Source organism: Myotis nattereri (genome assembly GCF_964212035.1).
Source record: "Myotis nattereri genome assembly, chromosome: 2".
Lineage (NCBI taxonomy): Eukaryota > Metazoa > Chordata > Mammalia > Chiroptera > Vespertilionidae > Myotis > Myotis nattereri.
In genome coordinates this window covers 210,501,040-210,748,102 of record NC_138076.1, presented here as the reverse complement: position 1 = coordinate 210,748,102, position 247,063 = coordinate 210,501,040, and the positions used below count along the sequence as shown (strand labels likewise).

The 247,063-nt window shown below is 41.4% G+C and overlaps 2 protein-coding genes across 2 annotated transcripts; both read right to left on the bottom strand.

Annotated features, from left to right (window-relative positions):
- Nucleotides 1-7,007: 7,007 nt before the first annotated feature.
- On the bottom strand, nt 7,008-18,712 carry LOC308513294 (phosphatidylglycerophosphatase and protein-tyrosine phosphatase 1-like). Its single transcript, XM_081083203.1, has one exon. It carries the CDS (start codon nt 8,012-8,014, stop codon nt 7,394-7,396), a length of 621 nt encoding a protein of 206 aa, XP_080939329.1. The 5' UTR covers nt 8,015-18,712; the 3' UTR covers nt 7,008-7,393.
- A 2,486-nt stretch (nt 18,713-21,198) lies between these two features.
- Nucleotides 21,199-239,339, bottom strand: TNRC6B (trinucleotide repeat containing adaptor 6B). Its single transcript, XM_081083202.1, has 27 exons — nt 238,963-239,339; nt 238,669-238,753; nt 189,049-189,122; nt 182,572-182,662; nt 176,819-176,886; nt 90,029-90,116; nt 82,269-82,290; nt 76,017-76,358; nt 71,463-73,802; nt 69,076-69,234; nt 65,509-65,684; nt 64,014-64,088; nt 63,156-63,201; nt 61,454-61,602; nt 60,227-60,397; nt 55,347-55,472; nt 44,544-44,675; nt 44,262-44,360; nt 43,907-44,084; nt 36,860-36,997; nt 34,011-34,187; nt 32,403-32,549; nt 32,111-32,206; nt 27,998-28,222; nt 27,474-27,544; nt 23,035-23,174; nt 21,199-22,108 (listed from the first exon to the last, which is right to left on the bottom strand). Exons 1-27 carry the CDS (start codon nt 239,031-239,033, stop codon nt 21,721-21,723), a joined length of 5,874 nt encoding a protein of 1,957 aa, XP_080939328.1. The 5' UTR covers nt 239,034-239,339; the 3' UTR covers nt 21,199-21,720.
- Nucleotides 239,340-247,063: the final 7,724 nt, after the last annotated feature.

Here is a 247,063-nt window from a genome sequence, read left to right as displayed (position 1 = left end):
TTGGCACTCCAAAGGTACCAAGCTGCTTTACAATGACCTGTTTCTGGCCCTGAGTGGGATAGCTCAGTTGGATGAGGTGGCATAAGGGTTACGAGGTCAATCTCTGGTCAGAGCACATTCTGGAGGCAGCCAGTGGGTGGAACAGCAAGTTGAAGTTTCTCTTTCTCTCCCCACCAACCCCCCTCCGGCCCTTCCCCTCTTTCAAAAATCAATCAATAAGCAAACATTTTAAATTGCCTTCTGAGCCCTTCACTAAAGGTAAGACCTCCCAGCTTGTTTGGTGAGGTGAACTCCCCCTTCCCAGTAACGGTATTTCGAGGATATTAAACATTGCTGATTAGATCTCAAGTAAAGATCTTGTTTTTACCAATATCTTTCCTGCCATCTTTCCATTTCTGTTTCATTTATTTCAGATTCACTCAAAAACCTATAGATCACTCCTGTAGTGTCCTCCCTGCCCACCTCCAGAATACCTTGAATCAGAAAAACCCATCCGTCACCTGGGCTCATCATTTAGGTCTTCTTCCATCTCCCCTCTTGAGCTGCAGAGGATTCATTTTGGGGGTGAGGGCAGACAGTTCTGGAAAGATGAATTTACTTCCTTCAATTTTTCACTCTCTGCAGTGTTTCATAGCTTTGATGTGCCATGGAGTTTACTGTTCTCACTTGCCACTGTGACTATTGCAAATGCAACGGTCTCCTCAGCCTTCCAGCCCTTTCTCCTGCCTCTGCTTCACTTTGCTGTTGCTTTTCCTCCGCAAAATAGAGGAGTTTCTGCCTCCAGCCTTCTATCTCTTCCTTCAGGAAACTATCTTGCTTTTAATTATTTTATCATGGATTTTTCATCTCTCCAGTTCTGTCTCCCTTCTCCTCTGATTTAAAAATAGATGCTGACTCCCTAACTCAGTGTCCAGGACTCCTGTATTCAACAAATTCATCCCTCTCCCTGACTTATTCCTTAGCACCGCACTATAACTCCTTGCCTTCTCTCATTTCCTCCAAACCACATTCTCATTGATTACTGACAACTTCTCTAATAAGCAAAAGGTCCTTCTCCACAATATATGTTTGCATAAAGAATATGATAAAGTCTAAGTGTTGGGGGTGGGGGAGGGGCACATGCAGGGAATGAGATGGGCAGGGAACAAACTAGGAGCAAAATTCCCACTGCATGTCTTACATAATTTTGATTTTTGAGCCAAATAGTCCCCCCCCCCTTTATTAAATCATCCTTCCTGTGTGATTGCAGTATTTAGCATTTTTTGACAACCTCTTCCTCTTACTTTGAAACTAAACTGTCTTGCCCTGGCCGGGTAGCTCAGTAGGTTAGATCATCATCCCAATATGCCAAGGTTTCGGGTTCAATCTCTGGCCAGGGTACACACAAGAAGAAACCAATAAGCCTGGCCAGCATTGCTCAGTGGTTGAGCGTTGACCTAGGAGGTCACGGTTTAATTCTCGATCAGGGCACATGCCCAGGTTGTGGGCAAGATCCCCAGTGGAGCTGTGCAGGAGGCAGCTGATCGAAGATTCTCTCATCATTGATGTTTCTATCTCTCCCTCTCTGAAATCAATAAAAAAAAATATTTTAAAAAAAGCAACCAATGAATGCATAAATAAGTGGAAAAACAAATAGATGTTTCTCTCTCTCCCTTCCTTCCTTTCTCTCTCTCAAAATCAATAAAAAACAAACAAAAACCTCCACAAACCCTAAACTGTATTATTCTCCTCTCTGACTACTCTTTCTTTGATGACCCTTCCTTCTCTCACTCCTGGAAAGTAGTGGGAGTTTCCTCAAGGTTTAACCCACTTTTCCTACCCTTGGAGACAGCTTGCATATTGCCAGGCTTACCTTCTGAGTCTGCAGGCTCTCCAGAGTTTTGTTCTTGAACTCCAAAGTTCACCTAGACACTCCCGGCTGGTTGTCACTGTTACCAAGAGCAACATCTCTAAATTTACTTTTGCATCTCTTGTGCCCTCAATAACAGATCTTATTTTTTTCTCTTTTATATCTATCCTTGTTTTTCAGGCTTTACAAATACCTAATTTCTTAAACAAATTCTTAATGTAGCATCCAGTTACCCATTAGGATCATTCATTCCACGATAGTGCATACTGTGTGCCAGGCATTGTACGAGGCAGTGGGATACAACGCTCAGCTGATGAGGTTGGAGAGGACAAAGGTGGGAAGAGAGGGAGGGAGGTAAATTTGGAGCAGATGGTAGCCAGACCATGAGAAACTTGGAAATAAGGATATTTGGTGGTTGTATTCTAAGCAATGGAAAGCCACTAAAAAGCCGTAGGCTGGAGGATGACTTCAGCAGATTTGCTTTGAAAAATATCGTCCCAGCTATTATATATAGAATGGAGTGTGGGAAGGGGAACTGGCATGAACGCCAAGTGAGAAGTCAGTTGGGCTAATGCAGTAGACTAGATAAGAAAGACCCAGGGGTGTAGGCGATCTAGCTTGCACAAAGGAACTGGCAGAGGAAATTAAGAACAGAGATTAAAGAGGTACCATCAGTCCAGCTTGATGATGAGTTAGTTATGGAGAGTGAGGGGGTGGAATCAAGGATGCTCCTTGGTTTCTAGGTTTTATCATTGAATAGATGGTAATGCCATTTGCCATGGGGTGGGAGGAGGGGCAAACGGGCAGGATGGACTTGAGTTTGCAGTGCCATTAAGATATCCAGTTGTTCTGTATTATTGCTAATACTTGGTAATCTATATTTATACTGATCTGACTATGTGATTTCTTGAATTGTACCTAGAATATACTTAATCCATATTTATGATAAGCATATTAGTTTGTTTACTAAGAGACCAGAAAGAGGCTATTGTTGTGAGGATGAAAATATCCACACATTTCGTCAGGTTCTGAACCCAAAGACTTTTGATCATTATGTAAGAAGCATACCTGTGGTTCTAGGCTGTTGGAAAAAAATAAAAGAGAAAAGCAAAAAAACAAAACAAAAAAAAAGATATCCAGTTGTTTTTGCCCGGCCACAGTGGCTCAGTGGTTGAGCATTCACCCATGAAACAAGAGATCAGGGTTCAGTTCCCAGACAGGGCACATGCCCGGGTTGTGGACTTGATCCCCAATAGGGGGAGTGCAGGAGGCAGCTGATGGATGATTCTCTCTCATCTCTTTCTCCCTCTCTCTGAAATGAATAAAAACATATTTAAAAAATAAAATGAGCCGGAACCGGTTTGGCTCAGTGGATAGAGCGTCGGCCTGCGGACTGGGGGGTCCCGGGTTCGATTCCGGTCAAGGGCATGTGCCTGGGTTGCGGGCACATCCCCAGTGGGAGATGTGCAGGAGGCAGCTGATCGATGTTTCTCTCTCATCGATGTTTCTAGCTCTCTATCTCTCTCCCTTCTTCTCTGTAAGAAATCAATAAAATATATTTTAAAAAAAATAAATAAAAAATAAAAAAAAAATAAAAAATAAAATGAATAGAACCCAAGGTATCCTTGTGGCAGTGGCAGGAGGAAAAACAAACAAGCAAAAAAATTATTCAGATGTTTTGAAATGTTGAGTAGACAATTATGTATACAGGTGTGGAGCTCAATGGTAAGGGTTGGAAATACAAATTTAGCAGTCATTAGCATATAGATAAGGGTTTTAGGTTTTAGAGCTGGTGAGCAACACAGAAGAGAATTGTCTTTTTTGGTCCTGACATTCCAGTGAGTAAGATAATAAAGAATAAGCAAGCCCGGCTGGTGTGGCTCAGTGGTTGAGTGTCGACCTATGAACCAAGAGGTCATGGTTCTATTCCTGGTCAGGGCACATGCCCAGGTTGCAGTCTCGATCCCCAGTGGGGGTCATGCAGGAGGCAGCCAATCCATGATTCTCTCTCATCATTGATGTTTCTATTTCTCTCTCCCTCTCCTTTCCTCTCTGAAATAGATAAAAAATATATATATATTTAAAAATAAGCAAGATAATTTTAGAAAGTGGTAAGTTCTATGAAGAAAATATACAAGTATGGAGTTTCCTCAAAAAACTACAAATGGAACTCCCATTTGACCCTGTGATCCCACTTCTAGGAATATATCCCAGGAAACCAGAAACACCAATCAGAAAGGATATATGCACCCCTATGTTCATAGCAGCACAATTCACCATAGCTAAGATCTGGAAACAGCCTAAGTGCCCATCTGTAGATGAATGGATTAGAAAACAGTGGTACATCTACACGATGGAATACTATGCTGCTATAAAAAAGAAGGAACTCTTACCGTTTGCAACAGCATGGATGGAACTGGAGAGCATTATGCTAAGTGAAATAAGCCAGTCAATGAAGGAAAAATACCACTTGATGTCACTCATTTCTGGATAATAAAGACCATTATAAACTTATGAACAAAAATAGATACAGAGGCAGAGCTGCCTCGAACAGACTGTCAAACTACAGCGGGAAGGCCGGGGAGGGTGGGAGGGCAGGAGGGGGGTGGCTAAGAGATCAACCAAAGGACTTGTATGCATGCATATAAGCATAACCAATGGACATAAGACACTGGGGGTAGGGGAGGCCAGGGGATTGTCAAGGGCGGGGGGAAAAAAAAAAGGAGACATATGTAATACTTTTTGTAATACTTTAAGCAAAAAAAAAAACATAATAAAAAAAAATAAAATGAATCACCAGCAAAAAGAAGAAAATATACAGGCTAAGAGCATGGAATAGTTTAGGGTATGGATGGGGGAGGTGACAACCATTTTTGATAGGATATTCAAGTAAGACCTCACATTTCACCAGTGACTAGACAAAGATGCAGAGGAAAGAGCATTCCAAGCAATGAGAAAATAAATATAATGGCTTGAGGTAGACATGAGCTTGGTGGGATTAAGAAAAAGAAGGCTAATCGAGCTACTGTAAGACTGAGATCAGGAGTCAGAGAGGATGAGAGCACATGTGGGATTTGTGAGGAGTTTATGGAGTTTATGGACCATGGTATGGAGTTTGGATTTTAATTGTAAAGAGAAACCATTGGAGGATAGTGACAAGAACAGAGAATAGTCTGGGGTGGGGTTAAGGGGAAGGTGGTAGACCGCTAGGAAGCTACTGCAGTGGTCCAGGGGAGCGTATAGGGTGATTGGACCCACACGTTGGTTGTGGTGAGGTGTGAGATGTGGACATAAGTTCAGTACGGAACTGACAGGACTTTGTGATGGACTAAATCAGCGATGTGAAGAAGCTATGGATTTGGACAAATGGGTGAACAGGTGTCACTTACTAAGATGGAAAAGATTGGGGAAGTAGATTTGACAGGGAAAGTGGAGGGACTTTCCCATTAGACTTAGAAGTAGATAAGCAATTAGTTAGGTAGACAGGAGATCAGAAAGGCCAGGGTTGGAGATATAATTTAGGCAGGAAGGAGACGTGTTATATTTAAAAACACCGGGCTGACTGAACTCATCTGGAGAAGAGGGGGCACAACGTGAACAGAAAACAGAATTCAGGCCTGAGCCCAGGGATACTTCAAAATTTAGAGCTCAGAGGAAAAGGAGCAAGAAAGCAGGCCAGTGAGGTGGATGACACTGCCTAGTACAGTGATGGTGAACCTTTTGAGCTCGGCGTGTCAGCATTTTGAAAAACCCTAACTTAACTCTGGTGCCGTGTCACATATAGAAATTTTTTGATATTTGCAACCATAGTAAAACAAAGACTTATACTTTTGATATTTATTTTATATATTTAAATGCCATTTAACCAAGAAAAATCAACCAAAAAAATGAGTTCGTGTGTAACCTCTGACATGCGTGTCATAGGTTCGCCATCACTGGCCTAGGATTTTAGCATCAACAAAGGAAGGCCTGGGTGTGAACACTGATGAAACCCAGTATTTCATGACCAGATAGAAGCGTATGTAAGGGATGCAGGAAATAAAGGAACATGTTAGAGAATGAAAGGAAATCCAGGAGTTGTGATATCAAGAGGCAAATGGTCATGTCCACTGGACTGGGGAGGTTGTCAGGACCTCAGAGACAGCTCTTCTAGGGGGATGACAGGCAGAAAACAGATTGGGAAGAGACTCAGGAGGGAGGGGAGAACATTTTTCCAGGGGGAAAATGGGGCAGTAGCTGGTGAGGCAGGAGTTAGAACACGAGCCCAAAGGAGAGGTTTTACCAGGGGATGGACTTGAGCATGTTGACAGGCAAGAACCCCGGCTGAACAGAAGAGAGAATGGATAATGGCAAGTTAAAAGTACTCAGGAGGCAGGAAGGAAAAGGATCCCAAGCATTGGAGGAAGCAGCACTGGGAGGGGAAGCACTGCTCTCTGCTCCCGGTTGGGAAGCAGAATCTGGGTCAATTTTTCTGATCCCTGCAATACTCTCCTTGTATTAGTGGACTCAGGGCGCTTGCCGGGCATTGTCAAGGTCTCGCTGCTGGTTACAGTACATTTATAGGAGCCTTATTTGCCCAGTGACTTTTTTTCTGCCAGCAATGCTGCTTTTGGGTGCTAGTGGAACATCGAAAATAGAAAATAGGGTTTTTCCAAAGTGGGGATTTTATCACATAGGTGTCAATTAAACGGGAGGGGGTGGGGGGGGCAGCAAGGGAATTTATAGGTATTAGCAACCATGTTATTAAAATGATGGGTTATAAAATTTAAATCGGATTAGCAATAAAGTGAGAAAAAGGAGAAGGCTGATGGGTTGGAAGAAAGGAAACAGGTCAGCGTCCTGGTGTGGCTGATGAGGTCACAACACAGCCAAAGAGAAGGGGGAACCAGTTGGCTGGGAGGACAGAAGGTCAAGGTCAAGAATGCTGCAATTAGTGATTCTGGAGAGAAGCGATTTTGGGTGAGTATGGGAGTGTGTGGCTGGGGAGGACGGAAGGCGTGTAGAAGCCTGCTGCTAGCATGATTTTCCAGGTATACCCCGAGGTCACCTAAGGTGAGGACGGCAGGGCACACCAGTGAGGAAGGCGGAGTAAGATGCTAAAGTCTTAACAACCACCTTTAATTCTACAACACATCCCCCGTTAGCCATTGATGCCTTTTTAAAATATATATATTTTATTGATTTTTTACAGAGAGGAAGGGAGAGGGATAGAGAGTTAGAAACATCGATGAGCTGCCTCTTGCACACCCCCTACTGGGGATGTGCCTGCAACCAAGGTACATGCCCTTACCAGAATCGAACCTGGGACCCTTCAGTTCGCAGGCCAACACTCTATCCACTGAGCCAAACCAGTTAGGGCCACTGATGCATTTTTTTTTTTTTTCTAGCCATACAACAGTGTTATTTCAGGAAACCGAAACCATGACAAAGGGAGAAAAATGACCCCCTACTTAGCACACTTCCGTTATGTTGCCTGGGCTTAAGCCCCATTGGTCCTGTTAAGCGTTTGCATTCTATTGCCAGCAGGGTTGTCTGGAGTTCTTTCTAATCCACATGCTTCACGTCTGTGACGGGTGATACAGCTTCCTTCTTTGCTGCCTCTGCAGTCATCTCCTTGTGGAACTCCTTGAGGATTTCAAACTGGCCAGGTCTGACACGGATGTGTGGCCGGATCTTGGCGATGGCCCGTACAGCCTCCTCAGGGCTCCAGTTGTACACCTGGATCAGGTACGCGGCCACCATGGTGGCGCTCCGGGAGCGCCCAGCCTTACAATGCACGTAGACACTCTGGCCCAGGGACTGGTACTTGAGAGCAAACTGAACTCCTTTCTGGAGGTTAGTCAAGGTTGGGACTCCAGTCATGTCTACTGTGCTGAGTCGCAGCTGCTCAACTCCTCCTTGCCTCCACTCCTGGGCGGAGTTGCACAGGAATCTGGTCTCATACTCCTCGTTCATGGTGATCACCCCGCGCACGTTCTCGTCCTCCACCAGCCGGCGCGTCAGGCTCCGCAGCGGCAGCGCGCCCAGCAGCACCGTGCGGTCGATGCGGTTGTACCAGTCGCGGCGCGCCCGGCCCGGCACGGTCCCGCGGACCACCGTGTACAGCAGCGTCGGGTAGAAGAGCACCCGGGCCAGGCCGGCCTCCAGCAACGAGCCGGCCGCCATCCCGCCCCACGCGGCCTGGCGCAGCGGCGGCCCGTCCACCGCCGGGTTCACGGGCGGCGGCCGCGAGGAGAGCCAGGAGGGGGGACGCGGCGGGCGCGGGGCCCCTCGGGCGCTGAACCGTCCGGCTTGGCCCCCGCGAGGTCTCCGCGATGGACACCGGGGATCCGTAGACCCGCTGTCTGGAGCTGGAGGAGGGGCTGCTGGCCTCGGGGGAGGGACTATGGCTCCCGGGGCGGGGACAGCAGGGCCCCGCCGAGGGAGGGCGCGGCCGGGGCCAGAGGCCTGGGACTGTGCGGGGAGTCAAACTGCGGCCCATGCTGGCGGCCGCGACCCTCCTCCCGCGCGGGAAGGGGAGGGGGGGGCGGTCGATGCATATTTTTTGTTTGTTTTTACTGATTTGTTTAAAGGAAGAGGATGGGAGAGGGAGAATGAGAGAGAGAAACATCCATGAGAGAGAATCATGGATCGGCTGCCTCCTGCACACCCCCTGCTGGTGATCGAGCCCAGGACCCTTGAGTCCACAGGTCGATCTCAACCACTAAGCCACGCCAGCCGGGCCACTGATGCCTTTTTAAAATATCCAAAGTCTTTGTTGATAAGGTTCTTCGTAGTGTTTGCAACGATTTTTTTTCTTAAAAAAAAAAAAAAACTTACTTGTAACAGACCGGCCTTCAAGATGTTTTTGAAGCGCTCACCTCTTCTCACTTCGGATTTCCCAGTGTTTACTTATTTTATGATAAAAGAACTGGGTGGTATATGGCCTACCACTGTGTACAACAGGCTTGTTTTAAGACCATTTCCTCAGAAGCCCAGGAGCTTTGCAGCACAGGCAGTTTGGTAACTTTTGAATCCTATTTGGGTTCCTCGTATGGGTTCAGCAGTGACTGTGAGAAGTGTCAATTAAATGAATAGACACAGTGTGCTTCGTGCAGTGCCCAGCTGATAGTAAGCAATCAACCAATGCTACCTATGATCAGCTAATTAAATTATTCTGAGCCAGTTTCCTCATGAAATGTGGTTTGCTGACCATTCACACAGGATTCTGAGAATTAAGTCAAAGAGCTAGTATTCGCTTCCCTACCTTCCTCCCCTTGGCCATTCTAGAGGTGTTTCATAATCCCATGTCTCAACAAGTCTCTATTTTAGCAGCTAATGGTAAATAAGAAAACCTCGCCTTTATGGGCAGGGAGCAGCGGGAGTGTTTCCTGGAAAGCTGGTTGGTTCTCTTCCATGGGAGCAGCAGAGGGGGGATGCAGCCAGCCCCGGGCAGGAGTCTTCTCTCTCCTCTACTCTAGTGCTCTCACTCCAAATGCAAATAAGGATTAAAGGGGACAACATTAATTTCTGTTAGAGAATTTGAAACCTGCACTGCGGCAGGCAGCAAGAGCAAGGAGCAGAAACCCACCACCAACCGGCCAACCCCAACAACAAAAACATACCAAGGCAAGGCAGACAAAGCTGAGGCCCAATTCAGATGCTGAAGTTTGGATAGCTTTCAGCTGTGGGGCAGGGAGAGCGCGGAGTAGCAGAATACAAATATTCAACAAACGAGCAAATTAAATTGGCAGAATAAAACAGGAAACCTCAATAAATGCTTAGCAGCCAAACACATTTATTAGTCTTTTTTCTTTTTTTTTTCCAGGAACCCAAAAATATTTTGTAGTTATAATGTAAGCAACTGAGTTGCACATAATACAATCATATCTTTCCAAAATAAAATAAAATACTAAACAAAAACAAAAATAAGCTGTTTAAAAGCCCAAAAAAACCCTTCAGAAAACTCTTATATATGCATTACATCATCTCTCAGCTTTAATGAAATGACGAAGACTTAATTCCTTATTATTCAACCTGTCACAATCCAATAAAACACCACCCTTTAGTTTTTTGTTTTTGATTTTTTTTTTTTTTGTTTTTGAAATCCAGCATGAGAAATACAGTACCTGCTATGGCAAAAAATACACATAAAATGCAACTTTTCAGCTTATTTGTACATTAGTAGAGTTTAACATTTTATTGTTTTTTAAGTGAACCAGTGATTTTAAGTACCACTATACTAAAGAAGTAAAATAAAATGTAGAAAAGGGGGGCCCAGCCTGCCATGCAAGTGCACCTCTAAAGTGCCTAGTTTCTGTGTCCATGTAAAACCAGTAATATGAGGAGCAATTTCAACATATGGGAGTTTGATTAAACCTCTATGTTTAAGGAGAAAAAAAAAAAAAAGAATGCCATATCCTTCCTTTTCTCCCCTCAAACTTCCTTAAGTCCCATCATCCACTTTCTCCATTGCCCACTGGAAGAGAGGAAAGAAAGCCACCAAAATAATATTGTAAAAGCTATTTCAAGTATAAGAAAAACAAAACACTTCTAGGTAACCTGCAGAGAGAGCATCAATGTTGTGCAGCTATTCAGTCATGTTACAGGTTGTTTCTGCCGACAGTTCCAGATGAGAGGATTTTTACTGTACCTTCCCGTTACCTGTTTGTGTGCAAAGTCGGAAAGCTGCCTCTTAAAAGTCTAGCCTCTGTCTGATGCCCTTCTCTGCACCTTCTGTTCAAAGGGGCAAGGAGAGCAGTGAAGGGAGGAGAACGGAGGAAGGGAGCACTATGTCACAAGTCATTGAAATGGGACTTCTCCGTCTGTCCTCTGCACCCCCCAGCCCCTCGATTCTCTTGTTCACCATCAGGGACCTAACTCTCACTGCAGAGGTTCCATTATTCAGTTTCCTGATTTGGTAGGATGTATTTTACTCTGTAAACATAGCCCCCTTAAGATTATGGAACCCAAAGCAGCATTTATATCTCCATCTACATGGAGAAAGACAAAATAGTCCAGAAATCTCTCCTCAGGTTGCTTTTGTCTGTTTTTGGTTACTCAGAACAAGCATGGGAGTAGGGTGGGCACAGAATTTGAAGTTGTAAGCACATAGTGAGAGTCAGGAGTAGGCACAGCTGAGCTCGTGTGTCTGCCTCCCCCACCTCCCCCCACCTCCCAGATGGGTGTTTTATTTTAAAACCTGTTAAAAACGTTCCTGCACCGTAAGTCATACTGAGGTTAAGGCCAAGGGTGCAGGATCCTTGTGCACGTGTCTCTGTGAGCACATTCGTGGTGCAGGCACCATGTTTGATGTCTTCTGTGAGATCACTGGACACACTTTGGTCACGGGTGTGTGTGCAAAGGTGGTGGTAGGGGAGTGAGTGCCCCAGGGAAGAAGTGCAGAGATCAGCAAAGCCCTTTGGGAGGATTGTAGAGGGATACGGGCAGGAAGAACTCTTGAGGGGTCAGAGGAAGGCGACTGATGGAAAAGAGGTCTCCAAACAAACAGAAATCAAATCCCAAGGTCAACAGAGCCAAAATCAGAAGGCGAGTGGTGAGCATACATGCATCTATAATCAAGCTTCTTCCTCTCAAAGGAAGTCGTCACTATACAAGTTAAAACTAAAAAGGGCTTCTTGACAGATACAGGGTTTGTCTCTAAGATGGAGGTAAGGGGGTGTTTGTGAAGAAGCTGTTCCGACCCTGCCTTGGAAGTGGCCAAATCTAAGAGCACAGTAGCTGACGGACCCCTACAAGCAGCATTTGTTAAACTTATGTCCCTCTACCTAATGCCAGCAAAGCCTCATGGAGGGGGCAGTGTCTGAGGGTGCACAAGCCTTTCAGGGCAGGGTGGCTGTCTACACACCTCAGATGAGCTGTGTAAGTAACAAATCAAAACATGTCCGGTGTATCCCAAGATGACAAGGCTATAAATTCTACAGCGCCAAACCAAAATGCCAGGGACTAATTCCCTTCCTGAACTACAGAATGCTACTCAGTTACTGTGTGTGTGTGTGTGTGTGTGTGTGTGTGTGTGTGTGTGTGTGTGAATCAAAAAGGTCGAGAGCTCAAGGTCTCCCACGGAACACATTCTGCTTCCAGAAGAGAGAAGTTCAGGCTCTCCGCACCTGGAGAGAGAAGGCTGGAATAGATGGCATCTATTCAAAACAGGCTTCAGACACTGGCCTGCTGTCACTGAATGGGGGGCAATGGAGGGAACACCAGCCCACAAATGCAAGTCCACACCCTGACCGGTTCTGCTTTCTCTTCTTAAATATGAAGAATAAGATCCAAAACGTCTGGTGACTTAAAAAAGAAAAGTATCATATTTTAGGGGTACTTTCACAGCAAAAAAAATTATAAAAGTTATCCTGCTATTTACATGTTCATATTTTCAGAAGGATGACCCACTGCTGTCAGAAAAGGAGGGGAGTCAAGGCCTACACTGCAGGGGAAATGTACCTCGAGGTATTATTTTGTGTTAAACAGTTGAAACGTCAGGATTTTAATTTTTTTGTTGGTTTTGTTTTTGTGTGTTTGTCTGAAGGCAATCTTAACAGATTGGAACCCTGATAAGATCGTGCCCGTGCAGCCTCGCCTGGGCACCAGGAGACCGTGGTCAAGTCTGTGACTCGTTACAGTACTGTGGACAAGAGCTGCTGCGTGGAACACTGAACACGGGCGAAACAATCTCCTGTGTACGACACTGTGTGTTGCAAATAATGCCTAGACCAGAGCAATGCAGGTGCCACGATTCACCACAGGCAAGATCCACAAAAGAATTCTGTTAGGACAGAGAAGGCTGCTGGCTTTCCCATGGCAAACACCTTGCTGCTCGCTAGCTATGCGCAGCTTACTGCATGCCAGGGAAGCAGAGAGATCCCGTTTGGCTGAGGGGTAGTGGATGGGGCAGAGAATCCTTTTTGCCTGCCAAGCAACCATCCTCGTTCCCTTAGAGCAAGACAGTTTCCTTATAATTAAGTTCACTTAAACATGATTAAGAAGAAGAACAAAAAATTAAAAAGGCGCGAGGAGGAGGAGAAGGAGGTTTTTGAAGTTGACACAAGATGAACTTTAAAGTCAGCACGAGTGAGACGTGGTTTCCTGAGCTTGAAAGGGTTCTGAATTCAGAGAAGGATGAGTACTTTTTTCCAGAGAACACCGGAGCCTCCGGGACCCCACGGTGGCCCTGGGTTAACACTGCACGGCTAGGACGGAGAATCCTGTACCATACTGGTTTTGCTGGCCGCCAGGCCTGCCAGCGCCCACAGGACCCAGAGGTCTCTGCGCTTCGCTGTGCAGACCTTTACCGCTTCTTGCTCTCACTCCCCTTCCCCGCCAGGACGTGGGATACCATGGACACAGAAACCATAGAATAAGATGCAAAGCTACTTCCTTCCCCTTCCTGCCCTCTCCTCCCCCCTTTTGCAGAATGCATAGTTACAATTCACGTTACAAAATAAAGAAGCAATGATGACCAGTACGGGACTTTTTTTTTTTTTTGAAAAAAGAAAAAAACCAACAACCTCTTCTTAAATTCAGTATCAAAATTCACATTTGCATAATAATACATTTCAAGGCCATTAGAGAGGAATGAGAGTGAAGCACAGAGCGCGGCAGCGTCTCTCCTCCCTCTGTCTTCCTGAATGAAGCTGAAGGAAGCGGAAGGAATCTGGCGGGAGGGATTGGTTTCCTCTTTGGGGAGTTCTGAGGAATTATGGAAATGGCCCTTAGTTTCCACTTGATATTTCTTTAGAAGATCGGGAGTAGGGAGAAGAGGTGGAATCGTTTAAAACAAATAAAAACAAATGAAGACACGCTGCAGGTTTCTATGTTTTAGCTATAATAGTTCTGAAGAAATAAAAAATGATTTCAGATTTTGCTCTTTTCTTTCTCAAACACTTCAATCTTACTCTTTCCAAAGCCTTTTCCTTGTGTGTAATACCCTGTTCGCAGAAACAGCAACATGAAGTGACTTCCATTTGGGAAAAGAATCGCCTTCTCAGGACACAGACTCAGAGGGTGGGACTGCGCTGCCTGCTCTGCATGCAGACGCTGGGAAAACGCCTTCTTGACATGCATGAATGTGTCACAAACATCACCATATTTCAGCTCTCCAGTGCTTACAGAAAAACAAAAAGTAAAACAACCAGACGTGCACACACACACACATACACGAAGAAAACTAGGTAATGCAGATAATAAATTCAACCTGCACTCCTGGACTAACCGGGGTCTCTGTCACCTGTGCACCATCACCTCACTGCCCCTCTCCCAGGTCCCAGAGCCTCTCCCACACCCTACGCTGTGCAACACAGATGCTAATGAACACTCCAACAGCTGCCCTGGAGACTGCCAGGAGAAATGCTGACTTCCCTACAGACTAGGCTGACCACGTTTCCGTTTTATCCCAATGGTCGCTGGACTCACAAAGGCACATTCAGAAATACTACACATAAGTAATTAATTCTTTGGACAAAATTTAAAAAAAAAGGGGGGGGGGTAGAGGTGGTGTTTTAAACACATTTATTCTAACTTACCCCGAAATTAAGTGTATGCTGAAGGCATCACTTAGTGAGAAACTATACTACCTTTAAAAGGTATGCAACTTAATGGTTCCGAAGGTTTTTTTCCTTGGTCTCGTATAAATACCTCCCCTTTTCATTTTTGGCGAACACATGTAGGACACCCATCTTGCTCTCCGTAAAGCTCTGCTGTCAGGCTGGTCCTGCAGGAAGGCTGCTCCACCTCACTCTGGCTGCCTCTTCCAACCCCACCCTCTGAGGAGTGTGCACGCCTTTCAGCAGCCCAAGGAGGACTGCCACCTCCGCATGCGGTCCAAGAGAGCAGGCGAGGAGGAGGGAAAGGAGCGCCCTTCACAACGCCGCCACAATATTGCTAGCTACCCTCACCGACCGTCTTTTGCTGCTATTAGTTGTAAAAAGGAATTTTACTTTTTTAAAACACAGTCCCAACTTCTTAATATTGCCTCAAAATGGGTCAACTGGGATTTTATTTCCAAAGCAATGATTTACTAGGGAAACACTTTTTAAAATTTAAAACAGAACATTTCTTGCTTTTATCTGACCTTTCCCTTCCCATGATCAAAACAAGTGTTGGCAGAATGAAGACCCAGCCGACTGAGTTGCAGAGGCCCCTTGATCAGGGCAGTACCATTTTTTCTGGTGTGCAATTTCTTGTTAAAAACAAATTCAGGTGTATAGCTAACTGGAAAGGGAACGATTGAAATTCTGTGAGGCAAACACTGGAAGTTCGGTCACTTTTGCTATTTTTGGTGGTGGTAGCAGGTTACTACATGAGATTGACAGTTTAAAAATCACTCAAATGTTAGAACACTGGGTAATTACTCCAGATCTAGTCAGAGTGACCACCCGCAGGACAGCATGGATGCCGGTGGGGAGTAGCTCTTTCCTGATCAGTGTCCCCTTCACCATCCTGTAGGTGCTCATGGCCTCTTTGCTTTGGCGGTGTGAGTAGGAGGAGGCGTTGTGGGTGGGGTAGGGAGGGCCAACGTTCAATTTTTAAGTTATTACAATGTTCACAGATTTGGAAGTTGATAATTATTTCAAATCTAAAGAATGTGATGCCAGCACCTCCTTTGCCAAATTTAAGGTCAAGAAAACAACACTATTGTTGACAAGTAGGAACCACCTCTGAAAATACACACACCTTTGGCACTGGCCATGAACCTACTGACCATACTACAGGGTATGGTCTAACTGTGAAACTATATATATTTTGTTTTTAACAGGTTGAGAATATCCTTGACAACATTAGGTATATGTGTCTGTTTCTAGACTGTGTGGACACCCTGTACTTGCAGAGAAGAAAGCAGAGGGGGTGGAACATGGGGTGCAGCAGAGGGTAAGGGCAAGGGCACCCTATTTTTTGAATGATGCCGAGGTCAAAGATTGACTATACACACGGGCTAGACTATGTTCATTTGCACTATCGCATGCGGCCTGGTTGTTGTACACTCATAGAAAGAAAACAAGAAGATTCCTTTTTGCAATAACACTAAGAAGTGTAGTTAATGCATAGACAGGAAGTGTTGACAAAAACTTGGCAAAAATACTGGAGAAGGAAAAGTTTGATAATTTTTTAACAGTTAAAAATATATCTCTACTCCTAGCTAAAGATCTTATAGATAATTAAAACAAAAGAAAAACCCCTCCAAAACAACAACCTACAAAGTGTCATATGTTGAATCTGAATGCTGAGGACGGGGGAGAAGGGGACCTTTTTTACATAAAGACTCAATTGTTCCCTAATCTTAGAGATGGCTGTTACAGCCAAGTCTGCTGAAAACATCCTGTTTGCTCTGCAAAAAAAACAGGCTTGGCTGAAACATTTTGCTCAGCACACAGACATATTCATTCTGTTTAAAGAGTCAAGATGCCAGAATATAAAAAAATAAAATTAAAAAGTACACAGCATCTGAGGTCGATATGGAATCTGGCTGTTAACTCTACAAAAACTGTCCCCTCTCTCTCCCAAAAAGTGGTGAAAGTGAGAGTGAATATTTGCAACAAGTTAATAGCCTGTGAAATTTTAGTTTCTGCTAGATGTATTAGTAAAAGCTCTTCCAAATTCTTAGGCAGGAATTTATTTTCCGTTCTTTTTTGTTGCATATCTTATACACCACAGTCAACCCACAGGAACTTGGAAGAACCAACTGCTAATTTGTGCTACATTCATGTCAGAAGAGGTGGGAGAGTTCTTAGAACAGGAGCCATAATAATAGAAAATCAAACTGCTATAAATAAAACAAATTGAATGGCTATGGGTAATGCTGATTTACTGGAGGGCACTGATGAGAGAATTCTGTTTGGGGCTTTAACTGCGGCACTGCTGGTTAACTCCTGTGACTGTTGTAAATGAAAAATACCAAGGGCTAGGGCCTGAGGGATCAGAGATGCCACATCCACTTTTTCACAGTGTCTTGGAGATAAGAACTTTGCTATTTTTTTAAAAAAACAACACCACCTAAAATTAGATAATGGCACTGGATCTTAATTGCCAGCAGAGGTCCCCAGTCGGATGAAGACATCCCTTTCCCTACTAGTGCTTCTTTCGTTTTGGCTACTCATACGGTAGACAGAAACCAAGTTTGTGATGTTTGAGAGATGGACACCTCTAGCCACTAGTAATAAGCGTTTAAAGAAATAAAGGGCAACTAGTAAAAAATTGGAAAGCTCAAATTTACATGATCACAATATTTATAAAGCAAATTGATGTAATGAGAGGTGACTAGCGAGCCTCTGCACACATGCCAGAATGTAGTGGAGGAGAAGACACTCCCACTGAATTTTCTAAAGTGTTTTGAAGCCACATATTCTCTCAGCAGACATGGCTCTTGCCAAAGAATACCATGGAAAGCAGAGTCTTCCTCTTCCATTACATCTCACCACATCCTGTTCTTAAGACACTGCCAACCAATAAAAAGCAAAACTTCCAGCAAGTGGATAAAAAAAAAAAAAGGAAAAGAAAAAGGGCAGAGAAAGGGAGGAGAGGAAGGACAAGAATAGAACAATACGAACCCCTTTCTACTGGCCTGACACAGAGACTTCCCAAATCATTCTCTCTGTCACACTAACACACCTGGAGAAGCCAATGCCCAGTAACCGAGGGCATCAACACAAGGAAGGGCCTTGGCATTCCACATTTTCCAGACATAAAGCATATTTAACTTCCTTGATTTCTGTTTATTTATTTACTTTAAATTTAGCCCATTGCCTTTGGGGCCTGTCCAGAACCACTCCAATGTCCTTATTGGGCAAGCGTCTTAACGTCCGTGGAGTGTCTGGACCACAAGCACATACACACGGGTTCCCCTGCTTAGGATGCCTGGGTGTATGTACGAAGGCACTAACGCGGTTTTAGAGAAATTGCAGGCAGCAACCCCACCCACTCCCTGTACCTGTCGAGTGGGAGTTCCTTTCCCACTGGGAAGCTTAGATGTTTAAAAGAAGCTGTGGTCATGCTTGGGAATTCCGACCCCGGGCCCCAGGAGGGAATACAAAAGGAGAATTCAACTTCACCCAAAACTGAAAGGAAACACTCCACATCTCTGGCTGAGGGACGGGGATAGTTAAGCAGCAGATCTTTAAAACAGCATTTAAAATGAGCACAACAGTGGCTGGGAGCAAAAAAATGTAAAATCACTTGTTCCTTATTAGATTCTATTATTTTCTCCTCCTGCCATAACAAATGGAGGTAAGACAGACATTCTTCATTAATAGAACAGTCCATAGATATTTTTCCTCTAGTAATGCCTATATTTAAAATTTGTTCCAAAAGTTACTAACCTATATTTCCTAACTCTTTACATAGATTCTCAGCAATCCAACGGTACTATTTTACAGATTAGAGTTACTTTTATTTAAGCTGTTGTTGTTTTTTTCTTTCTTCCTTTCTTTTGTTGGTAGGGCTGGGGGAAGGGAGAAGGGTTCCTTTAACAAAAATAAAAATTAGTAGGGGAGATTCCAGTTCAGTCTTAAATGGAAAGGAACAAAGTGATGGAATTTCCATTTATATATACCAAACACTCTCCCATTAAATTACACACAATATCAAATAAGTCCGTGATAGAGCCCTTATAAAGCTCAATCCTTCTCCCATATTTTTAAAGATAATGAATTTACCTGTTGCTGCTAAATTGATCATTTTAAAAAATATTTATTTCTACATGTTTTAAAAGGTATGATTCCCCAGTATGACAATAACGTTTGGAGACTTTTCTTTTTACATTTTTTTACGTAAAAATTTTTTAAACTTTTTGAAGTTTCAGGAACTTGTAAAAGTTTATTAACAGGAAAGAAACAGCTGTCTATCTAGGATAAGATACGGTTAAATAAACCCATCTTCAAAAAACTGGCTTCCTACCCTAGAATTCCTGAGAATGCTTGCAAATTTTAAAGCAGGAAAATAAATGTTAAAAACGAAAACAAAAAAAAACACTGTTAAATGCTCCCAGAGTTAGTCTTCATCTAAAATATATATTTATATGTATATATATATATGTATATATATATATACGCACTTTTTGGTCTTTTTTAAAAGTTTTAAATTTTTTCCCTTTAAGCTTATGATGGAAGAACATTTTAGCTTCTCATGCTAATTTTACATATTTCAAATCCCTCAGTATGTCTTGTAAACAAGAGGGGCTCTAGCACCCGGCTTTCACCGTAGTATCGTAAGGAACTCAACTAACCCATAGTGCAGGTCAAGGAACCAACAGGCTGGAAGGGTGGAGGGTGGGGCAGGACACGGCAGGAAAGCAGAACGGCAGGAGAGCCAGCTCTGCCACTGGCTCTCCGGAGCCTGGACGCGCTCCTCGCCTAGGGGGCCTAGGGCCGCTGAGAGTTAGCCTTCTGGAGATGTCTGAGCACAGCTGCTCTTCACCGGGAGCTCGCCACCTGGCAGGGTTTTGCTCCTCACACAGAGCAGTCAGTGGGGCTGGGAGGAGACACTGTGTACGTGGGCAGAGGTGGAAGGGGCATGGTGGTGATGAAAACCGAGAGCAGGAGGAGGGCACGGTTAGTTTCTACAAGGCATCCAATGGGACCAAACCAACGCTGGCGACTCAAGTTTGACCACCTACCCACGAAGGGTGCATAAAGACCTGTATGAGCGAATGCTCACTTGAATTATGCATGTCAATCTCTTTAGAGGCTAGGTTTATAATCAACAGGGTAAGCCGAGAGGACTACAGAATTCCCATTGTCTCACAAAACCACTTGAATGAGTTTTTGCCTTTTCCTATACATACCCACCCACCCACCTACACAAATACACAAGCTAAAAGTCAAATACATTAGGCATTGTTATATCCTTCACTGAAGATGCTAAAGAAAGAAAAACTCCTTTGTCCTCACTAGCAGCAAGTTATGGAGGACAGTAGAGGTCTGCTCCCACCAAGGGTTGGAATGGGCAGGTATTTGCTGGTACAGAATGTCGGCACTTTATGTTAAACAGTATAATGCAGATTGGGATGTCCACACAAGTGCTAGCACATTACCGGCATACGACTCCCCTCCCCCCCCCCCACCCGCCACCTGCTTTGTATAAAGGGGTACCCCCTCAGGGCTGCTATAACTTCACAAAAAGCAGTTTGATACATTTTGATTCCAACATAAGTACATACATGTTGGTGATAACTGTGGATTAAAAGATGCCTCCTATTCGGCCCAGAGTACTACTACATTGATGCTTAAAAAAAAAAAAGTCTTTAAATACCAAAATAAAAAAGCAACATTATAAGGAAAAAAAAGAGGTCAAAACCAAAAAAAAGGTGCAATACTTAAAAGTCTTTGCTAAGTTATACCTGCCTAAGCAAAACCACATACACAGGAAATACACAACACAGAGAAACAAAAGGAAACGCTTGAAGTACACACTGGTTTAAGAACATTCGTTAAGTAAACGTTTCTGTCAGTGATGGCCTGGTGCTGTAACACGCCACGGCCTGGCACAGGTAACGCTCAGCAAGAAAGGAGCAGAGAGGGAGGAGCTGCGGATGCTTTCAGGAGGCTGCTCACAACTTACTTTTTTCTGTTTCCATAAAATGAAAAAGAGAATAGAAATGTTGAATTCAGCATTACCTTTCTGATGAAATTCTCATACCTGATTACACAAGAAAGGAGGGGAACACAGTTTTTCTGCTTTCCAGACATCACATAATTAAAAACTAACTTATCATCTGTTCCCATTCAAAGTCACGAAAAGGCCTGCGTAAAACTTAACAGAGATTCAGATGTGCCCAGTGGCCACTTGTTTTAAAAAACAGAAATAAATAAACACACAGCTGCTCCCAGAGGTACCTCCTGCTCTCCTAATTTTTTGGACTTGGCAGTGCTCCGCTCTACTGCTAGGTCAAAAGAAAAGCTAGAGAAAACTCACACTCAGGCTAATTTGCAGATGTAAAGGAGCTCTCTGCTTTCATCATTAAAAAGCACTCTGTTCATTGTAATGCAGACCAAAGGAGTTGCTTTAGTAGCAGTGGCTCTCCGTGCTTGTGTGTTCTCATAGTTAAAAAATAATAATAAAAGTAAAAAGCAGATGGCCGGCCAGCCAGCCTACGGACTGTCAGCAACGCAGCTTTCTGAGAAATCAGGGTCAGGAAGGAGGAGGCAGAAGAGGACACAGGCACACACACACACACACACACACACACACACACACAGACAGAGAGAAGGATGCACGCGAATGTACATGAACACACGTGCACACACATACCAGAACGAGCATGCCTGGGCAGTTACATGTGCCAGAACACACTGGTATTTATCAACCAGCCAATCACAAATTTTTCCTTTTTTTTTTTTAGGTTTTTTGTTTTTGTTTTTAAAGTGAGGCTCCGTCAAGTCTTCCCTCCCCCCACCCCAACAATTCTTTTGAATTCCCCTCCCTCCCAAACATGGTAGACCTAAGGACGGAAACACACCCAGTGCAAACAAAGTTAAAAAGCTATTTTTCAGTATATATGTTTCTTAGCAACAACTTCCATATAACATGAAAAAAGTGAAAAACTAGAAACTAATTTTTTTAATTTTTTTGTGTTTAAATTTAAATGGTATGTGTACTTGCTTCACATTGTCTTTCTAGGTTGGCGTTCATGATTCAAGTATTTCAAGAGTGATATGTTCTCTTTTTGGATTCATATTCCAAACGAAAAAACTGAAGTTATAAGGGAGGCAACTATGTGCTCAGACAGTCTGTCAATGACCCACCTTTTTTTTTCTCTCTCCGTTTTCTTTTTTCCTTTTAAAAATGTATTTATTGCAAGTTGAAAAAAAAAACGAAAAGGTCAAGTTAGTGCTGCTGCTGTTCCAAAAAAGGTCACGAGGTCAGAGTTGAAAGTTCAAAGTTCAGATTGAATCCGACCCTCCTCCCAGAAGGTCACCAGGTAGTAAAGGAGCAGGGCTGCCCATCCTATGGGGATCTTCCACAGTTGGGACTCCCCACAAGCTAGAAGAATAGTTTGGGGGCCCCCACAACGAAGCGCCAGCAAGATCGGCCCCACTGCTGCCGCCAGCACTGCTGCTCCATTGCCCGAGCCCTGTGGACCCACCGAAAAGATTCAGAGCAGGTCCGACGGGATCTGACTGGGTCTGGCTGGTCTCCAGCGACTGCCAACCTGCTGCGGGTGCGCTTGGGGTTGCTGCAGGTGTAGGGGGCTGAGCTTGTGCCAGAAAGCGGCTAACTTCATCATCGGTGGCAAACTCAGCCAGGATGGTAGTGTTTCCCAACACACACCTGCAGAAAAAGGAAGAGAAGAACTATGGGTTTGAGGAAAATCCTAAAGCACAGGGACTGAGCATTTTGAGTCCTTGTTATTCAAAGTGCAGTCCTTTCACTAGAAGCATCCACATCTCCTGGATGCTTTTTAACATGCAGAATCAGTGTCAGAAATTGCATTTTTACCAGGCCACCAGGTACTGATTTAAAGCAATAAAATATCACAAAGTCTCAAGATATCCAGACTACTGGAAGATACTCTATATCGATATCCTTTGATGTGTGAAATTTATATGTCAAGAATGATGTCACCTCTCCCCCACCCCCATGGGAGGTAAAAGATCACACACCAAGCAAGCATCAGGGTGACCCAGCTTCAGACACTTGGAAATGCTGCTCCACCTCAGCGGGAGCCTCACCATGACTGGCTTGTTCAGTGTGTAGCTGCTGGTTGTAGCATATGCAGCCACAGGGAGCCAGCTCTTTCTTGTCTATCAGTTTGAGAGTGGCAGGGAGGGGGATGCTCAAAGTCTGATCCAGTCCCACCTACTTGATGCAAAACCCCTGCTATTCACCAAGACCACAATATTCTATCACCCACAAAGAAGCCAAAGTAAGCAGTTAGATAGGATTTTAAAAAGAAACAGTAATTATGGTTCACATTTTTATAGCTATTGATCTTTGTTTTATGGTACTTAAAATTTATTTACTACTTCACTTATTTTTCACTTATGGAATTATCATGATCATCCTATGATGTACACAGGACAATCCACACTTAGGCAGGTAAAGAACAGCCACCTCAGTACGAAACAATTGCTAGGCAATGGTGTCATTTTGAGCGTGTTCTCGAGCATCTCTGTTTAATTAAGCAGGTGCCAGAATATTAATGTGTGCATCTTCCTGCGTGTTGGTCTCTGGGAGCATATAGGATGGGTACTCACATGTGCAGTGCAGTTTGGGCCTTGGCCGCCTCCTGTTTGGTGCTGTATCGGATCAGGGCGGTGCCCTGGGTTAGGTTCAGATGGAATGTCAGCAGTGGGCCATGCTGCATGCAGATGGTTCTCAAGGTTGACCCATCAATCTAAGGAGTAAGACATTTGTGAGATAAAAACTGAAGGTGGGTGTGAAAGGAAGTCAAGTGACCTTTCTTATACATAAGAATGAGAAGGGCTTCTGGCTCGTAAAGAGTATTAGTACTAAATGAGTCTCAGAGGGACGAATGAAGAACTCAAAATAAAAGAGTGCATCGAATACAAAGGTCTTAAAGAAACATTTTAAGATACGCAAAGCACTGGGCAAAGATCTAATGTGCCCATTTTGCAAATTAAAAAATTTGTACACGTGCAGCTCAAAACAAAAGCATATGATTCAACCTGTGGTCTATATTCTTTAAGATGTGAACATGTGCTAATTTGTAAAGCTTTAAAAAGCATAAATAAGATGCTACCCAAAGAAGAGTTTAGGAAAACACAAAATTCTCAGCATCATTACTAATGTAGTATTCTTCCACCTTCCCAGTTAACAACCTCACAAAGAGCTAGAGATAAAGCCACTAACAAAAAAAGCACTGCTAACCATCTAATGATTTAAAGTACTGACAGCCGCCCCAGCTCAGACTATTCTAATGTCCTCTTACCCCTACTTTGGCCATCTCAAGGTGAAACTATTTCTACCTACTGCTCTGTCCTCTGCTGCCCACTGCCAATGGGACCAAAGGTTGTAGTTGCTCACCTTAGCCAGGATCTTCCCACTAAGATGTTCAGTGATTGGAGATAATTGCCCTCACCTATGACTCAAATGAATAGATCTATTTATTCACTCTGATTAATTTATTTGTATTGAGATCTCAACTATGTTTATTTAAGCTGCTCAGTCCAACATTTCAGTTCATTTCCTTGGAAGTGAAACAGATTACTATTGGAAAAGCCTTCAAAAGTTGCGCTACTGGTGACAGCAGTGGGAAACATTCTGTGGTTTTACCATGGAAACCCTGTAGGATGAAACTGGCAGTTTCCCCACAGTTCTTTATAGAAAACTAGTGGCCCAGTGCACAGATTCATGCACATTGAAAGGAACTTAATTAGAAGAAATATTTTAATATCCCTATTTGCCCTTTCTCTATAATAGAAGTGTCAACTAAATTCACGATCAACAATGACAGATGGAAACATACGCATGCGATTGGACATATTGAGAGCTTTATATATATGAACTTCCTTAATTAGACCTGCTTTCTGATTTAGCTAAACTTTTTCCAGCCCAGTGAAGCACCCCAACTTCTCTTTCAGGTAATTGTGAGCAACACAGCAGTAAATATCAACGTGAAAGACAGTATTATTGTAGATCACGCAGGGAGAACAAAGGGTGAAATATTTAACTGTAGCAGTGTTTGACTATATTCTGAGCAGTGAGAAAACCTGAAGTCATTTTCAAGGTCCACCATTTCTTACTTCTTTTCAGTTGGGTTACTTTCTAAATCTCCATTGGCTAATGAAAAGAAAATAGGATTCCACCGAGTCTCCTATCTACCTACTCCAGGACTTCTGTGAGGATCAAATGAGATGAGGCATGGGAAAATGCTTCACAGACATTTGGTTAAAGTGTAAAATGTTTGCACCTGACTATAAAGCAAGTCATGTTCCTGGACTGAAGAAACTCCAAGGTGGCTAGTTGTGAGGGAGAAGAAGCTGGGCGTTGCTATGTAACGTCATTACCTGGCACCCACAGCAACCGTTTCCAGGCTGGGCTGGGCTATGGTCTGCATTTTGCGCCACTGGGTCTCGGCAGTGTCAGCTGTGACTTGGTGGGTTGTCACTCCTGGGTGGTGGTGGGGCCTGTGTCCCACTTGGGGGAAGCCGAGTGCTGCTTTGTGGGTGCCAGGTCCGCGGTGCCATTTCTTTGTAAATGGCCAATGTGCGTCAGGGAAGCTCCTGTGTGAAGCATCTGCCCCCTGGTGGTCAGTGCATGTCATAGGGACTCGTTGGACACTTAGCATATTAGCCTTATATATATATATAGATTATATATATAGACTTGAGGCCCTATGCATGACATTTGTGCAAGGAGCTTGGCCCTCGCAGCTGCGGTGGCTTGCCTCAGCCCTCGCAGCCCCAGCTTCATCAGGAAGGTCATCCAGGAGGACGTCCGGCAATCTGGTCTAATTAGCATATTACACTTTTATTATTATAGATGATTGGAGAAACAGCTCTTAGCATTGTTTTTAAAGTGACAACTGACTACAGAAGCATATCAGCATATGCCACTAGTGACTTTTCAGGATAGATGTCTTCCAAAAATATGTTAGGTAAAAAAAAGTAAATTTATCCAGGAACCAAAGATTTGACCTTATAACCTTCTTTTAAACTATAACCCAGATTAGTCTGCTAACCAGCAAGTGTTGATTTTTAAAATTATTGAATTCTTTCTAATACAAACACAGCCAATCCCTATATTCCTTTTACACACATATATACATACTATTTTTCATATTATAAAACGGGAGTGAAAACTGAAATAAAATGGGAGTGAACAGCTGGTTGGCTTGCCCAGTCTCATTTCAATACAGTGTATCCCTTCTCTCATCCTAACCACACTACACCCACCACACTGTGTGACTACTTAGAAATAATGAGGCAGATACAGTTTTGAGGATGGTTATAAAAAATCTTCATGCTTTAGTCAACTATTAGCTAAATAACCTGGGGCTTTTAGCTGAGTTATTAGATACAGGGATTAAGAGCCAATCCAGACTCTTCCTCATGTCAATTGTATTTAGGAAACTGCCTTTCTCAGCATGTACCATGAAATACAAGCCCTGGGTTTACACGCAAATTTATGTGTATTTGGTGACAAAAGTGACCTATCTAACCTTAGATAAGTTTGCTGGCAAAACAATTTAGGAGAAGCTCTATTTCCCCACAGTGGATCATAACATATGTTAGCATATTAAAGGAACTAAAGTCTCATAGTGAAGAAACCTGCTTAATTTTGTTTAATCAAGTATACATTCCCAACATATTAGGCCAGACACCTACTAATATCCCATGGGAACCACTCTGGAAGTGCTAGCTTAGCAAAGTGTACACAAATTCATTTATGAATTCAATGCCGGACAAATCATTCTGTGTGTTGGAAGGCAGGGAGGCCTAATTTGATCTCTCCTTTTTAAAATTATTTTTTTATTGATTTTAGAGAGGAAGGGAGAGGGAGAGAGAGACAGAAACATTAATGATGAGAAAATCATCGATCGGCTGCCTCCTGCACACCCCACACTGGGGATTGAACCCGCAACCCGGGCATGTGCCCTGACTGGGAATCGAACCGTGACATAGGTTGCTGCTCAACCACTGAGCCTTGCCAGCCAGGCACCTAATTGATCTCCCCTTTTTAAAAAATAAATCTTTTTTTTTTTTTTCAGAGAGGAAGGGAGAAGGAGAGAGAGATAGAAACATCGATGAGAGAGAATCATTGATTGGCTGCCTCCTGCACGCCCCCTTCTGGGGAATCGAGCCCGAAACCCAGGCATGTGCCCTTGATCGGAATCTAACCTGGGACCCTTCAGTCTGCAGGCTGACACTCTATCTACTGAGCCAAACCGGCTTGGGCTAATTGATCTCTTTTAACAAGATGCTGTAAAGGTTATGCTGGCAAGTCCAAATGAAGGGTATGGGCTCGTTTTGATGGGTTCATTTAACCTCATTTGAATGCTTATTAACATAATGCTGCTGCAAATATGTCAGTCATCAAAGCAACCAATGTGAAGGGAGGGTGCTCTGGGACAAATGAAGTCCCACCACACTACAAACAACCCAGAGGGCATGTTCTGATGATGGGAAGGAATACTGCCATCTACACAGAAGAGGGTAACAGAGAGAAAATCAGAAGTACCCAGGAGGCATTTAAGCCTCATGAAATAGACACATTCCTTCTGCAGAGATAGATGGTTAATTATTTATGAAGCAGAAAAACAGTTAATATCAAGTCTCAAGTCTTCAGTAACTAAAGCAAAAACAGGTAAGTTTTTGCATGTGGTTAAAATACTTAAATTGCTATCTTGCACTTAGTTCTAGATTCTGTCAGGCAAATCTATACAGCAAGTTATCTCTGCTAAACAGAATTCACCAGGTAATAATGCCCGCTGTCACCATTTTATAAACTACACGTGTTAACATCACCATGAAGGCAGGCGTGAAGCTGAGTGGTCAACATCCCCCATTCAGCAGTAGGCTTTGAGCCTTGGGTGCGGAGACACACCCTTGCAGGCTAGACCTCTCTGCAGTGACAGGAAATAAATTAGTTTTTGTATCTGCCCACATCTCTGAGGTTCTCTCACTTAACACAATTAAGTTCTATCTAGAAAATCACAAGAAAGCATGATTACCTGTGGAGTGAGATTATGAAGAACCAGCCAGTAACTAGGACGAACTGAACCACCATCACTCCAGGTAGAGGCTGTAAGCAATCAGAAAATAAGATCAGAAAAAAACATCAAGAAATGTAAAAAGGCATGAGCGATAAACATTTTCATATAGCCCTTTCACATGCTGCTTCTCTCGTATAAATCAGTGTCTCTTTTCCACCTCACTCTGATCTTTATCTTGCACTGAATAGCCAGCTCCCTTCTCCGAGACCTGGATCCCTATGCATTCTTATGCCTTCTCTACAAGACATTTTCCTCCTAGTGCTCTCACTCTGCCATCCGTCATCTTTACTCCATCAGCACCTTGGGAGTTCTTGGGTCCCTTTGCCTTACACTGACTGCAATTTTCCACTCAAGAGACACTTTTGCCTCTACCAGCCAACCTGCATTTCCTCTCTTGTGAAGACTTCACATCTTCACCATTTGTGTTAACATAAGACCTTTGTGTTTGAACAAGGATGCTCCTTTATGCAGATCCTTCTCACCCGAGGCAAGCCGTGAGTCCTGTGTCCCCCACCCCCTGACTGATCGTGGTGCTGTGCTGCTCCAGGGAGATGATGGTTTGGGGTTGGTCAGACCAGGCGGTGGGCGGGGCAGCGGTGTAGTGTTCCTTGAGGAAATATGGTTTTTCCACATCTTGTTGGAGAGATGAGTGGGGTTGTGTCCTATGGGATCTGGGGACCATGTTGATTTGTAATCAGGGAACTTTGCTGTAAGAAAATTGAGGAAGGAGTAAGGTTACTTTTGTCACCCAGTACACGTAACTTTTGTGCACACCTACACACATATTTAAATTCTAAAAACAGTAAGTGCACATTTATTTTCATTTTATTTCTTATTTTTTAAAATGTATTTTATTGATTTTCTACAGAGAGGAAGGGAGAGAAATAGAGAGTTAGAAACATCAATGAGTGAGAAACATCAATCAGCTGCCTCCTGCACACCCCCTACTGGGGATGTGCCTGAAACCAAGGTACATGCCCTTGACCGGAATCGAACCTGGGACCCTTCAGTCCGCAGGCCGACGCTCTATCCACTGAGCCAAACCAGTTAGGGCGTAAGTGCACATTTAAAAAGCAGCAATACAAAATAATAATTTTTGAGCTTATGAATATAAAATTTTCAATGACTATCACTCTGAATTGACAAATTAACAAATGGAGTAAAGCTTTAATAAGTTATCTAATTCCCTACAGCTTTCTTAACTAAACACAGCCCGAAAGGGAAGATAAATTCAAGGACAGTATTCCTGAACCCATCAGACTTCTAGATATAGAATATGAAACCTAGCAGAACTAAAACATTCTACAAATACTTATTGACTTAATGGAAATTACATTAGAAAATTACATTTTTCTTGATATCCAGAATATTAGATATCAACATTCAAACAGGTTTTAAAAAATACAATCAACAAATATTCTCTAAGGGCTTACTATGCTTTACGACGCTAAATTAGTGTGTGGGTAATATAAACAGTTATTCTCAAGAACTTCAAAGGTCAGATGGGAAGACAAAACAGGTGAACAACAAAATTGGTAACCCCAGGCAACATCATATATGCTCAATACACAGAGAAGAAAGACAAGACTGGACTGTCAGCAAAGGCTTTGCAAAGACAGGTCTTGAAGGATTTACATAAATAGATGGGCTCAGAGAGACTGAAAAACATAAACCAAGGTTCAATTTACACCCATCCTGTACCAAATATGCTTTCCTCCAATTCTGGCTGAACAACATTCCACAGGGGCAGAGAGGTAAAGGAGGCTGTGAAGGCAGGCTGGGGACTGATTGAGCTATCAGGAGGAGATTTTGCAGTAGATTCTGTATGTAGTGTTTAAAGTAGGATCTAAAACCTGGGTGACAGCACACAGAATGGAACAGAGACATGGATAGGAGAGGTACGACGGTAGACTAAACCACTTGGGGACATCATCACTGCCTGGATCCAGGGAACAAGGGAGAAATGAAAGAGCAAAACAATACTGACATATTGTGACTTAGTGATACATGGGAGCATCACTAAGAAAAATACAGAGTTTAGTTAAAAAGGAAGATAACTTTGGAGGTGGGATTGAGCCTTGAGTGGGGAGACATATCTGGGCTAATTATTGGGCCATCTCTCAGGTGAATGTCCAATTATAGACAAAAGATAAATCAGATAAACCTGAGATATGGGCAGTTATAGGAATAAAAGAGTTAAGTGAAAATGAGTTTTTACATGTAAGGGAGAAGTCCTACAAAAGTATAATGTAGGGTAGTGGTTAAAACATGAAATACTGAGTTGGCTCCTTTATACACTCACTCAGACCTGAGGCAAATTACATTATCTCTTTGAACCTCAGTTTCTTCATCTATAAAATGGGGACAGCACCAGAACCTCCTTACTTCTGGTGAAAGTAAGATAAAAATTCATGCTGAGCCCTGGCTGGTATGGTTCAGTTGGTTGGTTGGGTGTGGTCCTGTGTACTGAAAGGTTGCAGGTTTGATCCCCAGTAGGGGGCGGGCATGCAGGAGGCAGCTGATCAATGTTTTGTATTACATCAATGTTTCTTTCCCTCCCCCTTTCCCTTCCTCTTATATATAAAAAAAAAAAAAGAAGAAGAGAAAAAAGCCCTAGCTCAGTGGTTCTCAACCTTCCTAATGCCGCGACCCTTTAATACAGTTTCTCATATTGTGGTGACCGCCAACCATACAATTATTTTCGTTGCTACTTCATAACTGTAATTTTGCTACTGTTATGAATCATAATGTAAATATCTGATATGCAGGATGTATTTAGGTGACCCCCGTGAAAGGGTCGTTCGACTCCAAAGGGGTCGCGACCCACAGGTTGAGAACCACTGCTTGCTGGTTTGGCTCAATGGATAGAGCGTCGGCCTGCAGACTAAAGGGTCCCAGATTTGATTCCAGTCAAGGGCACATGCCCAGGTTGCAGGCTCGATCTCCAGTAGGGGGCATGCAGGAGGCAGCCAATCAATGATTCTCTCTCATCATTGATGTTTCTCTATCTCCCCTCTCGCTTCCTCTCTGAAATCATTAAAAAAAATATATTTTTAAAAAAATCAATAAAAAAGGATCTTAAAAAGAAAAAAATAGAATTTATGCTAACAACAGTGTAGTGATAGCTGGGGGGTAGGTGGAGGTGGGCAAGGGGGTAAAATGGGGACGAAAGAGACTTTACGTGGGGCGATAAGCACATGATGCAGCATGCAGATAATGTTTTCTTGAATTGTACACTTAAAACCTATATGGTTTTGTGAACATATGTCACCCTAATAAATTCAATTAAAAAAAGAAGAAGCCTGAGATAAAATACTGTGATGAGGCAGCACATGCAGTGAGAGAAGGCACACTGGGGAGTTGGACAGCTGACATCTGAGGGAAACATTCCAGCTCAGCTCCGCTGCCATCGATTGCAATTTCATGGGACACCCCAGCTGACCGTAATCGCAGCAGAAAAACTGGCCAACTAAGGCCCTGCCCAGACTTCAAACCCACTGAGTCATTAGAAAGAAATGTCACTGCTTTTTTTTTTTTTTTTTTTAAAGGACTTCATGCTGAAGGCTTAGCATGCTGCCTGGTTTACAGGAGCACTCAATAAAATGATAGATCATTGTTGCACTGTTGATAATGACAGAGGTAAAAAGGAAAAAATAGAAAATAATTTGTAAGGTCATTAACCTGCAGAGTCTTAGTAGGTAGTTAAGGATTTGTTTTATTTACTTTTGCCTAGACAAAGAACAGAAGCCTTAATGAGTTGAATGGCTTAAGGTCTAACTTTTCCAAGACCAAAGTGCCAATTACTCATGATTTCTCTCCCAATCTGTAAGGCATTGTGTTGAGTGCCTTCAAAGGCTCTGTTATATCCATTATATAGCCATTAACTTTTCCATTCCCTAGTATTCCCCAAAAAACAAAAAAGGAACTCAGCAAAGGTTGTTGGTAGAATTAATCAAGGTCCTCTTGTTTTCCCTTAGCCATCTGTCCTTAGCCTTTAAAAATTTATTTATTTATTTTAGAGAGAGAAAGGAAAGGGGGGGGGGGGGAGAGGAGAAGGGGGGAGGGAGAGATTTGTTGTCCTACTTATTTATGCATTCATTGGTTGATACTTGTATGTGCCCTGACTGGGGATCAAACCTGCAACCTTGGCGTATCGGGACAATGCTCTAACCAACTGAGCTACCCAGCCTGGGCTGCCCATAGACTTTGTCTGAAAGTGAAAGGATTTTTAGAGAAAAGCCAGCTACAATTGGCTGCTTTAGGAATAAAACCTGGCCTTACCTAGTTCTTCCCATGGCCCTTGATTCTCTTAGGAGATTGGTTAAAAGAAAAGCACTCGTGCCATCAGGATATAACCTCTGACCTCTTTCACACTGACAGCTCTCTGTGATTATGTCACCGTTTGCTTTGTCCTAAAGCTGTACATCTCATCCTGCCCCTCTGACACTGGAAGGTCCTCCAGAACATGGTCAATACAAGAGTTGTGCCTCCATCTATGCTGACATATTGCTGCTATTCAACTACTATAAAAGTATTCGTTAAGACATACATGCCAATTTCCTGTGTAAAAGGAAACAAACAGGTCACGCTCATACCTGAAGTGCTATGAACGTTGGTAAAGGAGTTGTCAGAGGCACTGTAGGGCCAGGCACCAGGTGAAGGCAGCGAGGTGTTGAGGGAAGAATTAGACCCTTTGAGTGACAGATGAAAAATAAGATAAAAATATTGCAGATAAATGTCAGTATAACAAATGAAACTTGGAAAAGCTTTATGTTCTTATGTTTTCTGGTTATTAGATAGTAGCAAGTATAAATGAAGCCACAGTTTGACACATCTGAAAATATTGGGCGTTGAATCATCAACACAAGGGATGCTTGACTTATTTACCTGTGGTGTTATCCCGCAGAAGTTGGTGGTCAGTATCTACAATGGGAGATGTGGCTGTACCTCCCAGCACACTTCCTGGGGTGACATAGGGATCAGATTCAGGGTCAATGTTTTGGATACCTTTCCATGGCACTCCTGGTTGGAATTCTGAGAGAAGAAGAACAAGTATTAGAGGTTTTTGTTTTTAAATATATTTTTATTAATTTCAGAAAGAGAAAGATAGAAACATTAATAAGAGAGTATCATTGATCAGTTACCTCCTGCACGCCCCCCACTGGGGATTAAGCCCACAATCCAGGCATGTGCCCTGACCAGGAATCGAACAGTGACCTCCTGGTTCCTGGGGCAATGCTCAACCACTGAGCCACGCCGCCAGGCAAGAGGTAGAAGGTTGTTCAAAAAATGGTACAATAAAGTTATTTTTTGATATAAGAAACAGATCTGTATTTTATTTCAGATTTTCATGACAGAATTTTTAAAAATGTCATCCTGAAAATATACTCTGGCAGCAACCTTGGTGTTATCACAACACGTCAGACTCTGTCTCTCTATGGCTGTGAACTTAATGCCAGAGCTCATCAGTGCCTAGTCCTGCTCCCTGCTCTTCCTGCTCCCAGGAAAGTTCAGGCTTGGGGCAGAGAGGCAGGATTAAGGCCTAGTGCTCATGAGAACTATTCAGGCATCTAGGACAAGAACTGAGAGAATATCTAGGTTGGGAATCAGTGGCTTCTCCCATTTATCTCACTACAAATTGGCTTAGATGCACAGAAGAAAATACAATACAAATGACCACTACTACACAAAATGTGCAGGGACAACTGGCAGGAATAATCAGGCTTATCATGAAAAATCCTGGAATATTTATAAATAGTGTTTACAATTTTCATTGGTTAATTTCAATCATACTTAAAGTTATGTGATGTGTTAATAAACTTTTATTTTTCTAATCACGATGAAGGAAAGCAATATGCATTATAAATGAGCAACAGGCATTATACAAGCCTACTTTAATAAACTGAAACTCAGCATACTCATATCACAAATATAACTATATGGAGAGGTTTAGAAGGACATATACCAAATGTTCTTTTTATTTGTGCTTTACTACATTAAAATTTTTTTCTACAATGAATAGGTTATTTGCATCAGAGAGAGAGAGAGAGAGAGAGAGAAGCAACATATATTCTCATTCACTCACTGCTGTGAACCTGACAATAAATACGTGCTTAAAAAATAAATCAATTCAATGGCTATTTCAGAAGAATCCAGGTTACAAAGCATCCGATGACAAATGCATGCCAAGCCCTGGCTCCAAATCACCTTCTTTTATCTCCGGATTCCCCTCCCCTGACTTCCTTCAGTGCATCCAAGTCCACAAAGTATTTACCACTCAGTAGCTTACCTTGTAGGCGATCAGTGTCAACACCTTATTTTCCTGACTGAACGCTACAGAGCAGAGACCGTATCTAATGAAAATTTTCTATCTTCCCACAGCATATCACATACTTTGCTTTTATCAGGCAATAATTACTAAATGAAGCAAATGAGAGTAGATGCCTTAGTAAAGTGGGTGGCAAAAACAATTTGTTCAGAATTCCTGGACAATACCTGGAGGCCAACTGGCATTGCTGGATTTACTTCCGATTTTATTTGTTGGTGGAGATTTGGCAGGTAACCAGCTATCACCAGCAGGACCCGTATGGCCACCCAGTGTGTCACCTGGGATGATATCAAACTGGTTGTATGGTGACCCTCCTCGGGTCTTACCAGGGGCCACTATAGCGCCTGACAAAAGAGAGAGAGGAAATTAATTCACATTTGGAAAGGACTCCTGTGAATAGAACTTATCAATCTTTTATTTAGAGAAACTCAAACAAATACAGTATTCTGAAGCTTATGTAGTGTAGTAGAAAGAGTACTAGGATGAGGGGTCACACTTGAGATCCAGCATATAATTAATAAGAGGGATGATCGTGAACAATTCATTTCACTTTTCTGAGCCTTTCAGTTTCTCACTCATGCACAAAGCACTATTTTCATTCTTGAGTGTTCCTTTCAGTTTTAAAATTCCATGTTCTTATGAAGTTAACTAAACTTTCATAAACTACAAATCACACCACTATCCCCACAGTTTCTATACTAATGACTCAAGAGAAATAATAAGAACATTAAACAACTTGCAGCACATAAGAAGGCTTTTTAACTACATTTGTATCGACATTACCGACCCACCCAAGTTCTTCAGTGCTGATCAGGCCTAGTTTTGCTGGCAGAAGCAATATAAACGTTAAGGAAGTCCACTGGAGAGAAAAGCATCTGCAATTGCTTTAAATTCCAAAGCTATGAGATGGAATTCCTGCCTAGGGTCTTTGCCAGCACAAGACCAGCAGTGAACTCTGCAGCTCTGAGATCCATGGCCCCACACATGAAGAACAGCAAATCCTTTGTAAGTACTTTCCTGAGAGCATTTCAGCGGTTTTGTCAGTGCCCGCTTCATACATTTTATATGCCACGAGGCAGGAAAAAAATCAAATGCTTAAAATTCCCTTCAACTAACAAAAAAAATGAGCTTTACTTTAAATAACATTTTTAGCCTCCATGAGATACCAATTCTACCGATTTCTCAAACAAATTTTACATGTTGTATTGTGTCACTTGATCTATTCTTAGGGTCCTATTTATGAACTGATAAAATTAGTTCCAAGGCTATGTATTAAAATATCTATATATAAATACTGGTTAAAAGAATCTCTTTGGTTTGACCTAGCAGGAGTATCAACAAAACTATCTCCATGCTCATCTAAGAAGTCACTGACTTTCTGGAGCCTCTGAAATAAATCTGATCCGAGGGCACAGTCCAGGGTAGCCGTAGAGCAAAAAATGCTCGAGTCCCTTGGAGATTGCTAAGGAAATGGGGAAAATATTATTTGTTAGCTCTAAAAAGGCAAGCGGCTGTTCTACCTTCGCAATAGCCTCTCACCGGCCATTTTGTACCTATTGTCCTGCACCTATCAAGTCTTTGGGGAAGGAAGCAATGTAAGTGCCTGAAGCTATAGATGATGGGCTTGGATTATTGAGTTCAGAAACAGATCTTAGTTTCTACAAATCTTTCTTCATTTTGTGGCACAAAATCAAATGACACGATTTGGGATAACAGGCAGAGAGCTCCAAGTGGCCACTTGAGCAGCCGCTGGGTGGGCATGTTTTTAAGAGTGGCTTATACAGGCCCTGGCAGGCTGCAGAATGATGGGGCGAGACCTGCCAGGGAGCTGCAGCAGCAGTCCCACTCCTATTTATACTTGGTTTTCATAGACAGAGTGGAGTCCAAGCCAATTACTATCTATTGAAACTAACATTGAAACAAAGGGTAAAAGACCATAGCTAAGATCTGGAAACAGCCTAAGTGCCCATCAGTAGATGAATGGATTAGAAAACTGTGGTACATCTACACGATGGAATACTATGCTGCTCTAAAAAGGAAGGAACTCTTACCATTTGCAACGTCATGGATGGAACTGGAGAGCATTATGCTAAGTGAAATAAGCCAGTCAATGAAGGAAAAATACCACATGATCTCACTCATTCATGGATAATAGAGACCACTATAAACTTTTGAACAATAATAGATACAGAGGCAGAGCTGCCTCAAACAGATTGTCAAACTGCAGCGGGAAGGCCGGGGAGGGTTGGGGGGCAGGAGGTAGGGGGGTAAGAGATCAACTAAAGGACTTGTATGCATGCATATAAGCATAACCAATGGACATAAGACACTGGGGGATAGGGGAGGCTAAGGGACTGTCTAGGGCGGGGGGATAAAATGGACACATATGTAATACCCTTTGTAATACTTTAAGCAATAAAAAAAAAAAAAAAAGAAAGAAACAAAGGGTGAAGGAAGACTCCAAGACCTTCTATCTGTCTTACAGGGAAATGGAGAAGCTCTTACAGAGAACTTTGGAGATGAAGGGCTGACCCACATTTACAACCAAAGCCTAGAATGCCCTCAATTGCTGTAATCCATAAAGAGCAAGAAAGCTTTGTGGAAAGTTCAAATCTCATGTATTCATCTATTAGAGGTTGAAAGGTTCAAAAATCAATATATTTGTTGTGATCTCAAGCACCTAAAAATAACCTGTTTTTGTTCTCTCAGCCAATTCATTAGGGTTTTATCCTAAATGGGTGCTTAAATTCACTTCTACTATACTCAATCCCATCCCACCACAGGTGGGAAGTTTGGCTCTCTTTAATTAGAACTAGCATTCTTATAATTTGAAATGCACACACAATCTTCCTTCATAGGCAACCATAAGATTTTTTGGGGAGAAAGTAAGAGGCTTGCTTAAAAAAAAACAAAAAAACCCACTAAAAATCCATGCTTTAAAATAATTTTACAGGACACTTCAAGGCCTGCTGAGGGTCAGAAGAGCTCCGACTCATAATGCTTTTCTTGCTCTTACCATTTTTGTGCATATTGGCTTCCTGTGTGGCTACAGAGGGCAGTCCTTCCATCATGGAGGTCCACTGTTTAAAGCGAGACTCTGTTCCAGCCTCTTTCCCGCCAACCATGCCATAGTCCATGCCGCCAGAGCTGAAGCCTAAAACAGACAACCACATTTTATGTCTTTCTATAAATTTCTAGTATCAGTAACAAGAGTTCTGAGGCAGAACCCACGAATGGATTCATTTGTAACTTAAAGACTAATTCTCAAGGAGTTTCATTCAGAAACAGGCATTTTAATTCAAAATACTGATCTTGGTCTTGCTTGCTAAAAACATAACGACTCCTCTGTTAAGGTAAGAAAATGTGCATGACTGCCATATAATTAAGACCATCTCACTCACCTATTAATTTAGCTGACATTTGTGCCAAATAGAATGTTGCGGCCAGTGATTCTCCAACTGAGGTGGAGGTGTCCACACATTAAACTAATACAGAATAAGAGCAGCAATGAGGTTGTGGTAAGGGCACTGGGGGAGGAAAGGCTTTGCAGAAGAAGGGAAATTTGACTTCAGGCCTAGGTAAGTATGTGAGGAAATCAAGGAAACCAAGTACAAAGCTCTAACTCATGACAATATTTAAGGAATGAGAGTATAGTGTAATTCCAATGTTTGGCTGGCTAACTATGGACGAAGTGAGGCAGAATGGTAGGAGATCGGGGAGAAATGAAGAGTCATGTTGCCGAAACCGGTTTGGCTCAGTGGATAGAGCGTCGGCCTGCGGACTGAGAGGTCCCGGGTTCGGTTTCGGTCAAGGGCATGTACCTGGGTTGCGGGCATATCCCCAGTGGGAGATGTGCAGGAGGCAGCTGATCGATGATTCTCTCTCATTGATGTTTCTAACTCTCTCTCTCCCTTCCTCTCTGTAAAAAATCAATAAAATATATATTTAAAAAAAAGAAAAAAAGAAAAAAAGAGTCATGTCATGCAGGGTCTTTATATATCAGGTAAAGGAGTTTGGACCTTTTTCCCTCTAAGACAGGAGATAAAGAAAATTTTAAGCAAGTGAGAGAGCAGTAGCTAGGTTGTATTTTAGAAAGAGAACTGGCAAGGTGAGAATGGGTAGTTGAAGGCCAGGATAGAATCTGAGAGATCAATTTGAAAAAGTTTTTATGCAGTGATGCAGATCCCAAAGCTCGAATAGGTTATTAGTAAGAGGTTCAGAGCTGACTTTGCCATGAGCCCCCACGTAAGCCTCAGGTGTCAGACTTTCTGTAAGAGTTTTGGTGGGAAATGCTTTCCCACTGCAGAGGGCTGGACAGGAGAAAGCCAAAGTGACAGACTCGTTGATGGAGTTTCACAAGGTCCACCATCCATTTTGGATCAGAATGTACTTAATATTTTTTAAACCCACTGTCATAAAAGTAAAATAAAGGACTAAAATAAAGCAATGAAACAGAGAAGGGGAAGAACAATGAATAACCAGAGAGATGATTAAGAGCTATAGTAAGTGTAGCAACCCAGAGAGGTGATCAAGGTTCCCCATGCCGAAGCTCAGGTGGCTTACAAGAGCCAAAGCCAATCTATTCTTACTCTAGAATGTGCAGCTCTGGCCATGCAAGACTCCATGCTGCATCCATTTTACTCTCCTACCATCTGCTGGTGTCTTATTGGTCCCTAAATACCATTTATCCATATCCCACTGAGGGTCCAGGATATGTTTTTTCCCCTGTGCTTCTTCTAGTTGTCAGATATAGTTTTACAAATGCATAATAAATCAAGTTCAAGTCCATTTCTAACACCCTTTTGACATGTTCAAAATGTTGCTATAAATATACAGGACTCTGTTCTTTCACACTGTAACTGACTTCACTAGTCTAACTGAAGGGTGGAGAGTAGAAATCCTTGGTATGAGCTGAAATTATTTCAAATTAAACAATTTTTTAAAAATAGGGTTTAAGATATTTTCATCTTTTGTCCTATGTTGCTGAGTTGAAATAAGACTGGAGGGCAGGGAAGTTGAACGGAACAAGGGCTTTCTCTGACATAAGCTTTAATGGCCTAAGTGTGTTGCTCCTTGGGCAAATTACACCTCTACCTTTGACAGAGAAAACCAGCCCAAGGTGCTTGGATTCCAGGCCATCTGAAAGCTGGTTCCAGTCATTGAGAAAGAGCTTTTGAAAATAACTCAGGATTCTGGTGAAGATTAAAAACAAGAATGTAGGGATTAGTAAGAGGATAAGGAACCATTCCTTACACATTAATTTTCTTTAACGTTGCTCTAAAATTTCTCTAAAACTCAAAGGGAATTAAAGGTATTAAATTTCAGCTGTTTAGAGTTCTTTTGTGACACATGAAGTGTAGAAAATTAGTAAGAGTTATAAATCATAGGAGAGGGGAGAGTTTCAGGAGTCCATCTGAACCTTAAGCAAAGTGGGCATCATTCTCATTAGAAACTTGGGGATCAAATGCCACCAAAATATATCTGCACCATAACTAAATAACAAGGTTTGGTAAGGAAAACAATTAAAGGGGTGACAGGAAGGACAGAAGATGAAACTGCCTTGAAGGGTTTACCCTACAAACCCAAAACCATTGAGAGGGAAAAAAAAATCAGTGCAAGGTTGTACATGACTCGTTCTTTCTCGATGTCATACAGTGTTGGCATGACATCAGGACACAGAATGCACTCAGCAACTCTGGAGGGAGGGGTTCTGGGGCGCTGTGCTCTGTGGCTGCATTCACAGGAAGCAGAGCAGCACACCATTGGGATCTCTGGGCTACCCATGAGCTATCATGCTGCTAAACCCAGGAAAACTCTGACTTTATTTATCACACTTGCTGTTTCATTAAAACCAAGCTGCCCACCAAGTGGCCTCCCTGCAATTCTCCGGTTCACCAACACTTCAACTCAAATCAGACAGTTCAGCTGATGAATATTTCCGGAGAGCCTCATTTGTGCCAGGTTCTATGTTAGCAACGGGTACAGAGAGATAAGACACGCCCCTTGCCTTCCCAGGGACTCCTTTCACCAGGATGTCCCTGTTAGTTATCTTATCATTCTTTCAAACAACGCTTTGTGTATCTTATCTGTCCTTTCTCCATCGGTTCTTCACTTCTTCACTACCACCTGGCTCAGTGCTTAGCATCTAAAGGAAACTCTCTCAAATGAACTTGCCCCTCATTGTTCCCCCTTCACTCCCTTTGTCTGTAGTTTTCTATTTTCTGCTACTCCTTTTATTGTAGATTAAAAAACAAACTACTGCTTTTGTAATAATTATAATGAACACATTACAAGAGAAACAAACCACCCACAGTTGCCCATTTAACACAACAGTTCTAATCCATGTCCACATGTACATGATATTGCCACATTCATAGATACAAATTACTCTATTTTAAAAACCTGTAATATTCATAACTTTACTTTCCACTAGGTATGCACACATAAATATTATAAATTTTGATACATTTTTTTTAAATTTTGATACATTTTAAACAAAAAGTAAGATTTTATTGGAAATGCATTTTCTATTAAGATGAGTCACTGTTTTACCGATTAGTTCAGCTACTAATGACTATGGCTTATTACTAAAATGAGATCAAATTCATGCTACTTTATGTCTATTTTACAAATTTTTATAGATATAAAGTACTAATAAATTTTATATGAATAAGCAAATTGGAAAAGCAGGAGTCTTGGTATAACATCACTTCTTTTTAAATTTTTTAAGAAATAACATCACTTATTTTTTGAATTCTTTCTAAAGTACCACCCCCCCCCCCCCGGGTTTGATAACATAGATACTAAAACATAACTTTTAGATAGGTCATTATCATCTGACAATTTATTTTTTCAATTTTGCTACAAGCAGAGAATTAAAAAAAATCCATTTTACAGAAACAATCAATTAAGAATTAGTTAAGCAGTTAAAAGTCATTTAACTTTTTGAGAAAATATAACAAAAGAGACTTTATCAAGACTTAAGATAATTTGAATTATTCCTGCTACTTTAACCCATGGATATCTTTTTTAAATTGATACACTCAGCATTGGAAAGATTAAAATACTATTCATTTTGTTACATCTTTGCCATATAATCTTTTTTGAAAAAAAATTTAATCTGTATAGGCTTGAAATATATTTTCATCAAAATTTATAGCTACAGATTTATTCAAAACAGGCAGCCAAATCAGACTTACTTTGAGTCCCAAAATATATATATATATATATATATTTTTTTTTAAAAATATATTTTATTGATTTTTTACAGAGAGGAAGGGAGAGAGATAGAGAGTTAGAAACATCGATGAGAGAGAAACATCGATCAGCTGCCTCCTGCACATCTCCTACTGGGGATATGCCCGCAACCCAGGTACATGCCCTTGACCGGAATCGAACCAGGGACCTTTCAGTCCGCAGGCCGACGCTCTATCCACTGAGCCAAACCGGTTTCGGCTATATTTTTCAATTTAAATAAAGTAATATACATTAAGAAAAATTATACAAAATGTATCTTGTAAGGAAGATTAAAACTGGTCAGATTACAATTAATATGACAAAGTCCTAATAAAATTAACTTAGCTACTGTTTAATAAGTTATTAAACGTAAACAGGTTAATAAGTCAATATGTTCTTTCTCCTTGCTTCAATAGGATTTCAATACATAGCTAAATGTAAAAGTTACTTGTGAAACAGGAATATTATGCAACAGGAAAATGATATAAAATTTTTTTTTTCATAAATGCGTATGTGTGTGTATCCTGAACTCTGATCCTTTAGCCATTAGGAATAGTTAAGACAAAAACAATAATCACAAATAATACCATTAATCTAACAAGGCATCATGATAAAATTTTTCTATATTCTTAATAAATAAGAAAGGTACATGTGCTAAAAACAGATTCACAGTCAAGGTATAATTTTACTTTTTAATAGGAGCAGAAAATATTAAAGCTGTTCTAAAGACTGATTGTCACTGAGATATATACATCATGACTTTAGGTCTTACTAATATATGCCCAGATTAAGAAAATCACGTAATAAAGTTTATCCACAGGCTTTACCTGATGCATTGTGAAAACGTGTTTTGTTTTGTTTTTTAATTATTTTTACTGATTTTTAGAGAGAGAGGGAGAGGGAGAGAGAAGAGAGAGAGAGAAACATTGATGTGTGAGAGAAATACTGCTTGGCTGCACCCTCAACCTAGAGTCGAGCCTGCAACCTGGGCATGTGCCCTGACCCGGAATCAAATCAGAAACCTGGTGATGATGCACAAGACAATGCCCAACCCATTAAACCACAAAGGCCAGGGCCGAAAACGTGTCTTAAGAGTACTGTCAGTAACCTGTATGTTCAAGCTGTTTGAAGGAGCCTTTCTTTCCACCTGAGACATGCTCTAGGGATGAGTACTGAGAAGAGCTGAAAAGAACCATGTGCACTTAAATACGTGGAAAGCTACTTGCAACTTTGCAAAAGCTCTCTTTGCTTTGAACTGCCTGGACTCTACTTTGAGAACTACATATTCTTTGACAAAAAGAAATGGAAGAAGCAAAGTTGTCCTGCTTTATTACAACATATGGCAGGGGTGGGGAATGTCCAGCCTGCGGAATCATTTGGTCTGGCTCTGCCAAGGCATTAGGGGTGAGTTAATTAAACGTTTGACCAAATGCAGCAGGCTAATTTTTAAGTTGATAATTTTGTATGACCTGTGAATGATGTTATAAATATCCAAATGGTCCTTGGCAGAAAAAAGGTTCCCTACCCCTGGCATATGGTGTCTAAATTCAGAACAACTCAACACATACCAAAACACCCAGGTTCTTATGTCAAGCTTCATCCTTAACAGAAACATGATGAACAAGCAGACTGGAAACCCAGGAGATAATGACACCTTCATTAGTTATTATGGGAGGCTTCCTCCTTGCTTGGTACCCTGGTGTTCGATACACAGATGAGCATGCCCTAACAAGATATGGGATAGTGGGGAGTCAGCCCTTCTGTGTCAAGTGGTAGAAGGGATATACTGAATTTAAGTCAGTTCTCAGGTCATTTTTAAGAAAGAGTATAACTGAGCCTGGCCAGTGTTGCTAGTAGTTGAGCGTCAACCCATGAACCAGGAAGTCACAGTTCAATTCCTGGTCAGGGCACACACCTAGGCTGGAGGCAGCCAATAGATGATTCTCTCTCATCACTGATGTTTCTATCTCTCTTTCCCTCTCCCTTCCTCTCTCTGAAAGAAATAAAAACATATATAAGTAGGTGCCTCACAGAACTAGAGCACAGAGAGCAAGGTCATTGTCCAGGGTCACTCTGCCACCTGGGAGCATGGATTTTAGGTTTTCTTGCTTTGAGTTTGCACAGTAGAGGTACCTTCTTTACCAAAATAAAATCTAAATGTGAATCTGAGAAGAAACCTGCTGTGGTGTGGTACGTTTTTAATTTTTAAAATTTATTTTTAAATAACTATTGCCTCACTGATTGGATTCTGCTTACAGCATGTTCCTCAGTTCTGAAAGAGCTATGATTTGCCTGCCAAGAAATTCTTTATGAATGTCAAAGGTGTAACCTTACTTGTGCTAATTCTATTTAAATCAGATGAAATACAAATATCAGAAGAATTTTATCAGTTTGCCTTATAAATTTAATTTTAGTTCTCCATTTTTTCAAGAGAAGGTAATTTTATCAGTCAAGTTAAACATCTCAACTTGTATATATTTTAGTATGTTATAACCTCAGGTACCTGTAGCACTCACAGCATATACAAACATTTAAACCAGTTTTTAAAAATTCCTACTTCTTGGGAAGCAGACTGCCATTCATCCATATAAAAAGACTGCTTTTTGATCAGAAGTTGGAGCCCTGTCTTTGCTATTTACTCATTGTATGGTAAGCTCCTGAAACCTATAGACACTCCCAGAGGTTAATAACTCAGATACCTCTCATCTGTAAGTCAGGGATAAGACTATATACACTTTGTATGGCTGTTAGGAAAACAGAGGGTAATGTAGGTTCAGTCCTTACCATAGGCTTAAAAAAAGGTTAATTCTCATTACTAACAACTCACCGGAACCATATCCAGGGATTGGCCCTTTGGTTTGAAGGTCTGGGAGCCCCACATTCAGAGTGTTGGGTACCATGTTGTCCAGATGTGGCTTGGGCCCGACAGGATGAGACGGTGAATGCTTCATGCTCGGCTGCCTCTGCTGCTGCTGCTGCTGCAGTGCACTCACCATTCGAGCCAGCTGGAGGCGGGCAGTCCAGAGCAAGGAGGCCCAAGGGAAAACAGACACACGGTAAGGCAACATCCCGAACTTCACACGAAAAGATTGCATATGGTTTGTTTTTGCTATCAAAGAGGTTTCGTAGAAATGCACTCCTTACAAAGAGCACCAGAGAGGGACCCTTGCAATCCCATGTACCTGCTGCTCTTGCTGCTGGCGCACAGCTTGAGAAATCTTTCTCTGGTTCTGTAACAACTGCTGCTGTTGTTGCTGCTGCTGCAGGAGAAGCTGACATGCCTACAGGGAAGAAAGAGAGAGGCCCTAAGCTTCCTGCGTCAAGAGTCCACGAGGAAAGTGCCACCAAGTTCTTGGTCTATGGGTCATTTTTACCCCCAGGTGAGCGCACATAAAATGAAGCAAATCAAGTTAAAGAAAAAGTACATAACCATTTTAGTTACGGGAGGAAAATCTGCTACTTACCAACTGAAACTGGGGAATCTGTGGAAGCTGGCTCAGCATGGCAATTTGTTGAGGAGATAACTGGGGCCCCACATTGAAAAGACCTGGATTCAGGCCACTGTTGGGAAACTGCTTGAGCACTGAGGCAGAAACCTAGCCAGAAAAATAAAAACAAAATAAAAAGAACAAAAAAGATGAACTGCCAGAATTTATAAAAATAAATTATTCATGTGTGGAAATAATCTTAATAGATCTAAAACAAGAGTCAATTTTTTTTCCTTGAAAAACATTACATGATTGGGAAAATTACATCAAAGAATTAATAATAATAAGTTATCTCTGAGTGGTGATAGTGTATGAGCTTTTAAATTCTTTTATTAGATTTTCTAATTTTTTTACAACAAAAATGATGAACTTTACAATCAGGAAAACATTGGCAAGATCAGGAAATTTTAACGACAATATGACAATTGTCTGAGAAATTATTACTCAAAATGTGCCATAAAACAAAATATATCAAGCCATATAAAGCTACTAAATAAATGCTTAAAAGAAAGAAAGTATTTGTTAAAAAATAAGAGACACTGGCTCAGCTGGTTCCTTCTCCATGGTTGTCAGGAGTGACCTAGGCTAGGCTGCAGGAAGCTCCAGGGGCAGACGCAGGACTCCCTTCTGTATTCCGACTGCTCATTTAAGATGTTTTATCTGACCTGAGCTGAGTGTCTCTGCATGTTCTTTCACTGAATCCACTGAATCAGCTGGTGCCAAGGACAACAAACTTAATCCCTCTTCCAGGAGTGGCAAGAAGCACACTGGTCAAGAGTTTATTTAGTTCTGGAGGCAGACTGCACAGGTCTGCCATTTCTTAGGCGTGTGACTCAGGGAAAGCTACTTATTTAACCTTTCTGAGCTTCATTTTCCTTACCTCCCAAATTGGAATAATAATGTTAACTTCAGTGATTGCTTGAGAATTATATGAGTTAATCCATGTCAAATGCTTAAAAATGCACCCCATAAATGCTCTTATTTCTCAGAATGGTTTTTCAATGTCTGGAGACAATGATTACAGTTTTCTTGTGTCTCATCTTTAGGCTAAATATGTTTTGTTTGTTTTTTATCCACCTGAATCTCATTCAGTTTCTCAATGCAGAGCCCAGAACAGAAAGCCATTTCCTAGAATAGTCTAGTACTGAGTAGACCTGGCCACCACTAACCCTTCTGTTAAAAGCCATGCTTTTGTTATTGATGCCTAAGGTCTCAGTTTCTCTGATGATTGCATCAGAACTCCCAATTCAGATACTAAGCTTATTGTCAATTAAAATCTCAATATTTAAAAATAAAAATAAAACTTACAATATTTTAAAATGCTTTGCTCCCCTATATAATATTTAAGCAGCTAGGTTTTAAAATTTTATTAATTTATGCTTTGATCTTAGGACCTTACATTTATCTTTATGTGCATGGCACATAGTAGATGCTTGATAAATACCTATTAAGAGAACACTATAGTTTAACTTATTAACAGCCACTCCATCAAATTCTTTTCTGCCTTATTATTCTGCTTATCCCCAGTTTTTGTTTCTCCATATGATCATCGATGAGAATGTTGAACTTGACAGAACTTAGGATAATCTAGTAATAAAAACTGCCACTAAAAACTCCTTTCCGACCTGAAACTGATCAGCTTGGGAATAGTGTCAGTCAGTCATTTACTAATCCACACAACTGTTTCAGCATTTAGCCTACATTTTCCCACCTTGTCTGAAAGAAAGAGATAGCTTGTCAACTGGCTTGTCAAAACAGAGATACAACTGTATCGTTCTTATAATCCAAGATTTTTTTTTTAACCAATCAAAGAAGGAAATGAGTTAAATCAAAACTTGTTAGCAAGCTATGATTCTTTTTTTAAACAAATGTTTTTATTGATTTTGGAAAGAGGGGTAGGGAGAGAGAGGTGGGGGTGGTGGTGAGAGAGAAACATTGACGTTGGAGAGAAACATCAATTGGTTGATTCCCAAATGCACTCCAACCAGGGTTTGAACCCACAATGTAGGAGGTATGTGCTCTGACTGGGACCCGCAACCATTTTGGTATATGGGATGGGTGTCAACCAACTGAGCCACTTGGCCGGGGCTCTTTTCATCTTTTTAAATGTGGCTACTAAAAACTTCACATTACATTATGTGGCTCATTTATATTTCTATTGGACAGTGCTATTCTAGACCACTGTTTCTAACTTCTTTTCCAATGCTTTTTTTTATGATTCATGGGAAATCCCCTCCACTTGTTTCCCAATCTACTGGCCTCCAAAATAAAAAGCCATTGTCTGAACTTTCATTTCTCCCCACTCCTTCATTCAGTTTTAAAAGCTCTACTGATCAAATCAAGCTAGTCTCCTGATAAACGCATTTCTCTTGAGAATGTATGCCTTCCCTTGCCCGGAGTCTATTATTTCCTCCCCTTACTATTCCTAATACTCAAAATTAGCAAAAGAAACTACCATTCCAAATAAAACATGCCCATGTTACATAGCAGTAACCTAGAGAAATTCATCCTAGGAGAGAAATGTAAGAATATCCATAACAGCACTACCCACAATAGCAAAAATCTGGAAACAGCCCAAATATCTACTGGTAGTAGAATTGGTAAATATGTGATGGTGTATTCATGCAATGAAATACTATATGAACTGCAACTGCCCAAATCAACATGGGAAAATCTCAGAAACATTGCGAAGTAAAAATATTCAGAGAAAGCTATATACTGTATGGTTTCATTACATAAAGTGCAAAAAAGGCAAAATGAAACAATAGATTGTTTAAGGGTGAACATGCAAAAAGACTACAAAGTAAAGAAACACTAACACAAGATCATTTTATAATTTAATTTAAATGCCAGCATCTCATAGGTTTCACAAGTTGACAGTTACAAGGACTATAACAGTTACACTTTGAGGACTTCCTATCTAGCTTTGCTCAACCTTTCCCTTCTTCAGACTGCACATGTATAGTCCTTCTCTGATGATACAGAAGGACCAGAGAGAAGCACAACTAGCTCCTGGCAAATGGCTATTTGTACCTGGGTTGCAGAGTAATTAAAGTGCAGGTTTGCACATTCCCATAGCAGGGAGTTAATTACTCTGGCTTAAAAGCCATCAATTTCCAGCTGGGTTGGAGAAAGTGAAGATCTAGTTGGAGCCAATATGGCAGTTAACGAAGCACTGCAGGTGTAAAATGACAGCAATTTAAAAGCAAGACAAAAGCTTGCTAGAATATGTTACTTTCTGAATATTTGAGTAAGGTAGAAAAACCCAAGGCCAGGAACATTTGTAGTAACAAATCTTAAAGATTAGTTTCAATGTCTTCTTTCTATGTGTACATTAAATACTGACCTCCCCTATGTTAATCACATTTTGCTAAGTAAACAAATTTCAAAAATGTAGGAGAACACAGGTATTTTTATTTTCCAAGTAGAATAGATACTTTGGTCGTAACGAAATTTGCAGCCTTATCTAAGTCTCTTAGATGAATTTAACTGTGCTTTCCTAACAATTCCATTTTCTAAATCATTTAGAAATGCATCTTCCCATGATTTGACATAAATATACTAAGCTCAAAATCCATGCTCAGAGAAGGGAGAGGACCAGTGGGTGGTGGTGTACTGTACACAGCCTCTCTGATAAGGGGGCATTGAAGCGTAGATCCAAAGGAAATAAAGATGAAGTCATGTGGCAATCTGGGAGATCGATCCAGGAACATGCTCAGTGTGCTGGGGCTTGTTGGCAGGAGAGGCCTGAACAAATGGGAGAGTGGCAGGTAGAGGTGGGGATATCACCAAGAGCCTCAAAGACCCCAGTTAAGAGTTGGCTTTGTGTTCTCAGTGAGAGAGAGTGATAAGAGGACTGATACCCAGTAAAGTAGTAACTTGATTTACCTTAACTTTCTACATGGATATAAATGTTTTTTTTTTTTTAAATTTTTTAATTAAATCTTTATTGTTCAGATTATTACATTTGTTCCTCTTTTTTCCCCCCATAACTCCCCTCCTCCCAGTTCCCGCCCCACCCTCCGCCCTCACTCCCCACCCACTGTCCTCATCCATAGGTGCACGATTTTTGTCCAGTCTCTTCCCGCATCTCCCACACCCCTTTCCCCCCCAAGAATAGTCAGTCCATTCCCTTTCTATGTCCCTGATTCTATTATAATCACCAGTTCATTCTGTTCATCAGATTATTTATTCACTTGATTCTTAGATTCACTTGTTGATAGATGCATATTTGTTGTTCATAATTTGTATCTTTACCTTTTTCTTCCTCTTCCTCTTCTTAAAGGATACCTTTCAGCATTTCATATAATCCTGGTTTGGTAGTGATGAACTCCTTTAGCTTTTCCTTATCTGTGAAGCTCTTTATCTGACCTTCAATTCTGAATGATAGCTTTGCTGGATAAAGTAATCTTGGTTGTAGGTTCTTGGTATTCATCACTTTGAATATTTCTTGCCACTCCCTTCTGGCCTGCAAAGTTTCTGTTGAGAAATCAGCTGACAGTCGTATGGGTATTCCCTTGTAGGTAACTGAGTTTCTTTCTCTTGCTGTTTTTAAGATTCTCTCTTTATCTTTTGGTCTTGGCATTTTAATGATGATGTGTCTTGGTGTGGTCCTCTTTGGATTCCTTTTGTTTGGGGTTCTCCGCGCTTCTTGGACCTGTAAGTCCATTTCTTTCACCAGGTGAGGGAAGTTTTCTGTCATTATTTCTTCAAATAGGTTTTCAATATCTTGCTCTCTCTCATCTTCTGGCACCCCTATAATTCTGATGTTGGTACGCCTGAAGCTGTCCCAGAGGCTCCTTACACTATCCTCGCATTTTTGGATTCTTTTTTCATTTTGCTTTTCCGGTTGGGTGTTTTTTGCTTCCTCGCATTTCAAATCATTGACTTGATTCTTGCGATCATCTAGTCTGCTGTTGGGAGTCTGTATAATATTCTTTATTTCAGTCAGTGTATGCTTAATTTCTAGTTGGTTCCCCAATATAACATCGAGGGTCTCATTAGTTTTCTTGTAGATCTCATTAAGTTTATCGGCGGCTTCTAAACAGTTCTTGAGAGACCTTAAAAGTGTGGTTCTGAACTCTAGATCTTCCATTGACAATTTTGTCCTGTTTCTTTGTCTCCGCATTTTGTTATGCTTCCTTGGTGCACCCCCTAGTGGTCTTTGTTTGTGGTCTTATAGTTAAATCTTGATTGTTGTAGCTAATTCCAGGGAGGGTTTGACCTCCAGGCCAAGTGGCTATGAGAATCAGCTGTGTCTGCAGTGAGAGAACTTCTGTCCTCTAGGGAGGTGCTAATCTGGCGTTTGCCTGAGGCTATCCGGCAAATGCCTGTGTGCAGGGCTTGGGCGGGGCGGGTCGCACAGGATCAACAGGGTGGGCCTGAGAGAGCAGTTATGGCAGCTCTCAGTCCTGTCCCCAGGGGCTCTGCCTCTCTGAGTCCCAGCACCCGCTGCAAAGCTCGGAGAGAAAGCTGCACTCGCTCTGACGGAAGCCAGACAGACCCGCTTCTCCCGTTTGAGTCTGGGTCCCTAAAGACTCGCCTGGATCTGGAGCTCAGAGTCTGCGACTCCCTCCCGACTGAAAACGCCAACCGCGCCCTCCGCCGCCAGCCCACTCCGCGCACTCCGCACCTCAGAATTTGGCTTCAGCACTGCGCCTCCTCTGAGTGTCCGTATGCGTTTCTCTTTCCTCCTAGTTGTAGGACTTCCATTCAGCCAGCGTTCCAGTGGTTTTGGGTGATGTCCGTTCTGTCTTTTAGTTTCACTTTTGAAGTAGTTGTTCAAAGCAGCAAACTCCGGAGTTAACCTATGCCGCCATCTTGGTTCTCCTCTAAATGTTTTTATCTGTACTGTTCATATACTAGTTGTGGCTATTTAAATTAATTAAAATTAAAAATTTAGTTCTTGCATTTAGTCACATTTCAAGTGCGCAGGTGGCTAATGGCTGCATCACATAGCGCAGTTTTAGAAGTCAGGAGGCCATTTCTAGGAAAGAAATGGCGGTGGCTTGGCCATGGGTCATATTAGAGGAAGTGGTAAGAAATGGTCAGATTCTGGATATAGATGTGAAGGAATGATTTGCTGACAGACTGGATATGGACTGTGAGAAGATGCACAATTAGGTCTCAGGTCTGTGACCTGCACACCTGCAGAATGTGAGTACCATTTACTTGGAGGAAGAGTATGTTTTTGAGGGAGTGTAGGATGAAGGCAGCTCTGTTTTGGACATATTAATCTGAGATGCCAAAGGCATCCTAGTAGAGATCCCCAGAAGTCTGTGGAGTTAAGAAGAGCGATCTAGGCTGAAGACACAATTTTGGAATTCTAAATATTTCAAGCCATTCCACTGGGTGAGATCACCTAGAAGTCACTGTAGATGGGGAAAGGAGGTTTGAAGTTTGAGAAAGGGGCACTCTGATATTTAAAGGTTAAAGAGTTAGAAGAAACTTATAAAGGAGATGGAGAAGAGGTAGCTGGAGAACCAATATAGAAGGAGTCTGAAAGCCAAAGAATTAAGTGTTTCAAAAAAGGAAGGAGTGCTCTGAGTTCCAGCGCTGGGGCAGCAACTTGGAAGGCACCAGGAATATACGGGGAGGAAATGAAGTGTCTGGCATTGGGAGAGGGCTGGTGAGGCAGCTTTCTCCCAGACATAAATGCTGGCAGAGGCCACTGTTCTCTTTCCAAGCCCTTCCCCCAAAGAGCCAGTAGGTAGGTGCCATATCTGAGCCTCCTTCAACCTGGCTATCACTGTTTGCTCTGCCCTGGTGATTCTCTGAGATGCCACCCCACCAATTTGTTGGGCCCATCCAAGCTATTTCCAGTGGCTTTTGCATTTGAATGGCCTGTCTTGGCTCATGCTTCAGACTTTCCTAAAATCTCTCAAACAAGCAGCATCTCATTTTAGCATGCCCCATTCCTCTAAGTGGCCCCAAGCCTGGCACTAGGGCAGCAAGCCTTCATTTGCAGCTTGGTCTATACTGGGTACCTTCAAGTCCAGCACAGGTGGCAGCCATCTGCAGATCACTTTGTAGCTCATGCCAGGTAGCCCTGGCAGAATATAGGTGGTGGATAACCTTGGCTTATACCTTCTGGGAGGCCCCAGATCCAGAGTATCTGGGGAAAAGCTTCAGAACATGATGAAGCACCCAAACACCTCCACAGCGACACTCAAGGGGTGAACTCAGAAGGCACCAGGGCCCTGCTGAAGTAAGTCCTGCTCTGTGGGGTGGGCTCTTGCACAGATGATCCCATTGATGTGCCAACAGCAATCAAGGCTCAACTACAATAGGAGGGTGTACAAAGCCCACACGGTGGGGGGTCGGGGGAAGAACTTGGGAGTGCTCAGCTCAGATGACAGGGAGGTTGTGCTACTGGACCCTAAGGACACCTACTACATTAGGCCACTTTAGCAAGCCCAGGAAGTGTAGCAACTCTACTGAATACATAGAAACAAACACAGGGAAGCTGCCAGAATGAGGAGACAAAGAAACATGTCCCAAAAGAAAAAACAGAACAAAACTCCAGAAAAAGAACTAAATAAAAATGGAGACAAGCAATGTATTAGATGCAGAGTTCAAAACACTGGTTATAAGGATGCTCAATAAACTTAGTAAATGAACTTAGAGAGAACGAGATGAACCCAAAGAGGCCCACACCAAGACACATAATAAGTAAAATACATAGGTTAAAGACAAAGAGAGAATCTTAAAAGCAGCAAGAGAAAAGCAGTTAGTTACCTACAAGGGAGCTCCCATTAGACTGTCAGTTGATTTTTCAATAGAAACTTTGCAGGACAGAAGGGATTGGCAACTCCCCCCACCCCCAAAAACAAAACAAAACAGCTAAAGAAGTTCATTACCACCAAACCAATAGTACATGAAATGTTAAAGGGTCTTCTGTAGGAAGAAGAAAAAAGATAAAGGTATAAACAATACAATGGCAATAAGTACATATCTATCAACAATCGAATCTAAAAAACAAACGAACAAGCAGAGCAGAAACAGACTTATAGATACAGAAAACGATTTGGGGGAGGAAAGGGAATTGGGTGTAAAGGGTGAAAGGAATAAGCGATACAAATTGGAAGTAACAGAACAGTCATGGGAATATAAAGTACAGCATAGGGAATATCTATAATAATAAAAGCATAATATGCTAATTAACCTGACGACCTTCTGGACAAAGCTGTGGCGGCAGCAAAGGCAGAGGCAGCTGCCGCAGAGGGTGGGGACCAAAGCAGCCATCATGGCGGCGGGGCCAAGCACCTTGCACGAATTTTGTACATCGGGTCTCTAGTAGTCAGTAATATTCTAATAACTATGTATGGTGTCAGATGGGTACAAGATCTATTGGGATGATCACAGTAAGTTATATAATGTCTAATCACTGGGGTGTACACCTAAAACTAATATAATATTGTATGTCAACTGTAATTGAAAAATAAAAAATGTTTTAAAATATAAATAAAAATGGCTTCCTAAGTTAAGCCCTTTTTTGCTAGAATACATACTTGGTTGAGTCCCTAGTACAAAGTGCTATGCCCTTCTTAATAACACTGAATATTCCACAGAGAAAAGTATCTCTGGCTATTGCTACCTACTTATTTCATGCCTGATGTCAGGTGAGGTACATCAAGACATTGTATTAAATTTAGAACACAGAATATTATTTCTGTTAAAGAGTAAGCAAAGACGGTAATGAGAAATAAAGGCAATTTTTATTGTGACTGGACAGAGAGTAAATGTTTACTTGCCATTTATTACTTTGGAAAATAAGAGATAAATAAGAAATTATAATAAAAATAAACAATTTAACAGTTTTTTTTTTTTAAAAAAAGAGGGAGTGACCAACAGTGTCAAATGCTGCTGATACACTGAGTAAGAAGAAGCGAGAGAATAGACCATTGTATTCCACAACACAAAGATCCTTGGTGACCTTCACAAGAAGGTCTGAATTCCCACTGCCATTGAACTCCTGGACTAGCATCGTGACTGATCTCCTTTGCTCTAATAATTCTGCTATTCAAGCATGTCCTCTATGTTACTGTCAGTGTTATCTTTCTAAAACATAAATTCTCCTACACTGTCACTCAGCTAAAAAAATCTTGCCCTATAGTATATGATCTATAGCAGTAGCAGCCTTAGGGTACACATCAAAATCACCTGGAGGTAAATAGGCTCCAATAGCCAAGATTCTGTCTCAGTATCCTGGGGGAGACCTAGGAACTCAAATATTTTTTAAGTAATAGCCCAAATAATGGTTATAAACCATGCAGACCAAAGGACAAAGTCCAAATTCTAACTTAGCAAAGCAAAGTTTTTCCAAATTTGGTCCCAAACTTCCTGACTAGCTTCTTCCTATTCTACTCTAGACAGCAACTATATGCTTCTACAAGCTCAAACTAATCACTCAAATTAAATGCATTTCCCTGAACGTGCCATTTTCTTCCAGATATTACTGTCTTTTACACAAGCTGCTTTTGCTGCCTAGAAGGCTCCACTAATCTGGCTGTGCCCAGCAAACTGTGACTCATGCTTCAAGAACCAGTTTAAATGTCACTGCTAGTGTGAGGCCTTGTCCAGCTCCCCAAACTCTGTTAAGCATTTCTATACAACATTTATCACACTTTCTGCCTACTCTTCAACTCCAGGAGGCAGAGATGTGCACTGTCAACACACTACCTAGCACACTGCAGATATTCAATAACCATGAATGACTGCTGATCCGACACTAAGGCATGCTAATAGAAAGTGCTCCAAGGATTAAGACACTGCCACTGCAAGTACTGGGGAAGTCAGGAACAGATCTGTCTGGAGGACACACCACTATATGCGACATGAAGTATGACTGGAACTTAGAGAGCACAAAGGGAATGAGAGACACTCACTTCTTCTTCTACTAAGACAGATATGGACTTAATGTCAAAAACAGGGTTTGAAATCTATAGATATGGTTTCAAATAAACATCTTAAGCTTTTGTCTTAAAAGACGTTTCAAAAAACTAAACAAAATCCGACCTTTTACAACCAGTTTGCTGGATCTAGTAATTGCCTCACCCCCTTTTGCAGGATGGGACTCAAAGCTCTTGTTCTAACTTAGTTCATTAAAGTAACATTCTAGGGAGACTAAGGTCACACACTGAACCCTTACACAAGCTTATCAGCTTTTACTTACTCCTGACAGGTATGAGTGACAGTATGTGGTAGATTGGCACAAATCTCTCACCTGTACCCCCTCAAAACTTATTCCATATCTCCTATTAAGAAATAGATCTAAAAAGTTCCCACAGTTCCCAGAGACTGTCTTACAGAGCTGCTCCATGAACAAGTCTCTGCGACTTCTTTAGTTCTAAAACTACTCCCAGAGTACCTAGTCTGTATCTTAGCAGATAGCTCCTCAAAACTTCTTAGAAAAATCAGAATCTGGCAATTTTCTGGTTCATCTGTGGGTAAATCTTTGAGGGCAACTAATTTCTGAATACTGACACAACAGAATTTATAAAGCAGTTTTAATCAAATACAATTTAAAAACCAATACAGTATTAGAAAAATATATGATGTAAAAGGAATATAACCATAATGCTTTTCATGCAAAAACATCTACTTTGTATGCACAATACAATAAAAAAGTAAGATTTGATATTTTGTTTTAAAAATCTTGATCTTTGGTATTTGGATTTTTCAAATTTAAGACTACTATTATTCCCTTTATGCCCACAAAACCAGTCAACCACCTGAATGGGATTTACTTTTGAATTGTGGAAACACACAATTGCTTACCTGGGGGGAAATAAACTGGGGAGGCACTTGCGCCCGGAGACTAGGAGAAGAATTTAGTGGCTGCACTGGTGTGTGCATACCTCTCGATTGTGCTGTGCTATTTCCAAACAAACCATGATTGCCACCCTGCAAACATAATGCAACAGTAAGGCTTTTTGTTAACATAAGAAAATGCAAATAAGAAACAGTCCAGATTTTCCATCCCTCAGAAGAATTGCATCTTATTTTCCATTGACTCACAGAATTTTATACCTAAAAAGTCCTGATCTTGGAATGCTCAGGAATATTATTCTAATTCAATCATGGCCATATTATTACCACCCCTGTAATCTGATTAACTCTATAAACCAAAAGGGTTAAATTTAGTCAAATGTTAGAAAAGGCACTCATTTTATTTATTTATTTATTTATTTATTTATTTATTTATTTATTTATTTATTTTTGTATTGAAAGGCACAGGCCATGTAAGATTTATTTCAACTTTCCTTAAGATTGGGTTTACCATATTTATTCTCAAGCCTTATTAACTGAGATCCATCTTGAAAGGCAACTGAGTAAAAATGCAGGCTTATGAATAATATTACTGTGAAACAACACATGATATTAGTTCCCTGGTTAGTTCAATCATAAAGTCAGGGCCAAACAGTTATGAGCCCAGCTCCATGAGAACCCTACTCCAGATCTGAATACCCTTCCCTGTCTTGGGTCTGCTTGGTCCCTTCTTTGCTAGATGAGGAGATCTGAATCAATCACAGTGAGATGAAAAGAATGGGGAAAAGAGAAAAATCTTTACAGGGACACCAAAACGAACATTACTCACCTGTAACTTCCCAGTCAAATGTACGACAATTAGTCTAGTTAATAAACAAACTTAACTGCCTGGTTTCTGGAGGACCAACTCACTGGAGCAGTTTTAGACTATTCCAAAAAGCTACAGAAAGGGGGGCTGTATGGCCCTTTCGTCTTGAGAAAAGTCCTTCAGCAAAGACACCACACACCATACCTGATACTGTGTTCCCGCTGACTGAGGCAGTTTCCTGCACCACCTTCACTTGGCCTCTTCAAGGCCTAGCTCAGGAGTTGTCCTCACTAAGGAAGTTTTTCCTCAAAACCTTCCTCACTCACATTCAAATGAACTAAGCCCACCTCTGTGTTCTCACAACACTTTAAAACTCTCTGATAATGTCCATCATCAAATTACATTTTAGTTATTTTCCATTTGGTCTTCCCACACATGTCCTTCTTTGTATTCCCAAAGCTCAATAAAGCCCTGGTCTGTAGGATGAGCACATCATTTGCAAACATCCATGACCCACCAATTTCGTCTACTTGAAGACGGCCCTCTGAGCACTGTCAGTGAAGACAGCTATACCATTGCTTATATCAAGCATGTGTACAATGAACCAAAGGAACCACCATCATCTTATCCCTGGAATCAGGGGGATAAGGTATTTTACAAAATTTCGTAATGGCACTAAGTTCTAGAATACTAAAGACATTTTAATGGCTTAATGATTTAAAAAAGATTAAGGGAATGCTGCAGGGAAATTAATAAACTTGAAAGCACTGAAAATAAAAATGATTATGAACATAAAGTAGAAATGGCAATAAAAAAATCTGTCTACCTAAAAAGAAAATCAAAGATTCACCATAAAATTTAAATCTCCCAAAGAATTGTTTAAACAAGAAAATACTAATTCTAAAAACTTGAATAGTATCTCTTTTTCTCCTGTCTTACTAATCAAAGTGTCACCCTAAGGTGAAATGACTCAGCTCTTAACTTTTCTGTGGCCATGATAGTAGTCAACAGCTTAGCTAATAATCATTCCTAAAAAACAGGAAGCATTTATTTTGCTAAGAATATTCTGCAAGGTCAGGATGGCTGAGTGATCTAAGGTGCCGAGTGGACTAGCAGCGGTCGCCAACTGATGGTCCGCGGGCCACTGGTGGTCTGTGAGGTCCGAAAGGTTGGCGACCGCTGGTCTAAGGAATATTTTGCTAAGACTGTTCTCACTGACACTTTACTATCAAACTAATAATCTTGTATTACATGTTAATTATTTTTTTAAAAAAATATATTTTATTGATTTTTTGCAGAGAGGAAGGGAGAGAGATAGAGAGTCAGAAACATCGATGAGAGAGAAACATCGATCAGCCGCCTCCTGCACATCTCCCACTGGGGATGTGCCCGCAACCCAGGTACATGCCCTTGACCGGAATCGAACCTGGGACCCTTCAGTCCACAGGCCGACGCTCTATCCACTGAGCCAAACCGGTTTCGGCTACATGTTAATTATTCATATGGACTGGTCCTTGAATGGTGGGGTCTGGTAGCTAAAGTCCTTGCCATATTCCATGTTTAAACAAGTCCAAAGCTGCTTTGTGAGGATCATTTTTAATTTTAATCTCTTTTGGTAAGAAGTATTAAAAGGAACTTGCTGGTTTGGCTCAGTGGATAGAGTGTCGACCTGCGGACTGAATGGTTCCGGGTTCGATTCCAGTCAACAGCATATGCACAGGTTGCAGGCTCGATCCCCAGTAGGGGGTGTGTAGGAGGCAGCCGATCAATGATTCTTTCTTATCATTGATGTTTCTATCTCTCCCTCTCTGAAATCAATAAAAATACATTAAAAATAAAGGAACTTGCTATTTTTTTAAAAATATATTTTATTGATTTTTTTATAGAGGGGAAGGGAGATAGTTAGAAACATCAATGAGAGAGAAACATCGATCAGTTGCCTCCTGCACATCTCCCACTGGGGATGTGCCCGCAACCAAGGTACATGCCCTTGACCGGAATCAAACCTGGGACCTTTCAGTCCGCAGGCTGACGCTCTATCCACTGAGCCAAACCGGTTTCGGCGGAACTTGCTATTTTTAGCTTTTGTAAAATCAAGCCCTCCTTTCCTAGGCCTAGTAGACAGATTCTACCCCACTTCCACCAAAGATTTTAGGTTTTCATTATCAAGTGTCTCTAAAGCCATGCCAAGCAGTTTGATATATCTGATGTGGTCACTATTATAGAGAAGTCAACAGTATTCTATAAAAAAAAATACCTTCTCTATTTTTTTCTTCTGTATTTTTTATATGAAATGTTGGCTTTACAAGCTAGTCATTTTCTTGGCTCAGAAGTAGCTATTGTGCACAGCAATGTATTTAGTGGCAATCATACAGGTCAAGTCTTTTAGAAATTAGGAAAATGGTCACCAAAATGTACACATTAATGATAATTTATCTGGCTCTCTAAAACTTTACTGTGATATGTAAGGCTTTTATGATGACCTAAGTCCTCATAAGTATTGGTGAAATTTGCCACAACTACAGTGTTTAACATACAAAGGTACATACATTAAAAAGAGTTACCAAGCTCATTGAAATCTTATATGATTTGAAAAAAAAAACACACAAAAAAACCCTTACATTTTAAGTCTGTATTTAAAAAACACCATGAAAAAACCATGACCACATTTGGATAGCGTGCGTGTATCGACCTGGCTCACGATGGACTTTGCAGCATTCCACAGATCAACAGGACAACGAGGAATGACCTTTTCACAGAGTCCAGGGCACAGCTGGGTTGGCTGGCCTGTTACACTAATGTTTATGTATAACAGCATTTGATTATCATGTGACCCTGGAAGCATGTTCATAATTATAATTAACAAAGAGTGTTTTGACTACTTTATATTTTCTATACCTCGACTGGAGACAAAAGGGCCCCCCTCCAAAAAACACTGGTATAATTGTTCTTCTATGTTAATATTAGTAATACATATCCTTATCCTCTGTGGAAACATAAGAGAAACAGTGAAATATAAAGGAAAAAAATTACCTGTAACTCCCAATCTAGAGATAACCAATCTGAACACATGGATATAGTATAATCCATTAAAAATGTGCTATAACCAATATGAACACATGGATATACTATCCATTTTTTAAAATATGCTAAGGCAATAACTAAAGAGCATATGAAAGAACTATATGCATTGTGAGGATTATGGTATAAGAGATGCTTTATAGCATTCTTTATATGTGAAAAGTCATGTGGAAATAAAATGAATGCAACTAAAAATTCAATGTCCTTTCCTGACATCCTGAGGTGAAAATCACAGAACTATGACTAGGAAAATATCATCATAGAGTCACTATCATAAAGGAATTGTCTCCAAATTCCTGGTTTTCTCAACAAAAACTGCAACAGAGATCCTGCGGGGTGACAGACAAAGGCCTGCTGCGTCCCCTCAGTCCTGCGAAAGCAAGTGGGCATCACCATGCCAGCCTTGCCCGTCTTGTTTCTATGGCATGCCCTTCCCCAGAGACTCACAGAACAGACCCTAGGAAAGGGGCTGCTCCAGGCTGAAGAAAACACTGCCAAGCCTGAGCAGCATCATCTTATCAAAGCTTAGTTATCTAATAAAGTTAACTTTCTCTGGGTAATTACTATATTTCACACTTTAAAGATACTAGATTTTAAGATGTGATAGCCCTCAATTAGCAGTTTTATTAAATTGAAAATACCTTCAAAGTATTAGTACTTGACATTTAATCTAATGTTGAAAATGGCAAATATGTTGCTAAATTAGATGATGTAAGTTACCTATGTAGCCTCTTTAACATTTTCCTTAGGCAGTTATTAGTTGACTAGAGAGCAAGGGATGAGAAGACAAAAGAAACAGATTTAAAATAAAATCCATGTTGAGAAACATGAAGAGAGATGGGTTCTATGGGCTGAAAGATCTAAAGCCTATACTTATTATCATTCTGTGCATTCAGTAATCAACAAATTTCCCAAGACAGACAAATGATGCAATAAACTTCAGACCAGGGCCAAGGCGAGGCCACAGTCAAGCAGTTATAAATTTGAGAGGCCTCCTTACTTGTCTAGCAGCGAAGTTTTGGGGGTTGAGCCCTGTGCCGATTGCTCCAAGGCTGACGTTGGGTAGTGTGGAACCAGAGGGAGACAGCTTGTAGCTGGGAGAAGGGGAGAAGGGAGAGCAGGGAGCCTCATCCCCAAGGCACCCATCTTGATTGGAGAAAGGCAAAGTCAGCTGAAAAGTAGTAGTTAGCCAATCACCAGGGTTGGTTAGTGAAGCAACAGAATGCAAGAAGGGAAAAGAGAAAAAACACTAGGAATAAACAATGTTAGAGTGTATTAGCAATAAACAAGGACAGAATTTGGATCTGATAATAATCATCACACTTTGCCCAACAGACACCATCTGTCATCTTCTTGGATATAAATTTTTCTTATCCTCTAAGTTAGTAACACATTCTGTCCATTGCACTAAGACAGAAATTGCCAGACACTTTATTTTTATGCATCTAATATTGATTAGTCTTTGCAGCAGCAGAAATAGAAGCCAGAGTAAACCTTCTTGTGAATATTGTGGTGTCTGGGCCAGGATCAATGGTGTCAAAAATGTGCCAGATCTAAAAATGTTGGTTTTAACTGCTTTCTGAAGACCATGAACACTGCAAGCCGGTATTCTGAATTCAGGAATAAACTCCTCCATTAGAAATGTTAAAAATCAAAGCAAATAGGTATTCATGATTTGTTTAAATCAGGTAGTTAAGAATTTGAAATTACACCACTGTAACTAACTAGATCACTAAAGAAATGAACAAAGATCAGCAAAGAACACTTAGAAATAGCAAAGGAGAAAGTTTTGGGTTATCGTGACAGCTAGAAGGCAAGGCTTTCAGAGACACATAGTATTTGCATAAGATATTGAAATTTAATTTCAACTGCACAAAAAGTAGCAGAAAAAATAACTCAGAAACGTCTCTAAAATTTCTTCTACATGTTTTCATTTCCCCCATTATGTATAATTAGACAATTTCTCTTCTCCAAACTTCATACACTTTTTAAAACTTAGACCTTCTTCACAATGCTCATATCGATACCCAAAGACTGATGGTTCTAGCTCCTGCATAATCACCAGTTAACATCAACTGTTTTCATGTCACCATTTAAATCAGATGATGTTTATGTTTTATTCATTAATTTAGTTCAGTAATTCTATGCTTCCTCCTGGAATTATCAAAGGACAAATAGAAACCAAAGTGGTTCTCATAAATTATCTTAAATAAAGGATTCAACTCACCTTCTCAAAATAAGGCCCACTATCTGTGGTTCCCATGTCTTTGGAATTAGGTGGACGGAACCCAGATCGATCCTTCCTCATGATATCATTAAAATCCCCGAGATTCATTGCTCGCTTGTCCACATCAAATTTTTTATCTGTAAGGCTCCCTGAAAGGTACCACAGAAAGAGTAAAAAATTCAAGAATCAATGCCTCCCTCATGACCAAGAGTGACCTGCACCATTTTCCTCCCTGGGGTGCTGGGTATAAGACCAAAAGAGCTCTCAATTGTTCCGGCTGCTGGTGATCCTCCCTGGAACACATGGGTCCTTTTTGTTTAATTAAAAGAACAACACCACCACAAACAAACAAACCCAAAATGTATCAGTTGTAGTTTGTTTTCTATGGAAGACTGAAAGACAACCTTAGGGCTAAGTCAGATTTTTCTTGGTAAAAATCTGACTTAAAAAAATTTATTCTGGCTATTGATATGTTTGATGAATATCTTGCTCATACATTCAAATGTCCTCAGTGACAGAATTTGTTTCTTGCTGCTATTATAGCATCTGTTAGAGACAAATGATTGGAGTTGTGAAACACAGTTACCTATAACAATAAAAGCGTAATAAGCTAATTAGACCGGACATTCTTTGGACAAAACTGGTGGCTAGAGGGAAGCCCAGGTCCTGGGTCCTGGGTGCCTGTTGGTGGCCACAGGGAAGCCCAGGTCCCAGGTGCCAGAGGGAAGCTGGTGCCGGCAGCTGGGAAAGGAAGGCCTACTCTTGCACGAATTTTGTGCATCAGGCCTCTAGTTAGGAATAAAAAGATCAAAGAGGCATAACTGTTGCTTCTGAAATTTAGAACTTGAACACAGGAGATGGTGTGCCACATTACTTGTGCCGTGTAACTTCCCAGGTGCAATGATTATTTCCACTTTCTTTCACAGCTTTATAAATTTGCTATTATACACTGACATGATCAGTGCCCCAGAAGCTTATTCCTAGTTATTCTCATATTTAAAATATACAGATCAAAGACTATGTCCCTATTATCCAGGTCTGTTTTGCTTTCTTCTTGGCTTGATTCTTTTTAAGTTTCTCAGGGTGAGCAGCAGCACCTTTCTGAAGATCCCACAGACAAAGGGCTGACCCTGCATCAGCTCCACTTGTAAGGGGAGAGTCAGTCAACGATGAAACATCCCAGGGCAGACAGGACTGGCAACCTGAGAGCTGAGTCTGGCAGGGCCACAGACATATTTTGTTTGGCCACACACAGCATTTTTAAAAACTGGAATTAGCTTCCAATATTTAAAAATCAGGATATCAATATACATCTGAATTTATTCTGGCCTCTCTTCAAAAACCAGAAGATCTGGCAAAAGTATTATTGTCTGAGTCTGAGCTCCTCCATGGCAACAACTGCTAAGAGCCGAGCAAGGCTGATTCCTTTAGGTGGTACATCCACTCTCCACAGCTAACCAGTAGCCTCCAAGTCCTGATTTCTTATACTTGGCACACACCACTCATTTACATTACTTTCTTGGCTCTTGCAGTCATTTGAATTTTTAAGCCCTACCTAGTGTCTGGCACAGTACCTTCCAGAGAGTAAGTGTTCAATACGTGTCTACTGAACTGCATCCATCCCAACTCAAACTGAGCAGGGGATCCCAACAGGATGTCGTTAAGAAAAATATTCCATTCATATTAGTGGAGTGATACACACCTACAGACAAATCCATTTTGCTGCTTGGATTATCTTCAGTTTGATTCTGAAAAGTACAGAACAAGAGGGAAAAATTAAAGGTTTGAATTAAATGTTTGAATCAGAGAAGAAATGGTATTATTCATGTAAGAGTCCCATTTTACTACTGGCACTACACAAGGACAATAACACTTAGAATAAAGACAAAAATACTTTTGATTGCTGCTGGTGCCTATATTCCTAAATTCAATTTTCACATAGAATTAGCTTCAGTTAATCTATGGACAGAGCAATAGCTAAACAGCTGCTTGTAGAAATAAACCCCTGTCCTCAAGTTCAAGTCAGCTCAGGATCAAATTTCATAAGTGGCAGCCAAATGATGACAACTTCTTCTCGTGACTTGTCAAGTCATCAAATCTGGAAATGTGCAGCCAAGTCAAAGTCATTTATTTGTCTTTTGGCAACCAGAGCCAGGGTGTCCCCATAATGTTCCCAAGAGATAAAAGAAATTAGAAATTCTACAAGAATTCCCTACATAATTAATCACAAATAATCTCTCTAGTTATTTTGCTATTGTTGTCTTTTAAAACTGATACGGTAGTTGGGAAAACTATATCAATTTCAAGTGCCAGTCTCTTTTTTCCCTACCTGCAAAAAGAAAAAAAATTACAAGGACTACAACTTAAAAACATACACATAACCTTTAAATAGTGGAGCATTTCATTAAGAATAAGAGAACAGAAAACAAATCTACTCCAAACCAGGAACACTGACCAGTTTCAAAATCTGTAATTTTGTACTATATGTGGCAATGGTCTTAAAATTTGTACTAAAATTAAAAGTTGGGATACATTACACATAGGAAAAAATAAAACTTACCAGCAATCCCATATTTGAAAACTGTTTGGCAATAGGATTCATCCATGAATCATTGTTTCCTCCTTTCAGTGCGCACTACAGAAATGAAATATGTAACCTCAAAATCAAATAATTTATTTTTTCAACTTCATATCTGAATTACATAAGTACAGACTGAAAGTACAGAACCACGAGTTTACCTTTTTGAACCCTAATTATTCCTCTTTAATTATGTTTGTTTTCATATTTCATATATTAGTCTAAAAGAGTAATAAGGCTTAGATATATCTGTTTTCATTGTTATTTTATTTCTGTCACACTGAATTAAAAGTAACTGGAAAAATATACAGTCAATATCAGATTTTATAAATTATAAATTATAATGTTTGCATGCGTGTACCTTCCCTTTTAGTATCTCCTTGTAATCCAAGCCAGTTGGTATCAGAAAAAAAATGTTTGATGCTAGTGCATGAAGCCATATTAAACTGGTCATTATTCTCTATGTGGATACAATGAAAAATTTATCCATGTAGTACGTTCATCTGTTTGCTCATGGTATAAAAGACATGGGTCCCCAATGGGAAAGAAGTCTAGCAGAAGACACCATCACCGCCTTATTGCAAAATAAGGCAGACTTGAGTTTTTGTTTGTTTCTTAATGGGTCAAATTAGTTTCTCCCCTGAACAAGACATTAATCACCAGCTCCACTTTTACTTCTATGGAGAAAGCAGGTGGAACTATGATACGGACTTGCTGGGGGTAGGGGTGATGTGATGGGGGTTTGTGCACTTGTACATTCTACAATTAAAAAATTGTGTTCTGATATTTGTCTTATCAATTTATTATTCTTGAAAGTAATAAGGTACTTAAGTTCAGGTACATGTTTAAAGGTAAAAAAAAAAAAAAAAAAAAAAAAAAAACACCCCTCAATGGCGGGAGGGGAGAATCGGTCCTTACTGTTTAATGGGTATAGAGAGTTTGTTCTGCAAGATAAAGAGAGTTTTGTGGATAGGTGGTGATGGCAGCACAACAATGTAATGTATTTAATGCCACTGTTGGAGAAGGGTTCTGGGCCTTGGAATTTCCTGAATTAGATAAAAACCAGCTATGCTGATTGCCACTGCAGAAGCTATCTTACTTTGGTTTCTATACATATTCATGAGGATTTACTCTAAGGACTTCCTTGGCTTTAAAACGCAATAGCATAAAGCACTTATAGAATATGCCTTGAAAGCTTCCGAAGAATAATTACAATATAGAAACTAAAAGTAAAAACAATCTATCTTTGAAAATTCCATTTTACCAATAGCAACAGTTCTGTGGTCCGTGGTTTCAAAGTCGTGGGGAAGGAACATGAGGGGTAAAGAGGAAGCAGTTATTTGTTCCCAAGAAAATATTTTTCTCTCTTACTTAGGACCTCAGGGACTCCAGCTGCCCTATTTCTTCTACTAAAAAATTCTCAGCTCTGCCTTCTAAGAATGAATAAGCAAGCTCAAGTATTCCTAAAGCAGACTACCTTCATTTGTTTCTTTCCTCCTTGTCCCCAGCTCGCTGAGTTGTGGGAGGAAGCGCTTCCCTGAGAGCCGGCAGTGTTCCAGACTCCTCCATCCTCCTCCTCTTCCCAGCTGGAATGGCGAGTTCCTGTCACTGGCCCGTCACTCTCCCCCCAGCCGTCTTGCATAGATTTGGAATCTTTAATAAAAGAAGGAATCAACTGTATGTGATAGCTATATGAAATGACACAATAATCATTCCTTGTAAATATAGCATTCCTTGTAAATACAGCATATATGTAACAAAAACCACAAAAATCATTCATTGTTAATACATACTGTAATTTTATCTACTATATCTATATGACAAGAAAAACATGGTTCATATTTTAGAGAGCAGAAAATGGAAACCCATAAAGGTTTAATGATACAAAGTTAATAAACCACAAAATTAAGATCTCCTGGCTTCTGGTCTAATGATGTTCCCTTATACAAAGTTTTAGAAAATTCAAGCTTGAAAAGAATCCATCACTACTTACAAGAAACTTCACATCTCTATTTCCCTTAATGAGCACAGTTTACTGTAGTTTTACCTCCTAAAAATACCTTGTGTGACTGATAATGGACATTTCAAGTATGAGGTATGATAAAGAACACCTGTCTACCTTGTTTGGGGTGAAGTTAAGAAAAGAACATGAAAAGGGGAAGAAAAAAGACTTTGAATATCAATATTATGGTGAAAGAGAAATTCACAGAGAACCATAAAAATTTGTAATTTATTAATATATATACTTGAAATGTGTTAGACACTAATAAAGATTCTAGGCAAAGACAATGTGCAAGCAATGGCTTTTAAAAGACAAGTGGAGAAAATTGGAAGATAGAGAATGGGGAAGTAGGAGGGAAGGAAGGAAGGAAAAGAGGAAGGATGGGAGGGCGGGTGAGAGGGAGGGAAGAAAAGGAAAGGAGGAGGGAAGGAGGGAAGGAGGGAGGGAGGGAGGGAAGGAGGGAAGGGAGGAAGGGAGGGAGGGAGGGAGGGAAGGGAGGGAAGGGAGGGAGGGAAGGTACGGAGGAAAATCAGTGATGAGGGCTCTAATGTTAGAAGAAGTAGAATGTCAGTATCCATGATATACTCAACCAACATCCCCTTCTAAATAAATATCTTTAATTTGGAGATTGGGATAAATCCTTTACTTCCCTCTAAAAATACTGTATGGAACTGAAGGATACATTTTGTGGTAATGAGTCTCTATAAATTGATGGAAGAAGGGAAAATTCACTATCTTGCCTACAAACCTCCATCCATACCTTCACTTTACCAATGACAGAACATTTATGGAAGGCGCAGTTATTTGATTTAGATAGCTGCATATGAAGAGTCTAAAGCCAAAAAAGTGGCTCACTCCTTGAATGACTGTTGCCATCCCCTAGGACCAGGCCTGTGACAGTCATGAAGGCACCATGATGTACACAGGGCACAAGGAGGTTGGTTTCTTCTAACTGTAGCACCCCCACCCCCACATGGGCTGAGTGAACCTGATGGACCCTCCATGGGGTTCTCCAGCCTTACATGAAGGGCTTTCTGACTGGACAGTGGAGGCAGGGACTGGGGGCTATATTACCTGCTACTGAAAATGCCATTGAAAATCAGGATGGTTTCTTCTGCAGGAGATATTTCATTATTATGTAAGCACTAGAGGCCCAGTGCATGAAATTCATGCATTCGAGGGAGGAGGGGTGGTGTGGGGGATGGTGTGTGTGTGTGTGTGTGTGTGTGTGTGTGTTTTTCCTCAGCCTGGCCTGTGCCCTCTTGCAGTTCAGGACCCCTTGGGGGATGTCGGGGAGCGGTCCTAAGCTGGCAGTTGGACATCCTTAGCGCTGCTGCGGAGGCGGGAGAGGCTCCCACCACCGCTGCTGCGCTCGCCAGCTGTGAGCCCAGCTTCTGGCTGAGCAGCGCTTCCCCTGTGGGAGCACATTGACCACCCGGGGGCAGCTCCTGCATTGAACGTCTGTCTTCTGGTGGTCAGTGCACATCATAGTGACCAGTCATTCCGCTGTTCAGTCGATTTGCATATTAGCCTTTTATATATATATAGGATAGGCCTTATGCCATCCTCTGACAAGCAATAGGAATTAAAAGCCCAATACAATAACATACTGACCCCTTTATAAAAACAAAGACATCCATGCAACCCTTCTTACAGAGAAAGGAGCTGAACTTTCAACGAATGTCTTCTTATGAAAAAGATAAAAAAGAGAACTTATTTTCAGTCATATATATTTGTAGTCTAGAAACAATGATAACAGGTTAATGACCAGCATCAATTAATAGGCTGTGATGATCTAAGCTCCTTCCTCTGAGTAGTAATATTCAAATTACCCAGAGAAAGGGGAAGTATAACTATAGCTATAACTACAGATATTCCTAAAGAGTAGAAAACATTTTTTAAATCTGGAGAAAAGTGAGGGGTTTCTGATGAAAGAAAGGTGATTCTGAGGTTGGGGAAGACATAAAAATCCTGAAAGTGTTGTTTGTGCTAAGGGTCCCTTAATGTCTTTCAACAGCTTTTTTGATGTATTTCAAGTCTACAGAATGGTAACTTCCCTGACAATACAATCAGTTTACAATGAAAATGAAAGTCTTTATAAAGCTATTTTGATGAAGTGGAAGAGACTCCTAATTTTAAAAATGTAGTCAAATTACATATAGAATGTACCTAAAACCATAATCCTTCATGTAGCCCTATATGAGTCCTAAATATCATACAGTAAACCTGACAATGGAATTTTTTATTCTCATTCAAATTTTGAGCATTCAGGATGACCACACTTTTAAATCAAAAGACAATTCCTTAAGTCTGCAACATGGTAGAAAAGAGATGTTGGAATACTTTTTAGGAAAACTACAAAGAAATGAAAACGGGCATTTGAATTTTTCAGTTGAGGAACATCCACTGGGACATTCCAAAGCATCAGTTTACCAAGTTTTGCAAATTACTGTGACTACATATGCCAGCTGGACCAAGTATAGCTTAGATTTTCAAAGTATGACGTGCTTTGTTTAAAAAATTCAAATGAAGAAATCTTTGTTAGGTTTAAGAAACCTTAAATGTTTCTATGTGGGTGGATGTTATATGAGAGAAAAAGGGAAATAGGAACAGAAGAATGAAGTCACTGGGCAGCAGAGACTATATCCCACATTAAAAGCCAGGAATCTCTTTTTAAATTATACTAAAAAAAAAAGAGTAGAAATGCAAAATAGATGTGGAAAGCAGTATTTCAGTTACTGGGCAAGAAAAAAAGAAAGAAAGAAAGAAACAAGGAAAAGAAAAGGCACCACATCACCATTTCAATTCTGTCCAGATACTAAACCTAATGCAAAATCAACAAAATTAACTTGTGACTTTTAGTTCACTGTGCGCATTTTAACACATGCCAATTCAAGTCACCACTATTTGTTGCTAACCATTTAAAGATTCAAGGTTCTGAATCTCACTGCAACAACTGTTTAAACACTAAACAGCCCTCCCCAAAATGTCTGACCCCCCAAATTAACAGAGGATCCCTAAAAAATAACACTGTATACTTACTAGGTTTCATGGCATTTGGAGCGTTGGAAGGTGCATTCCCCCAGCCTGTGGTCGATGCTCCTGTGTCATCCATTTCGCCCCACACAGGACTGCTTTCATTTGGCTCACCCCAAGCTGAAGTACCATTATCTGGAGCAGGTGGTGTGCTTTTGCTCCAGACTGTAAAGACAGGAAATGTGGCTCTAAGAATGATGTGTTAAACAGTATACTATCCAGTGGATTGGTGGGGAACAGGCACTCTGAGAAACACAAGTGGGTTCCACGTTCATGGAGGGCATTTGGCACTATCACTTTTGGCGCAATAATTCCACTGTCGGAAAATTTTACCGTAGTTAAACTTATGAAAGTAGATGAAATTACATGTACAACAATGCCCACTGCATCACTGTCGGAAACCATTTAGAAGCAGCCCAAATATCTATCAAAAAGGCACTAGTTACACCAATCATGGGCCATCCATAAAATGAATACTATATACAAAGCAATTAGAAGACAAAAATGTATGTGGTAATATGGAAAGTTTTTAAGTATAATGATAAAAGCAAAGTGAAGAACAGTGTACATAATGCAATGCCTTCTGTGTATAATTATTAAAGGATTAGACATATTTTGCTATAGGTATGAACAAAATGTTTGAATGAGATACAAAATTCTAAGAGGTTACCTGTGGGAAGAGACCCTAGAGCAGTGGTTCTCAACCTTCCTAATGCCGCGACCCTTTAATACAGTTCCTCATGTTGTGGTGACCCCCAACCATAAAATTATTTTCGTCGCTACTTCATAACTGTAATTTTGCTACTGTTATGAATTGTAATGCAAATATCTGATATGCAGGATATCTTTTCATTGTTACAAAATGAACATAATTAAAGCACAGTGATTAATCACAAAAACAATTTATAATTATATATGTGTTTTCCAATGGTCTTAGGTGACCCCTGTGAAAGGGTCGTTCAACCCCAAAGGGGTCGCGACCCACAGGTTGAGAATCGCTGCCCTAGAGACTAAGATTCTTTTATTACCCTTTGCTTTTCTGTATAGTTTGAAGGTTTTTACTATAGTCATTCCTTGGTATCTGAGGAGGATGGTTCCAGAACCAAAATCCACAGATGCACTAGTCCTTTATGTAGAATGGAATAATATTTGCATGTAACCTACACACACTCTCCATCATTCTTTAAATCATCTCTGGATTTGTTTTAATACCTAATACAATGTAAATACTATGTAAATAGTTATACTGTATTGTTTAGGTGATAATGACAAGAAAAGAAGTTTGTACGTGTTCAGTACAGACACAACCATTGTAGGCCTACATAGTATACAACAACATAATGCTAGATCCCCGCCCCCCCCCCCCCCAATATTTCTGATCTGTGGTTGGATAAAATCTGTCAATGGGGGAACTGGTGGGTCCAGAGGGCCGACTATATGGATAAAGTTTTTGTTTGTTTTTTAATATATTAGCAGGTTTTATTCTAGACAAGGAATTAATGAACAATCTGCATTTCCTTTCTCATTCTTTTTCTGATTTTAAATAAAAAAGAACTAGTTAAAAGTAATCATCTTCTAAGTGGCCATAATTAAATTCACTGAACACTTTGGGGAGTGAGTGGAAAATGGAATACTGTGATTAATACTAACTAAGAAAACAAAAACAAACAAACAAAAAACAAATGTGGGAGGAAAAAAGCAGTTGAATAGTGCATCCCTCTAGTTTGTTGAACTATATGTTTTATGGGGGCATTCAAGTTGACAATGCCAAACTAAGAATGATATTACCAGCACTACTTTTCATATCCTAGGTATAGTATTTCCTATTCGAATAAGGTGGACATGTGATTATCATAACAACCTCTTATACAAAGTACTCTACTTTCAAAGGTGATCGTTAAAACCACCTGGAAAGTGACCAAACCCTCCGGATCCGAGCTTTGCTACAGCATAATCATGGCCTCTGCAAGAACAGCACACGACACTTCCCTTCAATGGGGAAAGAGAACACAGGATGTGGCCATGTGCAGAATCAGAATGGAAATCAGGTCTATTTCTGCTACTATTTTAATTCCTTATTTTTAAATCTAGAGCATAGTTTGTTTAGCAAGATAATATGTCTTTAGGATTCTGCAGACCAATACAATTGCAAAAGAATAATTTTGGGAGGCTAACCCAGGGATATCATCTTTTTCTTTTGCCAAGAAAGAACATTAAAATGTACTACTAGCATCTGTTATCACTATCATTTTATAAAAAAAAAAAAAGAGCTTCTGTTAATGTAGGAAAGATTCCCAGAACACAGCCAAATTGAATAAATGCAGCTTAATAAAAATGCCTTGGTTTAGGATTTATCTTCTTCATTAAAACCTGCAAGAAAAGCAGCTGCCTACCTGATGCTGATTTACCGGTCATTGGGGTAGGCAGATTTGGTTCTCGAGGTGCTGGGCCCCCTTGGGCATTCTTATCCCACAGATTCACATTCTTGTAGTTATAACTGTTGGGGTCTCCCCATGCTGAAGTGCCATCATCAATGTCCATTTTTCTACTAATTGACTGTGGGGATGGCTCTTCCCAACCACTGGGTTCCTCATCCTTAGGGGTTACTGGCTGTGGCCCGCTGCTCCAGTTGCAATTGGAGGGTCGTCCATTGCCTGGAGGTGGTGGGGGTGGGCCTCCCCAAGAACCAGAAGCCTCTGGTTGTGGTGGCGGTGGCTGCTGTGGCTGCTGTTGGTGCTGTTTGTTCCAGGAATTGGGCTGTCTGCCTGTCTCGGTCCATGCTGGAGATCTTTTGCAATCTTCCCACCCGCCTTTGGAAACTAGGCTTGCATTCCCACCATTCCCCCAAGTTCCAATTTCATTCTGCCCTCCTTCGCCCCACCCAGACACAGATTTACTTGCAGAACTTTCCCAATTGCTGTTTTTTGCTTGATCAATTTCCTCTCCCCAACCATTCTTTCCACAAGTCCATCCTTGATTGGGCTGGCGCCCACCTCCCCACCCCTGATCCTTGCTGGAATTCTCATTCCAAGAGGAAGATGCCTTTTCATCTGGTCGACATCCTCCCCAATTGGAAGAGTTGTTGTTCTTATAGTCATTCCAGCCTCCTGTGTTCTTGGGGTCTTTCCACTCTGTAGAGGCTGAGAGCTCCCCCCATCCAGACTTCATTTGATTGCTTTGGCTGGGTGCATCTCCCCAGCCCCCTGAGTTCTTGGTCTGTGTGGCAGCGCTCTCCCACCCCTCAGTTCCTTTGTCAGATTTCCCCTCAGGCCTTGGCACCTCTTCAATATCCCACACCGTGTCCTGCTTAATTTGAGTTTGGCCCCAGCCGGTGTTTGAGAGCACCCTGGGGTCCAAATCAGTTCGGCTCAAAAGAGTCTGCAAGACAGCCTGACAATCAGGATGTGTGGGCCTATATGAGCGACGGGCAGAATTATGACTGTCACTACTTCCTGCTTTGTGGTTGCTTCCAGTGCTTTGACCTCCAACTTCACTTCCTGTGGAGCTGGAAGATCTTCCCCAACAGGGAGCCTGGGCATTGCCTTGGTTTTCAGGGAGGGGGTGGCCCTTTTGATTGTCCCATGCTCCAGTGCTAGAATTTGGTTGGTTTGGACCACTCCATTCTCCAATTTTCAACTCATCAGACCCAGTCGGCTGTTTCCATTCTCCCTGAGAGACCCCAGATGTCATTTTGTTCCCTTCACCCCATTTGCTGTCATTAGAGTCCTGAGGGCCAAAGTTCCAGGACCCACCCGTAGACCTGTTATTGTCCCAAGAATCATTTTTTGACCCAGTTGACTTCTGAACAGAAGCTCCTTTCCAGGAGTCCTCTCTCTCTTTTCCATTGTTCCCATTGTTTCCAGAATTGCTTTGTCCAGAGGCTGTGTCAGTTCCAGAAGGCCCCCTAGCTGCACCCCAAGATCCAACACTCCCAGTCTTTCGATCTCCAGTGCTTTGTGAAGGGGCATCAGTGCTCCTGGAGGCGTTCCCCAAGCCCATTCCAAAGGGCATTCCCTTATTCTCCATGGGATTTGGTGAACTTAAGTTCAAGGAGTTAGTGTTTCCATTTTTTGGTCCATCAGTGTTATGAATTTGAGCCTGTTCTCTGCCAGAGACAACAAAATTAACACCCGCATTTTCCATCTTTGACTGCTGTTCCCTGGATGCCTGACCTACTGTGCTAACCTGTGCACTGGAATTACTAGTATCTGTTTCCAATGCCCCTTTCCTAGAATTTCCTTCTTGAACCAGTGCTGGCCAGGCAGATGGGTTGCTATTTGGGTTAAAGTTGCTGAAGCCAGAGCCAGGTCCAATTCTATCTTGACCACTCACATTCCTCCAATTTCCTAGTCCATTGTTGCTCTCTGCAATAGAGTTGGAAGATTGAATAGATTTAGACTTAGGGTCAGATTTCCAGACCCCAAGATTACATTCGTTCCCAGAACTTGCAGACTGGCACTGGCTCCCTTTTCCTTTGTTATTAGTGGTGCTTCCTGGCAGAGTGCTCTTCTCAGAGCCAGGGTTTGAGGCACTGTTGTTATCGGTGGTGTTTTCGGAAGAAGACTCAGTATCTTTGCTGGCAATACAAGGCCACTCTTCCATGTCAGACCCGTCTACAATCACCTTGTCCCAGATGTGAATTGGGTTGGGGGAGGTGCCGTTGTTGGAGGAGGCTCCCGGGCCCCAAGTGGAATTTGCATAATTTGAAGCAGCAGCACCTCCAAGGGTTGACTCTGGGGAAGAGATTGTCTAATCAATCACAGATACATATGCACGCTCTATTAACATCTCCAGCTCAAACCGTCCCCCAAGAGAACTTGCCACATTTCCCCACAATCTAACTTATCCACCCAGGTGCCTGTCTTAGTGAACTGTACCACCCCTATTTTAGTCATCTTCTCTTTCGTCTTACCTGGTTGGTGTACTTGCTAAGTCTAACTCCACACCATCTCTCAAAGCTATCCCTTTGCCATTCCTACTGACAGAGAAGGGCCTTCTTGTATTGAGACAATGCAACAACACCCTGCTTGCTCTGCATCTCCAACCTACTCTAAACACTCCTGGCTGGAGGGGCTTTTCTAAAGCACATCACTTTACTGCACAAGAATAAAGCTGAACTCTTTGGTCTGGAGTTTGATCAAGATACCCCATGACCTGGGACCAAGTGACTTTTCTACTCTCATCTTCCACTATTTCTATGTAGACATCTACATTCCGTACTACTTGACATTCCACAACTAGCATCAGCACTTACTGTTTTTTCCTCCTAAATTCATACACTGAAATTTGCTCATTTTTCTGGGCCTAGTTCAAGTGCCACATTTTTGACTGAAGTTTTTTATGAGCTCATCAACCAAAAATAGTCTTTTCCTGTCTAGAGCCATTTTGCTCAGTGCATAGGGGAGGGAAGACATTGTGTTCATGTCTTCCCTCCCCTATGTTAGTGCTTTTTAGGCAGAGACCCTATCTTGTCTCTTGCTAGACCCTATCTTGCTAACATTTGAATTCTACAGTGTCCAGTCCATTGCTGCTCAGTGAGCATTGTCTGAATAATAAATGTCACCCAGCTGGATGCCAAGGGCAGACAAGCATGAATCAGTGTGTATGCCCAAGGAACTTAATCTGATGAATTAGTCTGGTTTAGCACATATTTTGGTGGAATTTACCTTATCTGGTGGAGGGAAAATGATATGTTTTAAGCCTGATAATTTCTTCTAAACTTATTTAACTCCTTTAACCAAGCAGCTTAAAATCAATATGAAGTTGAAAAAAATATTACATAAAGCCATATAAAATCAGGAAGCACAGAATCTCAAATTCTTAAAATGTAGGGGCCTCCTTGGTTTTAAAAATATAAACAAGAGATTCTGGCTCACAGTGGACCCGTGTCCACATCAAGGCCTGGCTAGACCGGGCTGCAGAAATCAATGCCAGACACACTGCCCCTCACATACTTCCTTTTGTATTTGGTTATAAGGGGCCAAGACGGAAGGGCCAGGAGGCCTTCTAATGGCTTTGGGCCTGGCCTGATGGTCACCACAGGAAAGACCCATGCATAGGGCTTATCTATGCATGAAGCCTATGTCATCCTAGGTTTCTTTCCACCCTTACTCTGCACATGAGACAGTAAAAGAATTTTCTGGGCAATTCTATACTCAAACTTAGGTTAGAATAAAGTATCCTAATAACAACCACAATTCAGTGCCTTTGCCAATGCTTAATGGTGCTCAAGTTCTGAGTTTTAATACAACCGCAAAAAAAAAAAAAAATTTTTTTTAAGAGATAAGTTGAAATCTATTAACGAGCTAAAAATATGTATTTGAAAGTCCTTAGCTGTTAACTAATTTAGTATTCACACACTGGGGAGAAAAAAAAAAATCACAGAACTTCTAGTAGAGCCCTTTAGCTAAAGATCCTTGTATCTACATACAGTTTTTAATAATGTTCCAAATCAAGGGCCCCCTAAAGAAATACTGCTTTAAAAAAATCTAAAAATCCCCAAATTCTAGAGAGTAATCTAAGAGACCATTCTTTCTACCTGCCTAGCATTCTGGGAGCCTAAACATGAGCATCTTAAGCTTCTGAACACCCCCTTGCACTAGCCCACTTCCAATCATACTTGGAGCACATACTGTGGTGACAGATAGAACGATGGAAGCTTAAATTTGTAACGCTCTTGTCTGAGACGGGAAGAAAGGCTCCAGAGCGATGACGAAGAGCAGCTCTATTAACCTCTCCTGCCAAGAGCACGCACTCACTGGACACCAAAACCCAGTTTCAGCAGAGAAATGCTGACGTACATTTCACACTGGGATCCTTCCCCATCTTTTCAATAACTCCAATAGTCTTTATAATGAATGTTTTTTGTGGACTTCACATCAGGCAATAAAAGTGCTCTCCCTCTCTAAAGCTGCCATGAATTCAAGTTGGCGACACCGATTCCTCACCTGGTGCAGTCCCACTCTCACTCTGCAGCAGCGTTCCTGTCACTTGTGCGTTGTTTGGGTTTGCTCCAGGTGCTGTGGAGGGAGGAGGCCCTGCCCCACCCCCGAGGAGCATGCAGGATGGTGGAGGGGGCTGCCCACGTTTTAGTAACACTTTGTGGTCCTGCTGGCAACGGAATCGCGGAGGCACCTCCCGAGGCATGTAGCGGGCGGCGCTTGGCGGTTGTCCGTTCGGCACTGCCACCCTTTTGGCATTGTTGCCACCATTGACTGGTGGCGATGGAGAGCTGCCAATTGGGCTGGCGGCCGTTGGTTGGCTTAAACTTGGTTTCGTCACTTCGGGCACTGAAAGAGATTGGGAAACAACCTTTGAAATCAAATACATTTTTTTTACAGATTATTTTTAAGAGTGTTTATGTGGGACCAATTACAATAAGACAACCTAATAATCCTACTCCTTATGGACATGGCCTTTCCAAATTGCCAGCATCTTTAGTTTACTGAAGGTAGGGTGAAGGTGACAAGTATTCAAAGATACCAATATCACGGAATTCCATTCCACAGAGAGGGAGAGGGAAGCAATAGTGGAATTTCCCGAAGGGCTGCCCAGCAGCTCTGAGGGTACAGTACCTATGGTTCCCAGACAAAGTCTTTGGTAAAGGTTTAAGGCTTTTAGCCCAAGGGGCCCTTTCTGTCATCCACATTCTTAAAGACCTACCTCTGAGAAACTTTTCTCAAAGTCCCTGGACTAGGTAGGCTAAGCACCCTTCACTGTGCTCCTGGAACACGACGTCCATCTCTCTTTACCACTGAATTTTCCATATTATTTTGAAATTCTCCCTTTATAGACCCTTCTTCCTCATCAGATCTTAAGTCCCACAAAGCCAGAAATACATCTTTCATCCTTTTTTCTTAAGGTCTGCCACAGGGAACCTCAATCTAGAGCAGTGGTTCTCAACCTTCCTAATGCCGCAACCCTTTAATACAGTTCCTCATGTTGTGGTGACCCCCAACCATAAAATTATTTTCTTTCTTTTTTTTTTTTAAACAGTCAGTTTTTCTTTTTTAAAAATATATTTTATTGATTTTTCACAGAGAGGGAGAGAGATAGAAAGTTAGAAACATCGATGAGAGAGAAACATCGATCAGCTGCCTCCTGCACATCCCCCATTGGGGATGTGCCCGCAACCCAGGTACATGCCCTTGACCGGAATCGAACCTGGGACCTTTCAGTCCACAGGCCGACACTCTATCCACTGAGCCAAACCGGTTTCGGCCATAAAATTATTTTCATTGCTACTTCATAACTGTAATTTTGCTACTGTTATGAATCATAATGTAAATACCTGATATGCAGGATGTATTTTCATTGTTACAAATTGAACATAATTAAAGCATAGTGATTAATCACAATAACAATATGCAATTATATATGTGTTTTCCAATGATCTTAGGCGAACCCTGTGAAAGGGTCGTTTGACCCCCCCAAAGGGGTCGCGACCCACAGGTTGAGAACCACTGATCTAGAGGATCACAAAGTCAACTCGGACTCTTGCTTGTCACTGTGTGTAAATATTAGAAATGTCATAATCATTTTGCTTTTGCCCCACCTCCTCCCATTTTAAGTGTATCATGTATGTTTTTTCCAACTCTTTATTTAAAATAGAAATTTCAAAATGTAGATACTTTCCCTATTGACTTTAATAATTTAATGTTTTTGCTCACTTTAAAAAATGGCAAAAGGAAGTGTGGGGACGTGCTGGGTGACTGTCAAGCTATACTCTGCAGGACCCTCGGCTCAACCCTACGGGGGCTGTTCTTCTGGATCTGTACCTTCTTTGCTTCATCCTACCAAAAGACTGCCACCCTTTCCAAGCAAATTTACCTGGCAAATAGTGGCTGGCAGTAATATAGAAACAATCACTGAGCCTGATAATTCAGATGATTCTGAGGCCAAAATCCCTGACATCCAGAGTAACGTTAGGGCCAGCTCTGGTGGCAGTACTGTTCTGACTGCTGAAGTGATGCTGGGCCAGCATGTCACTCATTGAACTGGCTCCTTTATGAGGAGAGAGATACATCATCAGAAATCAGGGGGCTCAATCTATACCCACTGGACACTGGTGAGTCCTCTGAGTAATAAGAGAAAGGAGCAGATGCCTGAAGTAATGTCAAAGCAACCCTGGGGTCTAACCTGAGCCCATCAGGAGGCTATACTGGGCCTCCTAGTAAGGAAGGTAGGTCAGAATGAACATGGCGAGCAGAATAAACATATGACCTAAGAAAATAAACTGGTCATTGTCTAATATTTTTAACACAGCACCCTCTGCTATAATAGCCAATGGATAAATAACTGATAAACTGATGAATAAAGATGAATTATTTAATGATCCATTTTCTATCTGTGCCTGGAAGATTCGATACCACATGGCATTCTCAATCCCCGTTCCCCATCATGAGAATACACAAGAAGCTGGCAAAGGCTGGGGGGGAGGGGGGGTGATCTTCCCAAGTGGTTGTTAGGATGGAAGGAGCTAGGTTCCTATGAGGCTGCTCTTCTACAAAAGGGCTAGTCTTTAAGTTAGCGAGGTCTGTTACAGCCTTGACTCATTCCCCTAAGATAGAATAAGACACACTAAGACCAGCCTACTGCATTGAGGTCTGAACACCAGTTCAACTAACTTTACAATACGCACAGAACCACCAAAGAAATCTAGTGGGTATCACACATTGTGCAACATTCCCTGCTGAAGCACCTCAGGGCATTTCCCCACCATCACATCAGAGATAGAATGGATCATAAATTATTCATTTACTCTCCAAAAACATTTACTTACTCTAAGGACTGAATATTTTTCCCATTCCGTTGCCTTAATTATCTTATACCATTCTCATCTCAGTCTGAACTTCTAATTGCCTCTATTTCTGGAAAACTTCAGTAAGATGCTACTTTTTAAAAGATAAAAATATTAAGAATATTCTGAAAAAGGCAGAACCAATACAAATTACTATTTTCTTTAAATACCTTGAAAGGGATTTAAAACATGAAAAAAACCACCCACATAAAAAAACCTAAAAAAATGTTTAAAAGTAGTAAATACAAACAAGCCCTAGAAAAGACATTATTTTAGACTGAAAATTTCTTGTGAAGAATAATCAGTTAAATGTAGTACAAAAAAAAATCTCAAAGATTAATGACACTGTGAGTGGCCCATGCGCATTGAACAATTTTCAGTAACCTCTAAGCACTGTCTCCATGTCTTTACCTTCCACTCACTCCCCAAACTCAATGTACACTGGCTTTTGCCCTAACATCTCCCTAGGACAGTGATGGCGAACCTATGACACGCGTGTCAGAGGTGACACGCGTGTCAGAGCTGACACGCCAACTCATTTTTTTCGTTGATTTTTCTTTGTTAAATGGCATTTAAATATATAAAATAAATATCAAAAATGTAAGTCTTTGTTTTACTATGGTTGCAAATATCAAAAAATTCCTATATGTGACACCGCACCAGGGTTAAGTTAGGGTTTTTCAAAATGCTGACACGCCGAGCTCAAAAGGTTCGCCATCACTGCCCTAGGAGCTTCTCTCCTCATTAAATCACAGTGACCGTCATTGCTGTCTAATGCAGCGGCTGCCAACTGGAGGTCTGTGGACCACTGGTGGTCCATGAGGTTTGAAAGGTTGGCGCCCGCTGGTCTAATGGGCACTCACTGGACCTTTTCTTCAACTTGACATTACTAGCTATTCCCTTCCTCTTTGTTTTTGTAAGACTTACTCCAGCTCACTCTTCAGATTTTCTCTCTTCCTTTTTGCAGGTTTTTCATACTTTTTTTTTTTTTTTTAAGATTTTGTTTTTTAATTGGGCTTTAGACAGAGAGGAAAGGAGGAAGAGAGAAACATTAATGTGACAGTGGAACATCAATCTGCGGCCTCCTGCACGCCCCTATACTGGGGATCAAGCCCGAAAACTGGGCATGTGCCCCGACCAGGAATCGAACCAGCAACCTTTCAGTGCACAGGATGACACCCAAGCAATGAGGGCCACACTGGCCAGGGTGGTTTCTCATACTTTTGGTCAGGGGTCAGTAAATTTTTTCTGTAAAGGGCCAGAGAGCAAGTATTTTAGACTTTGCTAGCCATATGGTCTTTGTCCTGACGATTCATTTCTGTACTTTTAGGACAAAAGCAGCCACAAACAATGTATAAAATGAATAAGTGTGGCTGTGTTCCAATAAAACTTTATGACACTGAAATACAATTTTCATATCATTTTTATTGTTGTAAAATTGTTGCTTTTATTTCCTTCCCAACCATTTAAAAATGTACAAAACATTCCTAGCTCACGGGCTGTACATCAAGAGGCAGGCAGTGAGTCAGATTCGGCTCAAGGGTCACAGCTGGCAACTCCTGCTTTTGACTATACCCTTAAGAGTTGCAGGATGGCAGGTGAATTGGGTCATAAGTTTAAGAAAAATCTTAATGTGAAGGTTAGGCCTGCACCCTTCCCATATTTATTTGACCACAAACAATCCCAAGCTTAGGCTTTAACTACCACTATGTAAAAATCTTTCCCAAATTACTATCTCCAACTCAGAACTCTTCCACCCTTCCTGACACCCTCAAACTTGTTACCCTGCTCCCCTCCCATTATCGTCTGGTTCAAGCAATGGAGTCATTATCCAACCAGCTGCTCAAGTCAGAAACCTGGAAGGTGTCCATTATCTAATCACCATTATATTCTACTGAGCCAAAGCATCTTTCTATCACCACTGCTCCTAAACAGGTTCAAATCCTCATTACTTCTCATCTGGGCCACCTACCTGAGCCACATGTCTTATAATACCTCACATTCATTCACTCCCTAGAGAAAGCCAGTTCCATCCCTGAAGAAATAGCTCCTACCACAGTGTTAGAACACACAGGTATCTCTTCAAGGTGTGGATACTGCAAGTAATTCAGTTTGTAAATTACTTACTTGGGGAAAACCCCCACCTCAAATATCAATAAATTAGAGTAAACTCAAAATTATCCCAACCACCAACATGCACTCACTGTAATATGCCTTCTAGAATAGGCTCAAAAAACAGAGTTGTGACCAATGCACTGCAATGGTCCATCACCCCAGGTATACTAATGGAAAGATGCTGTCCTGCAGGTATGTCCCAAGAAGGTAAAGGTTATGAGTTACTGCTCTGGACAACAATATGTAAATTTTTTAAATTTATATTGAGCTGGAAGCTTTTCTGTGTTGCTTTCACTCATCATTGGTACTTTTGGAATAAGAGTGGGTCTAAATGAACAACACATCCAGCAGACATCTACCAAGGAACTGCAAAGTGTTAGGCACCAGAGGAGCCCTTAAATCCTTGAAGACAGTTACTGATCTTCCCCAGGTGGGAAGCCTTCCCTTGGGGGTTAAATATCCCTGGGTGTTTAACTTTCCTAGAGGTGACACAGGTTCAGATTTCTTAACCAATCTGGCCCAGATGCCACACCGTCCAGAAAGGTTTGTCTCTGTTCTTTCCATAGTGTGGTGCCTATTACAGGAACTGAACATCCCTTTCTAGATACCATATTTTTACTAATGCATCTAAGGTCAGGTTAGCTTTTATAAACTAATCATTTCATAGATAATGCCCATCAAGACAACCATCACCTGAATAGTTTTTTAACAAAGCTAAATTGCTATGTCTAAATCCCTCCATTAAGTAGTCTATCTTTTAATATCTAACCTTACCCTTCACCCCTGTTAAATCTACTGCATCAATCCCAGAAACTCAATTCTAAATATCCAAAAACGGGCGATATTAGCTTCTACCTGAAGTGCTTTTTATTATCTGTTACCTGGGTAGGAGGACCAACTCTAGTCCATGCCTTCATATAACTTGCAACAGAAATCCCTGTCCTGTTCTCTTAGAATTTTCACTTAAAAAAAAATGATGGAAGAAGAGTTTTGAAAAGGTTGAATTCAAAATCATGACCCATAAGCTTTCAAAACAAGTATCACTTTTTCTAAACTTCTTTACTTCCTGAAAAAATGTAAGGCTACTACAAAGGCCACTACAAACACCATGACAAGTACTTTTTATTTGTCACTACTGCTCTTCAGTGACTTCAAACAACCAACTTTAATTACTCTACACCCACTTTCACTTTTCAAGTGCACTGGAGGCTCAGTCAGCAAGGGTGTAAAATCTAAACATAAAAGATTCTAATGACTTAAAAAGGAAAAACAAAACCCAATTTACCTTTGGTTTTTTGTTCCGTGACCTGCAAAATAAATGAAGAGATATAAGTCAATGAGATTTGCTTTCTAATTTGATATTATAAGACAACTTTAATTCCAGTAACTCAAGTAATTCCAGCTCCCAGATACACAGACATAGTTAAAAATCCAGAAAAAGACGCTGCGAGTCAGTTCAGACATCCTTCTAAAAACAGTGGCCATAATAACTTACACGGCATCATTATGAAGGACACTCAAGTTAGAACAAAAAGCATCCCACTACCATTAAGTGATGAAGTCCTTGAACCAGGAATGCTGTTTGCCATTTTGGTTTTTAATAACTCGAGAAAAGCACATGGATGTGGCCCAGAAACTGAATTTGCAGAGGGCCAGAAAGACCCCCTGTGAGTATGGGCTCACACACTGGATCTCAAACCCAGAAAGCAAAAGTTCCGAGGCCATCACCGAAGGCAGCAGAGGTCATGCGTGGTAGGAGAACAGGATTCAGAATCAAGCTGTGCTACTTCCTGGCTGTTCGATCTGAGTTTTCTATTTATCTGATGACTGGAGATAATAACGGCAACTGCTTGCAAAAGGTTGTTGTAAAGATTAAACAGATATGCTATGCCAGCGTTCAATAAATGTTGGCTATTTTTATCAAAGTTTATGTAAATCAGTATGAAATACAGCAAGAGTGAAATATGTAAATTTTGAACAAACAAAGATTCCTTTGTTAAAAGTATTTTTTTATACAGTCACTGATATATCTTTGAAAGTGATTAACCTAAAAGGTTGGACAGGCTGAATATAATGATGGGCTATTAGAGAGTTTGGAAATTATGATTGGGAGGCATATGAAAAACTGTTTCTGCTAATAAGAGAGGAAAATAAAGAAGGGTGCCTAATTATACATGCCCTATAATACTAAAACAAAACCACAAAAGGGCATGCATAAAAAAACATCCAAAAGAAAATACTCAAAAAAAGTGCTCCAGAATTCCAATTGTGTTTATCTTACATTATTGAGATCATAGGTAATTTTGAACCCTTTTCCCAAGAGTCAATCTTCCAAAGCATTTTTATATTGTGTCTCTGACTTTTACAATAAAAATATTCATATAGAAAATAAGAGATTTGATTATTTGTGACTAGTAATCATACTAAATTACTGCCATAGGTGTTCATAAAAACATGCTCATCTTTGGAGGGTTATGTCCTGTAGCGAACCAGCCCATTTCACAATAGATTCCAGCACACCAGTGTCAGACATTGAATCTGAATTAAACAATCTACTTTTGTGACCTCCTGGAGTGTTTTTTACATTCTTGCATTAAAAGACAAGCTAATTCTATGGTACTGAATTTCTGGTAGACAGTGTTTCCCAGTACTAATTGTTACAGAGCTTAATTCAACTGTATGCTTTTTGTAAAACCCCATTTATCCAAGAATGAACAGATTTGTATCCACATACCAATTCCTTACAGCAATTTAAGGTTGATACTGTTGTAAATATTTCTCAGAATGCCATTATGAAGATCAGTTATACAGAAAGTCAATGTCTTCCCCAAGTGTAAATGACAAACCCAAATAATGTCGATGTGTCTTATGATGTGGGTCCTGTTAAAAGAGATGTCCCCCAGATGGTGAAAAGCTGGATGATCAAAGCATGTGTTCTGCCAACACTGAACAATGATCCTTTAGCAGCATCAGCCTAACGAATGTTAATGGAATCCTTCTTTGACACCTCTCTCATGAATGGAAATCTAACAGTTTACTCAGTGGTAGCTCTAGAAAGAACAAACTGCCACAAACATTGAACACAATGGGAAACGGTCATGTTTAATTTCTGTGTCAAAATAATTTAATTTAGGTTTAAAAGTCAATTCTTCAAGAAAATTATGTTGCCAGCACTCATTCCTGACTATTCATTTATCAAATATTTTTCTGAGTGACTCTTATGCATCAGGCACTCACTATCCTAGTTACAGGAAATGTAAATATGAATAAAATCTTGAGAAACTTATAGTCTAATGGGGAAGACAAAAGCAAAGAAGTGATTATAAAGCAATGGGCTAGGCAGCAAAATAGATGTGGAAGTGCTAAAAAAGAACCACAAATGTTTGCTGATTGACTGACTGAAGGACTACATAATAGAACCTCTGGCACGTTCTACACAATTCTTTGCATCACAGCACATTTTATGCCTCCCAGCTGAGGTGTCATCTCTATAATAAAGTTGAAAATTACTAAGACAATCACATGGTAAGCTTTTTGTTCTCTCCTTAAAACTGCTAAATCACCATTTCATTCTGAAATTTCACAATAGTTCAGTGTGATAAAATAATATCAAAGGCCATATGTTGGCCCAGATCCCATGTCAGCCAATCTAGAACATTTTTTGAACAAAATGACTCAATTTTTATTGTTCTGAATTAACCATTTGAAATTTTACTTATGGTGATTTTCCCAAAACTTAACCAATTTTTGATGCAGATGCAACACACAAGAGATAGACCATCCAGCTGAATAAACTACATTCTCTGCATAAATAATCCCAATTCACTCTTTAATTTTTTTTTTAAATTTACTGATTTGATAGATAGGTAGATAGAGAGATGGGGGGGGGGGGGGAGAGAAACACTGCTTTGCCTTTCCCCTTATTTATGCATTCACTGCTTGATCTTGTATGTGCCTTGACCAGGGGACTGAACCTGCAACCTAGGTGTATTGGGACAGTGCTCTAGCCAACTGAGCTACCAGGCCAGGGCCCCAATTCACTCTTGAATAAATCCAAACCATCTTTAATTCTGATCATTTTTCCATCAGTAGAATCCACAATGAAAGTTTACAGATGCATTCTGTATTGTTTCTAGATATTGACATTTTCAAGTTAAGAGAACACTATTGTCTACAGAAGGATGAGAATGAACTGCACATATCCTAGTCAGCTGCTCTAGTTGGCATCTTCTTGTTCACAGCCTTTGGTCAAGTTCCCTAATGTCCAGCCTATTAGCTATCCATTCCACAGCTGCAAAATACGATTTTTATACCAGGTTAGTAAATGAAATGCGAATGCGCTAAAGGAAAGGAGGCCTTCATTGAGGTTCACTCTCCCATCACGCCAGTTGGAGGGTCAGCATGTGTGGGGCATGGGGGCAATGCCCTTAACACTGTATGGCTGGCGGATGGAACTGCTTATTTGCAACCTCGATGTTGTGGAATGTGGCTGCACATTCAAAAGAAAGTATTTAAAAAGCATCCGGGTCATTATCTAACAATTTTAGTCAAATTCTTTACTACCAATTTAGACAATTCTAACAAGCTTAGGTTAGAAGGAACACATTAGAAGCAGGTACCCTAATAGCAGGAAGATGAGATGGTAAGCACAGCACTATAAATAGAAACAGAAACAATTAAAAGCAGACAAAATCTTAAAGAGCATAACAATCTATTACGGCACCAAACAATAAGCAATATTCCTTTTAATGAAGAAAAAATAAAATACGTTTCATAGGTTTAATATGGCAAGATCATAGGCATTCCAATTCAGAAAATATTTCCAATATTGTTTTTACTGCTGGCATTCATAAGTGAACTAATTTCAATAATTCAGAAAACTGAATTATGGGAAATGCTATATCCAACAATGCTGGGAAAACTTGCAGTGTCCCTTTTACCTTATATAGCATTGGCTGTGTTTGCCTTGAGTTTGTTCTAAATATACAGCTCCCTCTGAACCTTTTAACAGTTTTCACCTCCCTAAACTTACCTTCAATAACCTGGGACCACAGCAGGGACCCTTAAACCTGCCTTTCACGGGGAGCCCCTGCTTCCCAAGTGCTTCAGATAGTAGTAACAAGAACAGGAGGAAAATCAATTTTGCCTCCAAAAAAGAATAGAAGAAAGCAACCCTGCCAAGCCAAAGCCTCCCTCTCCTCTTGCCCCACTGCTGGGGTCCAACCCCAGCGGGTCCAGGGGTCCCCAAAGGTATGGACGGAGTCGGCGAAGAAGGAAGGACACGGAGAAAGCGTTCAGTTGATCAGCAGCCTAGCCAGGATCTCCAGCCAAGTTCTGGTCTCGATCTCCAGAGAGGTTCTGCTTAGGATCTCCAGCCAGGTTCTGTGTCCATGGTCTCTTGCTAGGTTCTCCAGGTTCTCCAGCCAGGTTCTGTAGCCAAGTTCCCTCGCTAGGTTCTCCAGCCAGGTTCTGTCCAGGTTCTCCAGCCAGGTTCAGTCACCAGGTTCTAGTCAGGTTCTTTTGCCAATTTCTGTAGTCAGGTTCAGTCCAGGATCTTTTGCCATGTTCTCTCCAGCCAAGTTCTTCTGTCTCTAGAGAACGTTCTGTGTAGGTTCTATGCCTAGGTTCTGTCTCTCTCGGTTCTGTCTTCTTACATTTGTATTTATACCAGTTGATTCCAATCCTATCAATCTCTATTTCAAAGGTTAGGGCGTTTCTTATCACCATTCCAGGGAGTAAAGATTATGTAGCTTAAGCATGATTGAACGTAGTTAAAGTGATTAATTTCCCACCTGGAACTTAGTTAAGAGGTTTTATTCCCTCCCTAACTTCAGGGGAAAATCCCTGCCTGGGGAAACAACCTTTCTCAGAGACCTTGGTTAAAACACATAGTGCCAAGAAGGTGAGCAAACATACTAAGAACAGTATGCCATATATGCCAGGTCCCTTGAAACAGCAAGCATGGACCGGCTCCCGGCAAGGTGATGCTTAAAGGAGTGGCAAGGTGAGGGAAATGAGCTCAGACAACGTCCAGGGCAGGGGGCCATGCTCAGCCACAAAGGGAGCCGGGCAAGGGGCTCAAACCATCTCTACTCCAACACTTCAACTAAGACTTTTCAGTTGACAGCTGTCTGCCCTTTTTTTCTTTTAGCATCTCCTTTCAAATCTCCCTAAGCAAATCTCAAAGCTATGCAATGCTCTCTTCCCCAAAACACTAAGCAGGCCCATCAGATCCTCTGGGAGGGAGGTTTCTTTATGCGATTATCAAAATGCAGGCTCCTATAAATGACAATGCTGGAGGTGGCCAGAAGAAGAGCAAACTGCAGTAACTTTGAAGTTATTCTATGGTATAAGCTTGCTTAAGAAAATAGAGATTAATTATGACAAAAATAAGGAAATATGAGAAGAATTTACGTGTTAGTAAATGTCTTGCCTTTCTCAATATAGTAAACCCTTGATTTTGTGGAACTTGATTTAATGAACAAAACTTCCAGTCCATAGGTGAAAATCAACACCTCTTAGTTACAAAATGTTTTTAACCAAGATTTGCTTATAATTAATAGGTGATTTGTTGTTATTAATTCACTGTTATTTTTAACAAATTGTAGTGAATAGGTCATATGTTGGAAAAAAATACCAGTAATTTTGCTGACATAAATATTACATATCTATAACTATCGTCTACATCAGTGATAGCAAACCTCTTGAGCTCGGCGTGTCAGCATTTTGAAAAATCCTAACTTAACTCTGGTGCCGCGTCACATATAGAAATTTTTTGATATTTGCAACCATAGTAAAACAAAGATTTACATTTTTGATATTTATTTTATATATTTAAATGCCATTTAACAAAGAAATATCAACCAAAAAAATGAGTTCGCGTGTCACCTCTGACACGCGTGTCATAGGTTCGCCATCACTGGTCCACATACTTAAATCAATGGTCACGACTTTTAAACAAAGCCTGGTGAATGATTAGCATGTGATCACACCACATCTTGAGCATGGTAACTGGTTTTATTGTCAATGGGTGTGACTTTCTGCAGCAGTTCTTTTTTAATAGTGTGAATGCCACTTTTATTAAAAAATATGTATGAATCCAGAATATACCAGTTTATTACATAATAAAAAATCCAGCATTCAATTCAATAGAGAGAACAATCTAATCTAATAAAAGAGAAACATGCAAATTGACCATACCTCTGCTATACCCACATGCCCACCAGCCAATCAGGAGCAAATATGCAAATTAACCCAACTAAGATGGCAGCGGCGACAGAGCTGGAGCGAGCAGGAGGTTTGGGTTGCCCCCGGCAATGGAGGAAACCAAACTTCCCGCCTGCCCAGCTGGCCCTGCCGGCCCTGAGCTCCGCTCAAGGCTACAAAGTTTCAATTATAGAAGATAAATAAATCCCAAATACCTGCTTCCAGCCTGCAGCCGTGGCCAGCCTGAAAATAACCCTCAGCCCCGCACCCAGGCTGGCCAGGCACCCCAGTAAGGCCCCCCCACCATGAAGGGGCTGTGGCCAGCCTCAAAAGAAGCCCTCAGCCCCTCACCCAGGCTGGCCAAATACCCATGTGGTGAGGGTCCCCGTTCAGTGCCTGGCCAGCCTGCAAACAGCCATCAGCCCCTCACCCAGGCTGGCCAGGCACCGCAGCAGGACCCCCTCCCTGATCCAGGACACTGTTCAGGGCAAACCAGCCAGCCCCCCCGCCCCCCGCCGTGCACCAGGCTTCTATATAATAAAAGGATAATATGCAAATTGACCCTAACAGCAGAACCACTGGGAATGACTGGTCACTATGACACACACTGACCACCAGGGGGCAGACGCTCAATGCAGGAGCTGCCCCCTGGTGGTCAGTGTGCTCCCACAGGGGGAGCTCTGTTCAGCCACAAGCCAGGCTGCCAGCTCCCAGCACAGTGGTGGTTGTGGGAGCCTCTCCCGCCTCCTCAGCAGCGCTAAGGATGTCTGACTGCAGCTTAGGCCTGCTCCCCGCTGGCAAGTGGACATCCCCCGAGGGCTTCCGGGCTGCCAGAGGGATGTCTGACTGCCATCTTAGGCCCAATCCCCCAGGAAGCAGGCCCAAGCCAGCAGGTGGACATCCCCCGAGGGATCCCAGACTGTGAGAGGTCACAGGCTGGGCTGAGAGACCCCCCCTTGCCCCGTGTGCACAAATTTTTGTGCACTGGGCCTCTAGTGTAATTATAAAAAAAATAACTTTAGGACATAGCTTCACTCTATAAACCAAATCTAGAGGAGGAGGAAGACTGAGTTTGGCATCACATAGGTGATGTTTTTGGAGCTCATCTGGTCTGTTTCAATTGTCAAATGGCTGTATTGATTAGTCAGATTACATAGCAGCTTATTAAAATGGCCAGAACTTTGAATTAGGCTTTGCAATTTCTTGGTTTGATTATCTCTTTAGCCAGTATCAAAGATTAACTACAAAAGAAAAGACCATGGGCCCTCACGGGACTGTGTGTCTAGTACCCCTAACTCTCTGTACCTCCCTTTGCTGCAGCTTCATTCAAGATGTGTTGTTCAGAGCTGCCTTATTCTAACTTGTTTCCTGGCACAGTTGGTTGGTCCAGGCTTAGGCATCTGAGATAAGCTGGCTTCCTCTGTAGCAGTTTAACTTGAGCCTGCTGATGTTCAGACCTGCACTAGGCCACACCCCAGCCGTGTGCATTTGTTTATTTGTGGTGACTAAAGAATGCATGCATTACTAGACCTATTCAGTAAAAATTTAAAATTACTATAATACATATAGAAAACTTTTCTGTGAAATTAAACTTTTCATGCATACTTAATTTTAATTACACAAATGTGTCTACATAAGTAAAAACATGTAAACTAACTTGTCAAATTTTTAACATATGCATTCAGAAAACCTATTTTATTAAATAACGGACTTTTGACTTTAGTGGACACACCCTTGTCCAAATTAGCCCATTATATTGACGGTTTACTGTATTGTTTACTGCTGTTTTGATAAAATCAGCTGCAGCATTATTTAATAGACTTAACTGAATAAACCCACCTTCTGAGTGGCTTCTTTTTTCTTTTTATCCTCTTTCTTCCTTTTCTTGTCTTCCATTAACTGTTCTTCCCTTTCTTGCTCCTTCTCTCTGTTAAAGTAATGTCAGACCAGAAAGTTAAATATCTGCTTGTAGATGGTATGTAATGCAACAATTCATCTCTGTGACTGAGTAGAACACTGTATTTTACTTAAACTGAGAGAATGCAAAAACCACATTTAGTTATCCCTAATTTTGATTTGTTGCCCCTTTTGCAAAACATGACATTAAGTTTGGCTTTAAAGAAGTCCATTAAAGTGAGTTTTTTTGAGATCTTCCTAAAAGAACACACACACACACACACACACACTTAATGTATTTCCACTCATCAAAGAATGTGATGTGAATATATGACAATATCCAATTGGCTTCTTCTGGCAATATTCTTCACAAATAACATAGACTATATTAATTCAATTATGGCACAAAGGTATTTATAATTTAGATGTTTCTCAAAACATTTTCAGAGTGATTAACATAATACTCTATGTCCTATATCTTGTGTTTTTAAGGCTGAGTATCCTATATATCAGGTACTTTTTATTGGGTGAGTTCACTGTTGCATCTTCCTGGCACACCTGAATCAGGACAATCAGGTTTTGCTCTCCTCTATTAAAATAAAAATGATACATAATAATAAACATCCCAGTCAAAGAAATGTGATGAATCTTAAGAAACTAAGATAATGTAATTTATAACCCAACATGTATTCTAATATATTTTATATATATACTAGAGGCTCAGTGCATGAAATGCATGCAAGGGGGTGGTGGTGGTGGTGGTGGTCCTTCAGCCCGGCCTGCATCCTCTTGCGATCCGGGACTGCTGGCTCCTAACTGTCTCTGCCTGCCAGCTTGATCTCCTCTAACCGCCCTCCCCTGCTGGCCTGATCACCCCTAACTGTTTTCCCCTGCTGGCCTGATCACCTCTAACTGCTCCCCTGCTGGCATGATAGCCCCTAACCGCCTCTGCCTCAGTCCCTGCCACCATGGCTTTGTCTAAAAGGAGGACTGGGTGACTGGAAGATGTTTGGTTCACCCAGTCTAATTAGCATATTACCCTATTATTAGTATATATATGCCAACTTTCACTGTTATGTGTCAACTGGGAAAAATGCAAGCAACCACTGTTGTAACTTCAAAGTTCAAGTCAGGAGACCCCAGGTGCTTGTTTATTGAATTTCAGAATTTGAAGGCAAGTTGGAGATATACTGGTAGTTCCCAGGTTCCTAAGTACCAAACAGTACTGGTGATTTTAGGGGATCAACACATCAAATCCATGGTTTCACAGATATTATCTAGGAAAAAGCTACAAGTCAGATAAATTAAAGAGAAACGTTAAGGTAAAAGTTTGCATATGCGGCAAAAATCACAAAGATGGTTCCTGAAGGACGCAAGTTTGGGGAGTGGGAATCACTTTACCTATACAGAAGGAACTGAGGACCAACCCCAAGTGAGCTCTCATGAATATGTAATTAATGATGTACTTACATAAATCAAACAACAACAGGAAAAAAATGTTTTACCTACATGTCAAGTTTGGTGGCTCTGCCCACATCCACATTTCTCCTTGTATAACATCTGAGCATAAATATACAAAAGCCTAATGTGCACAATTCACACTCTACAGGTAACTTCCATGAAAACTTTTCTTCTTAGGTTTAGAGCTGGATTTCTTTGGAGTCAGATTATGTGTACATCAGGCTCAGCGTGGAGCACTTGGTGAAGCCCACTTGCAGCCATGCTAAGAAAATGGATTTACGAAAACTGGCAAGATGGATGTTGACCACCTAAGGCAGTTTGACCACAGATCCTGTTATATTTGGTTCCTAGAGCCTCTTGCTTCCTCTAGATGCGAGTGGAAGAAGGTGGGGTTCCTCGTGACTCAGATACTGTAACTTGGTTTTCGTATTTTAAAGTGCAACTGATTACTGAGAAAAAGCAAACACAGCATGAATATCTCCTACTTAAATAAATGATGCTTTAAAAAGTACTAAGTTGCATTTTTCTAAATCTACTCTAAAACTGAAAGTTCATTTATAAAATGCAATGTAAAAGAAGCGGTAAGTCTTTAATGAGACACATTCTTACAAAACTAACCTTTTCAAGTATTTTTTCCTATAAACAGGTAATTTAGGGAAAGGAATTGAAATTCATGTTCACATGCAAGCAGATTTACTTCCAAAACAAATATTTTACAAAGCTTCCCAGGAGACAGGCTGTGCTTTCACTCTGATCTTTAATGTGTATACTGGTAGAATTGAGTCTTCTCTTTAAATTTCACTTCCTTCGGAAGAATTTATTTTCTAAAACCAAACCTGAATTAAAAACCTGCCATTCACTTAATAAAGGATCACATAGTGTGGGGTTCACTTTTTTCTGAGTTGTACTCGATTTAAGCTGCACATTAGCATTGTTTGGGGAGCTTTAAAATATCCCAATGCTGGGGCAGAGCCCAAGCAGAGTGAAGAAGGCATCCATGCAGGGAAGGCATCTAGGTGGTGGTGATGCAGGATTGGTTACACAAAGGGCGTCTGATCAATAAATAAATATAGTTGAAGGTACAGAGGGAATTAATGGTGAAGAGCAAAAAAATAAAATGTTCTCTGTAAAAAAAAAAAAAAAATAAGAAAAATTAAATAAATATATTAAGGATAGTGAAAGTTAGGTTTCTCACCATTGCAAAAGGAGTTACCAAAATGAAAAGAGAGAATGCACCCTGTGGAGTTGGGTCAGGATTAATTATTGGCATGAACTCCTGTTTATTTTTTTAATATACTCTGAGCTACCTGCATGTTAATAATCACTTAGTAGCTGCCTCAGTAATTAGATCGACTGTCATTGTAGCATAGTGCTTGGGTTCAAGTAACCCTTATTTTACTTAATAATTGCCCCATATCACAGGTTAGTGATGTTAGCTAAAGAGAAGCCGTAAAGTACATGGGTTAAGTAAAAAAGTGTATCTAGGAAAAGACATAGAATTTATAGGGTTTGGCACTCTCCATGGTTTCAGGAATTTTGGAACATATCCCTTGTGCGTAAGTGGGGAATATGTCTGCGCGCGCGCGCGCGCGCGCGCACACACACACACACACACACACACACACACACACCCTAGCTCTATTACTGAGAGGGCTTGAGGAACAAACATCCAAATACCAATGAACATACCTAGCATCCAGATTGTGGCTTCTAAATACCATTATTCACTAAAAAATAGAGTTCTCTGGAAAAGAGCTAATCTGGAGGTTAGGGCAAGGAAAGTACAAGATGAGCCTGGACTACTTGCTTGTCAAGAAGAAAATGTTCAAAAAATGATGAGACAGGTCAAATGTAATAGAAAGGCCAGTTGAAGGGGAATCCTATAAGCTAAACCTGGGAAATGTATTCAAAAGAAAAGCCTCAAAGCAAATAACTAAATCATTTAACAAACATACACCGAGTTACTACTGCATTTCAGGCACTGACCTAAGCATTGGGGAGGAAACATTGGGTGAGAGAGAGACAGTCCCTGCCCTCAGGAAGGTGACATTCTAGATAGGAGACAAAGAAAACAAGCAGTGCCAGGAAATCATTACAAATGCCATGAAGACTATGAAACTGAGAAAGGGACCAGAGAGTGACTAAAAGGGAAAGGATCGGAAGAGGTTGGGATACTTTACATAAGATGTTCACCAACGGCCTCTCTGAGGTGTTTATATCTGAGTAGACACCTAAATGGAGAAAACTATCTGGGAAATGAGTATCTGCCCAGGCAGGGGGAATGTAATCTAATAAAAGACAAACATGCAAATTGACTGTACCTTTGCTACACCTTAAGACACGCCCTCCAGCCAATCAGAGCGACTATATGCAAATTGGCCTAACCAAGATGGTGGCCGGCAGCCACAGAGCTGGAGCGAGCAGGAGGCTTGGTTGCTCCAGTGATGGAGGAAGCCAAGCTTCCTAGCCAGCTCTGAGCTCCACTGAAGGCAACAAAGTTTCAATTATAGAAGATAAATAAACCCCAGATACCTGCTTTCAGCTGGCCGTGGCCACGGAGCTGGAGCGAGCAGGAAGCCAAGCTTCCCGCCTGCCCCGGGGCTCTGAGCTCCACTGAAGGCAACAAAGTTTCAATTATATAAGGTAAATAAATCCCAGAATAAAAGAAAAAAGAAAAAAAGGAGAGGCTGGGAGCTTCTGTTGCCGGGGGGCTTGGTCAGCCTGACAACGGCCCTCAGCCCCTCAACCAGACTGGCCAGGCACCCCAGTGGGGACCCCAAACCCTAAAGGGGGTGTGGCCAGTCTGAAAACAGCCATCAGTCCCTCATCCAGGCTGGCCAAACCTCCATGGGGTGAGGGTCCCCACTGGGGGGGAGGGGTTGACCAGCCTGCAAATAGCCATTGCCCTTCACCCAGGCTGGCCAGGCACCCCAGTGGGGACTCCTACCCTGAAGGGGGTGTGATCAGCTGCAAACAGCCATCAGCCTCTCACCCAGGCTGGCCAGGCACCCCAGTGGGGACCCCCACCCTGAAGGGGGTGTGATCATCCTGCAAACAGCCATCAGCTCCTCACCCAGGCTGGCCAGGCACCGCAGTGGGACCCCCACCCTGATCTGGGACACCCTTCAAGGCAAACCAGCCGGCCCCCACCCATGCAGCAGGCTTCTATCCTATCTAATAAAAGAGAAATATGGTAATTAGCCGTACCTCCGCTACCCTTCCCATTGGCTAATCAGGGCGATATGCAAATTAACTGCCAGCCAAGATGGCGGCCGGCAGCCAGGCAGCTTGAAGCGAACATGAGGCTTGCTTGCTTCAGTGACGATGGAAGCTAACGTTTCCCGCCTGCTGCTGTTGGCCTCTGAGCTTGCAGTTTGAAACATTGTTACAAATATAGAAGCTAAACAAAACCCCAGAAACCTGCTTTCTGCCAGCCGGGATCTCAGAGCTGGAGTTGAAACAGTGTTTCGATTATAGAACCCAAAAAAACCAGATACCTGCTTTCAGCAGCCGAGGCCTCAGAGCTGGAGCCAAGCCTCAGAGCTAAAGTTCGCCCAGAATAAAAAAAGAAAACAAAGAAAAAAAGGAGCGGTTGGGAGCTTCAGTCACCCGCCAGCCTGAAAACAGCCCTCAGGCCCTCACCCAGGCTGGCCAGGCACCCAAGCAGGACCCCCACCCTGATCCAGGACACCCTTCAGGGCAAACCAGCTGACACCCACCCGTGCACCAGGCCTCTATCCTATATAGTAAAAGGGTAATATGCCTCCCAGCACTGAGATCAGCGGAGCCGCGAGGCCTCCCGGCACTGGGATCAGCATGACGGGGGCAGCGCCCAAAACCCCTGATCACCCTGCTGCTCTGTGTGTGACAGGGGGCAGGGCCACAACCTCCCTATCCACCCTGCTCTGTTCGTGACAGGGGAAGGCGCCCCAACCCCCTGATCAGCCCTGCTCTGTGCCTGATAGGGGGGAGCTCCCCAATCCCCTGATCGCCCTGCGGCTCTGTGTGTGACAGGGTGCGGCGCACCAACCCTCTGATCGGCCCTGCTCTGTGTGTGACAGGGTGCGGCGCCCCAACCTCTCCCCCCACCCCCCCACACACACAGGCCCTGCTCTGTGTGTGACGGGGTAGAGCCATAACCTTCCCATCGGCCCTGCCCTGAGTGTGACAGGGTGTGGTGCCCCAACCCCCTGATCCGTCCTGCTCTGTGTGTGACAGGGGGCAGTGCCCCAACTCCCCTATCGGCCCTACTCTGTGAGTGACAGGGGGGAGCTCCTCAACTCCCTGATCGACCCTGCTCTGTGCGTGACAGGGTACGGAGCCCCAACCCCCCTGATGGGCCCTGCTCTGTGAGTGACAGGGGGCAGCACCCCAGCCCCGATTGGCCCTGCTCTGTGCGTGACAGGGGGTGGCGCCGCAACCTCCCCATCGACCCTGCCTTGAGTGTGACAGGGGGCGGTGCCCCAAACCCCCAATCGGCCCTACCCTGAGCGTGACTGAGGGTGGCATCGCAACCTCCGATCCGCCCTGCTCTGTGCATGACATGGGCGGTGCCCCAACTCCCCAATCAGCCCTGCTCTGAGCCCGACCAGGAGTTGCACCTAGGGATTGGGCCTGCCCTATGCCACCCGGGAGCAGGCCTAAGCCAGCAGGTTGTTATCTCCCGCGGGGTCCCAGACTGGGAGAGGGCACAGGCTGGGCTGAGGGACATCTCCCCCGCCCCCCCCCCCGAGTGCACAAATTTTTGTGCACCGGCCTCTAGTCCTATATAATAAAAGGGTAATATGCAAATTGACCCTAACAGCAGAACCACTGGGAATGACTGGTCACTATGACACACACTGACCACCAGGGGGCAGACGCTCAATGCAGGAGCTGCCCCCTGGTGGTCAGTGCGCTCCCACAGGGGGAGCTCTTCTCAGCCACAAGCCAGGCTGACGGCTGCCAGCACAGCGGTGGTTGTGGGAGCCTCTCCCGCCTCCTCAGCAGTGCTAAGGATGTCCGACTGCAGCTTAGGCCTGCTCCCCGCTGGCAAGTGGACATCCCCCAAGGGCTCCCGGGCTGCCAGAGGGATGTCTGATTGCCAGCTTAGGTCCAATTCGCTGGGGAGCAGGCCTAAGCAAGCAGGTGGCCATCCCCCGAGGGGCCCATACTGCAAGAGGGCACAGGCCTCTAGTCTACACTAATAAAAGAGAAACATGCAAGTTGGTGTCACTCTGCTACACCCACCAGCCAATCAGGATAAGTATGCAAATTAACCCAACAAAGATGGCTTTTAATTTGCATATGTAGGCATGGAGCGAAGACTGAAGGCTCTGCCCAAGCGAAGACTGAAGACTGAAGACAACTGAAGACTGAAGAGGCTTGGCTTCTGGACTGCGGCCAGAGCGAAGGCCTGGGTCCTGGATGCCGGAGGAATACCGGTGCCTGCAGCCAGGGTAAGGAAGGCCTATTGCATGAATCTCTTCATGCAATGGGCCTCTAGTAGTAAGTATAAGGCTCTGGAATGTAAAGTGCTTGGTGTGAATTCAGAACTTTATTTTTTTCTGGGGGGGCAGGGTGCTATACTTCCCTCTTTCTCTCACCTCCCTCCACAGCAATAGCACCCCCTCTCCCTGACACACATACCCTTCAGAGTTTTCTGCACTTACTTAATAATAGTCCTCACTCATAACCAAAGAACTGGGCTTCATATTTCTTAAAAGGTTCCCTTCTCCCTCCTTCCCTCCTTCCTTCTCTCCCTCATTTCAGTGCCTACTTGATGTCAAGCACTCTGCTGGAGGCTGAGAATTCAGCAGCAAACAAGATGAAGTGCTGCTGACCTTCCTGAAACTCTTAGTTTAATTAATTAACTGATTGATTATAAAATGTTTTTATTGATTTTAGAGAAAGAGGAAGAGAGAGGGAGAGAGAGAAACATCGATAAGAGGGAAACATCAATCAGCTGCCCCCTACTGGGGACTGAGCCCACAACCAATATGCCCTGACCTGGAATCAAACCATGACCTCTTGGTGCATGGGACAATATTTAACCAACTGAGCCACACTGGCCAGGGCTTAGTTTAACTTCTTAAATGGCTGTATCTTGCTTCACAACCTGGACAACAGCTTCTGAGCAGGGACCTCTGTTCTTGCTCTGAAGACAGCTTGCTGTCCTCTGCTGTTTTCAAAGTACCAAATCTTGAATATATGAATTCATGGGTTGTGATAATCAAGGTAAGAAATCAACTTCTTTCCACAAACTAGAAAACCATGACCAATGATTCTTGAATTCATGTGCCTAAGCCCATCATGCCTTAAACATCAAGTAGAGGTAGGGCTGACAATTATTACTTGAAAGTGGTACTCACCAATATGCAGACTAGAGTGAAAAGATTATAAGAGCCTAAATTCAGCTAAACAACCAGGACTCATCTTGACAGGAAAATATCTTCAGCTATAAAGAGAACTTCCTTTTCTTTAAGGTGTGGGTAACTGGTTATCACAGCATCAAAACCCATCCTCATGCTCTATGGTCAGTAAGTGTGGCACCTTTGGTTCCAGTTTATAACCAACTCCACACAATTGAGGTAGATAGAACTGAACATATACAACCGATTCATCCAACACATGAAACATGCCAGAAGCAAATACTGTGAAAGAACAAACTATTAATACATCAACAACTTGGATGAATCTTAAGATAATTATGGTAAGTGGAAAAGCCAATCCCAAAGATTGCATACTGTATGATTCCAATTATATGACATTTCTGAAATGACAAGTGGGGTCATCAGGGGGTGATGTGGAGTGAGGCAGTGTGACTATTAAAAAAAAAAAAAAAGTCAACACTACTGATTCTTGAGGTGGTGGAATGATTGTGTCTTGATAGTGGTGGTGGATATATGAACCTACAAGTAATAAAATTGTACAGAACTAAACACACATACACAAATAAGTACAAGTAAAACTGAGGAAACATAAATAAGATCAGTGAGTTATTTTGACGTCAGTATCTAGCTTATGATGTTATACTGCAATTTTTCAAGAACTCATTGGTGGAAACTGGGTAAAAGGCACATGGAATCTCTGCTATTTCTCACAAGTACATGTGGATCTACAATTATCTCAATACAATTTTTTTAAATATATTTTTTATTGATTTTTACAGAGAGGAAGGGAGAGAGATAGAGAGTTAGAAACATCAATGAGAGAGAAGCATCAATCAGCTGCCTCCTGCACACCTCCTACTGGGGATGTGCCTGCAACCAAGGTACATGCCCTTGACCGGAATCGAACCTGGGACCTTTCAGTCTGCAGGCCGACGCTCTATCCACTGAGCCAAACCGGTTATGGCTCAATACAATTTTTAATTTTTAAAAAATCCTCCAACATTAACTCACTTTTTAAAATGTTTGTCAAGGACTTCTACTTTAAACAATTTTTAAATAGCTCTTTGTGAAAGTCACATAAAAGTCCAAAAGAATTTTAGAAATCGTTTATTCCTGACATTCACAGAAATGCATTTCCAAAAATATTCTAGAAATATTTTGGAAATATATGTACTTTACCCTAATATGTTCAAATTGCTACAGTTTTATCAATCATGGCTCCTTGTCTCAAGTACATTAGATGATAAATATGATACCACAGGGGTATTTAAAATGTCCCTCTACCACACAATTCACAATATAATTCTTTAATTGGTGATGTAATAGTAATAGAAGCTATCATTTACTTTTTGCAGGACATGTGCATCTGCTCAGTCAACTCCATTCCAAGTCCCTTCTGGTCCGTTTCCTGACTCCTTTGTAACTAGAGCTTGAGATGTGATTTATGTTCTACCAGTAAGTTGTACTTGTGTGTGACTTTAACAGGGAACTGACAGGGTACAGGACATTCATCCTCCCAGGGAGCATGGTAGAGATGACATGGTCCTAAAGCCGACACCCGTAACAGTGGTTTCCCCTGTCCATGGTCTGGTTCCCAAGGATCTATGAGATAGCATCACCATTTAATAGACCCGTGGCATAAGTGACAATGAATTCTTACTTTCTATATACTAAGAACTCTGTCTAACACAGATTCATATAAGGTTTCCAAAGCACATCTGATATATGTGACTTTTATGGATAGTTATTTTCTTAAAAGACAATCGTTAATCTTGCAACTTATAAAATAAGAAAATAACCAAGACACAAAATATTAACAATCGTAAGTATTAATGATAGCGCACACATACTTGGGGTGAGGAAAATTACAAAAGGAATATAATGAAAAGAGTTAAATAAAATGTTCAAAGTATCCATTTGGAGTATTTTTAATTAAAAATGCACACACAATAAAAGATAACATGTTGGAATATATCCATTCAGGCAGAGGAAATTACATAGTAGGGTACTCCAAATAAATGTGTTGTTTTTGTCCTTAACATTTTTTCATTTGCTGGATCTGAATGAGGGAATTTAATGGGATGCTAATGTAATTTGCACATGATATTAAATTAGTGGACAAGGTCAAACAGCACTGAGACATAAAAATCACTCTAAGCCCTAGCTGGTTTGGCTCAGTGGATAGAGCGCTGGCCTGCAGACTGAAGGGTCCAGGGTTCAATTCAGGTCAAGAGCAAATGCCTGGGTTGCGGGCTCAATCCCCAGTAGGGGGCATGCAGGAGTGGGCCGATCAATGATTCTCATCATTGATGTTTCTATCTCTCCCTCTCCCTTCCTCTCTGAAATCAATAAAAACTTATTTTAAAAAAATCATTCTAACACTGAGTGGCTTGCAGGAAGAAAAATTTAACATATCTCCTACATATGGGTTATCATCCTATAAGGAAAGCATTGTAGAAAACAATGCTTCTCAAACTCTAACGGGAACCTTGTTAAAATGCAGATTCTTATTAAGTAGGTGTGGGCTAGGACCTAGGACTCTTCAGTTCTAATAAGCTATTGATCCCTGGACCGTACCTTGAACTTCATAGGTATAATGCTCTTGGATTGTTTCTTTCCAAGAAAGTATGGAATTGTAGCCTCGTTAATATCAAGCTTATGCCTTGTTATTCTCATCTGTGCTTCAGTGCCAAATTTTAGTGTAATCTTTATAAAGATAGTATATTAAAAGGCAATTAACTGAGGTAGTACAAAATATGCATGGAATTCCATTGAATTAATAACATTAAGAATAGTTAGGACCAAATCTGTGCATGTAAAATAAAATCTGAATAATAGCAAATGTAAAGCATCAGTAGTTGAAGGGTGCCATCAACTGCATGCAGATGTCAGAGATATCAAGCATGTAAAAGAAGCGAGTTTCAGAATCAATGAAATATGGCAATAAGACTTTTGCACACACAGCTTGTGACTCTTTCCCACTTTCCATATTTTGAGGCACATGCAAGAAATAACCTTATTTGGAATTACTCAAACCAAATAAAGTAAGATAATATATTTAAAAGAACTTGTTTTCACTTTCAGAAATCCCATGTGGCAAAAGTTGTAACCAATAATTTGGAGGATTTTTCCCTGCAAAGAATTCAAGGTTACAATGTTGCCCGAGGAACACCTCATTTGAAACCACAATTCTTGTATCTTATATACTCTGGCCTGGCAGTCCAGCAATCTGTAACGAAGGAAACTCCCGACCTATTCAATCATAATGTGGCTGTGCAGGAAGTTCTTTATGCTGCCTTAGAAACTGTCTCCTTATAGCTTCCAATCACTGGTCCTAAGCCTTCCCTTTCAGTCAGCAAAGAACAAGTCTTCTAAATATTTGTAGTCATCCATCATGCATCTCTGAGGCATTCTCAGTTCCGTCAAACATTCCACATCCCCTAAACATGTTCCAGTTTGTCTACACTCATCCAGTTATTTGACAAAGCAGTACCACACAGAGCAGGCCTGCTACTTCCTTGTCCCAGATAGTAATATACCACTGCCCATACTGTCAAAGAACAAGTTTGCCTTCCTGGAAGTCATATCTTATTGAGTCAAAACCTCCCAATCCCAATGTTTTTCACAGTACTGCTAAGTCAGTTCATGACCAAGTGCAGGATCTTGCATATATCTTTATTAATGTTCTCTGTGATCACCACCTACTAAGGTTTTCCCTGCATTGCAGGGAAAGGTCTGGAACTGCATCTCCCAGAATTCCATTCTCCATTTGTTCTAGGTTAGCTGCTGCCAGTGAGAGGGACCCACCTTCTATTTGGAAGGCAGAGAAGAAGCCAATATTCTCTGAAAATAGTTGTAAGCAGATAAGATGGGCATCAGTACACAGGACTTTCCACTTTTACAGTAGCTGGCGCTGCAGGCAGCTGAGATCAATGCTTTCCTGGGAACCTAGCACTCTAATTTCATCAGTAATGACAGTTGCTTCCTTGAATTGCCCCCCTCCCCCCCGCCCCAGACCTTCTAATAGTTGTGTGAGCCTTTAATTCCATATATTAAAAATCTTTCTTTCTTGAAAAAAATACAATAGATTTTACCAAAAAATCTACCAGAATCACCAAGGTTGTAGGATACAAGATCATATATAAAACCAATTCTATGTACTAGCAACAATCAGAAATGGAAAATTCTTAAAAAATCTTACAGTAACATCAAAATTAGGAAATACTTAGCGATAAATCTGACAAAAAAATGTATAATCCCCACACATGGAAAACTATAAAATGTTGCTGACAGAAAAATTTAAAACCTAAGTAAGTAGAGCAGTGGTTCTCAACCTTCCTAATGCCGTGACCCTTTAATACAGTTCCTCATGTTGTGGTGACCCCCAACCATAAAATCATTTTCGTTGCTACTTCATAACTGTAATTTTGCTACTGTTATGAATCGTAATGTAAATATCTGATATGCAGGATGCATTTAGGCGACCCCTGTGAAAGGGTCATTCGACCCCCAAAGGGGTAGCGACCCACAGTTGAGAACCGCTGAAGTAGAGAGATAGACTGTACTTATGGATTGGAAGACTCAATATTGTTAAGATGTCAATTCTCCCAAAATTGATTTGTACATTCAAAACACTCCCTATCAAAATCCCGATATGACTTCGCGGTAGAATCTGACAAGCGCCTTTTCAAATTCATAAGGATCCAGAATAGCCAATAAGTTTTTTAAAAGAACAAATTTGACATACAATCTGACACCCAGATTTATTATAATGATGCAATCATTAAGATAGTCTGATATTGGCACCAAGATAGAGAAAAAGTTCAATGGGATAGAATACATTCCAGAGACTGACAGAATAGACAAATGATTCTCAAAAAGGACCGCCAAGGCAATTCAGTGGAGAAAAATAGTCTTTTTTCTTTTTCTTTTGTTTTCATTGATTTTAGGGAGAGAGGGTAAGGGATGAAAGCAGGAGAGAAAGAGAGAGAGAAAAACATAGATCAGTTGCCTTCTGTATTGGGATGATGCTCCAACCAACTGAGCTATTCCAGCCAGGGCAAAAAGATAATCTTTTCGACAAGTGTTGGAACACTTGGACAGCCAGCATATGTTAAAAAAAAAAAGAAAAAAGAAAAAAGAAAAGAAACCTCAATCTATATCTTGTACTTTATCCAAAAATTAATTCAAAATGAATCACAGACCTAAATAAAAACCCTAAAACTAGAAGAAGGAAAACACAAAACAAAACAGGAAAGATAACACATGTTTCTTATAGGAGAAAATCTTTATGATCTTGGGTCAGGCAAATTATATTTTAGATATGATACCAAAAAAGTGTAATTTATAAAAGAAAAAAAAATGACAAATTTGACTCATCAGAATTAAGAAATTTTGCTCTTCAAAAGATATTATGAGAATGAAAAGTGCTGTAGACTGAGAGAAAATATTTGCAAATTACTTATCTGATAAAAATTTGTGTCAAAGAATTACTGTACAAAGAACTCTCAAAACTCAGTAAGAAAACAACCCAATTTTTTAAGTGGTCAAAAGATTTGAACAGATACTTCAGCAAAGAAGACATACAGACAGAAAATAAGCACATATCAGTCGTTAAGGAGGAAATCGGATTACAGCCACTATGAGATGCTACCATACACATACTTACTGAAATGTACAAATATAAAAAAACTGACCATACCAAATTTTGGCAACTGAAACTCTCTCATGCTAAGAATGTAAAATGGTACAACCACTTTGGAAATGTTTGGCAGTTTTTTAAAGTTAAACATACACCTACCATATGACCCATCTATTCCAAGCCTAAGTACTTACCCTAGAGAAAAGAATATGTCCAATACAAAGACTTCAACATGATCATTAAAGCAGCTTATTTATAACTAGTGACTCATTAGCGTGAAATCATGCGAGACCTGGGACCTGTATCCCCTATCCCCCCATTCTCCCCCACCCCGCGCCATGGGACCTCCCTGAGTCCCGGAGTCCCACCCCGTGTGGCTGGCACACTGTAGGATGGCTGCGAGCCCTGGAGTGCCGCCCTGATGCCCTACCTCTGGGCTGTGTGCAGTGGCTGCGAGGCCCTGCCCCTGTGGCAAGCACGCGGGGCCACAGAAACCCCGGCAGAAATTGTGCGAAGTGGCAGCCGGCCCTGCCCCTGCTGTGCGTGCCGCCATCTTGTGACGGTGTTATGGCCTGAGGGTCAATTTGCATATTACCTCTTTATTATAAAGGACTAGAGGCCCGGTACACAAAAATTTGTGCACTCGGGGGGGGATCCCTCAGCCCGGCCTGTGCCCTCTCGTAGTCTGGGACCCCTCGGGAGATAACGACCTGCTGGCTTAGGCCTGCTCCTGGGTGGCAGAGGGCAGGCCCAATCCCTAGGTGCAGCCCCAGGTCGGGCTCAGAGCAGGGCCGATTGGGGAGTTGGGGCGCCGCCCCCTGTCATGCACAGAGCAGGGCGGATCGGGAGGTTGCGATGCCACCCTTAGTCACGCTCAGGGTAGGGCCGATTGGGGGGTTGGGGCACCGCCCCCTGTTACACTCAAAGCAGGGTCGATAGGGAGGTTGCGGCGCCACCCCGTCACGCACAGAGCAGGGCCAATGAGGGGGTTGGGGTGCTGCCCCCTGTCACTCACAGAGCAGGGCCAATCAAGGGGGTTGGGGCTCCGTACCCTGTCACGCACAGAGCAGGGTCGATCAGGGGGTTGGGGAGCTCCCCCCTGTCACGCACAGAGCAGGGCCAATCAGGGGGTTGAGGAGCTCCCCCCTGTCACTCACAGAGTAGGGCCGATAGGGGAATTGGGGCACCGCCCCGTCACACACAGAGCAGGGCGGATCAGGGGGTTGGGGCGCCGCCCTCTATCACCCACAGAGCAGTGCCAATCAGGGGGTTGGGGCACCGCCACTGTCACACTCAGGGCAGGGCTGATGGGGAGGTTATAGCTCTACCCCGTCACATATAGAGCAGGGCCCGTGGGGGTGGGGGTGGGGGTGGGGCGCCGCACCCTTTCACACACAGAGCAGGGCCGATCAGAGGGTTGGGGCGCCACACTCTGTCACACACAGAGCCGCAGGGCAATCAGGGGGATGGGGCGCCTTCCCCTGTCACGAACAGAGCAGGAGGATAGGGAGGTTGTGGCCCTGCCCCTTGTCACACACAGAGCCGCAGGGCGATCAGGGGGTTTGGGCGCTGCCGCCTGTCACGCTGATCCCGGTGCTGGGAGGCATATTACCCTTTTACTATATAGGATAGAGGCCTGGTGCATGGGTGGGGCTGGCTGGTTTGCCCTGAAGGGTGTCCTGGATCAGGGTGGGGTCCCCACTGGGGTGCCTGGCCAGCCTGGATGAGGGGATGATGGCTGTTTGCAGCTGGTCACACACCCTTCAGGGTGGGGGTCCCCACTGGGGTGCCTGGCCAGTCTGGGTGAGAGGCTGAGGGCTGAAGCTCCCAACTGCTCCTTTTTTTCTTTTTTTTTATTCTGGGCCAGCTTTAGCTCTGGCTCCAGCTCTGAGGCCTCACCTGCTGAAAGCAGGTATCTGGTTTGTTTTGGTTCTATAATCGAAACAATGTATAACTCTAGCTCTGAGATCCTGGCTCGCTGAAAGCAGGTTTCTGGGGTTTTGTTTAGCTTCTATATTTGTTACAATGTTTCAAACTGCAGGCTCAGAGGCCAACAAGGCAGGCGGGGAATGTTGGTTTCCTCCGTCACTGAAGCAAGGAAGCCTCATGTTAGTTTCAAGCTGCCTGGCTGCCGGCCGCCATCTTGGCTGGCAGTTAATTTGCATATCACCCTGATTAGCCAATGGGAAGGGTAGTGGTTGTACGCTAATTACCACGTTTCTCTTTTATTAGATAGGATAGCTGAAAACTAGAAACCACTCAAATGTGCACCTGTAGGTGAATGGATAAACAAAACACAACGAAATGCTGCTCAGCAATCAGGGGAATGAATTATTGATACACACAACATGGATAAACCTCAAAATAATTATGCTAAGTGAAAGAAGCCAGACAAAAGTACTGCACATTCTATTTGTATAAAATTCTAGGAAATGCAAAATATTCTATGGGGACATAAAGCCAGTCAGTGGTTACCTGAGGGTTGGGGAGAGACAGGAAAAGGTGGGAAGGAGGGCTGACCAAAGGATACAAACAGACTTTGGGGGATAAAGGATACACTCATTGACTTTTGTATATATAGTTCAAATTTTAGTGTCTACCGAACACTTTAAATATAAGCAGTTTATTACACCTCAAAAGGAGCTAGAATAAAAACAAAAAGGAGCCAAAACCGGTTTGGCTCGGTGGATAGAGCGTCGGCCTGCGGACTGAAAGGTCCCAGGTTCGATTCCGGTCAAGGGCATGTACCTGAGTTGCGGGCACATCCCCGGTGGGAGATGTGCTGGAGGCAGCTGATCGATGTTTCTCTCTCATTGATGTTTCTAACTCTCTATCTCTCTCCCTTCCTCTCTGTAAAAAGTCAATAAAAATATATTTTAAAAAAAAAAAAAACTACTTTAAAAAAACAAAAACAAAAAAAAAAACAACAAAAAGGAAAAGAAAGAGGAAGAAAAGACTCCCTACATGGAACACCTAGAATGACCTCTGTTTTCCTGACGGAGCCCTGACTGATACACCAGTACAAGGGAGATCTCTTTATCAGTTGAAATTTCACCCTGGGTGTGCACACTGTTCCCTGAGATGGCAAATCTTTAAATCGGAGCTTCTGCATGTATAATGTTCCTACAGTGTACCATTTCATTTTTAAATGCAACGAAGCCTCCAGCAAAAGAAAGCTTACTAAGTCAAACATCTGAATTTTTAGACCTTTCCTTTTCCCTTTCATTGCTCTAACACATTGGATCTCCATAACCATGGGCATCTTCACTGGATTTTCTCATGAAGTTTCTTTCAATTGGGAACACCTACAGGACGTTTTTGTGTTGTAACTCTAAATCAAATCTGCTAGTATTGCAACCATTCTTGTTGTTTTGCTTACCTTACACTAAGCTCCAGTAAGCTCAAAGGAACTCTTAGGTCTTACTGTGCTAAAATTTGGTGAATAAATCTTTGTTAACACCATCTCCCACCTTCCTTCTGAAAGTACTTTCTCATACACTACAATTAATATGCCAGGCTCCTAAAGACAGCCTGAAATTAGTAGTTTTATAAATATCCAAACAGGCCAAGGAAAAACATCATGATGAGGGCTATACCACATACTCTAATACTTCTATCCTGGAACCATTAAAAACTATTTTTAAACCTTAAGGGCCAGACAAACCCACAAAAGTACTCTTCCCTTAGCATACAACAGCAAAGAAAGTGAAAAGAAATAAGGTATAGAAGTCTAAGCCAGAGCTTTGGAAATCACTACAGAATAGTGATAAAATAAGGTTCCTCAGCAGAAAAGAAAATGTTTATCAATCAAAATCCACAGTTGTGAAGCACGTGTTATTTAGAAGAATTGACAACTTATTAACAGTAGATAGTGGGGCTGCTTTCATTTTTATGTAGCTTCTCCCCCTTCTTTGCCCGCTTCCACACATGGTATGACACAAATTTGATATTATAAGAATCCTATATAATAAAAGCCTAATATGCTAAGTGTCCAGTTGACTGTTCAACCAATCAATGTGTAATATGCTAATGATATGCTAAGGCCGCTCAACTGCTCGCTATGACGTGCACTGACCACCAGGGGGCAGACACTCTGACCGGTAGGTTAGCTTGCTACTGGGGTCTGATTGATCAGGACTGAGTGAGACGGGCCAGGCATGCTCTGGAGTCCTCCCGCAGTCCCTCCCTGGCCCCAATCATGCACTGGTGGGGTCCCTTGGCCTGGCCTGCGCCCTCTTGCAATCTGGGACCCCTCAGGGGATGTCAATGAGCCAGTTTCGGCCTGTTCCCACAGGCCAGGCCAAAGGACCCCACTGGTGCATGAATTCATGCACCGGACTTCTAGTAAGTAATAATAAGTGACATTTGAAATCTATTAAGATTGCTAGCAATTCAACCAAAATTACAGTAAGCTGAAACTCCATTAAAGGCAATAAAGCAACTGAAGCATGACATATCCAAGTGCACTGAGGAGTGACTCAGTGGCTAGGACATCAATATGTTCGAATTGCTTTAAACATGTCAAGCCACACCAAGGCCTCATCATTGAAGAGGCTGATTCGGAAGCCTTGGTCTGAGGTTCAGATCCCTGTGTGCACACTCCCAATGAGAAGTATGGAAGGTTCTGGGAGGTCTACTGCCCACCAACACAGGGGAAAGGAGTTGGGAAGTGTGTGTTCCCTCAATTGGGAGCTGTTACCCTCACTCTCTGGATCCTTTCTTTCACTGATTAAGCCACTTTCTCTCTCAGGGCTACACTTGTACACACAAGAAATGGGGCTATGTAATTAGATCACCTCTGCTCATTTGGCTCTCATCTGCCCATGCAGCTGAAGCATATGCCACGTTGACCAAGAGGCAGGTAAGGTCAGAAGGGTATTGTCAAAATGTGGCCCATCAAGGAAAAGTAATTTTTGCACACCTTTCTAGATCTGTGTCGTAAGAAAAAAACCCAGCATTTTATGTAAGAAATTAAATGGAAAAGATTTGGACTTTCAGAGGTCACATAGTACCTACTGCAGATAGTAAGACAGGTAGTGTGTAAGCTTCCTGATTTCACTGCACCACTACTATTTTATCAAGTTTGTGCCTGTTATTTTAATTCTGGAAACCCTCTGAGAAAGGGTGTTATTTGTGACACCTTGGTATTGAAAAAATTAGCAGAAAAGGAGATCAACTCTGAATTCAGAGTTCCACAGGTGACAGTCATACCCTACTTCTCAATGGTTTTAATTTGTGCTCTATTTTCACAATAGTAAAAGTGGGAAGTCGTGTTCTTGTGTGCCAGCAGTCAGCATTTAAATTTAGTAACCTCAATGATAATAACTGAATTACTTTGAGGAAAATGTGTATTTCTAAAAAATAAGCATGTTTAATGTTAATAAGTAACCAACTACAGAGTACAGCTAACTCATGAACTTACATGACTCAATTCTCCAACTAAAATTATACACCAGTGGGAATGTGACTTAAAAATTTTAAATATTATTTATATACAGCCTTCTGGTAAACAGCTAAGCCAACACATACCTGTGTTTAACTCTTGAGGATCAGATATAAGGTACCTACCTCCATTTAAGATGATATTCAAGTCAGTATATAATACAGTTTTGTACCTAAGTTCTACTTAAGTATCCTGAGGAAAATTTTTAGAGAATGCTCTATCATTATAATCTTTAATAAATAATCCCAGTAAGAGCTATGTGTAAATATATTTTTCTGAGAATACTTAAATTTCTCTTTTTTTAAATGTATTTTATTGATTCTTTACAGAGAGGAAGGGAGAGGGATAGAGAGTTAGAAACATCGATGAGTGAGAAACATCGATCAGCTGCCTCCTGCACACTCCCTACTGGGGATGTGCCCGCAACCAAGGTACATGCCCTTGACCGGAATCGAACCTGGGACCCTTCAGTCTGCAGGCTGACACTCTATCCACTGAGCCAAACCAGTTAGGGCTTAAATTTCTCTTAAACAAGGCATCAAGAAGATTTTTTCTCCCCACTTCTGGTAAGAATTATGCTTTCTATATATTATTTGCAGTATGTTTTTTAAAAGATTTTTACACTGATTTTTAGAGAGAGAGGAAGAGAGACGGAGAGAGGGAGAAAGAGAGAGAGAGAGAGAGAGAGAGAGAGAGAGAGAGAGAGAGAGAGAGAAAGAGAGAGAGAGAGAGAGAGAGAAACATAGATCAGTGCCTCCTGCACATCCCTACTGGGGATCAAGCCCCCAACCCGGGCATGGGCCCTGACCTTTGGCACACAGGACAACACTCAATCAACTAAGCCACACAGGCCAGGGTGAATGCCTGCTGTATTTATGTTATTTCTTTGTGTTACAGGACGCTCAGTTTCCAACATCTGCGAAATTCTTTTGGTTTTACTTCCCACAATCCCATATTCAAACATGGTCAATTACAACAAGCAGAGCCCTATACCCAGGTCACCAGATAAAGAGAAAACACCCAGGTTTTGAAGTTTGACTGTTCTAAGATCAAACTGTATTTATCTCAGGTCCAGACACTAATGCAGGGGTGGGCAAACTTTTTGACTCGAGGGCCACAATGGGTTCTTAAACTGGACTCAGAAGAAGGAGCTGCGGCCGTGTTTCTCGATGTTGCCATGTTAACACCGCTGCTGGTGAAGGAGCGGAGGGGAGAGCAAGAGAACCCTCCGCTCTTTCGGCTCCGCGGGCCGGATAGAACAGCCAAATGGGCCGGATCCGGCCCGCGGGCCGTAGTTTGCCCACGGCTGCACTAATGGTAGGAAGTTGGGCAAATTATTTGTCCTCTAAGTCAGTTTCTGTATCTACAAAATGGGGGTTATACTACTTATCTTAAAGAGTGGCTGTGTGGATTAACTGACTAGAGATAATTAGAGATAGAGATAATTGAAGACAACTGCTGCTGCGTAAAGTACCAGGGAAGGTGCTATGGGTAATACAAAGAGGTATGAGACACACACCATTCCTGAGAAGGCACTCAAGAAACTCCATGACTCTCTATATAAAAACTGAATCCATATAACATACAAGCAAATAAACTCCAGATGGAGGAAATATTTAAAGGTAAAGGAAGGAAGGAAACCATTAGAGCACTTGAAGAAACTGTGGCTAATTTTTCTTTCCATAATTGCAGAGTGAGCAAAGACTTTCTATGACAGAAACTCAGAACCCATAAACAAATGATTGTTATCCTATATATCCTATACTAGTGGCCCGGTGCACGAAATTCGTGCACAGGGCCAGGGGCGGGGGTAGGGAGGGAGTTCCCTCAGCCCAGCCTGCAACCCTCTCCAATCGGGGACCCCTTGGGGGATGTCCAACCACCGGCTTAGGCCCAAACCCACAGGCAGTTGGACATCCCTCTCGCAATCTGGGACTGCTGGCTCCTAACCGCTCATCTACCTGCCTGCCTGATCACCCCTAAATGCCTCTGCCTGCCTGCCTGATTGTCCCTAACCTCTCTGCCTGCCTGCTTGATCACCCCAACTGCCTCTGCCTACCTGCCTGATCGCCCCTAACTGCCTTCCCCTGCTGGCCTGATCTTGCCCCCAATTGCCCTCCCTGACGGCCTCATGTCGCCCCCAACTGCCTCTGCCTGCCTGCCTGTCTGATCGCCCCTAACCTCTCTGCCTGCCTGCCTAATCGCCCCTAACTGCCTCTGCCTGCCTGCCTGATCACCCCTAACTGTCCTCCCTTGCCAACTTGATCTCGCCCCCAACGGCCCTCCTTGCCGGCCTGATCTCGCCCCCAACTGCCCTCCCCTGGTGGCCTGATCTCGCCCCCAACGGCCCTCTCCTGCCACCCTGATCGTCCCTAACTGCCTCTGCCTCAGTCCCCACCACCATGGCTTTGTCTGGAAGGAAGTTGGACATCCGGAAGATAACGGTTGACCTGGTCTAATTAGCATATTGCCCTTTTATTAGTATAGATAATAAAAGGGTAATATGCAAACCGACCCTAACGGTAGAACAACCAGGAATGACTGGTCATTATGATGCGCACTGACCACCAGGGGGCAGATGCTCAATGCAGGAGCTAACCCCTGGTGGTCAGTCAATTCCCACAGGGGGAGCTCTGCTCAGCCACAAGCCAGGTTGACGGCTGTGAGTGCAGCGGTGGTGGCAGGAGCTTCTCCCGCCCCCTCAGCAGTGCTAAGGATGTCCGAAAGCCAGCTTAGGCCCGATCCCCCAGGAAGCAGGCCTAAGCCAGCAGATGGACATCCCCTGAGGGGTCCCAGAATGCAAGAGGGCGCAGGCCGGGCTGAGGGAGCCCCCCCAAGTGCATGAATTTTCATGCACAGGGCCTCTAGTATCTGTATAAAGTACAAACAGATAAGAACTTTAAAAGGTTATTATGATAAAACCCACCATGAACAAAAATCAGTATTTTCTGGGAAAAATATCTTAACAATTTATATCACAAAGTGCTAGGTTCCATAATACATATAAGAGCTCCTAGAAATCAATAAGGAAAAGACCAACAATCCAATAGGAAAGAAATGAACAGACAGTTCACAGAGAAGAAAACAAAGTTCTAAAACATATGAAAAGATGAGCTATTGCATTCCCTCTGAGGGATTACTATACTGAGACACCACCTTTCACTTACCAAATTGTTAAAGACAAAATCTGGTAAAACAAAACAAAACAAAACAGTGCTAATAAAGGTGTCAGGGAAAAGGCATTCACATATATTGCTGGTGAGAACATAAACTGGTACAATTTCTATAGAGCATAATTTGACAGTTAACTGTCAAAATTGAAGTGTTATGTATCCTTTGATCCAGCTATTTCACTTTTAGGAATAAATCACAGAAAAACAATTACACATGTGGGAAATTATGTATATAAAGTATATATTCATTGCAACATGTTTGCAATGGCAAAAGATTGGAAACAGTACATCAATTAGGAGACTGGTTAAATAAATTGTAGCTTATCAACACAAGGGAATGCTATGCAAAAGGAAGCTCTTTATGTACTAATTAAGATAGATCTTCAAGATATATTGTTAAATTTAGAAAGTAAAATCCAAAAAGTCTACTTTATGGTACCATAAGAAAAAGGGGGCTTAGATGTAATTCCTTATTTATTAATAGAGACTCTCTGGAAGGAAACATAAACTAGTAACACTACTGTGTCAGAGATGGAAAAGCTAGGTGGTTGTAAGACAAATGTGTACCCCTTTTTCCACATAAATTCAATTTTTAAAAAAATATATTTTATTGATTTTTCACAGAGAGGAAGGGAGAGAGATAGAGAGTTAGAAACATCGATGAGAGAGAAACATCGATCAGCTGCCTCTTGCACATCTCCCACTGGGGATGTGCCCGCAACCCAGGTACATGCCCTTGACCGGAATCGAACCTAGGACCTTTCAGTCCGCAGGCCGACGCTCTATCCACTGAGCCAAACCGGTTTCGGCAAATTCAATTTTTAAGAAGATAATACAGCAAGAGTTACCATTGGGGAAAACAGTAAAGGGTATACAAAATAATTTCTTACTACCTAATTTATTTTATTTGAGAGAGAGAGAGAGGAAGGGGGAAGAAAGAAACAGAGAGAGGGGGAGAGAGAGGGGAGAGAGAGAGAGAGAGAGAGAGAGAGAGAGAGAGAGAGAGAGAGAGAAACGTTAATGTGAGTAACATCAATTGGTTGCCTCCCATATGCACCCTGACAAGGGATCAAATTTGCAAACTGAGTATGTGCCCTGGCAGGGAATCTAACCCACAACCTTTTGGTTTTCAGGACAACACACCAACCAACTGAGCCATACTGGCCAAGGCCTACTTTATCTATCTATCTATCATCTATCTATCTATCTATCTATCTATCTATCTATCTATCTATCAATCTATCTATCTATCTTGTATGGTGTGTTATTTCTTACAGCTGCATATGAATCTACAATTATTTTAAAATAAAAATGGATCTAGAAGTCAAAAGCATGGTCAGAATCCAGAAGGAAATCTACTGGGCCTCACCACAGGAGCCCCGATTCCTCTGTGAGAACCCTCCATTCCCCAGACAAGCCCCATTCCTCTCTGCCTCTCTGCCCCAGGCATCCCTCACAACCAGATCCAAATTCCCCTCCTTTTGGTTCCATTCAAGGCTGTCAAATGGCAAAAAAAATTCCCCTTGGTCATCTCCCCACCCCCTTTAAGCCTCAGCATTTTGTACAGTGTTACACAGACAGAACTCATCGTCTCCCAACCATGAACATGCAGGCTGCCCCGATCATCCATGATAGAATGGATCACTCCTCAGCAAGAAGCTCAAAGGGACAACTAAAGGTTTCATGGAATCCCTACTTTTACCTCCATGAGGGAGCTATGAGATGGTGTGAAGACAGAACACCGCGTGAGTGAGATGGTCAGGGGAAACTCCAAAGAGTAAGAAGAACTTATGGTATCTCCACTACTCCCAGAGTGGAAAGTGCCCCCATTATTAGGTATGAGTCATCCTACCTCCTGGCTACATCTTAAAATGGAAAGAGATGGATAGGCCAGGACACATTAATTTCAGGACACTAGCCATTAAAATCTTTCCATTTAATCACCCCTTATATGGACTCCATGCTCACCAAACAACCATCCAATTAAAATACAAAGGGCACTGAGAATAAGAACAGGAGAGGGCAGAATGTCCAGTGGGAACCTGGAGCAAGGGGTAGCAGGAAGTAGACAGAAGTCAATAAAGGGACTCGGAAGGTAGCCAACAGTCTTCACCTAATTGTACTATCTCTAAGAGAAAGCAAACAGCTAAATAAATTTGCACTTATCTATTTCCTGAGTAGTCAATTGGTATAGGAACAGGACTCCTGAAACATTGCTTAGACACGGGAGACCAGTCTTAGGAATACAGGTAAGTACTACTGTCAAACAATTCATACACCTCAAAGAAGGAAACAATTGCCCTGATTAAAAGCAAACTATGCGCTACACCGCATCACCGGAATGGTGCAAGAACTGGAATCTTCCACATGCTGGTCTGGCCTGAGCATCTGGACACAATATAGGATAATGCTTTGGTATTAACAGAATTGGGGGTTGGGGGTTGGGGTCTGGGGGTGGAAAGGGGTGGGAAAGAAGTGGGAAGGACAGGAGATGGGATACCTTAGAATAGCGGTTCTCAACCTGTGGGTCGCGACCCCTTTGGGGGTCGAATGACCCTTTCACAGGGGTCGCCTAAGACCATCGGAAAACACATATATAATTACATATTGTTTTTGTGATTAATCACTATGCTTTAATTATGTTCAATTTGTAACACAACATGAGGAATTGTATTAAAGGGTCGCGGCATTAGGAAAGTTGAGAACCACTGCCTTAGAAGGATGCCACCATCTTCAGGAAACCTAGCTGCCCAGAAGTGGCCAAGCCTTTTCACTAAGCATATCTGGTGCAGCTTTGGGGTTAAAATTTACCGTTGTTTGCTTTCCCCTACATGCCTTGCTTTAGCTTTACCTTTTTACTCATTTTATTTGACATGCTCGGGGCCCTTACCAAATTAGACCAACGAGTCCAGTCTTGAAAAGCTAACAACTGCTCTCCAAACACACCAATTTCCTTTTCCCTAAAACAAAGGCTTTAAAAGGGAAAGGAAAGTGAAGAAAGCACATTCATAATGCCTGCCAATTCTTCTGGCCAACTTAGGGTTTCCACAGTTAAGCTTACCACAGTTATGCATGCAACTTTTGCTTTAAAAAAAAAAAAAAAAGATAAAAGGAGACAGGAAATGAAACACCGAGCACCAAAAACTAACCCGTAAAGTTGCTAATAGAAAAGTAAAATGAATTCCAAGAAGATAAAATAATTTAAGCAAACACTTGAACAATAGTGTGCACACATACATACAAAACTATCTGTCTCCAGCAATGTAGAGTCAAACAGTCCCTGCCTCCCTCTCTCCCTCTTCTACGTCACTCTAAGACTGACAATGACAAAGGCTCCTCAGTAGGTGGGGAGTAGAGAGGACTCAACCTCCACTCCTCTCAAAGGGAGAGGAAAATGCACCTGAGTATACCTACTGCCATGCCCTAACTCTAGCTCCTGGTCACACTCAGGATCCTGGCTTTGGCTCCAGGACCACTGTGCCCTGTCCATGGCTACTGAGTAGGGGATTTCCTACTACACATTCCACAACCCACAAGCAACCAGCATAGATTTAGAGTTCAAAAGGCAGAGCATTCAAGCTAGAACATACAAAAATTAATGCTCCCAGATAAAAGCTCCACCTTTCATCTACTACAGCAACAGTTCTCAATGAGATCAGTTATGAGCTGCATCATAAAGGCTCATTTGTTCCTAATAAAGTTCCTAAGTTTACTTATTTGTTTAAAACAAAGGGATCTCCCTCTGTAGTAAAATCTATTTCTCAGCATGCATTCACTCAGTGCCCCACACAGGCCATACCTTGTTCTTGGTACTCAGGATAGAGGAGAAAAAGAAAAGGTATTTTTCTAGTAAGGGAAAACAGGCATTAAACCAGCACACTGTATGATTTTAGTAGTGATCAGACTATGAAGAAAACAAGCTAGATGGGGTATTGGGGCAGAGTGTGAAAAGGGCAGAGAATGATTTCTTTGGATAAGGTAGGGAAGGCTTCTGAGCAGCTAACATCTGAGTGCTGAATGCTGAAAAAAAGCCACGTGTGGGAAGAATCATTCAGGCAGAGGAAAGGCCCAATCTGAAAGGCACAGGGCGGGAACCAAGTTGTTGAGTGTAAGCCAAAGTGCAGGGTAGATGACAGAAGAGTGGGTGCTGGCTGTGGGGAAAGGGGGTCCATGGAGAAAGCTTGAACAATACAAAAGGGGGACAGCACCTGCCATCGTGTCTAGGACTCTTCCTTTCCTTCCGCAGCAATAAAAGAACCAAGAACCTCTTGACTCCTATTGGACCTCCTCCTGTCCACATTCCCAAGCCTGGACCTTTGCTTAGATTATCGCCCTCCACCCCTTCTCCCCCTCCCACCGCCCCAGAAATTACTCCCTTGCTCCTTCTTATATATATATTGTTTCTATCCAGCTGAAGTTTCCCCACAGGAATCTCACCTCCTCCAGTGTTCAGTTAGAGCTGAAGGATTCCTGAAAGCCCAGAGCATGTATTCATTTTTTCTAAGTAAATGTTTATTGTCCACCTACCAAATTAAAGCGAGGTTATTATCCTAGTCCTGGGGATAGAGAGGTGAACAGACATAGGCCCCACTTTTCCAAGGCTGAGCTTAGTCTCCCAGGGAGAGGAAATAGTAAATAATCTCTGTACAATGGGGTAACTATAACAATAAAGGCTCATTTGACTTTTAATCAGATACCTGCATCTAATAGCAACTTAACTCTTTTGTATGTGTACATGATGGTATCTGCCCAGATTAGCCTAACAACTGAAGAGGCAGGTGAACCTTCTTCCCAGAATGTCTAGGAAGTCTGTTGCTCAAAAGGTAGTCCTGGTTTGGAAAAAGAATTCACATTACCCACCGTGAGCAAGCCTCCACTCCTGAACCTGGCTCTTCAAGTCCACCATTCATGTGGCATCAACTTATATCCCCATCTCCTCTACCATACCTCCATATACAAACCTTCACCTTCTGTTACCAGAACCCACTGTCACCTTGTGCCTTTTCTCTGGTCCCTCTGTGCTACCCAATCTTAGCCCAAGAAAGGCACTCAAAAATGCTTGTTAAAACAAAGAAATAAAGATGATGTCTGTCCAATTATACCAGCTTTCCTGGCAGCTTTCCCCTCCCTCCTCAGAATTCCTAGTCCTCATTATCACTTAATAATCAATAAGGTGCTATGTAACAGGATTAAAAAAATTATTTCTAGTTTTATTAAATTAGGTCATCTGCCCTAGTTGGTTTGACTCAATGGATAGAGCATCAGCCTGCGGCAGAAGGGTCCCGGGTTCAATTCTGGTCAAGGGCACATGCCGAGTTTGCGCACTCAATCCCCAGTAGGGGGAGTGCAGGAGGCAGCCAATCAATGATTCTTTCTCATCATTGATGTTTCCATCTCTCTCTCCCTCTCCCTTCCTCTCTGTAATCAATAAAAATACATTTTTAAAAAATTAGGTCATCATCTCTAAGACAATTATAAGCATGCTGGAAATAGTAGCCATAACACTATAAACTATATTATAAAGAAATAAGCCTTAGATTTTAACAATCAAACCAGGATTTACTGAGACAAGTAAGTTTTGTCCCTTTCAAAGCAGTTATGTTTAAGGATTATGTGTTTATTCCAGTCACATTTTCTTGGCTTACAGTCCGAAATCTCCTCTTTCAGAATGTACCAGTACGAGGGCCTTTTTTCAGTTTCTGCACAGTCTGCTTTTTAAAAGCAACACTAAAAGGATGTATCAGTTCTAGAGAACCAGCCTAGAAAGAAATTTACAGTCACACTGTGCATCGTTCCCTGACACCTCCTTACACAGTAGGTTTGTGGCCCTCACTTCACCGAACACACGAGCCAGGGCGTCTGGAGTCCTGGGGCAGGCCACTCCTCTGCCCTGGCTCACACATGTACAAGCGGGAATTAGGTTAGATGATGTCAGGTTCCTTTTAGCCCTAACATTCAATGGTGGCTTTATAAATTAGTAAAATCCAGTTTCAACAAAAGACTAATTTTGGAATTACCATGTGGGACATGTACCAAGTCTCTACATTTTTATTGTTAATTACAAAACAGCTGATGCCAATAATACAGTGATGGAAGACAAAAAGCTATGAAGGAAATGATTCCAAGGTTGGAATGAATTTTTGGAGTATGGTAATGGGCTTCAGGAGCATGTATGCAGGATACACCTAGCTTGGGCTTTGCCCATGTGACCCAGAATCTGAGAAGACTTAGAGGAGAGGAAGGCAAAGGCACAGTTGCATCAAACACAAGGCAATGAGTAAGAGTAAAAGTTCTAGAAGAAAAATATCCATACATTGTGGGTTGAGGTTATAGCAAAATATCCAATTTGAGACTATGGCCACTCAAAGACAAGAAAAGAAACTAGGATAACTTCTTATTTGACTTTTATTTAAGGAGGGGCTGGTTATACAGAAACTACTATAAGAATTAGGCTTCATCAGGGTACACAGGTTTTCATATTCTGTCTTTTCATCTAAATATTACAGAAGGCTAATGTAACATACTTTGACTTCCACTTTAATAAGTGAATTTTCCCCCTCATGGTTTGGTTCTTTGTCAGTATTTTTACTGAAGTAATTTAATGCATAGCAAGAGAGACTTTCTCAAAATTTTTAGCTTATAATAAGAATTGATATCATCAAGATATCACTCACTGGTCCCTTCCTACTGTTCAATCAACAGATATTTATTTAGCACATACCAGGCACTGAGGACAAAGAAAAGAAAAAGGAAAAACCCAAACACTGACTCAGTCCTGTCCTTATGAAGGTAACTGTATAGTTGGGGAAAGAGACATTCATTAGAGAAAAACTCATGTAAATGCCCACTAAGGCTGTGATGAGTGCTAAGGGGCACAAGGTACTGGGAATGAATGCGGTGGGATGTTCCAGAGGGCAGAAGGGTGTTCCAGAGAAGGTCACAATTAAATTGGGCCTAAAGGAAGAAAGAGCTAACTAGGAGTGGAGGTGGCAGAAGCAGTCCCAGTGGAGGAAACCCCATGGACAAAGGCTGTGCAGCAGGAAGAAACCTGACTATTGAGGAACTGAAATAAGAGCAGTGTGGCCGGATTACAGTGAACGGGGAAGTGAAGTAAAGAGATGAGACTGGGGTAGTAGATGGGGCCAGCCTACCCATGACCCTGCAGGACCCATGAAGAATTTTCTTTTATCCCTCAGAACATGGGCATCCATCCATAGGCTAAGTAGGAAGATACCAGATTTCTATTTCAAAAAAGTCACTGAGTACAGAGAACAGAGTGTGTGTGAGAGAAGCTCAGATGCAGTCCAGGCACATACTGCTGGCTCTGTGGACGTCACTGTTATCAGTCAAGGTCCACCCAGGAGACAGACCACGCTCATTTTTTAAAATAATATATATTTGCCGAGACCGGTTTGGCTCAGTGGATAGAGCGTCGGCCTGCGGACTGAAGGGTCCCGGGTTCGATTCTGGTCGGGGGCGTGTGCCTGGGTTGTGGGCACATCCCCGGTGGGGGGTGTGCAGGAGGCAGCTGATCGATGTTTCTCTCTCATCGATGTTTCTGGCTCTCTATCTCTCTCCCTTCCTCTCTGTAAAAAAATCAATAAAAAAATATATATTTTTATTGATTTTTTTACAGAGAGGAAGGGAGAGAGAAACATCAATGAGAGAGAAACATCAGTCAGCTGCCTCCTGCACACCCCCCACTGGGGATGTGCCCGCAACCAAGGTACATGACCTTGACCAGAATCGAACCCGGGACCTTTCAGTCCGCAGGCCGATGCTCTATCCCAGGGGTCCTCAAACTTTTTAAACAGGGGGCCAGTTCACTGTCCCTCAGACCGTTGGATGGCTGGACTATAGTTTTAAAAAAAACTATGAACAAATTCCTATGCACACTGCACATATCTTATTTTGAAGTAAAAAAACAAAACGGGAACAAATACAATATTTGTATTTGCATGTGGCCCGCGGGCCGTAGTTTGAGGACCCCTGCTCTATCCACTGAGCCAACCGGTTAGGGCACACTCATTATTTTAAGAGAGATTTTAATATAAAGAATTCTTAACTAGGCATAAAGTCACTGAAAAGGGGGGAGAGGGGGGAGAGGGGGGGAGAGAGAGAGAGAGTGAGAGAGAGAGAGAGAGAGAGAGAGAGAGAGAGAGAGAGAGAATGAACTAATGTATTGCAGAGATAGCAGCTGCCCTAGGGCTGGGGAACAAAGGGAAGAGGCTCCAAGGAGGGGCCATGGGCCTCTGAGCAGGGGGCTTGGTCAAGTGCCAATGCTTCAGGGGTGCAATGAAGCTGGTCCTGCAAATACTGGAAAAATTGGGAAATGGATTCAGCTGCTGCTATAGGAAGGAATTGCTGCTGCATCTGGGGCAAAGAAGTATTGCTCAAGTGACTTTCATAGGAAGAGGAAGCAGACAGGAAGAAGTTCCTTTGCCTTCCCTGGACCTGCAGTCACCGTCTCACACCTCCGTTGGCACTGCCCAACAACCAGCCAGGAGGCAAAGTATAGAATAGTGGGCTTGGAGCTAAATAACAAATACTTAATAACCAATAAATCTCTCTCTCTCTCTCTCTCTCTCTCTCTCTCTCTCTCTCTCTCACACACACACACACACACACACACACACACACACACACACACACTTTCACCAGCCACTGTTCATTTCCAACATGGCTGAATGACCCACTCACAAATCAAATGTATCAAATCTAGGGCACCAGTGATTGTACGACACCCTAATATTTTTAGGTGCCATTAAGAAAAATGGCAGCCAATGAAACTGACTCATAGCCAAGTCCCCATGAATTCTAAGATGCATCTTTTTAAAAAAATGTTTTTATTGATTTCAGAGAGAGGGAGGGGAGAGAGAAACATCAATGATAAGAGAGTCATTGATTGGCTGCCTCCTCCCCCTCTACTGGGGATCGAGTCTGCAAACTGGGGCATATGCCTTGACTGGGAATCAAACAGTGACCTCCTGGTTCATAGGTTGATGCTCAACCACTGAGCCACATTGGCCAGGTGATGCATACTTATTTTAAAGATGTTAAATTAAAGGTGAAGAGAAAAGTGTGTATCTCAGAATTGACAAAACAGCTAAATATTTTTTAGCAATGTGTCAAATTTAATCAAAACAAGTAATTTACTGTAGAAATTACTGAAGAAACATCCAGTTAAAAGGAAAATAATGAAAACCAGGCATTCCAAGGGAGACTTGCTTTATTCAATTTTTTCTTTTTAAAACTTTTTGAGATTACTGTACATGTGGTTATAAGAAACTAGAGGCCCAGTGCACAAAAGTTTGTGCACTCGGGGGGGGGGGGGTGTCTCTCAGCCCAGCCTGTGACCTCTCACATTCTGGGACTCCTCGGGGGATGTCTACCTGCTGGCTTAGACCTGCTCCCCAAGGGGATTGGGCCTAAGCTGACAGTCAGACATCCCTCTGGCATCACAGGAGCCCTTGGGGGATGTCCACTTGCCAGTGGGAAGCAGGCCTGAGCTGCAGTCGGACATCCTTAGTGCTGCTGAAGAGGCAGGAGAGGCTCCTGCCATCACCGCTGTGCTGTGACTGAGCAGAGCTCCCCCTGTGGGAGCACACTGGCCACCAGGGGGCAGCTCCTGCATTGAGCGTCTGTCCCCTGGTGGTCAGTGTGTGTCATAGTGACCAGTCATTCCCAGTCGTCCTGCTGTTAGGGTCAATTTGCATATTACCCTTTTATTATATAGGATAACACAGAGATGCCCTGTATTCTCTTCACTCAGTTTCCTCCAATGGTAAATCTTACATAACTACAGTATAACAACACACCCAGGAAATTGACAGTGATACAATCCACCAACCTTACTCTCATATTTCATCTGTTAAATGCACTGATTAATGTGCGTGTGTGTGTATTTGGTTCTATGCAACTTGTCATGTGTGAATTTGTACAAGATACAGAACAGTTCCATTACAAGGATCCCTTGTGCTACCCTTTTAGCCACAGCCATCTCTCTCATCCACCAATACCTATCAATGTTATTTGTAAAGAAAAGAGCTTATATATTATTCTATTATTATTTGAACGAGGTTCTTTTTTCCACATTAAAAGAGTAATTAAAGAAAATATCTCAGTTAGCTTTGTGTTAGCTATTGCTATACAGCAGTGTACTGCAAAATGGGTGAAGGCCTCTCCAAATAAGGAAATCTTATTTTTCAAATAAGAGACGGCATCTTTCCTAACCTCATCCTTGCATTCTCAGTTTCTCATCATCTCCTGAATCATGTTAGCTGACATTATTATTGGTGATTGTTATTAGTCTGATTATATCTCCCATGATCCAGTTTTGTCACCCTCTGCTATGTTTCCCATAAAGCAGCCAGAGTGAGCTTTATAAAAATAAAATCCAAACAGGTCATTTGCTTGTTTAAAATCCCTCCATTCTTTCCAAACCAAGCATCATTTTCTTAGCCTGACATTCGGGGCTCTTCATGGCACAGCACCTCCCACTTGCTCTCCAGCCTCTCTAGGTCCAGGTCAGGAAGCCACTCATCTCATTCTCCTGGGCTGCTGCTCACACCTTCCAGACTAAGGGTGCGGCCTCCTAAGAGAAAACCTCCCTGATGGCCTTTTCTCCCCCCCCCCCCCGCCTCTCTCTCTCTCTCTCTCTTCCTCTCTCTCTCTCTCTTTATTGTGGTAAAGTACACATGGCATGAAATTCACCATTTTAACTGTTTTTAAGTATATGGTTCAGTGGCATTAAGTACTTTATTCAACTTTAATACATTTGTTACTCTAGATGCAGCAGGTATTGAAGTACAGAACAGTTTTCCGTAAGAGAGGAAGAAGAATATCAAATGTTACAAATTAAAGATGTAAAGTCTCATTTACTAGGAAGGGTTATTATTAACAGTTAAGACCCAGACTGTCCAATATGGTGGCCACTAGTCACCTGTGGCAATTTAAGTAAAATTTAAAAATTAGTCCCTCAGTTATACCAGTCACATTTCAAATGTTCATTTGCCACATGTGGCTACTGTCCACCGTATTGGACAGCACAGATATAGACTATTTCTATAATCACAGAAAGTTCTACCGGATAACACTGCTTAGGACTATTTAAAAAAGAAGAAATACTCAGCTGGTGAGAGGAAAGGCATATGGTGGTAGGGAGCAAAGCTGAAGCTATAAGGGAAGCTGATGCATGCTGGAAACATGTAGAAACCCAGCACAGAGAAACCACAACCTTGGCCTGGATCCATCCCCAAAGGCCATAAAAACTCCAAGCCATCCCTGACCAGTTTGGCTCAGTGGATAGAGCGTCAGACTGTGGACTGAAGGGTCCCGGGTTCGATTCCAGTCAAGGGCATGTACCTTGGTTGCAGGCACATCCCTGTAGGGCGTGTGCAGGAGGCAGCTGATCGATGTTTCTCTCTCATCAATGTTTCTAACTCTCTATCCCTCTCCCTTCCTCTCTGTAGAAAATCAATAAAATATATTTTTTAAAAAACAAAAAAAAGCCTCCAAGCTATCTGTCCCCAAAGGTATACTTTTGAAAAATAACAAATACCGAAAATAAGGATACTAATAAGAGGGTTAACTGCCGTTTGTACAGAGGCTAAGAATGGAATGGTTAAGAGGGTAGAAGCATTAAGAGGCCACAAAAAAGGGCAGGGTTAACACTCTTAAAGAAGGACTTTAGTTAGGGGGACAAAATGGGCGGGGCATTCCAGGCAGGGTCCAAGGTCACAGAGCTGGTAGATGGCAGTGCCAAGTCTCAAGGTCTGTCTGTTTCTCAATGATCTTGAACCACTCTACTAAACCCATGAAACTGCAAAAGTGTGATGATTTGAAGCAGTGGTGGCTGGAACCTTAAGTACAGATAGGGAAATGACAGGAGATAAGCCTAAGATAAGTCTAAGATAAGCAAGAGCCAATATCTTGGGGAAGAATCACTGAATAAATCTACTAAGCAAAGTAATTAAGCAACCAAATTTGCCTCCTAGAAAGTGAACCTTTGAAGTGAAAGCTATTTGGCAAGAGGAGCGATAGATAAAAGAATAGATGAGTTAGGCCTTAGCACAACAGCAAGGGAAGGAGTTAGGCTTTGGAGTCAGACCCCACCCAGCTCCACGCAAAAGATAATCTTGGGCATAAGGTTCCCCTCAGAACCTGTTTCCTTACAAGTAAAATGGGGGCCTTTTCCTACACAAATGTTTTTTTAATTAAGCAGTTTTCTTTTTAATCCTCACTCGAGGATATGCTTTTATTGATTTTTAGAGCAAGAGGGAGGGAGATACCGGGAATTGAGCCTGCCACCTCTGGCTTACAAGATGATGCTCCAACCAACTGAGCCACCCAGCCAGGGCTTTTCCAGCACATTTCTGTTGTAGGTGACAGACTAGCCTCTTCTGAGGACAGCTGCCAGAGTTCTGACGACACCACCTGCTCTCAGATGGAGAGCTGTAAGGACAAGCTGGGCTAGAGCTGCCAGCCCTCCTTTGATGGCTCTGCAGGGAGAGCCTGCCAGACTAAGCAAAGCACCACCTAGCAATATAGAGAAGAGTGGAGTCCTGGGCTTCTTAGTAACAAGACTTCCTCTTTGGTTTAAAGGTTTGAGCTAGGTTTGGTTTAGAGACCTACAATAAATGCGAAGTAAGGATTACATATGATACATGTAAAACACAAGCATGGTGTCTTCAGCACATCAAATACCCAATACAGGTGGTGTTCTTAGTACTACTAGAATAGTTCAGGCAAGAGGAGAGAAGCTGAAGTGAGATATGAACAATTAGAATAAAAAGAGAAGATGAAATATCAGAAAGATATTCAGGAAGCAGCATCCAAAAGGGCTTGTTGAGAGAAAAAGAAAAAATGTGACACGGTCCTTTTCAACAGGAATGATTCTACATCCCAGGAGACATCTGATAATGTATGAAGACATCTAATTATCATTACTGAGGGGACCAGGGTCCTACTGGCACACCGTGGATAGAGGCCACAAATGTTGCTAAAACCCTGAAACAGCGGTCGCCAACTGGTGGTCCGTGGACCACTAGGGGTCCACGAGGTCTGAAAAGTTGGCAACCGCTGCCCTAAAATACATAGGACAAACCCCCCAAACAAAGAATTATCCACCCTCAAACGTCAGTCTGAGACTGAGAAACTCTGGTCCAGGATAATTTCCAGGTACCGAGACTAGGGTGACTGGTAAAGAATGTGCTATTAATTAAGAGAGAGCACACAGGAGCAAGAATATAGGTCTGGGGCTGAAGAAGGCCAGGGAGATAATGAGCTCAGTTTTAGATGTGGTAAAACTTGTTGCCCTTGGGCATTCAGATAAAGATGTTGAGTAAGGGCTTGGAAACTTATCAGAAGAACAGCCGAGCTGTTAACAAGAAGAAGGAGTCTTAGAGTGCAGAGATGGAAGCCCAAGACCTGGGAGTAATGACTTTATCCAGGTAGCATGAAGAGAGGGTGGCAAATCTAGGATAATATAAATCTCAGCAAACCACAACAGAAAAAACCAATCCTATCTTCTGTCTAATTAATTAAGTTTTAGGAAAGATAGGTATCAAAGAACTAGAGGCCCAATGCATGAAGACTGCCCTGGCTGCCGGCACTGCGTCCACTCCGGCCCAGAGCCACCTTTCCGCCTTCCCATGCTGTCCAAAGGCCTGGAGCAGCTGCATATGCAAATTAAACACGATCTTTGTTGGGTTAATTTGCATACTCACTCCTGATTGGCTGGTGGGCATCACAAAGGTACAGTCAATTTGCATCTTTCTCTTTTATTAGTGTAGATGTTTGTTACCAACAGTCTGTTTCCAATCCTCACCATTAAGACTGTCTCCACTGCCAATAGAGGATACTTGGGAAGTGTTAAGATTTTAGACTCATCTACCCATTTTAACCACTGAAAGCAATACATAAAAAAATATATTAGAGAAAATAATTTTTACCAAAGTAGTAACAGTTCTCAATGAATCTGAAAGTAGAAGTTGATTTATAAACCCCCTTACCAATTTTAAGAAAAGACTATTCAAGTCACATACCTTCAAAGGTATTTTATAAAGATCAAACTCTGTATGTTCAACAAACATTAACAGAGCTGCTGGGGAGGGGGGGCTGGTTGCTGGGTGTTAGAACAGTCAACAATGCCTATGTTACCACAGTGTGTTACAGAGGACAGAGCATTTTCACGTTCACTGTCTCATCTCACTTGACTATTTGATCTGTGTAGCAAAACTGTGACACCTATACTGCCACCTCTGTTCTATGGTTGAAGAAACTATTTTGAAGATTTTATATGATTGCTAATGCTCACACAACTAGTTAAACTGTCGGAAGAGATGAAGTGCCTAGTGAAACCCGAGGGGTGTAAGGGCGGTGGGAGGAATATCCAAAGGATCCAACCTGCCCATGCTTACCGTATGAAAATTAGGGCTGGTCCAAGAATAACAGCAATGGCTACAATATGTGCTTTACATATATTAGTCCTCTAATCCTTAAATTATGAAGTTAAAACTATTATCATCCCCTTTTTATAAGTGAGAAAACTGAAGTTCAGAGACTTTAAGTTACACAGTTTTTGCACATAATAAGGGATGGAGCTGAGGCTTGAACCTTAGGTTTGTCTGATGCTAATGCCCAGGTTATTAATTTACTCTTTTTCTTTTGCTTAATATTGACTTTTCCATGTTGTTTTGATGAGATAAAGGTCTGGGCTTTTTTAATTGCTAACAAGATGACTCCATCCAGAAAGGCTGAAAGAAAGCCAGTTTTATTTATTGTGTTTTTACTCTCTAGTAAGTGCTTGATTTAAATATAAGGGGGAAGGTATAAGCTATCATGAAAAGCTTCTGTACTAAAGAACTTAGTAGAAAAGTAAATGTTCTAAAGGAAGGCTGCCCTGAGAACAGGCTGCTATCGACTTTGACGAGAATAAATTGGACTCTAAGTCAACTACTCACATTTTGAAGTCTTATCAGCAGGAGATTAGGGACAGTAAAATTAAATGGCTGATATGGTGAAAGAGAACCTAGTGTAGGAAATATTTTCCATCTGGCTCAATTACTTAGATGCCAAGAAAAAATAAAATGAACAGGAGATGGGCATATTGTTGCTTCACAGAAAATGTGAATATGCTTTCACATGCAGCTAAAACACAGTATCAAGTCTGCAGGGGCAGAAGCCTTCTCAAAGCCAAAATCATGGGACTAACAAAGGCCTGCCTTTCCCTACTTCCTTTTTCAAGCCTCCCTCATCTACAAAGAATTCAAAACACATGTAAAAATAAGTATTGAGCACTTGAATTACTTTTTGGATGGTGACTTGATGTTTCTGTTATTTTTCTACTCTCAAAAACAATAAAGCTTCTGGGGATACTTTTAAAAAAGTTTTTTATCATTAAACTAGGGGCCCGGTGCATGAAATTCGTGCACTGGGGGGGGGGGGGGCGGAGAGTGTCCCTCAGCCCAGCCTGCCCCCTCTCACATACTGGGAGCCCTCAGGCGTTGACCCCCATCACCCTCCGATCGCCTGATCGGCCCCTTGCCCAGGCCGGACGCCTCCGCCAGAGGTGTCAGGCTTGGACAGGGGACCCCCATCTCCCCCCGATCACTGGCTCTGGCCCCCGCCCAGGCCTGAGGCCTCTGGCCCAGGAATCATGCCTGGGCAGGGGACCCCCATCTCCCTCTGATCGCTTGCTCCACCCCCCGCCCAAGCCTGACCCCTCTGACCCAGGCTTCAGGCCTGGGCAAGGGGACCATCATATCCCTCCAATCCCCGGCTCCGCCCCCCACCCAGGCCTGATGCCTCAGCCAGAGGAGTTGACCCTCATCACCCTCCTATCACCAATCACGGGATCGGCCCCTTGGCCAGGCCTGAGGCCTCCGGCAGAGGTGTCAGGCCTGGGCAGGGGACCCCCAGCTCCCTGCGGTTGCAGGCTCCGCCCCTGCCCAGGCCTAACGCCTCTGGCCTAGGCGTCCGGCCCAGGCAGCAGGGACCTGCAGTGGCAGCGGGGGGCGCCGCAATCGTGGGCTTCGCTTTAGGCCCAGGCAAGGGACCCCTAGCTCCTGGGACTGCCAGCTTCACCGTGCCCAGCTCCCATCGCTGGCTCCACCTCTACTTCCTGCTATCACTGGCCAGGGCGGCAAAGGCGCCTGATTCTCCGATCATGGCTGGGGGGCAGGGCAAAGGCGGCCCCAGGGCCGTTCTTAGCTCCCCCCTGGGTTTCCGATCACTGTCAGTGGCAGGGGGCTTCTTCCTGCTTTCCCTTTCGCCTCCCTGCATTGTGCCTACATATGCAAATTAGCCGCCATCTTGTTGGCAGTTAACTGCCAATCTTAGTTGGCAGTTAATTTGCATATAGCCCTGATTAGCCAATGAAAACGGTATCGCCGTACGCCAATTACCATTTTTCTCTTTTATTAGTGTAGATATTTAGTACATACAAAAAACCCACACCCATGTACTGACTACTCAGTTTAAGAATATGCCCCACCGGTGTAGCTCAGTGGTTGAGTATTGACCTATGAACCAGGAGGTTATGGTTTGATTCCCGGTTGGTCAGGGCACATGCCTGGTTGCAGGCTCTATCCCTAGTAGAGGGTGTGCAGGAGACAGATGTTCAATGATACTCTCTCATCATTGAGGTTTCCATCTCTCTCACTCTTCCTTCCCCTCTGAAATCAATAAAAATATATTAATAAAAAAAGAATAGAACATTTCCAGTACCAACAGTCCCCTCGTACCCTTTTGTAATCCTATTTTTTCCTACCCTACAAGTTGACTACCCCTCAAATGAATATTTATTGTCCCCTTGTTTTGTAACACATAATGCTTTGTAACCTAAATAAATTTATCTTTAATTTTACACATTTTGAATTTTATAAATGGAATCATACTACATTTGACCCTTGAAGTCATACACAGTTGAAAATCTGCATTTAACTTTTTACTCTCCCAAAATTTAACTACTAATAGCCTACTATTGACTGGAAAGCCTTACTGAAAACATAAACAGTTGATTAACAAATATATGTTATATGGATTATATACTGTATTCTTACAATAAAATAAGAAAATGTTAAGAAAATCGTAAGTAATGGGAAATACATTTACAGTTTTTATTGGAAAAAAAATGTGCATGTAAGTAGATCTGCCCAATTCAAGACCATATTGTTCAAGGGTCAACTGCATTTTATTTTTCTATGGCTTACTTTCCTCACTCAACACTGTTCCTAAAATTCATTTTTGTTATGTTGTGTTATCATTCATGTAAATGCTGTAAAGTTTCATTGTTAATATGCCACAATGTATGTTTCCATTTGCCTTCTGATGGTCATTTAGGTTTCCAATTTGTACTACAATATTGCAATGTTATTAGAAACACCGTACTACATGTCTCTAATACAAGCATGTACACAGAGTTCTTTAGTGGGGTAGGTTTGTGCCTATAACTCAACCTGGATCTCAGGGTCACATGTTTTCCAAATGTACTGGATAATGCTTCTCTTCCCAAAGTGGTTACTACAATTCACCCTCCCAGCAGAGGAGTATACAAATTCTCGTTGAATATAAAATTTTCAGCCCTAACTGGTTTGACTCAGTGGATAGAGCGTCGGCCTGTGGACTGAAAAGGCCCCAGGTTCAATTCCGGTCAAGGGCATGTACCTTGGTTGTGGGCACATCTCCAGTAGGAAGTGTGCAGGAGGCAGCTGATCGATGTTTCTCTCTCATCGATGTTTCTAGCTCTCTATCCCTCTCCCTTCCTCTCTGTAAAAAATCGATAAAATATATTTTCTAAAAAAATTTTCATATTCTCAACGGATCCTTGGTATTTTAAAATCTTTTAATCTTTGTTAATTTGATAAGTGCAAAATTGTATCTCATTATAGTGTAACTTGCATTTCCTTGATTATTAATTAAACTGAATGTCTTTTCACTCTAATTATTGGCCATTTGGATTTTCTCTACTGTGAAATTCCTTTAAAATTTTTTTTTAATTTTTTAAATCCTCACCCAAGGACATGCTTAGAGAGAGGAATGGAGAGAGAAACATGGATCATTTGCCTTCTGTACGTGTTCCAACTGGGGACTGAACCCAAGAAACCCAGATGTGTGCCCTGACCGAGAATCGAACCAGCAATCTTTCAGTGCACAGGATGACACTCAACCAACTAAGCCACTCCAGTTGGACTACTGTGAAATTCTTATTCCATTTCTTTATTTTTTCAACTAAGTATTTTTCTTACATGATTTGTAGTTCTTTATGTATTTTGAGTACAAATCCTTTGTTGATCATATGTGCTGAAAATATTGTCTCCTAGTTTCTTTTTCACTTTCATTAGTGTCATTTGATAAATGGAAATTCTTTATTATAATGAACATGAATGTATCAACTTTTATTCATGATTTGTGCTTTTTGTATCATGTTTAAAACACCCCTCTCCCAAGGTCATAAATATCCTCATATGTTTGTTTCTAGAAGTATTAAATCTTTTCATACTTATCTGAATCTATTTGGTATTACTTTTGTATGTGGTATATATGGTGTTTGACTTGATCCTTATACAAAGGGAAAATGATCATGTGAAGTCCGAGGCAGAAATTGGCGTGCTATGGCTACAAGCCAAGGAACATCAAGGAATGCCAACACAGGAAGCTAGAAGAGGCAAAGAAAGATGCCTCCCTAGTGGCTTCTAGAGGGAGCCCGAACCTGCCAACACCTTGATTTTGGACTTCTAGACTCCAGAACTGTGAGAGTATAAATTTATCCTGTTTTACGTCACTCAGTTTCTGATATTTTATTATGGCAGCCCCAGGAGACCAATACAATCAGATGGAGCTTCCCAGCACCATTTGTTGAAAAGTCCATCCTTTAACCTACTAATAACCTGCAGTGTCATTTGTCATCTCTCCCCACTGATTGATTGGTAAGGCCAGTTCTATCACAGATTCTACATATGCCTGGTTGTCTGAGTCTAGGACTTCCACTATGATCCACTGATCCATCACTATCCCTGCATCTATATACCACATTGCCTTCATCTGTGGAATATGCCTGAAATTAACACCATCATGAAAATTAGTGTATGTTGAGCAAAGCATCCTTTGCTAATAAATGCTTGTACATTGTTCTTAAATGATAAAATTAAATAGTGCTGTTTAGTAAGATAAAAAACGCTTCAAAATAACAACTGTTAAGAGTCTTTTAGTATCAATAATTTCCCTGGGTAAGTGAAAATAAATATTAGAAAGCAACTACATTTCTTCTATGCCCATATCAGTGTGAACTGTGGGAACCCTATAAAAACCCAGTAATTGGCAACTTATTAAAAATAGAAAAAGCAGCTGCAGTGGAGGCTGAGAGAGAACAATAGCAGGTGACATAAATATAGCACAGCTTCTTGATAGCCACAGGCGGCTCTGCAGTTACCAGTCCATTATTCTCACAGAAGAGAATCAGTGAGGCCAGGCAGCCCCAGTTCACGTTACCATTCACAGACACATCATGCTGATTACAAAGAGTGGTGCAAGCCCTAAAACCCAAGCTCCACAAATTGCTTTGCGACATGTAAAATTTACTCAAGCTAATCACTTGTTAGCATTTTCTGAATACAGTGGGACAGGGTAAGTATAAGGGCAGGACAACAGTCCCTGAGAAGCAAAGTGGCAGTAGGGGACTCTGGAAGGACTGGCCTGGACCTGGCCAGAGCATCCCCCCAAGGAGGAAGAGAATTGAGCCTGCCTGCCCAGTTCATCCTAATGGTCTGTGAACAAATACTAGACTCTTGTGCTTCACAGGACTGACAGAAATTAGCAAGCATAGAAATTTGCTCCCCATAACCCTTTCTCTTATAATTAAACAATAAAGAGCCCAGAGTCTAAACCCAGTATAGACAGTTTAATGAAATACAAAAGACAAGGTTCATATCTTCTAAAAATTTAAGAGATGTGGCAACATAAAGACACAGAGTTAAGCAGTTTGCTCAAAACTTTTCATTATAAAATATTTCTTCTTCTCTTTCTTTCTGATTCCCTTTCATTAATGAGGGTCTAGTGGGGGTAAGATGTAGAGGCCTAAAGAAGGCAAGGCTACTTGGATGGAAAGAAAGCAGAAGGAAAACTGAGGAAGGGAAGGAAAGGTAAGAGGCACCTAATAAAAGGCAGTAAGAGACCTGAGAGAGGTCACTAGCCTCCCACCCTGCAGCTAACAGTCCTTTTGCACCCGGAAGAAAGAGCAGGCCAGAATTTTCAGTGGTTTCTGAAGGTACTTCTCAGCTGCACCTGCCATGTGGCAGGAAATGAAAATAAAACATAACAAAATTGCAGAAACAGAAAGCCTTAGCATGTGAGAATGCTCTCCTGATTGAATCGAGAGAGAGAGAGAGAGAGAGAGAGAGAGAGAGAGAGAGAGAGAGAGAAAGAGGGAAGGAAGATATCGGGTTTCAAAATTTCATCTTAAAGAAAGGAAGGAAGGAAGGAAGGAAGGAAGGAAGGAAGGAAGGAAGAAAGGAAGGAAGGAAGGAAGATATCGGGTTTCAAAATTTCACCTTAAATATAGAACTTATTGTTACTGTAAAGATTTTCCATAAGTGTCCTTTATCAAAGAGTCTATCTATTGGGCTATCTTCTCAATCCTGTTTACTTAACAGCACACTTGTACATTTTTATGACATACCTGGAAGAGATTAAAGTAGAAGCTAAGAGTACTCTCATGAAGCTGATTTCTGTTAGGGAAGGGCATGTGGTGGGACATGGGCTGATGGAAAGAGGAAGCAAGCCTGATGGGAATCTATTAAGGGTGCAAGCCAGACCCTGGGCAGCAGGGAAAAACTGTCATGTTGTGACATGTGAGGTCTTTGTGATGCATTAGTGTGCTGACACCTTGTTGGGAAGCGCCAATAGTTTAGGACCAGATGTGTTTTGTTTTGAGCTATTGGTTAAGTTTATTAAATATTGTGAGCACCAAAAATTTGTTCTCTCTACTGCACTCAACAAGATAAGTTGGTAATCAGTGGTGAGCATTTTTTGAAACTTAGTAAGCTAATGCCAACCTGCAATGCTGTAGCCCATTCAACACAGACCTTGGCTTCATCACAGGCTAAGGCAATAGACCTGATGTTTTTCTCAATTAATTCAAAAGCGTTAGATCAAAACAATCCCATTTACCATTGCACAAAAAAAAAATTAAGATACCTAAGAATAAACTTAACTAAGGAGGTAAAGACCTGTACTCAGAAAACTACAAGACATTGAAAAAGAGATAGAGGAAGACATAAACAAATGGAAGAATATACTGTGTTCATGGATTGGTAGAATCAACATCATTAAAATGTCCATACTACCCAAAGCAATCTATAGATTTAATGCATTCCCCATTAAAATACCAATGGCATATTTCACAGACCTACAACAAATTCTCCAAAAATTCATCTGGAATTAAAAAAAAAAGACCCCAAAATAGCCACAGCAATCTTGAGAAAAAAGAACAAAATTGGAGGGATCACAAAACCAGATATCAAACTATATTATAAAGCCACTGTCCTCAAAACAGCCTGGTACTGGCATAAGAACAGACATATAGATCAATGGAACAGAACAGAGAACCCAGAAGTCGACCCAAGCCATATTTGACAAAGGAGGCAAGAGCATAAAATGGAGTCAAGATAATCTCTTCCATAAATGGTGTTGGGAAAATTGGACAGATAACATGCAAAAAAATGAAACTAGACCACAAACTTACACCATATAAAAAAATAAACTCAAATGGATAAAGGACTTAAACGTAACATGGGAAACCACAAAAATCTTAGAAGAATCCATAGACAGCAAAATATGAGACATATGTCGTAGCAATTTCTTTACCGATACAGCTCCTAGGGCAATAGAAACTAAAAAGAAAATAGACAAATGGAGCTACATCAAAATAAAAAGCTTCTGCACAGCAAAAGAAATCATCAACAAAACAACAAGAGAGCCCACTGCATGGAAGAGCATATTTGACAATGTTATATCCAATAAGGGCCTAATCTCCAAAATTTATAAGCAACTCATACATCTTAACAAAAGGAAGATAAACAATCCAATCAAAAAATAGGCAAAGGGCCTAAATAGACACTTTTCAAAAGTGGACATACAGAAAGTCAAGAGACATGAAAACATGCTCAAAGTCACTAATCATCCGAGAGATGCAAATCAAAACGACAATGATACCATCTCACACCTGTCAGAATGGCTATCATCAACAAATCAACAAATCACAAGTGCTGATGAGGATGTGGAGAAAAGGGAACACTCGTGCACTGCTGGTGGGAATGCAGACTGGTGCAGCCACTATGGAAAACAGTATGGAGTTTCCTCAAAAAAATAAAAATGGAACTCCCATTTGACCCAGTGATCCCACTTCTAGGAATATATCCCAAGAAACTAGAAACACCAATCAGAAAGGATATATGCACCCCTATGTTCATAGCAGCACAATTTACCATAGCTAAGATTTGGAAACAGCCTAAGTGCCCATCAGCAGATGAGTGGGTTAAAAAACTGTGGTAAATCTACACAATGGAATACTAAGCTGCGGTAAAAAAGAAGGAAACTCTTGCCTTTTGCAACAGCATGGATGGAACTGGAGAGCATTATGCTAAGTGAAATAAGCCAGTCAGAGAAAGATAAATACCACATGATCTCACTCATTTGTGGATTATAGAGAACAACATAGACGGATGAACAGGGACAGATCCAAAGACAGAGAAACAGTGATCAGACTATCAATCCCCAGAGGGAAAGTAGGAGAGGGAGGGGGTAAGGGGGAAGAGATCAACCAAAGGACTTGTATGCATGCATATAAGCCAAACTAATGGACATGGACAACAGGGGGATGAGAGCATGAGTGGGGGGTGGGGGGAGGATGGGGGAGATAAGGACACATTTGTAATACCTTAACTAATAAAGAATTTAAAACAACAACAACAACAACAAAACAACAGTATGTCTACACAATGGAATACTACGCTGCTGTAAAAAAAGAAAAAAACCTTACCATTCGCAACAGCATGGATGGACATGGAGAGCATTGTGCTAAGCGAAATAAGCCAGTAGGAGACAGATAAATATCACATGATTTCACTCATTTGTGGAATATAATGAACCTAAACTGATGAACAAAAAAAATAGATCCAGAGAAAGAGAAGCATCGAACAGACCATCAAACTTCAGAGGGAAGGCAGGGGAGGGGGCGTGGAGGGGAAGAGTAAGAGATCAACCAAAGGACTTGTATGCATGCATATAAGCATAATAAAAGGACACAGACACTAGGGGCGTGAGTGAGGGCATGTGCTGGGGCGTGGGGGTGGCCAGGGAGAGGTCAATGGAGGAAAAAGGAGAAATATGTAATACTACATGTAATACTTTAAACAATAAAGAATCTAAAAAAAAGTGTTAGATCAAAATGTTAGTGAAAAACTGGGCAAGAAGCAGCTAGCAAGAAAAGACAGTAAGAATGGGTCAGAAAGACAGATGGAAACAATGGCGATGGGCTGTAACTTTTGAGATACACAGCAGTACAGACGCTCAGACCGATCATCAATAACTGGTAGAGTAGAGTTTCCCCCCACCTGCAATGACCCGCCCCCCCCCCCCCCCCGCCCTCCTCTCCTGTTCCTATTCCAGCAGGCATTCTACACGTAAGCTCCTCCAATACATCTGCAAGAACTTGAGATCCATTGGGCCAGTGACAGAGGAAACATTTTGGTCTTCACAAAGCTTAGAGGATGATTATACAGCACTGTAGGCTATGTACCTTCTAGCTGGGAAACAAATCATTTGCTACCTTGAGGCAATGCATAAATCAGATTAATCTTTAAGAAACAGATCCTTTCCTTTTGAAAGATAGCCTCCCTTTTGCTTCACAGTTTTTAAGCATCTCCCCCATCCTACATGAATTTAAATATACACTCATAGCTAGCACTGGTTTACTTACATTCCTTCAAAGAGTAGAGGAAAATCACAATCTATTTGCAATTACAATACCCTAAAAATAAGTCATTTGATTCTTTTAAATGTGAAAGGTAAAAAAGTAGAAAAATTCTTGATAAAATTCATAATAGAAAGTTGGTCATCTGCAAAATAGATCTGCCAGAGGCAAACAAAAGCCATTCAGAGGTTTAAAAGCCTATTCTAGTTTTTAAAGCAGCATTTGAAGCAGGGTAGATACAAGAATATAAACACCAAATTAAATGACTTTAAGCTAGAATATATAGGAATTCTCTAACTTTCAAAATCCATCAGGCAAAGATTTCAAAACCCTCTATACAATATTTTCTTGGCTTATACTAACTACTTCAGATAAAGAAACTTGACATTTCCTAGTGACCAGCATTACGTAAATGATCCTTTCCCACTTGGGCAAAACTCATCTAACTATTCTAAAGTTGTATTATTTGAACACAGGCAAATTTCCAGATAAAAACACCAATGTTAGTAGATAAACGCTTGAGTAGAGATAAACCTGGAATTAAGCCAATATTTCATATTCCACTTCGCTCAAGTTCTAGCTGTATGTGGCAAAGAATTTCAGACAAATGTAATAGGCTAACAAATCCACTAAAAGAAAAACTTCATGATAGGAAGGTAACCAAATGTCTTTTAAAGTTTCTACAGCATAAGTATGAAAAAATGTGTACAAGGCAATTTTAAGATTATTTATAAAAGCAAAAACCACTAACTTAAATGCCCACTGGCAACAGCTAACATTTACTGAGTGCTTGCTACGTGCTACATGCAAATGTAATACTAGTAAGCACTCTACATGTTTCAAAATATTTCTGTTAGAGGGGGACTAGTAACATCTCCAATCTATATATATAAAAGCTTAAGGGACTGATCCGTAGCTATGATGCGCACTAACTACCACGGGGCAGACGCTCAACGCAGGAGCTGCGGTGACTTGGCAGCTGCAGTTCTCGGGTGATGCACCTGGAACTAGAGAGGAGGGAGAGCGATTCCAGGGCCATCACCTGAGGACTGCCCTCTGGCAATCTGGGACTCCTCGAGGGATGCCCACCGGTGCACGAATCCGTGCACTGGGCCTCTAGTATACAGATAAGGAAACTGAGACACAATGAAGTTGAGTTATATTTCATATTGCTGGCAGAGCTGGGATACGAATTTATAACTCAAGCTCCCACCACTACATTCTACTGACTCTCATGAGAAGGAGCTTAAAGAAACAATGGTACCTCAAAAAAAAAAAAAACACCCACAATGCTATGCAGCTACTACAGGGGGCAAGCACTGTGCATTTTGATTGCTGAATATTCTGATTCCTAGGAATGCAGTGTGCCCAGCACATTATAAATTCTCAATACAATCTACAATATATATAATTCATCTATAATAATAAAAGCATAATAGGCAAATCGACCGAATGACTGAACAGCAGAACGACTGTCGGATGACCACACTATGACATGCACTGGTGCCAGGCCAGCCAACGCGGGTGCAATGCGATTGGTCAGGGGCCCTGCCATTGCCCCACGATTGCCCTGCAGGGGGAGGCCCAGGCCACCCTCTGCATCGCAATCAATCCCGGAGCCCCGGCTGGGTGAGTGGGGCCTCCCTCTGCTGGGCAATGGATCGCCCCAAAGAGGGAGGCCCAGGCTACCTGGCTGGCAGCGCGTGGGCGGGGCCTCCCTTTGCGGGGGCAATCCATCTGGGCCCCCCCCCCCACCTTGTGATGGATCAACCCTGCAGAGGGAGGTCCAGGCCAGGCAAGCGATCGCCCTAAGGTGGCGGGGGGGGGGGGGGGGAGGCAGCTCCCCAAAGATGGCAAGCAGTGGCAGTGGAGGGGGCAGGGCCAGCTGCTGGCAGCCGGAGGAAGGAAAGCCCCATAGGCCCTGATCGCTGGCCAGGGGGCTAGGGACCCTACCTGAGGAGTCCCAGATTGCGAGAGGGTGCAGGCTGGGCTGAGGGACACCTCTAGGATGTACATAAATAAAATGTCTGAAAGAATATGCCTTAGATGTTATTAGTCATGTCTCCAGGAAACAAAACTAGATGTGGGTGAGTTAAAATGAGAAATGGGGGGGCTTTTTAAATTTTATGTACTTCTCATGATTTAAATTTTAGGCAAGAATATTACTTTTTAAATTCCTTTTAAATTCTGAGACAATCTCAAACTTATAGAAAAGTTGCAGGCATGGTACAAAGAACTCTTCCTCCCAGAACCACTGACAGTAAGTTGTTAATCTGATGCTTCATCACCTCAAATACTTTAATGTATATATTCCTTCAAACAAAAATCTCCTATGTAACTACAATACAACTATCAAAATCAAAACATTAACACTGATACATTACTACTTTTAATCCGCAGGCCCCATTCAAGTTTCACCACATGTGCCAGCAATGGTCTTGATAGCAAAAGGCCCCAAGTCAGCCCAGCTGGCGTGGCTCAGTGGTTGAACGCCGACCTATGAACCAGGAGGTCACAGTTCGGTTTCCGGTCAGGGCACATGCCCGGATTATGGGCTCGATACCAGGTATGGGGTTTGCAGGAGGCAGCCAATCGATGATTCTCTCTCATCATTTATGTTTCTATCTCTCTAGCCCTTTCCCTTCCTCTCTGAAATCAATAAAAATATGTATTTTTAAAAAAAGGCCACAAGTCAGAATCACCTGTGGCATTTAGTTGATGTGTCTCTTCAGTCTCCTTCAGTTTGAAATAGTTCCTCAGTCTTGCTTTGACTTCCATGATCTTGAAACTTTTAAAGTTGATCACAGGCCATTTAATTTGTAGAATGTCCCTCCACTCGGGTTTATTTATCTGTGGTTTCCTCATGATTAGATTCAGGTCATGCACCTTGGCACGTATATCATGGAAGTGATGCTGTGTTCTCATTGTATCCTATCAGGTGACAAAACTTCAACTTGTCCCACCGCTGGTGATCACTCAGATCACTTGGTTAAGTGGTGTCTGCCAGGCTTCCCCACCGTAAAGTTACTCTTTTCCTCCCTTTGTATTCAATAGGTATTTTTCAGGAAGGTACTTTTAAATTTAAACAACCCATTCCTCAAACTCTGAATTTACTCATGAGTCCACACATGTATTTTATTACGAAGTAGGTGACATTGTGTGGGAACCTTCGATTTTTTCTTTTATTCAACAGGTCTTAATCGATGCCTATCACTTCTTAAATTTTGATGATCAAATTGTCCCAGAGCTGGCCAGTGGGAACACCTTCAAATTGGCTCCATGTCCATATGACATGTGTCCATCATTCTTTGAAGACTTCTTTCCTTTCTAGCACAAGATATTCCAGGTTCATCTTAAACTTTTCTGCTCTATCCTGTCATCAGCCATTTCTCCAAGAAGCTAGGGTTCCCTTTCAGTTAAAAATATGGTATTTAGAAGTCAAGATCTAGGCATGAGATGTGCTCATTGCCACTGGGGTATTGCTGCTATTGCTGTTCCCAGGTACTCACCCTCTCCGAGGACAGAGCTAAGATATCCATGTATGTATGTGTGTACATAAATACACATTTATGTGTGCATTTTACATCTATATTATATCTATATTTGTCAATACTTATTAAAATCCATGAGTTCACAATATTTCTGATTTTAGCCTGCCATCACAGGATTCATTTTAGTTTTATACCTTTCAATATTTGTAACTCCCTGCTCCAACAGTGAGAAGTGCTGTCTCCCATTTTCCTTCACGTACTTATTTGATCAATCCTCCTGTATTTAACCAATCTTTAGGTGCTGCTGACACCTCAGCCCCACGTGGATGCCCTTCTTGCCTTTCTTCAGCTCTGATAAACCACATTAAATCCATCCTTTATGTCAGTGGTTCTCAACCTTGGCTGCACATTAGAATCACCTGGGAATCTTGTTAAAATCCTGATTTCTGGGCCTCATCATTAGTTACAAACAGAATTTTTGGAGGATGAGGCCCAGAAATCAGGATTTTAACAAGATTCCCAGGTGATTCTAAAATGCAGCCAAGGTTGAGAACCACTGCTTTATGTAAAGGCCTTCTCTGTCTCTGATATCCCTGACTGGGCGCCCCTTCTCTGTCTACCTAATAGGTTTTAGGACAGAACTGTTCAGAAAGTGTAGGGAGCGGCTGTAGGGTCAGGCCTCGGACTGACCTGTGGCAAGGCCACAAACAAGTCCCAGCTTGGAGGGCAGAGCACTCCTAGCATAATTAAGCTTAACCTTATAGCCCTCCCTAGTTCCTTCCCAGGTAGCTGTGGGAGGTGCAACAAGTGGTGCCAAAACAAGGTGAAACTCACAAGAACATTGTAAACATGTTGACTACTACCCTTGCTTTGCTTTGTGTGCTCTGACTATAAAATAAAGCTTGGCTTGCAGGCTGGGTCTCTCTGTGTTCTCATCAAGGCACTAGAGATCCAACGTAGCACCCCAGCTGCATTCTCTTGTCTGTCTCTTCTTTAATTCTTCACCACCCCTTCTCAGACTCACCGAACCTGCCCATGCTGGATGTCGCACAGAAAGAAGAGAAGAATACTTTTAAAATTTAAATGTAAAAAAATAGTTTTTAAAAAAGAGTACCCATTAAATTAGAACTGATGATAACTCAGACAGGCAAGCTAAAGTTCACTTTTGCATCACCTATGAAGAACAGGTTTGCTAAGTGAATTAATAATGTAAACAAGCTTGCAACCCAGTTGTTTAACCTACTTAAGAAAACTAATTGTTTTCAAGCACTTTAAAATCACTGGGCATGTACTTGCCTTTAATTATTGCCTAATTACAAATAATTTCTATTTTTTTCCATTACAGCTTTGATAACCCTCTATTTGATTATACTGTAAGAATGACTACTTAAACTCAATGTAGAATTACTACTTAAACTCAATGTAGTTAAGATCCTTTAAAAAATGTCACTGTATTAATCAATTTGGCTTATCAATTAGTCATCTAAAATAAAGTTAATCATTCAGTGATTTCTCTTTTTTAGTTAATCTGTCATGCAGCTCAAAAAGAAAAATGCCTTTCAATGGCCATGCAGGCCTGCCCCCAAAGACCTCCTGCTCTGCACTCTATCACTCCTGGCCTCATTGTCCTTTGCCCCTCGCCCCATCTCATGGGAAAACACAGTATGATTAAGAGCAGTATTTTAAAATTTGGTCATACATCCAGCCAGAGTGGCTTAGTTGGTTGAGCATCATCCTGTGCATCAAAGGGTTGCTGGTTCAATTCCCAATCAGGGCACATGTCTGGATTGTGGGTTCAACCTCCAGTCAGGTACAGAAGGCAACAATGGATGTTTCTCACATCTTTCTACCCCCCTCCCCTCCTTCTCTCTAATCATGTCCTCAGGTGAGGATTAAAAAAATAAATATATAAAATTTGGTCATGCAGAACCTCAGAAGGAACCCACAGAAGAATATGCCAACTTAAACTGTGTCTGCCTTTATCACTGCCACTGACCAAAACAAGAGGAATATGAAAAACACCAGCAGGAGTTCCATAACCTAAAATTGAGCAACCAACTTTGCCCTTACCCAGGAGAATAGTATCAGTACTGGGGTTAGGGAGGGAATTAGGAATAAACAGACTATAATTTCTACTTTTGACTTCAAAGTAAAGGCTCCAACTAGTCCTGAGATCTCAATTAAGCCTGGCGTGGGAGCACTGGTCCTACTGAAGGCACTATCTCAGTGGTGGGTTATCTGTTTTTTTGCCTAAGCAGCTCTGTCAAATGCTAAATATTAGCATTTAATACCTAACAAAAGAAGATCATGCTATTAAAATCCATCAGAGATAAGCAATTTTAAAAGTTCAGAGGTGACACGTGAACTCATTTTTTTGGTTGATTTTTCTTTGTTAAATGGCATTTAAACTTACAAAATAAATATCAAAAATATAAGTCTTTGTTTTACTATGGTTGCAAATATCAAAAAATTTCTGTATGTGACACGGCACCAGAGTTAAGTTAGGGTTTTTCAAAACGCTGACATGCCGAGCTCAAAAGGTTCGCCATCACTGGGCTAGACCCTGAGTAATATGTCAGAAGCCTCAGACACAGGTGGAGGGCACAGAGCCAGGGACTAAATTCCTCACCCAACAGAAGTCAACTAGTTATCCAGAAGAGCCTGTGTAACCTAAGACACAAGGGGATTCTCCCCAGGAAGAGAACACATTCCTGTTTGTCAAACTAGGAATTGTAACCACCACCAACCCCCAACCACTGCAGACATTACCAGTATTTCTGCAACAGGCAAAGGGGAAAGATTCCCTCCTTTTAGGTACCACACATCAGCCATGCTTTTCTTCAGTCTCTCCAACCCCCAACTGGTAGATCAGACCGCCACTCTAGCTCCTCTGTTTAATGGTGGAAGAACAGGTGAACAGAGAAGGTGCCGCAGCTCACAGAATGCAGAATGATTTGCATTTCAAGTCTTCTCTAATTCTGCCATGTTCTTTTCTATCAAAGGTCATTCAGATATGAGCACGGGGAGGTGAGAAAAACTGAGAGTTTACACCAAGTACACTGTTGCCTAAATATAAATACTTATTGTAAGGGGGGCACCAAACAGTCCATAGCTCCCTTCCATGCCAGCCCAAATATTTTTCCTTGAATGGAGGGGAGGCCTAGCAGCAAACCTAGTTGGTCTGGGAGAAGCTTTTGTGTCTGGTTTCTTCCTAAGGCAGAGGAGTATAGTAATCAAGCACACAAACTCAGCAGCCAAGTCTGTCTGGTCATTGCCCACCTGTGTAAACTTGGGCAAGATACTTAACCTCTCTGCAGTTAGCTTACAGAGTCTTCATCATAAAGATTAAATGAGTTACTGTATGTAGTGCAGTTAAGTTAGAAGAGTGTGCCTGGTGTTCATTATAGAAAGCACACAGAAAATATTACCTTTCTCCTTTCATATGTAAGTTCTTACCTCCTCCAACCCAGACTCTTCCTTTCCCTGTTCTTTTAGGTCATTTACTTGAGCTTGGTTTTATCTTATTTCCAGCCCAGCCTGAACTTTTCTGAACATTCACCAGCATTCTGAACCAAAGGCTTCACCCCTTGGTTATCCCACACTATCTACCGAGGCCAGTCCTCACTCAGCCTCAGATGAACCCCAACTAACTGTGTTCTTCACCCTGACTTGCTGGGAAATAAAGGATCTCCCCTCTCAGCTAAGCCCTTAGACCTGGTAGATAGTTCTTTATATAGATGTTGTTTTCTTCTTTGAAGGTGGGGGAGGGAGGGCTTAGTTTTTGAAATGTTTTCTCTTTTCATTCAGACTTCATCTTCTGTTTTACAGAGAGGAATGTCTTCTATTTACTGGTAGAGGTGAATGTCTCCCTGGGGGAACTCTCTCAAATAACCTTCTCTCCATTTCCAAATTTTCTTTCCCCTCTCCAAGGCTAACCTGTCATCTATGCAACAAATCTCTTCCCATACCTCAGTTTTCTTTTTTCACCCTCTCTCCCATGTTCAAGTCAACTAACTGTAGCAGGGAGCTAGGCTCAGTTCATGGATGTTGAGGATATAGAGCTCATCCTTGTACTCCCAATGTTACCTCTCTACTTGGTCCTTTTCCTTGGCCTTCTGATTCTTGCTTTAGAATGTAAGTCCTACAAGAAAAGGGATTTTTATCTATTTTTCTCACTGCTTTTAAAAAATTATTTATTGATTTGTGAGAAATAGACAGACATTGATTTGTTGTTCCACTTATTTATGCATTCATCGGTTAATTCTTGTATGTGCCCTGACTGGGGATCGAACCTGCAACCTTGATGTGTCAGGATGATGCTCTAACCAACTGAGCCACCTGGCCAGGCCTGCTCACTGCTTTATTCCTAGAGACTAGCATAGCTCCTGGAACACATAGGTACTCAAAAAATTTTGAGTTAATTCAAGTCACCCTTGATTCATTTATTCATTCAACAAATGCTCAGAGCACTCACTCTATGTATCAGGTGCTGAGATTACAGAGGTGAGAACAACTAGTTCCTGTTCTAGAGCTGCTCACTGTAGTGACAAGAGACCCAAGAGCGGGGGTGGGGGGTGGGGGGTGGGTGGGGGGGGTGGGGGGTGGTTCCCCAATGTGACAGTGACAAGCAGGATGAACAACAATGTGCTGGGGCTGCTGGCCCCAGTGAAGACCCATGGACAAACCTAACTGCCCATATTTAGAGCTTATCTCAGCTAACCCCCTGAGGCAAGGGCCCTGATGACTATCCTTCACACTTCTCTAAACTCCTTCCTGTCTGGGTTTCTCTTGCGCCACCCCTTTTCCTGTTTCATCCCACTCCCCTCAGGATGCACTGTCACTTCCCTGGCTTAGATGACCATCTCTGTATGTAAATCAATGTCTCCAAAATTTCTCTCTCTCGAGCTTATTTCCTCTTGCCAAGTTGTAGTAAATGTCCATCAACCATCTATAACATATCTCAAGCAAAATAGAGACCCCATCCTCACACTACTACATACTCCAAACCCCTACTCCACCCACTGAATACCTACCCTAACTCTTAGCATCATCCATTCACGCAGCCTGAGGCTTATCCACAATTCCTCCCTCTTTCTCATCATATCCAATGGATTTTACTTCAGAAGTCCAAAATCTGGTTTTTTATCTTCACTGTCACTGACTTAGTTGATGTTCTCCAATCACTCCTCTTGATTTAACTGTCTGCCCATAACATCTCTCCCTCTATCGAACCCTAAACAGATTGATTTTTTAAAAACTGCTTCCTACTTACTTGATAAGTTCCAAATTTCTTAAAATACAAAACTCACCAACCTATCCACTCTCCTCCAGACAGTCTACACTTGTGTTCCACTAGTATCTCACCATTTCTCAGAACCTCCTAGACCAGTGATGGCGAACCTATGACACGCGTGTCAGAGGTGACACGTGAACTCATTTTTTTCGTTGATTTTTCTTTGTTAAGTGGCATTTAAATATATAAAATAAATATCAAAAATATAAGTCTTTGTTTTACTATGGTTGCAAATATCAAAAAATTTCTACATGTGACACAGCACCAGAGTTAAGTTAGGGTTTTTCAAAATGCTGACACGCCGAGCTCAAAAGGTTCGCCATCACTGTCCTAGACCCTAACTCCTTGCCTTTATGTTATTTCCTCTGTCTAAAATGCTAACAATGTAACTAATGAAAGCCATCTAACAATATGTTAAACACTTTAAACAAATTCGCACTTAATTCTCAACTATTCTTTGAGGTCCATACATTGTATATTCCCCATTTTCCTAGTGATGAAGCTGAGGCACACAGATATTTCTTGCCCAATACTGGGCTGACCTAATCACAGAGCTGCCTTGACTTAAGATCCTCGGTTTTTAACACTACATATTTCACTCACCACCCCTTCACCAAGCAACTGCTAACTACCTGCTAAGATCCAGCTCAAAGGCTTCCTCTTCGGTGGAGACTTCCCCAGTGCCCTAGACCTCTCTCTCCATCCTCTCGGATCCCTTGGCATCGTACTTCCACCTTTATTACAGACAACCACACTGACCATTTACATTAGTTCCAAAGATAAAAGGCGGGTCTTTTTTATGTTGGTATTCTGAGCACTATATAGTGTCTGTTACATAATACCTATGTAATAAACAACTACTTCCAAGTACACAGGACTTCGAGTATATTCTGCTCACACTCAAGTCTACCCAGCATTTCACTACCTCCAAACGCCCTACACACTGCTAATGCCAACCTCTCTCCTCCTCTCTGCCCCAGGGCCTTTTCACATGAGAGTCAAAGCCCTTATAGGGCTTGCCACAACCACAAACTGATGACAGCATTAACAAAGATGGGGCAGGTAAGTGAGCTGCGTATATATAAGAAGCATTTTCTCTTGATGAAGACAGAGTGGACATTTGATGTGGATTGCCAGATTTAAGGACTCTGTCACTTAAATGTGAGGGTGGGATGGTAGACATAAAGATAAATATGTACATAATATAACAGAACATCTGCCATGGCCATTATTCATAACTCATAGAGAGCCAACAGGCTGGCAAAACGTAAGTAATATTATTATTTTAAAATGTTTTTGTATTGATTTCAGAGAGGAAGGGAGAGGGAGAGATAGAAGCATCAATTGATCAGCTGTCTCCTGCATGCCCCCTATTGGGGATTGAGTCCACAACCTGGGCATGTGCTCTGACTGGGTTCATGGGTCAATGCTTAACCACTGAGCCACACTGGCCAGGCAAGGAATATTATTTAGTGACCTACTTGCCACTTTTACATAATTACCTTGACTATAGCTCATTAAATCAGATAAACTTTGCTGGATTCTACAACTACTCAGCACATAAGGGAGTTGGCTTGTTTTATCTTTTTCTCTTACACTAAAGTAGAACTATTTATGTGTTTACAGTATATTCAGAGAGAACAAAGTAATATTTTTAAAAGTGAGTCATTGAAACCACTATCACATTAGTCAGAAAATAATGAATGAAGTAAGGTTTATTCCTACGAGTGAGACTAATAAAAACCAGCAAGCACATAGTTAACTGTATTACATGCTAAGAGGCAGTCTATAATTAAGATGTGCTTCCCAAATGCTGAACTTTAGTACCTGTGCTGATCTATATTCCCTATGTAATGGTTTTCATAAAGCTATATTCAATTTACTGCAATATCTCTTATTATAATTTTTCTGTTTATTATAATAAACAGTGGGTTTAAAAAATGCCTTCACTTGGCAAATTTAAAACTGGTGACTCATATTGGATCCCAATATTGCTTTTGCAATGTTACCGTTCCCTGAAACCTAAGTCTGGGAAGCAACATGTTAAAGTGTTTGAAGAGACTTGGGAAATAGCCAAATCCAGCTTGCTTGACTAGCAGGTATTTTACAAAGGAATAATTGAAACAGAAAGCTAACCACGCATTTTCCCCAAATTGTGCCTAAAAGAACAAACACCTGGAACATTAAGATTTTATATCTACACATCGCTTAAGATTTCCAATGCACATTAGCATCTTAAACACTGTAAGTCCTATAGCAAGCAAAGACCAGCCTAATCAGGAAAAGACCCTTTTTTCTCTTTGCAGGTAAACCCATTAGTACCCCATCAAACAAGTGGAACTAATAAAATGATGTGTCTGAAAACAGAATGTGTTGATAGTGTAGACTGTAGACGCATCTTCATGAAACCTGGAAAAGAGGTGGGGAAGCACATCCCCCTCCTAAAAAAGAGTATGGCAGTATTTTCTACTGGGCTTTTCCAACAAAGAATACATAATCTGGTAAAAGAGTGTTTCCTATCTAAGTTTCTCTAAAATCTGAGGGGGGAAAATCCATTCCTCAATATGGACAACCAGCTACTTTTGATCCACATGGATGCTTTGGGCAGGGAAGACAACATTCTGATCATCAAGAATATCCATCTCCACCGGGCTGGTGTGACTTAGTAGTTGAGGGTTGACCTATGAACCATGAGGTCACGGTTGATTCCTGGTCAGAGCACATGCCTGGGGTTGCAGGCTTGATCCCCAGTAAGGGACATGTGGGGGGAAGGTGCCCAGCTGATCAATGATCCTCATCATTGATATTTCTCTGTCTCTCTCCCTAACCCTCTGAAATCAATAAAAATATTTTTAAAAAATATATGCATATATCCATCTCCAACATGTTGAAGTAATAAATTAACATTTTTTAAAAATCACTTATAAATTTGGTTGGTGTGGTAACTGAATAGACTGATAAATTTGATTTTCAAGACCAGCAAAACTGGGAATCGCATCCTGGAATATGACCACTCATGTCTTAAATTCTCAGTGAGACAACCATTAATGAATCATTGATCAATTTAGTTTGTTAGGATAATCAGTTCTTTTTGTTTTGTTTGTTTTACAAAATGGACTTGAACAGAATATATCAGAATACATTACATATCAGAAGGTAGATACGTTTGCGTCAGTGTATATTCATGTATGTACAAGGTCTCAATGCATATTATCTTATTGTAGATCCAATAAAAAAGTTTGAAAGCCACTGTTCTATCCAATTATTTTCTAACTTCAGCTTATAAACAGGAACTTCTTGGTATAAAAAGAACAGCAATTATTTTCTGTAAGCAAAGCGGTAAAAGAAACAATGGCACTAAGAGTTAAAAGACTTGCCACTCTGGGCTCTTGGGAGAGGTGGTGAGGAATCTTCTGCTAGGTCTCCTTATTAAAACATTAAAGGTATTAAACCCACCACTATACAGTCTGGTTTTAACAACGGCATAAAGAGCAAATCAAAATGTACTTCTAAAGGAAAGCAAAAGTGTAAGAAATTTCCATACGAATTTAAAAAGCAACAACCAACACTTCACTTCACAGAATAGCTGATACCCCAAACTCTTAGAGGGCAATTCATAGAAAAATAAGCTCCTCTCTGAGCTAAAATGAAATTATGCAGCAACCAAAACCAACACTTACTCTCTAATGTGAGCAAGGATTAGATCCAAGCACAATTCAAGATCATTTCTCGATTTACTGGTTATTACAGGCATCCCTTGGAGACATAGCAGGTTTCGATTCCAGACCACAACAATAAAGGGAATCTTACAATAAAGCAAGTTGTAATCCTTTAGTTTGTGGAGGGTCTTGCCTCCTATTTGTAAAAAGACAAAACATCTGTGCAGCACAATAAAATTGAGGACAATAAAACAAGGTATACCTGTTCTTGGAAGGTCTAATTAGTAACTACAAAGCAGTTTAAACCAATGAGATGATTAAATTAAAATCTCTGAACCTGCTTTTTATAAACCACCCATATTTAGTAAATATTGTACTGGCCCAGGATATCAAGAAATACAAAATGAGTCTACTAATCTAAGGCCAAGCAGCCTGATTATCACCAAAAAGAAGAGAGATTCAAGCACAAAATAACTAGCCCTTTGGTCTTGTAGTGTGGGTGCGGATATATAAGGGGAAAGGCTGGGACCACTGACTGAAAGCTTCTTGAACATTCGAACTCTAATTTCCTATCTCCCCACCTGGAGCACCATCTTACTGATTCCACAAGTTCAAAAAAGGGTGGGAATGCTCCCACCCCTCCAACTGAATCTGTTTTAACATCTAAGCATTTGCATCTAGCATATTTCGGAACTATGACACAAACTGATATGTTTTAAGAATTTCTACCAATGTACCACCCTGCTGATCTTAGTCAAACATTTTTTAATTCCTGCCTTAAATTCTGCAATCAGTGCACTTTCATAAAAAGTTCATCTCCTCATATGCAAAATTAGGATTTGACCCTTCCGATTCTAAAAATACCATTAGCATAAGCAAATAGGTGTTCCAAGAAATACCAATCCTGTGAAATGCTTTGTGATGCTTTGGCTATTTTCAAAGTACACATCAGCTGTAAGGTAACCTATTTTACTTTGCATAATCCTGTGCTATCCAAATTGGTAGCCACATATGGCTAATGTGCACTTGAAATGAGGTTAGAATGACTGAGTAATTGAATTTTCAATTCTATTTTAGTTTAATTAACTTAAAATTTAAAGTTGATACTTATTTCCATTACTGGAAAACATTAGTATGTTTGGAAAAACTTTGATATGTGAATGCACTTTTGCAATTGTAAATTTTAAGAGCTCTAAATATAGATCAAGCATTTCCAATAAAAACTTCATGTTCAAACTGAAATGTGTTGTAAGCATAAAATACACACCTGATTTCAAAGGCTTGGTATGGAAAAATGTCAAATAGCTCATTAATATTTAAAAATCAATTACATATTAAGTTGACAATATTGTGCATATTGGGTTAAATAAAATAGGTATTAAAATTAAGTTCAACTGTTTCTTTTTACCTTTTTTAAAAAATATTTTTTTGTTGATTTCAGAGAGGATGGGAGGAGAGAGAGATAGAAACATCAATGATGACAGAGTATCATTGATTGGCTGCCTCCCGCACACTCCCCAACAGGGATTGAACCCTCAACCCAGGCTTGTGCCCTGACCTGGAATCGAACCATGACCTCCTGGTTCATAAGTCGTCACTAAGCCACACTGGCCGGGCTCTTTTTAGCTTTTTAGTATGATTCCTGGGAAATGTAAAATAACACATGTGGCTCACATTCTATTTCTATTAGATGTCGTTGGTTAACCTAATAATGATTCCCAAACCTTTCCCACTGGAACATGTCCTAACACCAGGTTCAGAAACGTTGCCATAATCAAATACTGTTCTTCCTGTGGAGCATGAAAACCTGCTGACCACATCTGAGATTGAGAAGACCTTTCCTCATTTTCAGTGACTATTACTGATTGTCCTACACAACTACCTTTCTTGTCATCCTTTCCCAGGTCCTCTTTCTCTTCCTGTCCCCAAGGCCTAGTTCTCAATTCTCTTTTTCATTCTCCACACTTCCATGGTGACCTCATCCACTCTCAGCTCCAACTATCACTTGGAAGTGGACGACTTCCAATTCTTTTATCTCCACTTCTGACCTCTTTCTCAAGCTTCAGCTCCACATTGCCAACTGCTTACTAAATAGATCCATCTGGAAGTCCCACCAGCTTCTTAAACTCATCTTCATTTCTGGAATATCTAACCTGGAATTCCTCATCTTCATTTCTGTTGAAGATTCCCATCATTCACCTTGAAAGCCTGGAGTCTGATCCCTTTTCTAGCCTACTGCCATAATCTTATAGCAGGCTCTTTCTTTTAAATTTTTTTTTATTTTAATTTTTAAAAACTTTTTATTGACTTTATTGGGGTGACACTGGTTAATAAAATTATATGCGTTTCAGTTGTACAATTCTATGAATACATCATCTATATATTGTGTGCTCACCACACGTCAGGTTTCCTTCCAAGGCCCTTTCATAAGAGTCCTTTTTGCCATTGCCTCCTAACTGGCCTAACCCTAAATTCTCCCCGTTGTCTTCTCACCTCCCAGTCCTCCTCTTACCCACTGCCACATTAGTATCTCAAAGTGACCACTTTGATCATGCTGCTCTCAAGCTTTTAACAGGTCCCCACCGTCTGCCATGGCAATCCAAACTACTCAGCAGGCGCCCCAGCACTCTTACACACATTCAACCTCCTAGAATACAACTAATCCTCTAGCCAGATGTCCTGCCCTCCAAGTCCACTCTATACAATTCTGCTCCAACTTTAAGGCTCAGCTCAAACACAAGGTCCTCATTAAGGCTGCAGTGGTTCTCAACCTTCCTAATGCTGCGACCCTTTAATACAATTCCTCATGTTGTGGTGACCCCCAACCATAAAATTATTTTCGTTGCTACTTCATAACTGCAATTTTGCTACTGTTATGAATCGTAATGTAAATATCTAATATGCAGGATGTATTTTCAGGGGTCGCGACCCACAGGTTGAGAACCGCTGTAGCATTCTCTGATCAACCCAGCTAACATTAGTGTTTCTCTACCCGAAAACTCCTTTAGTATTTCTCATGGCAACCACTGTGGTAATGAGTATGTGGCCTTATCTTCTCTATAAAATTGTGTCCCCTTAACAGCATCCGATAGCACCTTGCACTGCACATTGCAGAAATCAACTTAAAAAAGGAAAATCCTGGTAAATGTGGGATTATGGATAAATCTTTATCTCTAGCCAGTTATCTAATTACTCCAGACCTTCATTTAGATGTCCCAAGATTCAGTAACTCCAAAATTAAACTCATCTCAACCCGGCATCTGTCTCTTATCTCAGTAAATGGTACCATCATACCATGAATAGCCCAGGCCAGAAACAGAGGTATTAATCTTTAATTTCCCCAACTCACACCTTCTCAAACTCAATGATCAGGTACTGTGAAATCTTCTACCTAAAGATCTCTGCACTTATCCTCTTCTTCCCAACTTCGCTGTCAATCCAGGCCACTATTATCTGGGATTACTGCAATACTGGTCTTATACTCAATCCTCTAACCACTTTCTATAGTACAACTAGCGTCATCTTTTAAAATTCATTCTGAACAGGTGAAATTCATGCTGAAAAGCCTTCAATTATTCTCAAGTTAAAGATTTCCAAACATGGCTTGTAGACTCTTCTGTATCTGGCCAGTGTTTACCTTCTCAGCTTCACTTCTTATTTCCCAGATCATCCCTGCCCTTACACACCTCACACTTGAACCATGTCCAAGTACTCCATATGCAGTCTTCCAAATATGCCAATGTCCTCGCTTGCCTCAGGGCTCTTGCACAAGCTGGTAGGGTTGGGTGCCCCTCCTTTATAACCACTGAATAACCCAGGTGCTGGCTAACCTTGCATTCATATTCTTTCTAACTTCAGCAATATTGCCTAAAGAAAAGCTTCATGCTACTCCGACACTCATCTCAATATGTGGCAGGTAATATACTCAAGAATTATTTACTGAATCAATGAGTAAATATATAATAATTTTCTGTTTAAAAACACACACCACAAATTCCAAGGTCAATGAATGAAATTCATTTCTGTATCATTTATAATTCAACAGCATTGTATAAAGTGGGCAATTGATCTACATTTTTATTTTATCTGTCTTTTAAGTCAAAACTATTAATAGTTTGGTTAAATAGAATTTACATGAGTAGGCTTAGAATAATCAAAATGGGGAAAAAAAGACACTGTATTTTATGTTCTCCTTTGCCTTGTAAACTCTTAGACCAATTCATTTGAAACTTCTGATGCAAAACACAGAATGTATGAAAAGCAGCCAAGCAAAAGTAGATACACCACAGCAGCAGCGCCTGAAGAGACAACATCAGACCATAATAAAAAGAAAAGGCTCAGCACTGCTCCTGTCCTTGTCCAGGCTGAAGCTCAGGGCAATCAGTGCACAAGCTTCATGATCCTGGGAGTCGTGAGAAAGAATGGACGTATCTGTGGGGCCATAAAAGCCTTTCTGGTTTATTTAACAAAGAGGAAGGAAACACTTACTAAGCAATAAGACTAGGTGCTGGCCCTTCCTTTCAGCATTTCCTTTCTGCTTCACAATGTATTAGCCCCATTTTACTGATAAAGAAACAGGGGCTTATGGTCACGTAGCTGGTCCTGGTGACCTTATAACTCAGTTCTAACTCATACATTTTTACTGAGCACTTACTCCTGCTGAGCCCTATTCTATATGCTGGGGATTGAGCAATAAGAAAAAGTCTGCTCTTGAGAAAGCTTATGGATTAGTGGGGACTGATGCACCATAGACAAATAATGTAATTTCAGATGGTGATACAATTAAGGGGTATTAAAATGTAAAACTGAGGAATGTTATAGAGTAACTAGGGAGGTGACTTAGGTTTTGAGGTTCTCAGAGATAATTCAAAAGATAATTTTGAGGAGATACTTATATAGAGTTAAAGAAAATAAAATGACTATCTGGCCAAACCTTAAATGGAAGTCTCTAGAAGCTACTAAAAGCAAAAATTATCATTCACTTCCCAATTATTAGTAAAGTGACCATCCTGTGAAAGGAAGGATAGCCTTATCCTAGTCTTAACCCAAAGCAGTAGGTTAGATGGTTACCAGATGGCAAACATTTCCACATAAACCAAATGGCTCTTTAAGGCAATATAGACAATCAAATTAATTCTTGGATTCCCCAGCACCTACAATAGCACGTGACACACACCAGGGATCATTAAATGACTGCTGAATGAACATATAAAGGAAGAAAAAAGGACATGTTAAACTGTCACTATCGTGGGTTAAATCCCTTTTCGGGCCAAGTGGCTTCAATTCACTCAACTTCACTCTAACACCAGTCTTAATCACAAGAAGCAGGTGAGGGAAGTCGGATTAGTGTAAATCCAGGAATAAGGCTGTACTAGGAAACAATTAGCTTATGTTGCCAACGGTCTGAAACATCTTTAAGTCACAAGTTTCATTTAAAGAAAATCTAATATCCAAATGATGACTAAAAATTAGTAAGGGGTAATTATTGGGCTTCTTTAAATAAGGATTCACCTAATGCAGACACTGAGGACACTTCTGTACCAAGTATTATTCTAACTATTGCACACATAGCACCTTGCTGACCTCTTTACCTGCGTATCTCCCTTGCTAGATTGGCACCCCTCAAGGGAAGGGACAAAGAACATGCATCTGTGTTGTCTTAGGCCTTGTCCAGTTTACAATGCAAAAGGTCAATGATTATATTGAATTATAAAAATTAAATTTCTTCAAAACCTTTCAGTCATGGAGCAGTTGGATAGGGTGAGATCCACCCCTTACTACTATTATCTGCTAGGCCCGCTCTGCAGAACCTGAAGGTCTCATCATCACATCACTCTTTTAATGTCTCTAGCAGAGTTGAAGAGCTGGAAAAGCCTTACAAGCTTCTGCTTCAATTTTAAGAGGTTTATTTTTAAAGGACTGTCTTAGTCGTGATAGAGAACAACAAACGGCCATTCAAAGCTGAACAACAGAGTTGAGTTTGCACCATATATCAAAGTTGCCAGTGTTTCCTCTCTGGCACCCAGATGGAAGGGCTAAAAAACAGTTTAAAAATAAGATACAACTTTTGATAGATTTAAGCACTACCAATTTTTGTGAAGTTTCAGTAAAATTTTAATAAGGAATCTGTGGCACTTTTTTTATGAGACAGAGCAGCGTTGTGAATGATATTACTACAACATCACAAGTAGACTCAGCAGAAGATGGATGGGGGAGGGGGAAACTATTAAGGATTATGTTCATTTTCTCCAGTAAAATACTTCCTCTGCATATGCCGTCTCATTTTAAAAACCACAACAGAGCCAGTTCTAATATCCCTGGATTTTGTTCTTCATAACATCAGCCACATCTCTAAAGTTCTTAAAGCTTCATTTCACACTACTGACAGAAGGACAACTTCAATGAAAGGCACAAATTAGATACTACCCATTTGCACACTTGATTTATTACTCATTTTCACTTGCTTCTGAATTACCATAGTTTTGTTGTGCCATAAGGACTGGCTCTGCAGAAACTTAGATCCAAAATGGCAGCTGAGTTTCTGAAACTCACCAGAGACATAATGCTTATTAACTTACGTGAAAGCAGGTCTTATTTATCTCACTTTTCAATGTCTCAGAGAAAAGAATATTTATAAAAACATTTCAGAGAATTAGATGGTATCTGTTTATGTTCATTATATCATTCTCTTTTTGCCTAGAGAGCAGGCACTCTGCTTCTGGTTCCTCCGCTCTGCAAACTGAGTTAACCTGCTATTCACAAGCTAACAGTCCACAAAAAAACAAAACAAAAACCAAGCTAATGGCAAAACATGGAAAGCCTAGGTTTTTCTTACTCTTCTGTAAGAACAACTTAGGAAATGGATGTAAAATGAATCACCTAACAAGTAAAGCCTCAAATAAGCACTTTCATTTTCAGATAAACACAAGCAAAATCAGAGCTCTAATTTTCCTTAGGTCCACCACAAAGCAACACTCTATCACTATGGTAAAGTCTATGTTTTTCCTTTAAACTGAAACTGTAAAAAAAAATTTTAAAGACACAAATTCGTTCCAGACTACCTCTCTAATGTAATGTTTCCAACCCTTCTTACACAAAAGCTAAACTTATATTACCCAAAAAATTTACAATGAATTTAAAACCATCACTTAACTTCTCTACTTATTTCTACTACTAACAACATTAGTTTTAGAAAAATAATAAAATACTTGCTCTTTAGAGACAGAGCGCTTTAATTATCTTTATGTATTCAAATGGAAAGTCTTTTTGTTAAATTAGCGTGAAAGTCCCTTCATCTACACACAATTGCCCAAAGAAACAGGCCATTTTCAGCACAAGAGGCCAATCCATTTTTACAGTGAATAAAGCTTTTGAAAGCACTACACACCCTCTTCTAGACTGTCAAATTTTCAAAATGGTCCAGCAATTTTTCCATTTTTTAACACTTTCAGGCCCAGCAAGCATCTTGTAATTAGATTAATTAAAAAGGAACAACAAAAAAAATACAACCAATGCTCCCTTCTGATTAAAATTATTCCATTTATGCCTAATTAGCTTTAATCCAACTCTACATATTTAATGATGGGGATTATGACAACTCAACCAATTTGCATATTTTAAATGCCTTTCTAAACTATACTCTGTAACAGATTTAGAAGAACAGTCTCTTTCTCATGCCAATATTCCCAGGCATAAATCAGGATACAAATTAGGCCGGGGGATAAAAAAAGAAAAGAAAACAAGGCCTCTCAGAGCCTGGGATGTGCTGAGGGAGTGGGGTAATTTACCCCAAGGGTGGGGGCAATTTACCCGCCACAGTACAAACTACATCCTTTCAGCCCACCAGACCGAGAAGCATTACATCACACTCTCACAATGATAGGGGGAGGTGGCTCTGAGAAAGCAAGTTTTCAGCTTTCTTCCCTCTCTGCTCAGAGGCTTTCTAGAATCCTGCATTAGAGTAAAGGAATTTAACTTCAGGGCACTGCACAGTTTCAGGAGTAACTAACATATGTACGTACACAGCTAATTATTTATATGACCCTCAATGACCAATTCACAATGGAAACGACCAAAACAGGCCACCGCACAAACAGATGCTGAATTTATGCTGAAAAGCCCAGTTCATCTGTATAAAATTAAACAATAAATGTAATCCGTGAGAAATGGAGAAGGCTAATCCCCAGGGAGAAACTGATAAAGAAATAATTCTTCATCGGGGTGAATAGCTGTTTATATCTTTTAAACACTGTGTTTACAAGATAGTCCTACCATTTGGTTCAAACCACGATCAAAATAACAGCGCATCTGGCTGCACATTTGAGAACACAGAGAAACCCAGTGCACACGAGCGCGCGCAGAGAGCAGAGGGGCGATCCACACATTGCTCCGGAGGTTTGCAAGCAGGGGAATCTACAAACCCCAAACCTCCCGGCGCTCACTTGCCCCCCGCCTGATGTCTAAAATGTATCAGGTCTTATTTTAGGTTTTATATCTCTCTAGGAAGGATGGCCTACCTTTGAAAAAAAAAAAAAAGGCTTCCCTGTTGTAGTGCTTGCTCTCCCAGATCCTTTGTCGGCCTTAGCAGCCGAAAGAATGCAAACCCATTTATATTTATGCAAATTTTTGCAGCAGATTTAAGGGGACAGGGAGAGGTCTGTGTTTTTTAAAAACCCATTTCCAAATATTAAATTTCCAATTACTCACAGCTTCTTTTATTGGCAAGACAGAAACGATGACAAGAGTCGCAGACATCAAAAGTGCAATTAAATCGATTCAAAATCTAAATATTTTACCAAGGCTTTTCCATTTCTAAAACGCCGAACCAAAAGTACATCACGGGTCTGATTTACACAGATTCACGAAATGTCTGAAGCCAGTCTCCATGCTAGACAAATGTCGATTTGCAACACCACTAGTGAAAAACGGTTAGACAAAATCCATATAAATCAATTGGTTTTAAAAAATTGAAAATATGTACCAACCTCATAAAGTGCAGCAGTGCTTAAATCCAGCAAATTGAGGCATACAAGGTAGAAATGGAAATGAAAAAAGGTCCAAAAAAGGATTTCTTTTTGTCTATCTGTATTTGTATTTTAAATATTCAGAAACCAGCAGAGACTCTGTCGGCCATTTTGGCTTGAACTAACTCTCACTCACTCTCCCGCTTGCTCTCTCTCTCCCCCCTCTGTCTCTAAAGGAAGCAGCTTTTTGTGACCTTCAAATAGAGGCGGATCATGTGACTTCGGGTAGATTTGTCAATCAGGAAAGGGGAGGGAGCTGGGGATGAAACTGCCTTAAAGGGAAAGCGGCCCTTTTCCACTCTCATTTGTGAAGCTGTTATCTCATACTCTCCGCCTACACACACTGCATGTGAAAGCGGCAACAGCACAGGGGTAACAGATGAACAAAATATAAAAACCTTTATTGGTTTATAGAAATATGCTCAGTTGCTAACGATTCTTGTAGATCCTGGCGCTTGGCTCGCTTGCTACAGTTATTCTCCAGATGTCTGGGCAAGCACAGGCTGGCAAACTGCTCTTTAAAAGGGGGCTTAAACAATGCTTTACCCAAACATGAGACTTTAGTTTTTAAAGATCAAGGTGAAATATAGGGCACGACTGATCTCCAGCAAGCTCCTAAAATGAATAGGAAAAGAAGGGAAGTAAATATACCAGAGTAAAAATTGAGAATGGCAATTCAGAGAGGTTAAGTAACTTATCCCAAATCACACAGCTGGACAGCTGCAGAGCAGGGACTGGCTTCCCAACTGAACTACACATTAATCGTTTTGGGTCCCTCCTCCCACCACCCCAAATAAAAACTATGCTACAGCATAACAGAGTTCCTCTAGGTCTAGGATAAGCCAGATCTGAGTCATTATTGATCTACTCCCCCACCTGAGGAAGTAGCTCTGCAGCTGACATGAAGTAAGCACTGAATTAAAAACCTGCCTGTTTTCCCCCATCCTAGGTCCCTTCTTGCTACATGCTTCTAGAGTTCTAATCACCTAAGAAACCCACACTGTTTGTGTCTCTGGCCCTGGGGCTAACCGGCTGTGTAACTTCAGTGAGGCAAGTGCTGCTATCCCTGGGCCTTGATCTTCTCATTTGTAGAATGTAAGGATAAGCCATCACTAGATGGTATCTTAGGTTCCTTTCAGCTCTAAAACATGACTCCCCCACCCCCACCCCCAGTTCATCTTATCCTAGTCATCTCAAAAGTAAGTCATTGCCCTGGGAAAACTTTCCTTGTTCTTCCCAGTCTACACCAGCCTTCCTGTTCAACACTTCCATAATATCTTTTACTATCTCATAGCATTGGTCATAACAATTTATTATTTATGAAATAATGTGCTTACTGCTGGTCTTCCCCAGTATATATATGGATAAATAAGCACCACATCTTACTTCATGGCTGTGTGAAGCCCTACACCAAGCCCCAAAAAGGTAAATAAATGAATTAGACCTCCATTTGGAAGTCCTGGGTTGAACAGGAAGATATGTGCCACCCAAATATAAGGAATGAAAATCACATAGTTTCCAGAAACTAGCCTCCATTTATTTATTTTTTAAATATATTTTATTGATTTTCTACAGAGAGGAAGGGAGAGGAATAGAGAGTTAGAAACATCGATGAGTGAGAAACATTGATCAGCTGCCTCCTGCACACCCACTACTGGGGATGTGCCCGCAACCAAGGTACATGCCCTTGACTGGAACCGAACCTGGGGCCCTTCAGTCCGCAGGCTGACGCTCTATCACTGAGCCAAACCGATTAGGGCAACTTGCCTCCATTTATTTAAGGATTGCTTGAGGAAGTAAAGTAACGAAATGAAAGCCAGTGAGCGAAAGTACCCTGTGTCTATCAGACTCCATCGATAGAGTGGGTCAGGTGGGATTCCAGTGTGATTCTCCCAAATGAACTAGACCAGTGGTCGGCAAACTGTGGCTCGCGAGCCACATGCTGCTCTTTGGCCCCTTGAGGGTGGCTCTTCCACAAAGTACCACGTGCGGGCGTGCATGTACAGTATGACTGAAACTTCGTGACCCATGCACAGAAGTCGGTATTTTGTGGAAGAGCCACACTCAAGGGGCTAAAGAGCCGCATGTGACTCGCGAGCCGCAGTTTGCCGACCACTGAGACTGACCGAGTGTAATCTGCCATGCCAGCCAGCAGAGAATTGACGAATTCTGTAAGCCTGACATTCCTCACAAAGGAACCTATGAGCCCTTTCTAAATCCCACATTCATCATCCTGGCTTCTGGGCCCTTATACAGTCTCCAACCTTCCCTTTTACTCGGATAGAACAGAAAAGGAGCTGTTTCAGGGAAGGCAGAGTTCAATGCCTAGATGATCTGGCAGCTTGAATATTTATTGCATAAATTCTCCCACTGTCTTTGCACAGCTCTGCGTGGAGTAAGAGCCAGGAGTTGGACTGACAATTGAGATGTAGGCAAAAGCAGGAAACTCCTAGGATGGAAATTTTGAATACTTAGTCTATTTTTATCCCTCCAATACCTTCCAGATGAGTTACGGAAAGATTACTTACGTGGAGCATGCTTAACATGTTAAAATGCATGAAGACTGTACAGCTGCCTTGTTTCAATTTGTGATGGACACGATCTCTTTTTTTTTTTTTATTTTTTTTTTATTTTTATTTTTTTTTATTGCTTAAAGTATTACAAAGGGTATTACATATGTGTCCATTTTATCACCCCGCCCTAGACAGTCCCCTAGCCTCCCCTATCCCCCAGTGTCTTATGTCCATTGGTTATGCTTATATGCATGCATACAAGTCCTTTAGTTGATCTCTTACCCCCCTACCTCCTGCCCCCCAACCCTCCCCTGCCTTCCTGCTGCAGTTTGACAATCTGTTTGAGGCTGCTCTGCCTCTGTATCTATTATTGTTCAAAAGTTTATAATGGTGTGATGGACACGATCTCTTTATAAAACTGACTTTTGCTAAGTCTCCATTCCCCAGTGAAGAATATTACTGTATGAATGCATATATGTGTTACCATGTAAGTGTTAAATAACAAACTGTACAAAGTTGGGAAACACAGACACATTTTAAAACAAAATATTAGTAGTTCTATTTTCAAATAATATGATCGATATTTTTTCTTGAACATCCTTACGTCTTTATTTATTGGTGAGATACCTCTAAACTTAAAGCAATTATTCCAATTGTTCATCTAAAACAGCGGTTCTCAACCTGTGGGTCGCGACCCCTTTGGGGGTCGAACAACCCTTACACAGGGGTCACCTAAGACCTTCGGAAAACACATATATAATTACATATTGTTTTTGTAATGAATCACTATGCTTTAATTATGTTCAATTTGTAACAATGAAATTGGGGGTCACCACAACATGAAGAACTGTATTAAAGGGTCATGGCATTAGGAAGGTTGAGAACCACTGATCTAAAAGAAACAACTGCAGTAAATATTCTATTTCCCCTATATTTTCAGACATTTTTGGACTCTGTGATATACTTATTGTAATTTTTTTCATATTGATTAGATTCTGTTTTTAAATTATATTATTACAAAGTGAGGATACGAAATAATAAAAAATGAATTTGCCGAAACTGGTTTGGCTCAGTGGATAGAGTGTGGGCCTGCGGACTGAAGGGTCATGGGTTCGATTCCGGTCAGGGGCATGTGCCTGGGTTGCGGGCACATCCCCAGTGGGAGATGTGCAGTAGGCAGCTGATCGATGTTGCTCTCTCATCGATGTTTCTGTAACATCTCTCTCTCTCTCCCTTCCTCTCTGTAAGAAATCAATAAAATATATTAAAAAAAATGAATTTACTTTTTTTAAACAAAAAGACCAGAAGTTATACACTCACATAAGTATCCTTTTTCAAACTTGGTATCTTTGATCACGATATACTACTATTAAAATATTTTTATTAGGAAACAGATTGAAAAATATAAACTGAACGTTTAACTCAAAAGCCCAGTAAACAAGTAACAAACCCAACAGAGAAATTTATGATAAAAGCATAAACAATCATTTTTTTAAAAAAGAGTAGACTGGCTAAAAAAATCCCAGAAACTTTTTTGTTTAAAAATAAATAAGTAAAAGTAAATAATCCTTTGGAAAATATGATCAATTTAAAAAAAGAGAAATCATAAATGAAAAGTAGGACTGAGAAATGGGGCTTTATAACTACAGATTTGAAGAGGATTCTTTTTTAATTGTGAGAGAATTACACATAACTTTGTGTCAATAAACTTGAAGATTAAATAAAATAGATGACAGTCACGGAAAATAGAAAGTGCCATATCAACTCAAGAAAAGTTATGAGCACAGCCGGAGTAGCTCAGTTGGTTAAGCTTTGTCTTGTGCCCCGACAGGTTGTCTGTTCGTTTTCCAGTCACAGCACATAGCTGGATTGCGGGTTCAATCTCCAGTCAGGGAGCATATGAAAGGCAACTGATTGATATTTCTCTCATACATATCTCTGGTCTCTCCCCCTCTCCCTCTCCCTCTGTCTCTCTCTCCTTCATCTCTCTAAGCATGTCCTTGAATGAGGATTAAAAAACAAAAAGCTGTGAAAATAACAAAAACCTGTATCAGAAATTTGTAAAATATTAAAACTACATGAGGCACAAATGGTTTTCTGGATGAAGTCTACCAAACTTCTATCAAACAAACAATTTTCCATGTTGTCTATCCCTCCTGTTCTCAAATTTATAGATATAAAAGGGAAAGTTTCCTAATTTCTCCTATGAGGCTAATATATTTCTGATACACATCTGGACTAAGTACAAAAGAATAAAACTATAGACCAATCTTCACTTGTGAAGACAGATACAAAAACCTTAAGTAAAATATTTGCATACTGAATTTATCAGTTTTAAGATCATATTATGACCACATAGTGTTTTTACCAAAAATTCAAGGATGGTTAAATTACAAAATCTATTAACGTAACTCTTCATCTGTTCAACAGGTATGTACTAAGTGCTTTCTATGTGTCTGACTCTGGTAGGTGCTGGGGGCACAGCAATAAACCAGATAGGAAAGGTTCTTGCCCACATGTAGCCAACATCCTCATGGGAAAAAGAAATCACTGGGAAGAAAATAAAGAGTTTGATGGGATATGGAATAACTGAGGGAGGCTCCCCTTAGATAAGGTGGTTAGGGAAGGGTTCTCAGGAGGGGCACTTAAGTCGAGTTGAAAAGCAAATGCTTGGCCCTGGCTGGTTTGGCTCAGTGGATTGAGCATCAGCCTGTGGACTGAAGGGTCCCAGGTTCGATTCTGGTCAAGGGCACATGCCTGGGTTGTGGGCTCAATCCCCAGTGGGGGATATGCAGGAGGCAGCTGATCAATGATTCTCTCTCATCATTGATGTTTCTATTGCTCTCTCCCTCTCCCTTCTTCTCTAAAACCAATAAAAAAATATATTAAAAAAAAAAGAAAAGCAACTGCTTGAGTGTTCAAAGAATAAGAAGGATGGATAATCAGGAGGCTAGGATATGTGAACAGAGAAGAGAGGGATGAGATGAACCCTAGAAGGTAGGAGGAGCTAAATCATACTGGATCTTGCAGGCCACAGTAAGGATTTTATTTTAAAGACAGTGGAAAGACATGGAAGAATTTTAAAGCAGGAGAGTGAACAGTGCCATTTTATCTGTTATTCACCCTCTACCTAACACTAGGATCAACAAGCTTTTCAAGGGACTAGGAAAATGTTTAGGACCTGAAAGGATACATTTGCAAGTCCAAAATACAAAAAGAAAATTATAACCATAAAAATTAACAAATGCTTAAATGTCCTCAAAATATAACCCAGCAATTTTATTCACTATTAAGTTTAGCATTTATAAAACTTCATTACATTTGAAAACAATTCTCACTTTGCAGTGAGATTTGTTAACTGTTAAGAAATGTTAGGTAATTATAATTTAAGTAAGTTATTTGTAGCCAAATAATTTCAGAAGCAAAATAGTACAATTATTTTAATGTGTGATAGCAAAAATAAATAAATGAAACCACATATTTAATATGGGATGTGGGTACCTTTTAATATGTTTCCTATAAAGTGGGACAAAGTTTCTAAAACCTCCCAAAGTAAGAATTCCAAAGACCCATGGAGGTCTTACAACCACTTTAGAAACATCAGTTGTATGTTTTCAAAAGCTCATCCTGGCTTCTATGTGGAGAATACATTATAGAGGACCAAGAGGAGAAGCAGAGAGACAAGTTGAAAGGTGACTGCCACCATCTGGGTGAGGGAGGGTAGCCTGAACCAGGTGGAGGTGGTAGAGATAGAGAGAAGTACATAACATATTTTGAAGCTAGCAGTGATTCTATCATCAGATAATTGGTTGTTGTTAGGAATACAATCTGTGACCATGAAATATAGTAAGGTCAATCAACACTTGCAAAAATAAGACTCCAGGCCCTGGCCAGGTAGTTCAGTTGGTTAGAGTGTTGTCCTGATATACCAAGGTTGCCAGATAGATCTCCAGTCACAGTACATACAAGAAGCAACCAACGAATGCATAAATAAGGGGAACAACAAATCAATGTTTCTCTCTCTCTCTCTCTCTCCCTCCCATCCTCTATCTAAAATTAATAAATTAAAATACAAAAAAGACTACGGACTTGACTCACCATTCATTCATGCAGTCAAAAACTATTTTTTGAACATCAACTATATAATAATATACTATACTAGTACCAGGCCCAGGGGGATACAGAGCTGAATGTTAACGCCTTGAAGGACAGAGGCATGTAAATCCATAATTAAAATATAGCATGGTAAGTACCATAATTAAAGTATAAATAGAGATATGAGACAGTTACACTATAAGAATACAAAGGATTAACTGCTGGGAGAGTCAAGAAAGATACAGGAGAGATGAGATTTTGAACTAAGTCGTAAAGAGTAAGTAGGAGTTTGTCATGTAGAGAATATAAGAAAGGCAAAGGCTTTTCTAAGTCTTATCATCTTCAGTACTATCAATGGCGAGGAGGAAGGCTGACAAAAAAAAAATATAAATATAAGAGCTGTTTTTCCAGGGTTCTTACCGCCAACAAAGTCAGGAGGTGGAAACAGTAGCTAAAACTACATCGAATCTCCAATGTAACTAGAACCCAAAATTTCTGGACTGTAGTTGGAAAATAGAATGTTAGCATTTACACTCTTGTTACATTTAGAAATTAGAATGCTAGCAGACTTTTTTAGGAAACATTTTAAAAATTCTTAAATTCATTAGAACCAGGCCTCAAAAATCAAGTTTGCATTTGGAATGAGCCTTCCTCGACACCCCAGTTTGATTCCAGTGTCCTCCTCTGTGCTTCCTGTCACCCAGTACGTATCTTTATGGTAGCACATCCATACACTAGTACTACTGCTACCTATTTACTCGGTGCCTCCCCCTCTGAACTATGTGGGGCAGGGTATGTAGTCTTTATTTCTGGATCTAGTATTAAGGAGGAATTAAATTAATGTTTGTTGAATGAACAACCAAATGAATAAGCAAATAAGTAAAAAGATGAATACTATGAACCTAGATATTTATAGGGTACAAAAAGAGACAGCACTTAAAATCCTGTAATTGGAAGATAAAACATATATACAAGACAGTCACAAGACAGTGTAAGATAAATTGTTAACTGTCTGGTTCTACCCTATGAGAGACAGGAATTAGAAAATGGAGACAGTACAGCTCAGTTAAGCTGGGCTCCAAAGGAAGGACAAAATCAGCCTGGTCAAAACAGATGCTTTAATAAGCAACTAATGAAGCTTACTGTAAGCTGTCGGACTCTTCGCTTTCATGGGCTCTCCCAAAGCCCAAATGATCTTCCTATTTTTATTGTGGTAAAATAAACATAACAAAATTTCTCATCTTAACCATTTTTTAAAAGATCTCTAATTAACTTTTTTAGAGAGAGGAATGGAGAGGGCGAGAGAGAAACATTGATTGCTATCTCCTCTAAGTGCAGGCCTCCCACTGGCAACCCCTTGGTGCACAGGACAACTAACTGAGCCACATCGGCCAGAACTCATCTTAGCCATTTTTAAGTGTACAGTTCAGTAATGCTAAGCATATTCACATTGTTGTGAAACAGATCTCCAAACTTCTTCATCTTGCAAATCAGAAATTCAATGCCCATTAAAAAACTTGCTTTTATTCCCCTCCCTCCAGCCCCCAGTAACTAACACTCCACTTTTTATTTATATAAATTTGACTACTTTAGATACTTCATATAAGTGAAATCATACAGTATTTGTCTTTTTGTGACTGGCTTGCTTCACTTAGCATAATATTTTCAAGGTTCATACATGTTGTAGCATGTGACAGGATTTCTTTTATGGCTGAATAAAATTCCATTATATGTATACACCACATTTTGTTTATCTATTCATCTGCTGATAGACATCTGGATTACTTCGATCTCTTGGCTCTTGTGAATTGTGTTGCCATCAATATGGATATGCAAATATTTCTTCCAGAACCTGCTTTCAATTCTTTTGGATATAAACCCAGAAGGTAGTTCTATTCTTAATGTTTTAAGGAACCTCAATGCTGTTTTCCATAGCAGTTACACTATTTTATAACCTCACCAACAGAGCACAAAGGTTCCAATTTCCTCACATCCTTGTCAACACTTGTTACTTTTTATAGTAACCATCCTTGTGGGTGTGAAATTATCTCAATGTGGTTTTGACTTGCATTTCTTTAGATGATTAGTGAGGCTGAGTATATTTTCATATGCTTGTTGGCCATTTATATATTACCTTTGAAGAAATGTCTATTCAAGATTTTTGTCCAATTTTTAATTAAGTTACTTGATTTTTTTGTTATTGAGCTGTAATTCTTTATATATTCTGGATATTAATCTCTTACCAGATGTATGATTTGCAAATATTTTCTCCCATTCTGCAGGCTGCCTTTTCACTCTATGGATTGTGTCCTTTAATGTACAAAAACTTTTAAAATTTAAAGTAGTCCCATTATCTAGTTTTGCTTTTTGCCTATACTTTTGGTGTCATATCCAAAAAACTATAACCAAGTCCAATGTTATGAAGTTTTTCTCCTATATTTTCTTCTAGGCGTTTTATAGTTTTGGGTCTTTAACCCACTTTGAGTTAATTTTTCATATGGTGTAAGATAAGGGTCCAACTTCATTCTTTTGCAAGTGAGTATCCAGTGTTCCCAACACCACCATTTGTTCAAAAGACTCTCTGTAGCACCCTTGTTGAAGATCACATGACCTTATATGTGAAGGTTTACTTCTGGGCTTTCTATTCTATTCCATCAGTCTATGTACTGTCTTTATGCCTATACCTCACTGTATTGATAACTGTAGCCTTGTAATATATTTTGAAATTAGAAAGTGTGAGTTCTCCAACTTTGTTCCAAATTATCAATTATTTTTATAAAATGTATGAAAGCAAGATATTTTCATCATAATCTTAATTCAGATGTTAAAACCGCAGTCTCTATCCACTTAACTATACTCCCAAGATGAGTCCCCAAGTCAGTAGAGTTAAAGTAGCTACAAGCATTTTGGGGATCCCTATAAAGGGAAAGTTAAATTGGTGATATATTTACTAAATTGGTTTAGTAGAATATATTTATGTGGTTCTCAGCCACTTCCATGTATGGTCAAGGTATTGTTAACCATCATTTTGTACAAAAGATGTTACTGGAACAAATCACTCTGTACCATGACAGAAATATGCAGGGCCAGATCATATATCATATCATAAATATATCAATTCGAAGAGTACAGTCAATGTACAAGAAAAATGAAGGCTTGTAATTATACCTCTTATATAAAAATCTTGTTGTTCATATATAAAAGATATTTGGTAGTAGTTTTCCCAAAGGTGATAACAATCTTACAAATTTATATGATGTTACTAATAAGAAGTTGTGAAGCTGAAGGAACTTTTCTAGTTTGTCAATAATAAAAACCGTTTTCTGGTTAATCACATTATAGATAATACTGAATTATCTCTCTATGCTATTTTTAGAAAATATCACAGCATTTTTATAATATGAAGGGGCAATATATTTTCCCTACAGTCAAAACAATGTAGGGAAAGAAGTTTCACAGCAATGTGTTTAGACAGTGAATTAATTCAAATATAATGATATTTTTCTGAATTTTGTATTTGTCAACTTTTTTTTTTTTTTTTTTTTAAATATATTTTATTGAGTTTTTACAGAGAGGAAAGGAGAGAGATAGAGAGTTAGAAACATCGATGAGAGAGAAACATCGACCAGCTGCCTCCTGCACACTCCCCACTGGGGATGTGCCCGCAACCCAGGTACATGCCCTTGACCGGAATCGAACCTGGGACCTTTCAGTCCGCAGGCCGACGCTCTATCCACTGAGCCAAACCGGTTTTGGCATGTCAACTTTTTTAAAGTTATCATTTTTGTGATTTCTTTCCTCATCTATAATAATAAAAGAGTAATATGCTAATTAGGCTGGACGACCTTCTAGACGAAGCCAGGGCTGCGAGGGAAGCCTGGGTCCTGGGTGTCAGAGGGAAGCTGGTGCCAGCAGCTGGGGGAAGGAAGGCCTACTCTTGCTCGAATTTCATGCATCAGACCTCTAGTTGTAAATAAATATTCATTTTTGTACCTAATTTGTATTTGAAATTAATTTTCTTTTTCCTAAAAACATTCATGTAAAACCCAGATTTGCTCCTGGTCTCCTGGCCTGACGAAGGCATGCAGGGGGAAAAAAGCCAGATGTGCATGGACGACCTTAAGGAGAGCCACTGGGCAGGAGCAGGAAGATCCTTTAAACAACAGAGAAAATACACAAAGGTAGGTGAAAGGCATCTTATGGAGGCCCTCAGAAGCAAAGAAAGAGTTCAGACTTGGATAAAAAGGTATTTTCTGCAAAATAAACAATAATTAACAACTAACTTACAGGTAGGAACTCTTAAAAAGAAGAACAGTGATAAATCGAGTCCGTTGGAATATATTCTAGAAAGCACTGAATGTAAGGTCAAACGTGACATGTTATCAATTCACTTTTGTTGTTGTTATTAATCCTCACCTGAGAATATTTTTCCATTGATTTTTAAAAATATATATTTTATTGATTTTTTACAGAGAGGAAGGGAGAGAGAGTTAGAGTTAGAAACATCGATGAGAGAGAAACAACGATCAGCTGTCTCCTGTACACCCCCCACCGGGGATGTGCCTGCAACCAAGGCACATGCCTTTGGCCGGAATCAAACCCGGGACCATTCAGTCCACAGGCCAATGCTCTATCCACTGAGCCAAACCGGTTAGGGCGATTTTTTTTTTTTTTTTTTTTTACAGAGAGTGGAGTGGGGGAAAGAGAGAGAAACATTGATGTGAGAGAGACACATCGACTGGTTGCCTCCTGCATGGGGACTGAGCCTGCAATCGAGGTACATGCCCTTGACCAGAATTGACCCTTCAGTCCTCGGATGGACGCTTTATCCACTGAGCCAAACCGGCTAGGGCTCAATTCACTTTTCTTCTGCAATAACAAATAAAATATTCTGGGGTTTGGATTTTTAATAAACCCACCTCAGATTTTCAAAGTGAGTATGTAGAACAGGGATTCTTAATAGTCAGTGGGAAGTTACTGACATCTTTATTCATCCAATATACAGTATATTTATTGATGTTTTCTGTAGTGACCAAGCCACAAAAGTCTCTGTCCTTGAAGAGCTGAAGATCTAGCATAAAGCCTTAACCGGACTTTTCACTGCCCACCATCATATTGTACCTCTTCTTTACCTCACTGCCCACCATCATATTGTACCTCTTCTCCCAATCTACTTCAGCCCAAGCTTTAGCTCACAGAGATTGCCCTGGGAAGGGAAACCCAAACTCAGGCAGAATGCTCAGGGCAGAAGTGTCCTTAGCCTCCAGTGGTCATAAATTTTGGGGAAAATGAACACTAGCTTCTCTACATTACACCACTGGAGATTACTGCAGCTGAACGTGTATTTATTTACTTATATTTACAACATGCTATGTATTTCAAAACGTGTTACAAATACATTTCGTAAAACGTTTTACAAATACATAACAATAACAAAAAAGACTTAAAACACCAATTTCAAGGAACTGGAAAAATACATCTTGCCTTTCAAGTAATGTTTTTTCATAAAGGCATATTATTTGTCCATAAGCAAAATATAAGCTAAATAAATAAGACTTTTATTAAATTAACTGCAGTTTTCTGAGAGTTCATGATCTAACCTATTCATTGTTGTTTAAAGTCATCACCTTAACCCAGTGGTCAGCAAACTGCGGCTCGCGAGCCACATGCAGCTCTTTGGCCCCTTGAGTGTGGCTCTTCCACAAAATACCACTTGCGGGTGTGCACGTACAGTGCGATTGAAACTTCGTGGCCCATGCACAGAAGTCGGTATTTTGTGGAAGAGCCACACTCAAGGGGCCAAAGAGCCGCATGTGGCTCTCGAGCCGCAGTTTGCCGACCACTGCCTTAACCTGTAAGTAGTAGCAACCCACACAGTTTGTAGTCATTTTCAATTATGACACATATCTCCTGAAGTTATTCTTATTGTAATTAATCTCAGACATCCAAGGAAAACCTCATAAAATAGATTTAGAACTCATTTATTATGATTCTGAGACTCCTGGTGAAAATACGTTTTCAAAGAATTAATTTTTTTAAAGTAACTTCAAATGCAAATTAGAAAATTTATTAGCAACTGAAAGTTTCCCAAAGACCTAGTACAAATGTTTATGGTTATTCTAAAATTCCCAGCAGCAAAAATTCCATGAGCATAACGATCATCTATTGAACCTATTTGTGACATTTTCAAAACACCCATTAACGTGAAAATAAAACTCACTTCATTTCTCCCAAAAACAATCTGGTAAGATTATATAGAAATCCAACTATTCTTCTGCGGTCCAGCTTATTGCTGTGTAATAACAATGAATTTACTCAATCATTCACTTTGGTACTTCTTATAAGTTTATTTCAACATGCACAAATTTTAATGGTTCAAAGGAAAAACAGTGGTGAAAACTGATGGTAGAATGCAGAAAATATAATGATTTCTTTTAAAAACAACCTTTCCTATGGCTTGTGTTTTGATGATAATTATCTATAAGTGATTTGGAAATATTACCTTTTTTTTTAAATCCTCACCTGAGGATATGTTTTCTAAAAAGTATATTTTTATTGATTTCAGAGAAGATGAGAGAGGGAGAGAAAGAAACATCTATATAATAAACTAGAGGCCCGGTACACAAAAATTTGTGCACTTGGGGAGGAGAGGGGGGTCCCTCAGCCCGGCCTGTGCCCTCTCGCAGTCTGGGACCCCTCGGGAGATAACGACCTGCTGGCTTAGGCCTGCTCCCGGGTGGCAGAGGGCAGGCCCAATCCCTTGGTGCAGCCCCTGGTCGGGCTCAGAGCAGGGCTGATTGGGGAGTTGGGGCGCCACCCCCTGTCTTGCACAGAGCAGGGCAGATTGGGAGGTTGTGATGCCACCCTCAGTCACGCTCAGGGTAGGGCCGATTGGGGGGTTGGGGCACTGTCCCCTGTCACACTCAAGGCAGGGTCGATGGGGAGGTTGCAGCGCCACCCCCTGTCACGCACAGAGCAGGGCCAATCAGGGGGTTGGGGCGCTGCCCCGTCACACACAGAGCAGGGCCCATCAGGGGGTTGGGGCACCGCCCTCTATCACCCACAGAGCAGGGCCGATCAGGGGGGTGGGGCACTGCAACTCTCACACTCAGGGCAGGGCCGATGGGGAGGTTATGGCTCTACCCCATCACACACAGAGCAGGGCCCGTGGAGGGGGGGGGGGGGTTGGGGAGCTCCCCCCTATCAGGCACAGAGCAGGGCTGCTCAGGGGGTTGGGGCCCCGCCCCCTGTCACACACAGGGTGTCCTGGATCAGGGTGGGGGTCCCCACTGGGGTGCCTGGCCAGTCTGGTTGAGGGGCTGAGGGCTGTTTTCAGGCTGGGAGTGACTGAAGTTCCCAACCACTCCTTTTTTTATTTTTATTTTTTATTCTGGGCCAGCTTTACCTTGAGGCTTGGCTCCAGCTCTTAGGCCTCCACGGCTGAAAGTAGGTTTCTGGCCTTTGCTTACAATGTTGCGAATCTGCTGGCTGAAGTCCGGCGGTATTTGTTACAATGTTTCTTAAACTGCCCGCTCAGAGGCCTGCAGTTGCAGGCGGGGAACGTTGGTTTCCTCCAACGATCCTCCATCACTGAGGCAAGCAAGCCTCATGTTAGTTTCAAGCTGCCTGGCTGCCGGCCGCCATCTTGGCTGACAGTTAATTTGCATATCTCACTGATTAGCCAATAAAAAGGGTAGCCTTCGTACGCCAATTACCATGTTTCTCTTTTATTAGTGTAGATAATAAAAGGGTAATATGCAAATTGACCCTAACAGCAGAAAGACTGGGACTGACTGGTCACTATGACAAACACTGACCACCAGGGGGCAGACGCTCAATGCAGGAGCTGCCCCTGGTGGACAATGCGCTCCCACAGGGGGAGCTCTGCTCAGCCACAAGCCAGGCTGACGGCTGCCAGCACAGTGGTGGTGGCGGGAGCCTTTCCAGCCTCCTCAGCAGTGCTAAGGATGTCCGACTGCAGCTTAGGCCTGCTCTCTGCTGGCAAGTGGACATCCCCCGAGGATTCCCAGGCTGCCAGAGGGATGTCTGACTTCCAGCTTAGGCCTGATCCCCCAGGGAGTGGACCTAAGCCAGCAGGTGGACATCCCCCGAGGGGTCCCAGACTGCAAGAGGGCACAGGCCAGGCTGAGGGACCCCCCGAGTGCACAAATTTTTGTGCACCAGGCCTCTAGTCTATATAATAAAAGGCTAATATGCAAATTGTCCCCTTGACTGGGAGTTCAACCAGGAGGTCGACCAGGGGGCAGGGCTGGCCGGCCAACCCCCCCTCAGCCCCTCCCCTTCGCCTGACCCACCCCCGATCAGCCCTTGCCACCCCGATCGGGGCGGGGCTGGCCCACCAAATGCCTGTGGCCCCTCCTCCCAGCTGGGCCCACCCCCAACTGGCCCCCCCTACCCTGATCGGGGGTGGGGTTGGCCGGCCAACCTCCTGCATCCCCTCTCCCCAGCTGGACCCCACCTGTGCACGAATTCGTGCACCAGGCCTCTAGTCAATGATAAGAGAAAATCATTGATTGGCTGCCCACTGGTGATCGAGCCTGCAACCTCGGCATGTGCCCTGACTGGGAATCAAACCATGACTTCCTGATTCATGGGTCAACGCTCAACCACTGAGCCACTCCAGCTGGGCAAGGATATGTTTTATTTATTTATTTATGTATGTATGTATGTATGTATATATGTATGTATGTGTGTATGTTAATCCTCAATGGAGAAAATTTTTCTCACTGATTCTAGAGAGTGGCAGGGAGGGGGCAGAGGAAGGGAGGGAGAGAGAGAGAGAGAAATATCAATGTGAGAAACATTGATCGGTTGCCTCCCACACACACCCCGACCTGGGATCAAACCTGCAAACCAGTAAGTGCCCTGACTGGGAATCAAACTTTTTGGTGTACAGGACAACGCTCCAACAAATTAAGCCAGCCACCCAGACACAATTTTTAAACAAGCACCCACAAGAATGGTTAAACTAGGTGGTCAAATATAACACAAAGAATCCTATATAATAAAAGGCTAATATGCAAATTGTCGCCTCGGGAGTTTGACTGACCGGGAGTTCGCTCGCTATGATGTATGCTGACCACCAGGGGGTGGCACAGAACAAAGGAAGGCCCCGGCAGGCAACCAGAAGGCACCAATCGGCCTTGATTGCCAGCAAAGCCTAGGGACCCTACCTGTGCATGAATTTCATGCAGCGGGCCTCTAGTATCCTAATAAAAGGAATTCTTACTATAGAGATTTGGGGAGAATAAACTCCAATAATAAGATGAATTCAAGGAAAATAGAGCTGTAAGTTAAGGAGTTAGAATAGGAACAGAAATAAAGATAAGGTAAGGACAAACTGTTAGAATTTATAAAAGATCTGTATAATTAATAATTCAGAAAAATCAAAAGGGCTTTTTATAACTAGACCTTTTAAGTTGGGAAGAATATATGTAATAAGAAGAGAATTTAATCAAGATATTAGAGTTAAGATATTTAAAAAAATAACACCTCAAGCACAAAGCCATATTACACCAAACTGGGAATAAAGATCAGTATTTACTCCACAAATTACATTCTCTTCTCTGAATCAATATAAAACTGTCTTCAGCACTTTGATCTCCCTATAGGACTCCTATGAAAGCTCTGAACAGATTCCCCCTTAAAAAGGGGCGGGGGAGGCATTCCATGGGAGTAGAAATATAGGAACTGATACAATTAATTTTATCAACAATTCTTAAAATATGGATACTGTCTATAAAACACATTATTAAATAAGATTTTTGTTTGAAATAGATTGCAAAAGGTGTCAAATTTAAAAAGCACATTTCAGAAGAATTATGTCAGAAAAAATCTAGTTGTTTTAAAATATACAGAAAATAGGAAGATTAGTAGGGGAAACAGCATAAAAGAAGAATCTCACTTTTATTTCTAAATCCACGTTTACTGTTTAAATGTTTTATGACAATCATGTATTACTTTTATAATTAAAAAAATAAAAGAATGGCCCTAGCCAGTTTGGCTCAGTGAATAGATCTTTAGCCCTTAGCTGAAGAGTCCCAGTTCAATTCTGGTCAAGGGCACATACCTCTGTTGCAGGCTCCTCCCCAGCCCAACCCTTGGTCAGGACGTAAGCAAGAGGCAACCAATCAATGTGTTTCTCTCACATCGATGTTTCTATCTGTCTTTCCCTCTCTCTTCCACTTTCTCTGAAAATCAATGGAAAAATATCCTTGGGTGAGGAATACAAAATAATAAAAGAATGAATGGGAATTTGCATTAAGTTATTCAGTAATGTGTCACTTTCAGGACCTACAACGTAGATCCTATGATTCAATCATCCTTTGCTGACTACAGTTCTGAGATACCAAAGAAAAAAAATTATTTCTGTTGCCTAAAACAAGAACACAGCACCTCTGTTCCCTACTTCCACAGAAGAGGTGAGTAGGTCTATGGGAAAAACACCTCGTGAGAAGATTTAGTTCTGCTTTCTCATTTCGATGTATGACTGCAGACCAAGCCCAGAAAAACAAAACAGGATTCGTCTGTGAAAAGGCAGTATAAGACTTGTTAATACAAAACAAGGGAGAATGGTAAGACTACAACACATGACGTTTTGGGTCCACTGTGGCTGTTTGAAACGCTCTCCAAAAGAAGTGCAGTTTGTATAACATAAAACTTGTGGGAGAATCTGCCTCAGCTATGTTTCCTGAATACCTAAAGAAGCCGATTCAGGAGAGGGGTTACTGCAGTAGGTTTTTAAAGATAAAGACTGGTTTGTTTGAGAAATGGATACCCTCCAGAGAATAGAACTTTCATCTGTGTTTTAAAAATAGGCTTAATGCCATTTTCATTGTTTCCCCCAACTCCCTCTTATCCATGAGACTTTGATCTTGACAACTGCATTTTGCTAACTATAGTATTTTTCAGGAACATAGCTCCCAAGGTGGACAAAGGATTTGTGTTTAAGAGATACTATAAAACACTTTAAAGTCAGAAAGATCCGGGTTCAAATCCTAACTTCAATTTCAAGCTACATTACCATGAGCAAGTTAGCTACCTTGATCTCTGAATTCAATGGAGACACTGTAATGAGCAAAGTATTCTGTGCACAGAAAACCCCGGTCAAACGAGAGCTATGCTTTTTATAAAGACCTCTGACAAGAGTAGAGTGTAGGGTTTGGGAAGGGGGCAGAGGGGCAGAAAGAAATACCTGAAGTGTTCCTGTAATTTCACTGGGACTATATGTTTGGTATTCTAATTTGTTAAAGATAGATTCCAACAGCCCATGCAGAATATAAGTGCATTTGACAGAATACAGCTAAGTTAGGATTTATACCGTAAGCTATTTTTAAAACTGCGTGCTTAGCAAATTAAGCCAGCTGTGAAAATATCCTGGTTTCCATTCACAACAAATATGAGATGAACATTCTCCTTTAATGAACCTGGCCATGTGGCAGCATAGCTATTCTGCATAATTCATTCCTAAGGGCTGCAAGACATAATTTTCCTAAGACAGACCAAAACTAAAAACTATTTTCTAGAAACTAAAAAAGTCGAAGGAATGCAATTTCTCTACAGATTTTCAGTAAATTCCATGAATCACTGAACCATTCAAGTTAGGAGACTACTGTCTGAATAAATAATAGTAGTGATATCAGTCCTATTAACTATCTTTTTAAAAAATATATTTTTATTTATTTCAGAGAGGAAAGGAGAGGGAGAGAGAGAGAGAAACATCAATGATGAGAGAGCATCACTGATCGGCTGCCTCCTGCATGCCCCTAACTGGGGATCAAGCCTGCAACCCAGGCATGTGCCCCTGACCAGAATCAAACCTGAGACCCTTCAGTCCACAGGTCGATGCTCTATTCACTGAGCCAAATCGGCAGGGCTTAACTATCTTTTTCTTTAACAGGACATATGAAACACCAGTATGCTCTGAAACACAAATTTTCAAGGTCTGTGACAGAGGGCAAAAAAAACCACTCATTACCACCAAAAGCTACCCAGAGGACTCCCAATTTCAGATTTAAAACTTAATCACTTTTAAATCAGGAAGGAAGAGATCCTGAATTATTCAGAATTATTTGGCTAAGTTACATTATTTATAAATCCTATTCCTAGGGAAACAATTTGTGATTTAAACAAAGATCAGAAGTATAAATAACTCAATGGAAAAGAATTTCAGGAAGTACTATTCAAATAAATTCACACTTGGAATGCAAGAAAACAGCCTATTAATTTCATCACTTCATAAAGGCACTGCTAAGAAAAGGATATACAATTTTGTGCTTTCTTTGGAAATCAACCCGACTGAATTAGTTCCATTTGGAACATCCTCTTAAAGCCTTTGCTAAATAAAGTGTAACATAAATTCCGATTACTCAAGTATGAAAAACTGCAAAGCCAACTTTCTTGTCCCTCCAGTTAGTGTGTCTATAAATAGAAGCAATGCATTAACAGCAGCCAAAGCAACTGGTGAGTTCCACAATGTGCCCAACATATACATGCCTGCAAACATGCTCTCAGCATGTTTAACCAAAGTGCTTTTGAAGATCTGTAATAAGACCCTTTTTAAATAAAGTGTGACTCACTGTTTGCTTTCTTCACCAGGAGGTGGAGTCTTGCCATGCCCTTCCATTACAAAATCCTCCTGTTCCACCTGCAAAGGCAAGCACCACAGGTCAGCAGCAGCCAGTCACTATGGTGTAACTCACTCCGAAGTGCCAGAGCTGCCCTTGCAGACCACATCGGACCAGACAGCTTTGTTGAGCCTGATGTCAGTGCACACATCTGAAGTCCCCATCTCCTTCAGGGCAAATGCCTGCATCTCTCTGAGTGCCCCAGGGGCCCGCTTCTTGAAACCCACTCTATGGATGAGCTTGAGCGTTGATGGTGTATTCTCCCTCATTGTCACTACTGCGCTGATGATAGAATGGCCCTTCTTCTCACCACCCTTCTTATGCTGGACCCCAGTTGGAAAGCCAGCTTTCGACTTTTATTCTTCTCTAAGAACTTCTTATTGGGCACCTTACGGGGCTTTGTCAAGGAGAGGGAGGCTGCTCCTACCCTAAGTTTACTTAGTGATCTAAAACTTCTGGAAAAAGAGTTAAAATGTTGCAAGAGAACCTTATGAGAAGCTAGAGGTGATCTTGATCTGAGTTCTGGTTATAAGAATGCACACATTCATGAAAAAACATCACTGAACTATGCATTTTATGCACTGAATTGTATGAATGCCAGACTTTAGTTAGAAAATAAGTGACAAATTGTTTAAATGTATTAAATTACTTGAAACCTAAATCATTTCCTCAAAGACAAAAATGACTTTTCAAATTATACTGTATTATAAAATTTTCTTGATCCCTCATCTTTAACAATCCTCTCCAATTAAAGAGCTCTAAATTGTGAACCTTAGCCTCTGCTTATTAGTTTAAACAAACAAACTAAAGGCTTATCTATACTTAATTTCTAATTAGCATAATAATGATGAGAAGAAATAATTTTAAAAGCCTACAGCTTCAATAACCTCCCTATACTGGCTTCCAAATTTTTAACTCCAGCCTTCTTTTGCATACAAGTCTTCTCCACTTGGATGGTTTAACAGGGCCATAACAAAACACCATCTTGCCTCAAATTTCCTCTTCTTTTTATATCCCTTTTCTCTGTGAATAGTGCCAGCATTCACTAAGATCCCCAACAGGAAACGTATAATCATACAAGATTCTCCAAGCTTCCTTAACCCCACACATCCTATTAATCACCAAGTACCATGGCTTCTATCTCCTAAATAGCTCTCAACTCCATCACCCCTTCTAATCCCTTTTCACTGCCATAGTTAAAGCCAGCTTCTCTAAATCTCACTGGTCTTTGTGCTTCTGAGTCCCATCTCATTTCAATCCATCTTCTAAACCACTTTCATGAAGTGGACTTGGTAAATTGCAAATCTGATTACATCACTCTCCTTGAAATTATTCAATGGCACTCTATCACCTATCCTGAGGGATAGTTCAATTCATTTGCCTAAGTGATCTTTTTTTATCTGCCCTGCTTCATTCACCCATGAAGCACACACAAACTCCTCACCCTCTCTGCCTTTACATATAATGTTCCATCTTGCTTGGAAGCCCTGGTCTTCCACAACATGTATACTTTAAATTCCCACTCATTCCTTAAAGTGCCAATTTAAATTTTTCCCAGAAGGCACTATCTCCTTCACCAGGATTCATACCTTTTCTTCATCTCCATCATCTCATAAGGCAATAAACAGTTCAAAAAGATCACTGCTCCTTAATGCCACTTCCTGTTTTCCTCAAGTCCATGCCCAGTCTCTCTGCATCCTAACTTATTCTTTCTACAAATTTCTTGAACATTTCTGGACTTAATTTGATTACCTCCACCATTCCTCCCCATTGACCACATCTTCAGAAGTTTCAGTATATTTATTCATAAAACTTACACCATATCCTCACCTTTCTTCCACTATTATTAATTCACCAACATATTACATGCTAGGTGCTGTGCTGAGATAATAGTGAAGAAGACAGTTTTTGCCATTAAAAAAAAACCTTACAGATAAGTGGTAAAGACAAACAAAACCAGTCACTTACAATACAGTGTGAGAAAGCAATGAAACAACAGGAAGCACACTTAACTCTCTAAAGAAATCTGATCCTCTCTGTCTTAGGTGACCATCTCTTTCCTGCTTCAGTTGGGAATGGGCAGGACCCAAGGCTGAGCCTCACCATCAGTCTGTACTGCTGCACACCCAGGTCTATGAACTCGGAAATCCGTCTCAGACCACAAGCGTCTCTTCCACTCCCTCCCTCCGTGTGAACCTGCAAGGAGTCCTCATAGTAACATCTAGTCCAGCCGTGGGCAAACTACGGCCCGCGGGCTGGATCCGGCCCGTTTGAAATGAATAAAACTAAAAAAAAAAAAGACCGTACCCTTTTATGTAATGATGTTTACTTTGAATTTATATTAGTTCACACAAACACTCCATCCATGCTTTTGTTCCGCCCCCCCCCCCCCTCCAGTTTAAGAACCCATTGTGGCCCTCGAGTCAAAAAGTTTGCCCGCCCCTGCTCTAGTCTATAGTTCTTTTTCCTCAGATTCCTTTCAGAGCCTTACTTGATAGACACAGTATAATCAAAGTTCTTTTTTTGTGCATTTTTTTTGTTTTCCCTGGAACTAACAATTACTATTTCCTCTTTTTTTACTTTCTTTCCATATTTCTGACTTAGTATTTATTATGTATTTTTCACCAATTCATCCTCAAACTTTCCAACAGAGGTGTAAGTCACCTTTATCTCAGTTCAAACACTTCAAATAATCTATCAATTTCATTCCAGGCCTGGAGACCATCCTCAGGGGTTTTCCCTTATTCCCATCTGGATTGTTTGCTAATTAGCTGACACCTTGCCAGGGATATCTCTTCCCCTTCACCTCTGGAATTCCCTGCTCTCTTTCCTATATTGGAGCAGCTGTTTCCCAGATCCTTTGTCCTTCTTTTATGGTTACTCCCTCATTGAGGTGGAATGAATATTATTTAGTCTAATTGATTCTAAACTGATAAACTACTACAATAATTTAAAAATCAAGAAAGCCAGTCTTTTCCTTTTTTTCTCAGAAAGAAGGTGGAAACTAAGTTTACGACACAATAAAACATTCTATGTTGGTCTAATTACATGCTCACCAAGTTCCAATTACAACTTAGCTTTTCAGGGAGAGAATGTATTAACCAGAAGATCCACGAGTCCAGTCTTTCTTAACATTATAGTTCATTATAAATTAATAAATTAGGAACTTCAGAAATCCTGAGGTCTGTGTATCTTGAGTGTCCTGAGTGTCCGTGGCTCTGTGTGTCTGGGGGACATTCCTAGAGTATGTGTGTATCCCAGATTCTGACTAACCCTGAATGAGATTCAGGATCTAGATGAATCTGATGAAAGTCTATTGGCTTCTGCTTTTTAAAAAATTAATTAATTTATTATTTATCTTCCTTCTGGTGAGATGGGAATAAAACAAACAAGAGGACAGGATGATATCTATTCCCCTCCCCAACCTATGGACTGTAGAGAAGGGAGATTCAGAAAGAAGCTGAAAGAGCTGTTTTCATGAGAGACCCTAACTTGGGGCTCAAACAGTACTTCTGCGAAGCCCAGCCCACAAAGTACAACAGAGCAGAGAAGGGGGTGGCCTCTCCAAACTCAGTGAAACCCTGCATGAGGCCAATGGGCAGCCAGGACTGGTCTGATGGGAATTCACAGATACGGTGGAATCTCGTTTCTTGAACTTAATTCACTCCGGAAGGTTGTTTGAAACCGAATCACTTTTCCCCATTAAACTGAATTAATCCATTCCAGACCTCCAAGTGATTCCCTGTTTTAACCTTTCTTTTATATAGTACATGTTTAATGTATATTTAATCTATAAATGAACACTGAAAACAAAAAAAAACAACAAGGACATGAAATATAAATGAAAATTTAACAAAAAGGGAAGGAAATGTACAGTAAAAAATGGAAATTTAATAATTATAAGCAGCAACAAAAGCAAAAAACCATGAAAATATTCACAGCACAATATACTGTGATTTTAACACTGATAAATTGACTCATACTTGCACATTCTCTCCTTTGTTTGTCGTCTGAGACATGTGACTGATCATACAGGTATCAGCATGAAAGGGTTGTCAGGTTGAGAAGTGAATTGTTTGAGATGGGAGACATTCAAGAATCAAGGTTTGACTGTATTTTTTTCCTGTCTTTAAGAAAATAATAATTTACTGATGTGCCCCAACCAGTTTAGCTCAGTGGATAGAGCGTCAGCCTGGGACTGAAGGATCCCGGGTTTGATTCCGGTCAAGGGCATGTACCTTGGTTGCAGGCTCGTTCGTTCGCATGCAGAAGGCAACCAATCGATGTGTCTTTCTCACATTGATGTTTCTCCCTGTCTCTCCCACTCCCTTCTACTCTCTCTAAAATTCAATGGAAAATTATCCTTGAGTAAGGATTAACAAAAAAACAATAATTTACTGATGTGAAATTCACATAACATAAAATTAACCATTATAAGTTGAACAATTCAGTGGCATTTGGTATATTCACAATGTTGTACAACTACCATCTCTATCAAGTTCCAAAACATTTCCATCACCCCAACTAGAAACCCTGTACCTAGTAAGTACTTATTTCTCATTTTCTCATCTCCCCAAAACAACCCAACTAACATCAGGCTGTGTTTTATCTCAATGTATTTATCTATTCTGCATATTTCATATAAATGGAATCACACAAAATGACCTTTTGTGCCTGGCATCATCCACACATGATGTTTTGACCATTCCCAGTGACATTTCGACACCTCTCCACTTTTACTCCGGTGAAGGAATAAGCCTTTCCACAGAGACTACCAGCAGCAGGGGAGGCAAAAAAAGGAATCCCCTTAGGAGGGCCCAGGGCAGCTGATAATGCTATCAGTGCTGGGCACTGGCCTGGACACAGTGTGAGACACCCTTGGAACTTCCAGGAGGGACTAGAGACAGCACTGAAAGAAGGAGGGAGGTGAAGTGAGGGTGCTACTGAGGGTCCCATATGACCAAACAGAGAAAGAGCCAAGCAGATTCAGGACACAGAGGCAGATCATACAGTTACACATAAATACGCAGATAACTATCTATATACAGGGTTTGACAGTGATAACAGTCACTTAAGCTTTAGCTTGAAAAACCAAACCAATGGCATGACAGAGACAGTGATGAGGGTTGGACAGAATATGAATTTGGAATCTATATCCGTGGAGTCTCAGTGTCTTTCAAATGACTTTCAAAATAATTTATTTTGGCAATAAATAAATAAATAAATTTAATAAAACAAGCTACTACTTAAAATTTTATAATAAAAAATGTTTAAAAAGTAATCAGTGATGCCTCTGTGCAACAGGAGTAAGAGACAGGCTTTTACTTTTTACTGTACACACTTCTGATTTGTTTTAATTTTTCAAATAAGTATATATATATAACTTGCATAACAAAACATTAAAAGGCAAAGTGAAATTTGTTTTAATTTTTCAAATAAGTATATATAACTTGTATAACAAAATATTAAAAAAGGAAATTATTCTACAAATTAATCATTAAGTTCTCCAGGAGTTCAGTAAAATCCTTTAAATTTCTCATGTAGCATAACAAAAATGGATATTGAGGGGGAAAAATCTCAATCTAAGGTTGTCTACCTTAAATCAATCTAATTTCTAAATTCAACTAAAACATCCACTCCACTCATCCACTGCCTCTGCTCTTCATTTCTACTCATATTGTTTGCACCTTTAGTAATTCACTGACCTTGGAACCGCTTTCTTCCGATACTTCTCCCTCATTGGTTTGCATGGGAACAGGCTCTGTGCAAAACTCTGCAGAAACACACAAATACTGCCTAAAAGAGATAGGAAGAGGAAAACACACAAGGAATTCAGTTCAGACATTTGTTTCTTCAAAGATCAGACTGAAATTCTGTTACTGATACTGTGGACTGTGAAGTACAACCTTAACGTGTGTGTGTGTGTGTGCGTGTGCGTGTGTGTGTGTACATCTGTATGTCTATACACATATATCTGAAGCAGAGAGGGAATTTTCCTCACCTTGAGGGAGGATGGCTAGCAAAAGTTTAAGACATTGGAGTATTGAACAGTACTAGATAATTTTCTTTTTATTTGACTTTTGGAAGAAGTGATAGTGAAAATCTTCAGAAACTCATACAGTACAAATGCTGATCTGTCAGAAAGGATGTCTACCAAAGTAAAGCACTGAACCAACTGTTATGCGGTAGCCAGTTGTACTGCCTGGATATTAAGCTAGACTATTAAAATTGGCTGGGTTTCTTGGGTTTATAACTTACATTCAACACTTGTGATATTTTTATGACTGAAATTAAGGTGTACTCTGATTGATCCTACTTGTTTTAGTTTAAGAAATTTGCTTAATAAACTAAATGTCAGTTAATTTATTTTTATAAGAGAACAGGCTATTCATAGGGCATGACAATAAAAAGTAATTTTCTTCCAAGAATAAAATGAGTCAAGTGAAAGTTTATTAAAATTTCATAAATTAAAATATACCAAAATAACTATAATTTTATGCAACATTCAAATTAGTTCATTAAATAAGTAAGTACTGAGTAATCATTACTCAAAACTGACACAAAAATCTCTATTATACATGCAGGTACAAATATTTTTAAATGTTTCAAATGCTTTAAAAGGCTCATAGCGATAAAATATAAAAGCTAAAAAGATGCTTAATGGTGTACTTTTTGTGTGTGCAGAGAAATCTCTTTATGGGTGTAGCAGCTTGGGGGGCTGGCGATCTGGCTCTGGTGCAGGCTTCTCACTAACCAGCCACAAGACCTGAGGCCAAAAAGACAGTCTGCCCGGCTGGCATGGCTCCGTGTTTGAGCGAAGACCTATGAACCAGGAGGTCACGATTCCCAGTCAGGACACATGCTTGGGTCGGGAACTTGATCCCCAGTGGGGGGTGTGCAAGAGGCAGCCAATTAATGATTCTCGCTCATCATTGATATTTCTATCTCTCTCTCCCTCTCCCTCCCTTCTCTGAAATAAAATAAAAAATAAAAAGACAGTTCTGGGAATCTTGTTTCCTCATCAGCTGGGTGGGAAAAGGGAATCAAAATATCGACTATGCTCACCTAATGAGGATTTTGGGGAACTAATGCGTATTTATCTGATGTAAAACGTAAAACTGGTACAGTGGAAGCTCTCTCAGTCACCTCCTATTCATTCCTTCCAGATGAACTGACATTGCCCATTCCCTCTGTAAAACATGACTGATGCTCACAGCAAGTGAAACAGGCTTTCTTTAGTTGGTTTCGACCCTCACCTGTTTATGACACTTGTGCAAAAAACATAATTGCTCTTTCTATGAAAATTAAATGGATAGCACTGGAAAAATTCAATTAACATATCTAGAAAGATTTGGTATGCAAATTACTTCACAAATGTCTTTAAGTTCGAATGCTACTTTACTGAAATAGAGATTGTGTTTCCCAGATGAGGCATTATAGGCAGAGCTGACCAAGAAAGGGACCTGACTCCCTCAGTGCCATTTCCATCTGAATGTGCTGGGAAAAGGAATGCTGCTTCCCTCTCCCAAGGTTCACTCCTGGCTCCTCTCCACCTCCACACACACTACCCCAGAGGAGGCACAGGATCTCATCTGAAAGGTGAGTTCAGAGGGAGAAACAAGATATGTGATCTCTCTCTTCCTTTTGGAAGCCAGCGTCCCCAGGGAGCACGCATTCTCCTCTGCTCCTGTCCCTATCAATGCAGGCCCCTCACAATTACCTGCGAATAGGCAAGTCTGAAGAATTCTGAGGTTCAGTGTTAAGAAGTTCACTTGCCTGCAGATTTAAGCTGAATTCTCCAATTTAGCTTTATTCAGAATAGAGATGATATTTTGGTCTCCCAAAAGCCTTTCTCTGATCTTATTTCTCAGCTGGTACAGAACTCAGCCAAGGGAAAATGAGAGTGCTGTTTATTGGGTATCTCAAACCCTAACACCTACCGCATAAGATTAGTCTTGATAAACAGACATGAAGTAAAATTTGGGGAGTAATATACATGTGGAATTTCTGAGGCTTCTGTTGGGGCCATGACTTAGGGCCTTGGTCTTTTTACTGAGGGGGGGGGGGGCAAAGTGTTGTGACCCTGAAGAGGTTTTACATTAGGACACATGAGCTTTTACAGTTGTACACTAGCTTTTAATTACTGAGGCCAAATTAGAAGTTTATAAACCATAGGCCACACTGTATCCTGACTTTAGTGGTGACTGTAGTTATGGCAACTCTGTCTTCAGGTAGTGGCAGTTTCTATAGAGACAGGCTGTGTGTAGCGGTACATAAAGCCTTAGCGAAGGCTTGGGGGCTTTGCCGGCCTCAGCAAAGAAACAAGCCACTCTCTGCCATGGCAGTAGTACTGAAAGCTCACCTAAATGTCAGATGCACAAGTGGTCTCAGCATACACTGGCTACTCTGGCCTAGCAAGCAAATGCCAGCTGTGCTGGCCTCAGCAAAGGGAATAGGGCATTAGCAGGCCTGGTAGCTTCAAAGCACAGAAGGCTGACCTTGAATTATGCAGACACAGCTTTTCCTAAGTAGACATGACTGAGATAAAGATTATTAGACTTTTGGAAAAAACACTTTCTTCATACAGGCCTTTTATATATTAGTGAGTAGAACAATTATTTGATGCATATAAGCTGCAAGGCAACTAAATTTAAAATAGCACATGGGTTACAAAACCAGTGAACTTCTAGGTTTAAATTGTTTGTGCTAGACTTACATGGGCAATTCAAAGGGGAAATTCAAAGAGGTTTCTCACAATACTTCACAGAAGGAGGGAAGGGAAGAAGAGAGGGAGGGAGGAAGAACAGAGTCAGACAGGGAGGGAGGGAACTAATAGAGGAAAATTGGTAACTGGGGCGCCATCTACATTTTGCAAGGAGGAGGTGATATTTCAAATAGTAATCTTTAAAAGAGAAAACATGTGCATTGGTTGTTTTTTCCCCCAGATATGATAAAGACAGTTCCACATTTAACCTCTTGCTGGCAGATTGTTCCTCCAAATGGTGGCAGTGTCCAAGTCATATATTTTGGACGCTGGCATGGACTAATGGTACTTGGTGAGGCTCAAACCAAGAGAACCTCACCCATTCTCCCCTCCCTCAGATACCAATGTGTCTCTGCTACAATCTTTGGCAAGACTGAGTATTGCATTCAGGGAACGTAACTTTATCTGCTCTTGGGCTGGAGGTAGGCTTACTTTTTTAATTTGCTGGTGGTAGGGACAGTGCTGAAATGATTTTGTTTAGCCTTGGAGTTCACATAATTTGTATACCATTCTGATCCATTTTAGACTCTTCTGGGGACAGAATCTATTGATGGTCCCAGGAGAACAGTGATTGGAAGTGGGGTGGTGTCCTCATGAAAGTGAGAGAAGGATGGTCCTGAGACCATCCCTGACCTAAAGGGGACAGCACACCCCAGCTGACGGACATTCACTGTGCAAGAGACAAAAGCTGGTGAGTGTTAGAGGAGAAAAACTTCGTCCTCACTCTTGATGCTCCCTCCACATAGGGCAGTATCAGTTTGTTTGCTATTCCCAGTCTTATCATATCCTTGACTCCTGCTGTGAGCCTAGAGGGGGAAACCGAGCTTGCAGAGTCCCCCGCTTCTCTCCCCTTTCCCTTGGGGGTACCTACTGTGCTCTGCTCCTTTCTTCCTTCTAGGAGGTGGTCTATCCCAGACTAGTGCTGCTGGGTGAGAAAACCCAAGTTCTGGAGTTCAAAGATGAGCCAGTTCTCCCATGTCAACTTAAAATAAAAGTGAAATTTTGTTCTCTGCCTGTCTTACTCCTTTGTCGTCTATTTCCATTGTTTCAGAATGTAGACAGGAAATAGAATATTAGTTAGTGGGTTCCTTTCAATTCTAACTTGGTGGCTGAATGTGGTTGGTACCTGTGTGGACGGTGCTGAACCTTCACTCAGGCAAACCATCTTTCCATTCTCTCCATACATTTCCATCCTTCTATTCAATCATTTTGTATTTCTAAAAATCCTTCCTGATTAACACCATATAATCTGCCTACTTACTATATTTCATACCGATACCTATCTTTTTAATTTGTCCTTTATTTAATTTGCTCGCTCTCATTCTCTTGTTTTGAAATACCCTTAATATTTTTAATGTGTTTCTTGAAAAAGTCTTGATGACATTCTTATTTGAAGGCATAGCTTATAGTTGTGTCTAAGGTTCTAGGTCAGTTTTACTGTCCTTTTGACAAAATGGAAGGAGAATCAGGCAATGCAGAAGTATATGGTTAAGCTAGGGGTTCCACGTGGGAAGTGACATAGGGTCCAGTGTATCGGTGCTAACAGAGTGATGAAAAAGCCATGACAAAGTCCACTTATGTGAACATTAACTGGAGGGGTGAACAAGTGGTGGTAAAGCTGTCAAAAATGACGTGCCAACACAAGCACTTCATTTCTGCTTCAGCACATCATTTCACCTCAGAGCTGTCATCAATTTGCCATACACAGTAAGTGACAGATAGTTGTGACCTGGCACAGTGCTTCAGCACACACAGGACAGGACTCAACAAATGGTAATGACCAAATATGAGTAATGTCATACAGCATCTGTGCTAGGCCTCCTCTAAAAGCTGGCAGATACGCTAATATTTTCAAAGTCCTCCAGGATCCAGCCCTCACCTGTCTCTCCAGCGTCACTAACCAGGCCTTTTTGTTCCTTTTGTTCCAACCATACTGAGCTACTTATAGCTTCACAAATATGTCAGATTGTTTCAGGTGTCCACGGCTTTATTCATATTACTCCCTATGCCCTTTCTTCCCCTGATACTCCTCACGAAGACACAGCTTTTAGAAAGGATTTCCTGGTCCATCTCTAGGTAGAGCTGATGATTTCTTCTTCAGTGTCCCCAGTGGATCTTATTTGAACCCTGTTATAGGATCTGCAACTTTATTGGATTTATTTGCTTGCATAAATGACTTTCCTATTAGACTGTTAACCTTTTAGTACCAGACACTATATCTCATTAAACTCTATAGTCACAGTTTATTTAAAACTGTATACCTGTATTTAATGGGAATTCAATAAATTTCCATGTAGGAATGACTGGATTAATCAACTAAAGTCCTTTTCACTTAAACTGCAATAGATGGCAATTCAATAAATATTTACTGGGTCCCAACCACATGCCAGATGGTGCTAGGCTAATGTGGTGTAGTACAATAAGCACTGGTTTTGAACAGGCAAAATCATTATTCTTTGACACGTACTAGCTGTGTAATCTTGAGCAAGTTACTTAGCTTTTTAATCTTCATTATTTTTACCCATAAAACTGGTCAGGAGGTAGTGTTATAAGGATTAAATAATATATTCATACCACTGAACAAGGTGTCTAGGAGCAGCCAACAGGCACTAAAAAAACAGTTCCTTTTCAAGAAGTTTCAAAGGGTTTATAGACTAGTAAAGGAGACATAATACAAATAAACAACTCTAATGTAAAATAATGAATGCTCTGTTACTGCAATAATGACAGGTGCTCCTAGAACACGGATGAAAAAGAAAACCTGCCAAGAGAGTCCAGAGGGGACAGTAGAAAAGATACAAGAAGGAAGAGAGAAGTTGCATTCTCCCCTCTTCCAAACTCTTAAGCAAAGAGCAAAGTATCAACCAAGGCACAAAGTTGTGAAAAAGAACTATCTGGGAAAAAGAAAAAGGCTTATAGGTAGGGGTTCAGTAAGAAAGAAGCCAGAAATGTTGATTGCAACTAAGTTTTGAAAGGGGTTTGTAGGGTGACATCTGTAGCAACTGGGAGCCATGAGAGCTGTTTAAGCAAAGGACCGACATGAATGAATCTATCATTTAGAAAGCTGACTTGGGCAGTAATGTGGACTACAGACTGCAGCAGGGACAGAGTAGGGGCAGAGAAGCTAGGAATACACTTGCATAAAACTGTAGAATTGCTAAATCCTAGTGACAAATTCCAGCTTTATTAAACGACGAGGCACCAAATATCAGCAGCAACCTAATTACAAATGCTTTTTAAGGGGCTCTACCAATGAGAAATGCAAAGGGCTGGTGTGATGAACACTTTAAATACCCTTCTGTAAGAACTCTGGAAACAAGTAATGATGCCAAAATGTACTTTTCTTCTTATTAAGATGAAGACTCTCCCATTCAATGCTACTAGTAATACTGGGTAAAAAGAAATTTTAAAAACTTACCTTTGACAGTATCCTGGGGCAACACACGCCCGTGAAGATGAATCTAGACTACATTCAGTGCAAAAACCAAAACCCTGAAAAGAGAGAAAAAATCACAATAAGCCACACACTCATAGCAAGATGCCATGGCAAGTGGCGGAACAAAGTTCAGAATTCAGGCAGCCTAGTATCAATCCAGGCTTCTCCATCTACCACAGTGGTTTCCCAATGTGGGGCACGTGCCCCATAGGGGGACAATTTGATTTTTAAGGGGGACAATTCGAGAATGAGTTATTAACAGTGAATTTTTTGCATTTCTTATGGTCCTGGGGCCTCATATACAGTATGTAAATATATACTGTGACATATTTAAGCATTTCAGTTCTCTATTATGTTTTAAAATGTTATTCGCTATTTTTTCATATCACTTCATATTATTTTTTAAACAATTTCTTTCTTTTTTTTTTTTTTTTTTACAAAATGAGGCCACGTTTATTGCCGAGAACGGGAGCGGGGCCGCCTTGGGGTTAAGGCCACGGCCAGTCCCTGTGCTGCCGGAACCGGAACCGGGGCTCGGGAGGCTGGGTTCCCCGCCCCAGGCTCTGCAGAAAGTCTAAACAATTTCTTAGTGATTTCTTTCTCAGTACTTCAATTGTTCTTTTGTTCTTTTATTTTTCTCTTTCATGGATGCCATGCTTAGACCAAGTTAATGGCCTTTGAGGCTTCCTCCATGTTAATAAGAGTTCGTGCTTTTTTTTTTTTTAATATATTTTATTGATCTTTTACAGAGAGGAAGGGAGAGGGATAGAGAGCCAGAAACATCAATGAGAGAGAAACATCAATCAGCTGCCTCCTGCACACTCCCTACTGGGGATGTGCCCGCAACCAAGGTACATGTCCTTGACTGGAATCGAACCTGGGACCCTTCAGTCCGCAGGCTGACGCTCTATCCACTGAGCCAAACCGGTTAGGGCGAGTTCGCTTTTTGAATAATAAGAATTAAATGTTACAGGGGGGGGCATCAGGATTTAAGAGATGCTTAGGTGGGGCATGGCAAAAAAGAGGTTTGGAACCACTGATCTACCAGCTCATAGCCTAACCTCTGAAACCTCAGCTTCCTCATTCAACACTGGAAACAGTAACAGCATCTTTCTCAGAGGGTTCTTTGGAAGTTCAAATAAAATATGTGTAAAACACTTAGTACAGGGCAGCAGCAACCACATGCTCAATAAAGGCAAGTGGTTATTAAGAATATGAACTGAAATATGAAATACTTGCTGAAGAAACATTAAAACCTATATTATACTTTTATTATTTATTTTACCCTTACGTCCTACCAGAAAAATAGCAAATTACCTTTTCAACTTCTCCATTTCATGTGAGGATGTCTCAAAATCACTTAGGATTTAATACTGCATCCCAAATTGCCCTCTTCATTCCCTACCCAGACCGCATTCTCCATATCTCCACTGTCTCAAACAAGACACCATCCTCCCTCCACCCAGCTGCTGGTCAGAACCTCAGATTCATCTTGGATTTCCCACTCTACCCCAGTCCTCTCATAGCCACCAGCAAGTCCTGTCATTTCTGCTTTCACAATATGTACCTCTGATCTACCCACAATTCTTCATTTTCATTGCCATCATCATTTCTCACTTGTGAAGGCCTCCTAGCTGGCCTCCCGGAGCCTATTCTTGCTCCTCCCCAATCCATTCCCAAAAAATGGCTGGAATGGCCTCTTAAAAATCAAATCAGATCATAGCAAGATGCTAACAAATGCTGTGAAATGTTTTTTCATTTCAAGATGAAATGTCTCTTAATATATATGAAATACATATTTACATACCTGCGCATATACAAATACATCAAAATATATGAAATGAAAAAAAAAACCCCAAACAAAACAAAACAAAAAAAATATGTGAAATGACAGACATTTATTAGTAGACATTTACAGACCTCAAGCCAGTCACTTCATTTTACAACGGCAAAAACGAACATCAGAAGGATATTCTGCTCAAGGTTGGACCTCTGTGTGTGTGTATAGGTGGGCAAAACAATGCCAGACAAGACTGGCAGAAATATATCTGCGATGAGCATCCACACTGTGCCAGACAGCTTGTCACTGTTTGGAAGTCGGCCCCTTAGTTTCACAATCAATGTTTCTGTCCAAGAAAGTGAATTCCATTCCCCATGGCTACAGACTGTAAATTACAGCTTTAGTCCCACATTATGTCACAATGTTTGAGGTGGTACTTCAGTGTAACTGGAAAACATCTGCTGCCCCTTATCTGCCATCACCTTATGTTACCTTGTTTAAGTGTTTGAATAAACAAATCTTAGATGGAACTGTGCTGTGTAATGAGTATTAGTAATACTTTAATTACTAGTATTATCCCTATCTTCCTACTATACACACCACTGTCCCAGCGATCTCTAAAAAGCAAATTTGATCTCTAAATATATCACTGCTAAAATTCACTCAAGAGCTACCCATTACTTTTGGGGTAAAATTCAAGATCTCTCTTAACTGCATCATCACTTCACATTCTATTCACATGGACTGCTATTGGTTTCATGCCCACATGATTTCCTTGCCCTGATGTCTCTGAGGACCTTTTGCCTAATTCCCTTCAACTGCTCTCTTGAGATCTGCCTCGGGTGTTGTTTTGAAGTTTTCTATACCCTTCCTGGCTCCACTAAGTGTTCCTCCTCTGAGGTATACCATATAATATTGGTAATATCCATGGGTCTATTTCCTTTACTCAAGACAACAAGATCTATGTCTTACACATCTTTGAATTTGGCATCAGGTAGCAGTTTAATAAACATAAACTGAACTAAATCCTGACATGATCCCTATACCCCAGTCCTTCAACATAGATGCTTCCCCATTAAATAAAAGGCACTGGGGAAAATGGAAGCAGCCAGCTGCAACTTCCGAGATGGGTTTGGCCCTCACGGAGAATGTGAGCTATGCAGTTATGTGCGACCCTCCAGTACCTCAGAGACAGACTAGATTCTTTAATTTATTGTCAACTATAAACCATCAAGATGACAATGACTAATTTTCAGTTCTCTATTCTGATTAGTTTCTGCCCAGGACTGCTTCTCTAGACTTATCAGTAGTCTAAACTCCGTACCAACTTCATAAAGTAGCTCATAATTACATATCTTGTTAACAGACAAGCTTAGGACACAGTGGCCAGCTCAGTCCTTTGCCTGCTTGGCAGCTGGTCCCAGACACTGACATTCAGTGAGAGTAAAGGAGTTAAAGCAGTGGAGAGGCAGGCAAGGGAAACTGGGCAGTGTTCCAAGTACTCTGGAAACCAGCTTCATTACTCTCCACAGGGCTGTGAACCTGTGTATCAGATGGACTCATACTCAATATAAACATAAAATTTAATTCTAAAATCAACATTTGAAATGATCCAGTTGAAGTTATCTAAAGCACTATTTTCCTTCTAAGGTATGAGTAATAGCAAATTCCTTCAAAATATCAGTTTGAAATGTTCAGGACTATATACTGTAATCCTACTATCTGACCATGTACAGCCGCAGCAGTAAACTATGTGAACCACTCCAGTTCTCGCTCTTCTCTTGCAGAATAACCAGGTTGGCCTTGGAATTTACACAGGGGTTGGGAAGGCTCAGTGGATCTTGGACTAAATCAACCCCCGGGACCAACTAAACTGCAAGGAGATTTCAAGAGTTCCTCCACAGCCAAGCACATAACTAAACTCACAGAATGTAATTAAAACTGCATCTTTCCTAGGGAATATGGCAAGTTTAAAAATACATATTCAAAAAACTATATTTATTAATATCGCTTCTGATATGGTAGGATTTAATTTTCAAACTTGATTACTTAGCATAATTCTTTTAAATTTAATTTTGATTCTCATATCAAAAAACTCAAACAACATAGATAAGGCTATCTCCTCTCCCCCAACCTCAGCGTTCCCAAGACTCACCACTATTTATCTGTTTGACATCTAGCATAATACTTGGGGTTGCAGACTGTTAAGAATATGCTATAAACTTTTAACTGAGTCACTAATAACACTGCAAACCCAGACTGCCTATGTCATTGGCAACTGGCCTACCTTCAAGCATGACGTCAGGAAAAGATGTCTTAAGTGAAGCAACAGATGTGCGGGAGGAACAAAACACCAGCAAGGAGGCTGGGGATGTGTTCCCAGGAGGCGAGCATGGACCAGGAGGATACCACAAGTCCAGCTCTGTAAACGGCATACCCAGCTCAAGTGGGCAAGAAGCAGCCTATTTAATTAAGTAACACACATAATAATAACAAACGCTTGAGGGAGCATTGCTATAGGTAAATGGGTGTATTCGGCCACCAATACACAAGTGACTATTGTTCCGTGATCTTTGCAGTTTCAAGTCACTTCTACTTCAGTTTGACACTTTGGAAATTCTATAAAAATGTACAAGTCTGTCCATTCCTAAAACCAGCCCCTTTAATCTGTAATCTCCTCGAGCTTTTGTGTCCTCTCTCCCCCCTTTCCTCTCCCAGTCAAGCTTTTATAAAAAGAAAATGTTATTTGTGGTCTCAGTGTCCTTCTCTCTCTCATTCACTTATTAATCATTGCAATTTGATTTCTTTCTCTGTCAGTCCCAGTTGCCAAATACAATGAATATTATTCATTGGTTTTGCTTTAACCTGGGCATTTAAAAATCAGAGAGCTGAAACTCTGTCCTTTGGAAGCTCCTTTCCTATCTGGCAATTAAGGATAATGCAGATAGATCTAGCCACTGGGCCAGGGGCGCCTTCTTTTAGTTCCTGGTCTCTTGGCTGTGCCCGAGTTCTCCTGCCTCCCTGGATTTGTAGCCAGCCCAAGGCCTTTGTCAATACTGTTGATTTTCAGATTCCCATCTTGGACAGGCTGGGGCTGGGTGAGGAGTTGCTGCTTCTGTACGTGGGAGTTGGGGAGACAGGGATTGTGGTGAGAGAACCAAACTCAATTCCTAGCTTCAAAGATTGAGTCTAGGTCTGATGCCCAAACTGACATGGAACATGTTTAGCCCCTTTACCACACAGAAGGGGCCAAATGCATTACTTTTGCACCTCTTAGACCATTTCTTACCAGTTTCTTTTACTGGATAGTCTTTCTCTACTTGTCCTTTCATTACTGGTATATTCCTCAGGAGTTCATCCTTTCCTTTTTTTTTTTTCCTTTATTGATTAAGGTATTACATATGTGTCCTTATCCCCCTATTGGCCCCCACCCTGCTGCTCATGCTCTCACCCCACCCCCTAGTGTCTATGTCCATTGGTTATACTTATATGCATGCATACAAGTCCTTTGGTTGGTCTCTACCCCTTCCCCCCACCCTCCCTGCCTTCCCTCTGAGGTTTGAGGGTTTGATGGATGCTTCTTTGTCTCTGGATCTGTCATCCTTTCCGTTCTCTATTTTATGTACATGTCCTTACCCTCTCCCAGAGATTTAACTACTACCTGTATCTTGATGACTCACAAATCTCTCCCCAGTGCTGATCTTTGTTACAATCTTCAAAGACATCTATACAACTACCTCATGTCAATAGTCTCTGCCTTATGTTCCATGGGCCCCTAAAACACAACGTAACTAAAATAATCCTCCCCAAAACTGGGTCTCCTTCAGCCTCCTTTGGAAATACTATTATCCCACTTAAAGAAAAAATCTGGGATCTCATCAGCATCTTCCTCTCACCAAACATACATTATTTCAGTATATACTTTCTTCCCTATTCCTCCTGCCTTAGCTCTGGCATAGTTTCTCACCATATTTATTCCAACTGTTTTTTTAATTGATTTTCTTACCCTCAAGACCCACCCCACCTCCACTGCCATTAGAATTACCTGTATAAAGTGCAAACCCACATTGCCTTTGCATTGTCTCTCATCCATCCTCAAGATAAAATCCAATTCCCAATGCATGATATTGTTACAAGGCCTGGTACATGTTCCCCTCTCAGCTTCAACTCACAAAACCACATTGCTTTAGGCACCCCATGGTTTCATGTGCCTGTAACTTTGTATATGCTGTTTTCAGGTGAAACTGCCTTCCCTCTCACAGGGCAAATTTCTTTTCAACCTTCAAGATGCAGGCTTAGGGAAACCTATTCTATGAAGTCTTTCTTGATTCCTCTCTCTTCCTATGGGTGATGTGGATGGATCCTTCCTCTGAGTTAGCAACTGAACTTGGTATATATTTCCACTAGGCTTGTGTATGTTGTTTATACTACTAGGTTATAAGTTTGTGAACACAGGATCTAAGTCTGATTTATCAATGTATGACCATCATTTAAAACAGTACTCGCCGAAACCGGTTTGGCTCAGTGGATAGAGCGTCGGCCTGTGGACTGAAAGGTCCTGGGTTCGATTCCGGTCAAGGGCAGGTACTTGGGTTGCGGGCACGTCCCCTGTGGGGGATGTGCAGGAGGCAGCTGATCGATGTTTCTCTCTCATCGATGTTTCTAACTCTCTATCTCTCTCCCTTCCTCTCTGTGGAAAGTCAATAAAATATATTAAAAAAATAAAATAAAACAGTACTAATACAAAGGACATCCCAATAAGTTTTTATGGAATAAACACAGTTACTTTGCAGGGGAAAAATAAAGTCAACTCAATATAATATTCTTAGTTTACTCAAATAACGATGCTGCTTATAAATTACAATATTTTATTCAGGGCCACAGTACAAACTTCATTTCATTCATTCAATGAATGAGCCACCTGCTAGGTATCATGCTCTATTCTAGGAACACCATGGTGAAATAATGCTTGGGTCTCAAGGCAGTAAGTTACTTGTATGGGACCCTCAGACTTCCACGGAGAAGCTGTGAAGGAAATTTTGGGATTAACAGCAGGACCTTGACATAAAACTGTTAAATTCATTCTTATATCTTATAAATCAGAGAGCATTGCTTAAAAAAAAACCATAATCTGCAGCAGGGATGAAGAAAAAGGCATGTGCCTCCCCTTCAGCTACTAAGCTACTAATCTAGTTTGGTCAGTTAACTAATGCCCTCTAGCTTAGTCCAAGACAACTTGTCAATTCCTTAACAGAAAGGACTTCGGAAAATAAGGCTAACTTCTGAAGACCTACACACAACTGGAGGTGGGGGCAGGGAATAACAGTTGCCTGCTACAAGAACAGCAGAGACGGCCGGCGAGGCGGGCTACTGAAACAGCAGATTCAACTCAACCAATTTTACTGAATGCTTACTAAGGGCCCAGCACTATGCTCGGTGTTTTCAGAGCGAGGGCCTATGGCCAGTTTTACAGCAATTGCTGGTCACATAAAAATTAAACAGATTAACATACTCAGCTTTTATAGCCAATTTATTGACAATTTATGATTAAAAAGCCTTTAATCCTTTTCCATATTGTATGTTGATTTTATGTAGTGTTGTTTTTAATCAAGTAGCTATTTCTCTTAAGGCTATTCAAAAAATTGTAAATGCGTATTGGTTCTTCAATAAACCAATGAGTTTGGGAAATTTTAATATTGATACTGAAGATAATAATAATAATCATTACCAACTGTTTATGCTGTGCATAGCAATATGAATCATGGATGTCTTAAAAGCTCTCATTTAAGATATCCCTATCCTCAGAAGTCTTACACTCTTGATAAGAAGAAGAAAACTAGCACAGGAAGCAATTCCACAAAACCATGCGCTAAATTGTGTGGCACAGAAGTTTCGGGAATGCAGTAAAAACAATGGGCTACCAGTGATGGCAAACCTTCTGAGCTCGGCGTGTCAGCATTTTGAAAAACCCTAACTTAACTCTGGTGCTGTGTCACATACAGAAATTTTTTGATATTTGCAACCATAGTAAAACAAAGACTTATATTTTTGCTATTTATTTTATATACTTAAATGCCATTTAACAAAGAAAAATCAACCAAAAAAATGAGTTTGCGTGTCAGATGTCATAGGTTCGCCATCACTGGGCTAGACAATCTATGCAGCCCTCATGGAAACTAGGATTTCATCTGGAATTGACAGGATTTAAAGCAGTGATGCTCAAACTTTTTGGCCTCAGGGTCTCTTTGGATTCTTAAAAATTATTAAGGACCCTAAAGAGCTTTAGTTTATTTAGCTCATAACTGTCAATATTCATCATATTAAAAATTAAACTATGAAAAAATTAAAAGATTTATTCCTAAATATTCATTTAAAAATACAGCCCTAGCCAGTTTGGCTCAGTGGATAGAGCCTCGCTGCTTGCAGACTGCAGGGTCCCAGGTTCGATTCCAGTCAAGGGCACATGTCCAGGTTACGGGCTAGATCCCCGGTGGGGGGCGTGCAGGAGGCAGCCAATCAATGATTCTCTCTCATCATTGATGTTTCTCTCTCTCTCTCCCTCTCCCTTTCTCTCTGAAATCAATAAAAACATTTTAAAAAAACACAAATAAACATTTTAAAATTAAAAATATTTTAAAAGATAAAAATTTGAGAAAAGTGCCATTGTTTTACATTTTTGCAAATATCTTGCTTAAGAGACAACAGCTGGATCTTAATTTCTGCTTTTGCATTCAATCTTTTGTAGTCTCATATGTCGTGTACCATCTGGAAAACTCGACAATCACGAGAAAATGAGTTTAAAAGGCAAATATCACTCTAGTATTAATAAAATAGTTGTGACCTCATAGACCCCCTGAAAGGGTCTGGATGGCAGGTGGGGAGGAGTCCTCAGACCACACTTTGGCTCATTAATTTTCAAAGAGAAAGAATGGTATAAGCAAGGGCTGGGCAGGAAGGAAGTGGGTGGCTTGAGAGCCATAACTTCCATGTACTCACACTTATTCCTAATATCTTGGCTATAACCAAGCTCCCCTCCATTGTGAACCACAGAAACAGAAATGGCAGGGCAAGGTGGGGTTCTGGTGACAGTGGGACAAGGAGCCTCTGCCTCACCATGTGTTGTGCGCTTCCCCTGGCAACATTCCCTGGAGGCCACGTCAGGCTTTCCTCTCTGGCACCTACACTGTGCTCTCCTTCTCGAAGCTGTAAATGGTTCACAAGAAACTGCCTTCCCATGGCTTCCCGAGGCTGTGTTTTAATAAATGAAAATCATCTCTTGCTACAGTCTCAAATTCTTCAGACGTTTCTTGATCTGGCTGTCTTAAAAAAGCAAAGTTAACATCAGCCACGTAGCCAGTGTTCCCTTGCCAATAATCATGTGAGTTTGCTATTCCATTCGCGTGCATCTTGTGCACTGTAAAAACAGTTCCTGGAGCATCATATGTCATGGATCTAGTTGCCATAAACTGAAAACATTTTCTTCATATTTTGTGGCACAAACTAAAAGCATTCTGGATGTGATTTGCACACAGTCCATCTCTAGCCAAAAAAGAGGTTTAAATATATGGAAAGACAGAGAAAGGGAGGCAGCTATTACCATTGTTAAACTGTTTTTTATCAACAAAGTCAATGTTCAATAGTGGATGCTTTTTAATTTGAAAATTTACCATGATTAAAGTTCTAAAATTATCCTGCAAGTAGTACAATTGTTTATTTTATGTAGCAAGTTTTAAGTTGTCGAACAGTATTTTATAGTTAAGAGAAACACTGATGAAACAAGTTTCTCTTTTGATCTCAAATTTTTTTAAAAAATAGAAAAAACTATGAATCTATATATTTTTCAGTCTTTTTAATTTTATTTTTGTAGTAAACATTTATTAAGGCCTCTTTAGAGAACAGATCAATTTGAAGTCAAAGTGAAACTAAAACTTTGGAAGAGATTTCTGCTCTGCGAATGGTAAACTATGTAATTCAGACCAATCAATACTGAGGACAGCCAGAAAATCTGGGCAAAATATAAAAAATATCTTGAAGGCGGAGGAGTAAGTTAATTAATTAAGTTAATTAAGAATTACCATGCACAAAAATCAATTCCAGGTGAACTATACACCAAATGTGAAAAGTAAATAATAAAGCTTTTAGAAGATAATATGGAATAATGTTTCCATAACCTAGGGGTAGGGAAGGATCTCCTACACAGGATACAAAAAGCACCTATTATCAAAAAAGAAATAAATATGATTACACAAAAATTCAGAATTTTTGTTCATCAAAAGACATCCTCAAGAAAGTAAAAAAGCAGGGCACATAAAAACAATCAAGGGCTCATATTCAAAACAGTAAAGAGTTCTAACAAGTTTTTTTTTTTTTTTTAAAAAGGCAGGTAACTCAATAGAAAAATGGGCAAGAGGTTCAATGAGGATCATCATCAAACAAAAAATTATATTATCTAAATGGTCAATAAACATATGAAAAGGTGTCTAGCCTCAACAGTGAGAAAAATACAAAAGAAAATCATAATGGAAAATACCAAAAAACAATCATAATTATATATATCATTATATACCAGAATGACTACAAACTTTAAGATCTGAGAATAAGTATTGTCAAGGATATGAAACAATCAGACTTCTCATATACTACTTGTGTGAAAATGTCAATTACTACATCCATTTTGGAATGTGGCCTGGCTTTACTGTTCTAAAGTTAAACACAGACATATTTCATGATCCAGCAATTCCACCCCCAGGTATCTGCCGGGAGCCAGTCCATCCTTGCTGTTTCAAGGGACCTGGCATATATGGCATACTGTTCTTAATATGTTTGCTTACCTTCTTGGCACTATGTGTTTTAACCAAGTCACCTCTCTGAGAAAGGTTGTTTCCCCAGGTAGGGATTTTCCCCTGAAGTTAGGGAGGGAATAAAACCCCTTAACTAAGTGCCAGGCAGGTAATTAATCACTTTAACTATGAACAATCATGCTTAAGCTACATAATCTTTACTCCCTGGAATGGAGATAAGAAACGCCCTAACCTTTGGAATAGAGTTGATAGGATTGGAATCAACTGGTATAAATACAGATGTAACAAGACAACAGGATACAGAACCTAGACACAGAACCTACACAGAACCTGGAGACAGAAGAACTTCTCTGGAGAGAACATGGCAAAAGATCCTGGACAGAAACTGGACACAGAACCTGGAGACAGAACTTGGAGACAGAACCTAGCAAGAGAACACGGCAGGAGAACCTGGACAGAAACTGGAGACAGAATCTGGATAGAACATGGCAAGAGAACCTGACTAGAACCTGGCGACTGAACCTGGCTGGAGAACCTAGATAGAACCTGGCTGGAGGACCTAGCAAGGGAACATGGCTACAGAACCTAGCTGGAGAACCTGGAGAACCTAGCAAGAGAACATGGACACAGAACCTGGCTGGAGATCCTAACCAGAACTTGGCTGGAGATCCTAACCAGAACTTGGCTAGAGATCCGGGCTAGGCTGCTGATCAACTGAACGCTGTCTCCGTGTCATTCCTTCTTCGCTGACTCCGTCCACACCTTTGGGGACCCCTGGACCTGCTGGGGTTGGACCCCAGCAGGTATCTACCCAACAGAATTCATGAACATGTGCACAAAAAGACATATATAAAAATATTCAGAGCAGCATTATTCAAAATAGCCCCTAACTGGGAATAACCCAAATATTCTCATAGAACAGATAAATACATTCTGGCATATTCACAAAATGGAATACCATCTATATATATAAAAGCCTAAGTGACTGTTAGGACCGAACTACCGGTCCACCAGTCGCTATGATGCGCACTGACCACCAGGGGGCAGATGCTCAATGCAGGAGCTGCCCCTGGTGGTCAGTGCGCTCCCACAGCCAAACTCCTACAGCCAGCCAACCTCCCCCGGTCCCTCCCCCCAGCTGGCAAACCTTCCACGGTCCCTCCCCCAGTCCGGCAGGCCCTGTCGGGTGGCCAGCAGCCGGCCCAGCCTTGATTGGGACTGAGCAAGATGGCCTCGATAGGCCCTGATTGCCGGCCAGGCCTAGGGACTCCACCCATGGATGAATTTCGTGCACCGGGCCTCTAGTACAGTAATAAAAAAGAAACAACAGCTATACACAACAACATGGGATGGATTTTGCAAACCTAATGACCAGGTTATATAAATAGCATGTGAATCTGTGTTCAAAATCAGCCAAACTATAATGTTTAGAGGTATATGGGTGGTAAAAGCAGAAAGGGAAGGGACAGACTATAACTAGCAAAGATCACTAAGAGGGGGGGGGGCTGCTGGCTCCCAGGAACAACCTATTTCTTGACCACAGAGGTGGTTATTTTAAAATAATTCATTAAGTTTTACATTTGTATATTAGGCACTTTTCTAGTCGTGTGATATGTTTTACAAGAAAAAGAATGAAAGCCTAAAAACGAACAAAATGAATACTAAGGGGAAAGTGGTATCTTTGGTATAACTTTAAAACTTGGAGTGTAGAACCCAAATTCTTTAGATGGCATTCCAGTCCTTCATTACCCAGCCTTGTCTTTCTAGTCTCATCTCTTGCCATCCACCTTTCTTCAAAAGTAGTCTCATACTCGCTCTCAACCCTGTGCCTTTTTACTTTTACTTGTGATATTTCTGTCTAGAAAACCATGTAGACATATCCTAATCATCCTTCTGCCAAAGTACAAAATGTCATTCAAGATACAGCCTGGATGCCAACTACTGTGAGAGGCCTTTTCAGGAGACACAGATTCTAGAGAGGCACACTGCCTAGTTCCAATTCCAGATCTGCCATTTACTGGTGGTGTGACCTTGATCAACTTACTAACCTTAGTTGTAGCTTTCTCATCTGTAAAATAAGATAAAAATATGACTTGCCTAACTGGGTTGCTGTGAAGATGACAGGAGTAAATATAAGCAAAGTGCTTAGAACATGCCTGGGAGAGAGTAAACACTAGACATTAGCTATTATTATTATTAACTAGGTATAAGCTATTACTATTATCAATAATACACTGATAACCTCCTCCTATCCACAAAGCCCCTTCACATTAGATATAGTCTTCCTCTGGGTTTCCATAGTTAATTTCTTAAGAGGTACACCTTTCAGGTCTCAATCCCTAGCTAATACAGTGCTTGGCAGGTACTAGATGTTCAACAAGTATCTGTGGAACAAATAAGCTACAAAGACTCCAAACGTGGATCTATGCCACATATAAGAGTAGTCCTTTGGCGCTACCCTATCCTTGGTGCACACTACAAACTGGAAGCATAGTCTTGATGAGATTCCTACAGCAATTATCTCAGAATATGAGCGTAGACACCCTCTGGTAGCAGCAAATGAGAGACAAGTAATAATACTTGTCCTATCTAACTCTTGTAAGGCTATTGTGAGGCTCAAATGATAATGACTATGAAAATAAAATTTTAGAAGTGTGAATCTCTACTATATGAGATTTTATTACCTTAAAACAACAGGATTACTATGATATTGCTAGTCTGGAAAGCACTTTAAGGGATAATAAGAAATTAATATAATGTAAAAATGTAATCTGATATGGTCTAAGATAAGATTTTTATTTTCAGATTAAAATATTTTGCAATGAAATTTCCCGATTTTCTCATTTGGTTATTAATCATTTATGTAATGTCAGAACAAACATTTGTGTTTGTGAATGTTCACAGCAGCATTATTCATAATAGCCCCAAAGTGGAAACAACCCAAATGTCCATTAACTAGTGAACTGATAAAGTATGGTACACCTACCTAGTGGAAAACTGCTCAGCAATAAAAAGGAATGAACTACTGATACATATTACAACATAGGTGAACCTCAAAAACATTACATTCAGTGAAAGAAGCCATCCCCCAAAGACCACATATTGTATGACTCCATTTACATAAAATTTTAGAAAAGGCAAATCTATACAGAAAGTAAATCAGTGAATACCTAGGGATGGGAGTGGGAACAAGAATTGGCAGCAGCAAATGGGCAAACAAGGTCTCTCTGGGCTGGTGGAAATGGTCTCAATTTGGGTTGTGATGATGATTACATAACTGTGTAAATTTACTAAAATGTTTTAATTCTATTACCTAAAACGGGTGAATTTTATGGTATGTAAATTATACCTCAATAAAGTTGTTTTTTAAAAAACAAATATTAGGCACTCTTTTACAGCCAGCTGTAATTCCCACATCTTTAAAATCTCAATAACATATGGGATTAAATAATACAAGAAGAAAGCAATAAAAATCAGCTTTTAAAAATAAAAAAAATAGAAATGGCACATACTGAATATCTTAAAAAACCCAAAGCACCATCTCTATACTCATTTTTCAATCTAGGAGCAACAAACAATTACCTTGATAAACAGGCTTTCACTGTCATTTATTTCATCCCACCTGTACAAACATACACTGGCTTCAACTGCATTTATAATTGCAAACATGGATATTTGGCATGATGCCCTCACTTTTTATGGGCAAACAGCAAGTATAAAAAAAAAGGTAAATACAGAAAGCATAGTATATAATGAGATAAAAGAATAATGACCTATGTACAATAAATAGGATTTCTAAATAGGGTTTAAACTAACCCTTAGACACTGACAGTTCTTTATACAAATGTACTTCATATTAAATTCTACAAGTCCTAAAATGCTATCCAAATTAGTTTGCTGAACTGAAATTGTTAAATTGGATATTGCTTAAAGTAGGTCACTGGCTCGGGCTTGGAAAGTATTTGGTAATGCAGGGATCTACTTGCAAAGTCGTTTGTCATAATGAGATTTGACTTAGACAAAACAGGAGAAACCACATTGGTTGGGTGTCAACTGTCAGTTGTATTTTATTCAAATAAAACTCATTTTAGATTTATCTTACTGCAGATTTCTGAACAGGGAAACAACAAGGTGAAAGAAGTGTAAATGTGGTGGCAATGTTTAGAAAACGCCTCTTTGCTGTCTGCTCCTTCGCCCCTCACATCTCCTCCGTCTCCAAAGACCATTAACCTTTCTTTTGAAAAGTCTTTGAGGTTTATTCCTTTCTCTCAACTTCTACTCTCACCAATGTAATCCTAATTTGTGTCAAGAGGTGTTAAAGGGCTGGAAAACTGGGGAAAGAAGCCAAACCAGACACCATTAGAATAATCGAAAATGAAAGCGTGGGCCCCCTAACAGCAGCATCAGGGGGCCATGACTTTGGTGTATACACACAGACACACACGCACACACACACACGCACACACACACATACACTATATGCTAGAATAAAAGTTTTTTGGGGAAAGCCTGGGAAGATATACAGCAACCTTTAAAAACAGGTGCTGCTGCTCTAGCTGGGTGGCTGAGTTAGTTGGAGCGTTGTCCTGTGCACCACAGATTCGATTCCAGGTCCTGCACTGGGGGTTCGACTCTATACAGGGCAAACTATAGGAAGGAGAGGAGGGGAACAAGCAGCCGGGTGAAGATACAAAAAACAAACAAACAAACAAACAAACAAACAGGTACTGCTAAGGAGTGGGATGGGGGAATTTTCCATTTTCTCCTTCATAAACTTCAAGTTCTTTACAAAGAACACGAATCACTCTTACAATAAAAAGTAAATCTAATTATGTCTGTTCAAAAAGTTCTAAAACTTCCCAGCCCATAGAGAATACAGTCCAAACTCCTCAGTGAGATGGAAGCATGGCCCCGCTATGCCAACTGACACCCCACCCATCGGCAGGGTGGACGTCTCTGATGGAGCAGGTTAGGAAGGAATATCTCTTCCCCTCCTTCATTGTATCCCTCCTAAAGCCCAGTCTCTACTGGTGACCACTGATAACCTTTCCTGACATTAGTGAAGCTTTTATCATGATGGAGCACATTGAAATACCATTCTAACTTGTTATTTTCACAACAATGTTAACAGAGCTGCTCAAATAAATTAACAGATTTCTTCAACTGCTTTGTGGGAAAATAAGTTCACATGCCAATGTACAGGCTAACAAATACAATCCCACCACTAAAAACCAAAATCTAACTTTTTTTTTTTTTTTGCTAATAAATATTTTTAAAAAAAATTTTTTTTAAATATATTTTATTGATTTTATACAGAGAGGAAGGGAGAGAGATAGAGAGTTAGAAATATCGATGAGAGAGAAACATCGATCAGCTGCCTCCTGCACATCTCCCACTGGGGATGTGCTCGCAACCCAGGTACATGCCCTTGACCGGAATCGAACCTGGGACCTTTCAGTCCGCAGGCCGACGCTCTATCCACTGAGCCAAACCGGTTTCGGCTAAAAATTTTTTTTCCTTGTTTTTCATAGTCATTTGTTGGCATATATCCAGCATCGTATGAAACCCCTGGATACAAAACTTACAACTGTTCAATAGCAGGGGGAGATTGGGAGAACATTTCTTAGAAGATATGAGAGGTGGAGCCAGTTTTGGTGGGGGTGTAATGGGGTTCCATTAAGTACTCATACAACATCCTGATCAAGCTGCACTATTCATCTTACAAGCCCAAATTCACTCAAGTTGCCAAGGTACAGCAATATCACACCAGCTATATGCCAGTGCAAGTTTGGCCCAGTGTTCAATTAATGGAAATATCATGTCTCTGCAGGAAATCTGAACGCTTCAAAAAAAAATAAAAAAAATACAATGCTATGCCTGAGTAACAGAAACCTCTTCTCTGATCATCCATAACATCAAGAGTTTCTTAGGCTTCACTAGGTAATATCTGAGCTTTATTTTAAACCACTCCTTGTGGCTGATAATTGTCCTCACAGGCCTCCTGAGAAAGAACTGACCATTTCAGTAGTACCCTGTTGGGGACTACATGAGACTTGGTTGGAAAGTTTGTAAGGAGGACATTCTGAGAAAAGGGAAGTGTGCGGAAGGCCGCCTGCCCTGTTTATGGGTATTCTGACTTAGGGGAGTATCGAAGGCGGTGCCCCTAATTATTCCTTGACCTTTCCAAACAAGTCTCTGCATGTACAGATCCCCGGTTGTTTACTGGAATCCTTATGCTTAATCCCTGGATGCCCTTGCCGAGAGGACAGTGTAAACACATGTGTCATCCCAAGATTACTTAGCCCACTGATTGTGTCTAAAAGATAAACTTTATCTCAAGCTGCTGCTACAATAAAAGGCTAGTGAGGCAGGCAATTGAGGCTGCTTGGTCCCTTGAGCCAGGCAACACCTTAGCCCTCTCTTTCACAGTGAAACTGTATGGGAGTAATCCATTCATCTGTCATTCAGGGGCTGCTGGTCAGCCCTGGCAAAGTGGTGCCCTGTGTGAGGAGTCCCAGCAGTACCCAGTGTCTAAAGATCTATAATCTAAAGTCTCATAAAATTTTGGCCACGATTAGAGCACTTAGTGCCCTGACTATTCTGGGCATCAATGTTTTCAATACAACAGACAGTGCTTTCTGAAGTTGGTATGGTAGTTATGTTTATATGTTTCTAAGATAATCAATTCAATAAAATACAAATACTTGGGTTTGGGGATCAGGGGAGTGCAAGGGAGTCAGAGTGAATGGAAGGTGAAAGGGTAGAGTCCTTAGCTCAGTTATGTCGATGACATGGATGAACTACTGCAATTTTCAATCATATCTGCCTTGAGTATGGAGGTTGTAAGTTATAGTAACTAAAATTTTTTGTTTTGATATCCACTTCCTCTATCAACTACAGCAGAAATGAGGTACCTTACTCACATTTGTATTCACGGTGCTTGGCACAGAGCAGGTACCCGGTAAATGTTTGCTAAATCAATGAAGCATATGCTTTAGAAAACTATATATCACACAATAAAGGGGTTCATGGCAAAAGCTGGTAGTTGCCTACACTTCCTCTTGCAATCCAGATTTGGTTGGGGGTAACCCTGTGCTCAGCTAGATTCCCCAACATTTCTTATCAACAGATGTGGCCCAACATCACAGCTCTGGTCAACAAGATGCACATCATTAAATGCGGCACACCTTTCGTATCTCACCCTTTCCACTTCTTCCGGGGTAAGGGAGGGTTTGGGGGTCACAGAGAAATGACCATGTCACTATCAAGAGACACATTGACAGCCCTAGCCAGTTTGGCTCAGTGGGTAGAGTATCAATCTGCAGAATGAAGAGTCCCAGGTTCGATTCTGGTCAAGGGCATGTACCTCAGTTGCAGGCTCGATTCCCGAACTTGGTCAGGGTGTGTGAAGAAGGCAACCAAACGATGTGTCTCTCTCACATCAATGTTTCTTTCTCTCTGTTCCTCCTCCTCCCTTCCACTCTCTCTAAAAATCAATGGAAAAATATCCTCGGGTGAGGATTAACAACAACAACAACAAAAAATACATCAACACATTTAAGGATGGTTAGAAGGAAGGTGAGACATTAACACCACTGTGGAGTGACTGCAGAGCTTTGGATCACTTCTCAATTTTATATTGTATAAGAGAAAATTAATCTCTATTTGGTTAAAGTTTGATTTTCCGATATACATAGTCTAATTTATTCTTAATTGATAACAATATGTAGTGGTAGGAGGAAGAACGGGGCTACTGTAGTAATCCAAAGAACAAAAATTTATCCTAATAACTGAGTATAGTCTTCTTTTTCTTTGTGGAAACATAGTTGTAAAGATTTCTAGACTGTATATCATTAAATGACAGCACTCTAGCTAGAAGCTTCATAATGATTTGAGATGATCTCACCAAATCAAAATGTTTGGAAAGAGTACTGATGCTTATATGCACTGATACAGACTGCAGTATCATCAGCAGCAAGACCAACTAAAACAGACCAACTCCAAGTTCACATGAAATTAGCAATAATCTCCTCTCAACTACATGGACGTGGTAATCAAAACCCAGAGTGAAAAGAAAATGGAAAACATTTTAAAAAAAATACCTGCAGAAGAATGCTACTATTTTAGCTGCACATTAAACTACTGCTTTATCAAATATGTTGTACATTCAACATCTGTCCTTTCCACAGCTAGTGCCTACTAATTTGATGTTAAAGAACATTTTTTATTTAAGTAACAGCCACTGGGAAAATTTTAATCCTTCTCAAGGGCAGTTCACTTGCAGTTCACATTCACTTCTGAAGAAATAAAAGTAAAACAGTTGTCTTAACCTTCAATATTTTATACACAAACTCTCCAGCTATGGGTAATGCATATTTATTTCATCAAGTTCTCATTCAAACTGTTTGTTTTTATTATTATTTTCAGATAATTTTTTCCTGAAATTCATGAGTATTTACTATCAAAATACTGTATTTCACCAATTCTGAAATGTACATTTTTTTTCTTTACATGTTAACATCTGTGAAATCCAGACAGGTTTTATAGTTAATTCCATCTTATATCTTACAACTAATTGGCAACATTCTTTCTTTCTTAGTGGAGCATAGTGGCTCTTTCTCAATCTCATGTCTCAGCTTAAATGTAAACTCCCCAGAACACTTGATCTATGATGGTCCTCCTTGAAAATTTCTAAGGCAGCCTTTTTCATTTTTTCATAGTATATAACATTTTATAATTACTTATATATTTATTTTAAAACTTATTTTGAAAATTTATGCACATAAACAAAAGTAAAGCAAACAGTATAATGAGACCACAGACTATAGCATTTTTCTTTTATATTTGAACTACTTTCCCTGCTATACTGGAAGCTCCAATGGATAGAGACTGTATCTTTTTCTCTTCTTCATCCAGGACCTTGTACTCATGATAAACACTCAACAAATTTTTTGTTTTCAATGAGAAGGAAAATTCAAGATTACTCTAAAGATGATGGCACAACTGAGAAAAGCAAAACAAGGAGGGAAGAGTTTTGAGGACTCAGTTGGTAATTTATTCATCAGTCTACCCGCTGCCAGGCTCTGTGCTAAGCATTGGGTTTCAATGATAAATAAGAGAAAGTCTTATACAAAGTCGAGTGGAGAACGATATAAGAAGAAGTAGTATTTATTCACGGCCACTTATGTTCTGGATATAGGGCTAAGCATTTCAGAGGTATTGTCTCACTTAATCCAACTGCAACCCTATAAGAAAGTATTTATAATACCCATCTTGCACCTAAGGAAACTGAGGCTTATGAAGGTTAAATACTTGGTAGCAGGTTATAAAGCTGGAAAGCGGTAAAATCAGATATAGAACTTAATATTTCATTCTAAAGCTAACGACTAAATAGCACTGTACTTCCAGATATGCACTACCCAACGGAGCACTATAGAAAACGTTACAAGAGGCATGCGTAAGGCATGATGGAAGTAAGCAGCGAAATCTGAAGAGTAAAAAGGTAAAAGGTCTCCTTAGAGGTGATCCCTGAGCAGAGTCTGAAAGTTTAAGCAGGAAATTGCTAGGAGATACAATCTGAGGAAATAGTATGTGCAAACAAATATGTAGGCACTTGAAGGAACATGGTATACCCAGGATACTTCGAGGAATTTCTCTGTTTTATTTTTAAAAACTGGGTGCAATGAATAACATTGTGCTAGGAGCTTTGGATATGAGACAAGAGATGAAACACTATGAAAAAATTACATATGAAGCACTATGAAGACATAAAGGAGGAAGATTTGTGTGTGTTTTTAATTTTTGTTTTTGCAGCCGGAGGGGAATCTGGGAAAGCTTCACAGAAGGGATGAACCTTTGCTGGATCTTGAAGGACAAATTAACCATATTAGAAGGAAAAAGTAGGCAAAGGGAGTGATTTGCATAAAGGCATGGCTGTTTGATAAAGCAAAGAACACTTGGGGAACAAGAGCTAGATATGGCCAGATTTTGAGGGAGTCTAAGTCTATTTTGTGTGAGTGGTAAGAGATGAGGCTGGCAGCAAGTGTACAGATGTGATCTTCAAAAACATTGTTTACTATAAAACTAACTGCCTGACAAAAATGCTTCAAAGCCACAGTTATTTAAAAAGCATGGTTCTCACAAAGGAATATGTAACTCAACAACACCTAGAAACAGACCTATATATGTACATTGGAATTTGGTGTACAATAATAGTGGCATTCAGATCAGTGGAGAAAGGATAAATCATTTAATGAATGCCAAATAAAAACAACTGTTTGTCCATTTGGAAAAAAAATATCAAGTTAGATCCTCACCTTCATATTATATAAGATTTGGATTCTATAATAATAAAAGTATAATATTCTAATTAGACCAGACGATCTTCTGGACGAAGCCGTGGAGGGGGCCGAGGCAGCCACTGCAGTGGCCGGGGCCAAGCCCCTTGCATGAATTTCATGCATTGGGCCTCTAGTTAAATATAAATAATAAGGCCATAAAATTATTTATAAAATAACATTTTATGAAATAGAATATAAATTTTATAGGAATTTTTTAGTTAAAACAGGAGACTTTAAAGAAATGTTGTTCTGGTGGCAGACTAATGTGGCTTGCGTACCAACATGAAGATTATCAAGTCCACCCTGTTGAAAAAACAGGAAGCACAGGTCCAACGCAGTACTCCCAACACCTTTCTGCTAGTCTGGACTACCTGGGGAGCTCTGTAAATCCCCCTAGAAGCATACCAGAGCTCCTAGAAATAGGGAGAGGCTTAAAAGAGAGACCTTTTTAAAATAAAAGTCTTCATTTAAAAAAATGCACATTGATTTTCAGTAGCATTAATCAGTGATTAATTAGTAATTTACTGAGACTGAAGAAGTACTTTAATAAAAAGTCTTCATGTAGGAAAGTAGTATGGAAACTTCATGAGATAAATTTTCACTTACTATCTAAACTTTTGCTTGACAATGTGTACTTTTAGAGCGTTAAAAAACACACATATATCCTGTGACCCAGCAATTCTTCCTATAGAAAGATAGCTAATTAACTATGGATGTTTATAAAGATATATGTACTCATTACACTGATGTCAATAATAAATTGGAAATAAGCTAGAATCAGTAAGGGAAATTATTATATATCCATATAATGAAATAGATGGCAGCCATTAAAAATAAAGTCTATTTATTAATATGGAAAAATGTTCACAATATATACTGAGTAGATAAAGCAGACCTTGATGCAATTATGTATTGTACTGCTCCCTTTTGTGGAAAAAAATCTATACATAAAATTTATCCTAATAATAGACAAACATGGTATTTAACCATACCTCCGCTACGCTTCCCATTGGCTAATCAGCAGGATATGCAAATTAACTGCCAACAAAGATGGCAGCCAGCAGCAACACAGCTGAAGCGAAATGAGGCTTGCTTGCTCCAGTGATGGAGGAGGCCAAGGTTCCCCGCCTGCTGCGGCCCAGCTCTGAGCTCCGGAAGCAACAATGTTTCAATTATAGAAGCTAAACAAACCCAGATACCTGCTTTCAGCCAGCCGCGGTCTCAGAGCTAGAGCCGGGCCTCAGAGCTAAAGCCAGCTCTCAACTCCAATGACAGCTATAGAAGGTAAATAAATCCCAGAATAAAAAAAAAAAAAAGAAGCTGGGACCTCTTTTCAGTCGCCCGCCAGCCTGAAAACGGCCCTCAGCCCCTCACCCAGGCTGGCCAGGCACCCAAGCGGGACCCCCACCCTGATCCGGGACACCCTTCAGGGCAAACCAGCCAGCCCCCACCCGTGCACCAGGCCTCTATCCTATATAGTAAAAGGGTACTATGCAAACTGACCCTAACAGCAGAAAGACTGGGAATGACTGGTCACTATGACACACACTGACCACCAGGGGGCAGACGATCAATGCAGGAGCTGCCCTCTGGTGGTCAGTCTGCTCCCACAGGGGGAGCTCTGCTCAGCCACAAGCCAGGCTGATGGCTGCTAGTACAGTGGTGGTGGTGGGAGCCTCTCCTGCCTCCTCAGCAGCGCTAAGGATGTCTGACTGCAGCTTAGGTCTGCTCCCTGCTGGCAAGCGGACATCCCCCGAGGGTTGCCGGGCTGCCAGAGGGATGTCTGATTGCCATCTTATGTCCAATCCCCCGGGGAGCAGGCCTAAGCCAGCAAGTGGTCACCCCCGAGGGGTCCCAGACTGCGAGAGGGCACAGGCCGGGCTGAGGGACCCCCTACCCCCGAGTGCACAAATTTTTGTGCACCGGGCCTCTAGTATATGTTATATATATCATGTTATGTATGTATGCGTGTGTGTGTGTGTATGTATGTATGCATGTGTGTGTGTATACATATAAAAGGCTAATGTGCTAAGTGTCCCTCTGACTGTCCGACCGATCCTTATGATGCACACTGACCACCAGGGGCAGGAGCTCAACACAGGAGCTGCCGTGATGTGCACTGGCCAGCACCACAAACCTGGTGCCCACAAACCAACACTCAGCTTCACCCAAGTGGGACACAGGCTCCTGCACCACCCCAGAGTGACCCCTCACCAAATTGCAGCCAATGCTGCCAAGACCCCATGGCACAAAATGTGGCCCACAGTCCAGCCCAGCCCAGCCCAGCCCAGAAATGGTCACTGTGGGTGCCAGGTAATGACGTCACATAGCAACGCCCTGCTTCCTCTTCCTAGTGACTAGCCTACTTGGAGTTTTTTCAGCCCAGGAACACGACTTGCTTTATAGCCAGGTACAAACATTTTACACTTTAACCAAATGTCTGTGAAACATTTTCACATGCCCCATCTCATTTGATCCTTACAGAAGTCCTGGGGTAGGTAGATAGGAGACTTGGTAGAATCCTATTTTCTTTTCACTAGCCGGAAAACAGAGATTTAGAAAGTTTAGAAATTTGACCTGACTGAAAAGAAGAAATGGTGGAACTTGAAAATGACTTCAGGTTTTCTCACTGCACAGAATATAGTCAAACACTGCTGCAGTTAAATATTTTACCCTTTGTTCTCCCTGCGTGATCTACAATAATAATCTGCTTCGTGTTGATATTTACTGCTGTGCTGCTGACAATTACCTGAAAGAGAAGTTGGGGTGCTTCACTGGGCTGGAAAAGCTAAATCAGAAAGCAGGTCTAATTAAGCAAGTTTATTCTCTCTCTATATATATAAAAGCCTAAGCAACCATCGCAACCGAAACAACCGAACGGATGACCAAACAGGCTGCGTGGGGCAACCAGGCCAGCAGGGGGGTTAGGGAGGGACGATCAAACGACTGAGCAGTGGGCTGTGTGGGGTGACCAGGCCGGCAGGGGGGTTAGTGAGGGGCGACCGAACGACAGAACAGCAGGCTGCGTGGGGTGACCAGGCCAGTGGGGGGGGGCAGCTAGGGGTGACCAGGCCAGCGGGGGGGGGGGGGCAGTGAAGGGCAAGCAGGCTGGCAGAGGGGGCAGTGAGGAGCAACCAGGCTGGCAGGCAGCTAGGGGTGACCAGGCCATCAGGGGGCAGTTAGAGGTGATCAGGCAGGCAGGCAGGCAGGTGAGCAGTTAGGAGCCAGTGGTCCCAGATTGTGAGAAGGACGTCCGACTGTGGGATCAGGCCTAAACCGGCAGTCGGACATCCCCCGAGGGGTTCTGGATTGGAGAGGGTGCAGGCTGGGCTGAGGGGACCCACCCCCCTGTGCACGAATTTTGCGCATCGGGCCTCTAGTATATGTATAATATATATGAATGATCATCACCAAAATGTTAACAGTGATTATCTCAGTGTAGTGGGATTACAGTGATAAAGGGCAATGTGTGTTTTCTAAAATTGTCTACAATAACTATTTATTACTCATGTAATAAAAACTTCTTTTTTAGTTATCTGCATTCTATTCCAATCACACAAAGTAAAAGCAATGAAGATCTCTTGTAGCCCGGCAAATGCCAAATACTGAATCACACTATTTGTGATTCACAAATGAAAATTTCTAATGGTTATTTTAAGAAAAGGATAAAGGTCAACAGACTGTTACTTTCTTAACAGACTGGAAGTAGAAAGTCTCTAGTGTTTTGGTGGATATGAAAGGAATGATCTAGCTTCCTGCTGGAAAGGAATTATTTCCTTGGTCTACTGATTGGGTTCAATAAGGTCAGGAATGGAAACTGTTTAGTATTTCACTTAGCTCTCAAAAGCATATGTTCAGCAAAATGTCTGAGTAACTAATAGGCAGACTGGGAAGAGCACTTAATTTGAGAAGGAAGACATAGGTTCTAGAAATTACCACATAGCCGTGTGGTACTAAACTATTTACTTACTTAACTTCTCTAAAATGCAACCTGATCATCTGTAGACTGAGAACCATGATAATCCTAGACTCCTCTCCCACAGGGAGCCTGCAGTGGGAATTGAATGAGATCATCTTCCTTTGTAAACCACCCAATAAATATTTGTGGAATGAGTAAATGACTATACCATACACAGTAAGTGTTTCACACATCTATAAATATAATGAACACTGTAAAATATCCCCACTAAAGCTATACAATATAGATTCATGTCTAAAATTCTATAACCCACAACTCCTCACACTTCTAAAACACACATGAAGGATGTAACAATCCTGGGGAAAAGATTGTGCCATTCCTTTTGGCTTCTCCCACCTCTCCTTTCCACTCCTTTTCTCTCCTTATCCCTGCCATCAGAAATAAGCAGAAAGTGAAGGACTGGTTCTCTGTATGACTCAAGTCAGTGAAAGACACATCTCTTTCCAAATATCTTAATCAAATGCTACATTTTAAATATGTAAGTATTCACCTTTCTTCCTGAAATATGGTAAAATTTTACGACCATAAATTCAAAATTTCACTTCCTATTCAAATAAGCATTCCTTCTATTAAGCATTCTTTAATTTCCCAAATGAGTATGCTTTGTTTTCTTCCCACCTCCATAAGATATTTTTTTTGGGGGGGGGAGGGGGGGAAGTACTTCTCTTGTAGTACTTATCACGGTTGTCCTTTGTTATAAATATCTGTTCACATCTTCTCTCCTCATTACCTCACAAGTGCCAGGGGATTGTATTTGAGAGCTTGTGAGGCTTAGCATATTAAATACTACCTGTAAATACTCAACAAAAACTTAGGGTATGAATGGATGATGACACACTAGGATTTAATATCACCTTAAGAGGTTGAAGCCCAAGTCAAAATAATTAGGATCATAGTAACTGAGAAAATATACAATTTACCTCAATGCATTCATTTAGTAAATATTTAATAAGCGTCTACAGTATGCCTGATATAGACCAAGGTATGCCATGATGAGTAAGACTCAGTCTCTATCTTCAATGAGTGCATAATCCTATTAACACTCAATTGTATTATTTTTACATTTTATTTTGATATATTTTTAGTACGGAAGAGTTGTAAAGATATTATAGAGAGTTCTCATAGCATCTTCACCCAGCTTTCCCTAACATTAATACTTTATGTAACCATGGTACAGTCAGTGAAACTAGGAAATTAACAGTGCTACAAAACATTAATTATAGACTTTAATCTGATGTCCCCCGTTTTTACATGAATGTCCTTTTTCTGTTCCAGAATCCCTCATTACATTAGTTGTCATGTCTCAGTCTTCTCTGAATTACACTTTTAATAACTTTTTTCCTGTTTATAGTAACACATGTTGTCTGAAAAGTATAAAAAAAGAAAAAGAAAGAATAAAATCTCTAATACTACCACTTCCCACACTCCTAACATCTATAATCTACTGGTCTTTTTTCCATGTTCTATGTGTATACAAATAATTTTACTTTTCTTAAAACCAGGAAATTTAAATATATAGTCTTTTGCATCTTCTTTTCTCTTGTCATCGTTTCAGAAATATTTTCCAATGTTTAAAAATTCTTTTAAAATACTATTTTAATAACAGATTTCAATGTTACAATGAATCAGAATTTAACCATTTCCCATTTTATACTACTATAAATAATAGTACAGTGAGTATTCTTAAATATGAAAACAGGACATATAATATATATTATGATGGATAAGTAAAGGTATTAGTGATGCAGCCAGGAGAAACACCTAAACCTAGCTTTGAGCAGTAAAAGATCAGAAAACATTTGCGAGAGGAGGTATATGTGATATAGGTTCTGAAAAATGAGTTTATTCCTGCATCCGTTAGTATTTAACCGAACAACATTTATTAAGTGCCTTTAATACCCAATTACTACACTGGGATCCAGGGATAAAGAAAAGGACCAAGGCTCTGCATGGGCCTTAGTGTCTAATCAGAGAGGCAGATACTTAAATAGAAAAACCTCAACACAATGAGGCAAATACTGCTATCACAGTGCTGTGTTTGAACAAAATGGTCTGGGAGCACAGAGAATATATTTTAAGAATTAATGGTAGTACCCTAGCTGGGTAGTTCAGTTGGTTAGAGAACTGTCCCAATATGTTAAGGTTTCGGGCTCGAACCCTGGTCAGGGCACATACAAGAATCAGCCAATGAATGCATAAATTAGTGGATCAATCAATCTCTCTCTCTCTCCCCCCCACCCCCCCGCCTCTTCTCTCTCTCAAATCACTAAATTTATAAAACCTTAAAGAAAAAGAATCAATTGTAAAAGTTAGAAGAGTTATACTTGGGTTGATAATAATACATATGAAAGAGGTTTCAGTGAAGTATGATTTACAGTGTATCAGCAATATGAAGGAGTTCCTTAAAACTGGTAAATTATTTTTGTTTTTGTTAATCCTTACCTGAAGATATTTTTCCATTGATTTTTAGAGAGAGTGGAAGGGAGGGAGAGAGAAAGAGAGAGTGAAACATATATGTGAGAGAGAAACATCAAGTGGTTGCCTCCCACACAAGCCCTGACCAGGGCCAGAGATCGAGCATGCAACCAAGGTACATGCCCTTGACCAGAACTGAACCCGGGACCCTTCAGTCCACATGCCAATGCTGTATCCACTGAGCCAAACTGGCCAGGGCAAAACTAGTAAATTATTAATAGGGATGTAAGGTATCCAGATAGAGAGAAGTAATAGTTCAATTATATTCTGTACTGGGGAAACTGCAGCTAGTATCACATTCATTTCTGAGAACTCTATATTTTTAATCAACTTTTTTGAGATTTTTCACAATAAAATGTACCTACTTAAGTGTACAGTTTGATAAAAGCTGACAAGTTTATACACCATGTAACTACCACCACCAAGATAAAGAACATCATTCCTAAAACTTCCTTGTGCTTCATTTCAGTCAATCACCCTCACCCACAGACAACCCCAAGCAACCACAGATTTGCCTTTTGTCACTAGAGATTTGTCTTCTTTAGAGTTTCATGTAAATGGAATATACAGCATGCACTTTCTTTGCTTCTACTGGTTTCTTTCACTCAGCATATTTCTGAGATTCAGCCACGTTGCTGTGTGAATCAGTAGTCAACTCCTTCTACTGTCTGTGAATTGTATGTATAACACGAGACGAACTGAAATAAAAAGAAGCTAGGCCACAAGGTAAACAGAAGCTAGGTTCTATGAGAAGTCACTGGGGGGGGTGGGAGGGGGGTGTCCGGTTAATACTGAAAGAGGGACATATGAAGAACTTTCATGTGAAGAACAAACAGCCATGTTCTAGGTTATTCCAGAAGGCAAGACCAAAACGAATGGCTGCACACACAGGCAGTCAATGTACGGGTTTCATGCTTTAAAAACAAAAGTTTCTCCATATCTATGTCCATTATTTACTCTGAAATTATTAGCTTACATTATTTCTATCAGAAAGGACAATTATATTACTCTTTTTTTTTTATAATGATATGTATCCATTCTTTTTTTTTTTTTTTTAAATATATTTTATTGATTTTTTACAGAGAGGAAGGGAGAGAGATAGAGTTAGAAACATCGATGAGAGAGAAACATCGATCAGCTGCCTCCTGCACATCTCCCACTGGGGATGTGTCCGCAACCCAGGTACATGCCCTTGACCGGAATCGAACCTGGGACCCTTCAGTCCGCAGGCCAACGCTCTATCCACTGAGCCAAACCGGTTTTGGCAATTATATTACTCTTTTAAGCTCTACCTGATAATCAGCTCTATTTAAAAATTTGATATTTTTTATTTGTTTAATCTGCTAATTGGCTCTTTACTACTTGAGACTTTTTTCTTTCCTGACATTATAACAAATTTTTATTTATTATTCTCTTATGTTAGCCCCACTTAATAGTTTTATTTCTACTACATTAATTTTATAGTCAAGTTTCCTTTCCATCGTTTTTTCCTTATTTAATGACTAGGGACTCTTTGCTATACAACAGACCCCATTCCCAGCCCCTCCAAAATCCCACTAAAAGGAAAGAGGCCACTAAGATTCTTCTACTCCACCAGCCAAAGTTTTGCCACGAGGTCCTTAGAAATCTCTAGTCCAGCTCCCACAATTCTCGGCCATGTCAGAGAAGCTCCTATCCAATGCAGAATGTTGAATCCCAACAAGACTCCAGGAAAAGAGGACAGAGTCCTTGACCTTCACTTAACAAAAAAGCAGCCTGTACACACTTAGCAAAAACACGGACTCTGAGTCTCTTAGCTAGAAAACAGGCCACCTGCAACACTGATGACTATATCTATTATCCCACATCAAAGGTACTGGGTACAAAAACCACACCTATGGGGGTGGGGAGTTAAAGTGGGGGAATTGCCATTTAGGGATTTGGACCAAATAATTTGAGAATGAATGACCTTAAGTTGAATATATTTCACCTAATACTTATTAGGCACACCCTCATTTAAAAGGGTATATCTAATAGCCTTATATGACTTAGGACAAATGGTTGTCAATTTTTTTTCCTAGCAATCTTGGGACAGTTCTCTGGAATGTCTCAAGCTCTCTATTATGAAGCCAGTTCTGACACAGTACTCAATTAGTGTTTCTTGATCTAAACAATAAAACAATCTGGAGTCCATATAAAACAAAAATTTACACTTTCCCCAGAAGACATTCATGTTTAGATGCACTGTGTCCTTATATTTATCATGGGTTTAAGAACATGAACAATTTCAATAATATTCATGGGACATCACTGGGATAGTTATCTGCATTCCGTTGCCTATATGCTTATCTTGAGAACCACTGAGTTGGCCAATGAGCCAACACGCCCCCTTCTATAAAAGTAAGTGCTCCTGCCCTGACCCAGTGGCTCAGTTGGTTGCAGCATCATCCTGTGCACCAAAAGGTTTGGGGTTTGATTTCCAATCAGGACACATACCTAGGTTTCCAGTTTGATCCCAGTTTGGGGCACATATAGGAGACAACCAATCAATGTTTCTCTCGTACATCGGTGTTCTTCTCTCTCGCCCTCTCTCTTTCTCCCCTTCCTCTCTCTAAAATCAATAAACATATCCTTGGGTGAGGACAAAAACAAACAAATAAAAGTACTCCTTTGGCTAACCCATAAACACAGACAACAATGAGGTGATGGCTAGAGGGAAGGGGGGACTAAAAGGGGAGAAATGAGAATATCTGAACTAGATATTGAACAATAAAAATAAAGTTATAAAGATAAGTGAATGCTCCTTAAAAGTACATGCTATCAAATATTATGTGCAATTTTTTAATTGATGTTGCTAAATAAATCAGTAAGTCATTGTATTTCTACTTCTGTGTATGGATAATACTCAATTTGGAACAAAATTAATATTTTAAACATGTTTAACATCTCAGAACTATGCAGTCTGAAGAAACAATAGCGTTAGAAATAAAATTTATACATCCCCGCTAGAATAGAAAAGGTCATCTCAAAAGTTTAACAAACAATGAACATAAAATCAGTCCACGTGGGGTTATAATGCTTAATCGGAATTTTCTAAAATGTCCCTGGTAATGTCTGAACTTAAAAAACAATTAGCCAAAAAGGAGCCAAACCCCTAAGAAGAACTAGTAAACAAGTGATCAAAAGCTGGTTGGGCCGAAACCGGTTTGGCTCAGTGGATAGAGCGTCGGCCTGCGGACTGGAGGGTCCCGGGTTCGGTTCCAGTCAAGGGCATGTACCTGGGTTGCGGGCATATCCCCATTGGGGGATGTGCAGGAGGCAGCTGATCGATGTTTCTCTCTCATCGATGTTTCAAACTCTCTATCTCTCTCCCTTCCTCTCTGTAAAAAATCAATAAAATATATTTTAAAAAAAACAAAAAAAAACCAAAAGCTGGTTGGGTAAGGAGAGACACAGGGGAGGAGAAAGCTTCTCCTTTTACTTATGCTTCTGTACCATTTGGATTTTTAAAAAAAATATATTTTATTGAATTTTTACAGAGAGGAAGGGAGAGGGATAGAGAGTTAGAAACATTGATCAAAGAGAAACATCAATCAGCTGCCTCCTGCACACCCCCCACTGGGGATGTGCCCACAACCATGGTACATGCCCTTGACCGGAATCGAACCTTCAGTCCGCAGGCCCATGCTCTATCCACTGAGCCAAACCGGTTAGGGCACCATCTGGATTTTTGTTTTACCATAACCATGTATTCTTTTTAGAAAGATTTCTTTGTTAAGCTACCACATAAATTGATAACAGGAAAGGTCAAGCCAGAGAAAGCATGGTACTCCCTGTGAAACCTTACTACATGAGTTAGGATATATACTATGTGAAGTACTGCACATTTTAAACCTCTTTTCCTTATTATTTATTATATTACCACAGAGCACTTCTACAAGGAGAATGGAGAAGGGAACTATAAGATTCTTCACATAAAGCCAGTGAATTGTGAAGTGTCACGTGACAGTGACAGCTGCCTAAGGTATCAAGCTTTGTGAAGAGGTGTCCTAATTTCTATTAACTGGCCTGTAGAGAACAGATTTAATCTCACATCCTGTAGAAGAAAAAAAGGAAAACAGGTTTCATTTTCTGAAGGCAACAAAAGTAACCAAACATTAGAGCTAAGAAAATAAATACAGGTCCATGATCCCTTAGCCATAATTCCAAAATCCAAAAACTTCTGAAAACCAAACATTTTCTGTAATTCATTTTGTGGCAAAACTTGATCTGAATCTAATTGGCAGCAAAACCTGACCTGAACTAACATGAGACTATTTATAGTCTACCTACTAAAGCAAGGATAATCATAGCTTTGGCTGCTGAAATACAAGTGTATTTGACTATAAAGTGCTGCCCCTGACTCTGCAGGGACGTTATATAATATATGTTAAGTGCACCTTACTAGCTTTCCAGTAAGGGACTACGGATCTAAAAATGGGTTTTTATTAAAAAGGTCCTGCTGACCTCCACTGAAATATATAATAGTTTTCTAAAAATATCTTAATAAATTAATGTGAACTAATTCATTTCTTTTTAAAAAACTTATCACTATTAAAACATTCTACTTTGAATTTCTATAAATCTACAACTGTATTGTTAGAATATTTTATACCACTTAGACATTACAACTGACCTTTGGCAATAGGATGGTTTCTGAACGGGATAAAGATAGTAAAGTTAAAAACGCAGACCTCTGTCAATATGCTTTGATTTTTTCTTGCTCATGTTAAAAACAAAAAAAAGGCATGAGATTTTCTCAATGTATTAAAGAGGAACATTGATTTAAAAAGTTAGTAAGTACCAATTTAAATCATTTAAATAATTAAAATAAAAAGAAGTCATAAAATCTGAGTTGTTATCAAGAAACAGAACACAAAATTAAAGTCAAGAAATAGAGCATGTACAAGTAAGCAAAACAATATATTTTAGCCCAGTGATGTATCAATTCTAATATAGAGTGTGACTAAATGACAAATGATAACAAAGCTTGCAAAACTCAAAGGTCTCTATTATAGAAAGAAAACTGTAAAACCAGACTAAAGCCAAGAACTAAGATATAAGACTACTAAGAACCTATAATTAACTATAATGAAGAATAATTTAGAAGATTTCCCATGAAAAATAGGGACAAAATGAACTTTTTAATAAACATAAATACAGTACTATATTTTAAGCCCTTGTATCTACATAAAATAAAATTGGTTAATTTTTGTTTTTCATTATTTTTTACTATACACCAATCAATCCTGCCTCCCTCCCCCACTCTCTCACAAACACAATTAACCAATGCTAGAAACAATGCAGCCAAACAGGAACCTCATTTCACAACTGGTACACATGAAAGCAGTGAAAACCTCTCTTAATAAATGTGTGGGATAGAGAAGAACCCCCAATTATTTCTGTCTAAAGGAAGCTCAAAGAAACTAAAGACTGAAAAATAATTCAAAACACCCAACGCAACCTTAGTAGCAAAATTGGTTGTTGCGCCCTAACTGTTTTGGCTCAGTGGATAAAGCATTGCCCTGCGGACTCAAGGGTCCCGGGTTCGATTCCGGCCAAGGGCATGTACCTTGATTGTGGGCACATCCCCAGTGGGGAGTGTGCAGGAGGCTACTGATCGATGTTTCTCTCTCATCGATGTTTCTAACTCTCTATTCCTCTCCCTTCCTCTCTGTAAAAAATCAATAAAATATATTTTTAAAAAATTGGTTGTTGCTACATCTTGGAATCAAAGGACAATGCTATCTTTACAAGTATTATTTACTAATTTATGGTTTTAAATATCCATGAAAATATGCGGCATCAAAAATAGTATATATAAAAACATCACTGATAATATGGAATTCTAAATTAATTAAAAATAAAAATAAAGAACTTCAGGGTAAAGTTGGATTTAAAAGAAAAATTTCCCACTATGGTTTTCCTTTCACTTAAAACAGAACTGAAAGAGGATAAAAAATAAAAGACGACAAGGATCCTGACTCCGTGTTTACTCCTTCTGGCCAGCACCAAGCCATGGGCACCTCTCGGGACAACAGGCACAAGCGCAGCAATACCTGGGGCAAGAGGAAGCCCCAACAAAAGATGCAAGAAGATTTGTTCCTCAGTTTAGGTTGTTCATTATATTCCACAAATGAGTGAGATCATGTGATATTTACCTTTCTCTGACTGGCTTATTTTGCTTAGCATAATGCTCTCCAGTTCCACCCATGCTGTTGCAAATGGTAAGAATTCCTTCTTTTTTACCATAGCATAGTATTTCATTGTGTAGAGGTACCACAGTTTTTTAATCCACTCAACTTGCTGATGGGCACTTAGGCTGTTTCTAAATCTTAGCTATGGTGAATTGTGCGGCTCTCATATATATAAAATAGGTTATCAGTTTCTCTATTATGGGAATATAAAATGTACCCTGCTTTATATCATAAAAAAAAAAAAGATGCAAAAGACGAGATATTAGGATGCCCTGCTGCCAACACTAAGATTGGCCCCCACCGCATACACAGCCCATGTGCCAGGAGATAATCAGAAGTACCATGCCTTAAGACTGGACATGGGAAACTTCTCCTGGGCCTTGGAGTGTTGTACATGCAAAGCAAGGGCTATTGATATTGTCTACAAAGCATCCAACAATGAATTGATCCGCACCAAGACCCTAGTAAAGAAATGCACCATGCTCACTGACAGCACATCGGACGAACAGCGGTACGATCCTACCATGCACTGGCCCTGGCCTAAAGAAGGGGCCAAGCTGATCCCCGAGGAGGAAGAGCTTTTAAACAAAAAACAATCAAAGAAAACTCAGAAGAAATATGATGAATGGGAAAATCAGGCCACAATCAGCAGTCTTCTAAAAAAGTAGTTCCAGCAGGGCAAGCTTCTTGCATGCACTGCTTCAAGACCAATATCGCTAGGCAGCAGATGGCTATGCACTAGACGGCAAGGAGCTGGAGTTTTGTCTGAGGAAAAAGCAAGGCCTGGAAGGCAAATAAACCCTCCTCTCTCCTATCTTAGCTCATGTAATGCAGATGCAGAGGAAGAGGAAGAGGAAGAGGAAGAGGAAGAGGAAGAGGAAGAGGAAGAGGAGCATGACAAAAAGGTACTAAGGTACAAGACCATCGAGGATAAAGAGCAAGCCCAGAGGATACACGTTAAGTTAAAGAGTATCCAAACTCTCTACTATAAGATTTATTATAAAAGAACTATAAAACTCTAAGTTCAATTAGCTAAAATTATAAAGTTAAAGAAAACCAAAGTTGAAAGCTAAAAATCTAAAAATTTAATCCATTAAGAATATTTTTTAAAAGTCCTTGTTTCGCCCTGACCAGGTCGCTCAGCTAATTGGAGCATCATTCTGTACACCAAAATGTTGTGGGTTTGATTCCCAGTCAGGGCACATATGTAGGCTTTAGGTTTGATCCTTGATTGGGGCATGTATGGGAGGCAGCCAATCTATGTTTCTCTCTTTTATATCGATGCTTCTCTCTTTCTCCCTTCCTCTCTAAAATCAATTTTTAAAAAACACACATTCTCAGGTAAGAATTTTTTAAAAAGTCCATGTTACCTAATTGGGGGATGAGAGTGGGGCTAATGGGACATTCAGGTGCTAAAAAACAAAGACTTTAGGAAAAGAATTTTACCTCCTCCCCAAAGAATTATGTAAGGTTGCATTAATGTAGTATACATACACCAATCTACTAGGTTCTAAGGATATTCCTTGGTTAATTACTTAACAGACCCAGATTTAAGGCATCTCTCTTTGAACTAGGTCATTCACATAATTCCTAGTGTAAGCCAGATACAGGTATGTGCTCATGCTCTGGAATTCAGCATCTTATATGAATAACTTTAAATTTAAATTATGAAGGTATTAATAATGCTGTACAGATATCAGAAACCAATTTTACTTCCTTTATATCATGCAATGTATTGTGACAGAGTGATCTTAGTTTCCTTACACAGAAATTAGCTAGTCTACCATCATGACTTGAGTTTCCACAGTTGAGTGCAATGTAGTGAGGAAATATACAAAAGTATCCAGACATCAGCTGGAGAGAGATCTGAATCATATAAAAACAATGTAAGAAAGCTTACTAAGCCCTGACTGCTGTGGCTCATTTGGTTGGGTGTCCAACCCGGGCACCCAGAGGTTGTAGGTGTCTTTCCTGGTCAGGGCACATGCCTGGGTTGTATGTAGGCTAGTCCCCAGTGGGGGGCATGTAGGAAGCAGCTGACTGATGTTTCTCTCTCTTCCTCCCTCTCTCTTTCTCTCTCTCAGATCAATAAAAACATTTTTTTTAAAAAGAAAGCTTACTAAAAAGCAGTTAAGTGCAAGTTGTAAATACAAACTGATACTAAATATATACCAATAAATACATAAACATTCAAATGAATGTTATTTTTCAAGATTTCTATGTTTCAAATTTATTTTAATTAGGTTGCCATCACTGAAAATATTTTGCAACTCCTATTTTGCTTTCAAACTAGTTTACAAATCAAATCACACAAGGAAATCTGTCTCATAACTCTGAACTCATTTTGGACCCCCAACAGTACTAGCCAGACAAATCATTTAACCAGACCTGAAAAATGATTCTTGGTTGCCCCCCAAAATCAAATCAACCTTGAAAGAATGAAGGTTTTCCTCTACGGAAATTCCAAAGAATGTTTCATACTGAGAGCAATTCCTAAATGATTCCTTACATGTTTCAAGAAAATGCAGGACTGCCACTTCCAGAAAACATGGAGGGAGAGGGACCAGATGTACCCTGCACCTGAAACAACTAAAAATACGGACAAAATATATTTCAAAACACTGAACATCAGGCAAGGAAGGACAGTGATCCTGAGAAATGGTAAACTAATAAGGTGAGCCACACACTTGCCCGAGCTTGCTGCCTAGGTAGTTTCCAGGCCACAGCACATGAAAGGGGAACCCAGATGGAACTCAGAGACCTCTCTTATTTGAGAAGATAGAGCTGAGATTCTGGGGAGGCCAAGACAGCTAGAGTTTTCAGTGTACAGTACTGAAGAAGAAAGAGCTGCACAGAGAAAGAGATCTACAAGGGACCCCTCGAGTATTCAGCTGAGTATTAGCTGGATAACTAAGAAAAACAAGCTAACATCACACTTAATGCTACCGAGCCTCCACCCTGAGTCTGAGGGGGAAAGCAAGGATGCCCATTCATACCACTTCTATTAAACGTGGTACTTAAGGTCTTAGCCAGTACAATAGGCAATAAATAGAACTCAAAGGTAAGAAATTAAAATTGTCTTTCTTTGTAAATGATGTAATTGTGTATGTAAAAAAACCAAACCTACAAAAATGTCACTAGAAGTAATGAAGGAAACTAACAAAGTGAATTTGTATTTATTTTATTAGTCACAATCTTATCAATAAAACTAAACTGTACCCAAATGAAGAGGTCTCCAATAAGAAAGGCTTCCAAGAAAAATAAAATTTAGAGAAAGCTTTCTGAGAGTGAAACAGAATATTTTATATAAGGCATAGCCTTTATAAAGTATGAGGGGAAAGGGAGGAAGTCATATAGAAAATAGAGAAAAGATTATATGAAAGAAGGCCAAGATTCAAAACTAGTGAATAACAGTTGATAGATGGAAACAATACAGGAGCCTGGCTCAGACACAGGTGCTTGGATTTCACGAAGTAAGAAAGCACAGGGTGATGAAGAAGGGAAATGAAAACAGAATGCAGGAAATGTTTTCTGGAGAGAAACTAGGAACAGGACAATTGACAGGAAGCTATTTTAATAATCCAGACATAGCCTGAGGATGACTTAGAATCGGCACAAAACCAAAAATGAAAGGTTCAAAGTCCAAAGCCAAAGAGAAAAGAGCTAAAGGATTTGACAATGTTTCAAGAGTCAGTGTTTCAGGATTTCAAGATTCAGGTGCTGGGAGGATAGGTTACCAGTGATGGGACCCAAAAGAGCCAATAACTAACTTCTTAAGAGAGTTCGTGAAGCAAGGCCCCTCTCAGCCTCCAGAGTTACCCTTTCTGAAAAGCACCTTGAATGGTAAAGCCAAGATCTAAAACACAGGGTAATGGAAAACAAGAGAAAAGGACAGTAAATACACATTTTTAAGTACAGTAAATAAAAGTCTAGAGAGCATTCACTTCAAACACAAACACAAGGCATCGGTGGTGAGCCCTGGCTCTGGCAGGTTCGGGAAGCTTAGGGTGGCGTCACAATGTGCTGAGGCCAACTCACAAGCTGTGTGTGGGGCAAAGGGTTCCCTTTTTAAAGTTTTCAAACCAGCCCTTCCTGGCTTGAAATGTGATGTCTTTTGCATTTTCATTCTCTTGTTTTGTGTTGTGTTGTTTTTTTTGTTCCTACAAAGAGCCTTTTCACTAACTGTTTTGGTGTTTTAAAAACATTTTTTCCCTCTGGGCTCATATTTTTGGCTTTATACTGGGACTGTAGGAGCATAAAAAGATTTCTCTATACCAACCCACAGACCTACCTGCATGGTTTAAGTGGGAATCATTAATTAGTGTGTTCTTTTATTAAGGGAATAGAAAGCCAAACTGCAGATAAAAACATCATAAATTTTAAACACTTTGATATTCTATATAATAAAAGGCTACTATGCACATTGTCCCCTTGGGAGTTTGACCAGAACGGGAATTCGATCGCTTGCTATGATGTACACTGACCACCAGGGGCAGCGCGGAACATGGCAGGTGACCAGCAGCGGCAGCAAGGCGCTGAGGGAGCGAGGGGAGGAGGAGGCAGGGAGGCTGGGAGGTGGGGAATCTGATCGGCTCTGATCACTGGCCGAATTCATGCACCAGGCCTCTAGTACAAATATAAAACTCTTGCAGTGAAAAGAAGGTTGACAAAATAGTTGGTGAAAATTTTGTTTTAAAATCTGTTGTCCATTAGTATATCTAAGTGGAGAGAGTTTATATTTAAAAGTCCCACAGAAGCCAAAACCGGTTTGGCTCAGTGGATAGAGCGTCGGCCTGCGGACTGAAGGGTCCCGGGTTCGATTCCGGTCAGGGGCATGTACCTGGGTTGCGGGCATATCCCCAGTCGGAGATGTGCAGGAGGCAGCTGATCAATGTTTCTCTCTCATCGATGTTTCTAACTCTCTATCTCTCTCCCTTCCTCTCTGTAAAAAATCAATAAAATATATTTAAAAAAAATAATAAAAGTCCCACAGAAATATACATGTAGGTAAAATATCTCCTCATGAACCTTCCTTTTCTTTATTCTGGTTGAGAATCTCTCATGAAAAGTTAATTACTAAGCATGATACACCATCAGCAAGATCTTCAGGGGAGGAAAAACATAGCTCTGTGGAGGACCTCAGTCTCATGTTTTACTTTGTATCTCCTTCTGCACTTCAGGACAGAGCAGATGCTCAAGATATGTCTTTTTTTTTTTTTTTTTTAACTGATTTTAGAGCGAGAGGAAGGGAAAGGGAGAGAGAAAGAGGAAAAAAGAATGATGTGACGGATAAACATCGATTAGCTTCCTCCTGCACACACCCAACCTGGGATCAAACCTGCAATCTAGGTATGTGCCTTGACTGGGAACCAAACCTACAACCTCTTGGTGTTCAGGATAATGCTTCACCCAACTGAGCCACACTGGCCAGGGCTCAAGACATTTTGTCTTGATATACTGACCTGGGCCTAAGTTAGGAAGCCTGGGTCACTTCACTTTTTGAGGTTCTTATTATGTTCTTGAAATAAACACATGCCAAAACAGCATTATAAAAACTGTGGTATAGTTTTGCCCTGGCCAGGTGGCTCATACATCAAAAATGTTGTGGGTTCAAGTCCAAGCCAGGGCACATACCTAGGTTGTGGGTTCAAACCTTGGTCAGGTGTGTAAGGAAGGCAGCTGACGATATTTCTCTCACATTAATATTTCTGTCTCCCTTCCTCTCTCTTAAAAAATCAATCCTTGGGTGAGGATTAAAAAAGAAAAAAATTGTGATATATATTAAATGTACATATTTATTCAATTAAAACACTTTGGGGAAAAGAATACACTGTAACTGTACTATTCACAAGATACCAGGATTCATAAACATGTTCATTTGTCATAAACCACAGGTAGTATGAACTGGTAGTTGAAATAAGTTTCAAGTTATAATCAATATCTTCTTTTAATCCTGTGAATTTATCTATTAGACTCTATACCTACTATGTGCAAACCATTCTGCTGGGGGACCACAGAAAAAATGAAGTAGTATAAACTTGTTTTGAGCTCAAGGTATCCAAGAGAGAACCCCTGACATCTCCCTCTTCTCTAGCTGAGCAACTATATAAAGAACTTCTAGTAATTATCATTCCACCTGTGCCCCTGGGAGGAATCTGGTGGCCCTGCCCCATCAATTACCTGCTACTTTCTCCAGTCAAGCTTTAATTTATCTTTCTCTTCTGGGTTTTTCTTACACACCTTTAAACGGGTTTCCTATTTTACCTTAAGATATTGCCTTCTCAACCTTGCCCTGCTTCTATATTCTTCTTCCTTTCTTTTCCAAACATTCTGAAATAAACTACACACAGCTACCACTCTTCCTACCATCCATTATCTCCTTACCCCCTAGTAATCTAGATAAATAAATGAACATACAAAATTTGTATTAATTGACATTTAATGTCAGTTAGCATCTTCTGAGTGTGATCAGCACTACCAGAGCTTAATATCTCTTTGTGAAAAATATCAAGCTCCTAATATGGAAAGCTGAGACACTGGTTAGCCAACCAAGTACAGACACTGCACAGTTATATTTGAAAACAATTTAGTGATGATAGACTGAAAGATGGCAAGGGAGGGGGTGGATTGGGGACAAGGGGAAAGAGAGATGGAGAGGGAGGACATGAAAGCCAAGAGCTACTGAATTAGAGAGGAGCAAAATGAAGGAAAATGGGCTAGATTTCCACTCAGCAAATTCAGTTAATGCTAGTTCAGTGAAACAGTTGGAAAGTTATAAAATACTGTAAAGACTTTCAAGCTATAGGAATCATCTTACACGTACCCACAGACCCTTCTGGGCAATCCTTTCCAATTTCATCCCTTTCACTGGTTCAGTATTTGGCTCTTGTGAGAGATACAGATCAACACTCACCTCAGGTGATCAAGAGGTCACTGCCTTTACCTTCAGCTCCTAACGATAAGTGTTAATGAGTCACAGCTTTCTACAGCTCCACCTGAAATCATTTGCATGGTTGAAAGTACTATCTATCGTTACCCACTCGCGCATATTCACCAGAAGTGACAAGCACCATTCTGGCTATGATGATCTTCTTTGAATAGTACTTCAGAATGCCTTTAGGAATTCAAATATACAGAAATCACATCATTATTTCTAAGGTCATTTCCATTTCTAAAATGCAGTATAATCTAAGAGTCTCACTGTGACATGTCACAGTTAACCTCTCTAAGCTAGCTGTTGGCTCTGTATCCCAACATCAGCTTTATAAAGCATACCACGGTGCCAGTCATTCTCCACATACTGTCCTAAATATGCTGCTTCATGCCTCTGCACAGGCTGTTCCTTCCCTCTGCCTGAAATGCCTTTCCTTCAGGGCCGCAACGGGAGTGTTTCCTCCCTTGAAAAGGCTACCTTGACCTCCAGTTGTGTTGATGACTCTCTTTTTCACCTCTGCCACTTCCCTTGCACTGTCCATTACAGTGCTTATTACACCAAGTGGCATGCATCTGGATCCTTGTCTGCCTTACCCACCTGGCTGTGCACTCCTTAGGAGCAAAGATCTCTTCTCATCCCATCTGTATCGCCCTAGCTTCTAACATAGCATTCAGCACATGGTATACCTCAACGTTCAGTGATACTGTAGGTATGTGAGTCCCCAGCATATGAAAAGGTCTTTAAAGAAATAACCTTTTTGATCATGTCTGCTAGTAAAGATTAAAAGGACTCATTAAAGTCTACAATGACTAAATAAAATTTTCAGACAAATTGAAGTTTTTAATTTCAATCTTCTTTCTGTAATCTTAAACCGTTTACCCATTACAAGTAGAAACTAAAGAAAAATATAACCTGGAGACAATTTAAAAAGGAAAGTCTGCCCCTGCCCCCACGCATTTAATTTATTTAAACCATTATAATGACTAAGGATTTTTAAAAATTCTATTTTTAGTTCTCTTTCCTAACTTCATTTGAAAAACATTTATTGAGGCCCTACTATATATAACGGTGCTAGATTCTGGTGCTACAAACATGAACAAAACAGACAGGGCAGTTTTATTCTCGTAGCTATGGTCTAGCAGGGAAACAATATACAAATATTTCATTACAACTGCATTAAGTGCTCTGAGTGTTTAAAAGGAGCACTTCTCCTGGTCTGGGCTAGGGGTGACTAGGAAGTCACTAAAGAAGTAACATATAAACTGAGCTCTGATGGTTGAAGAAGCATCCACTAAGGTCAGGGTGGGAGGCTTACAGACCATAGGAATAGCAAGTGCCAGGAAGAGACCTTGAATGGGGAGGAATACGCATCTCAAGAACCAGGAGGGTCAGTGTGCAACAGTACAGGCAGCAAAGGGGAGAGCGGCATGAAAGGAGGCAGAGTCTTCACTGGCACCACGTGAACAAGACAGACCAGGTACTTATTCTAATGAAGTTTATGTTCCTGAGAGGGGATAGCAGGGTCCGGAGACTCATTAGGGAAGAAATACGATCAGACTTATACTTGTGGGTTTTTTTAGATTTTTTTTATTGATATTTTTTAGAGAGAGAAACATTGATGTGATAGCAAACCATCGATCAGCTGCCTCCTATACGCCCCCTCCCCCCCCCCCCCCCCCATAGAGCACATAATCCGGGCATGTGTCCTGAACAGGAATCGAACTGGCAACCTTTCAGTGCACATGACGATGCCAAACCAACTGAGCCACACCAGCCAGAGCTATATTTGTTTTTTAAGTAAATGTTTTATATTTGAAGTATAACATATATAGAACAGGTATGTAGCTTTAAAAGATTTTTCTTGCTGCAGTTTTAACAATTCAGAGGCAGAGAATTCCATACTTACAAAAGAAAAAAACTGAGGTTCTGCAAAGCCAAGTAATTTATTTGAGGTTATTTATTCAAACATTTGAGTGCCTACAATATGGCAGATACAGTATAGCATGCGTTTGGGGATGCAGAGATGAATGCGATAGTCTTGCTCTTAAGAAACTCACAATCTAGTAAAAAGAAACAGATCTTGAAACATGATACAGTATAGTCCATGCTGGAAATGAGGAAAGTATAAGGGAGTAGAGAGAAATTAAATCTCTCTAGGAAGAATTAATCATTTCACCATCTCTTGATAAAGAGGCATGTTTTCCATACTATTATAGTAGTTGAATTTGCAATCATTCCTGTGTTTGGAACATAGTAGTAGGCACTCAAGCAAATGTCTGTAATACAAACCAAGCAAGGACTTTTAACTCCTAGTTCAGTGCCTTCCCAGTAATCAACTGAGCCCCTACCTCTAATCAACTGAGCCCCTTGCATTAATTCCAAGGAGCTTTTCTTTTGAAGCTGCTTTCAGAGCCTGTTCACAAACCACAACAGAAAATAAGTCTCACTAAATTAAAGCCAAACCTCATTTTTGACCCAGCCTGAAAATCCATAACCAGATCTAAGCACAGTTATTTAAAAGCAAATCTTCATTCAGAAGAAATGTTCCTATGAAGACAGTATGCTATATACTTCTTCATAATTCATGATCTCTGTCCTCAAAGGACTTATATTTTGGCCCTGGCCAGGTAGCTCAGTTGATTAGAGCGCTGTCCAGATACACCAAGATTGTGGGTCCCATCCCTGGTCAGGGCACATAAAAGAATCAACCAATATATGCATAAATAAGTGGAACAACAAATCAATGTTTCTCTCTCTCTCTCTAAAATAAATTTTTAAAAAATAACTTATATTTTAGTTTCTAAATGCAAGGTAACATTTGTTCATTTATTTAAAACTAGAGACCTGGTGCACGAAATTTGTGCACAGGGGGGGGGGTTAGTGGGAGGGGGTCCCCTCAGCCCAGCCTGTGCCCTCTTTCAGTCTGGGACCCCTCGCTCCTTACCGCCCTCCTGCTGGCTGCTCCTTACTGCTCGGCTTGCTGCTCCGTGAGCCCAGCTTCTGGCTGAGTGGTGCTCCCCCTGCGGGAGCACACTGACCACCAGGGGGCAGTTCCTGAGTTGAGTGTCTGCCCCCTGGTGGTCAGTGCACATCATAGCGACCAGTTGTTCTGCTGTCTGGTCAATTTGCATATTAGGATATAGGATATAGGATATTTGCATATTAGGATATTGCATATAGGATATTTATAAATTGCCTACTACAGGCCAGGTCAGGGGCTGTCTTAGGAATGCAAACATGAGTAAAACAAAAGTCTGCCTTCAAGGAACTCAACTCACACTCTCTTGAAGGGAGCTAATAATACACACCCCAAATAATCTGAGCTGTAATTCAACAGGTACACACAGTGGGAACATACAGGCTGTGTACAGATACCATTGATTCTATTTCAAGAGGCACCTATTCCTATTGGTCAGTGCCCATGCTTTATCAGTTGTTAAATATTTTAATATTACCTCTGATTACAAAACTAATAAATATTATCAGTAATTGCTATATGAAAAGAATAGTGACACAAAAAATTAATGTTAAAAGGATTCAGAGGAAATGTTGAGAACTCTTGGAATCCCTGGGTTTCTCAGCAAGGAAGCTTAGCATATTTGGAAAAGAAGCTGGCTCAAGGTAAGGGAACAGAGTTATCAAAAGGCCAGTAGCTGGAAATACCCAGGTGCAGACCTTCTACTATACTGAGGATATGGTTTAGAGGTGTGCTGTCCAACATGGTAACCATTAGCCACATGGGGCTACTTCGAACCTGACATGTGGTTAGTCTGAATTGAGATGCTGAAAACTACACTCCAGATGTTAAAGACTTAACATGAAAAAAGGAATATAAAGCATCTCAATATTTTTTACTGATAACATGTTTACATAATAATATTTTGGATATATTGAAGTAAATAAAAGTAAATAAAAATCAATTTTACCATGTCTACTATTTTTAATGTGGCTGCGAGAAAAGTTAAAATGACCTACATGGCTCCTATTTGTGGCTTGCATTCTACACTATCTGGACAATGGAACACCACTGAAGGTTTCCAAACTTAAGTGCCTGTGGTAGGTTTGGCGACGGGGCAGGAAACATAAACAAAGATTAGTGTGGGGGCAATCTGTAGGGTCAAGACACTAGAGGCAGCTGTCAGTGTGAAAAAGTAGTAAATGTCAAAGGGTAAGCAGACTCAGCTGGAAAGTGTACATTGTCTTTAGAAGTCCAGACTGAGTAGAGAGAGGAGGAAGAAATCAAGAGCAGGGTGAGGTGAGGGAAGAAGAACAGCTGCAAACGCTGACCCGCGTCTGGATAACCAAGGTGCACTGCTCAGCAGACTTGGCAAGCTCAGCTAACAGTTTAGGTTAGATCTAGTCTGGCTCAGTGGTAAGGGCTTCCAGGCAGTGGCACAATTCAGAGGGAGAACAGGATCGAGGTCCTCTTCAGCAATTTCTGATCTATCTCTGCATGGCAAGACCTCCAACAGTGGGGTCAAGTCCCAGAGAAGGTAGGAGAACTTAAGGTTATCAGAAACTACAAGATAGCAATAAATTATAAAATCCAAAGCCCAGACACAACACAGCCAACAAACATTTACTGGGAGTTTGCTGTACACCTGATTCTTGGCTAGGCTCTAGAGACATGAAAAACAAAACAGACATGGTCCTGAAAATGTCTCATAAAATGTAGTGAGAGCTAAGAAAAAATAACAGGAATTCTGAGAGATCTGATTGAGGGTGGATGGAGGTAGTGGGACGAGGTCATAAAGAAAAGCCTCTCTGAGGAAGTGACAATTTAATCTGAACCCTAAAGTCAGCTGTGTGAAGACAAGGGGGAAGCAGAGGGTTAGGGTTAGGACAGGGTTAGGAAGCAGGGAGGGAAGAATAGCCCAAGCCAGGAGAATGGTAGGTTCAAAAACACTGAGGCTGAAAAAGGCTTGAGCAATTCAAGGAATTGAAAGACCGAGTAGAGTCTTCAGAAAGGTGGGTGGGTTACCCAGCCGGGGTGGCTCAGTGGTTGAGCGCTGACCTATGAACCAGGAGGTCAAAGTTGGATTTCCAGTCAGGGCACATGCCTGGGTTGTGGGCTCAATCCCCAGTGGGGGGTGTGCAGATCAATGATTCTCATCATTGATGTTTCTCCCTTTCTCCCCCTCTCCCTTCTTCTCTAAAATAAAAAGAGTAATAAAATATATGTATATATATTTTTTGTTTTATTTTAAAGAAGGGGGGGGGGGTCATAAAATAAAATCCCAAACAACCTGAGTGCAATGGGAAGCCATGCGGGGTTTTGACCAGAAAAGCAGTCCGATCCTGGTGGGGTTCTAAATGCTCCAACTTCCTACGCTCCACTCAGCCTAATGAACCAGAGTTGGCTTGGCAGCAAATGGGCAGAAGCCAGAATTTGTAACTGAGTAGCAGGATTCCAGGTCTGGGATAAGAGTTTATTATAAGGCCCTCTAAATGAGTTTCAAGTTTGGGAGAAGGATGGCACCACTGAAAATTACAGAAAAATCTGATGAAAGAGCTGGTTTGGAAGGCAAAGTTAAGGCCTAACTTTAACACAGTGAGTATAAAGGAGTAATGAAGAATTCTAGCAGGTAAACATGGATGTTTGGATTATGGAAGAGAGCCAGGCATAGATATGAAGATTAACATTTTTAAGGAATAGAAAAAAATAAAAATAAAACAAGGACAACAAAAGAAGCCCCAGCCTGAAACCTTAGTGTTTGTTTATCTCTGGAACTGAAGTCAGGAGAAAGTGTATCAAAAGGGATATAGCAGGGCCCTAGCTGGTTTTGCTCAGTGGATAGAGCATCGGCCTGTGGACTGGAGGGTTCCGGGTTCGATTCTGATCAAGGGCACATGCCTGGATTGCAGGCTTGATCCCCAATAGGGGCATGTAGGAGGCAGCCCATCAATGATTCTCTCTCATCACTGATGTTTCTATCTCTCTTTCCCTCTTCCGTCCTCTCTGAAATCAATAAAATATATATATATTTTAAAAAGGGATATAGCATGAAAGAGTTTGGGTGTGGGGTGCGATATAACTGCTCGGTATCCTAGTTGTGGTGGTCGTTACATAAATCTATACATTTGTTAACATTCATGGAACTGTATACACCCTAAAAGTCAATGCTACTATATGTTATTTTTTAAAATAAAATAAAAAATTTAAAGGGGATGGGGATAGTCAAAAGGACTGACTGCTGAAGGGAGATAGAAAAAGATGTTCTGGGAAATTTAACCATTAGGTAATTGACGACCTGGGAAAAGCCTCAGTGAGTGGTGAGGTTGGGAGCCAAGATGCAAAGGTTCAAAGAATGACTGAGTAGTAAAGGGAAGTGGTCATGATAGCCTCCTCTTTAGAACTCGAGGTGAAAGGAAAAACAGAATGGTACAGCAGTTCAGATAAGTACCCCTGGGAGATTTAGCAAACTGGCAGAGCCAAACGCCCAAGAGTTGTTCCATCTAAGTATTCTTCTGGAATTTGCATTTTGCACATGAGCTATTCACTTTATTACCCCATTAAGCTAAAACTGCTAAAATGAATCTGAAGTCATTACATTTTTAACTCTGCTCCTTAGTCAACTAACATTTACTGTGTCCCTATTATGTGCTAAGCACTGTGCTAAATACAAAAGTTCCTGGTCCTGGAAGAGGGCACAGGACTCATCATAACAGCAAGGGAGGGAAGCAGAGATCTGAGCAAAGGGCTCTGAAAGCCTTGACCTCTAATTAAATACATTTTATTTATCTTTATAAAAATTAAACAGGGAAGAGATTGAAAACAGCACAGATGTGCTTTGGTACAAATGTTGTTAACTTTTAAAGCTAAAGAATGAGTTTAACATTAAATTCTTAAATTAGGTAGGGGCAACCTAATTAATCATTAGTAGCATTTCCCTTTGCTATTCCCCTCCACTTTTCAGTGCCCTTTCCATATTTCTTCCTTTGGATAATTTAAGGAGCAAAATGGAACAAGCACAGGCTTTGAAATCAGGCAGACTTGAGACTAAATCTATGCCCCTGAACTTCCTAGCTATGTGGCTCTTGTAGGCTCCTTTTCTCATTCATAAAACAGTAATGATACCTACCCCACAGGCTTAAGATAAGGATTAGAAAAAATAGTCCTAGCCAGTTTGGCTCAGTGGGCAGAGTGCCAACCTGTGGACTGAAGGGTCCCGGGTTCGATTCCAGGCAAGGGCATGTACCTCAGTTGCAGGCCCCCTAGTCCGGGGCATGTACCTGAGGCAACCAATTGACGTGTCTCTCTCATCACACTGATGTTTCTCTTTCTGTGTCTCTTTCCCTCCCTTCCTCTCACTCTAAAAATCAATGAAAAAATATTCTGGGGTGAGGATTAGCAAAAACAAACAAATAAACAAACATATACAGAGGTGGCATATGGGAAGCACGCAATAAATGTGTTCCTACCATTTGAACAAATGCTACTGTTCTGATTTTAAACATTTCTAAGTGCTTCCTTTTGAATGAGGGCAACAATTCTTTTGTTTCAAGGGTATGACATTTATCTGCTACCTTCGAAAAGCAGCTTGGAAATTTCTTCTCCTTAAGTCCTATCACACAGACTATTCTCTCAAATAATGTTTGGGACAAGCACTTAAAAACGGTCAAGAACTAAGAAAATATAAAGGTGTCCCGAGTGGGACCAGCCAGTCTGATCTGCATTCTGGATACCTGCCTTCGTGTAGGGGACCTGCTGCATTCCTATCCCCCCCACCACCTACCTACAGCAACACTACACTGCAAGACAATGTGCTCCAAGTTCTGCTTTTTAAGAGGCATTTACATAACACTACCAGAGGAATAAATACCGCTCCACAACCCAAAGCACCAATGCTTCTCCACGTCAAAGGAAACTCCCAGCCTAATGAAATTATCCACGAAGATGAGGGGAACAGCCTCTTTGGTTAAAACTTCCACAAAATGGTAAGGTGGACACCTTATTTCTAGATGCTTAGCTGCTTGGTGGGCGCCACTAGCGACGGTTTGTTTCAATGGAGAAACATCTCTTGACAAATCTCGTTGAATAATTTTGCTTACATTGTTATACAAATGACCAACTTGAAATCTGCCTCCTCCTCGCTCCCTCTCTAGCACAGATGCTAAAAAGCAACACAACAGCCAAAACATGAGAAAGCGAGGAGTCTGAAAAAACCCAGACTGACACCCTGCGCCCAAGGAACCGAGGATGGGCTGGTCCTTGCGCTCACAAGAGGCTCCCGTCACTGGGTGTCCACAGCCGCTATGGTGTATTCAGCCCACTGTGGGCTGCTAACCCCACTGTGGGCCATTAACCCCAATAGTTTGGAACGAAAGGGGGGGCAGGACCACTGAAGGCAGAGAACATTCCTCGGGCTGTTTCATCTAATGTTATTCCCCTCGTTTCCTCTTGGAAAGTCTGAGTCGCCTGTCGAAGATGGCCACACACGCAGGGCTCTGGGACGAGGGGTGAAAGGGTGGGGCCCCCCGGCCCGGGTTACCCGGGGGAACCACCGTCACTCCGTCACGCAGGTCCTGCACCCCGGCAGGGACCCGGAGGCTCCGAGGCCTGACGCCTCTCCGACACGCGTCTCCGCGGGCCTCGGCTTTCCTTCGCGACCGGGACCCCTCCCTGCCCAAGGGCCCCCCGGCCACGGGAAGCGAACCCGACTTGGCCAGCCCGCCCGGAAGCCCTCCCCAGCTCACACCTGCCAGCGCGTGACGCCCCCAGCCGCGCGCCCGTCCGACCCGGCCCCGCCATCCCCGACGCCCCTTCCCTGCGCGCGGGACGTCACCCGCGTCCCTCCCCGCCCCCGGGTCAAAACCACCAGACGGCCGCCCCCTCGGAGCACGCGCTCCGCACCGCCGCCCCCGCCCCCGCCGGGCCCCGCGCGCGCTCACGCCCCTCCCGGCCCTCGCCCCGCCGCGCTCGCTCACTCGCGAGGACTCGCACGCCCTGCGCCTCAGCTTGACAGGCCTGCCCGCACCGCGCGCTCCCGCGAGCGTCCTCGCCACCCGGCCGCCCGGTCCTGACTCGCGGTGTGCGGGGGAGGGGAAGAGCAGCCGTGGCCGTCGGTCCTCACTCACCGCCGAGCCGTGCCGGTTCCGAGTGCGCGGCGTTCCGCTGTGAGGCGATGCGATGCGATGCGCGCGGTCCCCGCTCCTCCGCTGGCTGTGGAAGCGACGTAGTAGGGGGACCGAGGAGAACGGGGGTCAGTCCCTCCCGCTTCACCTCCCAGACACACGGGGACCCCAGAAACTAAAACAAAATAAACAAACTTTCCCCTCCGCCTCCCTCCCCCAAAACCACAACACAAACACTCTGGGGCCTGCCCACAGCCGCACTCCATTGGCTGCAGGGAGGATGCCTCCGGCTCTTACTGGCTGGCTTTTGTGTTTGTCAAGCTAATGCTCCGCCCCTCCAATTCCTCGCCGCTGCCGTCGCCCCTCATTGGTCAAATGCTTCCCGTTTGACGAGCTAGGATTGGCTGAACTGCCTGCGCCAATCATTGGGGGACACACCCCCTTAGCATCCCAGAGGCCGCTTCCTCGGTCGCCGACCCAGAGAGGCGAAGGGGAAATTAGAGCATGATGGCGGCCGAGTCCACTTGGCGCAACCATCGTCTTTTTTCTTTTTTCTTTTTTTAGCTCATTAGTGCCTAGCCCCGGCACAGTATCCCCCGAGCTCCTCTCTCCATCCAGTACTGCCTATAACGGAATGTATACGTGCCGGCTCCTTAATTTATCTTCGCCGAAGTGCTGAGTGTGGGCTGGTTGCGCGTCATTGGACTGTCAGAATGTCACTCGCTAGTCCCATCTTCACACTATTGGTGGAAAAGCAAGAAAGCCCGTCCACCAACAAGGGCCAATGCCATTGGTTTGACTCCACCGAGTTCTTTTCTGGGACCTTATTGGGCAAAGAAGCGCGTCCGTCAGATCTGACATTCACTGTGCTAGTCAAATTGTTCAAGGGGGAGTTTGGAGGACTCCGTTGATGGTAATAATGACTATCACCTATTGGGTGCCCACTGTGTGCCAAATACTATGCGGAATCCTTTACAGGAATTATCTGGTTAAACCTGTGAGTTTCACAGATTCTCTAAATTTTACGGATAGGAGACAAGGGTGCCAGAGAGGTTGGGAAACTTGCCCAAGGTCACCCAGATAGAAAGTAGTTGGTGGGCCTGGCATGCGGTCCTAGATCTGTCAGGCTCCAGAGCCCTCTCCTTTCATTGTACTTTAGTGCCTCTCTCTTTGCCAAAATTGTACCTGTCAGCCAACCCAACATCTTAAAAACATTTTTTTCCGGAATTCAAGTTCTTTCATCGGTTTCTAGAAGTGACATTGTTGGGAATCAAAAACCTATGGGGAGGTTGTCATTGCTGCCACCACAGCCTCCCTCCCAGGACTCATTCCTCCCACCCTAACATAAACAATCTGGCGCTTCCTGACCAAAAGCCCGTCTATCTCCACGATCATCTTCTCTTGGATATTTCTACCATCCTTGTGTGCCAAAGCCTACCTCCTCGACCCCCATCCTATCTTTGGAGAGAGTCCTCAAGAGCTAGAAGCAAGGAGGAAGAATAAATTGCTTAGAAATAAATAATTGATTGCATGCAAAGGGAACAGCCCTTCGGCTCCTGGGAAGCTTCCAGAGTTACCCCTGATGCTGTACAAGACGTGTGCTCCTGGCTCGTGGCCAGTGGATTCTTTTTTCGTGGCAGCTTACAGCGAAGTGAATCCAACATTCCAGCCAGGGGAGGGAAGGGTGCTTAGGACCCACTGCCAGAGAGCCAGCCCCAGGCTCTGGGGCTGAAATGACCTGCAGGAGCACAGTGCTGGACTGGAGCCTGCATTCCGTCTCGAGTAATTAACATTTTACCATCCCAAATCCCCATCCTCTGTAGCGTCAGTGGGATCAGCGCCCTGGTTTCACTTCCTGACCCAGGCTGTTGTGTAACCTCATTGGCACTGCTTTAATAATAAAACAACCACTGTAACAGTAATAATGCTCAGCACTTAAAGCCTTTCAGCAGAAGACAAGGCATTTCACAAACATCAATTAAGACTGAATGGCAGGTATTCCTAGGGCAACCGACAGCAGGCAATCATGAGTCAAATTCTAATCAAGGTCCTAAAACCCTGAGTCCTTATAACCACATGCACATACCCCATACGAGCATTCCAACTTGGGCTTCTGAGCTGGAAACAGAATGAGAAATGTTCAGGGCCCAACCTTCCTTGTTTTTACAGTTGTTTGTTTGTACTACCATTTTAACCCTTAAACTAGTACTTGGTTTTATAGTCGGACACATCCATCTCCCCCAACTAGTTGTAAGTTCCTTGAAAACGAATGGTTTCTTTTTTGTCTTCGCATCCCTTAAATTCCTCTGATTATTAAAGTTCCCCAGTTAATAATTATTCAGTAACCGAAATATTGCTGGAGGCAAGAATGACAGAACTGAAGCTGCCCTACTTCAGGCACATCATGAGAAGGCAGGGTTCTTTGGAAAGGATAGTAACGCTGGGAAAAATAGAAGCAGGAAAAGAGGAAGACCAGGTCTGAGATGGATTGACTTCATAAAAGAAGCCATAGGCATGAGTCTACAATGGCTGAGCAGGGCTGTTGAGGACAGAACCTTGTGGGCATCCATCACTCATTAAGAGGGTTGCCAGAAGTTGGAGCCAACTCAACAACAGGTAAGGTACATAACACACACACACATGTTTATTGAGCCTGTGGCCCTTTTCCTAAGGTACAAAGGCTAAGCAGATAAAGAAACCACCTCTGCCTTCAGGGATCTCAGTCTAGCGGAGGTGACCAACACGTAAACAGATAATCACAGTGCAGGTGGTTTGAAGCACATGGGAGGGACACAGAATTCAATCTTGGGTGGACAGGGATGGCTTCCTAGAAGAAGGGATATTTACAAGGAGAACTAAAGGATGCATTGTGGTTAGCTAGGCAAGAGACGAAATATGTGGTGACCTGCCACATTTGCTCTCTGGGGACAGGGAGCAGGATAGGAATAGCCAGGAGCGACCAAAGCTGTTTCCTATCATCTTTGTCTTTGAGGGCCTTCAGCTATCTGTTCACTCCACCTCATTGCCTTTCCCTCCCCAGGAGAAAGCAGGAAGGTGGAAACCCTGTCATGTTTGCCCATTTGAGAATAAGAAAATAATTTTCAGGTTAAGATTGCTGGGTGTGTTGTTTTTTTTTTTTCCTGATCATAAAAGTAACATTGAGTAAAGATTTCAGACAATACAGAAAGTTTTACGGTAGAAAAATAAAAGCTCCCCCAAATCCCACTACTAAAACCAAACACCGTTAAGGAGAATATGCTCCCAGACTCTTTTATGAATAGACCCACACATACATTTCTTCCAACATTGGGATGTGGTTTTAGGGTCTTGTCTGCACTCTGAGAACTCTCATTGCTCAGAGCTGCAGTTTTGGAAGGAACCTCTCCTCACTTTTTATACTTATGGGAGGGAAGCCAATAAATCAACCAAATATTTATTGCAGAGGATGATGGGTTTCAAATTCTGTCGTAGCAAATGATAAAGTACCACCTGTTACAGGACTTTGGGGCTTGCTTGGCCTAGTGCGGAAACAATGAATGGCAGGAGGAAGGGGGAGGGGAGGGGCTGCTGTGCTTACTGCTCTAGCTCAGGGGTGGGCAAACTTTTTGACTCGAGGGCCACAATGGGCTCTTAAACTGGACCGGAGGGCCGGAACAAAAGCATGGATGGAGTGTTTGTGTGAACTAATATAAATTCAAAGTAAACATCATTACATAAAAGGGTACGGTCTTTTTTTTCAATAGTTTTATTCATTTCAAACGGGCGGGATCCGGCCCGCGGGCCGTAGTTTGCCCACGGCTGCTCTAGGGCTTACTGGCATGCTTTGGTGGCTGTAGAGCAAGCATGTCAAACTCGAGGCCTGCAGGACGCATGCCTCATTTATTTGGCCTGTGGTAGCCTTTGAGTTTGACATGCTTGCTGTAGAGTCAATCCATGCCTAGAAAAAGGCAGCCCAGGTCAGAGAATGACATGCTAGGGTGTTCTTCTCTGCTCTCTTTTTTTCATTTCTTCTCTGCAAGTTACTTGGGGGTGGGGGGTGGGGGGAGGATTTTTGTTTGTTTCTTTCAACCCACCCGGCTTTGGGAGGTAAAAGACTCAGTTAGCCCCTCACACCTGTATGCAGGCCAGGTACAGTATGTTCTTGGAGTGCTATACTACTCTTAGAGCTCTATATGTGTTGTTCTATGCAGCTGGCTTTTGGCTGGAGGGAAAGGCAGATTTAATGAGTGATAGCTGCCTTGGCTGGCTACCAAAAGTGCTCTGAGCCATTCCAAGCAATAGGCCTTCCCTTTTTCCCTTGAGAGAGTGTTCTGTGATCCCTGAGCACATTGCATTGGCCTGGATAAAATCCAGTGCAACAGGAACTTCTGCGAATGATTCTGCATTGACCCACAAGCGTGGGGTGGCCCTAGCCAGCTGGATGTGCGCCAGCTCTGGTTTCTGTGGTTCAGGAAAACTCCCGCTACCCTTCGCACTGGCCTCTCATTGCTATGAGACACTTGGAAGTGTTTGTAAGCATTCTTCAATTCTCCAAACTGATAAACATGGGAAGATCCCTGCAAAGCAACCTAATCCAAAAAGACAAGAGGAACCGGGGACAGCTGATACTGCTCACTGGGGCCGTGGGTGTGGCCACAGCCAAGGCCAGGAGCAGTGGGGGAGGGGAGCTTTCTTCTGGGCGCTGATTATAGCGGACATGCTCATAAGCATTCATTACATGTCTGGTAGCATTTATTGTGCAACAAAGCCCTTGTGTCCGACGCGGAGCCACTTCTAAGTCACCTCTCATTTCTTAAGACCACACTTCCTGAAAAGCTCCGGGTTGAAGCAGCAAATGCTGAACCGTTGCCGTGTGCTGGCCAATCCTAGACCCACAGGAGGCTCACGGGAGAACCAGGAGTGGTGGCTGTGAATACGAGCCACCCTTTCGTGAACACTGGCTGTGCATCAGACGCCGTGGGAAACTGAGGCACTGGAGGGCTAACTTGCCCCAGTATTACCCCTTGCAGTTACCCAGATAGCCTGGCTCTAAGAGCCAGCTCTTCTCCTTGCTGCTCTGGTGCCCTGGGATGTCTGCCTGAAGAAAGCCGCAGGGCTGCTGGGGAGACAACCATTCTCCCAGTGGACATAGCCTTTATGAGCCCAACCCCTGCTCCTTGCCCGACAGGCTCAGGGAAAGACGTGCACCTCTTCTTGGCTGAATTACTTCATCTGATGGTCCTTCCTCCACTTCCCAATTGAGATCTGGCTCTCCTGCCACTCCCATCAAAATAACGGTCTTCCTACCTACCTTTCTTCCTTCCTTCTTTCCTTCCTTTCTCCCTCTATTTCCTTTTCTTTGCTTTAAAATAGTGACCTGTGGCCATCTCCACCATTGATGCTCTCTCATCCTTTAAACCTGGCTTCTAGCCCTAACTCTCCACTAAAATCCATTTCTCTAAGCACATCTATGACCTCTTGGTGGCCAAGATCCAAGAAACTTTCTCGGCTCTTGTTTCCATGGCTTCATCACTGTTTTACTCTGAGAATCTTCTCTTGACTTCCCAAAATAGCCAGCTTCCCTCCTACCTCTACAACTGCTCATGCCCTTTTTCGTACCACCCCTTTCTCTTAGCTCCTTCAAAGGAGTCTGTTGGTTCTTCTCTCCTTATGTCACCTTCTGCAGGCGGGGAGGGGGGGGGGAGGGATGGAGAGGGGAGGGTAGAGAGCCGCTGGGTCATTGTCCTGCCTTCACCTCTAAGATTGTGATTGTCGTCTCTCCATCTTCAGCCTTCCTTCGGCAGCCTGCTTGCCAGGTGACCTTGTGTAAGTCGCATAAACTGCCTGAGCTTCCGTTTCCTCATTTCTAAAATGGACATATTTATTATTGTAGACTCTAAGATAATGATAACACTTAAAATGTGTAAGCACAGACTATGCTGGGCAGGACCAGCTACATAATTTGTGGCCATGCAAAGTGAAAGCATGGGGTTCCTTCTTCCAACATTTTTAAGAATTTCAAGACAGCAATAGCAGAGCATTAAACCAGATGTGGGCCCCTTTGCCTTCTGAGCATGGGCCTCTGACACTGCGAAGGTGCATGCCCATGAAGCCAGGCACAGTTCTAAGAACTATATATGTACTAGAGGCCCGGTACATGGATTCATGCACTAGTGGGGTCCCTCAGCCTGGCCTGTGCCCTCTAGCAATCCAGGACCCCTCCCGCTCATCCCAGCCTTGCTGAGCCTGCTGCTGCAGCTGCTGCCACCTGCTGCCACTGGGTAGTGCTGCTGTAGCAGGAGGGGCTCCCACTGCCACAGCCGCGCCCTCCAGCCATGAGCCGGCTTCTGGCTGAGTGGCGCTCCCGCTGTGGGAGTGCACTGACCACCAGGGGCCAGCTCCTGCATTGAGCGTCTGCCCTCTGGTGGTCAGTGCGCATCATAGTGACTGGTCGTTCTGGTCTTCCGGTCTTTCTGTTTGACTGGTCCTAACGGTCGCTTAGGCTTTTCTACATATAGATCACCTTATTCAATCCTTACAACAATCTTTTTTTTTTTTTTTTAAACTTCAGGAGGTTTTTTTGTTTGTTTGTTATTGATTTTTTTACAGAGAGGAAGGGAAAGGGATAGAGAGCCAGAAACATCAATGAGAGAGAAGCATCAACCAGCCGCCTCCGGCACACTCCCCACTGGGGATGTGCCCGCAACCAAGGTACATGCCCCTGACCAGAACCGAACCCGGGACCCCTCAGTCCCCAGGCCGACGCTCTATCCAGTGAGCCAAACCGGCCAGGGCCCTTATAACAATCTTATGAGGCAGATACAGATGAGGAAACCAAAGCAGAGGAAGGGTTAAGTAACTGTCCAAGGTCACAGTTTTTAATTGGTGGAGTGGAGGAAAATACCACCTGTCCGGTGGGCATTGTTGTGAGATCCACACAGAGAAGGGCAGGTGCCTCCCAGGGAACCCTCAGGAGGACCCTCTGGTGGCCCTTCTGCTGGGCCACGTCCGCTCGGTTCTCCATGAGTTCGCATGTGCAATTTCTGCTGCCCAGGATGCCCCTTCCTCCTTCCCTGTGTCTGAGTCTACACTTTCTTCAGAGCTCAGTTCTAGCCCCTCCTCCTCTCAGGGGCTCCTGGAGCAGAGAAGTCTGGCTGACATCTCTCTTCCCCCGAGGTCCTCTCAGTATCCGCGTGGAGTCAGATCCACCCCCAGCCTGGCCATGGGGATTATGCATAACCTTCAGAGTTTACCTTCAAGACTCACTGATAACCAGTCCTGCAAGGCTGGTGCGAACATGTTTAAAACCCTTTCTCCACAACATTACAAAAGCTGGTGATAGCCTATCTCACCCACCAGGTCAGGAGGCCTTGAGGGAAGATAGTGTATCTGAATCTTCACTCTCTTTAATGTTTATAATTCTCTTAAAAATTCTTTCTGGGCTCTGGGCCTTTCCCTGGAAAGTCTTGCCTCATCCTCCCTTCCCCCATTCATTCCTCAGGTATCAGCTCAGAGATCACCTCCTCCTCCAGGTGGAGTTTAGTGCCTTTCCTGGGCTTCCACACTCCCTCTACTCCCCCATCGGAACACTGCCTCCCTGGGGCCATATTCTTAACCAGGTTATGAATGTCCTGAGGGTAGAGATGGGGTCTGTTTTATTACAGTGCCTGGGACACAGTAAGTTCTCAATGTTTGTTTAAACCAACCAATGAATGAATAAAAGTAAATGTTAAATGTTGGTTAAAACTCCGGGCTTTTTATGGCCCTCAGCACAGGGCTGGGCACCTAATGGATACTTACGTAAACTTACGGAACGCGTGAAAACCAAGGATAACTCCAGAATTTCTAAGAAGAGGCAGCAATCTGGTTGCGGGAGGAAGGATGGGGGATCCCTCTGGACAGAACAATGAGAGAGCAAGGATCCCCAGTTGTGACAGTCGGGAGTTAGGGCTGGGAGTGTGGAGGAAAGGTGTCCTGGGCTAGGGGTCGGCAAACCGGGGCTTGACGGGCCAAATCCAGCCACTGTCTGTTTTGGCATGGCCTGTGAGCTAAGAATATTTTTATGTTTTTAATGGTTGAAAAAAATGAAAGGAATACTATTCTGTGACATGTGCAAATTATAATGAAATTCATATTTCAGCGTCTGCGGTGTCACTGGAACGCGGCCGCACTCGCTCGTTTAGTATAGACTGTGGTTGTTTAGTGCTACAGCAGCAGTAGTCGTGACATACCTTGCGTGTCTGCAAAGCCTGGAATAGTTATCATCTGGCCCTTTAAGGAAAAGTTTGCCCACCCCTGGCTTCTGCCATCTGACGTCTCTTACCAGGAGGAGGGAGGCGCTATGCTGCCAGCTGGCCACAAGGTGTCAGCATTTCACCACAGTGGCTTCGGCCCCATAGGCTCCTCTAAGAAACCGCAG

Excerpts from the sequence above, each read along its gene's own strand:
- LOC308513294 (XM_081083203.1), bottom strand. The coding sequence starts at position 8,014 with ATGGCGGCCGGCTCGTTGCTGGAGGCCGGCCTGGCCCGGGTGCTCTTC.
- TNRC6B (XM_081083202.1), bottom strand. The coding sequence starts at position 239,033 with ATGAGGGGCGACGGCAGCGGCGAGGAATTGGAGGGGCGGAGCATTAGC. Across the intron at positions 44,676-55,346 it reads CCCAGTTTATTTCCCCCCAG|GTTTCTGCCTCAGTGCTCAA; the intron begins GTAAGCAATTGT and ends TTTTCTGGCTAG. Across the intron at positions 28,223-32,110 it reads CAACGTTCATAGCACTTCAG|CAAAGTTCCCTGATTACAAA; the intron begins GTATGAGCGTGA and ends ATTTTCTTACAG.